Raw genomic sequence first — 204793 nt, forward strand, 5'->3', positions numbered from 1 at the left:
ACCTCAAGACCTGAGTCTAGGGTCAGGGAGTTAATATAGACCTTTCCTGGAGGAAATGTTGGGTCTGGCCATGTCTCTTCACCCTTCAAATGGGAACAATAACATCCACTTCACAAGGTGGTTGGGAAAACAAAGCCAAATGATGATTTGTAAATGAAAGTGACAGCAGGTACCCAAGTGTTTTTAAAATGTGAGTTCTGGGGCGCCTGGGTGGCTCAGTCGGTTCAGCCTCCGACTTCGGCTCAGGTCATGATCTCGCGATCTGTGAGTTCGAGCCCCGCGTCGGGCTCTGTGCTGACAGCTCAGAGCCTGGAGCCTGTTTCAGATTCTATGCCTCCCTCTTCCTCTAACCCTCCCCTGCTCATGCTCTCTCTCTCTCTCTGTCTCAAAAATAAATAAATGTTAAAAAAATTTTTTTTAATATAATAAATAAATTAATTAATTAATAAATATAAAATGTAAGCTTTCCTGACCCCCATTCCTTAGGATTTCTTAATCTTCACCTTATCCTTACCCTAAATTTCCTCTTAATAATTGCAGTCTCCTGGGCTATGAATTTTGACCACTGTAGGTTTGGTACCCTAAGAAAACACCCCCACCAAAACCCTAACAATCCCCAAACCCCAGTGGGCCACACTATGGGATTCCCCACCTGGACTCAGTCAACCTTTCCAGGGCTATTATCTCGGCAAATCTTTTTTTTTCCTTAATGTTTATTTATTTATTTTGAGAAAGAGAGAGAGCACAAGCAGGGAAGGGGCAGAGAGATTGGGAAAGAGGGAGAATCCCAAGCAGGCTCCACACTGTCAGCACAGAGCCTGATGCGGGGCCTGAACTCACGAACCCATGAGATCATGACCTAAGCTGAAAGCAAGACTCAGAGGCGGACCCCACTGAGCCGCCCAGGTGCCCCCTCTGCAAATCTTTAGTTCAACTCAACAAATATTTGCCGTGTGTTTCCCGGGGATGAACACTTGGACGTGGAGTGGGACAAGGCTTCAGCATAAAATCACCAAGACACCCTCCCTGCATTCAGAACCCCAAACAGCGTTAACACACAATACCAGGGCATCTGACAGCTTTCAAAGCACCGTCCTAACTAATAACTCTCAGGAGCCTCAAAATAACCCTCTGAAGAGAACATGGAAATTGTTATTTGTAATTCCTGTACTCCAGGGGCATCTGGGTGACTCAGCTGGTTAAGGGTCAGACTCTCGATTTCAGCTCAGGTCACGATCTCACGGTTCGTGAGATCCAGCCCCGAATCAGGCTCTGCGCTGACAACACAGATCCTGATTGGGATTCTCTCTCCCTCCCTCTCTCTCTGCCTCTCACCCGCTCACTTTCTCTCTCAAAACAAATAAATAGACTTTAAAATTCCAGTATTTCAGATGAGGAAACTGAGGAAACTGCTCATGTTCACAAATAGTAGACAAAGAGCCAAGACTCGCACTCAGATTGTTTTTACTTCAAATGATAGTGTGCATGCAGGGGTGCCTGGGTGGCTTAGTCGGTTAAGCGCCAGACTTGGGCTCAGGTCATGATCTCACAGTTTGTGGGTTTGAGCCCCGTGTTGGGCTCTGTGCTGACAGCTCAGAGCCCGGAGCCTGCTTCAGATTCTTTGTCTCCCTCTCTCTCTGCCCCTTCTCAGCTCACGCTCTCTCTCTCCCTCTCAAAAATAAATAAACATTAAAAAAAAATTTTTTAAATGATACCATGCATGCAAATCACTCAAGATAGGAACTGAATGATAGATTAGTATTATTGTCCTCCAGATTCCATGCCCTTTCCCACAGGAGGGAAACAACTTGAATTTTAAAAAGAGAACAGGCTGGAATTAAGCACGGACACGGGTGTTCAGAGAAACCGGATACGAATATTGCCTCCGTGTATGTTTTGAAGACCTTGGTTGTGAATGGGGGTGGGAACTTCGTGGAGAGGGCAGGCTTGCGCTGGGCACAAAGGAAGGGCTAGATCTTGCCTGGGAGGGGGAAGAATGAGGATTTTCCAGGCAGGGAGCTCCGTCAGATAAAAGGTTCCCGGTTCTGGAGTAAGCATCCACCTTTTATCAGTGCATACAGCTCAGCCACAGGGCCAAGTACTGGAGACACACCAATAAATAAGACAAGGTCACTGCCCCGGCAGCATGGACAGTAGCAAGGCCAACACTTGTTCTGAGGGACTGTCAGGGAGGAAATCAAGGAAAGTGGACAGCTCTGGTGGGGTTAGATACTGAAAGCCTTGAATGTCCAGTGGGGTGGGGACAGGGCTCTTCTTCCAGTCCCTTTGTCCCACTCTTGGCTCCTTGCTCAGGCTCCTGGACACAGTTCACAGTCCCGTTCATCTTTCTCTTCCATTATCCTGTGAGCAATTTGGAAAGCCGTAAGACAAGGACAATAAATCGTCCTTAGCGACACCCCTGCTCCCCCTCCCCCAGGCTTTGTCCCTCCCCTTTGTCCGGAGAGGGAGCCTCCCACCCTGCTTAGCCCCTCCTCCCTCCAACCGCCTTCAAGTGGGCTGTATGGTTTCCATGGAAACCAGAGAGACCTAGCAGCCAGGGGTCCCTCACAAAAATACTGTTGGTGCCACCATTTGGGACATAGGAGACGGTGTGAAAGTGACAAAATAGGCTATAAATGCCTTCCCCACCATGCAGCCACACAAGCTCTGGTCTGGGAGGAAGGAGGGACTAAGCTTGCTTTCTGCTTTCCACTTCAAAGGGGCTTTGCTGGGTTAAGTCCAAGCCCAGGCTAGCACCGCTAAAGGAACACACACTCACACACTCACACTACACACTCATACACATACACACGTGCGTAATACCTATGCTCAGACACACACAAACACAACCACACACATACATAATACAGTCACACAAACACACACATATACAGACTCTCAAATACACACACAAACCTGCTCACCAGCCCCACCCTCACCAGTACAGCTGGGCTCAGTCCACTAAGAAAACACACCCCCCTCCAAAAGTGAATGACACTGTTCATTCCTAACCTGTTAAAAAAAACCCTTCTGGGGACTTCCTGGAGCTGCTGCCACACTCTCAGGATCCCCCAGCACCCCCACCAAGACCCCCAAACCTCCTGGCCTTACAGCTCACAGACTGGAAACTTGCTTCTTGGTGTTTTAAAGGCCTGTGATGTCAGACACTGCAGATCCACAGGCTTTCCCGTGCCACCCCAGCAAAAGCCATCAATCCTGCCTACAAGGACAAAAAACAGTGGGGAAGTGATAAATGAGCACAGAAGAGAAACACTTCATTTCCCATTTTGAGGGGTCCCAGCTTGGAGATCCAGATCCTAGGGAGTGAACTCACTTTGGGGAAGGTCCCCAAGTGTTAGCAATATTCAAATAGGTAACAAGAGAAATAGGTAACAAGAGCCCAGATTGTTCTCATCAGCCTCTACAAGGCCATCCAGAAGTCTGGTGGACAGTTCGGTTGTTTCGGCTTAATTTTTTGGTAAATGAAGTAATCTAGGAATTAGTTCTCATTCAGCACAGTCTGCTTGGCAATCCAAATATTTCTGAGCACACGGGAGTGGTTAGTGTTCATACCCATTGACCCATTGACCCAAGATCCTTGATTCATGCCATTTGTTGGGCCCATCCAAAGTCACTGCTGAGTTCATTCCCCACCTCTAGCTTGGATTAACTCCCCACTCTTCAGAGGAAAAAATAAATGCCCCCCTCCCCTTCCTCTGCCCAGGTCTCACCTGAGCAGGCAGAATGGAATGCCAGCCTGGTCCTCCTTCCATTTAGATGATTTTCCCAACACCTGGAGGGTTGCTTGGCATAGTGGACTTAGGGTTCTGACTCTTCTAGGTCCCTCACCTTACTCTTGAATTGTCAGTGTTGCCCTAGGAAAGTTAGTGTAACTCTAAATTTCATCTGTAAATAACAATAGAGCACCCTCCCCCAAGACTGTCCCAATGATGTTGACATAACACATTCTAAAGCGCTCAGCACAGTGTGTTCAATTCATGTTACTTCTCTTCACTGTGCCGGATAAATGTGAAATAACATTAACTAAGCATTCTCTTCCCATATTTTTTATCTCAAGGAGACAACAGATCTCATATGTACCCATTAATGCCTTGTCTCTGTAAAGCAGTCCCTTCTTACTCATGAAAATTAATTTTGAGCTAATCAATCTTGAGTACCTAATGTGTAGTCTCTGCACCAAGACCCAGCAGAAATGTAAAATGAAGAAAAAATGTCATCATCACTTACATAGAAACAATTTACTGAGTAATCTGACCTCTACATACCAAGCCTTGCAGAAGACAAGGGGGTGAGTAAAAGACAGTGGATGCCAACCAGCAGCAGCACACTGTGGTGGAGAAAATCTCAGCCCTGGATCCCATCCACCCGGACTTAAATCCCACCTACCCCTTGCCAGCTATCACTTCACATTTGGCAGGCTATTCCAATCTTCTGAAACTCAGTTTCCTTATCTGGCAAATGGAACTGGTCACAAGAACACCCTCACCTCCCAGGATTAAATGAGCTAAATCCCATCAAATACTCTTCCAGCTCAGGCAATGTCTACCTCAAGAGTGTTCAATGAACTTCAGCTGCTGCTATTGTTAATATCAACCCACCCAATTCTAGAGTAATTAGATCACAAAATAGCACAGTAGAGCAGGGAAAGGGTGGTGCAGAGTCCAGCTGGCTCTGGGAACTCGCTTCCCCTTTCTGGACCTTTATTACCTAAAGCAAAATGGAGAGACGAGCCCAGTGATCCTTTATCACTCAGTGACTCCAAGATGTGCTCAAGAACGAAGGGTCACAAGCAAACAAGAGAAACACGTAACAGCAACCAAAAGGACCAAGGATTCCCTTAAGGCTAACAATCAGTTGGGGTCATCCCACTCACCTCTTTCCCTAACAGCCCGTTGTTTTCCGGAAATCTCCTTTTTTCCAAATGGTCCTCCCTGTGCCTTCCCCTCCTCCCTGCCACCTCCCCCCTCCTGGGGAAGCAGAAGTTCCTGAGGACCAGGGGGAAGGCCAGAGGTCTCCACCGGCCTGGCCAGGAGCCACCAAGGCTGCTTCCTGCCAGGAGTCTTCTGTGCTGCCCACCCCAGGGAAACCCAAATAAAATCACCTTCCCACTCAAGAGCATTTTTCCCTTTAAGGAAAGGTTGTGTTTGGAGCCCAAAACGTATTTATGGCTTGATGAAGATTTCATCCAACCTTTTACGGACACAGTCTGCATCAAAGGGGCTCCCCCAGGCCCATCTGCTACTGCCTTTGCCTTCTCTGGCATATCTGGCTTGGATCCTGAATAAATTATAAAGGTACTGAACTCTGCTTATGCCCTTTCTTTGTTCTTTCGTCCCTTCTTCTACCTCTTCCCTGCCAATGCCAACCAGCCTTACAATCTAATTCCATTCTGTCTTTTCAAAGATGAGACTGGGGATAATTATTCAAAATGACCATCAAATGTGACTGAATACACTTCCACCTCAGGCCAGAAAAATTTAAAGAAGACACCAGATAAGCATTTGTGTGCCCAGAATTTTACAGGAATCTTGTTTTATCCTTACAGCAGCCTGTAAGAGGTACACTAACCATTCCCCAAGGCTGACATCTAGACACATGAGGCTCAGGACATTCATAACTCACCCAAGGACCTCAGAAGCTAGTGAAGACAGAGCTGATATTTGGACTCAGGTCTCTGTGAGGCGTATCCATTTCACCACACCACAAATGACTTGAATAAAAGGTTTTCCAGCATCGCCAAGAGATTGGCAGGATCTGCAGGGAGAGACCAAAGTCCAGGGAATCTACCACACCATGTAAGTTGCTCCCCAAACTTTCTTCTTGTGGAACCAGTTCTGGGTCTGCCCACGGCTGAGGTGGCGGGCAGAACACCCTCACTCTAGGACATCTTTGATGGCAAAAGTTGACCACATTTCAGTTTCCCCATCCAGAAAAGGGAGTGTACCTGAATTCCCAGAGATTTGGGGAAGAGAAGGAAAGAGAAATTGAACTGGTAAATTCCTGCCATTTTGTTAGATAGATAGGTAGAGACAGAAATAAGAAATAGATATGAGTATGGATACAAGTAGAGAGGTAAAGACATGCAGACGTATACAGACACGGAGTTTTCATGTCACGAGTTTTCATGCCAATTAGAAATAACCTAGCGGCACTCGGGAGCATGGTGTGGTGAAACCACCTCAGATTTTACAGCTGGACAAACACAGCTCTGAACCCTAGCAGGGCTATATATTGGCGACGTGACGTTAAGCAAATTGCCTAACATTTCTAGCCTCGGTTTCCCCTTCTGCAAAACAGAAATGACAGTATCTGCCTTTACAAAGTTAAAGGATGTGGGATTAGTGCTGCAAAATACTTAACATTGCATTGAGAGTGTAGATGTTCACCAAATAGCAGTATTATCGTTCTCATTTGAAAGAGTCATGGTGTTAAGACACTCTCCAAGTCATCCAACCACACGCATCCCCAGGCTGAATGGGGGCCAAGAAACAGTCCACTTCCTCCAACCTTATCTCAAAGCAGAGATGTGGAGAACTCCCAATGTCCAGAGCAAGGGTAAATAAAAGAGAGAGATTTTCACCAGCCAAAGAGCAGCTGCTCTGGCCTTCTGGGAATGGTCTTTTGCCTTAAAGTCCTTCACTGACCACCCAGGCTTACAGGAGAACATCCAGACCCCCCGCGTAACTCACAGAGCCCCTAACCTCCCTCCAGTCAGTCTGCCCTCCCACTCACACCTCCAGCCAGATGTTCAGTCCACCATTCCCCAAACACAGCGTTCCATGGCTTTGATCACGCCGCTTCCAGGGCCCAAAGCATCTTCCTCACCCTCTGCCTAAAGAACCTTGTCATCGTTAGGAGCCCAGCCCAAATCCATCAAGAATTACCCCCACCTTCTCTATGACCCCATCACACTTCCTACTGAAAGGAGGGAAAGAGGGGTCTGGAGGCATTGGGAAAACCATACTTTCTGAGTGCCTACTATGTGCTAAGCGCTGGCTACTCCACACACTTTATACTGTTGACTCCTTCAAGCAACCACATGAGCTGAGTCATTATCTCCACTTTGCAGATGGGAAAACAAGTTTACAAGTCCCAAGACACAGCCTCAAGATTCAGAGACCCCAAGGCCCCTTTCTCCACTCCCTGTACCCCAGTGACACACAGTTAAGCCTAAGCCTGTCTGTCTCCAACACTAGACTGTGTTTCCTGGAAACAGAGTCTATATCTTACTCATCTCTGAATAAGTCCTAGCTTCCTTGACCCAGGCTCAAGCCCAGTACCTGGTAAGCACTCCATAGAGGCCTGTCAGATGCATCTTTCACAGCATGGAAAAGACAGGGGAAAACAGGGAGCTGCTGGGTCGTCCTTCTGTTTATTCTAGAGACTTAGAGAGAAGGAATTCTGGATCACCGAGGAATAGCATTTCCAGGTGGACTGTCTCGGCTCTCTCCATGAACACAGGTTTGCTGGCAGGAGGATTTGACCTTGACAACCACCCATTTGCAGGGCTTGGAGAAACAACTTTCGGTTTCTAACTACGAAAGGAAACTCTAAATTTTTAGCACACGGAGTCTAGTTATACTGGCATCTCTGAGCTGGTGATCACTCTCTGTGGAGATGGGCCAAATTCTAAGCATCATAGCCCAAGGAAGGCCTAGTAGGCAACCTTTGTCACGTCTGCAACACTCACTGTTCTTTTGCACAAACTCCCTATGTCTAAGGGTCTTCCCATAATCTGAGCACCACCTCCCAAATTGGAGGCTGATTCCACTTTCTCCATACCCCCCTCCTTTGCAGCTTCTGTCAGCAGGAGGCCTGGGCTCCACCAATCCTGCACGTGCAAGAGAGAATTTGTTTTGGAGAACAACCTAGGGACCCGGGAGTTGCATGGAACATCTCTTCTGGCTGACATGGGGGGAACAGCAGGAAAGCAGAGAGGTTGGGGAGTCAGCAGTGGTGGAATTGTTGTGCTGGTCCCACACAGAACTTCATGGTGCACGCAGTGTGCACTCCCCCTTAGAACCAAATAATTCAAGGAAGGCTCCTTCCTGAAGCCTAATTCTCCAGAGATTCTGCAAACCACCTAACATATCTCCTCTATTAAATTCATTTTCTGCATAAATAGCTGGAGGAGGTTCTGTTGTTTGCATTGAAGATGCCAGAAGGATGTAAACCCCATGTATACCAGCCTTGCAAAACAAAACCTGTTTGGACTGAACATACCTCACAGCAATATCTGACACCCCTCCCCAACACACACGCTGTCTTAGATGGGGATCTCACAGGCCTGGAACATACTGAGTGCACAAAAAGTATGTATTGAAATAAAGTGAAGAGAGGCCATATTTCCAGGCTGCGTCTTGGGGTCTCAGACCCAGCACCAGCAAAGGAAAAGGTCCACGCCTTGTATTAAAGAAGGCTCTACAGTACAGTGGGCTGTCGTTGTGACTCAGAAGCTGGCTCTGAAGATCATTTTTCTGACGGAGTTTCCAGAAATGGTTGGAACAATGGCAGCATCACTAGAAAGAAGTCTGCCACCTCCCACAGAAGCAACTTTGAGGGACAACATGTTTTTGAATTTGCAATTTGGAGTGTTTGCTAAAACATCACTCCCATGGTAGGGTGGTGCTGAGAGTCAGGAAAACAGAGTTTTGCTCCAATTCTGCCACCAACCTCCTGTGTGTTTGAGTTCTTTCCCTTCTCTGGCCCTCAGTGTCCCTGTCTGCAAAATGAGAGGTTGACCTTTGCTCCACATTGCCTCTGTCAGGACATCTCTCCTGCAGGAAGCTGATTCCTTTCATGCCTAGGCTATTCAACCAGGGTGGCAGGGCATGGCTGTACAGATCGGACAAGTGAGGTATGTCCTGGCCAAGGATGTCCACCTGAGGAGTAAGTAAAACACAGTCTACACTCCCGAAGTGGTGAGTCCCGGGGCGGGGCTCCTTCCCTGGAGGTGGAACTTTGTTTTCCTAATTTGCACAAAAGTATCATAGAGGCTACCTATGGCTCTCCTTCCATTGTGCCCTCCTCCTCGCTGAGGTCATGCTACGCTCCTTGGTCATCACCCTTCCTTCATCACGGACTTGAGCTGTGTGATTTTCCCTGGCAGCCCTGAGAGCGAAGAGCCTGCTCTCACAAATTGTGAGGTCATGACCTGAGCCAAAATCCAGAGGTGGACACTTAACCGACTGAGCCACCCCGGTGCCCCCCAACTTTTCTTGTCTCAGTATCCTGACCACCAACCCATTGATCCCACGGTCCACCAGCTGGCAACTGCCTCCCCTCTTTGCCTCCTTTCTTACATAAATTAAATGCCATTGTCCCTCTTGATAACCACTCCTTTGCAAACAACCCAGACACCCTTGCACCTCTTTCCTCTGGCACAGTCACCTTGCAAAACTCCAACGCCTGCTTGAGTACGTCCTCTTTGCCTGAAACCACAGCAGCGAAGTGTTGTCAAGGAAAATCACACAGCCTGGCTAAGGGATTTTGCTTTAAACTCATGGGCCCAAATTTCAAAGGGGAGAATCAGTGATGTACTGGGAATTTTGATTTTTGTATTGCCCAAGATAATACTTTATGCCCCCAAAACTTTATTTTGTTATTTTTAGTGTTTATTTATTTCTATGAGGGAGAGAGGGGGAGAGAGAGAGAGACCGAGAGAGAGAGAGAGAGAGCACAAGTAAGGGAGCGGCAGAGAGATAAGGGGACAGAGGAACAGAATCAGGCTCCACACCAACAGCAATGAGCCCGGTATGGGGCTCAAACTCGTGAACTGAGAGACCATGACCTGAGCCAAAGTTGGATACTCAATCAGCTGAGCCACCCAGGCATCCCTATGCCCTCAAAACTTTATATACTCTTCCCTACCTCATGAGGCACAGCTGATGGCCTCAACTTAAAATTCACTGAAAAACGAAGTCACAAACCAGGATTTCCTCACCTTCCTGCCACCAAAACCCAGCAACTTACTGGCTCCTTGCCTCCTTCCCAATGTGCCGAAGGAATGTTCTTTCTTCTTATCGGACTGGTCCTTTCCCACGTATTCAAGCTCACACCCTCTCTGATCTTCTTGAAAGCTTTTCTCCTCTGATCATCCCCTCTCTGTGGAAGAACCATCCTCTTTATGTCTTACTCTTGCTCTCATTCATAGTTGTGGTTTCTCTCAGATCTTTGTCAGCACACAAACATGGCCCCGCAGCCCCGATTGTTTAGAGGTCTTCTCTTCGTCCCGCCTCCTCTTCTAGCTACCGTCCATTTCTCTGATCCTCTTCCCAACAAAGTTTTTGAAAAGTGTGGTTTCTGTAAGCATTCTCCAATGCCCCACCTCCATCCTCTCTTTATACCAACACAACCCACCATGACCGGTCCCTGTCTCCATTGGCCTCCATGTCACCAAGTCCAGAAGACAATGTTCTGGTCTCCCCCTATCTGACCTCTCAGCAGCTTTCTTCATTGTTCCATTGCTACCATGCTCAGATCTTATCACCAGCCTGACATCTCCTCAGAGCTCCGGATTTGCATGTCACACTGCCTTCTTGACATCTTCACTTGGATATCTTATGAACATCTCAGGTATGACATGGCGAAAGCAGAAATCTTGACTCTCTCTCTCTCTCTCTCTCTCTCACACACACACACACACACACTAAGCACTAAACTATTCTTTCTCCTACCTTCTCTATCTCAGGAACTGGCTCCACCCTCTTCCAAGTTACTCAAGTCAGAAACTTACGATAACACTCGCTCTCTCTCTCCCTCTCTCTCTCTCTCAAGCTCTCTCCCTCCTTTCCTCTCTCTCTCCCCCTCCCTCCCTCCCTCTCTCCCTCTCTCTCTTCCTTTCCCTCTCCCTCCCTGCCTCTTTCTCTCTCTATCTCTCCTCTCCCCATCCCCTCACCCACATCCAGGCCATCAGAAGTCCTATTCATCCTGCATCCAAAATATGGCTCAAATGTGTCTCCCTTCTCAGTCTCATTGGACCCCACCCTCATGCAACCCACCATCATCTCTCATCTTGGCCTCTGAAGTGGTTTCTTAACTAATCTCTCTGTTTCCCCTCTTGCTCCCCTTCAATTCATTCTCTATGCAGCAGCCTGAAAGGTAATTTTATCCAAACTGGATGTCATATTTCTGATGGTTTCTCATTGCACTTAGAATAAAGTCATACTCTTCACCATGGCCTTCAAAGCCCTGCATGAGCTGGCCCCTGCCTGTCTAACACTGTCTCATGCCACCCTCTCCCTGGCCCCCTGCTCACTAGTCTTCCAAAGGCCCTGACAGTGGTTCCGAGAACCTACTGAGATCTTTCCTGCTTCAGAGTATCTGCACCTGCTGCTCTCCACATCCAGAACTCTCTCAGCCAGCCCTTGGCATGGTGGGCTCACTCTCATCTGTCAGGTGTCAACTGAAAAGGTCACTCTCCAAGAAGGCCTTCCTTCCTAAGCACCCTGTCTGAAATTATCCTCAACATCATTTTCTATTTGAAACGTTATTTCCTTCACAGCATTTTTTTTGTAATCCACCATTTAATATATTTGCTTATGCACCTGTTTATTGTCTATCTTCCCCCCCAAAAATGGTAACTTTCCAAGAGGAAAGACCATGCCTATCTCATCCTCCACTGTAATCAGAGTGCTTAGCAGTGACTGGCATACAGTAAGTGTTCAGTAAATACTTGTTGAATGAATAACTCTCACACTCCCTTCTATGTATGCCCTACACACAAGCTGGCTAGACCTTTTCCTCAAATGTCTCATGCCTTCTTCCCTGCCCTCTTGCCTCTGCTCACACTGTCCAGTCAGTCTGGATAGCTTCCTACCAATCCCATTCCCCATTCAAGTTGCCAAAATCCTAGTCATCCTTCAAGGCCCATCTTCAATTCTAATGTTTGAGATCTCGCCATTAGCAATTCTTAAATCCTTGAATGTCAGTTCTTAAAGGTGATAATCCAAAACCACATTTGCTGCTCCAAATGTCCAGAGTGCTGGCTAGAGCCATAATCAAGCAAGAAAGACCATCCACTACAATGGGAAGGGGACATCTGCCTTGATCTCATTCAGTCTCCTCAAGTTACAGGTGGGGAAGTTGATGTTCAGGCCTGGGGGACAGGGGGTGGCTTTCCAAGACAGCACTGAGAACACAACTGTGTCCCCGGACCACTGGTGTGGCATTATATAAGGCCCTTTTTACATTCCCATACAGAGAAGCTGGGGCTCACACTGACTTAAAAGACTATCGAGATTGTGAATTTTAAATGCAAAAATATATGTGCAGTATATTATTTTTAATCTTTCTTTTCCAACAAACTTCTGACCAGATTAATTTTATATGCAAACTTCTGTCAAAAGTCTGTAGTTTTATTTTGTTGTTACCACCAAGATAAAAATATTTTAAATACAAGAAGAATTACTGATAACCACAGTCTTGGAGTTGAACACCCCCTTCTTCCTTAGGCTCTTTTTTTTTTATTTTTTTTTATTTTTGGGACAGAGAGAGACAGAGCATGAACGGGGGAGGGTCAAAGAGAGAGGGAGACACAGAATCGGAAACAGGCTCCAGGCTCCTAGCCATCAGCCCAGAGCCTGACGCAGGGCTCGAACTCACGGACCGCGAGATCGTGACCTGGCTGAAGTCGGATGCTTAACCGACTGCGCCACCCAGGCGCCCCTTCCTTAGGCTCTTTTACAGTGCAAAGATCCTCCAAGCCTTCTGTAGTGGAAAGGTCATCAAGTGACTTGTTTTTTGTAATAGGAAAGGTGAAAAGGGAAAATGGAAGAAAATTAAAACCTATTTGCCACAAACTGAATGTTTCCCCCCAAAATTCACGTGTTGAAATCTAACCCCCAATGTGATGGTGTTTGGAGGTGAGGCCTTTGGGAAATGATTAATCATGAGGGTGGAACCTTAATAAATGAGATTAGTGCCCTTATAAAGAGACCCCAGAGAGCTCCCTTGCCACCATGTAAGGACAGTGAGAAAATGGCTGTCAACGAGGAAGTAGGTTCTCACCAGACATCAGATCTGCCAGGGTCATGATATGGGATTTTCCAGCCTTCAGAAATAAATGTTCGTTGCTTATAGGCCACCAAGTTTATGATATTTTTGGTATAGCAGCCTGAATGGGTTAAATTCATATTGATCGCCTCTTATGTGCCAGAGACCACGCAAGACCCTTGTAGACAGTACCCCATGGAACCATCAAAATAGTCCTATGGGATAACTACTTTTATTACCCCATTTTACAGATAGGAAAACAATCCATTGATGAGTACTGTGCTCCAGATCTTTGTTCCTCTGAGTTTGTTCCTTGGACTAATAGCATCCACCACTGTCAGAGGTCTTTCAGAAACAAGTTTCTTGGGACACACCCTAAACTACTGAATCAGAACCTGTTTTGTTTGTTTATTTGTTCTGGTTTTTTTAACTTACTTTGAGAGAGAAAGAGAGAGAGCAGACAAGGGGCAGAGAGAGAGGGAGAGTGAGCATCACAAGCAGGCTCCACCCCACCAGCACAGAGCCCAAATTGGGGCTCAATCCCACAAACCATGAGATCATGACCTGAGCTGAAATCAGGAGTTAGAGGCTTAACCAATTGAGCCACTCAGGCACCCCCAGAATCTGTATTTTTTTTTTTAATTTTTTTAACGTTTTTTATTTATTTTTGAGACAGAGAGAGACAGAGCATGAACAGGGCAGAGGCAGAGAGAGAGGGAGACACAGAACTGGAAGCAGGCTCCAGGCTCTGAGCCATCAGCCCAGAGCCCGATGCGGGGCTCGAACTCATGGACCCTGAGATCGTGACTTGAGCTGAAGTCGGATGCTCAACCGACTGAGCCACCCAGGCGCCACCAGAATCTGTATTTTAACAACATCCCCCAGTGGTTCTTCTGCACACTAAAGTTTAAGAAGCACTGGTCTTGATAACATAAATAAGAGAAGAATTGGGATTCAAACTTTACTTGTCTAACTGTGCTCTTAACAGAATGGATAGCAGAGACACAATCATGGTTTTGAAGAAAACAAGTTAAGTCATCACTAACACAAGGTGGACATGTCAGTGCTGCATTCGATTGCCTGTCTACTCTGATAAGTATCCCTTCCAAAGCCATCACAATGTAGAAAGGAGACAACTTGGTGACATGAAAAGCAAGCAGGTCTGAGAATCAAGAGAAGTAAGCCAACCAAGTCAGCCACCACTTAGCAATGACATTAGGAAGGCCTCACTTCCTTCACTAGTGAAGGTAAGAACACTCTTTTCCAGCTCAATTATGCTGTGACTTCCATGCCAGCAGTCTGGGCTGACTGGTCTCCTGACACAATCAGAGTGGAAACCATTTCCTTCTCCAGCTTAAGGCATCTATCTTTAGCCACTCCTTTGGTAATTGCTGTGTTGCTTTTCCCAAACATAAAAATAGCTTATTAGTAGTACATCAAATAACCACCACCTTCCAGGGGCCTGACAGCCTAACAGCACCCCCAATACAGAGCTTGCAACCAGCTGGATCCCACGGATACTCAAGGGCTTCCAGGTCTCATCCCGGAAACCAATTAACTACCATGTTGGTGCATCCTTTTTCCTAAGGCAAGGGTTATATCTATGCTCTTCAATCCTGGAACCTTGGAATGACAGTTCCCAAACTCTGGGTCACTGTTGTCCCTGCTACTAAAGTCCTTTCTTTGCCAAAGATGCCAGACCCAGCCCACTTAGAGTGAAGCCTTGGGTCACTCTTGTCACCAGAGGCCACTTCATCCCCATCATACAGGAAAACTTCTCGAACTTATGGACATATTCCAGACCCAGAAGAAAATCTGCCAAATCTTCTCTGATGCTCTTAAGTCTGGCCCAGATTTTCTCAGGGACCGGAAGAGAAGTTTGTCCTGAGTATTTTTATAGAGGGGGGGAAGTCCAAGAGGTGATTGTTCATTCAACTGGTACATCCCCACCATTATGAGTCCTTCCTCCATGAACAGGGATGTCCAGGCATAGATTCCCAGAAACTGTTTGACTCAGTGTCGGCTCCACTTGGCTCACTGATAACTTCCCCAGGAAGCCAACCAGCCTTGCACAGCATCATCCAGCCAAAGAAACTTGAAGACACAGTTTCCATCACAAACACTGAACAAGGTGTTTCAGTGCTGTAACTTGAAGGGTCCTACTTACAAAACTATTAGAAGTGCCCCCTGGAACATGGTCCAACTAGTCCTGGATTTTGGCTCTGTGGGTCCCAAGCAATAGCTCTCAGAGGACCATGCTATTTGGTTTACTTGAGTCAGTGGTTAAGAATCTTAGCGGTCGTCAATTCCAGTTCATCTCTTCAGGCACCAGCCTTTACTTCATCTTTCTGGGCACTTTTAAAAGCAATCACCTTATTAAGCAAAAATCAGTTTTTCTCACCTTTCCTCCTGCCCATTCTTTATCCACGTATTCGATCACTTAAACAAATACCCTTTAAGCGCCTGCCACATTCCAGGCACTGGGCATACAAAGATGTGTAAACATAGACCCTTCCTTAGAGCAGCTGCCCATACAACAGAGGAGGCAGACCAGCACACAGAGCTATTATAGTGGGGCCAAATCCCAGTGCTGGGGGGACACGAAGTGGAGGAGAAATAGTGTGCTGGCCAAGTAAGGTAGTTCAAGCAAGTTTGGGAAATCCATTTCTGATTATCCTCTGTCCACACAGGAGGCAGCCTTGTGTAGAAAGAGATGCGCCACATGGCTAAATAATAAAGCGTGAAACAACATGGGCAACGTGTCCATTGAACACAAATATTGTCTCATGGCACCAGATTTCTAGTTATTCGGGCAAGAAAATGAGTCCTAGGGTGGCTTTGCAGGTGGGAGACAATGATGGACCTGCGACTTAGGCCAGCGCATCAGCCCTGCCTGTGATCACTCCGGTGAACACCAGAAGATGGATGTGTGTCTCCACAGCATCCTCTGTGTCCCCTGCAATGATGCTATTTATTATTCACTGTTGAACTCCAACAGAGCAGGAATCCCTTGTACATTATTTTTTGCTCTATCTTTATCACCTGGCATGTGCCTGGTATACGGAAATAAGAATATATTTGTTTAAAAAGTACATGGAGCAAACTACCAGACCAGTATGCCTCAAAACTACCAGGGCGATCAAAAACAAAGTCTGAGGAACTGTCACAGCCAAGAGGAGCTTCAGGAGACGTGACAGCTAAACGTAATGAGGTATCCTGGATGGGATCCTGGGACAGAAAAAGGACACTAGGTAAAAAGTGAAGAAGTCTGAATACAATATAGACTTAGTTAATAGTCATGTATCAATACTGGGTCATTAATGGAGACAAATGGGTCATGCTAATGTAAGATGTTAATAATAAAGGACACTCGATGTGGAATAGATGGGAACTCTCTGTATTAAATCAGCAATTTTTTCTGTAAGTCTAAAGCAAAAGATGTAGTGACAGAACTATGGATAATCATCTTCAAGCGACTTTGTGCCCACCCCCTGCCCAGCTGGCGGTCCATCATTGCTCTGACCCTCTTCACTCACTCTTCATATTCTCCCAAAACGACTTTCTCTCTTTTCTAAACCTGGAGCCAAAAACTGAATGTCTCCCCTGAAAATTCACGTGGCAGCTCTTGCCTCACAGCAGGAAGTGCCTGTTCTAGTCCCACCTCTGCCGTATTCCCACTGTCTGACTGTGTATAAATCCCTCTCCCTCCCAAGACCTTAGTTTCCCATCTATTCAATGGGAAGTTGAAGCTCTCCACGTAGCTCCATGAAGGCAGGGATGGTGTCAGGTTCTTAGCATCCCCACCTTCTGAGACAGCAGGAACATAGTAGGCATTGAACAAAAGCTTGTTGAATGAATAAATCAATGAACATTGCTTGAAACTCTCACAGTCTAACTATAAGTAGTCAGCCCAAGGTCTCTGAATCTCCTTGACTGTCAACCTGATTGTAAGCCCCCTTTGTAATCTTCTCCAACATTGCTCACAGGGACTGTGTAAGCATTTGGGTAATAATTCACAAGGGCTGCACCTGCTGCTTCAGGCCCTGCCAGCTTCCAACTCCCCAGAGTTCAGACAGAGTGGAACCAGCTGAGAAAGGCAGATGTCACATCCAGCTCCGGTCATGCTGTGTCATCCTGGCTTCCAGGTGTGGTCTTCCCAAGGGATCCATCAGCCCCTTTTAGCATCTTTCTCTCCAACAAGCACGGTATGAGAGGACCAAAGCTCCCAGCCTCTGTCTAAGCTAAGACCCTGGCAGATATCTTCAAGAGAAAACAGTTCATTCCCAGGCAGGGGGAAACAGGAAGTCACCCCCTAAAAAATCCCTGGCCCCCAGGTTGTCTAGAGACCTGCACCGTGGTCCCTGGCCCCAGTCTGCTGTCATCCACGCTCTGAGACCTGGGCAAGCTTTCCTCTGGGCCTCTGCCTGGCTTCCTTCCCAGAGCTGGTGTAGATGGCAGAAAGCACTGGTGAGTAGATGAGCTGCTTTGCAGTTCTTGGAGGGGCTGTTCTCTGTCTCCTCTCTGATAATTCCGCTACATGGAGAATTTCCCCACCAACCGCTCACCCTCCTCCCTTCCAGAGCAGCCCTCGCAAGGAAGGCACTGTCTCTAAAGTCTGCCCTGACACCCTGCCTAGACTCCTTCCACCGTCTCCATTAAGCACTCAGAACACCTTGTACACTCCCTCCTTAGAGCTTGCTGATTATCATCACCCCTCTCGCTGCTGCCTCCATCTGCCTGGAGCCCACTGAGTCCTGTTCACCATTTATCCTGTGCCCACCGTGCTGCTTGTCACCAAAATGGTAAATAAGGACTGGATGAATAACCAGATGAGTGAGTGAGTTACTAAAGAAAGGAAGAAATGTGTGGATGAATGAATTATTAACTGTTCTACAATCTTACAATTTTTGGATAACTTATCTCAAATTTCCCTGGAGGGCTGGTGAGGTGGTTGTGTTGTTTTGTTTTTTGGGTTTTTTTTTTTTTTCCAGCATCTGTAAAAAAAAAAAAAAAAAAAAAAAAAAAAAAAAAAAAAAAAGCCTGAATAGCTCATAGCAGTTGTAAATTCCTGCAGCTTTTCCCTGGTGTGGTTCCAAAGGCTGAAAACAAGCGACACCCAGTCCTCCAGCTCCCTCCTCCTTCCCACCGCAACCCTCTCCCTCCTCACCCACTGTTTTCGTTTTCTAAACATTTTTTTTTTGAGTTTATTTTTTTTAAGAGAAAGAGAGACAGAGAAAGTGAGGGGGGAGAGGCTGAGAGTGGGAGACACAGAATCCTAAGCCGGCTCTGTGCTGTCAGCCCAGAGCCTGATGAGGGGCTTGAACTCCCAAACCGGGAGACCATGACCTAAGCCAAAGGTGGAGGCTCAACCGACTGAGCCACCCAGGCGCCCCCCTCCTCACTCTCTTTATTTCTTTCTCCACAACTCTGTCTCTGTCTCTCCCTTCACTCTCTCTCTGCCTCTGTCTCTTGGTCTCTCTGTCTCTCTGTCTCTCTCTCTCTCTCTCTCCCTCTCTCACATCCCTCACCCTTCCTCTCACCTCCCCATCCGGACCAGTCCCTATGTGGTGAGCACTCCCCACGTGTGCCAGCGCCTTACAGCTGAGGCCCTCACTTTCCTTCCAGCCCACCTGGCCCTGCCTCACTTGTACTTCGTGCTTGAGAGCGTAGGCTTTGGAAATGGTCAGGTTCAGCTCTCCCCGGTCTCGTTCTTCCATGTACTGGTTGTGCAACCTTGGTCGAGGCACCTGACTAATCTCTCCGAGTCTTGGCTTCCTTACCAGCCAAATGAGGTAAAAATGCCCGGCTCAGATTAAATGAGATAATATTTGGAAGAGCTTCACACACACAGTGGTAAATCACAGCAGACGCGGGCTCTCTCGTCACCATCCATCCTGCTGCAGTGACCACATTTGCATCATCTGCAGACGCTGTTAGTGCCAAAATCTTCAGGGAAGATGAGGAACACCTCTGGACTGAGTAGTCCCCCTTCCCAAGGATTGCATTTCAGACTCTTCCTCCCCCAAATCAGTGACCATCCATCTCTGACTCTCTGCTCTTTTGTGCCCACCTTAATTTGCCCAGAGAATCTGTGTGGATGCTGACATCCCCAAACCTGGCCTCCTCCAGAAATCATGTGAGGAGTTTTTAGCAGTTGTGAGCCTCTGGAGGGGTAGTCCAGGAAATCCTGATTCTGTAGGTCAGAGGTGCCGCTCAGGAGTGGGTATCTGAAAACATCCGGAGTGACTGTTTGGAGACCAGGCACCCGAAATTCTGATCTAAATTGAATGCATGCTCACGGAACAATGAATGAGTGAATGAGTGAATGAATGAATGGGTGCACTCCAAAGTATGGGCCCATTGGCTCCACAGCTTTTCAGAGCCAAAAACTGAGCTGCTTTATTTCCTGTGCTCTCCCCTGGTCTCACTCCCAACCCTTGCCCTGCCCTGGCGTGTATCTCTCCGTGCTCTTCCCACCTCCCCCCCTCCCTTTCTAGTTTCCCACCTGACTCCCATTAGCTCCTACTTTCCTCCTGTGCCCCCTCAGCCATGCCCACGCCACCTCCCACTGCAACATTTGCAAACTGGGGGCCTTTCCCCATCCCAAGACACTTGTGTGAGAAGAAGCTCTGGACACAAGAGTTACACAAAACAGATTTATTTAATGAACCTCAGTGACTAACAAAGTCAGAAAGTAGCAGAGACGTTATGAAGAAGAAGGGGCTGGTAGGGGATGGGGTAGCCTCCACCCTCTGTCCGGGGCCACCGATGAGTTCCAGGAAAGAGGTCTCTGGGGTCACCGAGGAGAGTCTCGGAAGCTTCCCTTCTAGAAGCTTCCTCCAGCCTTGACAGCATGCTTTGAGGGCAGTGTTGGGCTGGGAAGGGAAGATTCTGGCCTCTGAGGGGGAGACTGAGCTGAGAGGAGTCTCTTCCTTTCTCCTCCTTCCTCTGCTCCCAGGGCTGGCGCCATCCCAGGGATGGTCAAGCTCTCCATTTACACCAAGCTGGGCTCTTCCTGCCTCCGTGGTACAAATCTCGTCCTTCACATCCCATCCGGAGTCCTCTGAGAACAAAACCTGGAATATACACACCCCTGCCCCTAGCTCACAAAGGCCCCACCATCAATTTTGTCCTTGAGGCCTCTCGGGTGCCATGAAGTCATGCCCTCAGCCCTGCCGAGGGGTCCTGTCCAGATGGTGAGGTGAGAAAAAAAACCACCCAGTTGTTTTCACCCCAGGCAAGAAGGCAGCCTCCTTAGAGAGAGGGCCACAGACCTGGGAAAAGGCTAAACTCGAAGCAGGGTGGGGAAGTGTGGAAAGGGGGCCACGGGAAGCTCTTTACCACCTCCTGCTTCCCTCATGGAACTAGGAAGAATGGGACCCACCACATTGGGTTTCCCCAGGTCTTGGGCGCCACTGTCCTGGGGACAGATCTCCCCAGAGGGGCCCCAGCAGTAACATAGACTTCTCTCTTAAAGCACGGACCAGCCGTCAGAGCCCCCAAATCCAGTGGGGGGTGGACTCATTTTTACTCTATATTGCCTCAATATGTCCCCCTTCCCCCAAGGATATTGTGTGAAGAGTGGAGGTGTGGTAGAGAGTAGGGGGTAGTTCACCCAAGTGACAAATTACTTCATCTATGTACACACACACACACACACACACACACACACACACCTCTTGGCACCAAGAAGCACCAGTGCTCAAGAAAAAAGCCTCCTGTCTGGGGATGACAGGGTGTAGGGGGGAGACGGGGATAAGACCTGCAGCTCACAACTCTGGAGGAGGCTGGAGGGGTGAGGAATCAGAGAGGGAAGCCAAGCAGCATATAGACTAAATACAGACTCCCTTCTTCCTCCATGTTCCCCTCCCAACCCCTCCCCCACTCATATAATGAAACAGGGAGCCGTCCCTGCATCAAATATGGTAGCCTTCCGATTGCCATGAAGAGACTGAGAGCGAGGGTCTGAGGAAATCTGTAAAAAGCATATCTTGTTGGCATTAGGGAGGGGGACGCAGGAAGGGAGGCACCCTTCTGGGATAACCTAGGTCCCGAAATCACAGTGAACTGATCCAGTTTGGGGGAAAGTTCTGGAGCTCCCAGCTGCAGAGCCTGGAGTTAACTCTTGGCTGGCACCAGCCCTCCAGTCCCAGTCCCTGCTGCTCTCTCCCCCTCCTGCACTCTCAGGGAACCAGACAGAGCTGCAGCAGGGGCCCTGTGTGCAAGCTTCAGGATTCTTAACCCTTAGGAGCCCTGCAGACCCGGGAGGTAAAAAGGGGAAGAAGGAGGGATTGAGGGAGGGGGTGTGCTGTGAGAGAGGTGGCTGGAGAGGATTCAGAACGGAAAGTGCAGAGAGAGGGGAAGCAGGGACAGGGACACGGGGAGAGAAAATTAGGGGGAAAGGAGGGAGAAGAAAAAGCTGGAGAGCCGTGAAAAGGGGTGGGGGCAACCCACGTCAGCTGAGCCGGCGTGACTTCCCCCATTTTATACAAATGGGGAAACCGAGGCTCAGAGAGGTCAAGAGACTGGTGCAAGGTCCATCTCACCGACACCGAGCGGCTGAGCAGGGGTCTGCAGGGCCCAGTCTCCCTCCACTAAACTGCACACATCTGAACAAGACTGGAGGAGGAAGGACCACAGGAGCGGGCAGGGAGGCGGGCGGCAGGGAAGGGAGCCAAGTGCAAGGGAGAAGGTGCTATCATGCTACCTGACTTTCAGAGAGCGGGGGCAGAGGCCCGGGCAGGCGGAGGGTACCGGGCTCCCCTCCGACCGCAGCCCTAGTCCACCACCAGGGTCTCTTGGCTGTAGGGGATGGACTTCTCGAGCATCTGCTCTCCGCCCTTCCCCGAGTTGGGGCCGGGCCCCTGGCTGTGCCCGGAGGAGTAGCTGGCGGACTTCTCCCCGCTGCCGCTGTGGGCCGCAGCCCCGCAGCGGCCCTGGCCCCAGCAGAGCACCGAGGCGCAGGCCTGGCGGAAGCGGGGGTCGAAGAAGGCGTAGAGAAAGGGGTTGAGGCAGCTGTTGACGTAGCTGACGCAGGTGCAGTAGGGGAAGACGTTCATGAGGAAGAGGTCGAAGTCGCAGGGCCAGCGCAGCAGGCCGCCCAGCGTGTAGAGCGTCTTCACCAGGTGGTAGGGCACCCAGCAGAGGGCGAAGGTCACCACCAGCACCACGATGATGCCGAGCAGCCGGCGCCGCTTCCGCAGGCCCTCGACGCGCTCCTTGCGGAAGTGGCCGGCGATGGTCTGGGCGATGAAGAAGTAGCAGGTCAGCATGACGGTGAAGGGCACCACGAAGCCCACGGCGGTGGACGAGACCCCCAGGCCCACCTCCCAGGCCCACTCGGAGCCGGAGGCGGCCACCACGGAGTAGTCCATGTAGCACTGCACCCTGGTGGTGTTCTCCAGATCCCCGGTGGCGCGGAACACCATGACCGGCGCGGCCAGGAGGGCGGCCAGCACCCACAGGACGGCCGTGGCCGCGGCGCCGCTGACCCGCAGCCTCAGCCGAGCGTTGGCCACCGGCCTCACGATGGCCAGGTAGCGGTCGAAGCTGAGCCCGGTGAGGCAGAAGACGCTGGCGTACATGTTGACGAAGACGAGATAGCTGCTGAGCTTGCAAGCAAAGGTGCCGAAGGGCCAGTCGTAGTCCCGGTACGTGTAGGTGGCCCACAGCGGCAGGGTCACCACGAAAGTCAGGTCGGCCACTGCCAGGCTGGCGATGAAGATGTCGGCCGAGCGCCTCTTCTCGCGGCTGCTGCGGAACACGGTCCAGAGCACCAGGCCGTTGCCCGTGGTGCCCAGGAGGAAGACCAGCATGTAGATGGCGGGGATGAGGGCCCCCGAGGACTTCCAGTCCGTGTACTCGCACTCAGACTGGTTGTCTGCCCCGTAGTAGGTGTCAAAGTCGCCGGCCTCCTCCATGCTGGGCGGCGGACAGAAGACGGGGCAGGGGCTCCCGCGGGTACCAGCTCCGTGGCTGCGGCCCCGACCCCGGTGGCCGCCCTGGGCTTCTGGCCCGAGCCTCAGGGGGCAGGCGAGAAGGGGCTGAGGGTGTCCAGAGCCCTTCCCGGCAAGCAGGAGAAGCTGCCTCCGGATTCTGGAGGGTGCCTGCCCCTGCAGACGTCCCTCCGCCCTCTCCTCGCCTGGCCCCAGCCTCAGCTAAGAGGCTTCCTCGCGCCCTCCTGAGTCTCTGTCTCCTCCTTGTCTGGTCACTCCCTCCTCCCACCCACCTCCAGACCCACCCCTCACTTGGGAGTCTTAAGATCTTTAAGTTACAGCCCACTTTTTTTTTTTTTTTTTTTTTTTTTTTTTTTTCCTCTTGTCCCCGGGCAAGTGGACCAAATTGAGCCCTGCCGAGCTGAGCTGGGCAGAATGTTATCTGAGGTTTGCAGCCCGCTCTCCTCCCAAGCCCCGCCTCCACCCTCTGGCTACCACCCACCTTCTCCCCAGCCTCTAGTCCCTGGTTTCCTCTGGCCTTTGGAGCACCCCCTCCCCAACCCTCCCCACCTTCCTACTCTCACCCCCTCCCCTCCCCTCTAAATGGGACAAATTATGCAGATTGAAATCCAGCTGGAGCTGGAGCCAGGAAGGGGGGGGGGGGGCGGGCAAGGAGGGTGTGAGATTTCGCAGGATGCTCTGAGCATCTGGCAAGCCCTCCTGGCAGGCAGGTCTGGCCCCCACCCTCCCCTCCTGCCCTCCCAGCCCCCACCCAGACCAGACTTCACTCCACGGTCATCCTCCTTCACACCTCCACTTTGACCCTCCCTCTGGGAACTTTTGTTGTTTTACAGACACGGTTAAGGGGATTTCTCTAGAATTCATAATCTGTTAGCAGACTGCCGTTTGCAGATGGCATTGGAAGTTTTAGAGGGTGGAGGACAAAGTCCCGGAAGGAAGAAACCTCAGACAAAAGTCATGAAATCAAGTTGTTAAATCTGTGGGAAAACTGAGGCCTAACAAGGTAAATGTCTTACTCACAGTCACAAGATGAACTTTGTTACAGTTCCATTGTTCGCTTTTCTTCTTCGTCTCCAAGCACCCGCAGCTCCTGCCATGTAGTAAGTGATCATTAAATGATTGTTGAGAGAAGCAATGTACAATGGACGAACTCGTGGGCGAGGGAAAAGAAGAACCCAGGTACATTCAGTGTTCAGGTTCTTCCTGCCCTTTGGGGACCAGGTCTCTATTAGACCGTGCAGCCAGAGAGGGAGGCAGAGAAAGGGGCGGTCACTGAGGGGATGCTGTGGGCACAGTCCCATACAAATGCACTTTGCCCTGTCTGCTTGCCCTTCCAGGACCTCTGGGCAGGGAAGAGAGAAGGAGAGAAGGATGCACAAGATACGATTTAAAACTGTGCCCCCCAAGACTGGAGGAGTCGATCTCAGGTTGGGCAGGGATAAAACAAGACAAAATCAGGAGATAAGTCTTGGCCTCATCCAAAACAAAGGGCTTACCAAACAAGAATCCCTTGTCTCAAGGGAGGGTTGGTCAGAAAACCTTGCCGGGGCCTTAAAGTAGGGGCCCCCAACTCAAATACCCACAAGGACCCGGTGAAGAGTGTACATGGGCAAAAAAGCTATTATGGGACAATAAGGAGTGGTAGAGTCTGTGGCAAACCAGAGCAAGCACACCCCATCAAGAGGAGCCCTCCTAAGCTTCAGTCCCTGGTTGCCATGCAGAAATATGGGACCCAACATTGCCAAGCGTTCTGATTTTCTACATAATTTTGAAATTCTGGATTTTATGAGAAATGTCCAGATTTGCAAATCTGGGAAATTCATCCCATTAAAAAACAAACAAACAAACAAACAAAAACACAACAAAAACAAAGGGTGGGGCACCTGGGTGGCTCAGTCGGTTAAGTGACTGACTATTGATTTCAGCTCAGGTCATGATTTCACCGTTTGTGGGTTCGAGCCCCACGTAGGGCTCTGCCTGTCAGCACGGAGTCTGCTTGGGATTCTCTTTCTCCCTCTCTCTGCTGCTCTCCCATGTGCGCGTGCTCTTTCTCTCTTTCTCTCTCTCAAAAGTAAGTAAACACTTAAAAATAAAAAAGCGAAGGTCGCAACAAGTAAAGCTTGTCCTCTGCCACTCCCACTCTGTGCTCTTTGAACAGGAGCTGGCCAAAAATGTAAGGCAGAGGGCAACAGGGAGGATGGGCCAGGAACAAGAAACATCAAATGCAAAGACAGAGAAATGACAGCAAACACGGCCAAAATCTCGGGGTGCAATGGGGAGACCCAGGGGAGATGGCGAGAGAGCAGGACAAGACAGACCCCGAGTCTTGGATGGAGAACTGGGTGTGTTTCTCCATATTAAGCACCTCCTCCCTGCCAGGAGCTCTTTGAACATGCTATGCGTTTTATATGTGTTTATTATCTGTTTCAGTCAACACAACGGTGTTAGGAAGTAGGCACTGTCATTAATCTCAACTTACAGACCCGGAAACTGAGGCACAGGGAAGTGAGGTAACTTGGCCAAGGTCACTCAGCTAGGAATTGTCAGAGCCGGAATTTGAACCAAGGCTTGAGCACATGAACTAAAACCTCTTAAGTTCTCCTCCCCCTAAAAGAAAGAAAGAAGAGAAAAAGAAAACCCCCAACCCTTTTCGAATTAGGGGTTTGTCATCTGCTGAGCATTATAGAAATGTGGAATAATGCCAGGATACCTGTCATTTACTTTAAAATAAGCTCTCGGGGCGCCTGGGTGGCGCAGTCGGTTAAGCGTCCGACTTCAGCCAGGTCACGATCTCGCGGTCTGTGAGTTCGAGCCCCGCGTCAGGCTCTGGGCTGATGGCTCGGAGCCTGGAGCCTGTTTCCGATTCTGTGTCTCCCTCTCTCTCTGCCCCTCCCCCGTTCATGCTCTGTCTCTCTCTGTCCCAAAAATAAATAAAAAACGTTGAAAAAAATTAAAAAAAAAAAAAATAAATAAAATAAAATAAAATAAAATAAGCTCTCAGTGGGGCACCTGGGTGGCTCAGTCCATTAAGCATCCAACTCTTTTTTTTTTTTTAATTAAAAAAAAATTTTTTAACATTTATTTATTTTGAGACAGAGAGAGACAGAGCATGAACGGGGGAGGGGCAGAGAGAGAGGGAGACACAGAATCTGAAGCAGGCTCCAGGCTCTGAGCCATCAGCCCAGAGCCTGACACGGAGCTCGAACTCACGGACCGCGAGATCGTGACCTGAGCTGAAGTCAGACGCTCAACCGACTGAGCCACCCAGGCACCCCAAGCATCCAACTCTTGATCTCGGTTCAGGTCATGATCTCAGCGTTCATGAGATCAAGTCCTGAGTTGGGCTCTGCGCTGACAGTATGGAGCCTGTTTGGAATTCTCTCTCTCTCTCTCTCTCTCTCAAAATAAATAAACTTAAAAATATAAAAATAAAATAAGCTCTCGAGAAAAATTTTTAAAAGATGGACTAAAATATTTTAGAGATACTCTCCACTCCCCTACTCCCATGGTTGAACAGGTTACAAGAACCCTGGCCAGACAATAGTCTGTACTGTACCTTAGGGATGGAACCATAGCTTGATCCAGAAGCTGCTCTGTGGCCAGTCATTCCCAATAAAGATTCTTGGTCGCCTGAGGCCAGCAGGAAAGCTAACAGGACCCAGCATCTGGAATCTTGGCAGTCTGCAAAATGGCAGTCAGGACACCCAATACGACCCAGAGTGGGAGTTAGGTTGACCTCATGGTACACAGGGGTTGGAACTGCTTAGGGCCTGCTTGCCCTGGCATGTTTGTCTAATAGAAGTCTGTGCAGGTGGCCAAATGGCTTTCATTCATCCGACAGTAAGCTTGGGTGAAAACATGTCAGATTACCCCAACCTTGACCTATCAAAAGGGACCTGAGGTGCACAGGAACCAGTTTGGCTCAGGTCAGGTCACGACTGACAGCACCTGTTATGAATACAAACAGCTGCTCAGAACACGCCAAGATAAAGGCCAAGTTCAAGACCCCCAGGTAATCCAAATCTTCTCTGGTTCTCCCAGAAAGACATAGGCACCTGGGCCCTTTGCAGCTAAGAACATAGAAGAAGGAGAGCCAGCGAGCTCAGAGTGTCCCCAAAATCATGTTTCTCCCCACAGCTATTCCCATTTGGATCGTGAACCAGACAGAGACCCCGTGGGAGGGGATGTGGGTTCATCTCTTTAGGGCTCTGGTCTCCAGGCCCTGTACCTCTGAGGGGGTAAAAAGTGGTTAATGTCACCTGAGGAACCAAGCTGGTCAAAACGGGAGAGAATCGGGAGGCAAGACTAGGAGGGGGCCACTGATAGGGGGGCCAGAGTGGGTGAAGCGCAGAAAAGATCTGACCTCCAGCCAAAAGCTGGAGCTCCAGCTGGAACCAGGGGGTCTGAGTGCCCACAGCAATGACAGCCTGAAAGGAGGAGAATCAAGCTAGCGTCACACTCCTCACCCAGCCTGACACCTAAGGTCCCTGTCCATGCAACATCGAGATGAAAGTTTAGTAAACAGAACCAGTAGCTGAAGCCTGACCTTCTGTGTCCCGAGGGCTCAGAAGCAATTCCTCACCAGACAGAGAGCACCTGGCCAGACCCCTGTTTTCATTTTGGTACCCACCCCCCTGCCCCCACTCCCCGCCTCAAGTGGGTGCCTGGTAAATGCCTGCTGAATTAAAGCTCTGGGAATGTATGCAGGAAAAGGATGGGAAAGACTGGGTCTTCTTCATTCCAGGGGCTGTTCCACTGCATTAACAAGGACATCTTTTTGCTAAGTTGCTCCAGAATAATCTGCCTTGAGTCATCTGGCAAACCAGCAGCGAGGGCAGGGCTGTTGGCCAGTGTCCCCAGGGGCTGGCCTGCCCTGGAGAGGCCGACTGGTTTCCTGGGGGACTCGGCTCTCTCCTGGGTGATTTCTTCAGGGTATTGTGAGGGACTTGGCATGAAGGGCTCCAGGCAGAACAGCGCCCCAGGCCAGCTGCAGATCCCTTTGAGGAGAGCCCAGACTGCTGGGGGCCCTCTGGAGTCAGTGATTCAAAGCCCCGAGTTTGTTCCTGGCCTAGAAAGCAAGAGAGACTGGCTTGGCCCCAAGCCCGTGACTGTGTGTGGCTGTGTGCACAAACGGGAAGGGTTTGTGTGTGCCGCAGGGCCGCTTGCGAGCATACGGGACTTGCGTGCTCTTGGAGCACGAGTGTATATTGGGTGCGTGCATGCGTTCATGCGCCAGTGTGTACCTGGGTCGGGGGCTGGGTAAGCCTCCCCCTTGTGGGACAGGAAAGAGTGGTTAATTGGATCGCTCTAAGGGCTTGCGGTGGGTGGGTGAGGGAGAAAGCCCAAATTCCCCGGTCTGCAGGGACCTGCCCAGACCTTGCCCCAGGCTCTGGGTGGAGGACATCAAAGTGGAAGCTGGTCTTTCTCTGCCCCTTGCTGACTTCTCACCTCCTCCCCCAGCCCTGCTCCAGCCTCCTCACTTCACAGGTCTGCTTTGAACTTACCCAGGGCGACCAGGCCCTTCTCTCCCCTTCCCGAGAGAAAGCACAGCTGTGTCCTGAACAGCTGGTGGTGTTATCTGAGGGGAAGGGGGGGGAGGACAGGGGAAGAGGATGAAACTGGGCTGTCCAGCCCACTCTGGGATTCCTCTCCCATTTCTTCTGCCACACAACACCCCCTTCCCCATCCCAGCCCTGCACACACACACACACACACACACACACACAGCCCTGCCTTAGCAGCTTATCTGACCAGAACCAAATGGCCAGCTGCTCCTGACAATGAAAGCAAACCCCCCACCCCTGCCTCTCGGCAGCCCCTCTTCTCCCCCTGGCCATTTGGTGCCACTTCAAACTCCCAGGCGTACTTCAAACACCTAGGAGACCCTGGGCTCTGGGGACAGCGAAGGCAGGAAAATCAACGGGCCCGAGAGCCAGGAAATATAAGCTCCAGTCCCATCTTGGCTATTACTTCATTCCCTCAGCAAAGGTTTATTGAGCACCTACTATTGGCCAGACTCTACTCCAGGCCCTGGGCTCACACTGAATTGTGTCAACAGTTCAAAGCGTGTCCCTGGCCTCCTGCACATGCATCCTCCAGGTGGAGGAGAGACAAAACAGCTGAACCGTAAATAGATCAATGAACTCAGATAGTGATAAGAGCAGCAGAGAAAGCTCGGCCGGGTAATGACACAGGATAAATAGGAAGGGGGCAGTTTTAGAGGGTGGACCACCGGAAGAGGGCCTTCTTGGAGTGGCTGCCATTCTAGCTAAAATCTGAATGTCTAGGTTCCTGTGGGAGCCTGGACGAGGCTCTTCCCTCTCTGAGCCTCAGTTTCCCCATCTGTACGTGAGGACGGTGAAGCAGCTGGTGATTCTGGAACAGCGGCAGTGGCTCACAGAGGAGGCTGGAAAAGTGGATTTCTTGCTAAAGAAGTCAAAAGAGGGAGGCAACCTGACTCCGTGTAGCAGGTCGACGATGGGCAAAATCAGACCAGAATCCGTTCTCCTGGCCACGGGCCCCACCTTATGGGGTGTTTGTTAGGCTGTCGGTAACCAGGGTCTGAAAGCCTTTCCTGATTTCCTCACCCACCCCCTCGCCCCTCCCCTGACACTACCCATCCCCATTATTTAGCACACTTCCCTAAACAAAGTGGGTCTCTAGTAAGTGTGTGGGCACCGTTTCTCTGCAGCCACGAGGACTAGAATTTCTACAACCTTGGGAGCAGTTAGGGCTTTCTTTAGGACCACCTAGACGGGAGCTAGATGGCTTCTGCGACTTGACATAGGAAAGACTCCTAAAATTCACCCAGGCCATTGACTGCCCCTCACCCAAGCTAGAAGACAGTAAGAGGGTGGGCTGCAAGGAGGGTCCACAGAGGCAGCATCAGCATTTCATGAAACCTTTTGGAAATGGCGCGCACACACACACACACACACCCTTAATAAGACAACCGTCTCTAAAGGTCAAGTCGCGGCCCCTCAGGCTTAGATTTGCACAGCTCGATATGGTGGCTCTGGTTACTCCCTGGTGCTCAAGATGGCTTTGATGAATAAGAACTGAGAATATGAATTAATTATTATTTAACAAACAGAGTGGGTTAGGTAAACAGAATCCTTCCAAAACGACAACGCACTGGTAGGGGAGAATGGAGAGCAAGCCAAGTCGCCTGTGCTGGTGAAAAGTCTGCAGCCGGGAATCCATTCCACACGCTTGACTCCACTGATCAGGAAAGGGAGGCCCAAGGGGAGAAAGGGAATTCATCCAGGTGTCCCCACCGGGTCAGGCCCACTGTCCCCTGTGCCACTCCACCTACCCCTCCCACCCCTAAAGATCAAGTCCGGAGGAAGCCTTTCTCCTTGGAGCTCACTCGCCTTTGTTAGCCTAACAGGAGGGCTGGGGCAGGAGGCAGCTAGGACAGGAAACAGAGCAGAGGCCGGAAGGAGGTCAGGAAGAGGTGGACAGGACCCTGACCCTGCTCACGCCCAGCCCTACCAGCCTTCAGGAGAGCAACAGGGTGTTTCCAAAAATATTTACAGTGAGTCTAAATTAATGAGGTACTGTATCAGCTCTAACAATAGGAGGATGTGGGGCCGGGCCCTCCAGGGGAGAAGACCAACGCCAGCAGCAGCCCATAGGCCAGACGAGGGCCCAGGAGGTTGGGGAAGGCCCGCTGTGCACACCGCCAAAGGAGGAAATTAAGCCCTCCACCCCCGGGGGCCAAAGCAGGCACTGCAGACAACGGCCCCCCCCCCATCCCGGCTGCCCCGGGAACAGGAAGATTTCCTAGACCCTCACAACTGCCAAGAGCATCATCAACCCGCCTCCCTGCTCCACTCCAGCGTGAACATCTCCTGTAGTGCCCCCCAGGCTCAGGGCCATCCGGGGGCCTCTTGAATGCTTCTGCTGACCAGATGCTCACTCCTGCCCCTAGAAGCCCATTTCGGCCCCAACAGTGGGCAGAGCTGCTCATCCAACAGGGTTATCTTCGGGAGAGCACGGGGTGCTGCTCACAAGTCACGTTGCCATAGGCGAAGGAGCCATCATTTCAAGCCTCGGTTTGCCCCTCTGTAACATGGGAGCCATTATAGCATCTGCCTTATGGGGGCTGGTGCGAGGAATTCCACAAGCGGGAAGGTACCCAACATGGGGGGGAAGCCACGGAGGCAGAAAGATGTGGCAAAGGTGCAGAGATGCAAAATGAAGAGCTTAAGATGTCTTGGGGCTAAAGTTACATATGGCTGGAGAAAGCCAACCACCATTTTGTGGCCATTAAGGTGACCCAGAAAAGCTAGACTCGCGCTGCCCGGTACATCACCCGCTCAGCACAAGTGGCTATGGGGCACTTGAAACGCGGTCAGAGAGAGCAGAGAAGAGCCACAGGCACGCAGTGCGCACCGGGTTGCAAAGACAAGATGTAAGGCGTCTCATTAGTAATTTTTTTACATTGATTACACATCCAAATGATAATATTTTGAATATATTGGGCTAAATAAAATATATTATTAAAATGAATTTTACCTGTTTTTTTTTTTTTTTATGTTACTATTGCGGCTATTGGAAAAAACTTAATTGCCTATGCAGTTCCCATCATATTCCTGTTGGACCACACTGAGCTAAAGGATCACCTGGAAGCTGTACGATGTTCACTCTGGGGGCGCCTGGGTGGCTCTGTCCGTGGAGCATCCGACTTCGACTCAGGTCATGATCTCGCGGATCCTGAGTTCGAGCCTCGCGTCCGGTTCTGTGCTTATAGCTCAGAGCCTGAAGCCTGCTTTGGATTCTGTGTCTCCCTCTCTCTCTACCCCTCCCCGGCGCACACATGCACTCTCTCTCTCTCTCTCTCTCTCTCAAAAATAAATAAAAACATTAAAAAAATTAGATGTTCACTCTGGAGGCACCTCTGAGGGTAGGTTAGAAAGGGGAAGTTCATCAGGAAACGGATGCAAATTGTTCAGACCAAAGTTCTGTTTTAGGGGAAGGACTCAGATTTTTTTTTTTTTTTTTTTTTTTTTTTTTGGTCCCAAGGCACAATCCAATAGGGATGCGATTTTTCTTCTTCCTAAACTAGGGTTCCAGATAAACTAACCACCCTGATAGGTAAAGGTTGTCAAGCACTGCATAAGCACCTTTAAATGCCTCCCCCAGTGCAATTTTCATCAAAGTTTTTTTTTTACATTCATTAAAAAGTCATAAGATAATTTTTGTTATCATTCCCATTTTACAGATTGGTAAACCAAGGTTTGGAAAGTTACATCACTGGCTCGGGAGCACTTGGCTTACAAGTGACAGAGGGGCGATTTGAACCCTTGACTTTGACTGGAGAAGGCTGCCATATCTTCAGCCCAGATATACTCTCCCAATGAGGGGCCCTGCTTCTGCACCCAAACAGAACCTGCTGGTGCTTCACCGACAGGGACCTCGGAGGCTCTCCCGCACGGCACTGCAGCCCTAGCCTGGTTGTAAACAGTCTGCACCATGAGGGTAAGTGAAGAAAAAGTCCCCTCCGGCCGCCATCGAGGGCCCGCAGGAATTCACAGGGCCATGCCAGCAGAAGAATAGTTTGCAAGACAAACATGCTTTGCAATGGTTGGGAGAGTAAACTCTGAGGCCAAAACGCCTGGTGTCCAATCCTAGCTCTGCTACTCTATCCCTCCAAGCCTTGGTTTCATTAACTGTTAAATGGGGGTAATAACATATCACCAGAATTATGAGATAACAGTCGTCAGAATTATGAGATACTAGACAAAAAGACTAAGTCTGTGCCTGGCCAACTGGCCGAGAACAATTGCCTAGCAAACATTGCTTATTACAGTTTCCTTACTTAATCCACATAATTACCCTATGGGACCCAGAGAGCCAGTTAAGACAAATAGGAAGAATGATATTCCCAGTTTACAAATGCAGAAATTGAGGTACAAAGACATTAATTTGTCTAAGTCCCTCGATTTCTAAGTATTGGAAGGAGGAATCAGACCTAGGATGGCTGGTTCCCAGGTCTGTAGTCTTAACACCATGACATCTAGCTCATGATTTTGGACAATCTGTGAAGTCTTTTTTTTTTTTCTTGTTCTTTTTTAAATGACACTATCTCAGCTTCTTGAGGCTGCTCAACCTGCCCAGTGCTTTGACGGCAGCCAGTGGGACAGTCAACAGCTCGGTGTGAGTGCAGAGAGGCAGCTGCCTCTGGATGCCACAGAGCTCGGCTGATGGGTTACCCATCAGCCCTAGGGCTCCACAGGTGCCACAGGTATCCAGTGACAATCTGCCTTTGCCAAGAAGCCATAACACAGGTCCTGTGGCATCTCTCGCCCTTGTAACTGCTCAGGGACAAGGGGTGTCTGGGGAGATAGAACTGAATACTGATGTCACTACCAGACCCAGAGCACAGAGCTGCCTCCCAAGGTACATCTTGGCCAGGCTGGGATCTACTGTTCTTCTGACCTGGGAGATGCTGACATCTGCTGGGGATGAGCTGGTACTCAGCCTTGACCTCCCCTGAGCCTGATTCCCAGCACTGGCTTCTGGGCCCTGCCTTGGGGGCAGAGATCCTGAAGGGTGAGTCCCCCAGGGGTTCAGGTAAGCCAGACCTCTCCTTCCTCTGGGCTCCCATGGCATCTGGAATTGCCAACCCCAGAATCTTCCAGCTGTGGGGCTATGCTAAGAATCCTTAGAACAGGGGACTTACCCACAGTCCAATCAGCTGATGATTCCGAGGCTGAACAGATCTGAGAACCCAGCCAGAGTACCCAGTCTCCTGAAAAATCAAGCTCTAGGTCCCTACACCCTGCTCAGTGTTTTGAGCTACATGTTATCTCCTGAAATGTGGTTACATTGCGCTGATATTATCCAATATCACATTATGACACTCACGTAGGAAAAGAAATGTTCTTGTCATTTTCACTTAGGGTGAAAACCAGACATTGAATCATCCTCAATGTTATTCATCACACTTCCTCAAGCATGTCACTCTGTAAAGACATATAAAGGGGGAAAATGTAACTCCTTTATTAAAGAAAATTATGGACTAGAAAAAGACTAAGGAAACTTTTTAAAATAAACTGACAACCGATTTAAAAAGGAAAAAAAGTTGGTCCTCGCGTCCCTGGAGGCAAGAATCTTATTTCTGAGCACCTAGCGCCACCTTGTGGTCCCACGCATAACAACGATCGCAGCCTTCCCCACGGTCACTGCCTACGTGGATCCTGAGAAACTTAACATAAGGACATGGGGGAAGGGAAGGGGGAAAAATAGTTACAAACAGAGAGGGAGGGAGGCAAACCACAAGAGACTGTTAAATGCAGAGAACAAACGGAGGGTGGATGGGGGCGGAGAGGGGAAAATGGGTGATGAGCACCGAGGAGGGCGCTTGTTGGGATGAGCGCTGGGTGTTGTATGTAAACAAATTTGACACGAAGTCATATTCATAAAAAATAAAAAAAGTAAGTGAATAAACTGTGATACATGCAGGGGGAAAAAAAGACTGAGAGTTTCTTATCTGAACCTTTTATCTCAATGAACTTTGTACTGAAATCTCTCCCGCTATACCCACAAAGTTTAGCATGGAAAACAGGCGGACCCACAGTTGAGTGGGCCCTAACAAGAAGTGTGAATACACAGTCTTCGTTCGTAACCCCTCCAAGCTATTGCAGTCTTAGCCCTGGGGCCCTACAGGCTACATAGAAATTTAACTCATCTATTTTTTTTTTTTTTTTTTTTTCCTAATGTGTGTGTGCTTTTTCTCTTTTCCTCTTTCTCTTCCCGGAAATATTGTCCTGTGTCTCGGGCAGCAAATGCTCTAGGACAGGTGAACTTGGGTGCAGAGAGGAGGAAAGAGCCAATCAGTGGCCGCTCTGGGCTCCTGTGACTCCCTCATGTAATGAATGAGTGTTACGTTTCTCCTCTGTGGGGCACCTGTGCTAGGCTTGATGGTGAGCCCAAATACTACCTAGGCCTCTACCCTCAAAAAACAGAGACTAGGGGCGCCTGGGTGGCTCAGTGGGTTGAGCGGCCGACTTCGGCTCAGGTCATGATCTCGAGCTCCGTGGGTTCGAGCCCCATGTCGGGCTCTGTGCTGACAGCTCAGAGCCTGGAGCCTGTTTTGGATTCTGTGTCTCCCTCTCTCTGACCCTCCCCCATTCATGATCTCTCTCTCTCTGTCTCAAAAATAAATAAAAACGATTAAAAAAAATTAAAAAAAAAAAAAAAAAACAGAGACTAGCAGGGAAGACCAACATCGGCTAACTAATGACAAGGAAAAAAATAAAAAATAAAAAGTTAAGCTCCAGCAGTGGAAAGCAAGGAATGCGAGTTACATCTACAGCCAGAGTTTTAGAGTCTGACTCTTACAGGTTCTCCACAATCAATTCAAAATTTAAAGAAACAAACAATCAAAAGGCAAGTGTAATGAAATCCCCAAAAAGTCTTATCTTTCCCACGATGATTTCTTTGATACTATTTTTTTGAAAAATCAAATAGCATGCCAAAAACATTAGAAATGACTCGGTTTCACTAAAACCTGAAATGCAAAATACATACTTAGTCTGCCTATTGAAGAATCCAGAACTGAATACATACGTAACAGGGGTTTGACCGAGTCAGGAAAAACAAGAAATATTCTCCTGAGAAAATGATCACAGTGCTGACAGCTTCAAGATGAGAAGGCAGGTAGAAGAAAAGGATGACAAACCATTACAGCAAACATCGGGCAGCGCATACGCAAAGGTCCTGAGGCAGCCTAGAGCTTGGGAGGCCGAAAGTAAGTAGGTGCAGACACTGGAGACTGAGTCCCAAGAGGAGGCTAAGGGCCGGGCCACATGGGGCTTTGTAGACCACCTTGAGGAGTTTGCCCTTATCCGCCCAGCAATGGAGAACTGTACAAGGGTTTTAATTAGCAGGGCATAGTGACAAGATCCAACTGGCCTTACAGACTACAACTGTGTGGAGAGACTATGTGTGGAGAAGGAAGAAGGACAAGAGTTCATTCAGGAGACATTTGTTCTCACAAGAGACGATAGAAGCTTTGATTAAGAGTGTGGTGGTCAAAATGGAGAGAAGTGAAGAGATTTCAGAGATATTTTGGGTTGGATATAGGGATAAGGAAAAGGGAGACATCAGGGTGTCTCTTATGCGTCTCACTTGCTGGAGCTAAATGAATGGGGTGTCATTCATGGAAACAGGGTGTGGCAGAAAGTGGTAAGTGAACCCCAGGATCTACTTTCTCCTTCTCTGTTGAGGGATTATACTGGAGTCCTCTCACAGGCCACTTCAGATCTTCTCAGGCTCCCCTGCCCTTGTCCCAGCTCTGCAAGGACTTCTCTTATTTCATAAAATAAGAGCACACAAGCCTCCTGCTTCAGATTCTGTCCCGGAGGGAACCCAGTCTAGACAATAAGATAAACCGCCCCCCCCCCCACCATGTATTAACTGGGGCCACGGCTATGTGACTAGAGACTGGCATGTTCAACCTCCCTCACGACACCTTACTCTCTAATTGTCCACAGGGTATGGATAGAAGTGATAGGTACTTCACCTGGGTCACATCCTTCAAAAAGGACATTGCTTCCCCTTCACTTCCCAGAACAGGGGCATGGGGCTAGTGAGCCAACGGTGACCATGTAGATGAAGACAACAGGTGGAGGAATGATACAACAGCTGGACACCTCATGGAGGAGAGCTGAGCCACACCTCTGCCTGTGGCTCACAGCTTCGCTGTACCATAACCAACTCGTAGGAAGTCATGGGGAAAGGCCAGGTTTGGGGAAAACCCATGAGTCCAATTCTGAACGCTTTGTCTTTGAGCAGCCTTTGAGACATCCAAGAGAAATGGTGATTGAGATGTGAGCCTGGACGTCAGAGAGGAGCCTTGGTCTGAAAACATAAGTTTATGAATCGCCTTCCTCTTCTGCGTGGCTGATAATTAATGTCTAAAAGTGTCTGAGGGGGTCTAGGGAGAAGGTAGAGTGTGAGAAGAGAAGGGAGCCTGTGGGAGGGAACATCTAAGATGGCCCCAGTCATCCCCACCTTCTGTATTTATGCCCTTGTGCAACCCCTTGGGATGTGGGCTGGACCTAACGACTCACTTCTAAAAAGTAGAATTTGGTAAAAGTGATGGCATGTCACTTCCAAATTAAGTCACAAAAAGTCTGGCTTCCGTCTTGGATGCCCTCTCTCTCAATTACTTGCTCTGAGGGAAGTCGACCACCATAAGCTTCCCTATGGATAGATCCACATGACAAGGACCTGAAGGAGGCCTCTGGCCAACAGCCAGTGAGGGACTGAGGCCCTTAATCCAACATTCTGTGAAAAAATGAATCCTGCCAATAACCATATGAGGGAGATTGAAAGCAGATTCTACAGTCCTGGTCGAGCTTTCAGATAACTAATCAGCCCCGGCCAACGCCTTAATTGCAGCTTTGGGAGATTTTACTCCAGAGACACATAGCTAAGCCACAGACAGATTCCTGACCCAGAGAAACCATGGGATAATAAATGTTTGTTATTTAAGCTGTGAGATTTGGGGGTAATTTGCTTCTGAGAAATTGGTAACTAAGACAGAACTCGTGCCAGAGACTTGAGGATCTCTATTCCTTTAACAGCTGGCAACAGAGACCAAGCCTATAAAGGAGGCCAAGAGCAAGCAGTCATGGACATAGGAGGCAATCCAGGTGGGTGCCAAGTCACAGAACCTAGGAGAAGGTAAGGAGAGAATAGTCAGCAGTATTGGGATGCTGCTGATAGATCAAATAAGATGAGAGACAAGTACTTGATGGACGTCAAGATGTGGAGGCACCATTGACCTTGGGCTATAAGCAGCTCTCTCAGGACCCATGGGCCTGGAAAGTCTGTTTGGAATGATTGAGGAGAAGGCTGGAAAGGAGGAAATATAGAACTTTTACTAGAACTTTGACAGTGAAACCAAAAAGAAATAGAGCAGGACAAAAAGAAGTTAGAGCAGGACAGAACTTTTTTAATGTCAAAGATTTGAGCTTCTGCAGAAGCCAATGGAGGCCTCTGGGATGGCAGGGTGAGGAGTGCCACAGACCCACTCCCCAGGAAAGAACCATCACTGGTGACAATGATTACACTCAACCACTTAAAGTCTCTAGAAATTGTTGTAAGGGAGTATAGCACACGAATAAAGATTTCAGAACTAAATCTCAGTAGGTACAGTGAGAGTCTGTGAAACTTGGGTCTCCTTCACCCACTCTTCATCTCAACAAGACAATGGAAGCTCCAATTTGGGCAGGTTGTCTGAATAAAATGAGCCTCCCTCTCCCCTAAGTTCCCAGCCAAGGGATAGAGTATTTCATGGGTAAAGGCAGACCACTAGCATTTCTCATTTCCTCAAACTCTAAGGTGCAGAGGCTAACCTCCTGGCAAAGGTGGTCAAACTATCAGGGGCTCACTCCCTCCACTTAGTCCTCACTCATAGATCAGGGGCTTAACCTCAGGCATAGCAGACTGAGAACATGGAGGCTCTGATTGCCCTTACCCCAGTTTAGTCGTAAGGTGGAGGTTCCATACAAGGAGAAGCAAGCCAAGAAAACTACAGGCTACCATCATCATTCAGTGCTCTGCTCGTTGTCACTCCTAAAGTAACACTGTCCCAGCCCTCATCTCTGAAGAAATGGTTCAAAGATTTTGTCCAGGAGGGGAAGCAGTTAATACAAATGGAAACCTCCAAAGTTCTTCCCAGAAAGACTGAATATATTTGAAATGGAATGTGGGGAATTTCAGACCTAAGAGTGCTCACAAAAACAATGAGGATTTTGGTGGTAATTAAGAAGCTAGTAGATCCATTAAAGCAACAAGCTAAACCATAGGCCAACTAGCTTACCAGAAAGAATCAGGGTAAGAGACAGCCAAGAAGGGCTCTCCTGGGTCAGAACAAACCTCAAAGACTTGCCTTTAAATCTACCTCTGCAAAGATGCCCAAACCTAATTGGATCAGACTGGAGAGCAATGTATGCCCCAAGGCATTGTCAGCAACAATAGAGCAATCAGAAGAAAATGAGTGGAGGCTAAGAGTGGGATGTGATAATAACAGAGGCAAGCAGCTTAATAGAGATACCAGAGAAAGAGACCAGAGAAGAGAATCCTGCTAAAACTAGTCATCCTAGGGCAACTATGTGCACGCCCAAAGCTATACTCTGTGAAGAGCAACATAAGAAGCTTCATGTTAAGGGTGAAATATAATTTGCTAAAATAGTTCAACCATGTCACTAAACAAACACATGAACAACAACAGAAATAAACCAGGGAGGGAGAGGGTATCAGTCTCCAGAGTTTCTACAATATATTACCTAAAATGTCCAGATTTCAAGAAAAAATTACAAGACATGCAAAGTAAAAAGTGTATGCACTTTTTCCATTCCTCCATGCAATGGGGGAAGGGAAAGAAGCAGCAACAGAAACCATCTGTGAGACAGCCCAGATGTCAGATGTAACAGACTCCAAAGCAGCCATTATAAATATGTTCAAGGAAGTAAAAAGAATCATGCTTAAAGAAGTAAAAGAGATATGATGGCAATGTTCCATCAAAAAGAGACTATCAAGGGGCGCCTGGGTGGCTCAGTCGGTTAAGTGTCCAACTTCAGCTCAGGTCATGATCTCGCAGTCCGTGAGTTTGAGCCCTGTGTCGGGCCTTGTGCTAACAGCTCAGAGCCTGGAGCCTGTTTCAGATTCTGGGTCTCCCTCTCTCTTGGCCTCTCCTGAGCTCGCACTCTGTCCCTCTCTTTCTCAAAAATAAATAAACATTTTTAAAAATTTTAATATTGCATAATGGAATTACTAGAAGAGGATATAAAGAAGAAAAAAATGCAAAGACATAATGCCTGAAAACTTCCCAAATTTGATGAAAACCCTCCAGGAATCTCAACAAACTCCAAGTAAGGTAAATGCAAGGAGTTCTACACCCAGATACATCATAATAAAAATGTTGAAAGCCAAAGGTAAAGAGAAAAAATGAAAAACAGCAAAAGAAAAACAAATAATACTAATTCTCCATAGAAATTTCAAAAAGAAAGAAAGAAAGAAAGAAAGAAAGAAAGAAAGAAAAGAAGAAGAAGAAAAAAGACAGTCCCAACTCTATGAGGTCGTTATTACTCTGATACCAAAACCAAACAAAAACATTACAAGAAAAGAAAACTACAAGCCAGTATCTCTTACAAATACAGACAACAAAACCCTCGCAAAAAAAAAACAGCAAACAAAATACAACAACATACAAACATTAGCCAAAACTGGGATTTATCCCAGGAATGCAAGGTCAGTTTAACTTCAATTAATGTAATGCACTATTTCAATAGAGTGAAGAAGCAATACTACACAATCATTCCAAATATGCAGAGAGACCATCAGACAAAATTCAACACCTCAGCATGATCAAAACATTTCAAAAACTAGTAATAGAAGGGAACTTCCTTAACCTGAACAAGCATCTACAAAATAAAATCCACAGTTAACATCATATTTAATGGTAAGACTGAATGTTTTTTCCCCTAAGATCAGGAACAAGACAAAGATGTCCGGTTTTGCTATTTCTACTCCAAATTACACTATAGACTCTATACAGAGCAATTAGTCAAGAAAATGAAATTTTAAAAGAAAGAAAATGAAATAAAAAGCACCTATATTGTAAAGGTAGAATAAAACTATCCTTGTTTGCAGATGGTATGATCTTTTATTTAAAAAATCCAGTGGCTCAATCGGTTAAGCCTCTGACTTCAGCTCAGGTCATGATCTCACTGGGTTTGTGAGTTCGAGCCCCGCGTCGGGCCCTGTGCTAACAGCTCGAGCCTGGAGCCTCCTTCAGGTTCTGTGTCTCCTCCTCTCTCTGCCCCTTCCATGCTCATGCTCTGTCTCTCTCTGTCTCTCAATAATAAATAAACATTAAAAAAATTAATTAATTAAATAAATAAAAAATCCTAAGGAATCCATTTTAAAACTATTAGTCCTAACAAAAGACTTTAGCAAAGTTGTGGGATACAAGATCAATATACAAAAATCAATTATATTTTCCAAATGCTAACAATTAACCATCTGAAAATAAAATTAAGAAAACCATTTACAATAGCATCAAAAGGAATAAACACTTGGGAACAAATTTAACAAAGACATACAAAACTTACACTCTGAAAATGATAACACATTGTTGAAAGAAATTAAAGAATATCTAAATAAATGGAAAAGCATCCCATGTTCATGAATTGGAAGACTTCATATTGTTAACACAGCACTACTCTCCAAACTGATCTACAGATTCACTACAATCATAATCAAAATTCCAGTTGGCTTCTTTTCAGTAATTGGCAAGATGATCCCAAAATTCTTATGGAAATTCCAGAATTATCAAAACAATCTTGAAAAAAAATAACAAAGTTGAACAACTCACACTTCTTGATTTCAAAACTTACTACCAAACCACAGTAATAAAGACTGCATGGTACTAACATAAAGACAGGATGGATATACATCTCAGTGGATTAGAATAGAGTCTCTAAAAATAAACCCTCACATTTATGGCTAATTGGTTTTTGGCAAGAGTGCTAAGACAATTCAATGGGGGAAGAAAAATCTTTTCAACAAATGCAAGGACAACTGAATATCCATATGCAAAGGAATGATGTTGAATCCCTACCTCATACCATAGAGAAAAATTAACTCACAGTGGACAAAACTTAAATGTAAGAGCTAAAACTATGAAACTGTTCAAAGAAAACACAGGTATAAGTCTTCATGACCTTGGATTAAGCAATAGTTTCCTGAGTATGACACCAAAAACCACAAGCAGCAACAACAAAAAATAGATCATTTGGACTTCATTAAAATTGAAAACTGTGCTGCAAAGAACACCATCAAAAGGTAAGAATACAACCCATAGAACAGGAGAAAATGTTTGCAACCATATACCTGATAAGATACTTTTATCTAGAATATGTAGATTATAACTTAATAATAAAAAGACAACCCAATTAAAAATTGGCAAAGGATATTAATAGACATTTTTCCAAAGAAGATATACAAACAGCCAATAAGCTTGTGAAAAGATGATGATCATTAGCCATGAGGGAAATGCAAAGCAAAATCACAGTGAGATACCATTTCACACCCACAAGGAGGGCTGTAATAAAAAAGCCGATAACAAGTGTTGGTGAAGATGTGGAGAAATCAGAAAACTCACACACTGCTGGTGGGATGTAAAATGGTGCGGCCACCTTGGAAAACGGTCTGGCAATTCCTCAAAAGATTAAACACAGAATTACCATATAACCAGGCAATTCCACTGCTAGGTATATACCCAACAGAAATGGAGACATGTCCATACAAAACACTTGCACACAAATGTCCATATAAACATTATTCCTAATAGCCAAAAAGTGGAAACAACCCCAAGTCTATCAAGTAAAATGACGTGTCACCAGAATATTATTTGGCAATAAAAAAGAATGAAGTGCTGATATATGCTACAATCCGGATGATTCTTGAAAACACGATGCTAAATGAAAACAGTAACAAAGAATCACACATTGTATGATTCCACTTATTTTAAACGTGTAGAATAGGAAAATCTATAGAGATAGAAAGTGTATTAGAGCTGGGAGGGGAGGTGGGAAGGGGTACAATTATGGGGGGGGGGGGGAGGTGGTCAGAGAGTTTTAACTATGTTCTAAAATTGGGAGCACCTGGGTGGCTCAGTCCGTTGAGCGTCTGACTCTTGATTTCAGCTCAGGACATGATCTCACAGTTCATGGGATCAAGCCCCAAGTCAGGCTCTGTGCTGACTGCACGGAGCCTGCTTGGGATTCTCTCTCTCTCCTCGCTCTCTGCCCCTCCCCCCGCTGATGTGCACATGCTCTCTAGCTCCCTCTCAAAATAAATAAACATTTAAAGACTCTGAAAATAAGCATTTAAAAGACACAAATATATATCATGTTTTAAAACTGATTGTAGAGATGACTGCATAACTCTGGATACATTCAGAACCATTAAATTGCACACTTACGTAGGTAGGTGAATTGTATGTGTGGGATGGGATGTACATCTCAATAGAGCTGTTATTCAAAAAATAGAAGCCAACAGAAAGGATCCTGTTGAAAGAAGGAGTGAAACAGATGAAGGCAGAAAGGGATAAATGACAGTGTAGGGCAAGGGAGGGATCCTAAGCAGAGGTGGGAGGACTCACTTTCTGCAGCAGGACAGCAGCCCTGTCTCCCTGGGGGGTTTGGGGTCAGTACCGGTGTTGGAAGGTCTGAAGACGTGGGTTTGGGAAGATGTATCTTCTCATCTGATGGACAAACAGGAAGACAGAGGGGAGCAGGTCGGGGGTTTGAAGGGAATGGAGAAGGTACGAAGCAGTTGCGGTGGAGAGCGAGGGTGAAGGCTGTTGGAAATGCCATAGCCCTGATGTCGCCTCACAGTCTTGCCCCTAGCTCCCCTGTTTCCTGCTTCTCCCTTTGGTCCTGCACCCAATTCATGGAGGACTTCTCAAGCATAAGCATTTATGGGGGATGGGAGGGAAATGGTCGTCAAGCCCATGAGAAATGGACGGCCTTGCACAACAGAGAAGAGAAAGGCTGAGTGAAAGGCAGAAGAGAGGGAAGCTCAAGCCAGCCGGGACTTGATGGAACCAGAGGTCACCTATATGCAGGGCCAGCTTCATGAGTGTGCAACTGGTACAGTGGCCCAGTGCCTACACTTAAAAATTCTCCACGCGTGGTTTTCTGCTTTGCTGTCACTGTCTTGAAATTTTTAATCATTTCCAAACAAGGGGCCCCACATTTTCATTTGGCACTGGGTCCCACAAATGAGGTAACCTGTCCCACCCTACAAAGAACTATCCAGAACATGGCTAAGAATGGCTACACAAGCAAAAGTGGTTTCTGTACTGCTGGGGTTGGGGGCAGGGTTACAAAGCTCAGACTTAGATTAACCCAAGAATGTCTCCCCAGACCATCTCTCCCCCTACTGTCTATCTCCCCGGTCTGCTGCGTCTTCCTGTACACAAAATTTCAGTAAGACACTGTGGTAGTTCTATCGTTCGAATAAATTTACTGGGAAGGGGGAATTATGCTGCCCCACCCCACTGACATCTGGCTTGGCCGTGTGATTTGCTTTAGCCAGGAAATGTGTCACTTCTAAGCAGAAGCTGTGAGTCCCAGCATGTACTTTACCAGGGTTTTTTTTTTTTTTTTTTTTCCCCTCCGTTCCAAAAGCAGTCATGCCCCAGATATAGGCTGCCCTATCGGCCAGATCCTGGGGCGAAGATACCACGGGGTCATGCTACAGCCGAGCTGGGGCGGGACTGCAGCGTGAGCAACAGACAGATCTCCATTGCTTTAAGCCCCTGGAATCCGGGGCTGTTTGTGACTGCAACGTAATCTAACCTATGCCGACTAATCAGAGTGGCCTCTGCTTTCCACGACCACGTCAACTTAAAATCAGCAACTGAGGAGATCTCCCAGGGCTTTTCTCTCACCTCTAGAACTCACTTGACACATGATATGTATTTGTCGAATTCATACTAGGGAACCCCCGTGTCCTCTGAGTGATATCCGAACTCCTCTGTGTTCAGAACTCCCCGCAACCAAACTTTACTGCTTCATCTCCCACTGACCACCCCCGCCCCCCCCCCAGATAACATCTGTTTGCTCATCTTCACACACATTTCATCTACTCATTCATTCATTCCGTTATCGCATATATACCGGTACCCACTCTGTGTTAGGTGCAGAAGTGTTTACCAGACCCGGTCTCCCTGCCCCGGTGAGTCCCCAGGCCTTGGTCATGCTGTTTCTCTCTGCCAGGAGCCTCAGTCTGACCCCTCTCTACCTACTGAAGCTGCTAACCATCCTTCCAGACACAACTGAAACCCCACCTCCTTCTGCTCAACCTGCCCGTCACCCCATTCACTGGGGAGGAGCCTCTCCCTCTTCTCAAATCCTGCACTAATCGTTTTCTGATAAATGACTTGGCAATCAGTTATATCCTGCCTGACGGCCTCTCTCCTGTTGTGCTTTGAAGGGCTATTTAAATCTCATTAGTAAAACATTTATACCTTTCCCCCCCCCCCCCAGGTCCTTAAATAGGCGCATAGAAACAGCACATTGCTTAACGCAGACTTAATTAACTGAAGTCGAGGGAAATGGCCTTATTTATTTCGCGAGTCTTGCTTACATTCAGCCAACTTGTGACCTAGAAAAATGGCCATTTCGTCTTGTCCAAGCTGATAGTTCCAGGGAAAGTAACCTGTTATCTTTGGAGGACTTTCCTTCGCTTGGGTTCCAGGGAAGAACACGCATGGCGGGTCCTCGAAAGAGGCTTCCTCGCTGCCTCTTCGGCTCTCGTCCTAAACCTCAAAGGCCCCAGCACCCCTAAACTCTACACCACTCAGAAGAGTCCTGGTAGGTATTAGGGGAGAGAGCTGTTTCGGGAACATCAGCTCCTTCCAACCTCCCGACCAAGTCCTTCCCTCTCCTCCCAAACTAGGAATGTCTCCAAAGATCCAGCAGAAAGACGAGAGAAAACCAAAAACAGGAAAGTGCTATTTGCTCAGTGCCTGCTGTGCGCTGGGCACTTGGACGAAGCACTGTTGCACAGTGCTCATTCCGTCCTCCCGGACGACCTTCAGAGGTGGGTGGTCTCCACCTTCCAGAGAAGGAAACCGGCTTACGGACATGAAGTGCCATGCCCCAGGTCACTCAGCAGCAGGTGCCAGTGTCCCCCTGTCATCCACGCAGCCTGTCTGCTCTAGTTCCTTGGGAGTATTTTCCTGTTTGCAAAGCCTCTTGTTGACTCCTCGCAACCGTCTTTCTCAGTGAGTATGGTCTCCATCCCACAGATGTGGAACCAGGCCCCCCCAGAGACCTTGAACCTCATCTCTCCCATCACGCAGAGGCAGAGAGCGCCTCAACGGGGCACACTGGAGTCATCCTGCTCAGCCTGGCCAACTTGTCACAGCCGAGCTGGCAACAAGATGCTCATGCCGGGCCGCTGAATGATCAGAAGCAGCGCGGCCTGGGCTTTCCCGCTATCGTTTTAAAGATTATTATTCAGTTATTTCAGCTAATTAAGCTTTGAGTGCCAGCCAGCTGGGCTTCCAGCTCAGAGAGGAAATGCAGGAGCTTGGGCTCCGCTTCTGCCTCCAGCTTCCCCCGCCCCCCCGCCCCCTCTCTTTCTCTCTCTCGCCGGGGCAGCTCAGGGCCTGGAAAGGTGAGAGGTAAGGAGATCCAAGAAGGGTGTTCAGCCTCCCCTGCCACCACCCACCAGGGACATGGGAGGTCTGGTCTCTGTTGCAGAAAAATCCTCTGACCCTTTCTCAGGGAGGGGCAGTCTGTTCTCTACAGCACCAGCAGGGAAGAGTCAGGACTGGCTTGAAGCCTGGGTTCAAGGCCAGGAGCAGTGCATTGCAACATGGCTCAGTAGCTGTGGGGGTCTGGAAAATCCCCTGTTTACTCACTTGCATGCCACCTGAAATGTAGCGTTAGCACCTCAATCAGGAAGCAGTATAGCCTAGTGCTGCGTCCATCTAATACAAGAGCCAGGAGCCACGTGCAGCTATCGAAATTCTCGTTTTAATTGGTTGAAAGTTCATTAGATTACAAATTCAGTTCCTCTGTCACACTAGCCACATGTAAGGGTTCTAGGGCTCTAGGTATCGGATAGGCAGCTATGGAACATCTCCGTCACCGCAGAGGGTTCTACTGGACAGCACTGCCCTGTGGTTAAGGGGTGTGAGCACCCACGTTCGATGCACGGAGGCAAATCCCAGTTTACGGGTAGTCTTAAGCAAATTACTGAACGTCCTTCTCCTCGGTTCTCCCATCTATAAAACGGGGGATTATAGGGCCAAGTTCACAGACTTCTTCAGAGACTAAATGCGAAATATACACCAGACACGCAGAAGAATGCCGGATAATGGTAGAGACCCAAACACTGGCTCTTATCATGTTGGCATGAGGCTTCAGTCTTACCAAGCGATTTCACACCTGCTACTTTATTTGCATTTCACCATGAGTATGAGACAGGCGGGAACATGAGTCAGCTGAGCCATTTTATAGAGAGGCAAATTGAGACCCAGACAGGACGTGACTTCTCCCAGGGGTGACAGAGTCACGACTCGAGCTGAGTGACTAATTCAACAACTAACACTTGTGGATTCTCTCATGTCCAACATCTTGAAACATCTCAGGACGTCCTACTTCAGCCTTAGCCTAATCTCAAGAGGCCAGGAATGTTCCTCTCATTTTAAGAGTGAGGTTCTAAGAAGGGAGTAATCCCAGTGCTCTCTAGCCCTTAGTCTGTGCCCAGCACTGCGCTAAATATTCATTTAATCTTAACAACAACCCAGTGGGGTAGATATGCTTATTATTCCCATCTCAGTGATGAGAAAGATGAAGCACAGAGAGGGTCAGCAGCTTTCCCAAAGTCACACAGCCAGGAAGTAGTGGAGTCAGGACACGAGAACCCAGGATGTCTGACTCCAGCCTGCTTCGAGAGATGTCCCACTTTACTGACGCACGCCCCGGCACAGGTGAATGAAGCAGGAGCAGGACAAAGCCCCTTTGTTCCCGAGGCCTCTGTCTCTCTCTCTCCTGCTCTATCACTGTGTCCCAGGGGAGGAGCGTGCCGGCTCCTCTCCCAGCCTCAGGTGGAAGGTGGGAGGTGAAGCATTTAGGAGGTGGCCGCTAGGTGAGCGGCCGTGACCCGTGGGCCCAGCTGCCTTTCTGTGCCTCTCCCTCCGCCTCCGTCTCAGTCTGCTCAGGCGGCCGTGACAAACGGCTCAAACAACAGACGTTTCTTTTCTCAGCCTTGAAGGCTAGGAGTCGGTGAAAATCAAGGCATCGGTTGGCTCGGCTCTTTCTGGGGCCTTTGTCCTTGGCTTGTACGCGCCTGTACGTGTCTGTGTCCCAATCCCTTCTGCTCATGAGGACACACATCCTCCGTTAGAGCCCACCTTAGTGACCTCGTTTTAAGTTAATTACCTCTTGCAGGCCCCTGTCTCCTCACATGCAGAGGTCCGGGGCGATATGGATTTGGAAGTGAGGAGACACAGTGCAGCCTGTAACACACCCTGCCTGACCCATTTCTTGGTCCCCAAAGGGCCCCTGGGCGCAAGGGCCCCTGGGGGCAGAGCTGCAGGGAGCCGGTGAATGGGGAGAAAGGCCCCCAGAAGGAAAGTAAAAACTCTGGGAACCCCAAGACCGCCTAAACCAACCTCCACCACGGTGATCTGGTCGGGCCTGAGCGGGAGGAGGACACTGGTGATCGTCCCTGTTTGGTGACTGCCTTCCCTCTGCCGGGCCCTTTAAACACTTCTCCTCAGTGAGCCCCCGCAACAAGCCTGAAAAGCGGGTGTTGTTATCCCGAGTCACAGATGAGAAAAGTGGTACTCAGCTTGATTTAGAAACCACCTGGCATGACGGGATGCCTGGGTGGTTCAGTCGGTTAAGCGTCCGACTTTGGCCCAGGTCATGATCTCATGGTTGGTGAGTTCAAGCCCCACATCCGGCTCTTTGCTGACAGCTTCAGATTCTGTGTGTGTCTCTCTCTCTGCCCCTCCCCCACGTGTTCTCTCTCTCTCTCTCTCTCTCCCTCTCAAAAATAAATATTAAATACATTTTTAAATAAATTTTAAAAATAATAATAATAATAAAAAACTACCTGGCATGAGAAAGCCGTTGGAGTTAAGAACCATGGGTCTTAACTTCCCAGTTACACAGCCCAACAATCTGTCGTGTTTGGTTGGTGGCCTCGCCCCTTTCCCACCACAGACCTTCGCACATGTTCTTCCTTTCTGCCAAGGATGCCCCCCCCACCCCACTTGTCCCCCTTAATTCCTGCTCCTCCTTCCTCTTTGGAGAAGCCTCCCCTATACCCCAAAGTCAAGTCTAGTTTCTTGGTTATTTGTTCTAACAGCTCCATGATCCTGCCCGGTACGCACAGGTTATTCTGAGAAGTCAGGTGCCCCCGCTGTCACCAGACTGTCGGCTCTTTGAGGTCAGGCACCGTGTCCTTACGTCCCCAGTGCCTGGCAGAGTATATGGCACACAGCAGATAGCCTATAAATGCCTGTTGAACAGAATGAATATTACCTCCTCTCAACAGCCTTACTTAACACGCCTCTCCCGCCAGGAGTCAGGTTTCCTTTCTCCTCTTAGTTCCCCCGACAGCACATCTTGCACTGAACCATTCTAGCTACATTTGTCACCCTCTCCCGACTATGACTCTCTGGAGATGAGGCCCAAGTCCTATTCATGTGTCAATCCCAAGAGCCCAGCTCACAAGCAGGTGCAGAGTAAGCAGTAAGCAGTCCACTGTGAACTGAGAGCGAGAGTGGAGAGTGGAAATGCACCCTGGTGGTGAGACCCGCCCCCCCCCCCCCCCCCACATCTGACAGTGTTCAGACAGCCAGAGATGCTTTTTGGAGAACCACTGTAACAATCACAACTCTCGAATAACTGAAAAGTTCCATCAGCCTTCAAGCATGACCGGATCCGGGGACTCACACACAATGGCATCAGGATACAGCACTTTGCTTTGCTATATTAGCCTTAGGCAGATTTTCTCCCTGGCCTGAGTAGCTTCCAAAAGGTCCAGGCCCATATCCTTCCCCACTGTGAGTCCAGTGAAAAGAGACAGTCTAGTCCTCAAGAGTTCAAAAGAAAGTTCACAAATGGAATCCCACTGGACAAGTTTGGTCACATGCCCACCCCTGAACCAATCACAGCAGCCTGGAAGAATTAATATGGAGTGGGTGGTCAGGCCTAGACCGCTTGCCCTGCCCTGGAGCTGGACAGGGAGGCGGCCCCGCTGAACCCAGGGATTTAGAGCTGGCTCCGTAACCAGGAGACGGGAAAATGGATGCTGAGCAGACAAGACCCACCATGTCCGCTGTGACCAGCCTTTCCAATACAACTCAGTTCACCCGTGCTCCTACGAGGCTGCCAGAAATACGGTTGCAGACTCACGGTACTTATCCCCACCCCCTGTGGCTCTGAGATTGAACTTCAGTAAAGCACCACCTGGTTTCCCACCATCCTGCTCCCCTGCTCACCCAGGCCTGTGGATTGCAAGCCCGAGAGCCCTGGACCAGAATTCCCCAGGGACAGAGGTTCCACCACCCTCCCCACCAACCTCCTCACACAGCAGGGAGCCGGCCCCAAGGACAGGCACTTCGCCTTGATGTAGTTTCCTGTTGCTGCCCTTCCTACCAAGATATCACTGGCCTTGGCTCCCTTCCTGACTTTGCTATTTTTTCCAACAAAAAAAGGAGGCAGCGGGACTAGAAAAGGGTTTCCCCAATAACCCCAGCATTTCAGCCTCTATTGTGCCGTTGGCTAGAGACTCCTTGACAGATTCAGAGAATGATGTATTTTTTTTTTAATTTTTTAGTTTGTTGGAGGGATGCAACGCAGGGTAATGAATCACTTCTAGGTGCCCGCAGGACTCCCTATGTCCTTGTCTCCTACTTTTCACCATCTTAGGCTCTAGGTTACTGTAAGAACAGAAAAAACACTTGTCTTTGCCCTGCAATCAGCTTCCCAGTGCTTCCTCGGCATAACAGTGACTGAGATTTACCATAGCTAATTTTTATCAGGCACTTACCCTAATTTAGGCACTGAGCTAAGCACTCACTCAATCTTCACAGCAGCCCCACGGCTGGTCTGGGTGCTGTTATTGTCTGCAATTTATAGTTAAGAAAACCAAGCCTCAGTAGTAATTTGCCCAAAGCACACAGCCAGTCAATGGCAGAGCCAGAACTCAAAGGCTGTGACCCTAACCGCTATGTTAGGAACCTCAACTCCATCCACACCAATGTTCTCCTTCTCCCATACACAGTATATCTTTACTCATGCTGCTCTCCCAGAATAGGGTCCTTCCTCCTCCTCTCTGTGTAGACCCATAGCAGGAAGTATATTGGTGAGGGCACTGCTAGGCTACAATTAACCCCCAAATCTCAGTGGCTTTATTACAACAAGGATTCATTTCTTGTTCATGTCATGTGGGTCAAGTGGCCTTCCTCTACCTTATAGATGGCCTCCAACAGGGGACAGGAGACACGAAAGGGGAACACTGGCTCTTAACCATCTCTGCCTAGGGGAAAACACACACACACACACACACACACACACACACGTCATTTCTGCCTACATTTCACTACCCCAACCAAGAGTATGTGGACATTTGGTGAACATATTCTGTCTCTGCCACAAATTGACCACACAGCTCCTGCCAAGGGACAAGCAAAAGGTAAAGAGAGCCAGCCAATACAGATGGGAGTGGGGGTGAGGGCAAAAGGTCCAAGATCCAGGCTGGGGCTTGGGAAGTAGGGACGGGTGGGTAGGATTTGGGGACTGACCAAGTACCACCAACTCCAGACTCCAGCTCGGGGCGGGCGGTGCCATATTTCTATCATCTTGAGGATTGCCCAGAAGAATTCAGCCACCACTGAACTTGGCTAAGACTCGGAACTCTCCTTATCTAGGTCTGAGGCTGCTAATTACAGGATTTGACCTGAATCAAGGGAACAATGAAATAAGAATAACAATCCCTGACTTTCTAAGCCTTAGAGTTTACAAATCATACTCACAGCCAAAATCTCATTTGACCTTCACAATAACCCTGTGACGTGGGTATTTCATCTCCATTGTCTGGTAAGGAAACACAGAGAAAAGATGATGTAATGAACCTAAGTCACACAGAGCCTGTGCGTGCTAGAGTACTTCTCACTGCCAGCTTTCTGAGCCCACGCTCGGGACACTTTCTTCTGCAGCTCAGCTGCCTCCCATGCAAATTTCCAAGGGAACTGACCACATGGAAGTGAACATTAACAGAATTTGCACTCAAGAGCTCAGGTGCTCCGGGCGTGGAGAAATACAGGTGCTGGAGGCAGACAGCCTGGGTGTGAGTCCCAGCTCTGTCACCTGCTAGCGCTGGGCTCACTGTCCTCGCCTGAAAAATGAGGATGAACGGTACCTAACCCATAAGGTTGTGGCGGAGATTTAATGAAATAAGGAATATCAAATGCTCAGCACAATGCCTCACTCAACATTAGAGCTTAATAAACACTGAATGATGCCGTCGTCCTTCTTAGAGATGAAAGGATGCCAGTATCCTTTCCTTCCTCCCTGGGGCATGATCGTGTGTCACTACATTACACTCTTGGCTTCAGCCAGAGAACAATCTGACCCCCTAACCCAGCTTCACATGTAGCTTCCTACAAAAAGAGACTATTCCTTTTAAAAAAACAAACAACAACAAAAAAAAACAAACTCTTTACTTAGGTATGATTGGCATACAAAATGCTGTACATATTCAAGGTATACAATGTGATGAGTGTGGGGGTAAGTATACACCCATGAGACCATCGCTCCAACCTGTGTAAGCCATAAACACATCCATCACGTCCAAAAGCTTTCTCCTGCCCTCGTTTTGTGTGTGTGTGTGTCCCCGTGTAATGAGGACACTTAACACAAGATCTGCCCTCTTAGCAAGTTTTAAGGATACGATAGAGTGTTACTAACTAGAGGCACACTCTGACATACAATAGATCTCTAGTACCTACTAATCTCGCATCATCTTGACTCTGTACCCCTTAATTAACACTTCCCCATTTTCCCTTCTCTCCAGCCCCCGACACACACCATTCCACTCTCCACCTCCATGTGTCTGACTACTTCGGATTCCTCTTATAAGGGATATCATGTAGCATTGCCCTTCTGTGTCTAACTTGACTCACTTAGCATAATGTCTTCCAGGTCCATCCCTGTTGTTGCAAATGGCAGGATCTCCTTCTTTTGTAAGGCTGAGTATTCCATTATACATATATACCATATTTTCTTTATCCATTCATCTATGAGTGGACATTTAAGTTGATTGCATGTCTTGGCTATGATGACTAAGGCTGCAGTGAACATAGGAGTTCTGATATCTCTTTGAGATCCTGATGTCCAGCCCTTTGGTTGCAAGCCCAGATGTGGGATTGCTGAATCAAGGAAAAGTTCTCTTTTTAACTTTTTGAGGCACCTCCATGCTGTTGTCTTTGTCTGGGGATCAGCACTGGCCATCGCCACCAACCCCCTGGGTCTTCATCTCAGTTTTGCTGCCACCCAGGGGCCATTTCACGCCATGCCAGGGCTACCGTCCAAGCGTCCCTTTTAGGACAGTGGTTCTTGAAAAGGAAGTGGGGGTGGAGGAAAGAGGAAAGCACATCTGACTCTCGGGGAGCCAGGAGACTGTAAGGGTTGCAAAAGTCCCGCAGGTGATTCTGACATTTCCCTCCATGCTGTGCCGTTAGAGACCCATGGACCGAGGCAAAGCTCCAGAAACAAGAAATGAGGGGAAAAGAGAATCGGGATGATCCCGTTTTCACCAACACCAGGAATGCATGTAAGCTGTTGCTTCCAAGGCTTTTCTGCTCTGCCTTGTGGGTGAGCTAATATTTCGCTTCTGGAGCAATTCTGTAGCCAGTAAACAGGGAAGCTAAGAAATGACCTTTCCTAAAGATTCTTAAAAGTAAACCATGATAAGGGAATTGAATCAATTGAATCAAGAATATATAAAGAACTCTGACAACTCAAAATAAGAGACAAACCTGAAAAGGGTCTAAAGAGACATTCCTCCAAAGAGAATATTCAGGAGACCAATGTGCAAATAAAAAGATGTTCGGGGCACCTGGGTGACTCAGTCAGTTAAGCGTCCAACTTCGGCTCAGGTCATGGTCTCACAGTTCGTGAGTTCGAGCCCCGCGTCGGGCTCTGGGCTGACAGCTCAGAGCCTGGAGCCTGCTTCGGATTCTGTGTCTCCCTCTCTCTCTGCCCCTCCTCCTCTCTCTTTCTCTCTCTCTCTCTCTCTCAAAAATAAATAAACAGTAAAAAAAAAAAAAAAAAAAAAAAAAAAGATGTTCAATGTGGGGTGCCTGGGTGGCTCGGTCGGTTAACACATTGACTCTTGATCTTGGCTCAGGTCCTGAACCATGAGATCAAGCCCTGCATTGGGCTTTGAGCTGACAGTGTGGAGCCTGCTTGGGATTCTCTCTCTGCCTCTCTCTCTGCCTCTCTCTCTCTCTCAAAATAAATACACTTAAAAAAAAAAATGATGTTCAACATCGTTAGCCATCAGGGAAATGCCAAGGAAAACCGCAAAGATATATACCATTGCAAACCTACTAGGATGGCTAGAATCAAGAAAACAGGTGTTGGTGAGGATGCAAAGAAATCAAAACCCTCACGACACCACTGGAAAAGGGTGCGACTGCCCAGAAAACAATCTGGAAGTTTCCCAAAAGATTAAACATCGAGTCAACATATGACCCAACAATTCCACTCTTTGACATAAACACAGCAGAAATGAAACCTATGTCCACACAAAAACATACACACGTGTTCATATAAGCATTATGGGTAACAACCAAAAAGTGAAGGCAGTCCACGTGTCTATCTAATAAAATGTAGTAAAGCCACACAAAGAGTATTATTTGACAATAAAAAGGAATGGAGTGCTGGCATATGCTATAATGTGGATGAATCTTGGAAAGATTATGCTGAGCAAAAGAAGTCAGTTCCTTGGTTTGTCTCTTTTTTCCTTGGCTCATTTGTTTTGATTCTTAAACTCCACATATGAGTGAAATCACGTGGTATTTGTCTTTCTCTGACTGACTTATTTCACTTAGCATGATACTCTCTAGCTCCATCCATGTCATTGCAAATGGCAAGATTTCATTCTTTTTTATGGCTGGGGAATATTCCATTTCCACATAGACATATACATCTTCATTCGTTCATCTGTTAGTGAGCACTTGGGCTGCCTCCATGATTTGACTATTGTAAATAATACTGTTATACACAGAGGAGTGCGTGTATCCCTTTGATTTAGTATTTTTGTACTCTTTGGGCAAATACCCAGTAATGCAATTGCTGGATCATAGGGTAGTTTTAATTTTAACTTTTTGAGAAACCCCCATACTGTTTTCCACCGTGGCTGCACCAGTTTGCATTCCCACCAACTATGCCCGAGGGTTCCTTTGTCTCCACATCCTCAGCAACATTTATTGTTTCTTGTGTTTTTTATTTTAGCCATTCTGACGGGCGCGAGGTGGTGTATCATTGTCGTTGTGATTTGCATTTCCCTGATGACGAATGATACTGAGCATCTTTTCACGTGTCTGTTGACCATCGGGATGTCTTCTTTGGAGAAATGTCTGTTCGTGTCTTCTGCCTATTGTTTAATTGGATTATTTGTTTATGGGGTGTTGAGTTGTATCAGTTCTTTATGTATTTTGGATACTAACCTTTGATCAGATCTGTCATTTGCAAATACCTTCTCCCATGGTATAGGTTGTCTTTTAGTTTTTTGATTGTTTCCTTCACTGCGCAGAAACCCTTTATTTTGATGTCTTAATACTTTCTTTTTGCTTTTGTTTCCCTTGCCTCAGCAGACATATCTAGAAAAATGTTGCTATGGCTTATGTCAAAGAAATTCCTGCCTGTGCTCTCTTCTAGGATTTTTATGGTTTCAGGTCTCACCTTTAGGTCTTTCCTCATTTTTGTGGATGGTGTAAGAAAGTGGTCCAGTTTCATTCTTTTGCATGTGACTGTCCAGTTTCCCCAACACCATCGGTTGCAGAGACTGAGTGACAGTGTTTTGTTACGAACATCTTTTGAGTGTGCTGGGGGCCGGGCTATACATTTTTCTTGCACATACGAGACTGTACTTGAAGATAGTCCATGTGCTTCCCTCTTCAGGAGGCTCTGATAGGGAGGCAAAGATGTGTGGGAGGAATCACACCCTTACAGGAGATGCCTTTTGTTTTGGGGGCGATGCGGAAGCAGAGAATTAATTAGTTGACAACTGGTCTAAAACAGATCAGAGCAGGTCTGAAGAAAGGAGCAAGGATGAGGTCACGGCAGGGCCGGGCGGCAGCAGTGAGCTCAGGAAAGGAGATTCTCTTGCCATTTCCCAACCAGTGAGAAGGCTTAACTCTGCCTTCCCAGGTCCAGGCACTTCTCACTAGTTATTATCAGGGTAACAAACGATCCCCAAACTTAGCAGCTTGCAACAGTCATTTTATTATGCACCTGTACTCCATGGGTCAGGGATTTGGACAGGGCGCAGAGTGCACAAGTGACTCGAGGGATGACTTGTCTCTGTCCCATGATGTCGGGGCTTCAACTGGGTAGATCTGGAGGTGACGCGTGATTGGACAGCTGGAGGCTGGAATCTTCTAGGAACCATTCCCTTGCACGTCAGGTGCCCTGCCTGGGTAGGCTCAGGATGGACTAACAACAGAATGCCTACGTGTAGTCTCCCCACGCGGCTTGGCTTCCTCAGAACATGGCAGCCTCGGGGTAGGAAGCAGTCTTCTGAGGTGGCCCAATGCCCCAAGCCCCAGTGCTCCAGCACAGGAAGTAGAAGCGACACCACCATTTGTGTCTCAGCCTAGGAAGTCCCAAGTAGCCTCCTCGCATGCTCTATTGATCAATACAGCCACAAGCCCACCCAGATTAAAGATGTCCTGATGGGAGGAATATCAAGGAATTTGGGCATCACGTTTTAGGGAAAAGGCAAGTTCAGGGGCATATGTGGAACAGACTGAGGAGGATCTTCCCTGTTTCCTGAAGGATCCTTTCACCCCGTGAGGTCCTCTCCTCTCCTCCCATGGGAGAACCTCTCAGGTGTTGTTAACAGTGAGCAAAAGAAGCAAGACACGAAAGAGTGCATACTGGGACCTGAATGGACATTTCTCCAAAGAAGACATCCAGATGGCCAACAGACACATGAAAAGATGCTCAACATCACTCATCATCAGGGAAATGCAAATCAAAACCACAATGAGATATCACCTCACACCTGTCAGAAGGGCTAAAATTAATAACTCAGGCAACAACAGATGTTGGCAAGGATGCAGAGAAAGTGGAACCCTTTTGCACTGTTGGTGGGAATGCAAACTGGTGCAGCTACTCTGGAAAACAGCATGGAGATTCCTCAAAAAATAAAATTAAAAATAGAATTACCATATGATCAGTAATTCCACTTCTGGGGATTTACCTGAAGAAAACGAGAATACTAATTTGAAAAGATAACGTACCCCCTATATTTATAGTGGTATTATTTATAATAGCCAAGATATGGAAGCAACCCAAGTGCCCATTCCTAGATGAATGGAGAAAAAGGATTTGGCGTAAGGATGCCTGGCTGGCTCAGTCAGTAGAGCATGTGACTCTTGAGCTCAGGGTTGTGAGTTCAAGCCCCATGTTGGGCGTGAAACTTCCTTTTAAAAAAAGATGTGGTGTGAGGCGCCTGGGTGGCTCAGTCGGTTAAGTGTCCGACTTCGGCTCGGGTCATGATCTCGCGGCCCGTGGGTTCGAGCCCCGCGTCGGGCTCTGTGCTGATGGCTCAGAGCCTGAAGCCTGTTTCGGATTCTGTGTCTCCCTCTTTCTCTGACCCTCCCCTGTTCATGCTCTCTCGCTCTCTGTCTCAAAAATAATGTTATTTAAAAAAAAAAAAAAAAGATGTGGTGTATATGTGTAAAATGGAATACTACCCACACAAAAAAAGAATGAAGCCTTGCCATTCACAACATGGATGGATCTACAGGGTATTATACTAAGTGAAATAAATCCAACAGAGAAAGACAAATACCATATGATTTCACCTATAGGTGGAATCTGAAAAAACAAATGAACAAAACAACAACCAAATAGAAACAGACTCATAAATATTGAGAACAAACAGGTGGTTACCAGAGGGGAGGGAGGGTGGGTGGAATAGGTGAAGGGGGGAGGGTCAAGAGGTACAGACTTCCAGTTACGAAATAAATAAGTCACAGGAATAAAAACCATAGCACAAGAAATATAGTTAACAATATTGTAATACCTTTGCATGGTGACAGGTGGTTAGGTACAGTTCTCATGGGGAGCATTTCATAATGTGTATAATTGTTGAATCACTATGTTGTACCCCTGAAACTAATATAATAGGTCATACTTCAATTTAACATTTTTTTAATAAGCGCACACGGTGTGATTCTATGTACGTGACAGTCAAGGACAAATCTAATTGAGGGTCAGAATAGCGGTTTCCTGGAATTGGGGTTCGAAGGGATACAGGAAGGGAGCCTTCTGAGCTCTGGTATGTTCTATATCTTGATGTGACGGGTGGTTTCACAAATGTATTCCTACCTAAAACACCATCAAGCTACACACTTCGAATTCATGCCCCAGACACACGAGGTCCATAAAGGATTTTAAAAAGAATTATCCAGCAGGAGCACCCGCGCTCCATCGCGCCCCAGCCAGCTTTACCCGCCCTAGAAAAGTAGATTCCCAGGCCTCCCCATCCAGGCTGGTGGGTGGAGCGAGGAGGCTCTCCCCAGGGGCCAGTCTGTTCCACCCCAGGCCCCAGACCTTCTGCCCCCTCTTCCTTCTCAGTTTCAGGATCCCCAAGTCAGTGCTGGAAGGGCCAGACCCTCAGGGAGTTTATTCCCCGGTATTTTATGGAGGAGGAAAGCAGGAAGCAGAAGGGTGGTGGGGCTTGCATGTGCACCCGGAGAGGCATCTAGGCCACAGACCTCTTGGACTCCAGCCGAGGGCGGCCACACGGGAAAAGGCCAGATAGCAGAACTCTGCTTCCTTCCCTCCCAGTGTGGAGGGTGGGGGGCGGGGGTAGGGGGGTAGGGGGAGGGGTATGGTGCTGAGCTCTCCGTGGCCCATCAGACTCGGATTAGTGGGGTCTTTGTACAACCACGCCCACCCACATGGGAGTTTCTGGAAAGCAGGAAGGTTTACTACTTACTAGATATGATGCTGGAACCCACCCGGCTGGGCGGGGCTCCCACAGGGCGGGGCAGAGAGCCCCTCTTGGCCCCTCCTTGGGGCGTGGCCCCAGTGACCAGCCCTGAGGGAAGTGGGCCTGTGCAATCTCACCAATCCCAGCATTTCCTTAGGGGACAGGAAGAGGAGATGCTTTCGCTTTCCAGCTGGCCTCCGAGGCCAGAGCAGGTGCGGGCATCTTCAAGTTCTGACCTGTGAAGCCCAACCCTGAAGGTCGAGGCCTTTCTTGATCTGACTCCTCCCACCCCCACCTCCCCTCCCACCCAGGCCCATTTCTCCGCGTCCCACCGCCAACTCCTGTTACTGGCTGAATGGCGTTCCGCTCCAAAATTCATTTGTCCAAGTCCTAACCTCAATACCTCAAATTCAACTACCCGTGTTTGGAGACTGGGTCTCTAAAGACGTGATTCAGGTAAAATGAGGCCATATGGTGGGCCCTCACCCAGTAAGACTGGTGTCTTCATAAAGAAGAGTCAAGGACACACAGACTCTCACAGAGAGATCACGCGAAGACACCAGGAGATAGCGGCCATGTGCAAGCCAAGGCGAAAGGCCGCAGCGGAAACCAACCAGCCAGCGCCTTGATCTCAGACCTCTAGCCTCCAGAACGGTGAGAAGTTGTTTAAGCCACCAGCGTGTTGTAATGGCGGCCTGAGCAGACGAAGACAGTGCCCATCAGCAAGACTGTCACATAATCACACCTGGCCTTTCACTCACGCTGGCCCCCGACCCTGCCTGGGGTGCCGTTCCTTCCCTCTGCCTCCCACGCTCGGACGGACTCCACCTTCCAGACCTCCATAGACGGTCAGTGCATTTCATTTCCCTTCCAGAGCCCACATGTCAGCAAACTGCTCTCCGCAGCCTAGCTCTGTGCATATGTCATCATCATAACCTCTCTGACGCCATATTTTGGGTTCTCCTCTGTAGTCATTGCCTTTGCCAGACTTTTACCCGGAGACAGGGGCTGTACCTGACTCATCTCCACCTGCCCAGTGTGAGTAACAGATGGCTCCATAAAATGCCTGTTGGACTGAACTGAATCAGGGAGTTTGCTGAATGTCTTAGCACAGCTCTGGCAGGGTCTCCGGCAGTCAGACCCCGTGGCCTCCCCTTCAGGGCCTCTGCCCTGCTCCCTGCACAAACTCTAAGAAAGGCTTTAAGGTCAGAAGAATTAACACTTCTTTAGAGATAGAAGACAAAAACCCCAGGAGGGGGCCGGGGGGCAATGCTTAACCCCCAGATATGGGTTGTTAGTGATGACAATACAGACTGCCAGAAGCTGAAAATTGGAGACTTTCAGGAAGGGAAGTCCTTTGCCACCTTCCCAGCACCCCAAAACTTGAGTCTATGGCTCCTTCTCATGCTGGGTGAGACCAGCCCTAACCTGTATGTGAATCTGAAGGAGTGTGTGTGTGTGTGTGTGTGTGTGTGTGAGAGAGAGAGAGAGAGAGAGAGAGAGAAGAGATGGGGAACGGGGATGGTTATGTATGGATCTTGGGGTGGAAAAGTCCCCAAACCCACCTGTGCCGTGAAGCAGGGATACAGGCTTCTGGTCCTCTGAAGAGAACACAGCATTTGAAGTCCAGACAGGCCCGAGGCTCAAAGTCTAGCTCCTTTGCTGCCGGCTGATGCAGTGAGCCAAACCTTGAGATGAGAGGACCCAGCATAGCCGCTGGCTTTTGGTGGGTGTCCTTCATCCACGGGGTGCCACCCTCCTCCTGACATCCGCCTGGACCTAGTGCCGAGCCCGGAGCACATCCTGCGTGGGGCCAGACTAGCAGGGGTTAACAAGAGAAAGGCGGGTTGCTTCTTGAACACAAAGGGCTGGGTCAATAGATCTGCAGCAGCAGCCGCTGATCGATGAGGGCAAAGGCTCCGCGGGTTCTGCCAGCCAGAGTCTCTGAAACATCTAAAACAGAGCAATTCAGGAAAGCCAGGCTGAGGCTGGAAAGGCCCTGTGGCATGTCTGTCCTGGGGCCAACAGCCTCAGAGCCCAGCCCTCTCCCCACCCACCGGACCCCCGGGGATCACACTCACACTTATGAGAGCTGGAAGGAACCCCAGGCATCCTCCAACTCCGTTCTTAATCTGGGGTCCGTGTTAACAATTCAGCCATCTGCGAACTTGGACTGAAGGAAAAAATGTTCACACATCTATAACTGAAATTTAGCGTTTTTTCCCTATCTTGAACGCAGACATCAAACCACAGTAGAATGCGGAGTACCTAAGGCTTTGTCACTAAAAACGATGACAGGTTTTCTCATCGCTCATTAGTCATCGCAGCACTAATCTAGTGTGTGGTGTGTGTGTGTGTGTGTGTGTGTGTGTGTGTGTGTGTCTGTGTGTGTGTGTGTGTGTGAACACTAGCACACCAAAATTGTAGTAGATCTTGTTTTATGCGTTACTAAATAAACACATATACCACAAATTTATTTTAATATTTTGATAGCTTTATTTCAGTATAGTTTCCTTTGTGAGCCTATGTTTTGTCTTGTTTTACCAGTTTGCCAGAAGGGTCCATAGTGGTTCAACACCCACTGTAGATGGGAAACTGGGGCCCAGAGCAGGCAGGGTTTTTCCAGGATGGATGGATGGATGGATGGGTGGACAAATGAAAAAAATACCACAGTGATAGCGATAATAATAGCCCTCACTGACTGCCTACCCTGGGCCAAGCTTTTTTTTTTTTTTTTTTTTTTGAGTAATCTAAGCCTCACAACAGTCCCATCTGGAAGATGTTGTTGTCCCCACTGAACAGATAAGAAAACTGAGGCACGAAGAGACTTACCCAAGGCCACACAGCCAGTAAATGGAAGAGCTATGATTGAAACTCCTGAGCCTGCACCCGGAACCCCCCTTCTCTGTGACTGCCTGTAACCAGCTGTGCATGGTTTAGTGCTGAGTCCTGAGGTCACAGACCAAGGTCTGAATTCCAGCTCTGCCATTTGCAAGCCGTGTGACCCCGGGCAGCTTGCTTCACTTCCGCACGTCAGAGTTTTCTCATCCATAACATGAAGACAGTAACATCATCCCTGTGACGGGGTCATCTGCAGATTAATAAGGCGTGGAATGCATTTAGCACCGGGACTGGCACATAGGAAGTACTCAACAGTTTGGTTTTCATTGATGAAACTAAGGCACAGACACGTGCAAAATGGTCATACGTGCCTACGTCTAAGATTTCCAGAAATTATGAAAATAAAAGTGTCAAGGCTAGAACCCAGATTCCAGCTTCTGACAAGACCGATAGGGGTCAGGAATTCACAAGTGCCCGTTGGGATTTTGCTTTCATGTCGTGGGAGAGGGGAAAGGCTGAGACTGGAAGGCCATCTGTGAAAATGCCAGAGCTAGGGTCTCCCTTCCAAATACAGTACGGAAAGGGGATTGAGTAACTTTACAGCAGAGACTAACACTGCCTCGGCCAACGGACAGGGATACAATGAACAAACACTAGGTCATGATGAGAGCGTGTATCTTCAAAAGGATGAGAATGATACTTTACCTCAACGTCCCAAAAACCTTAATCCCTGTCGAATCACAGGAAAAACATCAGACCCTCTCAAAACGAAGGACACGCTACAAGTTACCAGACCAGGACTCCTGGACACCATCAAGGTCACAAAAACAAGGAAAGTCTGAGAAACTGACAGTCTAGAGGAGTCTAAGGAGACATGACAACTAAATGTAAGGTGGTGTCCTAGATGGGATCCCGGAACAGAAAGGGGGACATTAGGCAAAAACAAAGGAATGTGAATAAAGTGTGGCTTTTCATAAACAATAATGTATACTATTGCTTTCATTGTTTGTAACAAATGGACCATACAAATGTAAGCTATTAAAATTAGGATAAACTGGATGTGGATTTAGAGGAACTCTCTGTACCATTTTTGCAACTTGCCTGTAAATACAAATCTAAAATAGAAAGTATTCTTTTAAAAAAATGTCAGCAGTATATCTGGGTGGTGACATTCTAGGAAAATTTCTGAATTTTACATCTCTGTGTTTTCTAGGTGATCTACCATGAATGTTTTGCTTTTTTCCATCAGAAGAAGATTCGATAAACTTTGTTTAAAAAAAAAAATGAATGGGGGCCACTTGGGTGGTTCAGTCAGTTGAGTGTCCGACTTCGGTTCAGGTCACGATCTCACAGTTCATGAGTTCGAGCCCCATGTCGGGCTCTGTGCTGCCAGCAGGGAGCCTGCTTCAGATCCTCTGTCTCCTCTCCCTCTGCTTCTCCCCAGCTTGCACACTCTCTCTCTCAAAAATAAATAAACATTAAAAATAAATAAATAAATGAATGGGGAGCCCTCTTGCACTACTGGCAGGAATGCAAACTGGTGTAGCCACTCTGGGAAACGGTATGAAGCCTCCTCAAAAAGTTAAAAATAGAACTACCCTATGATCCAGCAATTGTACTACTAGGTATTTACCCGAAGGATACAAAAATACAGATTCGTGCCCCGATAGCACAATCAAAGATAGCCAAACTATGGAAAGAAACCAAATGTCCATCAACTGATGAAGGGATAAAGATGTGGTGTGTGACCACACACTGGAATATTACTCAACCATCAGAAAGAATGAAATCCTGCCATTTGCAATGACATGGATGGAGCTAGAGTGTATTATGCTAAGCAAGTCAGTCAGAGAAAGACAAATATCATATGATTTCACTCATATGCGGAATTTAAGAAATAAAACAGATGAACATATGGGAGGGTGAGATAAGGGGGGGGAACAAACCATAAGAGACTCTTAACGATAGAGAACTGAGTGTTGATGGAGGGAGGTGGGCAGGGAATGGGCTAGATGGGTGATGGGTACTTGTTATGATGAGCACCGGGTGTTTTAAGTGATGAATCACTGAATTCTACTCCTGAAACCAATATTGCACTGTATGTTAACCGACTAGAATTTAAATAAAAATTTGAAAAGAAAAAAAAAAATGCACTACCCTAGGGTCGAGAAGTAACAACACCCCAGTGACCAGCACAGCTAGCACCCAGACCTTGGTTTCTAATACCCTTCACCAATACAAAGAACCAAGACTACTTAGAAAATGGTTGATTCTTTAACTGGAGCTGGAAATACACAGGAGGAGCCTGGAGCGTTTTACAGTGCCAACAAGTAAGGAAGTACTCAAAAAAAAAACCATGATGATGAGAGCACATCAAAGAAACACAGGGGCCAGGGCGCCTGGGTCGCTCAGTCAGCTAAGCATCCAACTCTTGACTTCAGCTCGGGTCATGTTCTCACGGTTCTCATGTGATGGAGCCCCACATCCGACTCTGTGCAGATAGCACAGAGCCTGCCAGGGATTCTCTCTCTCTTCCTTTCTTTCTGCCCTTCCCCTGCTCACACTCTTTCTCTTTCTCTCTCTCTCAAAATAAATAAACATTAAAAAAAAAAAAAATTTAAAGGGCCGACTAAAACATCTCCCAATGGCCAAAGCTAGGATATTTGCACAATAAAATAAATACGTTGAATTATAATCCAAAGTATAAAATAAATATCCACGAAGAGGTGGAAAATAACTCCCTACCACTGAAGTGTGGGCTGCTCATAGGGAAAAAGAGTAACTTTACATGGGAGAAACCCAACAAACACTACCAGGTGATCAAGACTAACTTCAACAGGATTGTCAGGCTGATAATATACACATATTCTTGGCATGATGAGAATGGCACTTCGCCTCTGTAGCCTTCTCAAAAAACCATAACCTCAATCTAATCATGAGAAAAACATCACACACATCCTGACTGACATCCCACAGGACAGCTAACCAATATTCTTCAAAATGCCCAAGTCCTCAAAAAGAAGGAAAGTCTGAGAAACTGTTACTGCTGAAGGAGCACAAGGAGAGCTAACAACTCATTGCAGTGTGGTATCTTGATGGAGTCCTGGAACAGAAAGAAAGAGTATTAGGCAGGGGCGCCTGAGTGGCTCAGTCGGTTAAGTGTCTAACTCTTGATTTGGGCTCAGGTCATGATCTCAGTTTGTAGGTTCATGGTCGCGTCGGGCTCTGCACTGGTAGTTCAGAGCCTGCTTGGGATTCTCTCTCACTCTCTCTCTGCCCCTCCTCTGTTCTCACTCTCTCTCATAACAACAACAACAAAAAACCTTAAAGAAAAAAATAGAGGACTCTCATTTTAAGAAAAGAAAGAAAAAGGGGCACCTGGGTGGCTCAGTCGGTTAAGCATCTGACTTTGACTTGGGTCATGATCTCAGTTTGTGAGTTCGAGCCCCGCATTGGGCTCTGTATTGACAGCTCAGAGCCTGGAACCTGCTTCGGATCCTGTGTCTCCCTCTCTCTCTCTGCCCCTCCCCCGCTCATACTCTGTCTCTCTCTCTCTCAAAAATAAACACTACAAATAATAAAAGAAAAAAAGGAAGAATATTAGACAAAAACTAAGAACATATGAATAAAGTATGGAGTCAGTCCAGAGTGTCTAATGTCTAAATAGGAGTATTCCATAAAGAGAAAAGCGGGAAAATAAAAGGGAAGATAGTATCAATAATTCAACAAAATTTCCCAGAAATGAAGGGCATGAATTCCCAAAACGAAAGTGGTCTCCAAAGTCCTGGCACAGTGAATGAAAATAGACTCGTACTTTAATTAATAATAATAATAATGTATCAATATTGATTCAGTCTTTGTGATGAATGCACCATATACTGTAAGATCTTACTATTAGAAGAAGCTGGGTGTGGGGGTATACATGGGAACTCCCCGTACTATCTTGACAACTTTTCTGTAAGACTAAAACTACTCTAAAATAAAAAGTTCACTGCAAAGTTCTTAAAAACTAAACTAAAACAGCTTTAAAATAAATAAATAAAAAGGAATGAATGGGTGTTTGGCCCTTTGGAGGCAGAGTGCGATATAAATAAAAGTATAATTAGAGCCGTTTCTTGGGCAGCGATTAAGACCCACTTTATCACTCTGCGCCCAGGAGGCTCTAGCCGCAAGGGCCTGGCGCTCTCCCCAGGGCAGGGTGTTGTGCCTCTGAAACCTGCCAGCACTTTTCCTGTGATCAATCAGCACTTTCTGGCAGAGGAAGGGAGGGAGCCAGAGCGGCTGCTGCAGAGGCCAAAGGGCTTGTCCCAGGTGAACCTATGCTTCTGGGCGAATCAGCCCCCAGGAAGTCCTGTCCACCAGCTTCAGCCTTCTCTGAGCCATCGGCAAGGGAGTTACTGCTCCATCAGAACTGGCCTGTCTCCAACCCTCTCAGGACAGGCAGTGACCTCGGCAGAGGGCTGGACCACATTTGGAAGGAGGAAGAGCTAAGTGGGCAGCAAAACCCTTCAGAAGACCACCGCCCAATACCCACCGCTATCACCCAGATCCCAAGGGCACTATGGGCAAAGGCCAGCTTGTTCTCGGGCTCAGTCCCATCCCAAACGCCAATTCCAGCTTCTGGATCATAGGGAAATGTGGGACACCTCCCTGGGCTCGGCTCCTGTTCAGTTTCCAAAGGCTTCCCCCCGTCATCTGGTATCCAATTCCATCCATCCATCTGGATGGGCTCTTGGTGAGGGTCCCGGAACCAAGGAAGAGGGGAGAGACGGTATTGAGACATTTCTACTTGTAATGGGATTGAGACAAGGTTCTCTGAGAAGGGACACCTCAGCTTTCTGTTATGTAGGAATAGGGTTGAAAAAGGTTTGAGTCCTTGGTAAACACATTGAGCTGTTGCCTTCAGCCTGAAAGGCTGTACACAGATTCTAGTAACTCTTCCAGAGTTTATTCAACTCTTCAGAAAATGCCTTCAGAGCCACCTTTGATCAAAATTGATCAGCTCTCTTGATTGCCCAAAGTATTCCCCAATCCAAGCCTCCAAGTGACTTTCAGCTGTTTCCAAAAGCCAAACCCAGGTTCAAAGACCTGTCCCCCTGAGGCCACTCCCAAAGAACCCCAGGCACAGTCTGGAAACTGGCAGCATCTCAAGAATGTTACTGCCCCTGTTGTGGTGTTTATCAGACACCTGCCTTTACGGTCAAAGCTTGCGTGGGCTGCCCTCTCTCCTGGCCTCCCAACAAAGGCCCTGAACTGTCCCCCGGACAGAGAGAGAGCGTGGGACACCCGCACCCACACACCAGATCTGGCTTGGCTTCCCTGGGAGCGGGCCCATCTCTTCTCCCGCCCAGCAGAGCCCGGGCACTGGGACAGCCCAGGCTCCATTTGTCCCACTAATGAGTCTTAAGTGTTTGGCTTGGGCTCCTGCCAGTCCTACTCCTACAGGGAAAAGAGAATGGGAGAGAACAAGACAAAGCTCATGCCAGCTCGGCTCTGCTGGGCCCTGGGAGGGCTGGCGCAGGGGTTGTCCGGCATAGACCCACCCAGGGGTGCAGCCGGGCACCAATGTGAGGCCCCCTGCCTTTCTGTTCTTGTCTACTTCAGGGGTTTCTCGAAATGCAGATTCCTGGGCACAACCACTGGATTGGCAGCCTGGAGGTGGGCCCAGGAATGTGCATTTTAATAAGCACCCCAAGGAGATTGCGATGCGTGGTCAAGGTTAAGAACCACTGCTCTGGGAGGTCTACGATGGGAATTCCGGGCTGGTGTGTGAAACTGTGTACCCATGCATTTTTCTAGACAGTCCACAGCTTTGGTCAAATTCTCAAATTGGGTCAACAGCCCCCAGACACCTTAAAATAAAATAAAACAAAAAACTAAGGCAGTGAGTGGGATGATTTCTAAATTGAGGTGTAGCTCTGACCTCAGTGACTCAGTCCAGGCCCCATCAAGGCAAGCCTCTCCTCTCACCAAGCCACAGAGAAAGAGGCTGGCAAGTCTGGGGAACCCAGGATGACAGAGAACTAGGCCGAGGGACAGTAGGATGCCGGTGGCCAGGGCCCAGTGGACATTCTAGAATGCATGGTCTGAAAGGGCCCTTAGGGATCACAGAAGTCAAAGCCCTGGCAAGAAGGCCGAATCTCCACCAACGTCCAGTCCTCTCTGGCCACACAGCTGAACTACACTTCCCAGTATCCCCTGCAGTTAGCGGAGGCCGTGAGCTGAATTCTGGCCATTGGTCCTGTGGTCCTGTGGGAAGGGTCTCCCACAAGACCCTCCCCGCTCCACTGTGTGCCTCAGGGAACGCCGAGCCCCTATAGATAGCTGAGCCACAACAGCGAAGCAGCCTGGGCTCTAAATGACTATGGTGGCCCCCCGACCACCAGCCCACCCCAGGCTGTGCCATGAATGGAAAAGAACCCTTTGAGGGTTGAGTTACTGAGATTTGGGGGTTGCCTGAATCAGCAGTCAGCCTACTTGAAAGCAACCCGCCCTCCTCAGGGACACTGAGCCTACGAGCCAAGGGAAGCAAGCACCAGTATCATGGTGAGCTCCCGGTACAGGGCCGGGACCAGAACTTCCCAACTATGGCCTTGGATGGGGGACAGGGCACCATAACCACACACCACAAGCTGGGCAGCACCAATTCCCAAAAAACTTTATTGTTTCAAGTGGCAAAATGTTATTGGTCTCTGTGGGGCACCTGGCAGGACGGAGGGAGACCTGGGGTGGGGCTGGGGCAGGGCTCTGCCCATTACAAAAATCAAAGGCTTTTATAAAAAATGCTACAAATTGGTATCAAAAGAAAACCCAAGGGAGGCTGGAGGAGGAAGCAGAGAGGGAGGTGTGACGAGAGCAAGGCGGGAAGGGGGGACCAAAACCTTCAACCACTAATGCCTGAATCTGGTCAGTTGGGGAGGGGGGGGCGGTGTCAGGAAGGGGATACAAAGTGCATAAATGTGCCTCCCCAGACGCTCCTCAGAGGTGGAGGGGGACAGAGGCTGCAGCCTGGGGCATGGTGGGGCTCCAGTCATCTCCTCGCCGGGGACCCCACAGGAATGGGCACTGCCTGAGACTGCCAGATGGGAAGGACCTGCAAAGGGGGAGGGGGGAGAGGTCAGAGCGGGAGGGACGCAAGGGGCGGGCAGAGGGGCCTCTTCAGCCCTGGCTTCCTCTCCCCGCATCCATCCTGGCTCTCCCAGCTAATAGGCCCAGTTGTGAGGAGGGTCCCAGCTGGGGACTTTGAGCCTGGTGAGTGCCCCCAGGAGTCCCAGACCAGAAGGGTCCCAGACCAGAAGGGCTGGCTGACCCCACTCGGGCCAGCCGCCGGGAGGAGGAAAGACTGTCCTTGGGCCCAGGGAGGAAGGCAGGATGGGCGCCCTCCTCCCAGTCCCTCCCAGGCCAGACAACACCCTGCTCTGTGGGCAAGATCTAGGGGAAGCCAAGAGGCCCACCAGGTCCTGGAGCTTGGCTCCAGCTGCCTGCTGCCAGCCTCACAGAGAAAGCCCTAGAACAAGGTACAGGGCCTCCTGAGCCATCCAGGGCAAGCCCTACTCACCCCCAGGTCCCAGACAGGCCCCAAGCCTAGGAACCCGCCCTCACCTCGATGACTTCTCAGACCTTCTTCTTCTTCAGCTTCAGGGCTTGTAACCAGTTGGGCGATGATCCTTCGGACCTAGATGGTACAGGGCAAAGGTCACAGGCAAACCTCAGGAAAGGTGAGCAGAGGGAGGAGTGGTAGGGAGAGCAATCCTCTGGAAGAGGCAGGCTGAGGCCTCGCCGAGGAACCGGAACTCTCGTGCCAACTTAACAGTGAATTTAGGGCTTATCGACCCCTTCTAGAGCCTCAGCTTTCCTCTTCCATAAAGCAGGGTTTCCCTTTTCAGGCCAACCCAGTGAGGCCAGTCGAGGTCACCTACCCTGAGGATTTCTCTGGCTTGGGAGGTAACGCAAGGGGCTTCCCCAGCCCTGGGACCTTGCAGGACTTGGATCGCTGCACTGCGGACTCCTTCTGGCTCGGCTTGCTCTCCACAGGCTCCCCCTCTTCAGCTGAGCGGTTCCGGGGGCGCAGCTTGGCCTATGAGTTGAGCCCGAATGCAGAGACATCAGAGGAACAAGCAGGGGGATTCACGGAGGACAAGGCCTGCTCCCAAGCGGACGCAGTCCCCAGAAACGGGCACGGACCCCTCTGCAGTGCTTTCACCCAGATCGATGGGAAATCGTTTAAAGACAAGTTTCCAAGAAGGGAGCCGTGCCTTGCGCCAAGTAGGTCCTCGAGAAGATACTGCTACACTCGATTCAGACTCACCGGGCTGGACAAAGCCAGTGGTGATTTCTCACCCCTGTGCCTTTGCTCATTCTGTTCCCTCTGCCTAGAATACCTCCCCATCACCCCACCCTCCACAACCAGCTCCTATACATGCCTCAAAGCTCAAACACTTATGTGAGGCCTTCCCCAACATACCCTCTCATCCCACACAGTGTGGCCGCATGAAGTAACTCCTCTGTCTCTGAACAGGCCCAGCCCCTTATCTGTGCCTCCCCAGTCACACGTCTCCCTCTCCCTCTCCCTTCACCAGAGCTAATCAGAGCCAAGGCTTGTGTCTCCCACACCCCGGGAAGTTCTGGAACACGAATGCCCTGTGCTTCCTTCCACCACACTCAGCCCGCAGCACAGGGGCCAGCAGGGAGAGCAGGATGGCAGGAGGAACGGGAAGAAGGGGCCAGGGGAGGGATGGACGGATGGATGAACGACGGACAGAAGACAGGCTGGACGCAAGGTGGCTAGCTGGGCTGGACGTGCCGGCTGAATGATCAGATGGTACCTTCAGGGCTGACGGACTCAGGCCAGGAAAGAGGTTGACTTTCAGCCCCTTGGTGCCCAAGGACATGCGTGTCCGGCGGTTCTGTGGCTCCTCTGCCACCTCCTCGTCTGAAGACGGCACCCGAGAAGCTCGTGGCTCTACGAGGGCCCAGAGGGGGGACTCAGCACAGACAGCAAGCCCACAACACCCCTCCCTCGCACGGCTCCCGGACAGCGACACGGGCATCAGGAAACAAGACAGGGACCTACCCGTGGAGTCCTGGAACAGGCGTGCCTCCGAGTCTGCCGCCTCTGACAGGCCCAGGGTGCCCCCAGGCCGGATGGCCGGGGCCCGGTGCCCACGCTTGCGCCCCAGGTTGGCACGGCTCCGGTACATGGCGCTGTCCAGGACCTCGGTGTCCTGCTCGGGACAAGGGCAACACCACTGGCACCGCTGTCCCGTCCCCAAGACACCTCAGCAACAGCTGCCTATGAGCTGCTCCCCCCAGCGGCCTAGAGCCCCTGTTCACTTGATTCACCTGCTGCCCCCTTCCTGCCTCCCAGGCTGACAGCACTCAGGGCTCTGCTCGGCTCAGGCTCCAGGGACGAGGCTCCGGCTGCGTCACCCACCTGCCCCCCAACAGCCCAACCACTGCCCTGGGCTCAGCCTACACTGACCTCAATGAAGGAGAAGTCCTGACTGGGAGAACGGGAGGAGGGCCTGGGGGGGGCCGCCGAGGGGGCCGCGTCGGGCCCTGCTCGCCCTGCCCGACCCCTGAAGGGCTCCAGGTGCCGTCCACCTCTTCTGTCTGGCTGGCTTCACCGTCAGGCTGCGGCCTCCAGGAAGGCAGAGGGTCCCCACCAGGCTCCAGGGACTCCCCTTGGACGGCACCTGCTGTGGCTCCTTCCTCCTCCAACGGGTCCCTGGGGCCTGAGGCTGCCGACTCCCTACGGGCTGCCGCCCTGGAGCTGCTGGCAGTCAGCATCCCCTCCAGCAGGCCCTGGGAGCCAGAGGGTGGGGAGCGGGCCGGGCACCTGCCAGGACTGCAAAAGAGACAGACCAGAGGCCAAGGTCACCCATGAGGTCACACCTCTCTCCCCCAAAGCTCACTTCACAGTATCTGTGCCCCCTACCCACACCTCTCTTTCTCCCTCCTTTCCATGCTTTCCCAGCCTCCTCCCAGAAGGACACGGTCAGAGCCTTGTACAGCACAGCACAGAGGGGACAAGCTGGGCAGCCTGGCAGGGTCAAATCCCGGGTCTGCCACTTACTAAGGCTTTCTTTCTTTCTTTCCACCATTTTATTTTTTGAGAGTCGGAAAGAAACAGCGCACGTGCAGGGGAGGGGCAGAGAGAGAGGGAGACACAGGATCCGAAGCAGGCTCCAGGCTCTGAGCCGTCAGCACAGAGCCCGACGCGGGGCCCGAACCCAGGAACACAAGCCGAAGTTCACGACCCGAAGCCCGAATGAGCCACCCAGGTGCCCCACTGAGGCTTCAGATGAGTCCCTCCACCTACAAAAGTCTCGGGGTCCTCTACCTCTGTAGTCGCTGGGGCGTGAAATGGGAACCACAGCACAAAGTGCAGCACCTGGCACTTGGGTGGCAGCGTGCACCCATCAAACAAAGCCAGCCGTCGTTACTGCTGCCGCAGCTACTGTTCATGCTGTCAACGTGCCCCTCCTGGGGGCGCCTGCCTGGACAGCCAACTCTCCCTGGGATGAGCCAGGCACTGGCTGGTCTGGCTGTGCAACATCTTCAGCCCTCAGCCCCCACTTCCTCCCTTCCTGTGCCCCAGTCTCAAGGAACAGCCAGGGACTCCCAGAACACGCCGGGCCTTCCTGGACCGCTGTGTGTGTGCGTGGACAAGCCGTTCCTCTGCCCGGAGAGCTCCCCCACTGCCTCTCCACTGGGTCTCCCTGCAGTTCCTCTTCTGAAGCTGGCTCGCTCCCCTCCCCCACGCCTCTACCTTTCCTCAGCCCTGTGAGCCCCCCAGTGACCAACTAGAGGACAAGAAGGGCCCCTCGTGGGCCCGGGGCTGGCCAGGAGGAGCAGGACAAGGCAGATGTTTGCCCAGTGATGAAGAGGCTGGGCCACCTTGCCTCTCAACTCGGCCTGTGCATCTTCTGCCTGCCACTCCTTCAAAACACAGCAGCACCAACACACGGGCACATCACACACGCTCACCGACTCGAGGAGCTGGTGTGTGGGCCAGCCGCCACCCCCTAAAATATGGACACACCCCACACACACAACGCCCCTCCCTCAAGGTACATCTAGGGCCCAGCCCCCACACACTGACACCACACACACACAGGGCGGGGGGCGGGCGTGGGAAAGGCTGGCAGGGGCAGTGCCTGGAAGCCAGGCCTCGGAGAGTTCCCCAAGGGGAGGGGAGTGGGGCAGGTGAGTCAGAAATGAGCCGGAAGAGGGGAGGGCAGGAGAGAGAACGTGTGTCAGTCTGTCTTTCCACAAGCTGCTGACAGATGGAAATTAAAGCGGTCTGGGCAGGAGGGAGGAGGCGGGGGTGGTGGCAGAATGGAGCAGCCCTGGACGGGGGCCAAAGCCAGCTCACCCTGCAGCTCCGAATCAGGGAGGCTGGAAGGGAGGGGGCAGCGGCGGCACCCCACCCAGCCTGAGGAGGCCCTGCCCAGAGCCTCTCCCTGGGGTGAGGCCGAGACAAGGCTGAGGGCAGGCCCTGAGTGAAGGGGATGTGAAACAGCGGATGGGTGGATGGAAAGATCCACATCCAGAGCAAGATCTGGCCCTAAGTCCCGTGGGCAGAGGGCAGGGGATGAGCTCAGTGGGTTCTGGGGGTGGCCACGAGGAGGGGAGGGTGGGAAGAGCACTGGGGAATGTGGTATGCCTCATCCCTGTGTAAACCCCCATCTCAGGAGAAGCTTTCCTGCCTCTGAGCACCCGGAACACCTATAACCTCAGCTCCTCCCTGGCAGGGAATCAGGAGAGAACAGTCAGGAGCCTGTGCTGAGCGCTTACACTGGCACAGATCCGGGCTCATCCCCCACTACGCCCGCAGTTACCTGTCCACTCTGAGCCTCGGCGTCTTCATCTGCAAAATGGGGAGATTAAAAGCGGCTACACAGGGACACCTGGCGGGGACTCAGTCCATTAAGCATCCGACTCTCGATCCTGGCTCAAGTCGTGATCTCTCAGTTTGCGAATTCGAGCCCTGAGTAGGGCTCTGCCCTGATAGCACAGAGCCTGCTTGGGATTCTCTCTCTCCCTCTCCCTCTGCCCCTCCCCTGCTCCTACTCTCTTTCCACCCCACCCCCACCCCCCATCTCTCAAAATAAATAAACTTAAAAAAAAAAACGTAGCTATACTTCACTGGGTCTGCAGGCAGTATGTTGGAAATGTGTGCTCAATTTTGACGAATTTTTATGATAATCATCCTTCTCAACACAGGCTCTTGGCCTGAGGACTTATCTCATTTTGCACCATCTATAACCCTCACCCCATCTGGACTTAGGGTCTCCTGACTGCTGCTCCAGGTGCAAACCCAGGGGATGGCATGTGGTAGATGTGCACAAAATCAGCTTTCCAGGGAGCGCGTGGGGAGCGAGGTCAGTTAAGCCTCTGACTTCGGCTCAGGTCATGATCTCTTGGTTCACGGGTTCCAGCCCCGCATCAGGCTCTGTGCTGACAGCTCAGAGCCTAGAGCCCGTTTTGGATTCTGTGTCTCCCTCTCTCTCTCTGTCCCTCCCCCTCTTGCTCTGTCTCTCTCTCCAAAATAAATAAAACATTAGGAAATTTATTTAAAAAATAATAAAAATAAATAAAAATTTAAAAAAAAGTCAGCTTCCCAGTATTCAAGGCTCTAAGGCCCAAAATGAGGGAGGCTTAAGCCTGGAGCTAGAATGATGTGTCTAAATGGGCAGAAGCTGGCTTGGACCCGCGAGAGACAGGAAAAGTGCCCAGAGAGGACGACAAGGCTGGGGCCCGAGGGAATACAAGGGGGCCATAATCCCCAGCTGTGAACCTTGTACGTGTCATGCTGCCTCCCTGGGCCTCAGTTTCCCCACCCATGAAGTGAGGGGGCTGGCCTCAATGATCTCTCAGGATCATCTCAGATTCTATGAAGACCCCAAAATGACAAAGAGGTCTCTGTACCACTTGGGGCCCCAGGGAGGGACAGCAGATGACCAGGAGGCCACAGAGAGGAGAGGACAGTGCATGAGCTCTTGGGGGACCTAAGAGAGCCACTCCCACCAGGAAATGATGGCCCTACACACAGAGGAGAGGCCTGGGAGCTCCCCATGACCTCTCACCCCCATGCTGGTCTTGTCACAGCTGTGCTGGACAGGACCACCTGCCATCAGGGGTACCTTTTCCCCCCACAGAGATGATGACAAAAATGTCCCCAAGGGCCTCACTTTACGGACAGCTCAAATTTACAATCCAAATTTGCACATCAGATACAATTACAAGTAGCAAGCATTTTTTTTTTCAGTGTTCACCCACGTGTCAGGCAGGTTTCTATCACTTTACATGTGTCTTCAACTCTTAACCCTGAAAGTCTGCGGAGAAAAGCACTCCCAACGTACAGACAAGAAATGGGAGGCCCTGAGGAAGAGAAGGAACGTGTCCAAGGTCACAGAGGTGGTGGCAGAATCAGTACCCAAGCCTGGCACATGGTGCCAAACCCAGACTACTCGGAACTGTCCTCAAGGACTTCCCAGGGGAACCTCCAAAATTGCCTTCCAAGAGCAATTTTCCAGGGTGGAGAATTTCCCTAAGTCAGATGCCCGGAACACAAGTTCTTTGGATATTAGTCAAATAAGCTTGGGAAACCTTGCACTAGAGAAAGGCGAACAGGTTTCCTTGTGGCTGTGTTTTCATGTGCTACCACATGCCCGTACACAAACACTCGAGGTCTCCGACAGGGCCACAGAGTGCACAGCATTCCCCAAACGTACAACACAGACAGAAAACCAGAGCGTCTTAAAGGTGTGATAGAGGCTAGGCTACCTGAGTGTTAAGGACTCCCTTCCTCCTCAGCTCCTACCTTCCTCTTCCCCAACCCAGATATTCCCGCTGTCCCCTTCTCAACAGCCACCCAACCGGAGGGGAAAGGTGGAGGGCTGTGGGTCCTGCTCCTTGGTAATCTGAGAGTCTTGAACATAACCACACCTGACAGCATTTACAATGTGCAAATCAGAAGGAAGCCCTGCTGTGCGGCCGTAAGCAGGTCACACCCAGTTGGAGATGATAAAAATCCCTTTCCACGTCTTAGGGCAGCTGTGAAGGTCAACGAGGTAAGATGTGCAGTTGATACTAAGCCCTGTAGAGTGGAGTCTCGGGAAAAGAAACCAGGAGAGACCACAGGGCGTAGGAATGGTAAGGTTTCCCGAAGCTAACCTTCGAAAGCCAGGCTCAGAGACGTCCAGGAACTCATCCTGGATCCCAGGGGCCTCCGCACTCCCCACCCTGTACACCCACCCCTTCCTGCAGCCTTCATCACCAACCCATGCTCTGCCCACCTTTCTCTCTCTCTCTCTCCCTTCTCCTTAGCCGCAACTAAACCTGTCCACACCCCATGATTCCCTCTGGACCCTTCCCTGTCCCCTCCACTACCACCAGCCCCTTCCACTTACAACACAGCCCCCACCCGACTGCCCAGTGAGAAGATCCAGCTTCTTCCGAAATGTAGAACTTTCTACTCGGTATCTCAATAAACAGAAATGTTAAGGAAATAGACGCGATGGCTTTTTAGTACCCTTTCTAGGGGTGAAATCACCTCCACTGGTGTCAGAACGTAAAAATCCCTGAGACAGATTGCAGCTGGCTCGTCAACAACTACCAGTCTGTTCCTCTGGAAAGCTCCCTTTCAGGAACTCCATGCATGAAGGCCAAGATCATGGGGTCAGGAACCAGGTCCCTACGACCTTCGGGTTCTTAAATTGTCTGCTCTTCTGGGCCTTAAGACAGGGCAGGCAAGATGCCCCTAATCTCTGCAAGAAACAAGCGCCACTGCGCACTCCAGTCCTGCCCTGCAGTGGCCCAGGCCACGGGGACACGCAGAATCCTCCTTCCGACACCCATAAAAGCATCCATATCCCCCGGCCTGGGAAAACCCACGGCTTTGGGCCAAGAGGCCTGGGGAATAGGTGCTGTGCACAACCTGGGCACCAGAAGACAAGACACACCCCCTGTCTTCCAGGATAGTCGCAATACGAAGCACCGAGGAAGCCTAAAGCATGGGCAGCAAATGAACGCCACCTCAGACATCATAATCATCATCAAAAAAAAAAAAAAGAGAGAGAGAGAGAGAACTCACCTGTAGGTGTGTCACATTTCAATTCTTAAAAAATTTAAAACTTCACAGTCCAGACCATCTCCATTTTCCAAACCCTAAATGTCCTCAGGGGAAAGCGGTTTCTTCCCTCCTCAAAAAAACTTGCAGGGTTTCATACAGCGGCTGCACCTTCCCTCCCACACAGGGATGGGGCTCCCTTACCTGGTTCCAAAGCCAGGGGTTTCTCCCATCTCCATCCCAGGTTCTTCAGGGCAGTTCTCCAGGGAAAGGAGGGAGTGGTCTTCACCCTGGGTCTCTGGCCCACTGGTCCCGCCAGGTCCCAGCTCTCTGGCCTCCAGGCCCGGGGACGAGACACCATTGTCCCTCAGCCCCAGCTCTAGGCACTGGCTGACCTCTCCTACCCCGTGCTCCCTGGCTTCGCTTGGGGCCCCCGAGAGCTCTGCGTTCCGGAGTCCCAAGTCCTGGGTCCAGTCCATCCGGCCCACTCCGCACCCCCGTGAGTCCTGAGAACCTCCAGACTCTAGGTCACATGGCACCTCCAAATTCTTCAGGCCCAGACTGCTGCCCCAGTCTACCTGGCCCGCCCCAAGCTCTCTGGGGCTGCAGCCTGCCCCCGAGGCCATGCTCCTCAGCCCAAGGTCTGGGGTCCAGTCTGCCTGTCCCACCCCACGCTCCCTAGATTTAAGGAACTCTCCGGCCTCCACACCTGACCAGTCAGTCTGCCCCACGCCACTCTCTCTGGCCTGGCTGGGGCCCCCTACATCCCCGACACCAGCCAGATCCCTGCTCCTCAGGCTGACATCGGAAGTCCAGTCCTTCTCCCCAACCCCAATGCCCCTGGGCTCCTCGGATCCCCCAGCCTCCAAACGGCTGGCCAGGTCCACGTCTCTCAGGCCCAGCTCATCTGACCAGCCCATGTGTCCCACGGCTTCCTCCCTGGCCTCACTTGCGCCCCCAGAAACCACACAGCCGGACACCTCCAAGTTCCTGAGGCCCAGCTGGTCGGTCCAGTCCACAGGCCCGGTCGGGGTCTTCTCTGGAGGCACAAAGGGGCCACCTGCCATCTGGCCAGAAGGGCTCAGGCCAACACCTCCCGCCCGATCGTCACCGATGATGCCAAACTGATGGCCCCTCTCGGCAGCCTCCACGCAGAAGTCGCCTCGCCAGTCTCGCTGCCCCGGGCTGAAGGTAGCCTCCGGCTGGGGTACGACACCAAGGCTGAAGTCGCCCGCCCAGCCTCGCAGGCCCACCTCCCTGTCACTCCGGCCAGCATCGCTCGGGCTCTGGCCCCCTGCCTGCTGCGCCCCCTGCAGCCCTCCAGCATCCTGGCCAGCCCCGCCACCGCCACCGTGCCAGCTGCCCTGGTCTCTCTGTCCCAGTGGCCCGTCCTGGGACTGAGGGGTGCTGGGGCTGAACAAGCCCCCTGATTCTCTCTCTTCGGGCGGGCTTGCATCCCTGCTGGTCTGGCCCGGGCCGTCTCTGCCACTCGGAACCTTCTTTTCAAACTCCTCATCCTGCTGTTGGGCTTCCTCAGGGCTGAAGCCAGCGCTCAGGGCTCTCATTCCGAAGCCTCTATCCTGGGGGCCAGGGGCTGTGGAGCTGCCGCGGCCACTATAGTCCCTCATCCAGGCGCTCTTCCCGAAATCCTGATCTGGCTGCTCTGCAGAATCTCTCTTCCCAAACTCCTCGTCCTGCCCGTCTGCCAGGTGGTCCTTCTTCCCCGATTTCTGGTTCTGCTCGTCTATATCCCGGCTGGCATAAGCACCCAGTGAATCTCTCTTCCCAAATTCCCAGTCTTGAAGGCTTACATCCCGACCGCAGTAAGTACCCAGCGAATCTCTCTTCCCAAACTCCTGGTCTTGGAGTTCTGCATCCCGGCTGGAGTAGGTGCCCTGGGAATCCCTCTTCCTGAACTCCCAGTCCTGAACATCTGCCTCCTGGCTCTGCTGAGTGCCAAGCTGGGCTGGCTTTCCAATCACCCAGTCCTGGGCCCCGGGCCCCCCTGGGGCAGACACTCCACTCCCATCCTGGCTGGAAGCCTCGATCTCCTCCTGGCCGATGCCACACCTGCTGGCCCAATCCCTGGAACTCGCTTCCCCAGCTCCTTGCCCACGCTTGCTGGTCCAGTCCCCCTCTCCAAGGCCTGCGTCCCCTCTAGGGCTTGCACCACCAAGGCCATAGTCCTGAGAAGTGTCTTGAGACCAGTGGGAAGAACTAAAACTGCTGGGAGAGGGGTCTGCTGTAATTCCAAATTCACTCTGCAGATCTTTCTGGGCCCAGCCAAGGAGTCCCTAGGAATCAGAAAAAGAGAGAGACACAAAGAAACAATGCTTAGAGTCAATCAGGGTGGGAGTCTAGAATGAGAATCAGCATTGCCTAGTCCAGAGAGCCCCACGTTAGCAAGAGAAACCCTGGGTTTAGATCCCAGCTGTGTGACCTTGACCAAATCACTTAACCACTCTGGGCCCCAGGGTCCTCACCCTTAAATGGGAAGAATTCCTACTGCCTGGGGTGGTTTGGGAGAATTAAGCAAGATCATTTTAAGCCAAATCTCAGCACAGTGGCTGGCATGCAAGGGGCACTCAATATGGACACTCAATCAATGATCCCATGGTCATGTTTACAGGCCCTTGGGTAACACTTGGCCAAGCGCCAAGAGAAAGGCTGCCAGCAGAGTGGTCTTCACAGGGGTGTGGAAGGAGTGACGTTTCCATGAAGGGTGGTCAAGACTCAAAGCCCCTCCACAACCTGCTTTCCAGGTGGAGAGTCTGACCCTGCCCCTGCCCCTACTCGCCCCTGTAAGTTCCCAGGCCCTTCTTCCCTAAGGAAAGCGCCCTTCTGCCTGGCTCCTCCCAGGAAGACCTCACAGCCCTCGCCTTGTCCCTGGAGGAGACAGGAGGGACAGGAGCTGCCACAGGCGGAAAAAGCCGGTCCAGGGCCCCCTGCACCACCCCCCCCTCAACCCCATACTCCCTGACTCACTCCTTCAGGCGGGTCAGCCCTGGGCTCAGGGCTGCGGAGCCGGCCCGCCTCGTCCCGCAGCGCCGCGTTGGCTAAAAGCCTCTCCAAGACAGACATGCTGGGCTCCTGGTCCCCGAGCCGGGCCATGGCCCCTGCCCCCAGCCCGCCCCGGGCTGCTGGGTGCGGCTGAGCTGAGTGCAGGGACGGGACTGGGCCGCTCCCCTCGCCTGGACCTGTCCAACGACTCTGGCTCCCGCTTGCCCTGGCCCGGCTCCCTCCACGGCAGCTGCAGCTCTGGCAGCCCCGCCCAGAAGCCAGTTGAGTCACCCAGCGCTGGACAGACACACCTACCAGGAGCTAGCCCGGTCTTAACTCCTTCCTGCTCCTCCTTCTCTACCCCTCCACCCCCTGCCCCCAGAGGCCTCCCGGCTCCTCCTTCCTTCTAGCCCCGCCCCTACCAGCCCAGGCTGGCCTTGAAAACTACATTTCAAAAGCCACCTGGACCCCAGCCCTTAAATTCAGAGGCAGCCCGGTAGGAGAAAGGGCACTGGCCAGGGAGCTGGCGCTCTGATCAAGGCCCAGCCACCAACTTGCTGGGCAACCCTGCACAAGGCTCTGCCCTCTCTGGGCCCCGAGCTTCCTATCTGCAAGGCAAGTCTTGAGCTCAAGGGTAACAACGGTCATAAAGCCAACACTCAGTAAACACTCTCGATGAGCCAGGTGCTATTCTTAGTACTTTACAGGTATTACAACTTATTTAATCTTTGCCATCACACCGTGAGGGAGAGTTCATCATTGTTACCCCCATTTTACAGAGGCAGAATCCAAGGCACAGAAAAGTAACTTGTTCAAGGTCACATCTGGGCCAACCACAGAGAACGCAGGCAGTCTTGTTCCGGAGCCCAAGCTCTAAACAGCTGCACTGCGTTGCCTTCCTCGATACCGTTTGTAAGGAGGCACTTTGAACGCTCAGTATATGTCAAGCATTGCGCTCAGCACACTTCATATTCCCTGCGGTACCACCCTAAGAGGCAAATGTTCTTATGGTGAAAGGTTTCTGCAGCTTAGAGGTTAGGGTTAGCAAGACGACTCAGCTGGCGGAAGCTCGACTTGGATACGAACTCACTCTAAAGCCGAAGCATCAATCCCATACCCTCTGCTCTGTCAGCTCTGCCAGACTGCCCAGCCATGAGGAGCACATCCACAGGTGCCTTGCTCACGGCGGCATCCCGGGCTCTGGACACCGAAGCCCTTGCTTCCATCCCCTGAGGCCCCCACCCTCCCTGCGGCCCTGTCCTCACCTCGGAGCAGGCACTTGGGGCCTGCGTATCCTTCAGATCAGACCCGGCTCCCCGCCTTGCACTGCCGGCACTAGGTGGTGGCGAGGCCAGGAGGTCATCCAGCCAGCGGGAGCTGCTTTCAGGGCCTGCGGGCTCGGGGGACGCACTACAGGGATCTTGAGCTTCTGTCCTGGGTTGGGTGGCCTCAGCCTGGGCCAAGGTCATGGCCTCCTCCTCAGCAGGCAACGCCTGCTGGGGGTCAGGGATGCCAGCAAAGAGGACGCAGGGCTGGTCGGGGGTGCTGGCTGCTGCTGCCCCAGGACCGGCTCCAGGATGGGCAGAGCAGCCTCCCTGGTGGCCAGAGGGAGCAGGGACTCCTGTCCAGCCACGGGCTCCCGCTCCTCATATCTCTCCTCTGCCTGCAGCAAGGCCACTCCAGGTGGGCCCCCTGGTGTCGGTAAGGGCTTGAGGGGAACAACTGGGGACTGAGGTTGACTCTCGCCATCACCCTTCTGGGCTGGGGAGATGCCTGGATCATCCACCTGCACCCAGGAACCAGGAATTCCTGGCACCTCTGGAGCCGACTGGGTCTCTCGCCCCTGCTGGGACACTCCTTTCTCTCTGCTGGATGCAGCCCAGTCACCAGCCTCAGCAGCCTCGGCGGCCTCGGTGGCTTCAGTGATGGGGGAGGGAGGTGGGGAGTCTAGCCGCCACACCCCAAGACCCGAAGGCCGAGTGGGGAAGGTCCATTCAAAGGACTGTGACAAGCTCCAGTTGGACTCTGTCCCACTCCCGAAGGGACGATCCAAGGCAGACTGGCTCCCCTGGGTTTGGGGCAGGGCAGCCAGCGAGCCCCCCAGCTTCTCCTGGTCTTGGCCATGCGGCCGGAGCACACCCTCAGAAAATCGGCGCTGAGCCAGGCTGATGGGACGGAGATCTATGTCACCCTTGGCCGCCACATCCCCAGATGGAAACGTCCGAGGAAGATCCGGCAACTCACCCCCCTCAGTCAGGGGCTGGGCAGAGGTAGCCGGGGGCTGCCCCAGGCTGTGGTGCCCTGAGACCTTCTCAAGGGCCGGGCTGCCAGCTGCAGGGGCCTCTGGGGCTTCCACAGCAGGGAGCCCTAAGCTCGGGGCGCAGTCGGAGCTCTGACCCTCATCGGGAAGGGCTACAGTTGCGGCTGCTGGGGTCACAGGGGGGCAGGGAGAGGGCCCAGAAACTGCAGGACTCTGGGCTTCTGGAAGCTGAGAGTGGCGGGGAGAGCTCTCATCAAGTGAGTGATGTCTGGGAGACCCCTCAGCAGGTGAGTGAAGTCGGGAAGACTCTGGGGCTAGGCCTGAGACTTCAGTGGGGAGGCTTGGGCTGGCGGAGCCTCCATTCTCTGAGGCGGAGCCTGGACTCGAGGGGCCCCAGGGCTTGGAGACCTGCAAGAGAAAGGTCAAGAGCCATTACTCCCCTCCCACAGAGACCCCAGGTCGGCTGCTTCCTCACACTCTCAACTCCACAGACCAGAGGAGGAAACAGGAACTCAGAAGGCGGGCCTCTCAGGGCAGCTAAGGGAAGCCCCGAGAATTATTTTGGGGCATCTTATGCTTCTTAGGGTCTGCAGACCCCACCCCCAGGCCCTCTCCCCAGAAAATGCACACAGCCTCACTCATAGCATCTCCAGTGGTTCAGATCTTCCCTCCCCGCCAACTCCCAGAGCTCACCTAAGGATGTAAGAATCTGTGGTGCATCGGTCAAGAACCCCGGCTTGACAAACAGAGAAGGAAAATGGGGAATCTGCCATCTGGGCAGGCGGGGTGTTGCCTCGGAACAGGTCTGTAAGCCCAGGGTGGAGCCAGACCACCCACAGGAGCAGGTACAGGGGGCGCTGTGGCGCTCCCCACCCCGTTCTGTGTATCCACACGTCCCAGCGCTACCCAAGGAAGCAGGCAGGTCCTGCCTCGGGATCCAGGCAAAAGGCACCAAGGGACATGAAAGCACATGGCTTGGAGTCATCGGCACTGCCTCCTATGAGCCGTATGCCCTCCCATATGGTGGTAAGGTGGTATCTCCGAGCCTCCGCTTTCCCATCTGTACACTGGGGCTAACGGCAACAACATCCATCTCAAATAAATAAGATCTGTGCACAGGGCCTCTCGGGATAGGACTTACGGAAAAAATAGACGCTATGGGATAGGGGTCTGGGAGAGGAGGAAGGGGCAGAGCGCCTGGCATCCTGGCATTCCACTGCAACACTTGGCCTGTCCCCAGACAATGAAGGAAGCCTTGCTCCTTTTGACCTGTGCCCTCCCCAGGGGTCACGCTTCCCCTGCCACCCCCTCCAACGGGGCGGTTTCTCCCGCATCATCGCCCACTGGGTCTGGGAGAGAGAAGGTCCCACTTGCTTCTCAAGTCCCTTTCCTTTGCCCCCATCTTCCCTCCTCTCCATACAACTCCAGTGTTCAACCGCACGCCCTAAACTACACCACCCACCACCCCTCCTGTCTGAGCCCCTACAGAGCCCTCCAGCATCCTGGTTCTCCGTTCCTTGACCCCTTCTTGCATGGTCACTTTGTGAGCCACCTCTCCCAGGTCATACTCTACTCCTTGTCCTCACTGGTAACTGCAGCCCCTCTATAATCTCCACTCCAAGTGTCTGCTCCCCGCTCCCACCTCCTATGGGTCCCGCTACCTCTTTCCACCTCGCTGATCCTTCAAACGCCTCTGCCTCCAGGAAGCAGAGCCTACTAACCCTCCTCCTTCTCATGGTCCCTGTTCCCCTCCTGCCCTCACTTCTCGGTGGTGTTTAAGTCGCTTCTTTCCACAATTCCCCCACCAACCTCCATGCAACGTTTCCACCCAGCTCTCCACCTCCCCGCAGCTGTACCTGGGGCTGGACGTGGCTGCAGGACAGGAAACAAGCCAGATGCCCGATCTCCCTACCGCCTGATCAGCTCTCAAACCTCCAGGACCTCAAACGAGCCCCGAGCCCCCGGCCGTCCCCTAACGCTTCCCCTCGCGTGCCCACATTCCCAGGGGATGCTTCTGCGTCTGGTGTTCTCAAACCCCAATACCACCTGCCGCCCTCATCAGCCACCAGCCCTCACACCCTACTGCCTGCGTGTGAGCCCAAGCACCATGCTCCCCTCCTATGCTTGTGAGCGGTCCTGGCTCAGAGCTCTCTCTCTCTCCCCTGCATCATTGATTTTTCCTTCTCTACTGGCTCATTTCCACCAGCACACAAACTGCTCTTATGTCTTCTGTCTTAAAAAAAAAAAAAAACACTCTTGACCTCACCTCTCTCTAAAGCTTACCACCAGGTTTCTTGAATGCGTTGCCTACATTCACTCTCTATCCATGGAGTTCCTCTTGTCTCGCTCTCTCCTGAACCCCCTCCAGACAGGCTTCTCCCTTCACCCGGCCAGCTAATGCTACCGTCAAGGTCACCAATGACCCCCCTGTAGCTGAATCCCATTCCCAGGGCTCACCTGCCTTGACCTGATAGCAGCATCTGACCGTGGGTCATGCCCTCCTCAAGCCCCAAAGGTGGCTGCTAGCTCTGTGTGGCCTCTAGCACCCCAACCTCCCCAGTCTCCTCCTGGTCTCCCCTGCTACACATGGGGCCTGGGCCCCCTGCCCTCCTGTGCCTCCCCGGCTCCTCTAGTGACCTTAACCCCCCTGTTGACCTGCCCTTCTTAACTGCCACGTTGTACGCTGACAACTGTCCAGCTGTCCCCTCAATATTTCCACTGGGGTATCGAAGAGGCATCTCAAACTCAGCAAATCTAGAAACAAACTCCTCATATCCCCCCGATCCTGCTTTACCCTTCCAGGTGCCCACCTGAATGAATGGTAACCTCGCCACCCTTCCACTGCACAGGCCAAAGGCCCTGCCGTCATCTGTGACTCTGCACTGGCTCGCTCTCCTATCAAGCCACCTGCAAACCCTGCCCGCCTCACCTTTAAACCCTATCCAGAGTCGACCTCCAGGGTCCAGCCACCAGGCTTATGCCCCCACTGGTCCCCGCTGCCGCTCTTGGCTCCTTGCAACCAAGATGACGCTTCGCGACCAGGCCAACACCAGGTCGTTGGTCTCCTCCAAACCCCTCAGTGGCTTCTTCCCCTCACTCAAGGCCAAGTGTTTCCAGTGGCCTGTGAGGCTCCACACCATCCAACCCTGCACCCGACCCACCAGCTGTCAGACCTCGCTGGCAGGCAACTCCTCCTCTCTCACTACAATCCAGGCATCCTGGCTTCCTTGCCAGGAAGGTACTAAGTCTCCTGTACTTAGTTCTTTCTGCCCAAAACGCTGTTCCCCAAACGCCCATGCAGCTCACTCCCTCACCTTCGCAGCAAGGCCTCTCTCATTGCCTTGGGCCCAGAGCTCCCTGCCTCGATGGGACTCCCGCACTTGTGACACACTGCAGTCTGCGGGTTCAAGGGATGCCTGTGCTTGTGTCTGCCTCCCTGCACTGGGTGAGCTCCCTGGGAGCAGGAGGCCGTGCTCTTTGTTCTCTGCTGTGTCCCTGGCACTCGACTCACGGTAAGTGCTCAGTAAGTATCTGTCGGATGGACGAGGGAATGTGGTCGGGTCTCCATCGAGGGGGAGACAGGACAACCCTTGGCCAGAAGGGCCCTATGAGCTAGAAGGGGTATCAGTTACTTGGGAGAGCAGGCTGACCATCCTCTGAGCACGCTGTGGGGAGCAGTGAGGAGGAAATAGGGAACACCCGCTTCTGACCCCCTTGTCCTCTAGGCTGCCTCCAGCCGCTCACCTCTCCTCAGGGGTCTTGCTCTGCTCTTCCTGGCACTCGTTGGGAGACATTGCTGGCCCCTCCTGGGACCATCCCCTAGAGAGGGTCCCACTGTCCTCATCTGAACCCCGAGAAGACAGCCCAACCAGGGAGAACACTGGAATCAGGCACTTCAGATCCTGCGTCAGCCCCTGGGTGCCAAACCTTCGTGAGCCGTGGCGTCCCCACACCTCACACGGGACCAGGAGGGCCCAGCAGCCAGAGTTCTCATAAGGACTAAGTTAGTCACCGCTCCTGGGACGTGCCTAACACGCCGCAGATACCTGATCAGGGCTGGTTGTTATAAATACTATAATTACTGCTTGTAACGAGTAGTTTCACAGCTTGAACCACACTTAACCACCTCGAGGACTGAAAACAGTGGCCTGGGAGTCAAGAAATCAGAGTCTCGGGGCCAGACCTGGGTGGGGCACGCCACCTCCTCCACAGGCCTCAGTTTCCCCATCTACACCACAAGGAGGTCACACAAATGATCTCAGAGATGACCCCTCCAGCTCTAAAATACTACGATTCTGATTCATAACAGGAGGCTAACTCACATCGGCAGGTGGGTCCAAGCTGGCTGGCTGAGCCAGGTCCCCGTTGAAGGCCAGGTCCAAAGGGGCATTCCTGTAAGGGAACAAGAAATGGAGGCAGAGAATAGAGCAGTCTGCCACTGATGACCAGGGGGAGACTGGATGGAGAGTCTGCCTAAGTGACTTCAATAGCCCCCAAAGTCAAACCCCCCAGGCATCTACTACTGAGCCCCACCTGGAATCACTGAGGACAGAGAAAGTGTCTCTCGTTTCCAGAGAGAAAGTGCCCCGGGAGACAGTGCCCATTCCCTACCTGCACATCAAGGGTTAAATGCCCCCCCACCCACTCCTCTAGGAGAAGCACCCTGCATGCCCAGGCCCCTCAGTGGTTCCCAAAAAGCTAACTTCTCCTTCCCCTAGCCCATAAGGGGTTAACGTTCTCCTCCAGCCAGGAAGAGTGCAGCTGGTCCCGGCTGCCCTGCCAATGCTTCTTGAAGGATTGCAGGGGGAGGAAAAGGGGGAAGAGTGATTTTCCAAAGTTGAAGTTGCTCCTCTTGAGTTCTGCTTAGAGCAAGGAAGGGGAGGAAGTCTGAGAGCAGACGGGCCTGGGCAGCGTGTGACCTCCTGGACGCCTGGGACGAAGAAGGATGAACTAGGGCCCCTGCCCTCCAGGCAAGTTCAGGTGAGAATGGGGCCAGGCTGGGGGGCAGGGTAGGGCAGGGGCCTTCAGCTTGGGACTCAGCCCAGACCACAGGAGCCCTGCCCTTCACAGCAGTAGGAAGGGGAGGGGAGCCTGTGCCCACCACTCCCAGGGGCACCTCCTGGCCAGCCCTCCTTGACACTGGCACCAACCCCAGACAACTGTAGCACGTCCCACAGTCTCCAACCTGGCCGTGACCTCTGTGCACAGACGCTGGCCGGCCTGGCATCGAGGCGTGCTCGTGTCATAGCTGTTCTATCAGACTCCTCCTTGTGGGCAGACTGCACCCTGCTGATCCTATCCTCGCCCTCTGCCCCCCCCCCCCCCCAGCACACACCAGCACCTGCACGCTGTCCCAACCTCAGTAGGAGCTAGCACTAAAGAGAACAAGCTTTGGAATCAAATAGACCTGAATTCAAATCCTAGCTCTGTCCCTTATTTGCTGAGGAACCACGGGAAGTCGTTTAGAACCTCAGTTTCTGCATCTCTAAAACAGGTCTAATATTCTCTCCATCAAATAGCGGTGAATCACATGAGGCAAATTCAACTCTCCGGATAAAAAGACCCAAAAATAAACTTCCATACAGCGCATTGAATTCCACCGTTAACATACATCAGCTCTGTAAAAGAACACAGCAGCACTGACACCGTCTACCAGGGGAGTGTTTTGTGACTTAGACCAGGGTCCGCCTGCACTCATAGCACACTGACCCCAAACTAACCTAACCGTGAAGGTCACAGTCCCAGATAAAGCCACCCCCTTGTCCTCCAGGATGCCTCCCTCCGCTCACCTCTCCTCAAGGGTCTTGCTCTGCTCTTCCTGGCACTCGCTGGGAGGCTTTGCTGGCACCTCCTGGGAGCATCCCCTGGAGAGGGTCCCGCTGTCCTCATCCCTGGGACCGGTGGCCACACCATACGTCCTGGGGCCATATCTTGAGCTGCCATCATGGTTAAAGGTGAGGCGGGAGCCCCAGAGGCGATCAGGGCTGGCAGGGACCTCCTTCCGAGGCTGCTCCATCTTGGCCAGGATCTCTTCCACTGTGGTGGCTGCAAAGCGCTCTGAGGCCGGACGGAAGGGGGCAGGGGCCTTCCGCACGCCTCCTGGGGCAGCACATCGAGCTGGGGGTGTCAAAGGTGGCATCTCTTCTTTCCCGGCCTCCTCTTTCCCAGTCTCTCGAGTGGCTTCTCCTCCAGTAGAGGTCTCAGGCGTAGGCCTTGGTGCAAAGGGAAGGGGACGCTTGCTGCCACCATAGGGCTGGGGTCCTGCGAGCATGTTCATCTTCCGGGCAGAAGGCAGCTCAGCCAGGGGGCCCCGGGGGGGCCGAGGCCCAACAGGCACCAGCAGGCTGGGCTTGGCAGGCAGGGCTGGCTTGGCAGGCAGGGCCCGAGGTTTGGGCTTGACGGGGGGTTTGGCCCGAGGGTCACCTACCGAAAGGAAAGGATTGGTTGGGGGTCTGTCAGAAGATCCAGGAAGCAGAACTTCATCTCCCACCCTGTACAAACTCCGAAAGTTCACATCTTTCTAGGTACAGGGTAAATGTCACCTCTTCCATGAAGCCTTCCTTGATCATCCATACACATCTCAGAAGCACCTTCACCCATCTCCAAATTTCAAAAACATTACTCAATCTCCCTTACAAACTAAAGCTACTTAAGGGCCCAGCTGGCATGTAATTTCTCCTTATAGCCCCCTTTGCACCCTAGCACATGTTCTTATCAAACGAACACACTAATGAATGAACAAAAGAGCCAATAAATGGATGCCTGCCTGCCCACATCAAGCAGTCAGGCCACCATGTCCCCAGTCCTGTCCCTTCCTCTTACATGACACTGTACTGCTCCACCACCCATAGTAAACCTAGCTCAGCTTCTCCACTCTGGCTCCCTACTCCACCCCCCTCCCAGAGTACACGCCCAGGCCACCTTCCCACTGTCATCCGGTGTGTGATCAGGAATGAAACTTACTATTGACCTAAGCCAAACAGAAGTAAACCTGCTACGGGAAAAAAACAAGACCAGAAACCTACCTTCTACATAAGGCATTCCACTGCCAAATAAAAGACTTGGAATTACTCATGGCCATGGCCCTGCTAATAGAATCCTGTATCACCCACTCATTGGACCCAGCCCAAGAAAGGAGTCTAGACACAGAGCCAGGAGGTCTGGGTTCAAACCCCCCTAGGTGCACACCATTTCTCCTCTAGGCCTCAGTTTCCTCCTCTGCCGAACACATGGTTTAATCCGCACCACACCTCGAAGGGCAGTCTGCTCTCATGTGCTGGGGACCTAGGTTCTCAAACCTGGTCTGAAAGGGCTCGACGGGAGCGAACGACCTCGCAAACTCATCCTGCGTAGCCTCAGTGTGCCTCCCACTCTCACTCCCCCGCCCCCTCCAAGACAGAGCAGGGGTTCCGCTGCTGCGCCCCCACCCTCCTCCGGGCCACCCTGCTCCGCCCAGCACCCATGGGTACCTGGCTCCGAGCCAGCAGACACCGGCTCCTCCTGCATTTCCCGGGGCGGTGGGGAAGCCATGGCTGCGCCTTCCCGGAGAGCCGACACTTTCATCACATGCGGCAGAACCTGCGTGAGAATTGGGGAGCCGAGGGGTGTGAGCGGGGTGGCCGGAGACCCAGGAAATGAGAGCAAGAGACTGAGAAGGCACAGGGGCTGCGAGCTGGCAGCAGGCTTGGCTGAGGGAAGCGTCCTTCCAGCAGGGGCAGAGTGTGGGACCGGAAGCGGGAACTTCAGAGGGGGCTGGGGGAGGTCAAGGGAGGTCCCCCGCAGCCGTATCCTCCACTCGTCCCAGACGGCTCTCTCAACTCCGGTCTCCTAACCCCGGAGTCCTGGAGCTTCAGGGACCCGCCCACTGCTCCCTCTGGCAAGCTCTCCAAGACACCCCACTTACCGTTGCCAAGGCACCCCTTGGGTCCGGCAGCCCTGCCTGAGGTATCCACTCAGGGCCGGAGCAAGAGGGCCGCGAAGTCTGAGGTCTCTCCGTGAATCACCTCATGGGAGACGGGAAAAACCCGCTCCTCCCCAACCTGGGGCTCCGCCCCACCGCCTGCCTCCCCCCTTCCCGCTCACCCTGCCCCCCCCCCTCCTGCAGCTGGGAGTGGTTCCCTCTCCCCCCTCTTTCCCCTCCTCCTTCCACATCCCTGCCCCACGCCCGCCCGCCTGCCTCGGAGCTGTCTCATCCAAACACGGAAAAATAAGGAATAAAAAGTAAACATCTGGAATACATTTTTTTTTCTTTAATTTCTCAATCGCTTTGGCTTCAGCTTGGAATTTGATGAGGTAAAGCCAGGGCCTAGTCCTGTTGCCATAGCAATGGCCTCCCACTGGATTTCCAGAGCCTCGCCAAGAGGAAGGAGGAGCCGGCCCAGGCCTGGGCTGGGAGAATGGGACAGGACTTGAGAACATCCGGGGGGTGGGGTGGCTTGGGGGAGAAACTCCCTGGGGTTCCCCTCTGGGCAGTCAGGGCGGGATAACCAAGGCAGATGAAAAGGGGATATTGGGCATCACTCACCAGCCCAGGGTTGGCCTGAGGGGTATTGAGGGGGACAGAAGAAGAATTTTTAAACCAAGAGACACAGCCCTATGGCAGGGACCAAATGATGCCCTTCTTCTAAGCCGGTAGCAGGAGCTTGGGGGTCTGATATACCAGGATTCAGACGCTGGATGGGTCTACCACTCTCCAGCTGTGTGACCTGGGGCACACTGCTTCCTTCTCTAAGCCTGTTTCCCTCTGTAAAAACAGGAGTTAACGAGACAGGTGGGAAGCCCAGGTGAGAAGGTACATGCAAACTTAGCACAATGCCTAACCCGGAAAAAGTATCCAATAAAGGTCAGCCACTATCAGCATGATTCCATTGGGTATCACCAAGGAGGGAAGATCCTTGGTAACTACGTCCTCCTTTCCCCAGGCCACAAGCTGCCAGCATTCCAGACCATTCTTTCACTCCCAAGGGCCCCAGTCTGGTCACCTGCTCCTCAGACACTCCACTACCTCCTCAGTTCCCATTCTGACTCCTGGAGCACCATCCCACCCACAAGAACCCACCGCCACCACCACCGGGCTCCAGAGCCCCCTGCCTGTCTCATTCCAAAGGAAGGAAGAGGTTTCCTATCACCTGGTATGCACACAGCCCTGAGGACCACCCAACACTCTCCCACCTGCAAGGGGCACTGCCTTCCTCAGCACCCACTCCAGCTGGCCTGGGAAGGCAGCGCCAGATGCCAAGAAGGGACCTCTGTGGCCCAGCCTTTGCACAATTCACCCACCCCTCACATGTGACCCTGCCCCGGCTTGTTTCTAAGACAGGAGAGAACACGAAGAGCATAAAGAGAAACCCAGTACCATCCATCCTCGGTCAGCCAACTACAAGGGAGGGTTGCACACCAGGGGTGGATGAGAACCGTGAAGAGCCAGTCCCAATGTGCATGGGGGAGGGGCACACGGCAAGGAAAAAAAAAATTAAAAAAACACAAGATTGTTTCCTTGTCCTTGAACACTATTACAAGGGACACGGTGTGGGTGGTTAGAAATAGGGGCAAACTGACCAAGAAATGTAAAACCCTTTTACCTGGGGCCCTGATGGGCACCTCTACAGTATGAGGGGCTGCAGCAATGAAGTGGGGCCTTCGGCTTCCCCAAATGCGAGGGCCAGAGAAGCTCAGAGGCCCCGGCCAGGAAACCCAGGTGACCAAGGCCATAGCCAAAAGCTGAAGAATCACAGCGGCACTGAGCACTCCCGCCCCCAGCAGTCAGGGGATACTAGCTGACCCCCAGGAGCAAAGGCCGCCAGAGGGGTTAGAGAGAGAGGCTGGGCAGCTCCAGCCGGATGACAAGGGCCCAGACAGCCACCGGCGCAAGCGGGGTCGCCTCTAAAGACCCTGGGATCTCCGGCCGGATCCGGGACAGAGAGGTCGACAGGGACAGCACGTAAACTGCTGGAGGAGGGAGGGCCAACGAGAAGACGGAACAGCCCGGGGCGAGGGGCCGTCTGGAGGGGCCCAGTGGGGAGCTCTGGACACAGAGGGGACGCCGGCAGCCGAAGAGGAGGAGAAGCGGGTGGAGGAGGAGGAGGAGAAGAAGGAGGGGGCGGCGGCGGCAGAAGCGGAGGACCTGTGCGCTGGATATGAAGCAGCCGGCGAACAGACGAGGGACTGGGGACGCGGACCGGGTGGGGGCGGAATGGGGTGGCTGGGGGCGTGCCGAGGGAGCCGGGAGAGGGGGCGAGCACAGGCCCGGGGAGGGAGAGGCGGGGGTCCCTCCAGCAGCTCCGCCCGCCCCCGGCCCCGCCTCAAGCCCTCGCCCCCTCCCCCCTTTCTTCTAGCTCGGGCAGCACGAGCTCCAGACCGTGCACCCTCCGCCCCCGCGCACACGCGCCAGCTCCCCAGTGACCCCCGCTTCCCCTGCACCCCCGGCCCCTGCAAACTTTCCTGATGACCCCCCCCCTTTACCTCAAACCCGAGGTCCCGGCAGGAAAGCGCCCACTCCTTCCATGCCTCTCCCCCGCCCCTATCCCGGACCCCGCCCCCTCCTTCGCCCTCCTGCCCGCCCCCGCGCACTCACGCGCTCCCCCGGGATCCGGCTCCGCTCGGCTCGGGCTCGGCGCCCCGACGCCAGTCCCCGCCGCCGCCGCCGCTGCCGCCGTCACCGCGGGACCAAGCCAGAGCGAGCCCCGGCGGGGCCCCGCCCCTAGCTCCGCCCAGGCCCACGCCCCCAGAGCGCCTCATGAATATCCATGAGCCGGTGGAAACCGGGAGTGGGAAGCCCGGGCAGAAAGCACCGGGCCGTAAGCACCGGGCCGTATGCAAATAGGCGCAGCCCCGGTACCCAATTATTTATGAGTCTTGCAAATAAGGGGCCTGCCCCAGGCTCAGACCCCGGAGAAACTGACGCAACTAGGCTGCTAGGAACACTCAGGCAAAATGCAACCGAGACGGCTGCCTAGAGAGGCTGCCTGGGGACGAACCACTGGGGCCCGGCGGCCGGCACTGATTGCAGCACCATAGAGTCACGGCGAGACAGAAGGGAACCGTTGGCGGACTGGAGAGGCTTCCTGTGGCAAACACCTGAGAACGTACCAACGTGGCCGCTCCACGTGTATCAGTTCGGAGGTAGAGCCGCGGTGAGGACGACTGCAAGCTCTATTTTCCTAGCGGGTCCTCGTTTATCTTCTGATTTGCCCCCTTCGCGGATGGAAGTTCCTCTCGACCTCAAAATCTGGTATACCCCTTGCCTCCCATAAGAACAAAAGCTTCACACATACTGCACAGCTTTCCTGCACCCCTACCCACACCCCCCTCAACACACACACACGCACACACACTCACGCACGCACCACTCTCCAGGCTCAGGTTTCCATTCTCCCCGCTGCAAGGGGTCAGTCACTCCTGATTCCATTATCTAAAGCCCTGGAAGACCGTTGACTCCTAGGTGATTGAGGACTGCGCCAGAAGCTGCCTCCCCTCAGCTTGGCTAATGGAGTGAACTGTGAAAGTGACTTCCTAATCAGATCAGCTCTCATTTCTAGACTCTCAGGTGGCCCATCCCGGCAGAAGAGAGTGAAAACCAATGCTTGTCCAACCGGGAACAGAACAGGATGTACCTGGAGACTTGCTTCCCGGCTGGCCAGCAGAGCCCTGCCCAGTCACAACAGCACGGTAAACACCACCAAAAACAATGGGGACAATACAACAGGGCTAGAGAGGAGGCATAAGGACATGGTTTCCAAAGTCAGTTCCCTTTATTAAATGTTGAATTTTCACAGACCAGAAATACAAAATAAAAGTAGAAATAGACCCCAGTTAGGAGCTACAGGCCTGATCGCACATGACCCCTGCCGCAGCAACTTGAACAGGAGAAGCAGCGGCTACATCCCTAAGGTCGGGAGAGCAGGCCAAGTGTTTCACCCTGCACTGCCCTGCCCCCCACCCAGTCTCTCCCCAAATTATAAAGAGCCATCCTCGGAAAGCAGTAGAGGGAAAACGCCTCCCCTGCTGCCCCAGTTGAAGTGCACATCCCACCAGAAGAGCTTGTCCAGATGGCACAAAATCCAAGGACTACATTTCATAGGAGAAACTGGTACCAAAACACGGGTGGAGAGACTGCAGGTGTGACAGGGCAACCTCCAGAAGAGAGAATTTCCCCCTGCTCTACTCATCAGATCCTGATGCTGAGTCTTCTGAGCTGGGGGGAGTACTGGCCAGCTCCTCCTCTTCAGAGTCCTGAAAATCAAAGGTCTCTTAAGGAGAAACGTTGCGTCCTGGTTGCCCTCCCAGGGAGCCACTTTTCAGTGATGGAAGGACCCCTAATTCCCTACTCCCTCTCCCTGAGCTGCAGCACTGGCCTTCGGACCTCCAATCTGCACTCCCTTCCCCCCTCATTACTCTCACAGACCTACCACAGCCCCTGGCCCCCAGCCAACCACCCCTCAGGGGCCCCTCATCCCAAACTCCTGCCTCACCTCGCTCCGCCTTCTCTTCTTTTTGCTCTTGTTCTCTCCAGAAGAGCTCTCATCACTGGACACAAACTCTTTGCTCTTAAAGCTCTCACTCAGCTGCCTTGACGACGACTTGGATGATGAACCCCTCGAGGGTGTTGATTTCTTTTCCACCTTCACCTTTACTTTCTTCTTCTTCTTTGACTTGTCCCTATAACAGCAAGAGGGAGAAGGGTCTGGGCCTTCAGGCTCACCCACCAAAGCCAATCCACCCTAACTTTTAACAGAACTTTTCTCACTCACGGCTGCACTGCTATCTCACTATGAACGCAAATAGCCAGCCAGGTCAGCCCCAAGAGCCCCAAGGGAGGGCGTCCTAAGCAAATAACCAGAAAAATCACAGGCCGGAGCCTGAAGCAGTTGCACTCACAGACTTATCTGGCATCTCTTGCTTTGTCTTTAAAAGTTCATGTGAATGATGTTCCATCGTAATTTTTTGTTAATTCCCCCATACCTTTGAATAAAACTGACCCTCATGAAAAGGGCCCCCTTTATCCTGTGACTTCAGCAATTCCCTAGCAAACTGCCCATACTTGGGTAATTGCCTACCCAGACTTGAGGAGCACTGCCCTATTGCGGTCAGAGCATACCTATTATCTTCAGCACCCTGATTCTCAACCTAGACCTGCAAAAATAGATGTCGAAAAAGCAATCACTGGGCCATTTTGTTCCCAACACTCACCTCTTAGAAGACTCACCCCGGCCCCCTTCATATTCTTTCATGGCTTTTTCATATTCCCTCCTGGCATCCTCAGCCTTGCGATCCCACTCCTGTCTCTCACGCACACGCGCACACACACACACACACACACACACACACACACACACACGAAGAAAAAAAAAAAAAAAGAGAGAGAGAAGAGAGAAGAATGAGGCCTCTTCCCTGACACAGGCAAAATCTATACAGAAAAGTTTCACCAAAGGCCCATCCCTGCCCCCTCTATCTCTGCTACCGCTCACCTCTTTCTTCTCTTTGGACATGCCCTTCCAGATCTCGCCTGCCTTCTTGGAAAGATCTGTGATACTGATGCCGGGATGGTCTGACTTGATCTTCTCTCGGCTGGCGTTGAGCCACAGCATGTAGGCAGACATTGGCCTCTTGGGGGCATTGGGGTCTTTGCCCTTCTTCACCTACATAAGAACCCAAATGCCTTCAACCATCTTTTTCTCACAGACACCCCCATGTTCTCCGAAAGAAATTACTGACAACACCGACTTGGAGGAAAAACGGGGAGAAGGACTAAATAGGCATAGAGCTAAACTAAGGGCTCCCAATGACAGGAACCCTGTTTTCCTCCCCCCAGTACCCAGTGCCTAGCTCACCAGGGGCCCCTTGTCTGGGGCTGCTGGGACAGAAGAAGCCAGTCTCCTAATTCAGATCTCCCAGAAGCTAATTATCTCAAAGGCCAGAGAGAAAACTTTCCAAGAAGATACTCCTCAAGGCCATATTCATTGGCCACAAAAAGCAGCCCCAGGCCCACCTGACAGGCCCCACTGGTGGTGGACGGAAGGCAAAGGGAACGGCTTCCCCAACACCCTCCCAACCCAAGCATGTACCTCCACAGGCTTCTTGCGGCTCTTGCGGTCCTTGGCCATCTTGGCCTTTTTAAGCTGCTTCCGTTTCTTCTCGTCCCGGTCACTGTCACCCTCATTACTGGAGGAGCTGGCAGAGGCGTTGCTGTCAAACCTGCCAGGGGGGAGGGGGGGCTTAGACCCAGGAGTGAGGACAGCACCCCACAGCCTCAGGGCAAGAGGAAAATGAGTCTAAAGCTCCCTGCCCAGAAAAGGGGAGGCGGGACCACAGGACAGCCTCCACCATTGGTCTCCACCCTGCTTCCTCCTCTCCACTGAGGTGGCTTTGGGTCCCCTCCCCACACCGGCCCTGCCTCTTCACACCCAGCATGGCATCAGTCAACCAGTGAGACACCAAGTAACAAAGGCTTCAGCTGCTCTCCTTGGTCAAGGCCTAACCCACGACCTCCTCCACCCCCATACTCTTGGGGACAGACACTTGGTCTCATCTTGCCCAGAACATGCCCCAAGGCCTCTTCACTACCTCCTTTGAGCTACTTGTCTTAATCCACCCTAGAGTCTTTTGTGATGAAGGGACAATCATTATAGAAAAGGGAAAATTTTTTGTAAGTAAATATAATAAAATAAAATCTAGGGCCGCCCGGTGGGCTCAGTCGGGAGAGCATACGATTCTTGATTTCAGGGTTGTGAGTTCAAGCCCCACACTGGGTGCAGAGATTACTTTAAAAGAAAAAGAAAAGAAACAGAAAACTAACTTCAGTCCAAGTCCATCCATACCCATATAATTAGGTTCTTTAAAATACACAAGGAGGAGCACCTGGGTGGCTCAGTTGGTTAAGCTTCCAACTTCAGCTTGGGTCATGATCTCACAGTTCATGAGTTCAAGCCCGGTGTTGGGCTCTGTGCTGACAGCTCAGAGCCTGGAGCCTGCTTCAGATTCTGTGTCTCCCTCTCTCTCTGCCCCTCCCCTGCTCATGCCCTCTCTCTCAAAAATAAATAAAACATTTTAAGAAATAAAATAAAATACACAGATTCAGCAACCGACCCCAACACTCCCAGCTAGTGAGTGGGCAAGCACTGGCTCTCAGTGCCATTTTCTCCCCACTGCTTTTTTGGCTTTCCGACGTGCCTTGCACTTGCAAAGCCCTGGACGATTTTGAAAGCATTTCCGGGTGTTACCTCATTGGAGGTCACGTTCCCACCCTGGGTCAGTAGCTAATGCTGGGACACGAGAAATGTCCAGATATCTTCTGGTCCCTCAAGCTTACAGGCCTCCACCTCACCCCCGTGAATGGAACCAAAACTCACTCCTCTGCTACGTCTTCCTCCTCTTCACCTGGGTTGAATGACTCATCTGAAGAAGAACACGGGATGCATCAGCATCACCCCATACGGAGACCCCAGCCCCTACCCAGACACCCAGCTCTGGCCCCAGGCAAGAGTCTGACCGCCCCCAGCCCCAGCACCGCCGAGGCTAGCCCACTGGTACCCCCCCAGCCCCAGCACCGCCGAGGCTAGCCCACCGGTTTCTTCTCCTGAGTCATCGCTGCTGTCGTTGGCATTCTCTTCCCGGATCTTGCCCTCCTCCTTCATCCGCTCCAAGTAGGCATCATGCTGGTCCTCATCAGAGTCGGCATACTCGTCGTAGCTTGGGTTCATACCCTAGCCAGAGAAGAGAGGGGAGTGAGGGCCGGCTCACCCTGGTGCAGAAGCCCTGTACACTCAAAAGCACACCCCCATGCCTGTGAGTAAGACCAGCTCCCAGAAGACCCTGGGGCCGGACTGTCCACACACAGCCAACATGCAGGGCCGATGCCCGAGGACTTCCTGCCAACTGGGTTAGTCCCAGCCCCTCCCACTCCCGGCCCCGCTGGGGGCTCCTGAGGGGCTGCAGAGGCTGCTCTAAGGTCATGCTGAGGAAACCTGCACCAGGAGGGGGGAAGGGTCACACGCACCTCTTTTTTCTATAAGGGTAAGAAGAAAAGAGAGAGTGAAGAAGAAGCCAGGAGAATCCATCCCTGCCCACCCCCGACAGGAGAAGAGGGTCATCCTTTCCACACACACAGATACCTCTTTTAATCCTCGGTTCTTGATGTTGAGTTTTTTTGCGTTGACAAAATCAAACAGTTTCCCATACTCCTCCCTGTGTGGGGAGAGGCACCGTGTTACTAGATGGAGGGGCTGACGCAGGGGTGCACCATGTGCTGGTCTGACACCCGTCGGTCAGGGCAGACCGTGGGGCCTAGAGCTGGTCTGACACCCGTCGGCCAGGGCGGACTGTGGGGCCTGCAGCTGGCGAGCACGCTGCCCAACCTAACAGCCCACAGACCCCTGGGGGCAGCGGTGAGGGAGAGTCAGACACTAGTCTTCGAAGGAACCTGCAGTCTCAAGCATCTGGGAAAGAAAGAATGGGGAAGGGTGTGTACCTAGGCACCAGATATGCCCAGGGCAGGGGTAGAACGTCAGGGAAAGGGACGTTCTCATCTTTGTACTAGTCTGAATTTCGTACTTCACAGGGTTGTTATGAAGACTCAGCCTGAAGATGTTTGTAAGACGCTCAGCCCACAGTGAGCACTCAATAAACATTAGCTACTCTCTTCCCGGGCACAAAACTCATTCCGGGAAAGGGAGAGATAGCATTTCCATCATAGGGGGAGTGGAGAAGAAGGGCTAGTACCGGACACCTAATATGGGAAACAATCTAAGTACAGAAAGTGATAGGCTTTCCTCCAAGGAGGACCAAATCCCAGGGACGCAAAAGAAAAATTCTGCTCAAGGCTTGAAAAGTTGGGGAAGAGTCACAGGCCCAGAATGCCTAGGAAGTGACTGGCGGAAGCCCTCACCTCTCAATGCTACTGAAGGTGTACTGGGTGCCCTGCTTGGTCTCAATTTCAAAGTCAAAGGAGCGAGTGGTGGTGGTGCCGCGGGCGAAGTTGACAAAGGAGATCTCATCGAAGCGGATGTGCACGGGGGGCTTGTGGACGTAGATGAAGCCCCGCTCCAGGGGGTACAGCAGTCCTGAGCTCGCCTTGTAGGAGCAGGTGATGCACTGGGCTCCTGAGTGCCTGGCGGAGGATGTGGGGAGCCCAGTCAGTGCCTACCTCAGCAGCAGGTGGCACAGAACCAAAGGCACCTCTCTCAGCAGCGACATGAGTATCCTCAGGCCCTCGCGTGAGGAAACCTCACTAGGCTGACCCCTAAGCAGACAGCTGACACCCATCATGGTCAGACCCAACCTGACCTCCAAGAGATTAGGTTCCCAGCACGGTGCCCCCGAGGCGGGCCAGAGCCCAGACCAGCACTCTCACCCTTGGAAGTTGCCTGGGACTGTAATCTTGCGGTTGACCAGGGCTTTCATGACCCGGCTGACCATCTCGTACAGGGATCCTGACATGTTCTTAGTGAGCCGCCCCTCAAAGCGCTTCTCCACCTCTTCCCTGCAAACAGAGGAATGCGAGGTCACAAGCACTGCTGCCTTCTAACAGCACGCCGGTCTCCTGCCAGGACAGCGGGGGACAAGAGTTCGGGGACACACTCACTCGTTCATGTTGAGAGTCAAGGAGATGTCCTCATCCTTGGAGAAGAGGAGGATCAGGAAGTGGTAACGGGTTTGGCCCTGCTTGATGGGGGGATCTAGGCTGATCTGGTAAGGAAGAGCCGACAAGGTTTAGCACCACGAGAACTGCTGACGAACCGAACACCGGCAAGATCCATCTACTAAAGACTCGGGCACAAACCAGGCCGATCCACCCCCAGGGGCTTCTGCTTACCACAAAGAACATCTGGCGCTGGTCCTTGTGGGGCAGCAGAAAGAGACGCAGCACAGTGGTATAGGGGATCTTGTAGTCGAAGGTCTTGCCGTGCAGGTGCAGAAAGGTGGGGTAGATCCGAATGTCATAACGGCCTCGGGGAGTCAGACACTGCAGCTCCCGGAAGATGCAGATGGCGTCTCCAGTGGCCTGGATCACATCCGCCTTGGACAGCACGTTTTGGGCAAAGGCCTGCAGAAGTGCACCCTGGTAGTCAGGCAGCGGCGACCTGCTCCCAGGCCGGCCAGGGCCTGCTCAGCGCCATATGCTCCCAAGGCGAAGAGGGGAGGCCTCACCTCAACAGGGTCCACGCCATCCTCCTGGGTGGGAGGCACATAGAAGCGCACCTCCATGAGAGAGACCTCTGCGTCGTCGTTCTGGTGGAATTCTAGTGTCACCTCATTCTTGCCTGTGGTACACTGGGACACGTTGCTCAGGGGGATCTCGAAGACGGGCTGGTCGCCGATGTCAAAGGAAAGCAGCTGCCCTGAGGGGTAAGGGCTTATCAGCCACAAGCTCCTTCCCTCAAGGTGTGCAGAAACAGCCTTCCCACCAGACTGCTGACCTCCTGAGGGTAGGACCTGGGGCTGTTCTGTTCACACTGTCCCCCCAAGACGAGGCACAGTGCCTCATACCCCCTTCGTCCTTGATAAATATATGATGACCTATAGGGGCACCTGAGTGGCTCAGTCGGTTAAACGTCCAGCTCTTGACTTTGGCTCAGGTCATGATCTCACGGTTCGTGAGTTCAAGCCCTGAGTCGGGCTCTGTGCTGGCAGCACGGAGCCTGATGGGGATTCTTTCTCTCTCTGCCTCTGTCTCTGCCCCTCCCCTGCTCACGCGCTCTTTGCCTCTCTCTCAAAATAATTAACAAACATTAAAAAAAATTTTTTTGAATATATGATTAATTACAAACTGACAAGAAACCATAAATAGTAGCAGAAAGGAGTAAAACAAGGTAAAGGCTGACATCCTTCATCGGACCTTCTCTTCCAAACCTTAGTCTTCCCAGGACTCACCACCAAACTTCACCGTTCCCCAGTTCCAGCCCTTCACACAGAGGTCCTTCTCCATAAGCTCAAGACGATAGTGAGTTTTGAAGAAATCTGAGAGTTTCTCAAACTCCTGTGGGTAGAGGGGAGAGAGCAATCCCTGTGAACCCCGGTGGCCTTAACACAAACTTAAGCATGCTGGGATTATCTGTGAGAAACTGCTTCAGTATCCTTTCTATCAGAAACCCAGGCTGTTGAAAGAAGTTGTTGCTGAGGACCAGACCCTCAGACTAGGGGAGGAGGAAAGTATATGAATAACATTTCTGGTTATAGGCCTCACAGTGCCCTCTGACTTTATAGAAGTACTGTTTAACGAGAGAGAAAATAAAAAACGGAGTAAGACCTTTGACTCGAGCAGTTCAAAACGGAAAAAGAAAACTCAAACTAAAGCACTAAGACTCTGAATCTGGATAAAGGCAATGAGCAGAAACCACCAAAAATTTATAACGGTAGAAAAGCTTCTGGAGTCAAAGCACAAGACACCCAAAGCTGAACACTGCTTAACGGCCTCGAAGGCCCTGCTCAGAGAAGCCCCAACTCTTTCTAGATCAAAAACAAACAAGACGGCATAGTAAAAAGGGTTTATGGCCACAGAACATCTCACCGATTCTCGGAAGCCGTCATACTTGTAGACATGGCCGTTCTTTGTAAGCAGTTTCAGTCCGTGGCCCAGGGCAACACGGCGCCAGATGCCTTCTGTCAACTCCCCAGCCTGGATGTTGTCCACTTTGCCCGTCTTACTATTCTTGAAGATGATACCCTGGCGGCTCAACCTCAGCCGACCATCATTCTGTTGGAAAAACAGGCCCAAATGGAAGGGTACAACGCACAGGTGTACCAGGCTCAGACAGTCCCACCCAACACCTATCCTGGGCTGGCCAGGTACAGATGTGGGACCAATAGCTGCAGGGGCGAGAGTCAGAAAGAAGAGACAAATAACCAGGAAATCTGGATGCTAACACCAAACGCCGGCATCCAAAACCCTTGCGAGTCCTCGGTTTCAGCGCTCGGGACTGAGCGGGACAAGCGGTCCCTCTCAAGCTCAGATCCTGGGATTCCTATACAGTCGGTCTTTGAATTATGATGGCTCTGCTTAACAATTTTTCAACTTGACGGCGGTGTGAAAATGATACATGTCCAACAGAAACCGTTATCTGAATTTTGAATTTGTGTCTTCTCCCAAGCGAGCAGCATGTGGTACACTCTCTCATGATGCGGGGCAGTGGCAGCGAGGCATGGCTCCCCAGTCAGCCCCCACGATCACCAGCGTCCACAACCAACACACGCGCTCTGACTGACCGTGCTCTACCCATTGTTTCACTTTCACGACAGCATGCAATAAACCACGTGGGGTGTTCAAACTTTATTATAAGGTAGGCTCTGTGTCTGAGGATTCTGCACAGCTGTACGCCCATGTAAACATTCTGAAACCCTGCGTAAGGTAGGTTAGACTAACCTAGGATGTTCATCAGGTTACACGTATTAAGTGTATTTTTGACTCAAAGGGTATTTTCACTTTACAGTGGGTTTGGAGGGACATAAGGGAAGTGGAGAAAGATCTATACACACTGCTTTCTGTTGGCAAAACACCGACTACGTTATATTCGGACTCCTTTTCCAAAGTAGCAACGTCAGCAAAGCAAGCTCTTGCAAATGGACAAAAAGTCTACTGTCCTTCCCTCTGTTGGCCTGTACTAAAAACCCAAGCTCTTCTTACCATGGAGCCTTTCACCTCCTGATAGATGTCGTTGAACTCCAGTGTTTCCGCCATACTGATGTGCCCCTGGTGGCCTCCACTGGGAGCTGGGCCCCGACTCCCGGCTGAGTGTGCAGATACTCAGCAGGCTGGGAATCTGAATTCAAGAGGGAGACGGAGAAACATCAAAGACGACACCTCACTCGACCCATGGACGGAGCCAGGTGGCAACCCCTGGCTGAGCCTGGGATGTCTCAGGATCTCCTCTGCCTGGGAACCCACAGGCAGGCCCTGCAGACTTCTCAAGGAGTCAGGCCCCGCAGGGGCTGGAGAACCCGGCCTGGAGGAGCACTCACACCCGGGCCACAACCCGCTCCGGGCGCTCCGCCGGGAGCCATGGCAACGAGTAGTAGAACCCGGATCCTGCCCGGAGCTTGCACTTGGCCCGCGCCCGGACCCAGCTCCGAGCGCAAGGTTTCTCTCCCAGCGGTCCCACCGCGCCACGGCCCGGGACCCACGGTTCCCCCTCCCCCTAAAATGGATTCGCCCGCTGCCCGTGGATTCGAACGCGGAACGGTCCATCTTGAGCGTCCCGCGGGGGAGCGGGGCCCGCGCCCTCCGGGGACACAGGGCCGGAGACCACCCACCTTCTCAAGATGCAGCCTCGCTACGGCCCAGGTGCGGGCGGTGGGCGCGCTGGGGGACGCGGGAGGGGGGGCGGGGACAAGGGGGACTTGGGGGGGACGCTGGGGAAGCTTTTCCCGCGTGCGCGGCCCCGCGTCCCGCCACCGGAAGCCGTGCACGGACCATAGAGAGGACGAGCTGGCTAGAGAGACGTGAGTCCGGCCCGCCTACGAGGGTGTCGTATAGAGCGTCGGCCGCCCTGGAGGACCTGAGAGAAGGGGATCCGCGAGGAAGCAGCGCGGCGCGAACCTGACAAAAAGATGGGAGCGCTCGGGGCTCTTTCTTTAAAAATTACATCTCTCCAGTGGAGGACTAAGTTCTGGAGGGAAATTGCGTAGTTTTATCTTGTTAGACTTGCCACAGATTGCGTATGCCTGTCTGTCCCTCTGTCTTGCACAGGAGCAGTTTCTGTGGAGTAGAAAGGAGTCTCTGGGTACAAGAAGAAAAATATTTCGAGTTGCGGAGAGAGGTGACCCGCCCGGCTCCTGGTTGGCTCCTGGGTGTCGGTGTCACGGTGACTTGTACCGCTCTCCCCTGACGTCGGGGACTGGATGCTCTGAAAGGAGTTCACGGCGCCCAAAAATTTCACACCCCAGACTGCAGTATAGGGGTCGCCTGGAAGAGACTGGCACGTGGCAGTATCAAGTTCAAGTGCTCGTGTTAGATTCCCCTGAGAGGCGGCGCTGATTCGAAACCCCAGCAGCGTGGGATCTCGGAAGCCGCGTCCCCCCCCCCCCCTCCCCCAACCAATATAGTCGTAGGGCTCATCTGGTAAAATCAGAGGAGGCCTGGCCTCCTGGCAGAGATGTTTGAGTTTGACCACTACGACTTCCCTTTGCAGATGGGAAAACTGAGGCCCAAAGAGGATTTGCCCAGGGTCCCAAATCTCCTTACCCCGGTCCACTTCCCTTCCCTCTTAATCACGGTGACTCTACATCCGGAATGATTGGTAATATGTGTCCTGCACGAAGACGTTAGGACAGAATATTTAAATTCAAGACTTCCCCGCTAATCTGACTTAGTTATGCCAGTTTGCTAACTCAATCCTGGGATAAAAGACAGAATGCACTGTTGCTCCCTGAATTCATGACTTTAACCTCTGAGTAAAGGCCATTCCAGCACTATCTAGCGACATACATTCAGTAAATATATATTGAGCTCCAACTCAGTTCTAGGATTTGAGGAGACTAGGAAGCAAGATAGAAACAGCCCCAGCCTTCCAGGAGCATAATATGAAACAAAAGGTTCAGACAAATAAACTCACTGTAAAACAATGCAAAACAAAACACCCCAAGGTGATAAGGTCAGGCTGCAGATAGACTGTCGGCCACTGCCAGCTTGAGTTAGGAACGTGAACCATGTAACTCTTTACTCACTCCTCCCAGAAGGTCAAGAGGAATATTCAAGAGACCCTTCCCCCCTGACCCATGCTATTGGAGGCAACTCAAGAAAGGAGTAGATGGCTGCAAAACCGAGCGACTTTAGGAGGACACTCAAAAATGAAGGGGGCACTCAGCCCAGGAAAGGCTGCTGGATGCCTGGGGGATGGGATGTTTCAAGGGGCTTTAAGAAGAGCATGAAGCAGCTGGTGAGCTGGAATAAAGATGCGGCATAAGAGAACGGAACAGAAAGGGTAGACAGTGCAGATAAAACACGAGTCCCAGAGGGCCCTAGCCAGCTGCATCCCAGGCAATCAGGAGCCTGGGACTGGAGACCCCACCCCTGCCGTGACATCACAGGGGAGTGGGGTGGAGACGAACTAAAAGGGGGTCCCCCCCTCCCTGGCCTTGGACTCTTGGCAGCCCAGAGTATCAAGAGCAGAGAGAGCCTGGGCACTGAGCTAGGGTTGCCTGACTTAAAGGAACAGGCTCCCCACCCGTTCCTCAAGCCCCCCCCCAAGCTGTCCCCTCCAGGCTTTGATCTCTGTCTCCCTGTCCTGAGGACCTCTCCCTCCTGAGGCCACCATTGGGTCCCTTCTCAGTGGCCCCTGAGTGCTCTCTCAGCATGAACTGCGTGTCTGATTTCTTCACCTACGAGACCACCAAGTCAGTGGTTGTGAAAAGCTGGACCATTGGGGTCATCAACCGAGCAGTCCAGCTTTTGATCATCTCCTACTTCGTGGGGTGAGTCCTGTGGGCCTTCGGGTCCTGGCAGGGGAGGGCTGCCTGGTGTCCCCTCGGTGTTGTTGCTGTCCAGCGGCCTGGGCTTCTCTGTTGGAGGAAGCAGTCTCTTCTATGGAGCCGTGTCCCATGGACTGGACTCGGCCACTCCCATCAGGGATCTGGTCCCCAGATGAGTTCTTTTCCCCAGTAAATCCTCGGGAATCAGAGGGTGGTTTCTAGGCACACACCCCAAGGAGTGAGTTCTTGCCTTGGTACCACGCCCTCCACCAGGAGAAGTCCCAGGTGACCATCTCGCTTCTCCCTTGTATCCTGCCCCCACCAGAGAACAGACCCCCCCACACACACATCTTCCCGTTCTCCTCAACCAGTGCTTTGGGGTCCTAAAAAGACGAGGGAGCACAGGAAAGGGGAAGGGAAGGTACTGAAATAGGGGAGACAGTGCTGGTTTGATCCGGTTGATGGTGGGGTGGGAAGGAGGGAACTGAACCACTTTGGAATGAGGGATTCCCTTCCTGGCTTTGGGGAGATGGTGAAAAAATGGGGCAAGGGGAGAAGCCCTTGCTCCTAGAGGGTAAGACAAAGCAGGGGGTCTGCTCTTTGGTGAGGAGGAGAGACACAGGCACAAATAACACTCAAGGGAAGAGTTGCTCAGGGGAAAGGTGGCCATTTGAATGTGATACAGGGGCCCTCCTCATGAATCCAGAAACACTCCCCTTTGTCAGAAAGCGAATGTTCTCTACTGCTACCTGACTTTGTACCATATAACCCATCCTGGGGGCTGCTTAAGAGCCAGTGGTCAGAAGACTCCCTCCCAGTGCCCACCTTTAAAGGCATGCGCTCCCCCCCCCCCCGACACACACACACGCACACACATATATACACAAAGGGCCATGAAACAGACAATGGCTGGGGAGAAAACACAGGTTCTGTCTTTCTCGTGGTCATTTGCGCACACCGATGGGGCACCAGAAATGACAGGCAGAAACCTCTCAAGTTTTCTTTCCTGGTGTGCCGGTCTCTAGTCTCATGGTGTTCCTTGAGACAATGCTGTTCCTTGAGACAATGGCTCTGCGTGTGAGACAGCTAGCCAGTGACACCTGTCATGAGTGAATTCAAGCAAGTGAAAGGGGACGTCCGGTGCATGTGTGAGCTGGAGCTGTGCGTGCATGGGCCTCCTTGCCTGAAAGGTCAGAGCAGGGTGTGAGTGTGTGCTCGCAAAAGCGGGCAGACGCGGCTTAAGGGATTTTTTTTGCTTTGCGTGCTTTGTGGGAGCCAGTAGGCTTCACTTATGTGCCTGTTTGGACCAGGCTATGCATCCAGTGCTCCTCTCCGGGATATGACAGAAGGGGTAGGATAAGCAGTGTTGAAGTTTACTTACAACTGGGAGGTTTTGTGAGATACAATGTTTGCCAGCGTTCCATGTCCGCATCTCCAGAATCTGGCTGGAAGTTGGTTCTTAACTGTTCCATGTTGACATGTATACACGATGCTGTGACTGTTTATAGCCACGAGACGAGACGGTATCGTGGTCCAGGTGGATCCCAAAGCTGCCTCAGCACATTCCTGGCTCTGTTGGCTCTGGCAGAAGGTCGATGGAGGGTAGACAGCGCCTCCTGGGCCAGTCTGCTCTGCTCTCCCCCTGCCCCTGTCTCTTCCTCATCGTGATACGATCTGATGCTCTGATCCTCAGTGCTGGAGCTCAGCCCGCAGGAACAAGCAGGAGAGGCTCTTCGGCGTCTTGATATCCAGCCCCATCCATCTCCCAGCCTGACAGCTCCCCATGGAGCAGCTCTTTCCAGTTACATCCGTGCAGTCTGCAGCCCAGCCCCCTGGCCTGAGCCCCATCTCTGTGCACATGAGCCCATGCACCATTAGGACTTCATGATCCATTGTCATTAATTTAGCAGAAATTTACTGAGCATTTCTTCATGCCAGGCATTGTGCACCAAGGACAGAAAAGTGGGCAAAAGCAGACAGGGCCCTCACCCTCATGGAGCTTACAGTGCAAGAGATGGGCATTAATCAAACTATCTCCAAGAACAAATGTAAAACTTCAACCAAGGCCCATGATTTGAAGAAGAGGCACACGGTGCTAAGAGAGCTGCCAGCATGGAGGTATTTGACCTGGTTGGGGAGCTAAGACAAGGTTTTCTGGAGGTGTGGTGCCCAAGGCAAGGTCTGAAGGACAAGTAAGAACAACCCAGGGTGGGGGAAAGGGAAGGAAGAGGATTCAAGGCAGAGAAACCCAGCTCTGCAAAGGGAAAGGGCCTGGCAAATGGGGAGAAGAAAAGAAGGTCTCTATGGCTGGAGCAGAAGGAGCAAAGGTGAGTGTGGCGTGAGATAGGGGTGGGATCACAGACCCAGCCAGACCTCAGACACCCTCAGAGCTTTCATTCGTACAGAAGGACAATGGATGGGAAGTGTGTGTGTGTGTGTGTGTGTGTGTGTGTGTGTGTGTGTGTGTGAGAGAGAGAGAGAGAGACAGACAGACAGACAGAGAGACAGAGACGGAGGGAGGGAGGGAGGGAGGGAGAGGGGGAGAGAGAGAGGAGACAGACAAATGAGATCTGAATTGGGAAGATCATTCTGGCTCATATGCCAAGGGATTGGAGTGGGTAGGAATGGACACAGGATAATCCATTAAGGGTGGTGCAGTCATACGGAGAGAGAGGAGGATGGCTTGGACACAGTAGAATTTGGAAGGATTTTTAATGCTGTGATAGTAACATGTAACTAACACTTGAATCTCTGCCATATCATCCTTGCGAGGTAGACCAGATGCACAACCTTACTAGGACACGTGTAACATGAGCCAACCATTCCTCTTATGCATTTGCAGTAACACACCAGCTCATCGTCTGCACGTATGCTCTCACCCCTGCTCCAACCTCGGCTGCCTGTCTGGGGTTCACACCACTTCATCCCTGGTTTCTTTTACCCAGCCAGGTGCACAGAGAGGCCAAGACTTTCCTGGTGTTTCTCATGTGGCCTTCCTGGGCCCCGGTGGCAATCCCCTGTCTCCTCTGTGGGGTGGGACTTCCTAAGAGCCAGTCTCTCTTTGGGATCCTCTGGGGAGCTGAGGAGGAAATAGGAGATCCCTGGGGACTGAGTTTACAGAAGTGCTGGTGGTTCCATGGCTGGTTTGCAGGACCTCCTTGAAGGAAGTGCCTTCCTGCAAACTGACAGAGGGGCACCCCCCCCCCCCGCCCTTTGGTGCTTCATCATCAGAAGGACCTGTGGTGGCTGATGGTGCCTTGGACCCCTCACAGCCCTGCTCTCCCCGTCCCTCCCTCCCCCTGAGCGGCCCAATCCGTAGACTCACTATTTGCACAGCTGCCCCATTTGGTTCATAATATCCAGCCTCATTTTGAATCTTATAAAGCTCAATACATACAGCAGTTAAAAGGGGAGCTGCTCTCATTTAGAGAGAAGGGCCTGAAATTCCACCTTCTTGGCCCACCACCCCATCCTCCCCCCTGGATGCACCCTAGGCACCCCATGGGACACTAGGTGGCAAGTATGTGGGAAGACCTTCTGGAACCTCCCACGTTACAGGTGCAGAGAGAGGAGTGGTTTTCACTCTGGTCTCCCTCTCCCCTCTCCACACCCCATGAAGGGGAGGCCATGGAAGGAAGAGCCTCTGGTTAGAAGCCTCGCTCTGACACAACTATGAGTGGGGCTTGGACGGGTCACCTTATGTCTCTAAGTCTCAGGCCTCATATCTGGAAAATGGGTTTAGGAATGTCCGCCCCAGGGAGGTATGGCGAGGCGAGCTGCCATGTCAAGTGCCTTGCCTGAAATGGGAGAGTCAGTGATAGATGGCAGCTATGATCATTTCATGGACTCCCCAGCACACCTCCCCCTTCCCCCCCTCCGGCTCACACCTTCCTTAGAGACCCCTCTCCTCCTGACACACACACACACCCCACGCCCACTCCCCGGCCTCCTCCCTGACTCCTTGGGGGTGGACAGAAGGGGCTGGGATGCTGCTCTGGCCTCCTTCCCACACATCCCACCTGCCAAGGAGCTGACACCCGCTTTCCGCTCTATAAATAATAAACCAGGAACACAAGAAAAAAATAAGTCAGAGTAGCAGAGTAAATGCCAAGAATCGAAGGCCCAGTCCTGCCCTATCTCCTCAGCCCTGGCCTCTGGAGACAGACTCAGTCCCTCTGTTCTGGAAATGAAGCATCCCCTTATTTTGAGCTGCCCTGATGACGTCCTTGGGCCCCAAGGGGCCACTGAAATTCTCCCACTTATTATTTAACTCAGAGAGAATTCTGATGTGGAGTCTCCTACCCACTGGGCACAAGAAGGAGCTTTAGAGGAGAAGGAGGAGGAAAGAAATTGGTTAATTACTCTTCCAAGCCCTAGGGGCCCTTCCTCCTGCGACTGTGCCAAGCCTAGAGTTGTTGCCCCGGTGACCGGGAGCCAGCAGCCCCAAGACCAGCCGTGCAGGGTGTGAGGTGTGAGGGTGTTCCGAGCAGTTTGTCCGGGTTGGAGCCCACCTCTCAGCTTGGCAAGTCAGTACACCTCTGTGCCTCTGGTTCCTTATGTGTGACCTAAGGGCCGCCTGGGTGGCTCAGTCGGTTGGGCTTCTGACTACGGCCCAGGTCGTGATCTCATGGTTCATGAGTTCGAGCCCCATATCGGGCTCTCTGCTGTCAGCACGGAGCCCGCTTCTGATCCTCTGTCCCCTTCTCTCTCAGCCCCTCCCCCACTCTTTCTCTCCCCCGAAAATAAACAAGCATAAAAAAATAATAATAATGACAAAAATGTCTCTCTGGGTTGTGGTAAGGACTCAGTGAACCCTTACCGCACGGAGCACTTAGTGGGCTGTGTTGGTTAGGTGATAATGATCTGAACCCCGCTTCTCATCAGCAGATGTTCCTGGGCTTTATGGACAGGGCAAGGGGTCTTAGGAAACCGTGTCATTAGATCACCACTCAGAGATGTGGCTATTCCGTGGCCAGGCACACTGAGGTTCCAGAGGGCGTATTGTGACTGTGGCTTCTACTTGGGGCAGTGGTGAGCTCAGCTGGGAGCAGGGAGACCTGGGCCCTTGGCCTCACTCCCTCCGCTGGGCAGGGCCCCAGCCGTGAGCTGATAATACTCATTTGGACGTCAGATGGTGGATGAGATTTGTGTGTGAGATTTCCTTATGAGACCTTGATGAAACGCCTCCCCTTGCAAAAAAAAAAAAAAAAAGAAAAGAAAAAGAAAAAGAAAGTAAAGCATACAACACCATGGATGTCCATACAGGCAGGGTGTTCGTTCGAGCCCTGTACAAGCATATGAACAACTCCTAAGGCTGCATTAATCAGGATGTTGCCTGCTATAAGGCGGCAACAATAAAGCAGGTGACAGGTTGGGAGCCACCCGCCAGTGCTGGCTGTGACCCCACCCCCTCTGTCCCACTCAGGAGAGCATTTGGAATTCAGACCCATGAGGGAAGCCCCATTATGGGGCTAACTCCCAGCCCTCTCACTGAAAACTGCACAAAGAGTCTCTTGCAAACGTCAGCCTGTGTTCACATAAACAGGACGGGTAGGTCCCCATCCTACAAGTGACTGTGACCCCCAGCATGACCCCGGAGCTGTTCCCCGCCATGGGGAATGCACAGGTCATCCAGTCCAATACCCCCTCTCAACTGAAAACATCTCCTTGAGTCTTCCCAGGCACGTGGAGCTCACCACCTCCCATAGCAGCCCATTCTTAGACAACCTTCTGGGGTTGGAAAACTCCCGGGCCTGAAATCCTAACTCCCTGCTTATAAAGTCCTCAGGTCAGCTTCCCAGCCTGACCCTTCCCCAGCTTTGTGCTTTCCACACTACACAGCCTCCAGTTCCTTCCTTCTGCTCATCCTCATCTGATGGGCCACTCCAACCTTGTGCCGTCCTCGGTTAGCATGCAGAAAGTGACCCTAATCCAGCAATTCCCAAAGTGCATTCCCGGATTCCACGAGATGTCACCAGTATTTCTCCAAAACTAGGAGTGTGCAGCATTTTCCAAATGCGTGTGATGACCCTTCCTCATCTGTGTAATGGGGACAGTGACGGCACCTGCCTCCCCGTGTGCTGTCCGGAGCTAATAGGACTGGCTACAGGCTGGGAGTTTGCTACTGAGGCCAAGAGTGGCTCGCGCCTTGAGGGCTCTCGCAGGAGTGCAGAGGGAAGAGTGGCCTGCAGGCCCTTCTTGCTGCTGGGGAAGGCTGCGAGGGTCCGGGAGTCCGGGGAGAGAGGCGGAGGTGGAAGAGTGGGAGCCCGCCCTGATCCTGGCCCAAGTAATGGCTTGAAGCGGCAAGAAGAAGGCAGTACAGGTAAACTTCCACTGGGTGGCAGCACAGTCCAAGGAATGAGGTCAGCGGCCGCCGCCTGCTAACCCAACTCCTACCTGCCGGGTAGTGAGCTGCTCCTCCCCTCCTCCTCTAGCCTCATCTGGCGCTTGCACAGGTGGAGACTCTACCAAGTGTCCAGCTCCCAGATGCCTTCACTGACTTGTTTACCGCACACCTACTATGTGCCGGCACTTAGGCTCACCCATGAGCAAAGCCTGGGGTGCTCAGGGTCAGAGGTGTAGGATCCCCTGCCCCTCCCCTTTCCAGTCGCCTGCCAAAGAGGTGGCCTCTGAGTCAGCGGGAATGACGATGCGTTGGCAAAGGGACGATGTCGCCCTCAAGGGGGCGATGCTGCCCCCAAGGGGGTGAAAACCTATCCTTGAAATTTTTATGTGTAAAATACAAATATACATACTGTACATAAGCTGATATCTGTAGTATTAAAATTTCACGATGGGGGGGCGGGGGAGGGGAAAAAGTCTAAAAGTGGTCCTGAAGCAGTAAACAGGAAAGATGGAAAAACTCTAAGCCAACACAGGGTGAGGTCTCCCCTCTAGCACAGGCCTTCCCCCCTGCCACAGGGCCAGACCCTGTGCTGTCTAATGTTGGGGAAGGAAGCCTCTCCTGGCCTCTGTCTGATGGGCCTAGACTCTCTTCTCTTGCTCTCCATCCCTGCTCTTCTGCCCAGGTGGGTGTTCTTACACGAGAAGGCTTACCAGGTGCGGGACACAGCCATTGAGTCCTCCGTCGTAACCAAGGTCAAGGGCTTTGGACGCTATGCCAACAGAGTCATGGACGTGTCTGATTATGTGACCCCACCCCAGGTACAGTCCCACTACCCCCAGGGCGCTATGTGGATGCCCAGATGCTGGGGCAAGGTAGGGAGAGTGCCGACGGGATCCCCCAACCAGGGTTTGTGGCATCGGTGATCAGAGAAGCCCTTCCCCTGCAGCTGGAGGATGAAGGGGTGGGGTGAGGTGCTTGGGCCTGCCCTCCCGAGTGCAGCACTAGGCATCAGGGAAGCAGGGTCCCCCTCAGGCTCTGCCACACTCATCCTGTGATCAGCACAACATGCAGAGGGAGGCAAGAGAGGACGGGTGGATGGTTAGACCTGACTTGGACCCACCTCTGCCCTCTATTAGCCCTGTGACCTTGGCCGAATCTCTTACCCCAAGTATGAGTTTCCTCATCTGTAGAGTGGGGATAACAGTGATACCCAGCTCCTGGATTGTCATTGGTGCATTTTTTTTTCTCTCCCTTCTCCTACCAAGGGTACCTCTGTCTTTGTCATCATCACCAAGATGATAGTTACTGAAAACCAGATGCAAGGATTCTGCCCAGAGGTGAGGGGAGGAAGAGAGGTTGGACGAAGCAGGTCAAGGAAGAAAACTGTGCGGGTGGGGAGCGGTGGCAGGGAGGGGCATGGGTGTGAGCAGAGGTCCAAATTCTGGCCTTGGAGCTGTGTCCTGGGACCTCCACCTCCAAAGGCCCCCAGTTATGGGGAAGCATTGGGAGCCGAGAGGCTCATCCAGGCCCAGCGCAGGGTCCTACACCCACCTGCAGCCCTGTCTCCCCACAGAGCGAGGAGAAGTACCGCTGTGTATCAGACAGCCAGTGTGGGCCTGAGCGCTTCCCGAGTGGGGGTGAGTGCACCCCTTCCCCTTGCCGCCCCCCCCCCACAACCCCAGAGTGTTAGTGGGACCCTGGAGGGCAGCACATCCCCCATGGGGGAGAGTCCACCCTAGGAGAGAGCATGGGAATTGGCCTGTTTCTTGGAATTCTGCCAGCATTTATAGATGCTCACGTGAGCCAGAGCCAGTGGGGGCTGCCCCCAGAGGAGTCCACAGCCCGGGGATGGTGGTGACAGAGAGGTGTGCCATGAGGAGGCAAGTGCCGTCAAGGAGGAACAGTGGGAGCTGGGGAAGGGAGAGAGATTGGCTCCAGGTAGGTGGCCCTACATGGCTTCCTAGAGGCGGTGACATTTTAGATGGGCCCTGAAGGATGGGAAGGAGTTGGCAGCATAGAAGGGTTTTGAGAAGAACATTCTAGACAGAAGGAACAACTGCAGCAAAGCCTCAGAGGCAAGGAAGAGCACACCGTGACCGGGGAGCAAGGAGACTCATCTCCCTCTGGCTTGGTCTAGGGCTCAGGAGGAGAGGAGGGAGAGAGCTCGGCAGGGCTCCTGTGCCATTGGTCCACCTCCCTTGCCCTCCCTGTGTCTCCCCTCCACCTGTGGGATCCCTGAGTGTGGGGGCGGGGGTCCCCTGATGAAAGGTGGGGTGGGGGTGAGGGAGTGGCAAAGACCCCCAGCACTCGTGGCTCCCCTTACAGGGATCCTCACCGGCCGCTGCGTGAACTATAGCTCTGTGCTCCGGACCTGTGAGATCCAGGGCTGGTGCCCCACCGAGGTGGACACGGTGGAAATGTGAGGACCCCACCCCAGCTCTCGGTTGCCAAAGTGGGGAGCTCTGTCTGCACCCCTGCGCCTGCAGAGGGTGTCACAGGCACCCCCAGTGGTGTCCAGTCCAGGGCCAGGAAGTGGTCTCAGGATGGCACCTTCCCCCTGCCTCACCTGCCACCCTCCTCTCCCTCTGGCCCTCAGCCCCAGAGAGGCCAAGGCCAGGTGCCCGGTGGGAAACATCCAGCAGTAAAGGTGGTCCCTGGGCGAAAGCACCTTGTTTCCCCTGTCTCTTCCCAAGAAGCTAAGGCCCCCTTGTTCTCACCCACAGGCCTGTCATGATGGAAGCCGAGAACTTCACTATTTTCATCAAGAACAGCATCCGTTTCCCCCTCTTCAACTTTGAGAAGTGAGTCCCAACTCCCTCCCTAAAGCAGGAAGCAGTGCACCCCCCGCCCCAGCTCATTTTCAGAGGGGTGGAGAAGCCCATTGCGCGTGGTTCTCTCCATGGTGTCTCCCCATCTCCCTGGAGCTCCTGTTCCCAATCTCCCAGCTGGTTTTGACCACCAAGTAGTAGGGAGGCCTCGGGGGCCAGTCTCTGTGCCAGCCTCCCGCCTCGGGGCTCAGAACCCAGATGGGAGTTCTGCTCCAGGCAGGTGAGGGACAAGGTCAGCCTGGGCCTGGAACCCAGATCCCACCAACCTTCGGGGCCTGAGGGGCCCGTTCCCACCTCTTTCCTCCCACATCAAGCCCAAGTGGGTGTGTCCCTTCCCGCTAGCTAGTTAGGAGTTGGTTGACTCCTTCACTCGGCGGGTGCTCGGCGGGCATCGGGCGTGTGCAGCACGATGCCAGTTACCACGGAGGTGCCGAGAGAAATCAGGCATGACTCCTGGCCCCTGGGAGCCCCAGCCTGGGTGCTGGGGGATGTTAGACATGGGCACACTCAACTCTGATGCAGAGAGAGGGGAGTCGGAGTTGCAGGGAGGATGCAGGAACAGAGGTGACGGAGCCTGCGAGTGTCCAAGATGTCAGGTCCCCGTCCCCCCTGCCTAGGCCGGGAGGGTCTCTGAGAAGGCTGTGTATGCCCATCTTCGTGTGAACCCTGGCCCTTGCTTCTCATCTCTCCTCCTCCCTCCCCAGGGGAAACCTCCTTCCCAACCTCACAGCCGCCGACATGAAGACGTGCCGTTTCCACCCTGAAAAGGCCCCCTTCTGCCCCATCTTGCGGGTGGGGGACGTGGTCAAGTTTGCAGGGCAGGATTTTGCCAAACTGGCCAGCACGGTGAGCGCCTAGAGGAGGCCCCGGGGCCCTTTGGCAGGCGTTGGAGGGTGGAGGTCCCGGGAACCCGGGGCCGTGGCCAGGCAGCGCCACCTGGTGGAGGCATGCCAGGTCTGCAACTGGCTTCGTGCCTCAACGGGGTCTCCCACCCCTGTCCCGGGGGCCTTGCCTCCCTCACCCTTCCTGCCAAGCCTCAGTCTGCCATCCTCGCCTTCACACTCCACGTTAGAGCTCTGAAAAAGCCCGCGTGGAGCCTTCCTGCTGCCAAAGGGACGGAAGACAAAAACGGGATTTATGGGCTCAAAATTTATGCACTCACCCCTGAGTGCAGCACTTTGTTTAGGAAGCAGCACGGGCGAACCACTTTCCCTCCACCTGGAGAATGGGAAGAATCACGTGTCTGTCTGTCATGACCCCCTGTCCCCAGGCCGTGGAGACAGCCCTGCCTCCTCACACCTGGCCCCCTTCCACAGGGCGGAGTCCTCGGCATTAAGATCGGCTGGGTGTGTGACCTCGACAGGGCCTGGGACCAGTGCATCCCCAAATACTCCTTCACCAGGCTCGACAGCGTTTCCGAGAAGAGCAGTGTCTCCCCAGGCTACAACTTCAGGTAATTTCGGGGCTCCTGGGACATCAGGAGGAGGAGGCAGGGGCCGTTCTAGAGTTCCGCCTCCAGCAGCAACGCATGTGGAGAAGAAAGGGGGCCACGTGGTCCCCCCCCCCCCCACCCCGGGCTTCAGCTCGACATCAGAGAAGGCTTTCTAAGTGCCGCCACCTGGCGATGGCACGGCCAGGTCAGCAGTGAGACCGCACGACCAAGGCCTCCCAGAGGGTGTGGTCTGTGATTCTGACCCCTTCTGAGCTCGGGCTCTGAAGCTGGAGTGTGCTTCAGGAACGCCCGGGCAGCCCTTGTCGGGCACCTGAGTTTTCTCAGGTTTCTCAATCCACAGAGCAAGGGCAACAGTGGTGCCAGGTTACAAGATGGAAAGAAGGTATTTCCGTTCTGTCCATCTTCATCTCGGTCCCAAAGAACAACCACGGTGGCCGTTGGTTCTTTCTTGCCTTTCCAACCAAGGGCTCAAACCAGCCTTTAAGCACCATTTGGTCCATACTCCCAATGTCCTTGAGACATAAGGAACCTCTCCCTGACACCCACCACCACCACCATCACCTCCATTTTGAAGAGGGGGAAAGAGAAGAACCCAGAATTAACTATTTGGAACCAGCTGAAAGCCCCTGACGAAGCCCTTGACCTTCTCCCTACCTGATTTCCCCATCTGTGAAATGGCCGTAGTGCCATTATCTTGAGGATCCTAGTAAGCAAGGTGTGAAAAGTTTCAGCTCTCTGTTTTGTTTTTCCCTTAACTTTTGAAGATCCTGAGGTCTCTGGTAGGGCCTTGATTGCACACAACAGTGTCATACACTAAACGGGTTGACTAGGCAACGATCAGGGAAAATGGTACACGTAAGAATAGGTTTCAGTTACACGTCCGAAGAATGGTTACTCGAACTTTCTTTGTTATAGTGGTGTTTTCCAACATAATGGCATAGATAAGCGAAAAAGTAATCATTTCACCTTTTTCTTAACCTTTATTTGTAGTTTTAAAACTACGTCTAAAACTACATCCCATTACCCTTTATATTTAATAGTTTAAAATATATATGTATATTCTCTGGAAAGAAGAATTTTTTAAAATTGAAAGTGCTTTCATAATCAACTCCAAACTTTAAAAAACCATAGGAAACAACACATATTTTAAAGTAGGTTAAAAATACTGTTCGGCTCCCTGGCAGAAATTGGCATATTTATTCAGTGGGTACATCACACAGAAATCAATACAAAGGATATTTGTATGGTGGCTTAAAATAGCAACGTAATTAATAAAATTCTCAGGATCTAAAATGCAAAGTTTTCATCTTCATAACTTCCCCCTGGCCAGTGGGAACACTTCAGTTTTCCTAATAACTTACATGGCAGATGAGCCGGTGAAGGATGTGTGTATTATGAAGCCCCCAACTACTGGTGCCCTCCCCCCCCCAGTTTTAGAACAAGTTGTTTCATTTAAAGAAGAAATGGTCTGGCATTCTGGATCTCCAGTTTATTGTGCTATGGCCGCCCTGCCACCCGCACCCCCTTCCCGCCAGGCACAGCAGGACACGAGGTAGAACTGGTCCTGAATCAGCTTAGATTGTATTTGGGCAGACAGATCCAGGATCTCCAAGAACCCTGTGAGCCTAACCTCTGCAGGGGCCTTCGGGGAGCTGTGTGAGCGGTGTGGACCCCAGGTAACTAACCGCCTCACCGAAGGCTCCTAGGCCAGAGTATGAAGGGGCAAAGCTGCTCAATTCAACCCCTGTAGTTTAGAAGAGTTTCCAAGGGGGCCCAAAGAATAGCTCTGGCGTGGGGGAATATCTGGGGACTGTGACAGACACAGGGCTCCGCCCAAGATCCCCCAAACCCCTCCCCCTGGGTGCCCACCCACTGCCCTCATGTTCCCTTCAAGCTACTGGCACCACATGGACCCCCAAGGCTAAGCTAAGCAAGCGCCCACATCGGGGGAGGCCACAGACCACCCTCTGGTAAGAGGCTAAGGGTCACAGCCCAATTCGGCACAGGCCACACTTGGGTGTCTGACACGGGAAAACTAAGAACCCACAAAGCTCCTCATTCCCCAGCACGATACGTTGTTTGGCACAATGCTCTGTGATGTAGGTGCCACCGTATCCCCACTTCACAGGTGAGAAAACAAAGGCTTGCAGCCTGAAATAAGTTTCCCAAGGCCACACAACCAGGAAGCGTGGGAGCCTGGACACAACCCTATTTTCTCAGCTGATTTCCATGCATCCACGAAAGCTACGGACATTCCTATGTGTTAACCCTCCGGAAAACATGCTTGTGTGCTTGACATTTTCATCCTCACTTAAACAAAGAATCTGAGGTCCACAGAGGCTAAAGGGACTAGGGGCTGCTGGAGGCACAATTCAGGGTCTGGCCTTTTGTCCCCCAAACAAATTCACCTGCTGCTCCGTCTCTAACACAGGCCAGATTTTTTTTTCAACGTCCTACAGTTGCCATTCGCTCTGGAGGGAATGGAATCATTCAGCCAAGAGTCAGCCTTGTTTTAATCTGCAAACTCAGACGAGAGGCAGCTAGAGATTCGCATTTCCATCACTAATTACTTCTGCAGCTCCTTTCCAAATTCCCTCCCCCTCCTTCTTGCCGCTCTTCTCCTGTAGGATCAGAGATTTAGAGAATGTATAGCCAATGAGGACCCCTGGGAGACCCCTAGACTGAGGTGGCCTTTTTACAGATGAGGAAGTGGAAATTTCAGAGGGGAAGTGACTTGCCCAAGGTTACAGGAACACCTTAAGGAGACTGAGAGGTCATTTGTCCCAACTCCACTATCAGTCTCGCTGTAACACGGCCCCAGACATGGGGCTGCCTCACAAGATGGCCTGTCCCTCATTGACAGCTCCAGTTATTGGAAAGGTGACCTCGTATTGAGCCAGAATGTGTCTCCCTTCGACTTCTACCCAAAGTACGTGGTGCCGTCCATCTAAATTAATCTTTGTTTGTGTGATCTCCTGAGGTTGCCATCTGTCCCTACCTGAAACTTGGTGGAACGATTTTATTTTTACTCCTCTGTCTATTCTGTATGGCTGAACACTCCAGGAGCCTCTTTAATGTGGTATTTTTATGAAGCCTCTTTCCAAGTACATTGAGAGTTGCCATCGGTGGGTCCATCCGGATTCGTAGTGGACGAAGTACAGCATTTCCAAAAATAAGAACTGGCGAGAGTCACCGGTGTAGTGGTGTGCAGGTGACAGGCACCCCAGTGGCAGCGGTGTAGACAAGGGCCAGGTCCCTGCATCCCAGGTGGACCCTCGGTGCACCAGAGCAGGATTTTAACCAGAGTGCTGGGAGCAGGCAGACCGTGTCGCATGTGAATGTGAGTATTGTGTAAGGTTTTGAGGGAGTGGGTGTGTTTGTTAGGGGATGAGTGTGAGTCTGCGGGTGAGTGTGCAAGTGCACTGTGTGCCTGAGCGTGCCCGTGAGAGAGAGAGTGTGTGTGTGTGTGTGTGTGAACATGCTGTCAGTGAATGTACATGAGTGCGCATGAGTATATGGGCAGAGATGGTTACAAAGACGGATTAAAAATACTATAGCAGTCAGGGTCCCAGCAGGAAACAGATGGCACATGCAAACTGGGTAATTTGAGGAGAGTTTAATAAAGGGACTGTTTCAAAGGTGTGGGCAGGGTGTAGGAAAACCGCAAAGGATAGCGCAGAGCCTGGGGCCAGTACCCGGACGCCGGTGACTGCCCGGGTCTGAAGGGGCGAGGGCAGGAAGCAGTGACTGACACCTGGGGACACCGCTGTCAGGACAGGAGTTGTGACCCCGCCAGGCTCCACCCGAAGCCAGAACCCAAACCACGGACTGAGGATGCCCGAGGCAGGAGTGTGGATCAGGGGTGTCCTTCATGGACACAGGGAGGTCTCTAACCCTCATACGCCCCTGAGGAGCCCATGGAGCAAATGCCCCATAAGATGCACGTGTTCATAGACAGGCATTTTCTTTAAAAAAAAAAAAAAGGAACACCTTATTTCCACAAATAAGATAGAAATGCATCCTCAGAGTAATACATCCAAGCGATATGTAGACACTCCCTTTCACTCCTCCAGTTTTGCTCCCCTTACAGGAAGTTAATGTGCTGGACAGTTTGCTGAGCTTCCCTCCAGTGCTTTTTCTCTGCGTTTCTGTGCAGAGAGATTCCAGGACTTTGAAGATCTTTAAAAAGCCCATCTCCAGACCTCAGAAGAAGAGCCCCCCAGAGTTAAGTTTGCAAAGCCTTTTCACACCTATTTTGTCAGGATTCACAGCTCACGCCCACACCCCCCCACAGTAGACACTTGCCCCAGGTCACACAGCTTAAAGAAGAGGTGCATCAGGGCCCAAACCCAGGGACCTGATCTACAGCCAGTGCCCCTAGCACACCTGCCACCTTCAAATCGTTTGCAACAAGGAAGCAACCAGAAGAGAGACACCCAGCAGCGATGGCCGGGATGATGGGAGAGAAGCAAGGACATGCATTCAGCAGCGTCTGATTCGCATTTCTCCCCCCCCCGAGCGCTGCTAAGACAGCTTTGCGACTAAAAGGCAAGGCGGTTTTGGATTTCCTCTCTTGGTGTCTGGGACAAAAAACACTTGTTCAGCTGCGAGATGTTCCTCATGCGGTAGGTGTTTCTAGTGATCGCTTCGTGTTGGAAATGTACCCACGAAGCTCGGAAATCTGGCACCTGCTCTGTTTCCACGCCGAAACGTGCGGATCAGCAAGATCTTAGGCCAATCGACAGAGACAGAATCGAAAGTGTGCCCTTGGCTTTGATCATTCTTTCTGCAATCTGGATTTTTCTCCTTCCAAAAGCCATGTGTTAAAAGCAGCCATTTCCGTCATCTCCCCAGAGACACTCGAAGGCCCCTTCGACGGGGGTGTATTTTGCTTGAATTCTCCATGATCCATTTTCCTCTTCCCTTTGTTTAGCTGGAAGTGGAAGAGAGGCCACTGGAGCGATCCTGAATTTTTACAGCCTTGTATAACGTTCCTGTCTAGCCTGTCCACACAACAACCAACTTTATTGTAGAATATAATGGCTAACCCTCACTGAGTGCTTACCCAGTGAGCCAGGGACTTAGCAAGTGCTCTTTGTGGATTATCTCATCAACTCTGAAGAATTTTATAGCTGGAAACTGAATGCTCAGAGGTTTCATTATCTGCCCAAGGCCACACAGCAAATACTGCTGGACTGGATTCCAAATTCTGACAGCCTCCAGAGCCTGTGCTGGTAACCACAAGTATCCCGGTAGGACCGTATGGTTACCCCCATTTTACAGATGAGGAAACTGAGACTACAAAGATTACTCCCGGAACAGACGGCTAGCCACCTGGCTCTCGGGTAGGTACTTCTTCCAACTGTGTGTCCGTTGATCTTTCCCTGCCTCATCAAAGATGAATTAATAGTAATATGTAAAAAGATCAACAACAAACCATTGTTTAAGTGTCTGTCCCTGAAGCTGATTAGGCTCCGAGAATATGAGTAAGTAAGTATGGCTTGGGGTCTTCGCTAAGGGAAGGCGTCCCAGCTCCAAGGATGTTGCCCCCCCTCCCCATGCAGTGAGTCTGCCAGGAGATATTTTCCTATCAGTATAAAATCAACTGTAAAAGTGTATTTCAGCTGGCAAAACTGCTTCTCACCAGGCAAAAGCTTTGCTGGGAACACCACTTCCTTCACTTGGAAACTCACATTCCGGGCCCTAGTTTTCCCTTACAAGTCCAACCCGGATCCCGCAAGTTTGCTGCTATTTTTTCTGCGGCTGTGACAGTTACGTGTCCCTGCTTTAGGAAGGAATCTCCATCACTCCATGGGATCGTTTCTAAACAGATGTCTGAGAGCTTCCAAGGGATTTGTACATTGTGATAAAACCCTTCTCCATTCAGCAGACGGTTATTGACTGCCGACTGGTGCAAATGTCAGCCCAGCGTGGAGAAGCGTTTCTAAGAGCTGGAGCCACCCGAGGCTGGAACTGGGCTGCTTCTGAAGGCAGCGAGTTTCGCCTCTCTGGGGGGATCCCGGGAGCGGGCAGCGGTGGCCAGCCTCTTGTGGCTAACGAGGGGAGGGCTCTGAAAATCTCTTCCAATTCCAGATTATATCAGGCTTTGTGACTCATACAAACGTGAACGAGACCAGTTCCTATGGTCAAGTGGAAATGATACAAACCTGAACCCAAATAACAAAATGTTTTATACGACAAATCTTTTGTGCCAGAGCGAGCCGAGAATAATGAAGGTGAAGCAGAGAGAGCCCCGGGGGGGGGGGGGGGGGTTGAGGCAGGAGGCCTGCAGGCTGTGGTTGAGGCTCCCCCCCCAGATGCTCAGTGTGATCTTCAGCAAGTCTCAGCCCCTCTGGGGGCCTCAGTTTCTTCTTCTGTGAAATGGGCTGTTCAAAGGTGATAAGGCTCTAGAAGTCTGAACCAGTGCCTGTGGGTGTCTGGGGAGAGGCTTTGGAAGGTCGGGCTGCTGAAGCGTGCACTATTATTTATGGACCTGTCTCATCGGAACGTACTTTCAACCCTGCCCAGCAGAAGCACATCTGACAAATGATTTATTACGGTAATTGATGTTTGTACTTACTCATTCTTTATCTATTGCTGCTCGCAGCATGAGGGATCACGTGCGCGCGCACACACACCCTCCCGACCCCGACAGCTGCAGCCCTGCCTGGCCACCCCCCAGGCTCCCTGCCCCTTCCGGGCACAGTGGCCTCAGGCGTCCAGCTCCATTCTCTCCTTGCCGCCCCGGCTGCGCTCTCTCTCCCCAGCAGCTGTTTTCACAGGGCACCAGCTTAGCAAGTCCTTGCACCACCCCGAGGCCACCACGAAGTCTCCTTTCTGGGCCCTGTCCCGGGGGAGCGGCAAGGGGGGGGCATTCGAGCTCAGATCCCGTCTGTGCCCCCCGGCAGGCCCAGGAGCAGGAACAGAGCGGCCGTTCTTCTCTCCAGCCCGATGATCACGGGATGATGTTCCCCGAAAGCCCTGTGCCTCACGCCCAGCAGCTCACAGAATCCTCTGTAACAAGCCCATAGCACCTGCCGGCAGCTCTGTTTCACATCTGGGGAGACTGAGACGCCCCCAGGTGAGGGGCTTCACCTCAGCTGATGAGGGCTCATTGGGAGCCACGGTGCCAGCCCAGGACGGTGTCGTTTCAAAGCCCTTCCACCGACGGCCAGAGGACCGGGCGGCCGTGAGGTGTCGGGGAGGCAGGAAGTGTGGAAGCCTCGGGCCCAGCGCTCAGCAGGACGAAGCACTCCGCACATATGACGTCTCTGCTGTTGTCCCCGCTTCTCCTCCACAGGGGCTGGTTCCCACCGACAGCGCCTACTCTCCCACCCAGCCACCTGCCACATCTAAATGTTTTCTATTTGGGAGACAAACAGCCCGATGCTGCCACCTTCTAGCAGCTCCACCTAGAGAACGGGAGCTTTCCGAGAGGCCGAGTCAGGAGGGGGAAACCGGAGGCCGACGTGGCTAAACTGAGTCTGTGGGATGTCAGGAATCTGGGGAACCAGCGACAACTGCACTTGGTAGGCCCTTGGGCAACGGCGGAGCGTGGGGTCTGCCTCCGAGTCCTAACTGTCAACCACAGTCTGGGGCAGCAGGTGCTGAGGCAGAGACCCCGGGGCCGGGCAGAGGCAAGACACGTAGCTCGTTACAGTTACAGCCTCCGCCCCATGCTGGCAAAGCAGCTCTGGAGAAAAGGGAGACACCGGATTCCCCGTGTCTGCCCATCTCTGCGGTGTAAATACGCCTCCCTTGTCAACTCGAAGCTACAAGCGTGAGGTCGCCGAGTGTGGACTTGGGAAGAGACGCACGCACGGGCCCACCCGTCTCTGTCCTCCAGTCCACCGAGCTCCTGCGGCTTCTTCAGAGACACCGTGTCCTTTCCCGCGAGAGGGCTTGCGGTTCCCTCAGCTAGGACAGCTGCCTCCGCCTCTGGCCTGCTCACGTCTCACCTCTCCTTCCGGGTCGCAGCTTTAATGTCACTTCGCACAGAGCCTTCCTTGACTCTGCAGCCTAGCTCTTCACTCGATGAGCTCTTCGAATGGTGCTCTCTCCTTTTCAGCCCCGACGTCGGGCTTTAGCTACTTATGGGAATGTGTGGCTGTTAGTATTTCTCTCCCTGTGAGGAGAGCAGAGCTGGCCAAGGTGTCAGCAGTGCCTAGCACAGTGTGCCAGTGCCTGGCAAAGGGTAGGTGTGCTCTAAATATCTGCTGGGCCCTAGTGGATGAATAGGAGTTTGCAAGGTGGGAAGGGAGGGGAGGGGAACAGCATGGGCAGAGGCAAGAAGTCCGTGTCTATGAGGTGTGCTCAGGAAGGCAGGCAGGGTGGTGTGGCTGTTACTTCTGGTGCCTGGCACCGAGGGAGCATCTGCCAGTAGGTGAGGAAGGCGGACTGGGCCCGGCGGGGTGCTGGTGGCGTCGCTCTCGCCAGCCGCATTTCCCAGCCGAGAAAACCAAAGCTGGAGAGGTACGAATCGGAGGATTTGGGAGAAATCAGGGCCGGGCACGGTGTAGCTCAGCCCATCCCCTTTACAGACAAGGAAGCTGGGCATCCCTCTCCCAACACTGCATGGCCGGCGTGTGCTTCCTGTTCTGCTCCCAGCCAGTGACTCTGGGTCATTGGCTCCGGGTCATTGGCTCTGGGTCGAGAGACCCACCTTCCCAACACAGAAGGTCCCCCGCTGGAGAACTGAAAGCAATTGGCCAGGATCTCACAGAAGTCAGGCAGCGAAAAGAACAGTCTAGAACGCTGGCTACGAGTGTGGGCTGTGGCACTGGACTGCCTGAGTTTGAATCCCAGGTTCGCTCACCGACTGGTGGTTTGGGGACCTTACACAAATTGCTCAACCTGTGTGATCCTGGTTCCTCATCTGTAAAATGGGAAGCGCAGCAGTGCACGATTCCACGGGGCTGAGTATTCAATGCGCTAGTAAGTGCCATTCACTTGGCACAGTGCCGGGCACGTAGTAAGCACTCAGCACATGCTGGCCGTTCTTCCCACTGGTAGGACTCTCTCCAGGATAGATATTGTTTCATGTATCACGATCCTAGGATATGAAAGGAAAGGGACAAGCTTTAGGTACTTTTCCGTCCTCCCCGTGGGTCTTTCTGTTCTCACCGCGCGGTTGAGGAAGAAAGCTCAGAGAGGTTTCCACTTGTCCAGGGTGGAAAAATTAGTCAAAGACCACAGAACCACGCCCAGACCTCCAAGACTCTTGGAGGGGAAAATCCTAGCCATGTGGCATCATTGGAATTTGCTCTCTCCCTGGCTACTCTTGAAAACCTCCCTAATTTTTTTTTAATGTTTATTTATTTGGGGGTGGGGAGGGAGACGGGATCTGAAGCAGACTCAGCCCTGAGAGCAGAGAGCCCCATGTGGGGCTCGAACTCACCAACCGTGAGATCATGACCCGAGTCGAAGTCAGATGCTTAACTGACTGAGCCACCCAGGCGCCCCCAAAACTCCCCAATTTTAACTCACTCTCCGTTCTTTGGTGGGTAACTTCTCCTCCCTGAACCCCAGGTCTCTCAGCTGGAAAATTATGGATGTTTGTAACAGTCAGGGTAAATATTGCTAACTGCTGTAACAAACACCCCCTCAGCTCGGAGGCTTCACACAAATGTTTGTTTACTGCCCATGGCACAGTTCACACTGGGTCAGCGCAGTCGTCCGGGGAGCTGGGCTCCTGTCACCTCTTGAATCAGTCTCTCCTAGGGCCTGAGTTCACCCCTAGCTCCCCAGTGGCCGGCCATGAGGAAAGAGAGGATAAACAAGGTACGATGTTCCAACACACCTCAGCCCACATTTGGCAGACTTCACTTCCATTCACGTTCCATTGGCAAGAAGTAGCCAAGGCCCCCACCTTAGTTCAGTGCAAGAGGGCGGGCAATATGGTCCAGCCACGTGCCAAGAGAGAAGACACCCCAGACCCTGGTGCCACAGGGCTGGGCCAGATGCCGTGACGCTCACCGGCCACACTCGAGAGCAGAAGTCAGGACTCCTGGGCCCTTCCCTGCTTTTAGCCTGGGCCCTCCCTCCCTGAGCACCGTGCTTCCTCCCTCCTACCCAGGAAGAGAACCAGTCCCTGCCAACCCGCCTCCGAGGGTGGGTGGTTGGTGAGATAATGATCTTATCATACGTATTGCCTCTTGGAAGGCAGGTGCTGGAGAAAAACCAAGTCCGCTTTGGTTTTTCTCCCTGTTCCTTCACATTCCTTCCCAAGATAAATTTAGCCAGCCCTCGCTTTGAACGCAGTGCCCAGGATGCTGACTTTTTGTTCTCCGAGTCAATGTGAGAGCATTTTTCATGACGGTAGCCTCAGGCCGGGAATGCAGACTTCGGGAGCGCAGTGCCAGCCTCTGCCCTGCCCCAAACACCTGTGACCCACAGTCCCACTCCGGCCCGGTCCCCGTGGACAGCAGGTGCCTGAGCTCTCCAGGGATGTGAGCAGAACACAGAATACAGATGGGCTTTGAGATCTGGCTCCAGGTCTGCTTCTGTCCTTACTGGCCACCTAGAGCTCGGAGGCAGCACATTCAGGATTAAGGGCAGAGACTGGAATCCCCGCTCCGGCAGGTCACCTCCTCCTCTGTCTCCCCATCTACAAAATGGGTCCTCGCCCCTTCTTCATGAGATTAACTGCGTGAGATACTTGTCTTAAGAGATTTTCATATTTTATGGTATTCAGTTAACAGGAGTGGAGAAGGTGATGGTCTACACTTTTTCTCAGGCCAACCTGAAAGCCACAGTGAGGACTTCCTGGAGCCTCTGTCCATTCCAGATGCTTCTTTTCTGGACTTCTTTAAAATCTCCTGAGAGGCCTCCTTGGAGCACTGTATTCTTGGACCTCCTCGTCATCATAAGAGTGACTTCCCTTCTGGGGTCTATTTTGCACCCCCCCTCCTGCTGGTGCGGCCTGGTCCACTCCCTTCTGCCTGGTCTGTGAAGCCCTCTGCCGCCACCCAGACCATATCTTATTATATCTTGGAGGTGGGTCCAGCCCCTCCCCTCTGTCCCCATCCTCCAAGACTTTGCTTCTTAGGGTTAGGTCTTTGGGTTCCTCTCAGCCTCCTTCCTGGGGCCACTCCCATTTTTACTCTGGGTCTCTGTCTCCAGAAGATCATCCTGCCCTCCCCTGCCTCCCCTTTTGGCTGTAGAGTCCACAGGACACACGTTCCCAGGTCAGGCTCCCTGGGGAAGCTTCCCCTCACTGGCTAGGTTTCAGCCTTACTTTTCAGTCCGGGGCAACAGGTGCACCATGTGGGGACACACACACACACACACACACACACACTCTGGCTGTTTCCCCATGGGAAATGTGGGGCCCAGACTCCTTCCAGACCCAGTTCACCCCTTCTTCCTCTGATGGCCTGTGGATGCCTCCCACGGCTGCACCCACCTGGAACCAGAGGGTAGGGAGCTTGGCCGAGGCAGCCTCTGCAGACCAGGCTCCCAGGCCCTGCAGAGAAGGGCAGAGTGTCCAACCCAGAGATGGCGACAAGTGTCGCGGCAGTGCCTGTCCCAAAGGACGGGTCTCCGTGTTTACCCGTCACTAACAGATCTGCAGGGGGGACATGAGCACCCCCTCTTCCTAGACATGAAAAGTGAAACCCTGAGGGCTGGGCCACATAAAAGGCCAAGCTGCCAACATGGAGTGGAGCTTCGGACCCCTTTCTGCCTAACTCCAAAATTCCTCACAGCCAGAGCAGACAGTGGCTGACATTTTATAAGTTTAGATGACTCTTCCCCAAGATGATGTTGTTCCCAAACCCGTGATCCCTCTGTTGTCTCAGCACTTGGCTGAGCATTTTACTCTCCCCGCTGTACAGATTCAAATGCAAACAGCCGTGGGAGGGGCGGCACAGCAGTCCGGGAAACCCCTTTGAGGAAGGAGTTTCTCAAGACTCCTCTTTCTGCTGGGAGAGGCCTGGGAACCTGTGGGGATCAGAAACACTGAAGGGGAGGGGTGCCGGGGTGGCTCAGTCTGCTGGGCTTCCCACTTGGGCTCAGGTCATGATCTCGTGGTTCATGGGTTCAAGCCCCGCATCGGGCTCTGTGCTGACAGCTCAGAGCCTGGAGGCTGCTTTGGGTTCTGTGTCTCCCTCCCTCTCTGCCCCCTCCCCTGCTCATGCTCTCTCTCTCTCTCTCTCTCTCAAAAATAAAAATATTAAAAGATGAAAGAAGGAAAGAAACAAAAAAAGAAAGAAAGAAAGAAAGAAAGAAAGAAAGAGAAAAAGAAACACTGATGGGGACACAGCCGCGGCACCACATCAGACCCGTGTCAGGTCCACACACCTATGGGGTTCTCTGAGCCCCTTCATCATCTCACTTGACCCTCACCGTTTTCCTGGGACACTGGCATCAGGAGCCCATTTTACTGCCGTGGGTTAAGAGATTACACTTTGCTGACACTAGGGTTTTGCCTAGCATGGGCAGGGCGTGGGGAGGGGGCCGGGGGCGGGGGGAGGGTCGACCGGCTTTAAACAAATGCAGTTCACCTGCTTACTGACTGTGAAGCCACAGGCAGTCCCTTCACCTCCCGGGGCATCTTCACAGTGAGGTGCTCGGGGGGCCCCCGTTTTGAAGGTGATCGTTCCTACCTGTCCCCAGCAAGGTTCCTGGCACCCAGCAGCCCGGGCAGAGAAGGTGTAGAGGATATAGTCCTGAACTTGGGCTACTTCACCCCCCTCAGAGCCTCGCTTGAAAAACAGAGCAGTCACGTCCCTACCCAGCAGGTCTGTGATGAGGGTAGAAGGAGACATGGTGTCTAAAAGGGCTTTTTAAAGCCTCTCTATAAATGCGAATGTATTTCTTCAGCAATAATAACAGCCAACATCGGCAAACATCTCCTGCCTGCATACTGTGTTCCAGGCACTGTTCTAGACCCCTGGGTGTGGGGTTCCATTCAATTCTCACAGCACTCCTGGGAAGCAGGACTTCTATATTATGACCAATAATGGAGGAACTTGAGTCTCAGAGGGGTTAAGGAACCGGCCCCAGGTTGCACAGGCGATAAGTGGCAGAGCCAGGCTTTGAGCCCAAGGAGGCTGACAAGCCTATGGGAGGGGAGCATCTGCTGCGAGCTGGGCCCTGAGATACCCAAACAAGTAAAACTGAAGACGCGTGGAGTCTAGCACAGCTCAGACTTTCATACACATCAGAATCATCTCTGGATATTATTTAAAAAGGCAGAGTCCCGGGCCCCACCCACAGAGATGCTGATTCCACAGGTTTGGGGGAGGGCTGGGAATCTGCCTTTGTAACAAGCCCCGAAGATGACGTCTGTGCAGAGGGCCAGCTAACCACACAGGGAGGACGGTGGCAGGCGTCCAGCAAAACCATCGATAAGAGTCGCTCAGTAAGCACGGATTGTAGGCTCCGGGGGACTCTGAAGGTTCAGGTAGGAGTCCCCAGTGCGACCCACCTGCCGCCTCTGGCCTCCAGGTTCGCCAAGTACTACAAGCTGGAGAATGGCAGCGAATACCGCACACTCCTGAAGGCTTTTGGCATCCGCTTTGACGTGCTGGTGTACGGGAATGTGAGTCCTCGGGCTGGGGTGACGGCGGGGCACAGGGGAGGAAACCCAGACCGGTCTTGGGCCCCGAAGAGCCTCCTCTGGTGGGGGCGGGGCGGGGGGTGCCAAGGTCCTGCCACTGACCAGCTCTGAGAGCCTCAGCTAGTCACATCTGTAGTCTCTTCGCCTGGGCTGGGGTGTGAAGGGCTGGGGCCTGCTGGTCCACCAAGAACCCTCCGCCCATGGGCTCTCTCTGGCTGCGAGTCCACGTTCAGTCTCAGGCCTCAGGACCTCGTACCTGACCCTCTGCCTACTCTCCGGGATCTTTGTGCATGCAGGCTGGCAAGTTCAACATCATCCCCACCATCATCAGCTCTGTGGCAGCCTTCACCTCCGTGGGAGTGGTGAGTTTAGCCCCTCCAGGCTCAGACAGGAGGCCAGTCAAGGTGGGGCTCCAGCTAGGGGTGGCGGGGGGGTGGGGGGGGATGGTGGCCCAGGTAAGCCCTGCTTCTGCCTAGAATGTAAAGCCTGACCTCTTGCCAGATACTTCAGTCTGGCAAGGGGACTGTCCCCCACCCCCAGACTGGGTCAGTCCTGAGTGAACATGTCCAGTCACGGAGAGCTCATTACCTCCCCGTTTGCGGGAGGGACAGACTTGGTTCAGAGCTCCTGTTCCCCACCGTGAAGGTGAGGGAGGAGACTCCAGGGGTCCACAGACCTAAGGAACAGAGCCCTGCTCCCAGGGACTCCTACCCCCTCACCCTCCGCTTCTCCCATCAAGTCCTCTCCCTGCATTTTAGTCTGGGGTCACTGCCAGGAGCTGGAGATTCGGGTGATGAAGACATTCTGCCAAGCCCCTGGACATTTTTCCAAGTGGAAACATCAGTCAGGTGTCTTTGGAGGACTCCTCCCGGCCCCTGGCCTGTTGTCTGCCTGAGGGCAATCATGCCCACTGCTGCTTCCTGCCAGCCCGCTCCTCCCCTCGCAGGGCAGCCCCACTGAGTCCACCCTGCCTCTTCCTCCAGGGGACTGTCCTCTGTGACATCATCCTGCTGAACTTCCTCAAGGGGGCCGACCAGTACAAAGCCAAGAAGTTTGAGGAGGTGAGCTGGGGAGGGTGGGGGCAGGCGCATGAGAGGTGGAGGGACAGGGCAGAGAGTGGCACTAGGCCCCAGGGACTCTCAATCGCTCCCCCTTTTGGAGACTTCTTCAGGGGAGCTCATTGGGCCTCGGTGCAAGTTGGGGGTCCAGAAAAGAGGGATTTGGCCAAGAATGGGCTCTGTGGAGACCCTTGGGGGCTCTGTGGGTCATCACTGCCAACACCCCCATCTACTCATTGCCCCTCTCCGTTTCTGGTTAGCTCAGGTTCCTGTCTGCCCTTGGGGTGCACGGAAAGACTGTTGGGATCACGCAGACTTGCTCGAGCTCCTGGATAAGGAGGCCGTGAGCCCCACCTGCTGTGTCTGCCAAGTGGGGTCCCCACAGGAGGACCTTCCCCGTAGTTAGAGCACGATAATGCCAGCCTTTCTATCTGCAGGTGGACGAGACGACGCTGAAGGTCACCGCCTCGGCCAACACAGTGTACCCCAGCGACCAGACCACCGAGGAGAAGCGGTCCACAGATTCGGGGGCCTACTCCATCGGCCACTAGGGCCCCTTCCCGGGGCTCCATCTGCTCACCCTTGGGCTCCAGGCCTCCCACTAGGGCACCCACCTAGGCAAGGGGGGGAGGCAGAGAGGGGGGCCTTCGTTTCTACTGTTCACCCCAGGAAGCCACACTGGACCCAGGTGTCTGGGCCTCGCAGCGCTCTGGCAGACAGGTAGCCCTCCCTGCTAAGACCTCACTCTCCCCTTCACCCCTTGCCTCGCCCTTGTCTGCTTCCCTGGACCCCTAGGGCAGTAGCACCTGAGCTGCCCCCCTTCCCAAGAGTAGAGAGAACAACAGTGATAACGAGTGGCCACAGGGCACTACTAAGTGCCCGCCAGTGTCACGCACATTATCTCATTTAACCTGTAGAATAATCCTATGAGGTAGATATTAGTTTCCCTGTTTCGAAGATAAACTGAGGCTCAGAAAGACTGAGTCATTTGCCCAAGGCCACACAGCCAGGAAGCATGAGAGCTGGGATTTAAACCCACATCTAACCCCATCACCCACAACCCCACAAGGGAAGCGTGAACTCCCCGGGGGCATCTGTCCCCTCCCCGCCCCCCCCCCCCCAAGCTGCTTCAGCCTTCCCCACAGCTACCAGGGTCAGGTTCAGCTTAATAAAGAGTAAGCCCCATGCTTTCAACAGGAACTCGGGACCCATTTTAGGGGAGATCAGTTAGACAGGGATGTGGGGGTCTCTTTCTCTGCCTCGAGTGGATCCCCAATTCAGAGGGAAAGAGGAAGCATGACTGTCAGCGAAGTTTTCCATTGCTCCGTCCCCAACCAGGAGAGGACCATTCTCTTCTCTCTCTGGGACCCCCACATACTCACACGCATCGGGCCCCCTCACTCCAGGAGTGGAACTAGCCCCCCACCCCCTTAGGCTGGGGTGTGATTCCCAGACCCCAGGGCCCTTTTCTAGCTGGGTGGTGCTTCTTTGCAACACCAGTGAACAGGCTCCAGTGAGGCCCAGTGCCCCGTGAGCTGCTGGCCAGCCAGGCCACCCCCCACATGGCCCTAATCAGTGGTCAGTCTTCTACTGCTAGAAACCCTCTCATCCCACTCTCCCGTGTACAGATGAGCCAACTGAGGCCAGAGAGGGGAAAAGACTTGTGTCACACAGTCAGTGACCAAGGGAGAACCCAGCTGTCCGGGCGCTGAGGAAAGGAAGCAAGAACAAGGAGCCAGAGAGGTCGCTGGAGAAGCATCTGGTCCCCCCACACCTCCATCAGCCTAACACCCCCTCCCCCCCTCTGGGCTCACCTCCCGTGAGATGCCCGGGCATCTCCCCAGGGCAGAGTTCCGGAGCAGATTTAGGTCTTAAGGAAGCCTGAAGGATATACAATTTGGGGTATCTTTTTAAAATAATACTAAATTAGGTAACAGAAGGGGCTCCTGCAAGAGGGAGGCCCCAAAGTATCAGTTTCATTACCTCCCAGTAAAACCACGTCTGGAAAAACTGGAGCGGAGACATGACTCTGTGGTCTCAGCTGCAGTGACCTTGCCTAGGGATGGAGGGCTCGCCCCTCTACAGAAGGCGCAGGGAGACGGGGAGGGGGCAGCTTTGGGGGTCACTCGGGAGGGACCAGTGTGGGAGCAGTGGGCACTCACAAAGGCCTGAATCCAGTGATTCCCCCCTCCCCCACCAGGGGAGAAGGCATCAGGCCCATCACCCCCCCCACACACCTCATCCTCAAGCTGGTGGGGTAACACCTCCCCGGGGGTGCCTTCCGGCGTTGGGCCGCGTCCAGAGATCTGACCAGCAGAGACGGCGGTGGAGGCAGCGGTTCTGGAGCCGGGAGACCCACAGGCATCCCCAGCAGGGCTCACGGGGGGCTCCCTGCAGAGCAGCCTGAAGCAACCTTGTCCTCCCTTTCCTCAGTGCGGCAGCCGCCCCTGGGCCCACCCGTAAGCGTGTGAACTCGCGAGGGTGAGCCGGACGGGCAAGCCACGCTGCGCTAAGTCACGGCTTCGGTGTGCCAGGCCGAAGGCTGCTGTCTGTAGTGATAACGCTGCCGGCTGGGCTCTGCCGCATCGTGGCGAGATCCATCCACCCTGGAGGGGTCGCTGTGGCTGGTTACTAATCCTGCCGGATGGAGAAAGAAATCTGGGATCCGTGGAAGTTTGAACTGGAGCCCACGCTCCCTCCTAGCGGGTCCCTTGCATCTTGAACGACTCCGCGTAGAAGCTAACTGCCCAACGGGCCCAGGGCGCGACACATGTCCTCTGCTGCAACCCTCATTGTACAGAAGGGGGGCTGAGGCTAGTAAGGAGGAGGGACTAGACTGGCAGAGCCAGGCCTCGAAGCCCGAGCGTTAGGACTCCAGGGTCTGCAAGGTTGACTTCCATGCCACAGCTGAGAAAACCCAGGAAATCTGTTGGCGCCTTCTATGTGTCAGGCTAAACTAGGCGTCTAAGCCGCAGGAACCAGAAAACCTCAAAACCTCATGATTTAATATAACCGAGTGGGTCAGACAGCCCTCTCCCTCCACCTGGTGGGTGTGCCCAGACACATGGGCGCCCAGGTCAAGAGCGGCAGGGAAGGGGGACCTGGAGGCTCATGGACCACCGAAAGGCCAGGCCCGGAAGAGGCTTATGTCACTTCCAACCACACTGCCTTGGCCAGACTCACTAGCATGACTAAGACCCCAACTTCACCGCAAGGAATACTGGGGAACAGCCTTCCTGGGTCCTCAGGAAGAGGAAACAGTGAAGACACCACCCTCTGCCTCATTATCCCCACTTTTAATGGCCTCTCTTCTCCACAACCCTCCCAGCCCATGGCCGCTGACAGTTACTCACCTCCTTCCCTTCTGTGTTCCTTCTCACAAAACCTTGTTTTCCGCAAGCCACCCATCAACCTCCCAGACGGATTAATAGATAACACTCTCGGGAGTTTCTTCTCCCGAGAGTATTTGCTTTTTCAATCAAGGACTTTTCAAGATGGAAAGGCCTTAAACATCCAAAGATATGAATATATAATTGTTGAAGTTAAGGCCCACTAACTGACAGTGTTGGACCTTTGAGGGGTAGCTTATCTACCCTATCGTGCCTCAAGCAAGCTTCAGTCTGCAAAGATCTGAGCTCCTCTCCATTCCCCTCCCTCTCTCTATCTCTCGTATTGCCTGGCAACATGTTGGGCAATTGGCATTGGCTACAGCTCATTCCCCATCAAGGAGAGAAGTGGAGGCTGATAAGAGGGAGCTTGCCATTCAGCCAAAATAGCGGACCCAGAGCTCCCTATGCAAAGCTTCCCTTGCTGACCATCCTTCCCACCACCCACAGCCAGATTCCACAGTTCTTTTAGAAGCTGAGCATCAAGAATTAGCTTGTTGAAGTATGCAAGGCAGGGATTTGGCTGGGGATCTGGCCCCCAGGCAGCCCCCTTTCTCTGCCCTTGGGAAGACCAACAATGCTGTGATTAGGAGCTTCCTACCTGATGTCCATCTAAGGCAGACGGGTACCTACAGGTAGTCCCTGGGTCCAGCATCGGTGACGTTCATCGCAATGCCCAGGCTCATTATCCGGTTGCCAGGGACCTGCTGATATTCAGGGGACCCACCTTCCGCTTTTCCACTTCTCCTGTGGTCCTCCATTCCTGTCCTATGCCATTAACTGCAGCACCTTCAGAACCAAAGCACATCTGAGAATACTGTGCTTTTGGTTCCTGAAGCTCTGCATCCCATCACGTGCCTAAACAGATACACACGGACACACACAAACGTAGACTTGTACACGGGTATGGCAGACATGCACATACATACACACTCACAAACATATGGGTCGAAGATGTACAAGTACCCACATACACATGCATGCACAGAATCGGGCATGTAAGGGTGCAAAGCTATACAGAGATACACAGACATCCAGGCATATCCATAAATATACAGAGACGTTGAAAATATACCCACACTCCACACACAAATATACACCGACTCATACAGATTTATGCATATATTTACAAATACAGATTCACGTATACACAGATAAAGACAGATATACAAAGACTGACTCATGTACACACCAAGATACATATACACACGTGTAGCTGGGCACTTACAAAAATACTTGTACATTCTCCCTGCACACCATGTAGAGCTATACCCCAAGAAGCATATAAGTGGATCCTCTATCTATCTCCCTCAATCTCTCTCTCTCTGTCTCCATTCTCTCCTCTCTCTCTCTCTCTCTCTCTCTGTCTCTCTCCACCACACCCCTCCAACAACCCTGGGCTCTGTGCCCTCTTAATGCCCAGTCCCAGGTCGAGCTTCCTGCTTCTCAAGGCCAGATCCTTCCCGGAGCCCAGCATCATGCCTGAAAATGCAACATGTTCTGGCTAGGTGTCCCCAGGGGCTGAGGAAGTGAGGTGAGGGAAAGAAGCTGGGCCCCCGGGCTGTGCAATCAGGATGGGAGCCGCATGGCCACCAGATGCTCTAACTTTTGCCCCCAAGGCCCTCCTGGTGGAAGCAGCTCCCTCCTAAGAATGTGTTCCCTCTCCAGAGGTAAGCTGGGAATGGGGAGGAGGGAGAGGGAATTGCAGTGGGGGAGGGGACACACCTGGGAATAGAGAGGAGAACACATCTCAGAAGTTGGGGACTGTGAACTCACACACTGGTGGCTGGGAGAATACAAAGTATGGGCCAGTATCTGAGGCCAGGAAGACCCGGTCTAGAGGAGCAGGGGGCCTAGGTGAGACTTCCTCCCTCTCACGTGGGAGACTCTCCCGGTGGACTCTCACCACACCCCACGTACACCTCAATTCTTCAATGGGCGACATCGCCTCCACCTTGGAAAGCCACCCCCCTCCCACCCCACCCGGCTCCCCATCCCGGATCCAAACAAAGCAGGAGGGCCCGTCTCCCACCGCACCAATGAGGCCAACCCCCAGCGCCTGGGGGAGCGGGGAAGGGGGTGGGGGGAATCCGGCCCCGGCCGAGAAGGGTGGTGGAAAGCCCACCGCCCAGTCAGGGCTCGGCCACCGGCCACCGCCACCCACCCCCACCGGCGCCCTGCCGCCCTTCCTCCTGGCCACCCCGCGCCCACCCGGGGCCCTCCAGCGTGGGCAATAAAGAGACGGAGTCAGGAGATGCTGTGGGAAGTCTGGGTTTATGGCCAGAAGAGGCTGGGGGACAGAGCTGGGGCGCGGGGGCCAGCGGGGGGGGGGGGGGGGGCGGTGCGAAGGGCGGGGGATCCGAGGCAGGGGCTCCGCAGCCACCGGCTCAGTAGGAGCAGACAAAGGGCAGACGCCTTTGGCATGAAGTGCGCCGCCAGTGACCACCTAGCAACGGAGAGCACAGTGACGTCAGCCGCTCGTGGCCGTCCTCCCCTCCTCAGGCACCACATACGGGTCCGGATCCAGGTTCCCGCCGGGGTTATGATCTGGCCGCTGTGGTTCCCACGCGTCCCCACCAGCTAACGTGATTCTTCTCCCCCGGGGCGGGGAGAGTGCTGCTAACTGCTTTATTCCGTTTCATCTTCACGGTGACGCCAGCAGGTGGGTGCTACCCTCACCCCCATTTCACAGATCGGGAAGCTGAGGCTTAGTGGGGGTCATAACCTGCCTGGGTCTCAGAGCTGGAGGCGGATGGCTACCGTCTTACTCCAGCACATGCGGTCTCAGCCGTGGTGCCAGCTCCCTCACATCTGGCATCCGTGCTGTTCCGAGCTGGCGAATTATCTGTCAGCCAGCCCTCGTTCCCACATCTCTCTTTGGTCCCTCGTCCATATCTTACATTCACATCTGCTACTCTCATCTGTCACATTAGTCACTCCGCCTATCAGAGCAAGGAAAGCAGTCCCCGGGCCCTGAGCCTAGCTCTGTCAGTGAGGGTGGAAAGCCTCCAGCTAGCTCCCAGACAGGGCTCCCCATCACCTGGGTTTGCTCTGAGGAATCCCTACATTCCGGCCCTTCTCACAGAGGACATGTCCCCCCAACGGGGGGAAGGTGTGAGTTTGGGGAGGTGTGTTGGGGTAACTCAAAGGGACAGTATGTAAGAGTCTACCTCTCCACCCCCACCCCTTCCCCTTCCCCTTCCCCTTCCCCTTCCCGTGGCCCCAGTCCCCCTCACCTGTGGTGCACAGGGTCACACAGTTGCCGTGCCCTTGGAAAGGCTGCCCTGAGGCCCAGTATTGAAAATTCCAGCAGCTCCCATCGGTCCATCGAAACCTCCGGCACATGAACTAAAGTGATAGACTGGGTAAGAGTACAGATGTCCAGAGAGACAGACCCAGGGGTCCAGAAAATGCTGAGTATTCCTTTCTCCTCTCACTGCCCACCCAGCGGGGAGCCAGATACCCTAGAGACCCATCCTTGAGGGTTTGCAGGCCATGACAATGCAAGAGCAACCAGGACTCCCAACTGTCGCACAGAGCAGGCTTGTCAAGCCTTACTGTGCATACGAATCTCCCGGGAATCTTGTTAAAATGCCAATTCTGATCCAGGAAGTCTGGGGTAGGGCCCAAGATTGGGCATTTTTAACAAGCTACCTGGTTTGCTGACCCTCTTGGTCCACGGACCACACCTGAGCAGCGAGCATCATGGTACTCATTTATCCATGACCCCAGACCTGCCTTGAGAGAAGAAGGACCCCATTCTAGAGATAAAGAAACTGAGGCCCCGAGGAAGTCATTCAGCTAGTAAGTGACTAAGCCGAGCATGGAGCCTGTCTCCTGACTCCAGTGATGCGCTGGTAAATGTTCAACAGCCAGCTCTGGGGGAAGGTGAGAACACAGAGGGAGGGAGGAACCCCGATTTACAACAACTGCCAAGTTCTTTGGTGTATATATGTCCACTGGGGGCACGTTTCAGGCTACAGGCACGCAGTCACTGAGCAAGGAGCTGAGACCAGATGCCCACCATCGTTGGTTCTCACTCCACTGCCTGCTGCCTCAAGGTCATCTCAGCTGCTGAGGTGAGGCTAGACGCCAGCAGAGGCTCCTTTGAGGCGATCAGAAAGAAGTTCCTGTCCCCCGAAGTTGGTGCCCCACTTACCCAGCCCCGGCTGATGGCTCCAATCCAGACCTCATTTTCGTTGAGTCCTCTGGCTGAGCAGAGGATGCGATAATCTAAGTTGTAGCTGTGTATGGAGATGAGGTTGCCTCGGTAGCACCTCCTGCAGATACGCTGCAGAAAGAAGAAAACGGAGGGTAGAGAATTCGCTGGCTTTTCTCAAGTCTCTGGGTCTCCAGGACAGAGCCTCTCATCCCTTTTCAGGTCAGAAATCAGAGACCTGTCTGCCCCTCTCAATCCCATGTTTGGCTCCCTTTTGTGTTGTCAGGAACTTTTTGCAATGACTACGAATATTCAGAATAGTCATAGCTACCGTTTGTGGAGAGTTTTAGTGACCCCGAGACTATTCCCAATACTCCCCACATATTATCTCATTTAATCCCCACCACAACCCCAATGGGTTGGTACTGTCTATCTCCATTTTACAAATGAAGGTTCTGAAGCTCTGAAAGGTGGAGTGGCTCGCCCAGTAACACGGCCCATGAGAGTCAGAGCCAGGCTCGAACGCAGGCGTCTCTGATACCAAAGCCTTCCTTCCAGATCAGTGGTTTTCAAAGTGCCGCCCCCCAGACAAACAATACCATCATTACCTGGGAATTTGTTATAAATGCAAACTCTCAAGCCCCGCCCTAGACTTGCTCACCCAGAAGTGTGCTTTAACAAGACCTCTAGGGGATTCTGATGCACACTAGGTTTTGAGAACCACTAATCTAAAAGGGAACAGAAGGTTGAATCGAGTCTCTTCTCCCCCCACCCCCACCCCAGTCCTCCACAGTAGCTTCCCTGCCACTTACCTGAGCACGTTTAAATTTCTGGGCCTGCCGCACCAACAGGAAGTTGCAGGTTTTGCACCCAGGACTGCTCGGAATTCGAATTACGTCTTCTTCCTTGGGGCACTGAAAGTCCTTGTCTAGGGCAGCTAGGTCCGAATCCATGGCCTCCCCGTCCTCAGATGTGACCTGACAGCTGGAAGCCTTGGCCTCCTCTCCCTCTGACTGAATCATCTCATCAGTCAGAGCCAGGTCTTCTCCCTGCTCCCCTGAACCTTCCAGATTCTGACTCAGATCCACTTGTATCTCATGGCTGTCCGGACTGCAGGCAGAATTCTCTGGGAAGGAGAGGTAACCTGCTGTCAGTTCTGGGTCTCCTTTCTTCCAGGACCATGGACAATGCCAAAGGCCCTACTTGAACCTTCCTAGAGCCATCTGGAGCTAATCCTGGATCTCCTTGGTGTTGGGTGAGGAGAGAACATTTGGGTCATAAGCACAAATGGATGAGATGCTAACTTCTGGCTGGTACCGAGATGTGTATTGTGGGGGTGGGTGGAGGCACCTGTGAAAAGCCCTTCATCTTCACAGGTGGGTGGATTTTAAGTTGAGGAGATGGCTAATCAGAGATGGGCTGGGTCAACTGGAGAGGGGTGACTGTGGCCCTGGCCCCATGAGGCAAAAAAAAAAAAAAAAAAAAAAAAAATGCAGGAAATAGGAGAAAAGAGAAAGATTGGTAAGACAGGAAGGAGATGCTTACCCAGATGGAAAGCAGCAACTGTCCCCAGAAGGAGAAGGAGCAGGAGCAGTGGGCCTTTCATATCCACTCAGGTTTGGGATGGGGACACAACTCCAGCCTCCTTCCTTGTGGGTGTCCTGTGTGTCTGCACAGCTCTTGGCACTTAGAAGAGACAAAATTCTTGTTAACTGGCTGATTAAGGGACAAACTAGAGCATTCCTTCCCTTCCCCCAACCCCTGGGGAACAGACCCTGAGCTGGAGAATTAGGAAAAGGACATGGGGTGTCAGCTCAAGTACAAAAGTCCCTCTTTCTGAAAGTGCCATCACCGCTTCCCTGGAATGGCCCTTAGCTCAGACACTTGCCCCTGCAGGAATAAGCCTGCTCAGAGTCAGGGCCACTGTCATTCATGCTGGGGAATGAGGGGAGAGGATGGTGGCCTGAGGACAAGCTTCCGAGGTGCATGCCATATTGGGTCAAGTACTCACCTCCAGGAGTCTGAGGCTTCCACTCTCAGTGCTCCTAGCTGCTGGGACCCAGAGGCAGCTCTTATACTGGGCATCTGGGGAAGTGGGAAGAGGCCAGGATGATTGCTTCAGGCTGGGGTGGGGAGCAGTGGAGCTGATAAGACTAAGTCTTGCTCAGTCCTCTCACCGTTGAGCCCTGATGCCTGCTGGGACTCCAGAGACCTATCTCCCAAGGCCTGCTCCATATGTGGGCACCCAGATGCCCCAGTGTGTTCCAAAAGACCCCAGCTGACTACTGTCCAGGCATTATTACCACCCCTAAAGTGCCCCAGTCTGAACAATACCCCTTAATCCCAGGAGCAGCCTTCCTCTGGTGAATATCCCAGTTAATGAGGTAGGGAATCCCAGGAATCTGGGAGAGCATGTGGGGAAGAGGTGGTTGGCCAAGGGAGCCTCCGCCCTCCTGATCACTTATCTGGACCAGGTCCTTTAAATGCATCACATCCATGAATCCTCACCTTCACCTTATATATGGTTATCCTTACTTCACAGATGTGAAAAATGAGATTCAGAGAGAGAAAGCAACTTGTCAGGGTTGCACACGTAACAGGAGAACTGGGATTTGCAAGTCTTTTTGGCTCAAAACCCTTCTCTGTCTCTCTGTCTCTCCATCTCTGTGTCTCTGTCTTTGTCGCTTTCTGTCTGTGTCTCTCCTTCTCTTTCTTTCTTCCCCCCCCCCTTTCTCTCTCTCTTTCCATCTTTAATGTGTGAAAAATTTATGCTCATTCTTTTATGCTGTGGATCTAGATCAAGGTTCTCAACCTTTGCTCTATCACTATATAGAGCCAAATCTTTGTTGTGGGGGGCTGTCCTGTGCATCATAGTAAGTTTAACAGCATCCCTGGCTTCTACCTACTAGATGTCAGTAGCACCTTCCCCAGTCATGATGATCAAAAATGTCTCCCCATATTCCCAGATGTCCTCTGGGGAACTAACTTGCCCCAGTTGAGGTTCATTGATCTAGAACATGCCATGTTGTCCAATCTCAAGGCTCATCTTCCAGCAAGGGGGCAGCAGTTGGAATGGAAAGTTTCATGCAGAGTCATTCAGACGCCCTGGGCCACCCTCCTCCCCATCCCCACTCCCCATCTCCCACCAGCTCTCTATCACCACTAGGGTCTCAACTAGGGGAAGTGAACAAGGCACTTGCCTCAGATGTGGAATTTAAGAGGGCACTAAAGAATTCAGTGGCCAAGAGAAACAATATTTTAATATAATCTTTTGTGAACATCAAAATAAATGCCAAAAAATCCATGAAGAACAAGATGTCAAATTTTTAATCAATCAAGCTCCAGCCAAATTCAGTGCAACACAGGGAAAGGCCAACAAGTGCTGAGCCCTGACTGGATATCACTGCCAAGAGCTAGAAGACTTGTCAAGGTGGGTGTCTCAACTCTGTGACATCCTAGCTGGGCCATGCATATTTGTTTCTTGGATTCCATTCCAGCCTTCCAGTACTCAAAGCACTAGGGACAGGTAACCCAGAAGGTGAAGAGGCCTGGGTCCTTCTCCCCCACTCCCTCAGGGTACCTACAAATGGAGAAGTATCTGAAAGCTCATTTCTGCACCCAATTGCAGAGTAACGGTCTTGGCCATTATCTCCCCGGCCCAACGGACTTGACTCTCAGCTTCTCTTCCTGTCTTGGAGGCTGGGGGATGGACCAATTCCAGGCCCCCAAAAACCTGGTCTCCGGATTTTGAGCTTGAGGCCTCCCTAGTAGGAGGGCTAGACCCTCTCTCCATTTTTCTTACTCATCCGGGGCCCAGGCCAGGGATATCATTTCATTTGTGTTTGGGATGACCACTAAAGTCAGCTAGTTCCATGAGCCAGCACCATGATAAGCTTTATGTGTGTCATTTAATTTGAACATCCATTTCATAGATGAGGAAACGGCATCTCAGAGAGCTTAAGACACAGCAAGTCAGAGACAGGCCTAAACCCAGGCCTTCCAGCCTCTTAGCCACCCCAAAGCTGCCTTCCTTCTGCCTCCTCTCACTGACCTCCCTTCTCTATGACTTACCCCTCTCCCTGTTGACACTATTTTCTTTGCACACAAACCCTGGGCAAAGACATTCCATTGACTTCAATGACCTCCTTCCTCACTGACCACAGTGAAGCTTGTCTGATTTAAAACTGGAAATAATATTTTTGAAGGTCCACCACGGACCAAAGACTACGTTTCATTAAGGATTTTATATCTATGGTCCTACTTGATTAATTTTACAATCATCCTGCAAATTAGGTATTGCCTTCTCTAGTCTACGTATCTACTGCACGAGCTCAGAGAGGTTAAATTACTCGCCCAAATTCACACAACTATTAAGAAGTGGCCCTCATCTGTTTGACTCCCACATCCTCGCTTTCTTTGATATGCCCAACTGTGTTAGCCCCAGACAGTGTGGCCACCATTTTCATCATCCATGAGACTCCAATGTTCTGGCTTGCTGTTTGCATTTATATTCATAGGGATTTGAAACTCTGTCTCAAGATTCAGCCCAGCCCCACACTGCACAGAGGGTGGGTCTCTCTATCTTGAGGGGCAGTGTAGTGTGACGTGTCTTAGAATCATGAGTTAATGTCAGCTCCTCTGTGGCTTGGTCTTCTCATCCTCATGAGTGGAGGCTCATGACAGGATGCTACATCTAATAAGACCACCTCTAATAAAGCTCCCAGAACATTGCCTGGCACGTGGGGTTGGGAGGTGGCTCTTGTCAGGAAACCAGGACTAGAAATGTGACCCTAATCAACAAATAAGCACTGAGTGTTGATTGAGCTCCTGCCCTGTGCTTTGCATGGTGTAAGGAACTCCAGGGATTCTGTTGTAAGCAAGTTGGCTTTACAGAACTTAGTCAACATCCTGTTGGAGATGAGAAATGACACACAAACCCATATTTGGGGATGTAAGCCCTCTTATTTCATTAATTTTGCTTTTTAAAAAATGTTCCTTGTGGATATATAGCATGCATCCTATAAAGTATGCTGTATGGTGGGCAGCTCAGGGGATTTTTACAGTGAATGCACCCTCAGAACCATGCCCAGATCAAGAACAGAATGTTACCCGCTACCCAAATGCCTCCTTCATGGCTTCCTCTTGACATTAATCCCCCACAGGGGATCTCCGTAGGCTGGAAGGCCCACTTCTGCCACAACACACGGTTCCAGCAGACTTACGAAGAATAAGACAAAGTCCACTTATCACTTAGCATTGAACCTGGACCTAGTAAATGCTTAATAAATGGGAAATAGTGTTACTCTTTATTATTCATATTGGAATAAAGGGAAGCCGTGTCTTCCCACGGCAGAATACAGTCTGTGAGGGCAAAGAGTGAAAGTTCTTCTTCATTGGCATCCTCCCCAGCACCCAGCCCAAGGCTGAACCCGGAATAGCGTTCCAGAGTTCCACCATCTTTGAATTCAGCAGACTGTCATAGAACGGCAGCTACAATGGACCTCAGTTTGATTTCCATCTTTCTCAACCAACTGTGCGAACTTGAGCAAGTGGCTTCTCCAATCTGGGCCACACTCAAAAAACTAAAGCTCTTGATTCACCTCTAAGACTCTGGAGCCATCTGTAATTGTATGTGTTTGAGGAGTCCAGGAAGAAAGGGGCTTCAGGGCATTGACTCCTTACTTTCTGTTCACTTCCCTGACAGAGCAAGGATTCCTTCCCCACCTCTGATTGAGATTCCCTCCTGTCTACCTGGGCTGGAGTCCTATGGCCCCAAGATGAACCCAAGAGTAAGGGAGTGTGCCCTGCCTCTCCACTGTGCCCCATCCCTACATGACCATGTCCTGGAAGCGGCCACAGGATCCTAAGGGTAGAAAGAACATGCTGTGGAGCAGACAGCCGAATCGCAACATTGGCCACATTTAGATGGTCTGTCTTGGGCAAGTCTTTGAATAGGGCCATAACTTCTCTGAGCCTGGTTTTATAAAATGGGGTAATAATTACTTCCCATACAAGGTCATCTTTGTAAGGTGCTTGCCACAGTAAGGGGTACATTGTGGGTGTGTAATAGGCAGCAACAATTAGTAGAGATTGTGCTTCTGTTGTAAACAACCATATGTTCCAGAATGGGAGGAGGCTAGGTCTTGTATTCCCAGGCCTTATATAGAGTTGGACATATAGCATGTTGTCCTATATTGGGTTTCCCCAGAAACAGGCCCTGAGACAGGATTTGAGTGCACGTAGCTTATCTGGGAGGTGCAAGGACATTTGTAGGGAAAAGAGAATTCAGATGGACAAGAGACGGCAGTCAATAACATGTGTGCTACAAAGCCAGCTGCCTCAGTGGATAACGGGAAGTTAATCCCATTGGAAAACCCTGGGAGACAGTGCCCAGTACATGCCTTAGAATCAGTCCACTTGAAGGGCAAGAGATTAGGACACTCATACTCCCACTCCTATGAGTTACAGACTGTTCCCAGGGACATGTTAATTTCCCGGCACATTAAGGCAACCACACTCTTGGGCATGCGGATGCAGGCACAGGACATGGAGAGTCCACCTGGAATGGTTGAAGACACAGGGGGGTTCTGACAGCATCTGCTCTGCTGGGGCTAGGAATTGGGTGTTGTGTGAAAAGAGCTACTGGACCCATTCTTCTGTCTCCAGGGAGAGTCCACAGTCCCCAGCCCATACTCCAGCCTCCCTGAAAGTGATCACTTCTGGCTTCTTTTATGAGAGACAGTGGAGTGGGGAGGGGCCGTCATTGTAGGGCAGAAAGTTCCTTAGGTGGGGCTAAGCACAGAGGATCAAAGATCAGAGGGGAAAAGTCAGTTTCAGGAAAGCAATTTTATTGTTGGGATCTGGAAGCAGAGGCAGCAGGCAGGGAGGGGAGGCAGCTATGGGGGCGGTGCTTTGGACTCCTGGCTGGGTCCAGCTCAGTAGGAACAGATGAAGGAGAGGCACCCGCAGCAATGAGATCGACACCAGTGGCCTCCTGTGAAGGCAGAACAGAAAGACCTTCAGCCTCTAGTGCCCCCTGACTCAGCCCCAGACAGGCCTTTCCTCCCCTCTGCTCCACGTCTCCATGGCCACGGAGTCTCAAGACCCAGAAGGCCCTGCCCAGCATCTCCTCCGGGAGGCCCTCCTACTCCCCTAGGCCCTCCCATCTGTCATCCCCACTCCCCCGGCACCTCAGGTACACATGAACACACATCCGCCACCACAGGCCCACAGCCCGGTATGTAAAGTTCCAGCAACTGCCCGTCAACCCTGTGAAAGCGTTTGCAGCAATCCTAGAGGAGGCAGGAGGAGAAGATGTGGGCGGGGGGGCTTGCCCTTGATCGCTGGACCATGAAGGACACTGTCCTGGTCAACTGAAATGCTGATCTGCAGTGATCACCATCATCACATTCTATGCATCGCAGTGATACGCTCATCCTCTGGCCCCAGCGAGAGGTAAGCAGGAGTTGCAAGCCCATCACAGAGAGGAGGAACCAGGCTCACAGTCTCGCCCACATCCTACATGCAGACCGTGGCCCCAAACCTCCTTGCTCTGAATTCTTGGCCTTTCCCAGGACCTAGGCAGCCTCCTCGGTGTCCCACCCAAGTCGTCTATCTGTCCCCAGTTCTTTAGAGGATTGGAGGGGAAGCACAGACAGATCTGCAGCATTGTGAGGCACTGGCTGGGGTCAGGAGTACACCCCACTTAGAGCTGGGACCCCGCTTACCCTGTCTACGACCTTGCCTCCGATCCAGACCTGGCGCTGGTTGAGCCCGCTGACTGAGCACTGGATCTCATCATTGAAGCTGAAGCTGAGGACAGAGGCGAGGTTGTCCTGGCAGCACCTCTGGCAAACTGACTGTAGCACAGGATAAAAGAGGAAGAGTGGAGTGCCCCCCACCCCGCCAAGGAATTCATGTCACCTTAGTCTTGGGTCTCTAAATCTCCAAAATTCATCTTCCTCACCTCCATGCTCGCCTCCACAGCCATCTGAAGATTGGAGATCAAACTGCAGTTTCTGTTTCCACATGACCCTCACCTCTCACCCTGGCACCTCAGCAGGCCCCAGCCCCTGCTGACACCCCCAGGGTCTTCAATGAGGAAAATAATGAACGATGCAGAGGCTGCAGACATCTATCCCCATCCCCCACTCCAGGTCTCAGTCTCAGCTCCAGGCCACTCACCCGAGCTTGGTTCAATTTCCTGGTCTTCCTTACCGGCCAGAGGCGGGGGCAGGTCTTGCATCCAGGAATGCCCTCCAGTTTCACTGTGTCCTCTTCCTTAGGGCACTGAAAGCCCTTGTCCACCTCATCCAGGGCAGAGGCCAACTCTACAGCACCCTCCTCCTCAGGGGCATCTTCACCTCCAGACCACCCCTCCTCTTCCTCCAGCAGTGTCAGCTGCCCCATAGGGGCCTCCACGGCCTCATTTTCTGGTATCTCCCCAAGCCTAGGCAGGGTCTCACCTCCATAAAGCTCTCAGAGTTAGACATTACAGTCCCTGGCAGGGAGAAAGGCCAAGGGCCCCCTTCTTCACATCTACGCCTGCTCCTTCCCAGCACCATGGACAGCGCCCACCACGCCCCAGGCATCCGAGAGGGTTCAGTCCTGGAAAGAAAGGTACCTGGAACCAAATCAACACAAGGAGAACCCAACCTCCTATAAGAGGTCGTAGTGTTAAAAGTGAGGACTTAGATTCAGGCAGTTGTGGGTTTGGGTACTGGTGCCATCACCAGCTTGGGTACTGGTGCCACTACCAGCTTTATTTTCTTGTTTGTGATATGGGTACGCAATACTATGTACCTTGTGGGGATGCTCTGATGTTTAAAAGAGATAATGCAGGGGCACCTGGGTGGCTCAGTCGGTTAAGCATCTGACTCTTGATTTCAGCTCAGGTCATGGTCTCACGGTTGGTGAGTTACAGCCCCACGTTGGGCTCTGTGCTGACAGCACAGAGCCTGCTTGGGGTCCTCTCTCTCCTTCTCTCTCTGCCCCTCCCCTGCTCGTGCTCTCTCTCTCTCTCTCTCACACACACACACACACACACACACACACCTTGGGAGTGGGATGGAGAAAGAGAAGGCATGACAGTAAGTCCCTGAGGCTCCAAGAAGCTGGGGCCTTTTCTGAATAGAAGTGAAAACCATGACAGGCAGCCGAGGCTGGCTCTCCTGTGGGGCTGCAAGTGAAAAAGGGAACATTACCAGTATTGGTTTATACTTAATGGGCCCCTCAGAGTCTGTGGAATGAGAGAGAACTGAGAATCAATGATTGCTGGCCTTCCCAGGAATGCACAGCACTTAGGTAGTGGGGTCTCTCCTCAAAGCTCTGGAAACCACACACACACCCAGGTCCTCCAGGCTCTGCCTCCCCCAGCCAAGGAGAGCCTTCACATGCCTCAGGAGCATGAAAGGCAGGAATGAGAAGTCTCGCCCCTACTGACCCCTGAAAGACACCCACGGTCCCAGCCAGCCCTCAGAACCTCCCAGCCTGGGTCAGACACCTCCCCAGAGATTGAACATTTACCTGAAATCCACTCCACCATGACAGGGAAAGCGCTTACCTGCCCAGAAGTCTTCCTGGGTCCTGAGGAATTCACAAAGCTCAGGTTGTCCTTCGCTCCATCCCGCAACAACGCTTTACAGTGGGGTCTTGGAGGAAGTGCCCCAGAGAAAGGAGGATCTGCCCCAACCTCAGGGACATGGGAGGGCTGATAAAAACCATTTTCTCAGGGTGCATAGGTGGCTCAGTGGGTTGAGTATCTGACTTCAGTTGGTGAGTTTGAGCTCCACGTCGGGCTCTCTGCTGTCAGCACAGAGCCTGCTTCGGATCCTCTGTCCCCCTTTCTCTGTCCCTCCCCTGCTTGCTCTCTCTCTCTCTCTCTCTCAAAAGTAAACATTAAAAAAAAGTTTCCTCACTTCCCTGGGGAGCCCAGTCATTGCTTCCAGATTTGTCTCCTGACACCCCTTTCAGGAACCTAGGGGCCATTCTGGGACTGCCCTGAACCAGTGGTTCCTCTCCCGGGCTGCACTTTAGAATCTCCCAGGGAGTCTTTCCAAAATACACAGCTCTCTGCTTCTCTAGTGGGAATGTAAACCGCCACACATATTTTGGAAACAAATCTGTCAATATCTATTAAGGTTAAAGGTGCACATAGCGCTTGATCAATTTCACTCTTTGGAGACTATCCTTTGGAAATAAAAGCACCTATAAGCAAGAACACTTTTACAAAGTTGTGTATCGCTTTACGGTGTGTAAAACGAAATTCTCCATGAAAACAAGGAGCTGACTGTCCTGTGGATGGATAGGTGGTGAACAGAAGGAAAAGGAACAGGGCGTTCCAGGCATGAGCAAACGTATGGTGGTGACGTGACCTTGGCATAAGCACAGGACAGACAGTGTCTTTTCTTGCAAAACTAAAGTTAAGAGTGTACACATTGGAGGGGCGCCTGGGTGGGTGAGTTGGTTGAGCATCTGACTCTTGATTTCGGCTCAGGTCATGATCTCACGGTTGGTGAGTTCGAGCCCCACATCGGAGTCTGCACTGACAGCGCAGAGCCCGCTTGGGAGTCTCTGTCTCCCTCTCTCTCCCCCCCACCCCCACTCTCAAAATAAGTAAATAAACTTTAAAATAAAACAGCACACACATTGGAAAGGGGTGGAGAAAACAAGGAAGAGTACATCCCATCCTGAGTCAAGGAATGGAGACAGCCTTCCCTGGCATCCACTGATTTAAGGAGACAGAACGCAGGAATCAAAGAAATGACTCCAAACCAGCCTGCACAAGAAGCAGAATGCAGCTCGTCTCCACCCCCAGCCCCCCTGCAGGGCCACTTTGCATGTTCCACGAAACTGTCACAGCCAGACAGTGACATGATAGAGCCATTTCTTGAAGGTCTGTTGCTGCTCAGGGACCCCAACCCCCAAGGGAAGGCTCTCCTTTAGGCCACACAATCCAGGGTCTGAAATCCACAGCTTAAAGACCCTAGAAATTCCATCCAGGGTCACCTCACAGCTGTGTGACCCTGGACCACGTTCCTTAACCTCTCTGTACTTCATTATCATTGTTTAAAAAGTGGGGATAATTATACAGACCTCCCTGGGTGATCAAAAGGAACAAATGAGATGACGTGTGTGAGCTGCCCAGCCCCCTGGCTGCCTTCGGGTTTTCAGAATTCCACTTCCCGTGGACCTTGGGAGAGGTCAGGCCTCTCATTCTTGACAAGAGAGTGCCAAATAGATTCTCAGCCTCTCTTGCAGCTAAGGCATGTGACTAGGCTCTCTCAAATGGGAACATCCAGGCAAGACTTTGAATCTGGAGCTAGGGACCAAGAAGTGGGGGCCACGAAGTCCTCTCCCTGGCAGTGCAATGGTGACATCCAGTTCCTGGGGCAGAAGTGTCCACAGCACTAGAGAAGGGATCCAGGGCCCAGGCCCCACACTGCTGGCCACAGGGTCTGAATCACAGCAGCAGCAGCAACTGGGCCCCCCCACACACACGCGCGCCCCTTCTGTGGCCTGGTTTTGGCTCCCTGGTTCTCTAGTCCTTCCTGCAATTTTACGAGCTACCTCGTTTCCTTTTAATAAATTCGTTTTCCTACTCAGATCCGCCAGGGAGAGGTTCATCTGCCTGGCGCTAAGAGCCCTGACTGATGCAGCATTTAGCACAGGAACTGGCATTTAGTTACTGCTCAATAAATGACAGCTTCTCGTGTTAATAGGCCTAGAAGTGATCAAGGTCTTGGGGACTGACCCACATTAATCAAACTCTCAAGAGACTGATGTCTACATCTGGTGCCAATGACATACTTTAGGTTGACCTGTACCCACATAGGGCCCACTTAGGGCCTTCAGACCAGCACATTCCCTCCCTGCATCACAAGCTACAAATGTTGCTAAATTTGTGTCAATTTGTCACACAGCACAGAAGACTAATAAGATGTTACAGAGCTCCGAGGCCCATTCCTTCCCAGGACGAAGTTTATCGTAGGGGATTGGCACAGGGGAGTATCCGAAAGGAATGGTCTTGAGGACCTCCTGGAGAAGAATCCCGGGTCAGCAATCAGGAACTATGGACAGAGAAAGAGAGGAGCCAGAGGTCCCCCCCACCCCACCCCTCAGACCATAGCAGGCTGGGGAAGTCCCTTCTGGTCTCAAGCTCTGCCCTCAGAGGAGTGATGTCCCCCCCGCCCCAGAAACTAGACCTCTGGGACTGACCAACTGCCTGATAACTGGGCTTGGCCAACACTCCTGTGGGGCAGATAAAAGGTGGTGAAAGGGCTAACATCATCCCAGGGCTGAGCAACCAGGAGATGGGGCCCCAGGCCATTGCTCTGTGAAATCGGCCTCAACAGCAGCTGCTGTGACACTTCCCTGTTTGGATGCCCTAGTGACTGACCTTGACCAAGAATGCAAGAGCTGAAAGTGACCTTGGAGATGACCCAGTCCAGTCTCCACGTCTCAGCCATGGAAAGCACCCCAGACGGGACTCAGAAGTCCCCATTCCCAGATCCATTGTTCTTTCTGCTCTCACTGTGAGATTACCCTTGGTCCCCTCCAGGCACCTCCCCTCCCGGACACTGTGGACTCACAGCAGAGTGAACAACATTAAGCCTCCACAGTCTGTGCCTCCCCTGCCCACATGCCGCCTTCACAATCTCCCTGGTCCATCTATTTCTGTCCATGTCTGCTGCCACCTCTCCAGCCCAGGCCACCATGTTTGATGATGTACATCAGAACCTGCCGTCCCCATGCTCCTCGTTCAGTGTCTTCCTTCTGCACTCACAACCAATCCAAACTCATTCCCACTGCCTACCACTGGTAGTCTGGCTCTTGTCTGCTTGTCCAACCTCATTGGTATGAGTGACCCTTGTCATACTGGTTTTAGCTCCGTTGGCCAAGCTGAAGCCTTCATGCTGGCTCCTTCAATCAGATCTTGGCTCAAAGGTCACCTCCCCAGAGAAGCCTTCTCAAGAGCTCTTTCTAAAGAAATCTCCTCCTGGGATGCCTGGGTGGCTCAGTCAGTTGAGCATCTGACTTCAGGTCAGGTCATGATCTCATAGTTTATGGGTTCGAGCCCCACATCAGGCTCTGGGCCGACAGCTCGAAGCCTGGAGCCTGCTTTGGATTCTGTGTATCCTTCTCTCTCTGCCCCTCTCCTGCTTGCACTCTCTCTCAAAATAAATAAATAAACATTTAAAAATTAAAAATAGGGAAAACTTCTCCCTTCCCATTCTGATATCAAGTTACTTTGTTTCACATTGTTCCATTTATTTCCATTTGAGCATTTACCAAAATCATACATCTTACTTATTTATTGGTTTCTTGTTTATGGTCTGTCTCCCCCAGTAGGAAGTAAGAACAAGGACTTTGCCTTTCTCATTTACTAGAACTCTACCCAGATCATAGAAGGAGTTTTCCAATTATATGATGAGTTAATTAATCAACTTGAACTCTGCACCTGGAGAAAGTCCAGCTGAGTTTAGATCAAGGTATAAATCCATCAATGTTCTGAGCTCTACCTACCACAGACACAATCCTGAGCCAGGCTCTGTGTTCTGCAACATTCATTCGTTCATTCATTCACTCATTCATTCATTCGCCTAAAATACTCATAGTCTCTGGCTTGATATAGCTAAAACAGCAAGACAAAGAGAATGAACTTAGTAAAACAAGGAGGTTTTGCTTTAAATGGGCTTTCAAGGATTGAGGAGAGGAGAGGAGAGGAGAGGAGAGGCAGGGAAGAAGTGGGAGGCGCTTCCAGAGACCAAGCCATGGCGTGATGCTGCTGGAATTTGAGTCAGGATATGAACAATTTGGTGTTTCCTAGAGGTTAAGTCAAATCACCAGGGGCTTCTCTGCTCTGCCCTGAAGCCCAGGTCCTCCCACAAGCAGTGTAGATGGGGGGGGGGGGCTGGTTCCTCACCCCCCTCTTACTCCTCACACCACAGTGATCTGGCTTCTGCCCGCCCACTGCTCCACAGAAACTACTCTTGCCAAACTCCCCACCCAACTGCCAACGTTGCAAACCTCAGCCCTTCTTCAGTTCTTAGCAGACTTGACCTCTGCATTGCATGACACCCCCTCACGTCCTCCTTCTTAAAAACTGTCTTAGCAACCTTTGTAATCATCCTTGCTGGTGGGCTCCTTTTCCTCCTCCAGAAAGTTAAACATTGGCAATCACCTGGCTTTCTGGTGCCTTCTTTCCTAACACTGCACACTTACCATGGATTATCTCATCTACATCCCTGTCTCAAGCTACCAAATACGTGCCGAGCACTCCAGCCCCAGCCCTGCTCATCAGGTCTGGCTGCCACTGCAGACTCACATATACGGCCACCTAATAAGTTCCCGACTTGAATGTCCCACAAGCATTGAGAATTCAACACATGCCAGGCTGAATTCACCCTTACACACACACCTGCTCCTCTCCTCGTGGCCACTTTCTCAGGAGGAAGCATCCCCTTGCACCCTAACCCCTACGCCAGGACCCTGGGGCCATCTCTTTCTTGAGCATCTCGTCAACCCCCGGAGCCACTCCTTTGCTGCTCTCCCAATCAACTGCTGGCCATCTTCCACTTGGATCATTTCAATGGCTCCCAAATTTCTTTCCCTGCCCCCAGCCTTACCACCTCTCCCCGCCTCTGATACATTGTCCAGAGGCCGCCAAAATAAGCTGTCTAAAACCCTGCTGTTTCCCGGTCACACACGATCTCTCTAGCCTCATGCTTGTGCATCCAAGAACGCCTTTTTCCTCCCTAACCACTGTGCTACCCCTCCTCTTTGTCTACCTTTCAACCAAGGATTGCCTCCTCCAGGAAGCCTGCCCTGATTCTCCAAGGGAGCAGTAGAAAGGAGCCTAATCGGGGCTCATCTCTCTCTATCCCAGCCCCACCCCATCTCCTTGCCATGGGCTACCCACATGTGCTACATGCTCCCTGTCACGTAATGTTCCAAACAACCCGGTGAGGCAGGCACCACTGTCGTCCATAAATTACAGACCAAAAGCCTGAGGCTCAGAATGGGTACTTGTCGGGTAAGCGTCAAAACTGGGACTTGAATCCAGAGCCTGCACTCTGCCCTCCATACCTCAGCCTCCCATGGAGGTCAACTGCTAACACAAAGCGCTCCCCACTTGTTTCCCAATATGCAAGGCATGCACAGCAACCCTGTAAATTCGTGCACGGGGCAGGTGACGCAACGAGAAGCAGGAAATGTGCTCCCTGGAACTGAAGAGACCCTGGCCCACCTCAGCAGGTTCCTTATCCCCCAGTCTCCGTTTGCTCATCCCTGAGTTAGAGATGCCACCCTCACGGGGTTTGGGGACGCCTAACAGGAAGGTGGTTATGGAAGAATCCAGGAAGTGCCCGGCCCCTGCTAGGTCCCCGACAAACACCAAGCCCCATCTTAGGAATAGAGAGAGCGCGTCTCGGAAAGGTGACGTGACGGTCCGAATTTCACGTAGCAGCAACCGATGGCACTTGAAAAAGAACTGACTCTTCCGCCTTCCGCGAGGAGAGGTGCCCCAGCATCTTTCACGTACTCATCACTGCGTGGGACAAAGTCACAGCCCACCAGGAGGGGCCAAGTCCGGAGCACCTGGAGCCCTGAGCAGTCGCTGCGCTGTCCCCACCTGGGGGCTCAGAAGCGAGACAGAGATCACGATGGGAAGTTCAGTCGGTGGGAGATGCTGGGGGTGGGAGGCGGGTGCCTTCCCAGACACAGCAAGGGAGGGAGGTTTGTGTCCAGAGCGCCACCCGGCAGGTGGACACTGAATGGCAAAGGCAGGCTGGCCGTGGTCACTGATGTGTCTTGTGGACTTTCAGGTTTGCTGGTCCCAGCCCCAGGCCGGCCACACACACACCTCCTCAGCAGCCAGCTCCTGTCCATCAACTCTCCTTCCCTCCCCCGACATGACAGCCCCAGAAACACCCCACCCTTCTCCAAGGCCTTCTGGCTCAAGTCACCCTGCGGCTTCTGCAAGCAAGTCCCTGCGAGCGGGGACAGAATCTCAGAGTGGTGGAAGATTGAAACTGCCCTTTCCATCCTTCCTCCCTCCCCTCCTTCCTTTCTTCTTGCTCTCCCTGTGTGTGAGTGTGTGCGTATGTGCGTGTGTGCCTTTCTATCTCTGTCTTGTGTGTATGTCTCTGTCTGACTTTCCCTGTCTGTCTCTCTCTGTCTCTCCATATCTGTCTCTCTTTGTCTCTCTCTCCATCTGCCTGTCTCTCTCGCTCGCTCTCTCATATATATCCAGTGTTTCTTGAGCCTCTGTCCTATGCCAGGCAGGGCGCAAAGCCCTGGAGATATCGTGAGTCGTACAAGATACAGTTACTGCCCACATGGAGCTCTCAGCCAGTGGAAGACACACATTAATTTTTTTGTGACCGTATGTTACACTGCGGCTGTGACAGGCTCTGTGCAGCCGGGCGCCTGGTCCTCTGAAGCCCTGTCCCAGGTCACAGGCTGGAGAGGAAGGAAGGCAGAGCTGGACTGAGAGCTGACGGAGCTACCGTTAACTATGAAGATAACGATGGCTGGGTGGGACTTGTTCCAAAGAAAACTAAACCGTTTCACTTTTAAATAGTGTACTTGGCTTTTAACATGACTTTGCATTTATACTAAAAATTAGTAGCTGCTGCCTGGGTGGCTCAGTCGGTTGAGCGTCCGACTTCGGCTCAGGTCATGGTCTCATGGGTCGTGAGTTCGAGCCCCCACATCGGGCTCTCTGCAGAACCTGTTTTGGATCTCCTGTCCCCCCTCTTTCTGACTCTGCCCTGCTTGCGCTCTCCCCAAAATATATAAACATTAAAACAAATTAATAGCTGCTGTTGAGAAAGACCTACTGTGTGCTGAGGCCAAGGACTTTTAATCTGCAGCCTCACTGGTCCTCACTGCTCTCTGGGGTAGGCACCAGACCCCTGTTTCCGGTGAGGACACAGGCACCGTGAGGCTGTGGCTGATTCAGGGGAGCCCAACCTGAGAGCAGGTGGGAAGGAGCTGTCTGTCCGGGCTCCCCCCTGGCCCCGAGCACCGCCCCTGGTGGTTCACATTCTTGGGCTCCCCGGTCCCCCTCACGGACTGCTGGAGAAACAAAGAGGAGCACAAAAGGTGAACATGAAGACTGATATTTTTCATTGACTTTGGCTTAAGATTTAAGGTGATTAGAAAGTCACTGTTTTGTCTTTGAAGTTTTCCCATTCTACACAATACAAGGGAATCTGTGTTGCTTTGTTAGGCAGAAACAAGCCGGGGCAGACGCTTGCAGGGTGTTTTCATCCCAAACCAAGGCAGTGACATGCAGACCCCACCGGGAATAAATTGTGGACACTCATTCTGCCCTCCCCGCTCCCCACCCCCACCAGCAACCACAGGTGTTACTGATGACCCCCGAAGCCATCACCCCTGCAGCCAGCATGGCAACCTGCTGCATGCCAGGGGAGGGTTGCATTCATGAACTCACATAATCCTTACAACCCCAGGATGTATTCCTACTGTTATCCCATTTTTCAGATGAAGAAACAAAGGCTTCATGAGTCTAAGTCCCAGAGCTTGTGTGGGGAGAAGCTGGAAGCTGGTTGTGGACAGTCCAAACAGCGGAGCTCAAGCTGCCTTTGCTGTTTATTCCTTGTGCCCCCCCCAGTTCCCCCCACAAGCCCCCCAGTACTTATCATCTCCGCCACAGGTGAGGAACTGAGGGTACCCGTGATTTAGGGCCTCTTCAAGGTCACAGGGCTGGCCAGTGCCTGGAAGGCCCAGAGCCTTTCCCATATGCCTCCTACATGAGTCCACCTGGGACCCGGGAGGGCCCCTGGACCCAGGAAACAGATCGCTGAGGGGCCCAGGAGCACATGTTTGGAGTTAGGGAAAATATCTAAGCCAGGGAGATGGGCTGGTGTCACTAAAAGCTTCCATCCTGGGTTTAATCACCCTGCGCAGCCAGCCCTGCAGTGACTCCTGGTGGCCAGTGCGACTCAGGCAGCAGCGTGTCCAGGAGCAACCAGACGTGTCCCTCCCCTATGGAACTCCTCATCGCCCAACGAGGCCTGAAGCCTGTGCCTCGAAACCCAGATACAAGTGTCCTCCCACAGGTGTTTGAGGAAGGACTCTGTCTGTCCCCCGGTGTCACGCCCAGTGCATTTGGGAATCATCTCTCCCTTGGGGGCTGGCAGGAAAAGGCGCTCCGGGAATAACCGCTGGGCTCACCGCTCCAAGCTTCGAACTCAGAAGAGAGGGTCCCCCGGCGGCCAACGCCTTTAGCTGGGGAAGAGTTGGCACCGGGTCAAGGGACAATGATTAATGGACGCAATCTCACTCCTTAGAAAGTCCCAAGGTGGCTCTTTTGGTTCTATTATCACCTACTTCTCCATCTGCTGACCTAGGCTGCTATCGTGGTTCACCATCATCTGGGACGCCCTTGCTCAGGCTGCAGAGGGGGACAGAAAGAGAGTGGGGTACAACATACCAAGATGTCCCCGAGGGGACACCCCAGAACAGGGTGGGGGGGGTAACTAAGGTGGGGCTGACATTTTTGACAATTTTGATGGCAAAGAAGAGCTTATTTTAGTGATCGCACATACACAGTCACATGCTGGGGAGAAAACATGCCGGCAGGTTAACCGTGGCCATTTCCGAGGGGTGCAATTAACAAGGATACCCCTTTCTCACACCCTTTGTACTCTGACCGGTTTCACAACCACCGTACGTTTCCTACGTAAGAGCGAATGCAAAGAAAAGGCAACGTCTAAAATGCACGTGACCTTAGGAGTCAGGTCTGGATTGAAATACCCACGCCACAACGTGCCGCGTGCCCGTCTGAATGAGCTGGGACATGACTCGCCACGCGGAGCCTGACGTACCTGGTTCTTCATTTGTCAGATGGGGCCGATGGAAGGGACTGACATGGTCACACTCTTCCTGAGGCCATGGGCCGTTCCTTACACAGCGGGAGTTCTCTGCCCCAGGCACACGCAACCTGACCTAAGGGTGGTGAGGACAGATCTGCCCCCGCCCCTCTCCCCCGAGGCTGGAGGCCAGACAGGTTGCACTGGGAGCCTGTCGCTGAGCAAAATCAAAACTTGTGAAACCCCTGAGTTGCTCACTTTGTTTGAAAGAGCCGTTGGGTCCGTGTGAGGAGGAAGTTGCAGGAAGAGGGCCCTCGTGACAGAAATAGGAGTCTGCGCCCATGGGCTGCTTCTCTTAGCTTACTCATCGTCCCCAGAAATCATCTCTACTCTCTCCGGAAAGAAGTGTTCTCTCCACTTCCTGGCCATCCAGATACTTTTTTTTTTTTTTTTTTAAATAACAGCTCTATTGAGATATAATGCACATACCATGTAATTCGCCCATTTAAAGTGTATAATTCAGGGGCACCCGGGTGGCTCAGTCAGCTGAGCGTCCGACTTCGGCCCAGGTCACGGTCTCACGGTTCATGAGTTCGAGCCCAGCGTCGGGCTCTGTGCTGATAGCTTGGAGCCTGGAGCCTGCTTCGGATTCTGTGTCTCCCTCTCTCTCTGTCCCTTCCCAGCTCATGCTCGCACTCTGTCTCTGTCAAAAATAAGTAAACTTAAAAACAATTAAAAAAATAAAGTGTACAATTCAGTGGCATTTCGTATATTCTGAGGTGTATAATCATCACCGCTATCAATTTTAGAAAGCTGTCATCTCCCTAGAAAGAAAGCCTTCAGCCATTAGCAGTCACTACCTCTTGCCCCAGCCCTAGGCAATCACCAGTCCACTTCCTGCCTGTATAAATTTGCCTATTCTTGGACATGTCACATATGAATGGAGTCATGCTCTATTCAGTCTCCTGTGACTGACGTTTTCATTGCCACAATGTTTTTAAGGTTGCAGCATGCATTGGCTTCATTCTCTTTTATTGACAAGCAATATTCCATTGTATGCATATACCACATTAAAAAAAATTTTTTAATGTTTATTTATTTTTGAGAGAGAGAGAGAGAGAGAGAGCAGGGGAGGGGCAGAGAGAGAGGGAGACACAGAATCCAAAGCAGGGTCCAGGCTCTGAGCGGTCAGCACAGAGCCCGACACGGGGCTTAAACTCTTGAACCGTGAACTCATGACCTGAGCCAAAGGCAGATGCTTAACTGACTGAGCCACCCAGGTGCCCCACATATGCCACATCGTATTTGTCCATTCACCAGTGACGGACACCAGGCATCCTTTCTGAATTTAATATATTACCATTAATGATAGCCGTGATCATGGAGCACCTGCCATACGCAAGGCATTTGACCTAATTTCTAATCCTTGCAACTGCTCAGGGAGATGGGCTATTTCGCCCATCCTACAGATAAAGAAACGGAGATGTAGGGGTGAAGTGGCCCATCCGAGGTCCCACTAGTGACACAGCAAGAATCAAAGATGGGCTGACCCAGGCCCCCAGTCCATGCTCTTCCCATTGTCCCATGCTGTCCCCACCCCCATGTGCTCTGCTCTCGCCTTCCAGTTGGCTGTGAGGCCAGAAAAAGAAAGAATCCTCTCATTCACCCTAACTGGGTGGCCAGCACGCATGAGTCAGCGAGCCAGGTGACATCCAGAGGCCACCCCATGGGGGTCACTGCCCGGGTGATGAGACGTTGTCATGCAAGGAGACAGGTGCTGATCACCAGGAAGGGTACCGAGTGCTGGGAACTCATTGCTGCTAGATACCCCGAGCAAAGACTTTTAGAGGAGATGATGTTTTTAATATATTTTTTAATGTTTATTTATTTTTGAGAGAGAGACAGAGAGACAGAGAGACAGAGAGACAGAGAGCGTGCAAGCAGGGGAGGGGCAGAGAGAGAGGGAGACACAGAATCCAAAGCAGGCTCCAGACTCTGAGCTGTCAGCACAGAGCCCGACGCGGGGCTCGAACTCACGAGCTGTGAGATCATAACCTGAGCCGAAGTCAGATGCCCAACTCACTGAGCCACCCAGGCACCCCCAGCGGAGAGGATATTTTGAGCAGAACCCGAGGGGACCAGGCAGATTGTCCAGGCAGCAGAGACAAGGCAAGCCTGTGCAGAGGAGCTGATGTGCTCCCAGGCCCAGAGACCAGGAAGCTTGGTCCACGGGGATGTGTTCTGTCCTCCTAAAGGTGGGAGGTGAAGAGTACGGGGAGAAGTCGGAATCACACTGGGGGAGCCTGCATGCCAGGCTGGAGTCCGAGCTGTGTCCTGTGGGCAGCAGGAAGCCACTGAAAGTTCTGAGCAAGATAACAAAGTAAAAGCCTTCCATTAGCTGTTTTCTCTGCTGTCTGTTTTCAGACCCAGGTTCCCAGGCCCCTGGAAATTCTCCTGCAGTTTCACAGAAGAGCTGACTTCAGACTCTTGGGCATCTTCGTGCCTCCAGAACCTAGGACAGTGCCTGATGCACTGTAGCAGCTCAAAAAACAGTAGTTGAATGAATGAATGAATGAATGAACAAATCAGTCTGCCTGACAGCCTCTCCCCCTCACCATCCTCTCCTAGTGCCTCTGCTTGCGTGTTCCAAATTCTCCATCTCACCCACCTACCCTCTATCCCTCCCAGCCCCTCACCTTCTCCCCCCTGGCTACCCCTCTCCTTTCTGGTCATGAGTAAATAAAGGAACAAAATGCTCATGTCCTCCTGCCGTGTGCTAGGCAGCAGCAATTACTTTACTTTTTATTCTTCTTTTTTTTTTTTTTTTTTTTTTTTAGCAGCAATTACTTTAAATTCTCACAACAGCTCTCGGGGATAGAAATGATTAACTACACTTTGCAGGTGAGGAAATTGTGATTCACGGTGGTTACGGGACCTTCCCGGCGGCTGAGTGCCGGAACTGAGACTCACAGGGACCTTCTGATTCCATCTAGGGCTCTCGGCTGGGGGTGTGGAGTGTTGGGGGAGGGTGGGGAGGAAGAGGAGGCAAAGGAAGGAAGCATCAGGCCCATGTCCCAGGACCAGGAGAGTGGGTCCCGGTCTGAGGTTCCACCTCTGGGTCCAGCTGCTACACTGGGGATGCTGCACCCAGGTTCTTTTGCCCCACTCCTGCGGCCACTCCCCAGGCTGGAGCACCCCCCCCCGGGGGAAGCACAAGCAAGCACACACATGCACACACACGTGCACACACCAGCCCAAAGCCGTGAGACCCACACCAGTAGTTGCCTCAGGCAGAGAGATTTTATTTTTCTATAAGATTACTCCCCAGAGAAATGTTTTCTGTTATGCCCAACGTAAATAATAGAGGGAGCCCCCTCCAAGGGCCGGGCCCTGTCGCCAAGGTCACGACAACCGTACTCTTCACCTGGAAGCTTACCTGGCACAAAGGGCTCGACACACAGAGGCCTCACAGCCAAAGAGGTCCGAACAAGTAGGTGACAAACCTCCTCCCCATCACATCACCTCCCCTTAGACCGGGTGTCTACCAAGGTCATGTGCTTCCTGCTCCGAAACTAAGAACTTCCATGGGCCTTTGCTCTGGGTCCGTCTGACAGCAATCAGCGTGGCAACGGGGCCTCTTCTCTTGTTAATCTAGGTGTCAGCTGGCCGTGAAACGTCTTTTATTTTTTCAAAGAAACAGCAATGGCCAATTAATACCAATAGCCTGGGCAGGCAGAGCGCGCCTGGACACGGGGTCCTCCAAGGTGGGGAAAGATTAGCAAAGCGTCCTCAGCATGAAAAGCAAGAGCTTCAGAGCTAGGCAGTCGCAGGGGACTTCCGTTCCCGCCGGCACTCCCAGTACACCATAAAGGGGTGGACAAATGTCAAGACAGTGGCCAGCACCAGCATCACGTTCACCTGGCGGGGAGAGAGGGGAGGGGTGAGGTCAGAACTCTGAGCAGCACCAACAAAGGAACAGCCTCGACTTTCTCCTGAGACACTACGGTGCCCGGGGTTGGGGGGGGGGGGGTGGGGGTGGGGAAGACTTCTTTTTCCTCTCTGCCCGGAAGAGCAGAGTTGGGGAGGGATATCATGCCCATTTCACAGATGAAGAAACAGAGGTCTTGAGAGCGCTCAACGACCTGCTCAAGGTCACACGGGAAGTTGGGGACAGTGGCTGGAACACATGTCTTCTGAATACGGTCAGGCTCGTCGGACGTCACAATCGAGGCATTCTCCTCAGTTCTGAAGTTCAGTCCCTTTTTTTTTCTCCCAATGACTGACTTACGCTTCTGCTCTACACTTTGCTACCCTTTTTTTTTTTTAATTTTTATTTATTTCTGAGACAGAGAGAGACAGAGCATGAGTGAGAGAGGGGCAGAGAGAGAGGGAGACACAGAATCAGAAGCAGGCTCCAGGCTCTGAGCTGTCAGCACAGAGCCCGATGCGGGGCTCGAACTCACGGACCATGAGATCATGACGTGAGCTGAAGTCAGACGCTTAACGGACTGAGCCACCCAGGAGCCCCTTGCTACCCTTTTTTAAACGAGGCTAACAGAGCTGTGCGGTGGTCGGAATATGAAATTCAAAGTCAAACGATTTCTGCTCCTTGGCTTTGTGCTTCTGAATGTCTAAGTCACGGAACCCAAATCCCTGAACTGATGTCTTCAATCTGCAGAGAGGTGAACCACCACACCAGCAGGGCTGGGCCTATGAGTACCCCTCCAGTGTGGGGACGCAGGGGTGAGGGTACAGAGCTCCCAGCCCTCGGAATAACCGTGGAAGCCGATGCGTGTTGTAGTCCCAGGGCCGAGGCCAGGGCCCCGCAAGCAGGAAATGTCTTTCAAGTCGTCGGTTTTCATTTGAAATGTTGTGAGCATTTTACATTCTCTGCCAGAGTACGTCTGCTTGTTTCCACACACATGAAGACTACATTCTCCCCAAATCTCTTGGCAACCCCACAGGTGAGTCTTGTAGTTTCAGGTACCCCTGCCTTGTGGCAGGGGTCCCCTGCTACCCCAGTTTGAGAAATAAGACCAAGGATGCCCCCATGTGCAGAAACATTCCTAAAGGAACCATCTCAGCCAGATGTGGGGCGCCCCCTGTGGGGGCCCCGCTGAGGCACCCCAATCTAGATGTCCTTGCTGGCCTAAGGCCAGGGCCACGCCCCTCCCCACAGTACTCACGTAGAGAGGGTCGTTCTGAAGGGGGCCTTTGATGAAGGTGAAAATGGGGAACTGGAGCAGAGACACAATGGCTGACAAGGCCATCACCAGCCCAAAGAGCTTCCCGAAGTGCTCCGCAGGGAAACTGGGGAGAGAGACAAACAGGGTTCCGGTGAGCTCCAGAAGCCCTCTTTCCAAGGAGGGGCCTGGCCGTGGTGGGCCCGTGGCAGCCACTTCTCTCAAGTCCCCCAGTCCTAGGCCTGGTTTCACTCACCCACACCCAACACCCACACATCTCTTCCCCCCTCACCTTTGCTCAAACACAGAACATGGAGGAGGTATTGTGCGGGGCCCCGGGGAAACAGCAGGGACCCAGACACAGGCTGTGCCCACAGAGGTCTCAAGGAAAAGACAGACACATGAACAGGTCAGTATTTGCTAGGTGATGGGTGCACTCTCAGAGGAGGCAGGACCAGAGTGCCAAGGGCACAAAGAAGGAAGACACTCTCTTTCTGACTCTGGGACAGTTGACCCGGAAGCGGGCCTTGGAGGGTGTACAGGTAGATAAGAAAGGCAGAGAGGAGAGCTGATATGAAGGCTCCAGTTTGTGAACGTTCTATCCCTCCCACCAGCTTCTCCCGCTATCCCACCCTCTACACCTGCTCCCAGACCCTGCCTCCCTCACTGGACCAGCCCCAGGTCCATCCAGCACACTTCCCTTTGCGCCCGCAATCCCCGGTGGTGTTATGCACCCCAAGCCCACTTACGCGAGGGTGAGGAAGGCTGCGTTGCCCCCGTAGAGGAAGGAGCGGCTGATCACTTGCAGGATGAAAGTGACATACTGGAGGGGCAGGATGGGGACCGAGGCACAGAGGGCGAAGCCCAGGCACAGCAGAGACGTCAGAGCCAGAGAAGGCACCGCCGAGCGGAGGGCCACCGTCATGGCCGAGGACCCTGGTCCAAAGGAAAAAGAGGCTGCGCATGGAGGCGAGCACAGTGGAGGATGGGGAAGGGACACAAAGATGCGAGAGGAAGTCGAGCCACCGTCCCCGCCCCGCCAGCCGTCCGGGCAGAAACCTCTTCCTCCCACATGCTCATCTCCAATCCATCCCCCAGTTGCCATTCAAGTGCACCCACTGCTCTCTACCCCCACTGACTCCACCTGGTCCGTGGGTCACGTGCTCTGGCCCCTCCAAGCCACAGCCATCTATTCCATGTAGCTCTCGGGCGATGGCAACATCAGTGCCGCAGCCACAGGACGGATGGGCAGCAGCTGACGGGGCCAGAGGAGGCCGTGTCCCGGAGCCCCCTCGGGAGGGAGAGAGCTACGGGCCACAGCGTGCAGTGGGCACCTTCACTCAAGAGAGGGCGAAACAAAATATAATGTGGGTGTGCGTTACAATATCCTGTAATCATCTGCAACGGCACAATAATACTTCAGAGAATGCGGACTAGACATATATCTTCTGCATTTCTTTAAAAAGCCATAAAAATAATTACCTAAAGAAAGAGGGAATGAATGGGGGTCCAGGGAACAGGAAGGGAAACGAAACTTCTTCAAATATATTGTTTCACAGCTTGGAAAAATAGAATTGTTTGCTAGTAAATGACTAAAAATACAATTAGGCGTGCCTGGGGGGCTCAGTGGGTTAAGCCTGATTTCGGCTCAGGTCATGATCTCGCAGTTTGTGAGTTCAGGCCCCGTGTCAGGCTCTGGGCTGACAGCCCGGAGCCTGCTTGAGATTCTCTCTCCCCCTCTCTCTCTGCCCCTCCCCTGCTTGCACTCTCTCCCAAAATAAATCAACTTAAAAATAAATTAAATTAAATTAAAAGAATAGGACGAGGGGTGCCTGGGTGGCTTGGTCGGTTAAGCATCCGACTTCGGCTCGGGTCATGATCTCGCAGTCCGTGAGTTCGAGCCCCACATCGGGCTCTGTGCTGACAGCTCAGAGCCTGGAGCCTGTTTCAGATTCTGTGTCTCCCTCTCTCTGTGACCCTCCCCCGTTCATGCTCTGTCTCTCTCTGTCTCAAAAATAAATAAACGCTAAAAAAAAAAAAAAAGAATAGGACGAAAACAAAGCAATTGCAAAAACTCAGAAACCAATGGACATGTATATATGTCAAGATGGTGACTCTTAAAACACAGTAATTTGACTGTACATCTCTTTGGGATATATCTTAAGGAGAAGGAAGGAAGGAAGGAAGGGAAGAAGGAAGGGCAACAGTACTCAGCAATCATTATTAATAGTACTGATATTGCGAAGCCAGGCATTATGTATAAGATATATTTCTAAAATACTATACATGTGTATATGTATACCGTGCACAGCATATAGAGAAAGTGTATGCAGTATATGTAAATAGCATTATTTAGGAACTACGATTTTCAGAGGAAGAGAAAAGAGACACATATAAAATCAAGAAAGTAAACTTTGTTTTTTGGGTTTTTTTTTTTAATGTTTACTCATTTATTTTGAGACAGAGACAGAGAGAGAGCACAAGAGGGCAAGCGGAGGAGAATCCCAAGGATTCTCCCAAGAATTTAGAAATTCTAATTTCTCCCAAGAAATTAGAAATCAGAACAGAGCCGGATGCAGGGTTCGATCTAACAAATGGTGAGATTGTGGCCTGAGCTGAAATCAAGAGTCAGACACTTAACCGACTGAGCCACCCAGGTGCCCCAAGAAAGTAAACTTGGAATTGAAATGTTACCTCTCTCCAAGGCCTCAAAGCACAGACAACCCAGGAGAACTGGAAGTTCTAGCATCCAGACTGCAGTCTTTAAATACCATTTCCCACTTAAAGGGACCCAGGACTACTTGGGGAAATGACTGCTTCAGGTCCGGGGCAGGAAACTTACCCCGGGACACGGATCTGAACATGTCACTGTGTTAGGGAGTAAGACAGTCTCTAAACCCACTGGCGCTGTGTGAAAGGACACAGACTCTGACCTGGTGGTTCCCAGTGGCCAAAGAAGATGGACCGATTCGAGCATAAAGAAGAATCGTGACAGACATGGATGGAAGCATGTCAAATATATTTAAATTGGTCTTTTTTTTTTAATGTTTATTTGTTTTTGAGAGAGGGAGAGAGGCGGAGTAGGAGCAGGGGAGGGGCAGGGAGAGAGGCAGACAGAGAATCCCAAGCAGGCTCCGCAGTGTCAGCACAGAACCCGATGCGGGGCTCGAACTCAGGAGCTGTGAGATCATGACCTGAGCCAGAGTCGGACGCTTACCCGACTGAGCCACCCCGGCGCCCCTGTCAAATATACTTAAAATGAGACTTTAAAAGAGAAATGACGTTAAGAAATAAAGTAATGAATGAAACAATGGAGAAGTGACAGCTCATCACCTCTGGAGGTTGCTAGGGCACCAAGTCAGTACTCTGAAACTGGTAAACAGAGGAAAAGCCAAGCACTTATTTCAGGGTACAAAGCCGCCAATGAGGGAAAGCTTTTCTTTCGGGAGGAACTCTAGCAAGTAAAAGCAGAAGGAAAGACAGAAATAGAAAATCTCCATTTTGCAACCCTAATAAGATAATGGATCCCGGCAGTGATGGCCAGGAGCGACTAAAATCATTAGCCAAAAGGCTGATGGGAAACTCGGTAATGGGTGCATCAGACTGGCAATGTCTGGACCCACTGATCAATCCTAACATCGTAAGAACAGACACAGCGAGTACCAGGGGCTGATAGGAACCAGAGGAAGCCCGAGGCTCCACCTCCGAAGCATGCTCCCCAAAAAATATTAAACTGCGTCTCCTCAAGCCTCCAATCTGCCTGTTTACAGGAAATACCCAATCAAAGAAACATTTTTAAATGATACCAAAGGATGCCAAATCCAATCTGGGGGAAATCTGACAGAGCAAATGACCCAGTTTCTTCAACAAATAAACAACAAGAAGAAACAAAAGGTGGGGGGAGGGGACGGGACATACAAATGCAAAAAGATACGGAAGGCTCATCAACCAAATACACAGCGCAGACCCCGTGTGCATCGTAATTTGAAGGAACCAACTGTAAAAAAAAAAAGGCATATCTGAGACAATTTGGGAAATCTGAACGGGACTGCATGTTAGATGGTATTAAGAAATTATTGGGTTTTGTACGTGACCATGACATGACGGTACCGTTTACATAAAAAGGGCCTTGTTGTTAGAGACCCAAACTGAAGTATTTACAGAGGAAAGGATCTGATGCCTGAGATCTATCTCAAAACACACCAGCAGAGGTAGGAGGCACAGTGCGGGGGAAGAGGGTACCTCAGCGGCCCCCTGTTCCTCTGGTCTCGGAATCCAAGGTCTCATCCACGCTCCTTGGCTCAGCACCGCCTGCCCCTTGTTACCTCCCCCCCTTCAGCACCTTCTCTAAGCCCTGGGTCAGCCGGACATCCCCTCTGGGATTCCCCAGATTCCCCCACTATTTTGCTAGCTCCTTCACCATCCTGACCTCAGCGTATTCCTGGGCTGCTCTCCCAGGGCCCTCCTCTTCCTCTCCTCACTTCTTGCTCATCCTTCAGGCCTCAGCTCAGAAGCCACTTCCTCCAGGAAGCCTTCCCTGACATCATCCGCATCCTCACCCAGCACAGGCTTTGTGCCTATGTGTCCCCATCACCCCCACCCCGGGAGCTGACTGCATGGATGGCAACGCCTGATCACCTGCCCTTCTCCATTCTCTACGCAGAGAACAGCTTGAGAACAAGGGCATCCCTGTCCCGTCCGCTGTGGAATCTAGAAGTATGGCTTGCACATAATTCACACTCCGTGACTAGTGGATGGATGAATACGGATGGATGCAAGCAGAGAAGGATTAAGAACAAAAGAGAAGGGGACTCTGGCAGCGCATGAAGATTCCTCCTCTTCCGGGTTCTCCAGGCCTCACCTGTGCTTTTCGCTTCCTTCTGGTACTTCTGCTTAAGCCGGTCCATGAGCAGGCCGTTCCAGGGGGCACACAGCACTCCGAAGAACTGAGTGATGGCGAAGGCGTTTGTGTAGGCGCTGACTGCAGAGGGCAAACAGGGGGTGGCTGGTAAGAAACTTCCAGCACTGCCTTACGGGAGAGGACTCTCCCCACCTGCCTTTGCCCTGCCTGTCCCTCCTCCCCACACCCCTGCTCAGACCTTCCTCCAGACCACATAGCCCCACCAAGCTCAGTACGCCCCCCTCCCCCACCCCGCCTCAAGGTTCCAAGTCCCCGGCAGGGACACAGAGGCGGGCTGCACCACCACCCCACCCCCAGCCCTGCCACGTACCTAGCGCCCTGTCACCCTTGGCCAGGCTGGTGAGCAGAGAGTTGAGGGTGCCGATGAAGAGGTAATGCCACAGCTGTATCACAGACAGCCACACCAGGTGCCAGGCGAAGCGCTGAGAGAGAGCATAGCTCCAGAAAGAGCGGGGCTCCTGCTGCTTCCCTGGTCCCAGCGCCTCTGATGGAGAGGAAGGATCTGGGCATAAATTACAAGGTACGGGAGTGGGATGGGCAGGAGTGTAGGGGCCTCACAGGGCAGCCTAAGGAGTGAGCTCACCTTCTCTTGGCTTCCAGGCCTCATCTGGCATGTTCTCCGAGCTGCCAGTAAACAGCACGTCCCCACCCCTATACCTTTGTTATCCCGGCCCCACCACCGTGAATGACCCACCCACGTCCCCCCTCCATCTGCTGAAACCCCATCTGTCTTTCGCAGCTCGGATCCAATGACACTTCTTGCACCAACACTCTCCCAGCCAGGACAGGGAAGAGAAAGACAAGGAGAACAGAACGTTCGTTGGAGACGAGGTGAGGGTTAGTAGGCGGACAGCCACTGTCTCAGCAGCCCCTCGCGCCCCTTCCCGTGCTTTCAGTACCAGGATCCCGAGTCTGTTCTGGAAATCGTCCCCTGCCTGAGTCCTCGTGGTCCGGGTGGGGCTGTGAATGACGTGTCCTGTTCCTCACCCAGGGTTGACCAATTCGATCGCTCTCCCTGGCGAGGCCGACTGGCTGTGATTTTAGCCCGGGATCCCCAGGGGCATCCTGGTTCTCCTCTTCCCGGGGCCTGGCAAGTTCACGTTCCCCTTAATTTTGTGAGCTTTCCCAGAATCCTGTTCTTGCTTCTACCTTGTTGGCAGTGCTTTGGGATGTTTGTAACCGAAGCCCCAAAACAGAGGAAGGAAGGGAGGCGGCAAGGGGATGAGAGAGGTCGAAGGGGGAAGGGGGGAGTTGGGCGGGACATCTACAGGCAACGGGACAAAAACAAGGCAGACTCAGGGACTGAGGGGTGGGAGGAGGGGAAGGCAAATGACCTGGGGATTGGGAGGACGTCTAATGAGACTAGGAGAGAGAAGAGGGGCAGAAAGAGAAAGCACAGAGGTCTATGCCCTTCCATGGACCCTCTTGTAAAAGGGAGGTGAGGTGGGGTGGAGAAGACCCCCCACATCCTCTTCTGGATGGACCGTTCCTTTTTTTTTTTTTAATTTTTTTAATGTTTATTTATTTTTGAGAGAGAGAGAGACTGAGCATGAACGGGGAGGGGCAAAAAGAGAGGGAGACACAGAATGTGAAGCAAGATCCAGGCTCTGAGCCGTCAGCACAGAGGCTGACTCAGGAGTCGAACTCCCGAATCGTGAGATCATGACCTGAGCCGAAGTCAGACGCATAACTGACTGAGCCACCCAGGTGCTCCTGGACGGACCTTCTGTGACTCTGAGTCCCCGGGGCAGCTCTGGAGGCAGAGCACCAGGTCAGCCGCGGGGCTGAACCCGCAGGACTCACCCTCCTTTGCTGGAAGGGACTCCTTGGACTGCAGCTCCAGCTTTTCAGACTCTGCCGTTTTCTTCTCTTCCTCCCTGGCGTCGTTCCCAGAGCACAGGCTATGGACACAGAAGCCCCCAGCCCAACCCCAGGACTGAGAGCTGAGCCTGAGATTCAGGCTGCAGGGACTCCCAAATTTCACTGCACAGGCCACAGCCCAGACCAGTCGCAGCAGAATGTCTGGGCACAGGAGCCAGACTTCCGTAACTTTTTTACATGTTTATTTTTTATTCATTTTTGAGAGAGAGCGCGAGTGGGGCAGGGGCAGACAGGGAGGGAGACAAAGTATCCTCAGCAGGCTCCCAGATGACAGCAGAGCCCAACACGGGGCTCGAACTCACGAACCGTGAGATCATGACCTGAGCTGAAATCAAAAGTCAGACGCTTAACCGACAGAGCCACCCAGGCGCCCCAGGCTTCCTTTATCAAACCATATCATTGTCATTATCATTATCATTATCAAACCTTTATCATTATCAAACCATAATATGATTCTATTATGCAGCAAAGTTTGGGAACCACTGGAAGTGTGGGTAAAGCGGGCGAGGCCTGGGTTCAAATCCCAGTTCTGCCTCCTCCCAGCTATGGAAACTTGGCTCAGACTTAGCCCTCCTGAGCCTCATTTTCTCACTTGGAAAGGGGAGATAAGGATATCTATCTGAGAGGATTATCATTCAGTGAAATCAGAGGGCACAAGGGGTGTGGCAAATAGTAAATGACCACCAATGAATGCCCCTCCCCCCACCCCCTGTGGTGCTAACTAGAAAAATGGTCACATTTCTGCACCTGCTCTGTTCTCTAACCTTTGCAATGGGACTTTGCAGCTCTGTTTCCACAGCCCCTGTATCGGGGCTGGCCTTGTGACCTGCTTCCGCCAAGGGAATGCAACGAAAGTGATATTGGGCCAATTCCAAGAAACCCTGTGCACGTCTGCACTGTTTCTTGGAACCTCGGAACTAGCCTAATGGAGGATGAGAGCCACGTGACCCAGACATCTTTGTCACCTTGAATGACTGCCAGACAAACCCCATATGAGGGAGGCCATCTTCACTAGCCAGCCCCCAGCTAGCCCACCAGATGACCGGAGGCATAAGTGAGCCTGTCAACACCATCCAGGTCTGTCTCTGATTAGTAGAACTAGCCAACGACCCACAGACTCATGAAAAATAAGAAATGCTTAATGTTACTGAGTTTTGGCATAGTTTGTTACACAGCAATAGCTAGCTGATACACCCCCAGTCTAGTCCTCCTGTCCTGTGACAGGAGGTCACATCTGTCCCACCCCTGGCTTCCTGCCGCAGGTCAGGTGAAAGGTTCTGGCCCACGATCACCAGATCACAGTCCTTACCCGTAGCTGTAGTTCGAGGGCACCGGATAGGGGATGTGCCCTCGGGGCATCAGGAGGAAAGTACGCCCGACATGCCAGGCACTGAAGACGGAAAGGAAGATGAAGGAGGCCTTGAGGCTGATGCCTTGTTCATAAAGGAGCTGCAGAAGGAGAAGGGGAAAAGTCAGCATAACACCCATATTCGTGGCAATCTTAGTTATAACATCCAAAAGGTCGAAGCAAACCATTTGCAGAGAAGTAGGTAAACGAGCTGTGGCACATACATACAACGGGACCTTATTCACCCTTAAAGAGGAGGGAGGTTCTGGCACGCGCTACAACATGGGTGAACTTGAGAACGCTCTCCTACGTGAAATAAGCCAGGCACAAAGGATAAATACTGCATGATTCCACGTGCATGAGGTCCCTAGAGCAGTTCAATGCACAGAAACAGAAACCAGAAGGGCGGTGGCCTGGGGCTGGGGCAGGAGGGGGGACAGGAAGTCAGTGTTTAACGGGTACAGAGTTTCTGTTTTACAAAGTTGAAAGGAGCCCTGGAGAGGGACGGTTGTCACGGTTGCACAACAGTGTGAACGACCTCAATGCCACTAAACTGCACACTTAAAAATGGTAAAGGTGGTAAATTTTATGTGATGTGTATTTTAGCCCCACAAAAAAAGTCAGTGTAAGAAGCACGGGCTGTTGGGGCGCCTGGGTGGCTCAGTCGCTTGGGCGTCCGACTTCAGCTCAGGTCACGATCTCGCGGTCTGTGAGTTCGAGCCCCGGAGCCTCGATGCTCGGAGCCTGGAGCCTGCTTCCAATTCTGTGTCTCCCTCTCTCTCTGCCCCTCCCCCGTTCATGCTCTGTCTCTCTCTCTCTGTCTCAAAAATAAACGTTAAAAAAAAAAAAAATTAAAAAAAAAAAAAAGAAGTACGGGCTGGAGCCCCAGCCTGTCACAGGCTCTTGCCTTCCACCCTGAACGCTGATCAAAGACGCCTGACCCACACACAGGCTCACCCTCACCCCATGGCTCAACCAGCAGGGGAGCCATCACGTCACCCGTCACCACGGCCTTGCAGAGTCTCCTAATATGGCTTCTCAGAGACCTGCCAGCCTACTGCTTTTTTATCTTATTTAACAGCAGCCAAGTCCTTTCTCTCAAACAAAACTTTACACAAAAATTCAACTTATGAAACACACCGGCAGGAAGAACCCAGTCATCCTCCCCCTCGTTCTCCTTGGTGACCGACATAATATCAAAGAGAACCCCTCAGTGTTCCTCAACACCCAGTTTGAAAACCGTTGATGTAGCCCAATGTCCTCCTTTCACAGGGGGTGGAAGTGAGGTCCAGAGAGGTGCAATGAACTTCTCTAGGTCAGAGGAAGCAGCAGCAAGGTCAGATCAAATGGAGAACTCAGCTCCTGCTCTGTCATTCTCTCTCCTTCCACCTCTAAGGAGGGAAGAGAGAAAGGAAGGCACACCCAGGGGAAGGAGGGAGAACCAGGAAAGTGACTCTTATACCAGGGGTAGAGAGGCCTGGGTAAGTGCCCCTGGGGCTCAGTCTCTGGGTGCCCCTGCAAGCCAAGGCGCTCATGGGACTAAGCTAGTCTCATGTCTAGTAGTGACTCCCAGAGCTCCTCTTCTCTTTCCCGATGGCCCATGGGCTGTGCCAGCTGCCTCTGGCCTAACACAAAGCCTGGAGGGAAGTCCCAGGTTAGGCAGCTTCGAGCGTCAAAGACCCACACTCTTTCATTCCTTCCACTCAGTCATCCTTAGTGTCCTCCAGCTGGTTGCCTCATAATCACAGCATAGCTGCCACAGCTCCAGCTATCACATCCTGCCATCACAACATTCAAAGAGAAAAAGTGGGAAGGGGGGCCAAGGAGAAAGGCTGTCTGCTCCGCTCTCACCTTCCATCAGGGAGGGGAAATGTCCCCTAAACTCTTCCAGGACATACACCCTTCATCTCATTAACAAGGACTGGATAATATGACCACCTCTACCCATCACTAGCAAGGGGGACAGGGATTGCCACAATTGGCTTAGATCAATGAGGGTTCATCCTCTGGGTTGGCACCTCACTGCCCAGATAGAATTGTTAGTAAGGAAGAAGGTGGAGTGGCTGCTGGGTGAGCCACTGATAACACTGGGAACGGCCTCTCCCCTACCCCCTGAGCCCCCAAATCAGCCTGTAGGAGAGCTGGAGAGGCCTCTGTGTCTGCCCCCGCTGCTCCCACCAGCTACCTCTCACTTTTTTTGTCCAAATCAGAAGCTCACAGGTTCAAACACCCCACTCCAAAGGGCTCCCAGCCTCGGCCTAGCACCAGCCGGGGCACACCATAACCTCTCCCCAAAACTCCTAGGTAGGCATAAAGAGCCTAATCACTACCAGGTGAGGCTCTAGCAGCAGACAGGTCCAGGCTCAAGTTCAAGAGTCACGTTTACTGGCTGCAGGAGGGTCGAAGGAAAGAAATCATGCCAAGTTCACAAGACAAGTGCCTGGCACGTGTAAGTGTTCCGTAAATGTTGCTAACGGATATTTTTTACCTTAATGATGAGGAAGACAGCCGAGGAGGAGTCAAATGCTCCATTGTAGAGGGTGATGATGGTCGAGCGGTGTTTACCAAATAGGTTCCCAACCTAGAGAACACATGAATCACGTATCTGTCCGTGAAACAGTATTTCCTGTGCACCCAGCATGCACCAGGCCCTTACTCTACCCAGACCCATCTCCATGCCAGGAGCCGCTGCCCTGGCTTGAGCCAACCCCACAGGAGGTGGCCAATGCGGAACAGCGCTTGTCCCTCCCTCCACCCTCCCCAACCTCCCGCCAGGTGCCTGGCATTAGGGCAGGCTCACACCTGCAGGTTGGTGATCAAGAACAAGATTCCTCCGACAGTGAGCATGGGCATGGCCAGGAAGAGCAGGAAGGCCGAGTCTGGAACAGTCAAAGACAGAGGTCACAGTGTCACAGTGCGACCCAAACGTGGGGCCCCAGACTCTGGCTCCCACCTGCTCCAAATCCCCAACAATCCTGGGGTCAGGGCCCCAATGCCAGCCAGCCTTCTAGCATCCTCTGAGAATCTTAAGATGGTGGTCAGGGCTCCCCCAAATGTCCCTGCAGAGGGACCCTCTGGAGGTCTCCTGAGCCACTTCGTCCCCACAGAAGGTGGTCCTCGGTCTGTAGCAGAACTGCACGCCTACAGGCAGAGGCAAGACTCCAAGCGAAGCCACTGTTCCCTTCCCTCATTAAGCCACAACAGCCCCTCTCTTTATGGTTGATATTGCCGGGGAGAGAAGCCTGGGTTCGGCCCCCAAGGCCAGCCTCTAATTTACTGCATGACTTTGAGCTGGATTCCGAATCTGTGACTCAGTCACTTTATCTGTTAAATGGGAATAACCGTCTTTGCTCTTCCTATCGCACGGGGTGCTGTGAAATCCGAGCACGAAATGGCCATGGACTGTGTTTCCCTGGTTCATTAAACTTGGAGCACTTCCCGTGTGCTTGGCCAGCACAACCAAGACACCAGGAAAGAGCACTTCCCCCTACAAGTCTTCGCAAGGCATCTCTCTCCAGCCTCAGTTTTCTCCTCTACACAATGGGAGAAGAGGAGAATGAACCCGACCCGACTGAAATTCCCAGACCGTGGAAATTTTCTATGTCCGTAAACCGGTAAAATTTGAAACAAAAACTTTTAACTACGATAGGGTTGTTGACTTTTGCCCTACTAAGTAAGGGTATTTTCAAAAAGAACTATCTTCCATACTATCCTTTTGTTTTAAAAAGAGAACACATGAGCCTGGGTGGCTCAGTCGGTTAAGTGTCCGACTTCAGCTCAGGTCGTGATCTCAAGGTCTGTGAGTTCGAGCCCCTCATCAGGCTCTCGGCTGACAGCTCAGAGCCTGGAGCCTGCTTCGGATTCTGTGTCTCCCTCTGCCCCTCCCCCACCTGCACTCTGTCTCTCTCTCTATCTCAAAAGTAAATAAACATTTAAAAAAATAATAAAATAAAAAGAGAACACATTAACACGGACAAGATGAAGGACGGAATCTTTCAAATAAATTCTTCTGTCTGAAGCAATCCCTCCATTGTCCTTATTTTTTTGCATTCTCAGTAGACTAGACTGGTTTCATAGACTGGCAATCACTCCCTCAAAGATTCTTTCAAGCTCCAAGTCTGTGGATCTCTGATAATTGTGGGGGTCAGTGTTTCCTACCCATCAGCTTCCCATCTACCAAGTGCCCCTGACCTTGTGTCCCTCCCACCCATCTGATAGCACTCACCTGCAGAGATGAAGGCTATGGTGAGGGTGGCACTGGTATAGAGAAATCTGAAACATACAATGGGAGATGGAAAATGATGTCAAGAAAAGACAGAGAAGATAGAGCCAAGGTCCTCCCACTTGGGGTCCCAACAGCCAATCCCTTGGAGAAAGGGATTAGGGCCTGGTCTACAAAGCAAAAAAACTTAGAGTTCTAATTCCTCCTTGCTGTGTGATCTTGGGTAAGGCACTGCCCTTCTCTGGGCCTCTGGAGCCTTTTCTATATAAGGAAATGAGTGGACTCTTCTAGAAATTCTAGGGCACTGTGATTTCAGGACCCACAATCCCAAGGTTATGGGGATCTCTTAGCAGTTTGGGGGTCTTGCAAGGCATGGGGTAAGAGAAGCCATGCCTAAGTGTGATGTTTTGATTTACAATAGGAAATGCACATTTGGTCCTTGTCCCCAGTGCCTGACACAGGGCTCCTAAAACACCTGTAAATTCTTCAGTGATAAGAGCATGAAAGGCATCTCTGTTCTAATCAGGTGACTCCGGGTCGGCTCCTGGATGGCTCCGGGTGGGGGGCTGGTCACCAGAAAGACCAAGCCAGAATTAGAAACTTGGTATTTATAGCCCTGCCCCCCACTTCTGCAAAAGGGGGAAAGGGTCTGGAAATGATGAATAGGGCTGGAAATGATTAATAATTGATCAAGCCTACGTGAGGAGACCTTCTGGGCTGGTATAGACAACCACAGGCTGAGGGGATGTCACAGCCCAGACTTCACCAGAACAAAAGTTCCTGTGCTCAGGACTGTCCCAGACCTCACCCTACATACCTATTCATCTGGCTGTTTATCTGTATCCTTTATCACGTCCTTTAATAAACTGGTAAACATAAGTAAATGTTTCCTTGGGTTCTACGAGCTATTCTAGAAAATAATCCAGTCCCAGGGAAAGGCAGTCATGGGAACGTCTGATTTGTAGCCAAGTGAGACCAAAGTTGCGGGTGAGTTGGGGACCTACCACCTGTGATCGGCATCTGAAGTTGGGGGGCAGACTCATGGGACCCAGCCCTTAAACTGGGGGATCTGAGGCTCCAGGTAGATGGTGTCAGAGCTGAGTTACATTGTAGGGCACCCAGCTGGTGTCACAGAATTGCATGGTTTGGGAAACCCCACACACGTGTGGTGACCGGACGTGTCAGGAGGACAGTGTTCTGTTGAAAGTCAAGGAGAAATGCAGGAGGCGATATGTAGGATTTTCCAATACAGTTGGTGTCAGCGAAGCGGGAGTTGCTAGAACGGCCCAGGCTCAAAGAAACATGTGCGTCCAGAAAGAGAAAGGATGAAAGCATGGGGGATGAAGAGCCCCTGGCTCCTGGGTGGCTCCCAGGTGGCCCCGTGGTGACCGGGGTGTGGAGCAGTGGCTGCAGTATAATCAGTCACTAAAGGGAAAAGTTACCAACCGAATTCAGAAATGGAGCCAACTCCTGGGGAGTGGGTTCACCAAAGTGCAAGGTAATAAGCAAAAGCTGAAACGTACAAGTTCTTGGTTACCGGGATCCGTGATAGCAAAGACGAAATTAAAAGAGTGCCGGCTCAGATCCTCATGCTAGACCGAGGTCAGATTTGGGGCACTCTGAGCTTCGGCCATTAGCCTCCAAGTCACCCCCAAGGGAAAAATTATGCAGGAGCAACAGAAAGTTCCTCTAAGACCTCTGGTCCCCAAGAAGGTAGTCCGTGTGGGAGGAGGCAAAGCCACGGACCTGGATGGTGGCTGGGAGGAGTGGCATGGTGCAAAGGAGTTGCTACATTTTGTGGGTGGGTACCCTCAGCTTCCTGGGGATCCTTTACCGAAATGGGCTGGGTCAGTGACTGACCTGGGGGCTGTGTCCTGGGTTTTGAATGCAGCAGACTGGAAGTGCACGGGTCTGGGTTGATGCAGGACCCAGTAGCTTGTTATGGAACAATCCACACACACAGGAGGTTATTCCTGAGGGCACAGCCAGCCCGGTGGACTGGATAGAAACCACTGTAAGGTGGTGTCCCTCTACAAATGGAACAGTCCAGATGGGGCAGCTAATCCCCTTTGTGTGCAAGCTGTGTGGGAGTCGCTTGATGGTGACCTGTGCCCAGATCTCAGAGGTAAATGCTGTGGTGAAGGGGGCCCCTTTCACGTGGGCACCCCATGAAAACCTATTGCTGCAAAAGGACAAAAAACAGTTTGGAAAGGCTTACTGAATCGCTGGCTCAGCTTCCCCTCCTGGGTCTTATAGATGCTAATAAATATATCAGGCCAATTAACAGAAGAATGGGGAAAGGGGGAGGGGAGGATCAAGAGACTGGTCTTAGAAGAGTAGAAAATTTTTAACAGTTATTAAGGAATAAGGTGAAGAAAGCAAATCCCGATGGGGGTGGTGGAACAGAGAGGAAACAGAGGAGAGTCATGAGGTCATCCCCGGAGGGTGGAAATCTTCAGAGGGTTATAGACATGTGCAATAAAGGAAATGGACATTTGATAAGGTTAAAAGGTGTTAATACAACACTGCCTAAGGCGGGGGGCAGGGAGCCAAAGGGACCCCTGATGGCTCCCAGCATTAAAGTGCCTGCACACACGTCCATTCTATTCATCCCCATTTACAAAAATGTTAAAAGCCAGAAGACAGGGGCACCTGGGTGGCTCAGTCGGTTAAGCGTCCAACTTTGGCTCAGGTCACGATCTCATGGTTCGTGGGTTCCAGCCCCGTGTCAGGGTCTGTGCTGATAGCTCAGAGCCTGGAGCCTGCTTCAGATTCTGTGTCTCCCTCTCTCTCTCTGCCCCTCCTCTGCTCTCCTCTCTCTCTCTCTCTCTCTCTCAAAAATAAACATTAAGGGGCATAAAAACGCTATGAAAGTTGGGCTGTTTAAACAAGCGTTCTGTAAAGAAGTTGTGTCTACCTCACCTGATGTCTTAGGAGAATGCATACTCTGCCTGGCCGGGAACCCTTCCCCTATCTGATGTGGGAAAGCAGCTGCTGACAAAGTCCTAAGGAGGCTCCGGGTAGGAAGAGAAGGGTTGATGGAAGAAAGGGTAAACGTTCACAGGAGACCCAGCACATTGGGACAGGCTTTGTGAGAATGCTGGTCTCTCCTTTACCTGAACTGTATTATGGGGGTGGCCGCTGTGTGTGTCCAGGCAAGGACACATCTAGCCCTGTAGACGGGAAGGCATGTGAATCTGCCCTTCATGTTAACGGAGCATGTTAAATGGGAGCCAGTGAGACTGCCTGAGCCCAGACGGTGTGGAATAGAAGGTGGAATACTGGTAGAAGACAAATGCCCTGTGCCATGACCTTATGGGGAGCGTAAACTGGGACTCATGGCAAAAGTCTGTGGTTACCTCCCAGCGACAATGACTGGCATCTCAGACGAGGGAATTTCCGTTTGAGGGGCATCTATTGTCTTGCTCTCAGACATTAACTGAATCCACACAGATAACCGAAGTACATCAAATGATCTTAAAACAGGAAATACCCACAATGGCTAGCATGATGTCGGAGAAATGCTCTAATGGGGACAGCAATGCCCAGAAGAATTCCATACTAAAAATAGCAATGGTTAAACAGGATCGTGTTGCCTGGGGACGGCACGGAGGAGACACCACGGACAGGGAGCCTCTTTTCCCCTAAGGCGGACTCTGGAACCATGTGGGGAACAGATGGAGTCTACCGTCCCCTTGGACGGTGCCCTCTAAAGAACTCTCGATTAACCAACAAAGAGCGACTTGGCTGTGTTCCAAGATGAATGGACAGCATCCTATTTGGAAGGCCCCACTCTGATCCAAAAAGGTACAGACAGATCAGCTCAGGGGGCTCAATGAACTGCATGCTGCTGTCCTAGCAGAGAGGAAAGACATCTACAATGGAAAAGGCCCCGACCTTCGGGTTCTTACCGACCCACTGGCCTGGCCATAGGGTCACATAGGAGGACACTGGAAACCTGGCCATACAGGGCACAGCCCTATGGAAATCCCTACGGCATCTGAGGGGTGCACTAAGATAAGAGAACAGGCTTTATGTGAAGGGGTTGTCTCTCTTTCACCCGACTGTCTTTTTTTTTTTAATTTTTTTTAATGTTTTTATTTATTTTTGAGACAGAGAGAGACAGAGCATGAATGGGGGAGGGGCAGAGAGAGAGGGAGACACAGAATCGGAAGTAGGCTCCAGGCTCTGAGCCATCAGCCCAGAGCCCGACGCGGGGCTCGAACTCACGGACCGCGAGATTGTGACCTGAGCTGAAGTCGGACGCTTAACCGACTGAGCCACCCAGGCGCCCCTCACCCGACTGTCTTAAGGGGGGTGGACTCTACGTCTGAACGGGGACCGTTTCCCCTAGCTAGCACAGTGGCTAGAGGAATTCTCCCTCCCTCACACAGTGGCCACAGGGCCAGGACTGCCACGACAAGGGCTGGACGCAGGGATGATTCCTAAGCAAGAAACTATGTTTTTCACCGTCATGTTAGAATTCCTAAGGGCCTGGTGGGGCAGACCTGCTGTCCCTCTATCTGCCAAATTTGGGACTGACGGTGAATGCCACCACACTGCCTGGTGGGAAAGACAGCCCGCTGGTTCTGTCCCTGTGTAACCTTGCCCTGTCTGAAAGGGGGTGGGGTGAGAGGGAGGCACTTGCTGGACGGGTGCTTCTGCCTGTGGTCCAGATCCGCACCGTGGAGAAACCGAACACCCCTTCCAAAGGTGGAAGTGTTACGGTATGGACGGAGAAAGGGAAAGGTAGCCGGTAAGGGGATGAATAAGCGGGCTCTGTGGCGAGGGAAATCCAGTGTTACACGAACGCTTCGAAAGCGGCTCAGGGCAAGAGGGCATGTTGCCTTAGCTCAATGATACCAGACGCCTGAAGGGTAAAGGTATGTAATGCCGAGACCACGCCTGCTTTTGGAACCTGACAAGATCAAATGGAAGCCTGTGCATAAGTGGCCCTGGGAGACACTTTCAGATGCTGCAACGAGGGCCTGGGTAGTTATTCATGACTGAATGTGTTTTGGATAATGTGCCGGTATCTTTTGACCTTTATGATCGTTTCTGCTACAAGGGACCCACGTTCAAAGACCAGGAGTGCACTGTGGCATTGTGGTTTATCATAAGAAATACATTATTTGGTCTTTGTCCCGGATCCCTGACACAGGGCTCCTAAAACCCTTGTAAACTCGATGACAAGGGCACTAGGAACATTTTTTCTTCCAATGGGGTGACTCCAGGAGGCTCCCGCACAGCTCCTAAATGGGCACTGGTCACTGGAAAGACTAAGCCATGATTGGAAGTTTGGGAGTCTTCAGCTGCCCTCACTCTACTTCTCTAGAGAGGGGAGGGGGCCTGGAAACGGTTAATACTCGATCAAGCCTACATGAAGAAACCTCCATAAAATCCCGTTAGGATGGGGCTCAGAGTGCTTCCGAACCTGTATCTTTCATCTGTATCCTTTATCTGATCCTTTAATAAACTGCTAGAACCTAAGTGTTTCCCTGAGTCCTGTGCGCTGTTCTAGCAAATAATCCAGCCCAGGAGGGAGAAGGTCATGGGAACCTCCGATTTGGGGCCAAGTCGGACCAAAGCTGGGGGTAACCTGAGGGGCCTGCTCCTTGCAATCGGCATGTGAAATGGGGGGCAGTCTTGTGGGACCCGGCCCTGAACCTACAAGATCTGACGCTTTCTCCAGGTGGATAGCGTCAGAGCCGGCCTAAATGGTAGGACACCAGCTGACGTCACAGAATTGCTTCATGTGGGGGAAAAACCCCACATACTTGGTGACCTGATGTGTCCGAAGTAAGTGTTCTATGTGAAAGCAAAAGGGAAACGCAGGAAGGACAGAGTTTTTCCGAACATCCGAAGGCCAGAGGGGAGGGAGGGGACAAAGGAAAGGGTGGGAAGGAGACAGGGAGCCAAGGACCAAGACAGACTGAGATAAAGTCTTTCTATAGACAAAGTCTTAAAGAGCAGGAACTGGCTTTATCAGGCAGCCCTGCAGTCCCTCCATCTGATGGCTCATTTCCCATGCATGTGCCAGGAGGCACCTGCTCTGGGTCCTATCAAGGCCTCACCAGGCCACTGCTTATCGCTGAAGTTGGCCAGCTGCAGTGCCACCCTGTACGGGCGAGGCGAGGTCCCTTACCCTCCATGAAACCCCCACCGTCTCCCCTCCAATCAGGGGGTCGGGCACTCCCACCACTGGGGATACCCTAACCCTAACCCTAACCTTACTAAGTGTCTGGGGAGTGACAGGGGTAGATGGTGAGGAGGATGACAATGAAGCCTGGGGGACCTGGATGTGAGGTCTTATCAGACATATAGACAAGGATCCCTGGGGTGAAGGCAGAGTGACCATTTTAGGTTCCGTGATGTTAACCCAGGCACCAGGCCAACCCTCACCGGAAGTGGGCCCGGGCTCCTGCTCAACTTGAATTTACATTCACATGGAACGGAGGAAGAACAGGGCAGAGGAAAGGGTAGTAGGGGTGCAGGGAAGAGGGTGGATCCACACAGAGTCCACATCCTGGGCTATTTCTGACAGCTGCCAGGACAGGGCCGGGCAGCGCGGCCCAATTGCCTGACCGGGTCTCCCTCCAAGCGAGGCCGCTCCCGGAAGAATTCCTCTTGCCTATGTCTGCCCAGGCCGGGCCTTTGGCACTTACATGGCTATGAGGCGAGCCACGGTGGTCTTGAACCTGTCAAAGATGTAGCCGGCAGGGAATGTCATGAAGTTGTTCATGAAGGACCCCAGGGTGAAGATAAGTGAGAACCTCTCATCCTGGGCTTTGCAGTCTGGAGGAGAGAAAGGGGAGATCTCAGGGAGTTGACATGTGACAGCCCCTAATTACCCCTTGGGGGCTGGTACTTCCCTCCCCAGGTACCTCTTAGACCAAGGTCAGGGAGTTGGTGGGGAGGCGCACACTCCTTTCTGCTCGGCACAGAGAGGCTGGCGGTGTGGGCAGGGGGTGGGGTCCCTCCTGCCCCTTCCTACTGCCTGGAAACCAGACTCTACCTCCCTAGGGACGTCCCTTACCAGGCTGCGCCGTGAAGTTGCCCATGGCCCCGGCATCTGGTTCACACAGCTCGTCAAAGTAATGCTCTGCTTTGAAGACATACACCAGTGATGCCCAGCCGAAGAGGACGCCTGCAAAGCCGAGGCATTCCAGCAGCCCTGTCAGCAGGGTGGCCACTCGGAGACACAGACCCTGGCCTTGCATGGCCTGAGCTGAAGCCGGTCCCCAAATCTCACAGGGGGCCTCCCGCGCTGACCACAGAGCTTCGAGGGCTGGCCTTCTGAGCACTTGGAAAATTCCTCTGGCAAGCCCTTCTGTTCAAGGAGGCTGTGGTTCTGGCTGTTTTGGGCCTGGGCAAAAAACCAGCAGTGGGAGACTGTCCGGATCCTGTAAAATAAGGCAGAGGCTGCTTGGCTCCGGGGGGGGGGGGGGGGGACTTGGGGGAAAGGTAGAGGTGGAAGGAGGGTTCCCCGGAGGGGTGGGGAGAGAGGCCAGCTGTTAGAAACAGCTGCAAAAAAGCCTCTCTGCCCCACATTGGCAGCACGTGGGGAAGGAGGAACTGAGCCCAGGTCTGGGGACCGTCCACAGAAATAGTAACAGCGGCAATTCCGGAGGGGGGTGGGGTGACACTTCGTATATGTCCTCACAAAGTCTCGAACAACCTGGCAAAGTTAGCGTTTTGTTTTCTTCAGTTTACTGACAAGGGAATAACAGGTCCAGGGGATGTTGTCAACTTGCCCAAGGTCATGTGGGCTAGTTAGTCACAGCACAAGCCAGTGGAAAGCCTAAAATATCGCACTCCAGCGGGACCTTCCCTGACCCAGGCTAGGACTCCTCCTGCCTCTCCGCGTGTCACCCTCTGCCGCGTGTCACCCTCTGCCCAAAGGGAGCCCCGGGGGACCCGCGACCCTTGCGCACCCGCACCCCCACCGGCACCCCCTCCGGCACCTGCACCTCCCTCCCAAGCTCCCCGAGAAGGCGCCGCAGGGGTCCGCGGCCTCCGCTTCCCCCCCCTTCCCCACCCCCCCCACGCCGCGTGGCCCCAGCGCCCTACCCGGCAGCCGCCTCGCTGGGACTCCCCTGCCACCCCGCGCCCTTCGGCTTTTGGATTCGCGCCTCTCGCCGCCCCTCCCAGCCCCGCCCTCACCCCCACCCCCCACCCACGCCTTGCTCCAGTCCGGAAGGGCCCTGACCAGCGGGGGGCAGTGTCTGGGGAGGTCCACCCACCACCCCCCCCCTTCTCTGTCACTTCCTTTCTCCCTTGCTCACAGTTTTGGCCCTTGGATCTCCAGTCCGTTATCTCCCGCCAGCCCCAGCAGTGTGTGTTTTCCTCTCTCTATCCTCTTCAGCCGTCTGGCCCCTTTGTCCATCCGCCCTCCCCTAACCAAATTAGTTTCAAACTGTTGCTCGCGCAGGCAGCCCCACGGAAAGGAGCACAAACACCCCGCGCACATGGAGGAGACAGCTACTGGCAGACACACGGACGCACACAGACCCCCTGTTCCAGGCCCTTTAGCTTGACCACTAGGGTGGGCACAGAACACATTTCCGCCCTTTTGCCCACCCGCTCAAACCTCTGTCCTGATCTCAGGCTCCCAGGGCTGCCGACAAATCCCCAGCACAGAGGCAGAGAGCCAAGGACCGGGGCTGAACTGTTTTCCAGAACCCATCTCACCCCACCCCCCACTCCCGTGGGGTGCCCTTGCCTTTTCACCCCCAAGGACCCCTTTGATTACTTCCTGCCTCACCCCCAGCCCAGGTTCTGAAAGATTGTACTCGCCAGACTGCATTATTAAGTATTCATTCATTGCTCCATTTTTTATTAATCAAAGACACATATAATTGCCCATTGGAGCTTGTGATCAGCATGAGAAAGGCAGCTGAGCCAGCTGTGGGGCTATCATTCCGGCCCAGAGCAAGAGGGCTGACAGCTTCCTTGACCTGTGCGGCCGGTTCCCCAGTAAAAGCTGTATTTGCCGGGAGAGCATCTTGCGTATTCCATGCAGTCTGCAGACCCCCACGCCCAGCCTTCTGGATTCCCCCTGAGGCCAGGGACTCGAGCTATTCCAAGCCCACACTTCTTTTTGATGAGACAGAAATAAGAGATTAGAAGAGTGGACGGCCCGGACCAGAGAGTATTTTCCAGATCTCCACCAAAGCACAAAGAATAAAGAAAGTGTGCCCACCAAAGTGACTGCCTGCATGGGTCAGGGGCACTCACCCCAGGTCCTATACCCAGGTACTCACCACAGCGCCGGGGAAGCTCTTGGCTGCCCTACCTGGAAGGTGAGGACCACACTACCTTAATTACAATATTTGTCACCAAAGGAATATGAGATAAGTTTATGAAACCCTTGCAGGTATGGTAGGCCATCACCAGACTGCAGATGATCCTGGGTTCTCCAGTTTCCAGATCCGCAAACGGCCAGAGAAGCAGCTTTGAGGGGGACTTCGAAGGAATTTGACCAAGGTCGGGTCACCCTACAAAGTCTCACTGTCTGCCCGACCCCCAAACCTGTGCTCTTAACCCTCCCAGTCTTAACATCGGATATTCGGACATTAGAGAAAACAAATCTTGTCTTAAAAAATTCATTGATGGAAACAACCATAAGGAAATCTAGCCACCTGGGGACAAACAGGCCTTAAGATGTCAGATTTTTCTATCTTACTGCAAGACACAAAGACACTGAAATTAATTCAAGCCCTCTCTCCTGCTCTGGCTTACATTTTGGTCTCCTGAGGACCTGGGGGGATCAGTGAGTGTGGGAATAGCAAGGGAGGAACAGAAAAAAGTCAAAGCAAAGAGAGAGATTTTAAAATGTAAATCTGCAGGAGCAGGTCCGAAAGGCCCAGCTCATGGGCTGTCTATGCATCCAGGACTGGAGCTCGGGACTTGGCACAGGTCACTGGGGCTTCGTCCTCCTTATCGTGTTATCTCGGGGCAGGGGGAGGGGCTCCCCGTGTCCCCACCCTACACTGCCTCAATGTCTGCAGGAGGCACTGCCTCTAGTCATGCGACAGACTTGCTGAAATTGTTGGGACAGAATATTAGAATGTTCTCTGAAGCGTTCCCATTTTATCTGGTTCGAGTTCCAGCAGCTAGCTGAGGCAGACGCCATTCCCATCACTTGCTGCCTCGCTCCGATGAGGATTGATGTGTAACATCAGAGAGAGGACTGATTATAACAAGGTCTGACGGGGCGCCCGACGTCTTCATTCCTTTGCTCTTTACTTCCTTCCTTCCCCTTCACCCTGCGTCTCTTTTTATTGATTGATTCCCTCAACCAATAGACAGGGTGCGCTAGGCTTCGTGGCCGGGCTGGGATTCAGAGAGAAGAGATTCAGCGCCTTCCCTCAAGGAACTCATTCTTTAGTTAGGGAGTCAGACCATGAAACCCAGGCAGAAGCCAGCCCAGCACATCCAAAGGCGTGGAGCCTTGACAGAGGGAGAACATTCAGGAACGAGCTAGAGCAGAGACTGGCCATGGTAGTGGCTCAAAGCCGGAGCGGCCAGCTAAGTGAAGGCATTTGGACTTGGGCCCATGTCAGTCACGTCCTATTGATCCTACCCCTTAATACACCTCCTATCCATCCTTGACCGCTGTCCTGCTCAGACGCTCATCATCTCTCACCCGGACGTTACCTCCTTCCAGACCCACACCGTTCCGCTGCAGCAGTTGATTTCCACGGTCCCCAGTTGGTGACACTACTTAACTGCTCAAAACCGCTCAGAGGCTAGAGTTCCAGTGAGCCGACTGGTGAGGGCCAGTCCAGGCCCTGGGACACCAGCCATGGGACATTACTGCATCGGAGGGAAGAGGAAAGCACCGAACTGGATCTCTTGCCTCCCGTACAAGTACCGGTGCTGGGGGGCTTTTCCCTCCCATGATCATGTCTGGATATCCAGGGTCCACCCTGCGGATGTTTTTGTCGCAAGGGGGTGTGTATTTAGATCGGGGAAGAATGGTTTGGCAAACAAGGCAGTTCGGATGAGCTGCACCAAGCCATCCTTGGGCACAAGCAAGTGGCCGGTCTTCAGCAGGGCCACCTTCCAGTGCAGGCCCCCCACCCCTCGCCCCCCAAACTCCCCCCCCCCCACCCCTTACCCTACCTCCACCCCAGCACTGAGCTCTTTCCTCAAACCTCCTCCAGATAACCTCAGCCAGGACCCGCCATCCACACCCTGTCGTCACTTTCCGGGCAAGGTGAACCCACTCTTTCCTGCCCCTCGTCCCCTCCTAAGTTTTGATATGTGGAGACACCGTGAGCCATTCGTGAGCCATTCGTATAAAGGGCTTTGCTTTCTGATCGGCCAAACGATCAAACAAACAAAACAAAACACAAACTTCTTTGTCCTTTCAGGATCCGGTCTCCCGTAAATCAAAATGTTTGGTTTTCCCGGCTGGGGTCTTGAATGAGCTTATTTTGGAAGTCAAAAGATAAGCAAACATTTTCTCTTTCATTGCAACTGAGGAGAAGATGCGAATCATCTTGAGGCAATACCAAAACAAAACCAAATTCCCACGCTGATAATTGGGCCACTTAGAGATCTTACTGATTCCTCTGAGTTCAGTTTCCTCGTGTATGAAATTGGAAGCAGGCTGTTGGACGGATTCAAGATAACGTAAGGACATCACCCAACTCGTACACTAGCTAGCAAATAGCAGCTAGGGGCACCTGGCTGGCTCGGTTGGACGAGCACACGACGCTTGATTTCAAGGTCATGAGTTCGAGCCCCACGTTGGGCGTAGAGACCACTTAAAATAAACAAATAAAACGTGATGAATAGCCGCTATTGTTGTGACCAAAAATGATTTAATTACTGAAGAGCAAAGAGGAAATCATGAAATCATTTTGAGGAGGATTGCAAAGTGCTCCTAACCTAAAAGAGAAATAAATAAGGAAGAGAAAAAAAAAACCCAAAATACTGTATAATGGGTGAGTTGGGCCATTTGTCCCAGAAGCCCTACCCCAGAGAACCGATCTCTAGGCAGCGTCCAGATAAATGCACATCAGTGTCAGCCGGGTGTCCTGCCCCGCTTGGCCGGGCTTGTCCAAGCAGGGGCTTGGTTGATTACACTCTGAGCTGCAGGAAGGAAGTCTATTCAGTGAATCAAAGTAAACAGGGAGGGGAAGGAGTCTTACTGGTGACCCTTCAGCGTAGCTCCCACTGCCTTCAGAACAGCTCCGACAAGGGTGGGGAGCCTCTTGGATGAAGCCCTGAATGAAGACGAGTCCTCCTTGCTCTGGGAAGACCTTTCTGTAACCGAGGGTGAATCCTAAAGCCACCCAAGAGGCACCCGGGAGAGGGGGCTGCCCCAGCCTGTCAGGTCAGCCCCTCATCCCTGGTGGATGCTGGAGTCAGAAGCCATTGCCACCAGATCAGCCTCCCTTCCACCATGCAGAGAACAGGGAGCTTCTGAGCCAGTCCCTGTGATAGAAACGGGAGCCCCGGGCCCCACTGCACTCAGCCCTGAAAGCCTCCGGATGCTCCACTCAGCTCTAATTCCACGCTCATGAAGCAATCGTATATTGGTAACTCGACTTTGGTATAGACTTTGGTAGAAACAGAGTGCCATGGGTGCACTGACAACCTCTGCATCTCCGAGGCTGAGGACCAGGCTGGGGGATGCTGTTGATACCAAGGGCTGCCCCCCTCCCCCGAGAAGAGTAAATATCAATAGTACCCAATGTTCACTGAGCACTGACCACCTATGAGGCACTATTCTAAGTGCCTCGTACTTATTCTCTCATTGAATCTCCTAACAACCCTATGAGAGCAGGCGTTGTGATTAGCATCCATTATCTGGGCCAACTGAGGCCCTGAGGGATTAAGCCATTCCTGCAAGCAACTTCACATCGGGAGTAAGTGGCAAGGCTGGGATAGAAATCAGAGCCCCATGCTCTTAACCAGTATCCCACCCAGCCTCCCTGAGGGGGCTCCCCCAAGCTCTAGACAGAGCATGAGCTCTGGAATTGGGCTGCATTGAGTATCAACTATTAGTCATAGGAATGGGGGTGGGAACCTCGTTCAGAAGGCATCGTTGATTGAAACAAGAGAGAAGCATCGCTTTCCACTCTGCCACGGGCCTGTGTCTCCCAGCCCTACTCACCCAAACACCCCCACAGGCACGCTCACGAAAGCAACAGGATTTTCCGGATGTCCAGCTCCCCCATGAAAGAAGGAACAAGAAAGAGCTGGGGCCAATGGAACGCTCTATACTTTTGTTGTGGGGAAAGGCAAAGAGAAGCAGAGAGAATCTGGAACCGTTTCCTTGGTGCTACGGGGGTAGGGTGCAGGGATATCAGAAATTCACTGGGAGAAGCGAGGGGAAGGGAATTGGAGATAAGTGGGATCTCCACTTGGCAGGAGAGCACATGTATGATGGACTCACCCTTCCTCGCTGCACTGGCTAGACTCAAACCCGAGGGGAGACTAGAAAAGGCCCCTCAGGATCTGTAGACAGAACAGGCTGCCTCCTGACGCCGCCCTCCCCCTCCCCACACAGAGGAGGGCAGCAAAGGCCTAGAGGGTGCGCATGCCCTGGGAGTCTCTGCTTGGAAGCTGAAATGGCCTGACAGTGACTCAGAAACCACGGATGTTCTTGAGGCTGATGGGTTCTTATAGATTGTACAGGCAGCTCCCTTCGTGGGCTGCGAAACCACAGGATGGGCCGTGACCACTCTCAAGGAAGGAGCCTTACACGGCAAAGAGCCCTCTGAATCTTAAAGCAAACACAGACTCCGCTCCCTCCAAGACCAAAGCACCTCTGGGGATACAACAGGCCCCAACGGGGACCCTTGTCCTAGAATTCTCCTCAATGAAAACATCATTTGGGGTAGTAATACAGGCAACAGCAATGACAGCCTTTTACCAAGTGTTGCTTGAGGGCCAGGCATTGTGTTCAGAGCTATATGTGTTATATATATAATTATTTCATCCTTAAAGCCACCCCAGAAGGTAGCTGCTCTCATTTTGCCCCCTTTCAAAATAAGGAATCTGAGGCCTAAGGGAGATAAAGTAACTTGGCCACATCGCACGGACAATAAGTGGGAGAGATAGACATTCAACTCAGGTCGGCGGTCTCCAGGGCCTGTGTTTTTAACTACATTTTTATGCTATAGTGTCCTTTGTCCTGTGCCAATGTCCTCCTCCTCCAGGAAGCCCTCCTTGATGCCCCCTTCCTCTACACAAAAGTCCTCTCTCCATCCTCTTGGGTCTCGCAGCATATCTTTTTATACCATTATTTGGACATCTCCCTTATACTACTTTGTAGTATTTGCCTCCCAGACTCTTCCTGGGAGTTTGGCCATTGTGATGAGGTGTGGGGGAAACGACCTACACTAAACAAACTCATACGAGACTGATTGATAAACCTGGAAGGCGGTTTATTAATTTACACTGAGAAATGAAACCAGCCGGCAGACGGGAATCCTGAGGTTGACTGGTCAGCACAATCTCTTTCAGGAAGGATAGACTTTTGGGAAAGGAAATCAATACCAGAAGGTTCTTTGTTCAGTACAAAGTCAGAGTGAAGGGAGTTGACAGACTGACACTTAGGTAGAGCTTGACACACCCCTATAAAGCCTCCTACCTGCCAAGGAGTCCGAATCCAAGGCAGGGATCCCTATGGGTGTCCTCTTCTCTGGATAGTGCTGGATTGTCCTGGATCCCAGGAAGATCCTGCCTTTCTGGCTGCCTGTATCATGACTGTGCCTAGCCTTTTTGTTAGCTTGTTTGTTTAGATTATTTCTGCATACCTGATAGAACTGAGAGGGAATTTACCATTGAGACCCAGTGAAGAAGAAGAATCAATACTGTGCTGCCCTTTGCAGAGCCTTGACTTCCACGCGGCCATTTCATCTCTGCGCTGCTTTGCAACAGAGGGATGGCAGATGGCAAAAAAAAAAACATGGAAGCCAGACTGCCTAGGTCTGAATCCCGGAGAGTCGGTTTCCCCATCTCTCTGTTGCAGATAATAATAGCACCCTCCTCATCATTTGTCGGGAGAGTGCAACGAGTTAGTACACATAAAGTGCTTAGAACAGTGTCTGGCATCTGGTAAGCACTCAATACTTGTTAGTGATGATTAATAATTCATTTTATAGATGGAAAAACTGAAGCCCAGAGAGATAAAAAGTCAACTAAGATCATGCAGCCAGTAAGTGGCGAAGCGATCATTCAAAAGCAAACTGGCTTCCTTTAGGTGCCAAAGGTTTCTCCCAAACCCAGTTTCTTAGCCCTCACCCTTCATGGGAATCCCAAGAGGAGCTTGTTGAAAAATGCAGATTCAGGGGCGCCTGGGTGGCTCAGTCGGTTAGGCGTCCAACTTCAGCTCAGGTCATGATCTTATACTCCGTGAGTTCAAGCCCCGCGTTGGGCTCTGTGCTGACAGCTCAGAGCCTGGAGCCTGCTTTGGATTCTGTTGACTCCTTCTCTCTCTGCCCCTCCGCCTCTCACTCTGTCTCTCTTTCAAAAATAAATAAACATCAAAAAAATTTTTTTAATAAATAAATAAAAATAAAAATGCACATTCACCACCCACCAGAAAGGGTAACCTTTAAAAGGATGAAACCATCAAGGTCTGGCGAGGACTCGGGACAACCAGAGGGAGTTAGGTAGGCACCGTCACTTGAGAAAGGTATTTGGCAGTTTCAAATGGAGCGAGAAAACGCCTGGCTGGTGTCAGCCAGGGTCAACCAGGGGAGAGAACCACTCTTGGTGAGGTGCTCGGGAATTCAGCCCTACTCACTGTGGGAGCTGGTTAAGCACTCTTGGGAAACTCTGGTCTTTGCTTCTCAAGTTGGAGCTTCGATGCCACAGGTCAGACAGCCAGGAACAGAAGGCGGATCTGGGCGAGACCAAGGAACAGGCTGGACCCCATAAGCTCTAACCGGAACCACCCCCTCCCCCCCACCAAAGGATGAATTTCTGAATCCCAGAAACCCCGTGTCAGTTTTGGCTGTGTCTGTCACCGACGATGTGGGTATTTTGCAGAAGCCAGTGTTTCGCCACCAGCTAAACACAGACACACGTGGCTCAGGAGGAGGAACCAGCTGCTTGTTCCTGTCAGCAGGGGGTGTCAGCGGAGCAGCCACAACATGTGTGAGCTACAGAAGGGCTGCTGATTCCCTTCCGCTTTCCAAATCCCCTCAAGAATCCCCCCCTCGTGGCCCCACCCCAACCAGAAACATAAGGAAGAGAATCCTGTGTTAGCCACCACACCTACCCTACGATCAGGCAATTCCACTCTAGATATTTACCCAAGAGAAACAAGTGCATATGTTCACCAAAAGACATGTGCAAGAATGTTCATAGCAGCTTTATTCATAATAGCCAGAAGCTGGAAACGGCTCAAATGCCCATCGATAGGAATACGGCTAAACAAATTGTCCTATACTCACACAATGGAATACCGCTTTGCAATAAAAGGAACAAAAGTATTGGTACACACAACATAGATTAATTTTGCTGCCATGATGTTGAGCAGAAGAAGCCAGACACAAAAGCATGTATGATGTACAATTCTTTTTGCGTTAAGTTCAAGGACAGGCAAAACCAACTAGCAGTGACAAAAATCACAGTGGCTGATCACTGCCGGGGACAGGTGGGTTAATCACTTCGCCACTTGATGGAATCTTGGGGGCCCCTGGGAGTGTTCTCTGTCTTGATCTCGGTAGCAGCTATACAGTTCTAGCCACATGTCAAAATCCATTGGGTTATACACTTAAGGCATGTGCCCTTTACTGAATGTATGCTGTGCCTTCGTTTCAGTTGGAATGCAGATTCCTGGCCCCGCCCCCAGAGATACCTACCAGCTCTGATGCCCTTGAGGGACCACCGTAGGGGAAAACGGCCCTGTGTGTGCCTCATTTCTTCAGTTTGCTCCCCACTCTGTATAGACAGTCATCTTTGAATTCATCTGAAAACCAGCCTTTTCGAGGAGAGAGAACATCCGATTTTAATCCTACTTCTCTGGGATTTGGAAAAGCAATTCCAGTTCAAAAAGCATCCCCCCCCCACACCCCCCCGCCCAAGGTGTGGGACTTAATCAAACAAAGCTCCTTCCTAGAAAGGACATCAGGAAGGTGTGCTAACAGTCTCTGAAAGTCGAATTGCTCTTGGTTTTAAGATGCCAGGTAGGTTTCACGGACCATTCCTTTGGGGACTTCTAGGAATGGAAGCTACTGTGTTTTCACAACACTTTCCCATATCCTGAACACCGCTCAGCCGCCCTCTCCTGGCAGGATCGGGCCCAGGACAGCTGCCTCTATCTTCAGAGGCTGAATCATTTAGGGACCGGAGGTCCCCGCTCCATGACAGGGAGGCACCCTCCCTGGGGAAGCTGTTGAAAGTCATGAGAGTCCCGGACACGATGGCCTGAGCTTCCGCACAGCTCAAAATGACGCTAATTCCCTTTCCTCCTGTTTGAAACCCAGCCGTACCTGTGGAGCAGGTGACGCCGATGTGCGTTCAAGTGCCTGTGTCCCCTCCGAGCCTCCGTTTCCATCCTTCACTGGTGCACGTGGGCTGTGCGATGCTGCATCCTGATGGAGGAAAGGCAAGAGACAGAACAGTCCCAAGTATTCACACAGTTCCCCGCAATTGGCCAAACAAAGCCAAATTCCTCAAGCCCTCCCTGAACACCTGAGTACCACCACGGCCTCTCCCCTGGCCCCCGCCCTCCAGCTGGAAAGGATGCAGAGTCTTCTGGGAAGGGTTTGGTTTCAGGGTCCCCAGTGAGAAGCCGATACCTCCCAGAGGCTGCTCATCAGTGCCAAGCGGATAGGTATCTGGGCTCGGGGGAAGTGACACCAAAGAGGTGCCATTGACAAATCAAGTGAATAGGCTCCAGCCCAGCACCCGAGCAAGTGAGAGAGGCAGCAGTAGCACAGAGATGCCCAGATTCCACTAGGCAGTCAGAGGCCTGAGGCTTCTGGAAGAGCAGATACAGGCTGAGTGTCCCTTCTGTGCGCTGTCACCCTGCCACCAGGTGACAAGTCAGCTGCTGAACCTCCCTTCCATCTACCAAAGCCAGGCAGCCAGGGCAGCCAGAGAGCAGCCTGCTACACTGTGACTTGAGCTACTTGAAGCTGGCCTGCCTCACCCTGCCACTTGCTGATGGGCCCAGTCCCCCCACCTCCTAACCCACCCCCCCACGTTCCCCCCCTCCCCCCACCACCTCCCCAGCCATATTAACAATGCAAAGGAGAGGCCCCAAGTGGACTCTGGAAACAAAGAGGTCCAAAGCAAGTCTTGGGATTGGAGGAACACTGACCAATCAGGCTCCAAGAAGCAGGGCTGGCAGATTGATCCAGAAAGGGCAGCAGGAACGAACTGATACCTGCTGAGCTCTGTGCATGGCTCGGTTTATACCTGGTCATGCTGATGGATTCCGTGTGTGGAGGGTCTGGATATCTCAGGGCTCAGGGGTGATGCATATAATCACCTATGCACCTATAGTTCCCTGGCTTGGGGACCAGAAGGGCCCAGAGCTGGAGTTACGCCAATCAAAAATGAGCCCTGGGACTGAGGCTGCCTCACGCCTGCAGAAAGTGCCCAGGGAAGCTGGAACCTGACCCTGGGGCAAGACTGGGGGTGCCTGAGACCAGTCCTGGGAGCACTGGCTTAACTGGCTTGGAGAAAGACGCATAGTCTGGACTATTTGGGGACCTAGTCCTGAGTCATTTGTCCGGATTCCTCAAGAGAGGAGATTCCAGGAAAATGGCAAGAACAAAACTGCCTGAGGACTTCCACTAAAGAGCTTCAGTATCACTGTGAAGAGAGCTGTTCCCCTCTCAGCTCTGACAGGAGATCTGCCCCCCTGGGAAGGGGCCATGAGCATCAGCAGGAGGCCGGAGAGCAAGCAACAACGGGCATGAGACAGGACAACCACTCAGCGGGACATCTGGGAGGCATTGGCCCCCAACAAGTCTACAGGATTGAGGCCTGGGTGTCAAAGGTCACTGTGATCTCTGCCCAAGCCTGTGTTGGCCATCCCTGGTCCACAAGCCTCCCTCCAGCTGTGACACACTCTCCCTGCGTGACTATGAATGAGCGCCTTCTCCTCTGAGCCCCCTCCTCAACCAGAAAAGAGGACGGAAATTGCACGGAGCTTTCTCCCAGAACAGCAGATCTGGAAGCCCTTGCTCTGAATCTGCATGGCACCGTCCCCCACCCCCGTGCCCTCCATCATCAACATGGTGGGCAGCAGGCCCAAGAACGCTGGCACTGAGTGAGGGCCTCTGGCTGGGGATGGCTTTGGTGCTGAGATGCTGGGGTGTGTGGAGGGCCAAAAGGTGGCCCAGTCAGGGAGAGAACTGCATGTCACCCCTCAGGCAGGCTGCCTGGGCTCCGACACCTCATGGCTGTCTGTCCCTCACAGGGAGGACCCGCCACTCTCCATTTACTAAAGTGATCTGAAACTTTGAACAGGCCACACAGCTCCCGGGCCTGGCTCCGCCTCACAGAGCCCTCTGTGCCACCTGGCTCCCGCAGGAAGCCCCCTGCTTTATCCTTTACTGCCTCATCCCCATCCAACTCCTACTCATCCTTCAGAGCTTTGCTCAAATACAACTTCCTGAAGAGCATGGTCACGGAGCCCCAGGGTGGACGCACTGTGGCCAGTACTCTTTCGTAGAATCGATCTTTGCTGGTAATTACACATTTGGGTTTGGGGTGACCTGATTCCTGAGTCCTCCCCCTGCCCTTCAGGTGCATAAACACTCACCAGCACACAACGGGGGTGGCCAGTTTCTGTCATTCAACAACTATTCATTGAGCGATTGCTGGGGGCCAGGGGCTACAGAGGTATCGTGGGTACAAAGTCAAGTGGGTACAAAGTCAACCACCCTGCTCTGGTGGAGCTTACGTTCTAGTAAAAAGAGACAGCCAATAAGCTGTCTATTTATTATAATAAATAATATAAAAATATAATAAATATCTATTTATTATAGAAACCTAATAAATAGATAACTTACATAGCACATTGGCAGGTTATGAGTGCTTTGGGAAAGAGGAAAAGTAGAGCAGATGTGGGGGTGTGGGTGGAAGCATGAGGTGCCAGACTAGGTGGGGAGAGCTCATTGGAAAGGGGGGCACAGGCGAAACCTTGAAGGAAGCAAGGACTTGGCAGAGGGCCGCTGGTCACCGTCACATCTCTAGCCTGAGGCCCCGTACTTGGCACCCAGTAGTCATTTGAGAAGTTACTGAACAGAAGAATAGACGTGTGACTGGATGGACGGTCTCTGTGTAGCTATGTTTAATGTCCAGCCAAGTCACTGTTACCTGGACCTAGGGGACCAGCATGGTCATTATGGTTGGCCCCTCCCCCAAACATCTCTTTCCTCCGCCCACTGCTCAGCAGTCACGTGACTCAGCTCACCTGCTGGGCTGCCCTGATGAGTCCAAGGTCGTTAAGGTCGTATCACGTTCCTCACCCAGGAGACTGATTGGGGATCCTGATTTCAGTCAATCAGTGTATATTACCCTCCGGATGATGATTAGAGGGGATTGACCTAAGATACCCCAGGGAGAAGGGAAAGACTTTTAGCCCATGACTGGCGGAGGCCTGCTTTCTCCTGGATATGGATAAGGAGTTAGTGCTAGCAAATTTGGGTTGAGTTTTCCAAAAACTGAACAAATACGGGCCCTTCCTTCCACTTCCACATGTGCTGCCTTGATCCCTCACCAGGAAGCTTTTCCCAATTTGCCAAGGTCGTGGAGGGGTCTCCACACTGTCCAGTCCTCTCTCTGTGTACCACCCAGCATTGGCTCCTTGATTCTCACCACCACCCTGTGAAACACGTATTATCCCCATCTTAGAAGCAAGGAGATACAGTCCTACAGAAGTGAAGAAACTTGAGTTCGGTGAAGCTACTGAACTATACCTTGACCAAAAAGCTGCCTCTGAAGCCATGACCAGCTGCCGGTCACAGAAGGTAGAGGACAGAGGCTCCCGAGGTCCTGCACGTGCTGTGGAAGAGGCCAGGGGTCCAGCCGTCTCGGGGTCTCCCGCCTGGACCCACCAATGCTGGTCCCCTCCACTTGCAGCCTGGCTATCTCTCATTCCTTAGGTGGGTCTTGCCTCAGGCAAGAAATTCCTCTTTTTTTAATTTTAAATTTTAAATTATTAAAGAGATAATATATGCCCCGGGTTTTAAGAAACAAACAGCACAAAAGGTTACGTAGTAAAAAGTAAGTCTGCCATGATCCAGGGCAGGGTGGCTGTGGTGGGCACATAGCAGGGGGACACGTCTATTACTCACATCTACAGACCCCTCCAATGACCCTGAGAGGCGAGCACGGGCTCCTGGCTGGACAGACACCGCTGCAAACCCAGCACTTCCCTCTCAAGGACTCTCAAGCAGACTCCTTCCAAGACAAAATTCTGGGCAGCTTCTGTTACTTGTTTTGTTTATGTCCTTCCAGAGATAGCCGGTGCATGCATCAGTATGTGTGTGTGTAATTACATATATTTCATCCCGCAGGGTTTGAAACAGGTGATAATACACCACCGCATTGTTCTGCACCTTGCTGTAACTTCGAATCTCTGCTTTTGTTCCTTATAAGAACATAGAAACTTCATTCGTTTCTTCTTTTCTTTTTCTTTTTCTTTTTTTTTTTAAAGTAGGCTCCATGCCCAAATTAGGGCTTGAACTCTCAACCCTGAGATCAAGAGTCCCATGCTCTACCGACTGAGCTGGCCAGGTGGCCCTTCATGCTTTTTGATGACTGTATATGGATGTACTAAAATGTATGTAGCCAATCCCTTTTGATGAATTTAGGTTATGTGTGTTACATCAGATGCTACCACAAACAAGGCAGCCTTGACTATCAATCTACAAATGCCTTTGTGTTCATTTTAAGAATTCCCGAAGGATAATGTCCTAAAGAGTCAATTTTGGGGTCAAAAAGGATATTCGTTTTCAACATAATAGCTGCTGTCAAACTGTCTTGCAAAGTGGTCAAATAATACTCCCTCCCATAACGAATGAATACCTCTTGCCCCTACCGTGGAAAGACAAGAAATTCATGGGCCCACTATGCAGGGCATGGAGGAGGGAGCGTTGGCCTGTCACATTACCCTCGTCATTAATAAGATCAAGGACCAGAATGGTAAGAGGAAGGACTTTGGGGTCAAACAGTACAAGACTTGAGTCTGGGCCCTGTTACTTACCTGCTATGTGCCTCAAGTAAATGTCTTAACCTGTGGACCACAGCTTCCCAACATGTAAAGTAGAAATTCAAAATCGTATGCATTTCACAGGGTCATTATAAAGAGCCAGTAATAAAGTGGTAGTTATGCAAGGTAAATTAATTCTGGAGATCTGTACAACACAGTGCCTAGAGATAATAATACTTCGCTGCACCCTTAAAAATCCGTTAAGAAGGTAAATCTCATGTGAAATGCCCTTACCACAATAAAAGAAAAAGAACTGTTTGGGGCGCCTCCCGGGCTCAGTCAGTTGAGCATTTCAGCTCAGGTCATGATCTCATGGTTCATGAGTTCGAGCCCCACGTTGGGCTCTCTACTGTCAGCGCAGAGCCTGCTTTGGATCCTCTGTTCCCCTCTCTGTCCCTCCCCCATTTGTGGTTTTTTTTTTTCTCTCTCTCTCTCTCCCTCAAAAATAAAGACTTCAAAAATAAATAAAAAAAAAAAAAAGAATTCGCTAATGGATATACTTTGACCCCAAGATGGGGAAAAAAAGAGCCAACAGAGATTATGTATACATAAAGCTTCTAGTATAGTGCCTGGCACACAGTGGGAGCTTAATATCTGAGAATTAATTTTTGTAGTCGGCAGCCTTCTGAATCTGAGTGTCCTCTTTGTCCATTAATGGCTTTGATCTGGATTTGGCTCAAGCAAGCCCTGGGGAAGCACTGAGCACAGGAGCAGGGAGGGGGCACAGGGTGGCTCTCAGGGCCCCAGGCTGGGAGGGGCTGGTGGACTCCAGAGAGGTGATCTGGCTGGGACCGGTTCAGGCCGTGGGAATGATGGTAGCCGATAGGGCAGATGGTGTGGAGGAAGTAAAATGGAACGGGAAGTCGAGTTAGACTGTGGCATAAGATAGTTCAGTTTTTCCTAAAGGGGGTTGTGTGTACAAGATGATCTTTAGTGATTTTTATATACTATTAATTTCTTTAAAATTTTTTATTGTACACTGAAAAATATAACCAACACATTTAACAGATGATTCCAAGGGGCTCTTACTTAGGATAATGCTAGAGTAGGCGTTTGAATGTTTAAAAAGTGAGTTGATTTAAATTTAAAGATTCAGTAAATCATAGTACATGATGTGTGAGCCACAGTTATCCCCCAAAGCATGATGGCAATACATTAATGACTGAAGTTCTTTAAACACTGATGCACAAAGCCAGCGATGGAATTTAGTGCAAGTTCTGGAAGCAGACAGCATGAAGATCAAGCCCAGCTCTGCAATTTACCCTGTGGGCACGTGGATCTCAGATTCCTGATCCGTAGAATGGGCATAATATTAGTTTTTGTTCACAGGGTTGTCATGCAGATTGAATGAAATCACATACATGACTCACCTCCCTGTCTGGAATGGAGTAAGCCCCTAACAAACACGATCGCTATAATTATTAGAGTGAGTCTAGGCTAAAGAGTTTTGATTTTATTACCAATAATTGTGGTTTTGTTCGTATAGCATTCTGTTGTGAAAATAATATTTCTATTTTTCACATTTATTTTTGAGAAAGAGAGAGCATGAGTGGGGGTGGGGCAGAGAGAGAGAGGGAGACAGAGACTCTGAAGCTCCAGGCTCGGCTGTCAGTGCAAAGCTAGACGTGGGGCTCAAACTCACAAACTGTGAGATCATGACCTGAGCCCAAGTCAGACCCTCAACCGACTGAGCCACTCAGGCCCCCCTGAAAATAATACTGCAACATTAACATAGAAGATTCTTTTTTTAGTGTTTATTTATTCACTTTTGAGAGTGTGTTGAGGCAGGGGAGAGGGGGAGGGGCAGAGAGAGAGAATCCCAAGCAGGCTCCACACCATCAGCTCAGAGCCCAACTCAGAGCTTGAACCCAGGAACCGCTGAGATCACGATCTGAATCTAAACCAAGAATCAGATACTTAACCCACTAGTCCACCCAGGCGCCCCGACAAAGAAGATTCTTAAACAAAAAGGAAAAGCACTCATTCTCCCAACCTTAAATAATTTTCAATTTTGCATATTCTCTTCCAGACTTTGTCAACATGAATACTTACTGTTCATAACTGCAATCACAGTGTTCATGCAAATTTCATATCCTGCCTTTTCTTAACAAACATGATGTTATAAACATTTTCCATGTTTCTGCATATTCTTTATAATTATCTGTTTGTGGCTGCCTAATATTGCATTGACTGGATGAGCCTTGGTTTTCTTAACCATCTCGCTGCCTGGAAAAATGTAGAAGGATAATGCCAGTGGCATTCCATGACCTTTTTTCATCTACTGAATAATGTTCTTAAGATCAATTCCCCGAAGTGAGATTAATGGGTCAAAAGGTAATAATGTTTTTGAGGCTCCTGTTACATTTTACTAGATTGTTTTGCAGAGTTTTGCATGCTGCTTCCAGAGATGTAGGAACACAGACTTCATCCAACGTTGCCAGCGCTGGGTGATGGTGTTTATGAATTCTGCTAATTTAATAAGTAGGAAACGCTATCCTGAGACTGCCTTCATTTCCATCTCTTTGATCACAAACAGGTTGAACTATTTTCCAAGTATTTGTTTACTCTCTGCTTATCCTCTTGGGTGAAATTGTTGCCCATCTCCTTCACCTGTTTGTCTGTTGAAGTCTTAAGGTTTTCCTTATTAATTTGAGCGCTTTAGAGTTCATAGATATTAATCATTTGCTGGCCAGATTTGGCCATGGGAGGCTTCTGAGCAGGAGGTCATCAGATTACAACTACATTTTGGGGGATTAACCTTGAGATTAACTGAGGTAAGTGGGTTGAGAGACAGAGAAATCTGCCAGTGGCTACTGTGCTTGACGCCATAGCAGGAGCGTGATGGGAATGGGTAGGCGGGTCCGTGTCCCCCATACGAGAGCTTGTGGCTCTCTGCCCTGTCTCCCACAATGCCCTTCACACATATGCACTCTCTCACAAATTCAGTGGCTTCAGCCCACAGAATTTAAGGGGAAAGGAATTATCCTGTCCTGTCCATTCACTACAGAAATGAGAAAAAGCCCACAGGGAATCACACAGGAAAGGGGTTCCATAAGCACCTTCCTTCTCCGGGGTCTCCTGGAGGTAGCGGAGGGGCTGGAGAATTGGTGCAACAGGAAGGGAGCATCATCAGAGTCTTTCAACACATAATGTGGGTTCCCGGTCTAACAGAATCTAAAGCAGCTCATCTAATAGCCCCCCGGCCCCCCAGGCAGGCCTTCCCAATACTTCCCAAAGCCCACTTTCCATCCCAGACTTGCCCCCTCTGCTGGACGTCATTGCAACCAGCAGCACCTTTGCACCATGATTATTTACTAGACCATGCGTCCAGGAGGTCAGCGCTGTTTGCCGAGTGCCTACTCTGTGCCAAGGCTGTGCCCAGCGCATGAAATAAAGTCAAAGAAAACATGGACCCTGTGCTTGGCAAGTTCACACTCTAGTAAGAAAGGGAGGCTCTCTTCAGCAGGAAGGGAACTCCAGCAGACACAATAGGACCCAAATTTCTAACCAACAGACCTTCAGGGAGCCAAAATTCTGACTTTTGGTCAAGACTGGCATGGAGCTTCATGAAACAAGGAAAGATTCACACAGACCTGGATTCAGAGCTTGGTTCCACAAATTCCTAGTCATGTCAGCTCTGATGAAGTCACATGACATCTCAGCATGGCTGCCCCTAACATTTGCAGGCTTAACACTGCAGATGGAAGGTAGGTACCATAGGCTGGGAGGTTTCTCCTCACCCCACCAGTCCATGCCAGGCAACCCCTGCCCACAAGTACCCCTAGCCTCTTACCCACACCAGCCTTGTTCCTTTGCATTCTTCAAGGGAATCTGACATTGGAAAACTAGGTTCAAACATAGAATGATCTAACTCCATGGCGTTCTACACACAAACTCAGCCACCTCCTCTTGTCTTCCCAAACATAGCTCCATCCCAAACAAGGACCTTACATACATCCTATGTAGGAATATCCTACCCACATGTCCAAGCTCCAGCTACTCCCCACAAACAGCTGCCCAATGGGAAAAGACACTCCCATAAGCCCTGGAAGTAGATTTGGGCCATTTGAGCAAAAGATTCCAGAATTCTGGATACCCACAGTATGGTCTAGAAGGGGAATACAGGCTCCCAGAGGGCATATCCCCTTGGTTGCAGGGACTTCACGCCCCATGAAGGGGTGCTGGCTAGAGGAGGACCCGAACAAAACCCTTTAAAGCATGGGACCCAAGGCAAGAAGGATCTTTTGTTTTTTTAAGTTTATTTATTTACTTTGAGAGCAAGCACAAGCATGCGCAGGGGAGGGGCAGAAAAGAAGGAGAAACAGAATCTCAAGCAGGCTCCAGCTGTCAGTGCAGAGCCCCACATGGGGCTTGAACTGATGAACCGTGACATCGTGACCTGAGCCGAGATCAAGAGTCAGACACTTAACCGACTGAGCCACCCAGGCGCCCCCTGGACAAGACGGATCTAAGAGTAATACTACCTCTCTGAGGAATCTCTATCGGTAAACAGGGGATGTTAATAGACCCTGCCCCACAGAGCTGCTCTGAATGTTAAATGAGCCAGTGCACATAGTTCATGACATGAAGTGGTTAATAAATGCCAGTAACTGTTATAAATAATATAAACGGACAGAGACCCTAGAAACCAAACAGGGAAGGAGAAAACATGTTGTAACACCCTTGCCCTTTAAACTACTTCGGTTTATGTTTTTTTCCTGATTTTGGAAAGCAGCCCTGTCCCCATTAGGCAGGCAGAGTAGGACTTTGGGTGGGAGGGGAGAGGGTTCTGGGTGAAAAGTGCAGGCCCTGCCCCCGCCCCAGTATGCAGTCACTGAAAGGCTCAGGGGCCTTAGAGAGTCCCTAGAAGTTCTGACCTGCCCTTGGGTCCCTCATCACACCCCCAGAGCTGGGAAGGGAGGGTAGGGCAGCATGGAAAAGGATCTAGCTGGGAGGCTGCCTTCCAGTAGCTTCTGATTCCGGAGGGAGAAATGAGGATGCCACAAAGGCATGGCTCTGGGGACCCTTCCAGTGTCCACACTGCTCCTTTCAATGATGGGGAGCCTGACGCCCAGAGAGGAGAGAGGTCTGTCCCAGGATACACAGCCATTTGGAGGCTGGCTCCAGGCTAGAACCGGACTTGGAGCTCGGGCCTTGATTGTGTTCATCACACCAGGCAGTGCTGGTCCGTGCCAGAGGGAGGGAGAGATGTGGAGGCCAGACACACACACGGGGTAGGAGGTTCTAACTCAGTGGCGCCTGGGTGGCTCAGTTGGTTAAGTGTCCGACTCTTGATTTCGGCTCAGGTCATGATCTCACAGTTTGTGGGTTTGAGCCCCGTGTTAGGCTCTGCGCTGACGGCAGCTGGCATGGAGCCTGCCTGGGTTTCTCTGTCTCCCTCTTTCTGCCCCTTCCCCCTTCTCAAAAATAAATAAACTTAAAAAAAAAAAACAAAACAGGTCACTCAACACCGACTCCCAGAATCAGCTGTGACCTCGGGTCCCCACCCTACCCTCTGCCACTAGACGGCAATATCTATTTCTGCCGGTTGTTGTGAGGCTGAAAAAGAAAATTAATAGTAATTTTATTAGAGTTTGTTGAGCACAGGGTCAGGTACTCTGTTAGGTTCTTTCATGTTTTATCTCATTTAATCCTCAGACAACCCCGTGCCCTGGGAACTAGTACTGCCCCCCTTCCATTTTCTGGCTGAGAAAACTGGGGCTAAGAACGGGTAAACACCCTGCCCAGCGTCCTGGAGCTAAGTCAGCAGCGGAGCCGCGGTAGGAACCTGCCCTGGACCCCAGAGCCACCCCCACTTTGGCCGCCGCCCGCCAAGTGTCCTACACAATGAAGTTGCCAAATCAGGTGTCAGAAAGAGCCAGGGACGTTCTGTGGACTCACGAGATGGGTTCCCCCAGGGGAAACAGGAGCCCTGGGGGTCACAGTGAGAGTAGGAGTGCTGTTAGTAAGTGGGCTCTCGTAGAGGAAGTCGAGACTCACCTAATGTGTGCCAGTGTCTTGTTTCCTGTACCTGACCTCCTTTCCAAAGGAGGTTTCCACAGGAGGGACCCTCCCCCTTCTCCGGGAAAATCCATCCATCCCATCAGTCCATTCCTGAAGATCCTTGGGTTTCCCTTGGGGCTGCAGATCCACATACAGCCACCAGAGGGCAGGCCAGCTCTGTGGCGAGTCCAGAGGACCCAGTACCCCCAGAGACTGGCCAAGTAAGTGTCCAGCCAGGCAGGGATGGACCCAGATGCCCTATGACACAACCGTCCTTTGTATCTTGCCATCAGCTTACTCCCTCGGATGTCAAAACATCTAACTGTAGAAGCCAAACTCATGTTCACACGTGGTGCCTGATTCCACTGGGACAAAGATCTTAAGAACCACCACCAAAACAGTAAGGACAATTGGTTATCACCACGGACACGGGTCAGAACTTCATTTTACTAAGCACTTTCTCATATCTTGAGTGGTTGGAGATGTACTGAAGCCTTATGAGTATGTTCCCACTGTACAGATGAGGAAACTGAAGGACCAGAAAAACAATTAACTTACTTAGGGTCATCTAGAGAACGCTGGTCTTCAGACTGGAGGGAGAGTGGTTTCCAATTCCCTGACCGTCTGGAGGTGGGATTGGGGGGGTGGGAGCAGGGGGAGGGGCATGGGGGATGCAGGTGTGGACAGGGAGAGAAACAAGGGGTCAGAACGCTCTACAGGGAAGGCCAAATGCATTGTGGTACTTCCTGTAAAGCAACCATCCACCCACCCAGCCACCCACCATCCATCCATCCATCCATCCATCCATCCAAAAGGGTTCATTGAGCATTTGCTGGGGACACAAAGACGGAGGAGAGGAGTTTCCTGCCCTCAAAAAGCTGGCAGTCTAATGCGGGAAAGTGGTGAGTCAGCAGATTATAAGAAACTGCACGGCTGTACAATGGGATGTGAGCAGAGGGTCTGCGACCCTCTGAGGGGTGGCCAAGTGGAAGGTGTCTCTGGGTCTCCCAAGCCCCGAAAGAGAGGCACGGAGCCAAGGATTATGGGCAGGAGCACCCCTTTCCAACTGCATCTCACCCCGGGATGGAGGCTCCCCTCCCAGCTTCGCGTGCTGGCCTGTGTTGGGGGCCAGGGGTCCTCCCACCCCTCTCAGAAGAGCGCGGGCCCAGGGAGCCGATGACAGCACACCTGAGTCAGCCCGCCGCCCACCCGCCCCTCAGCGTCTGTCTCCGCATCTTGTGATATTTCGCTCCCCGGGAGCCAGCCCCACTGCGCTCCGGAGGCAGCTCGGCAAACAAACCCAGCGACAGATTGTGCCGCGGCTCATTCCGGGGAAGGACGCCAAATCCCACCCTGCTACCCCCAACACTCCCTCCCCGCCGCCCCCTCCAGGCCCTCCTCCCAGGCGCGGGGCCTCGGCAGGGTGGGTCCCAGGAAACGCTGGGGCCTATTCCTGCCTTCTAGAGATGGGAGGGGGGTTGGAGCCCCAGAGACGCCCCTTTCCGCTCCTGCCTCTCCTGAACCAGAGAGGCGCGGCAGAGGACATTAGGTGAGGAGAGAGCCCAGGAAGGGCAGGCGACAAACCGGCAGGGGGCGCCCGAGCGTCCAGGTGCAAGACTGCCGAGAGCCTGCCAATGAAATGGGGGTGGGGAGACGGAGGCAGACACCGAGAAACAGACAAGAGACACAGAGATGTAGAGGCAGAGAGGCAGAGGGCCATGGGACAGAAGGGAGGCTACAGAGACACGGAGAGACGGTGAGAGAGACAGAGAAGTTAGTGATAGAGACAGATGCATAAAGATAGGAAATGACAGGGAGAGAGGCAGGAGGGAGAGAGGAAGGAATGGGGGGGGGGGTGGAACAGAGAGACAGAGACTACAAAATATGAATAAGGGTGGGGGAAGAAAGTGAGAGAAGTCGAATGAGAGCCAGGGAAGAATGAGAGACTATGGGTGGAGCGGGGAATGAATGGGGAAAAGAAACCGGCATTTATAAAGCGCCGACTGTATGCCAGGGGCTGCGTTGGACTCTGGCACCGACGGGAGAGGAGGAGCCAGAGAGGAGGCAGCG

At 52.0% G+C, this 204793-nt stretch overlaps 6 protein-coding genes and 2 long non-coding RNA genes across 11 annotated transcripts; 2 read left to right on the forward strand and 6 right to left on the reverse strand.

Annotated features, from left to right (window-relative positions):
* Positions 1 to 19656: 19656 nt before the first annotated feature.
* On the reverse strand, positions 19657 to 23294 carry APLNR (apelin receptor). Its single transcript, XM_015542252.2, has one exon. The coding sequence runs from the start codon at positions 22932 to 22934 to the stop codon at positions 21792 to 21794; it is 1143 nt and encodes a 380-aa protein (XP_015397738.2). The 5' UTR covers positions 22935 to 23294; the 3' UTR covers positions 19657 to 21791.
* A 44946-nt stretch (positions 23295 to 68240) lies between these two features.
* On the reverse strand, positions 68241 to 89978 carry TNKS1BP1 (tankyrase 1 binding protein 1). The gene is given in 14 exon segments (XM_007092613.3): positions 68241 to 68691; positions 69201 to 69273; positions 69518 to 69675; positions 70424 to 70560; positions 70672 to 70822; positions 71080 to 71114; positions 71117 to 71445; positions 76879 to 78968; positions 80940 to 81217; positions 81220 to 82342; positions 86257 to 86326; positions 87724 to 88357; positions 89404 to 89512; positions 89838 to 89978. Coding segments are annotated over 12 exon segments (5160 nt in total). The 5' UTR covers positions 89498 to 89512; positions 89838 to 89978; the 3' UTR covers positions 68241 to 68691; positions 69201 to 69212.
* A 3684-nt stretch (positions 89979 to 93662) lies between these two features.
* On the reverse strand, positions 93663 to 103274 carry SSRP1 (structure specific recognition protein 1). Of its 2 annotated transcripts, XM_007092616.2 has the most exons (17): positions 103178 to 103274; positions 102552 to 102687; positions 101439 to 101624; positions 100802 to 100907; positions 100079 to 100269; positions 99744 to 99974; positions 99513 to 99616; positions 99282 to 99410; positions 98817 to 99038; positions 98044 to 98116; positions 97497 to 97635; positions 97282 to 97327; positions 95998 to 96127; positions 95401 to 95571; positions 95123 to 95211; positions 94405 to 94591; positions 93663 to 94165 (listed from the first exon to the last, which is right to left on the reverse strand). In XM_007092616.2, the coding sequence occupies exons 2-17, from the start codon at positions 102603 to 102605 to the stop codon at positions 94094 to 94096; spliced, it is 2130 nt and encodes a 709-aa protein (XP_007092678.1). In that variant the 5' UTR covers positions 102606 to 102687; positions 103178 to 103274; the 3' UTR covers positions 93663 to 94093. The 2 variants fall into 2 exon arrangements, with proteins under 2 accessions (XP_007092678.1, XP_042814965.1); XM_042959031.1 differs by lacking the exon at positions 103178 to 103274 and having other exon boundaries at positions 102552 to 102998.
* A 1279-nt stretch (positions 103275 to 104553) lies between these two features.
* Positions 104554 to 131542, forward strand: P2RX3 (purinergic receptor P2X 3). Its single transcript, XM_007092617.3, has 12 exons — positions 104554 to 105337; positions 112363 to 112498; positions 112946 to 113017; positions 113254 to 113317; positions 114006 to 114099; positions 114404 to 114481; positions 115213 to 115354; positions 115825 to 115961; positions 129411 to 129504; positions 129819 to 129884; positions 130506 to 130583; positions 131018 to 131542. The coding sequence occupies exons 1-12, from the start codon at positions 105219 to 105221 to the stop codon at positions 131129 to 131131; spliced, it is 1194 nt and encodes a 397-aa protein (XP_007092679.2). The 5' UTR covers positions 104554 to 105218; the 3' UTR covers positions 131132 to 131542.
* Positions 131543 to 136353: 4811 nt separating this feature from the next.
* On the reverse strand, positions 136354 to 139731 carry LOC102970555 (proteoglycan 3). Its single transcript, XM_007092656.1, has 5 exons — positions 139671 to 139731; positions 138938 to 139251; positions 138126 to 138257; positions 137203 to 137314; positions 136354 to 136412 (listed from the first exon to the last, which is right to left on the reverse strand). The coding sequence occupies exons 1-5, from the start codon at positions 139729 to 139731 to the stop codon at positions 136354 to 136356; spliced, it is 678 nt and encodes a 225-aa protein (XP_007092718.1).
* LOC122231406 lies at positions 136430 to 143731 on the forward strand. Its single transcript, XR_006208638.1, has 4 exons — positions 136430 to 136628; positions 137193 to 137331; positions 139302 to 139380; positions 143535 to 143731. It is a non-coding gene; the product is annotated as an uncharacterized LOC122231406 (long non-coding RNA).
* Positions 143732 to 144952: 1221 nt separating this feature from the next.
* Positions 144953 to 145394, reverse strand: LOC122231407. The gene is made up of 2 exons (XR_006208639.1): positions 145316 to 145394; positions 144953 to 145119 (listed from the first exon to the last, which is right to left on the reverse strand). It is a non-coding gene; the product is annotated as an uncharacterized LOC122231407 (long non-coding RNA).
* A 14326-nt stretch (positions 145395 to 159720) lies between these two features.
* Positions 159721 to 185328, reverse strand: SLC43A3 (solute carrier family 43 member 3). 3 transcript variants are annotated; one of them, XM_015542269.2, is made up of 13 exons: positions 185179 to 185328; positions 181556 to 181922; positions 181185 to 181314; positions 174523 to 174569; positions 173100 to 173176; positions 172786 to 172878; positions 170259 to 170398; positions 168872 to 168969; positions 167379 to 167570; positions 167009 to 167128; positions 162897 to 163083; positions 162151 to 162274; positions 159721 to 160882 (listed from the first exon to the last, which is right to left on the reverse strand). In XM_015542269.2, exons 2-13 carry the CDS (start codon positions 181737 to 181739, stop codon positions 160781 to 160783), a joined length of 1494 nt encoding a protein of 497 aa, XP_015397755.2. In that variant the 5' UTR covers positions 181740 to 181922; positions 185179 to 185328; the 3' UTR covers positions 159721 to 160780. The 3 variants fall into 3 exon arrangements, with proteins under 3 accessions (XP_015397755.2, XP_007092680.2, XP_042814297.1); XM_007092618.3 differs by having other exon boundaries at positions 167379 to 167552; positions 185179 to 185326; XM_042958363.1 differs by lacking the exon at positions 185179 to 185328 and adding an exon at positions 182590 to 182650.
* Positions 185329 to 204793: the final 19465 nt, after the last annotated feature.

Source organism: Panthera tigris, chromosome D1 (assembly GCF_018350195.1).
Source record: "Panthera tigris isolate Pti1 chromosome D1, P.tigris_Pti1_mat1.1, whole genome shotgun sequence".
NCBI classification, from domain to species: domain Eukaryota; kingdom Metazoa; phylum Chordata; class Mammalia; order Carnivora; family Felidae; genus Panthera; species Panthera tigris.

Excerpts from the sequence above, each read along its gene's own strand:
- LOC102970555 (XM_007092656.1), bottom strand. The coding sequence starts at position 139,731 with ATGAAAGGCCCACTGCTCCTGCTCCTTCTCCTTCTGGGGACAGTTGCT. Across the intron at positions 138,258-138,937 it reads AGAAATTTAAACGTGCTCAG|CGTATCTGCAGGAGGTGCTA; the intron begins GTAAGTGGCAGG and ends TTCTTTCTGCAG. Across the intron at positions 136,413-137,202 it reads TGTGACCCTGTGCACCACAG|GTGGTCACTGGCGGCGCACT; the intron begins GTGAGGGGGACT and ends CTCCGTTGCTAG.
- P2RX3 (XM_007092617.3), top strand. The coding sequence starts at position 105,219 with ATGAACTGCGTGTCTGATTTCTTCACCTACGAGACCACCAAGTCAGTG. Across the intron at positions 114,100-114,403 it reads GAGGTGGACACGGTGGAAAT|GCCTGTCATGATGGAAGCCG; the intron begins GTGAGGACCCCA and ends TCTCACCCACAG. Across the intron at positions 115,355-115,824 it reads TTGCCAAACTGGCCAGCACG|GGCGGAGTCCTCGGCATTAA; the intron begins GTGAGCGCCTAG and ends CCCCTTCCACAG.
- APLNR (XM_015542252.2), bottom strand. The coding sequence starts at position 22,934 with ATGGAGGAGGCCGGCGACTTTGACACCTACTACGGGGCAGACAACCAG.
- SSRP1 (XM_007092616.2), bottom strand. The coding sequence starts at position 102,605 with ATGGCGGAAACACTGGAGTTCAACGACATCTATCAGGAGGTGAAAGGC. Across the intron at positions 99,975-100,078 it reads ATGGCGTGGACCCTGTTGAG|GCCTTTGCCCAAAACGTGCT; the intron begins GTGAGGCCTCCC and ends GCACTTCTGCAG. Across the intron at positions 98,117-98,816 it reads ACCTTCAGTAGCATTGAGAG|GGAGGAGTATGGGAAACTGT; the intron begins GTGAGGGCTTCC and ends CTCCCCACACAG.
- SLC43A3 (XM_015542269.2), bottom strand. The coding sequence starts at position 181,739 with ATGCAAGGCCAGGGTCTGTGTCTCCGAGTGGCCACCCTGCTGACAGGG. Across the intron at positions 167,571-168,871 it reads GTCCCTTCCAGCAAAGGAGG|ATCCTTCCTCTCCATCAGAG; the intron begins GTGAGTCCTGCG and ends ATTTATGCCCAG. Across the intron at positions 162,275-162,896 it reads GCAGCCTTCCTCACCCTCGC|TTTCCCTGCGGAGCACTTCG; the intron begins GTAAGTGGGCTT and ends CTCTCTCCCCAG.